Genomic DNA, 288,358 nt, shown 5'->3' with positions numbered 1-288,358 from the left:
TGGAAAACCTCCCAATATTTGGAAATTAATAACACTTTCAAATAACTCATGGGTGAAAAAATCAAAACAAAAATTAGAAAGCATTTTGAACTAATGAGAAATGAAAAGACAACATATCAAAATTTGTGGATGCTGAGAAAGCAGTAGATCGGGAAAATTTATAGCAGTAAAATCTTTACTTATAAAAAATAAAACTTCTCAGATCATTGGGTCAGTTTCTACCTTAATAAACTATTTTTTAAAATAGTAAATTAAATCCAAAGTAAACAGAAGAAAGTAAATATCAGCACAGAAATTGGTGAAATAAAACCAGACAACCAATGAAAGCTGATGAAACCAATAGCTGTTTTCTTCGAGAAAAATCAGTCAAATCCTTAGTGTGACCTGAATCCTTCTAAATTTATTGAACAGAATAGAGTCTGCAAATACATCCACACATGTATGGTCATCTGATTTGAGACAAATGTGTCAAAGTTAATTCAGTGATGAAAAGATATTTTTTCAGCAAACGATGCTAGAAAAACTGCCTATTTGCAAAAACAAAAAACCCAAACCCTTCCTTTACACCACCTACAAAAATCAATTCAAAATGGATCACTGACCTAAATGCAAATCCTAAAACTAAAAAACTTCTGGAAGAAAACAAAGGATAAAATCTCTGTGACCCTAGCTTCAGTTCAGTTGCTCAATCGTGTTCGACTCTTTGCAACCCCATGGACTGCAGCATGCCAGGCCTCCCTGTCCATCACCAACTCCCAGAGTCTACTCAAACTCGTGTCCATTGAGTCAGTGATGCCATCCAACCATCTCATCCTCTGTCGTCCCCTTCTCCTCCTGCCTTCAATCTTTCCCAGCATCAGGGTCTTTTCAAATGAGTCAGTTCTTTGCATCAGGTGGCCAAAGGATTGGAGTTTCAGCAATGAAAACTCAGGATTGATTTCCTTTAGGATGGACTGGTTGGATCTCCTTGCTGTCCACGGGACTGTCAAGAGTCTTCTCCAACACCACAGTTCAAAAGCATCAATTCTTCAGTGCTCAGCTTTATTTATAGTCCAACTCTCAAATCCATACATGACTACTGGAAAAACCATAGCTTTGACCAGATGGACTTTTGTTGGCAAAGTAATGTCTCTGCTTTTTAATAAGCTGTCTAGCTTGGTCATAACTTTTCTTCAAAGGATCTAGGGTCTTTTAATTTTATGGCTGAAGTTCATCACCTGCAGTGATTTTCAGTTCAGTTCAGTCACTCAGTCGTGTCTGACTCTTTGCGACCCCATGAATCGCAGCACGCCAGGCCTCCCTGTCCATCACCAACTCCCGGAGTTCACCCAGACTCACGTCCATCAAGTCAGTGATGCCATCCAGCCATCTCATCCTCTGTCGTCCCCTTCTCCTCCTGCCCCCAATCCCTCCCAGCATCAGAGTCTTTTCCAATGAGTCAACTCTTCGCATGAGGTGGCCAAAGTACTGGAGTTTCAGCTTTAGCATCAGTCCTTCCAAAGAAATCCCAGGGCTGATCTCCTTCACAATGGACTGGCTGGATCTCCTTGCAGTCCAAGGGACTCTCAAGAGTCTTCTCCATCACCACAGTTCAAAAGCATCAATTCTTCGGCGCTCAGCCTTCACAGTCCAACTCTCACATCCATAAATGACCACAGGAAGCCTTGACTAGACGAACCTTTGTTGGCAAAGTAATGTTTCTGCTTTTGAATATGCTATCTAGGTTGGTCATAACTTTCCTTCCAAGGAGTAAGCATCTTTTAATTTCATGGCTGCAGTCACCATCTGCAGTGATTATGGAGCCCAAAAAAATAAAGTCTGACACTGTTTCCACTGTTTCCCCATCTATTTCCCATGAAGTGATGGGATCGGATGCCATGATCTTCATTTTCTCAATGTTGAGTTTTAAGCCAACTTTTTCACTCTCCACTTTCACTTTCATCAAGAGGCTTTTGAGTTCCTCTTCACTTTCTGCCATAAGAGTGGTGTCATCTGCATATCTGAGGTTATTGGTATTTCTCCCGGCAATCTTGATTCCAGCTTGTGCTTCTTCCAGTCCAGCGTTTCTCATGATGTACTCTGCATATAAGTTAAATAAGCAGGGTGACAATATACAGCCTTGACGTACTCCTTTTCCGATTTGGAACCAGTCTGTTGTTTCATGTCCAGTCCTAACTGTTGCTTCCTGACCTGCATACAAATTTCTCAAGAGACAGATCAGGTGGTCTGGTATTCCCATCTCTTTCAGAATTTTCCACAGTTTATTGTGATCCACACAGTTAAAGGCTTTGGCATAGTCAATAAAGCAGAAATGGATTTGGAGCCCCCCAAAATAAAATCTGTCACTGTTTCCACTGTTTCCCCATCTATTTGCCATGAAGTGATGGGACCAGATGCCATGATCTTAGTTTTCTGAATGCTGAGTTTTAAGCCAACTTTTTCCACTCTCCTCTTTCACTTTCATCAAGAGGCTCTTAAGTTCTTCTTCGCTTTCTGCCGTAAGGGTGTTGTCATCTGCATATCTGAGGTTATTGATATTTCTCCCGGCAATCTTGATTCCAGCTTGTGCTTCATCCAGTCCAGCATCTCTCATGATGTGTTCTGCATATAAGTTGAATAAGTAGGCTAAGAATATACAGCCTTGACGTACTCCTTTCCCGATTTGGAAACAGTCTGTTGTTCCATGTCCAGTTCTTTTTTTTTTTTTTTTCCCACGTCCAGTTCTAACTATTGCTTCTTAACCTGAATACAGATTTCTCAGGAGGCAGGTCAGGTGGTCTGGTATGCCCATCTCTTTAAGAATTTCCCACAGTTTGTTGTGATCCACACAGTCAAAGGCTTTGGCGTAGTCAATAAAGCAGTAGATGCTTTTCTGGACCCTAGCTTAGGTGAAGACTTTTTAAATAGGACACAAAAAAGCACAAAAATTTCTGTTCCTCAAAAGTCACCATAAAGAGAACAAAAAGACAAAGTCACAGATTGGCTAAAATAAGTAATTAAATAATGATAATAATGCAAAACAGATACCTGATAGTTTGTATCTAAAAAAAGAAATCATAGAAATAATAACAAAAACAATCCAATTTAAAAATGAGCAAATGATTTGAATGCTTCACCAGAGAAGATATACAGATGGCATATAAGCACACGAAAAGGTCAATGTTATTAGTCCATTTTCGAGGAAAATGGAAATCAAAACCGCAATGAGATACCACTGTATACCTATTTGAATGACTAAAGTTAGAAAAGGGCAATATCAAGTGCTAAGGAGGCTACAGAACAACTAAACTCTTAGTCTTGCTAGAGGGAATGTAAAACGGTGCACGCACTTTTGGAAACAGTTCAGCAGGATAATATACACTTACTATACAGCCCAGCCACCCCACTCCTAGGTATTTACCCATGTAAAATAGAAATTTATGTTGACACCAAAACCTGGACAAAATACAAATATTAGTAGATAAACTGAGTTACAACAAAATTGAAAATTTTTGTGCCACAAGTGATAACATTAGACATACCACATAACGAGAGGACATTTTTGCAAATCTTATATCTAAAAAAAGGTATTGGAGTGCAGAATATACAAAGGACAATTAGGACTAGATAATAAAAGAACGGTATCAAAACAGGCAAAGAATTTGCATAAACATTTCCCCAAGAAAATAGCCAAAAATCGAATGAAAATATGCTAAACATCATTAGTCTCAGCATCAAATCTCAATCACAATGAGCTATAACTTCACACCCACTGAGAAGTTAAAGCGAAAGTCACTCAGTCCTGTGTCTGACTCTTTGGGACACCATGGACTGTAGCCTGCCAGACTGCATGGAATTCTCCAGGCCAGAATACAGGAGCAGGTAGCTGCTCCCTTCTCCAGGGGATCGAACCCAGGAATCAAACAGGGATCTCCTGCATTGCAGGCGGATTCTTTACCAGCTGAGCTACCAGAGACGGCTAAATTAAAATAGACAATAACAGGTGTTGGTGAAGATGTGGATAAACTAGGTTGCTGATATGTGGCTGGCGGGAATGAAAACTACCCGTAGCAGAAGTAAGTAAACAGCAGCACATTCATTTGATGGAATTTATTCAGCCATTGAAATTCATGCTCAGGAAACGTCTGACAGAGAGAAACATGAGTGAAAAGAGCAGGATATAGAGGGCGCAGCCAGAATGACCCCAACTGTGGGCTGCAGAGAGCGATGCCTGAGCGGGGCATCGCATTTTACAGCATTTACGTGCTGTAAATGGAGAGCTGCAAGGTCTGGGGCTTACGGTGGGCTGGGAGGGGCGGGCGCCGTGGAGTGGAGAGCGATACTCCCTTTGCGTGCAGGTGGTGGAGGCATTAATTCTTGGCCCCGGCTTTGTCCCAAGTAGTGCTCAAGCTGCTGTACCCCAGCCAGTCCTCACAAGTCATTGCTTGCTGGGCTGTGCTTAAAGCTCCCAGGGGGCACCGGGGCATTAACAGGTGATTTGGGTGGGACTTTCGACCCTGCCGTGATCTTCATCACTCTTCCCAACCTTCAACCATTAAAAACATTCGCAATTGTAAGAGACTCTAGCAAACACAGGTTCAAAACAAAGACCCTAATGTGCACCCCACGCCCAAAATGAATTGAGAACCCTTATAAAGAAAGCCTAGTGCTGGAACTCTGGGGATAACTGGGTCCTTCTGCAGATTGTGTCTTTTCCAAGGAACCCAGGAAAGCAATCACAGAGGAGCAGCTCTCACCCTAGAACTGTGGTTCAGCAAAAAAAAAAAAAAAAAAAAGAGGGTGAGGAAAAGACGGGGAGCCAGGAGACCTGCATTCTGATGCTAACTCTGTCCTCAACAAGTGATTTCTTCTCTCTGGGCCTCAGTTTTCGCTTCTGTAAAATAGGGACGTTCCCAGAACCTAGGTGGGGAGTGGCCTGCGCTTAGGCAGGTGGCGGGGCCCAGCGCAGTGGCCGATGCAGCAGGGGCCTCTGACGGCTGCCGGGGAAGCCCGCACACTGTGGGCCTCGGCGCCCTCCTCGTTGACCGGAGGGCGGTAGCCACTGTCCCGCAGGAAGTGAGGGTCGCAGCCAGGGCTCGACGGTCCCTGTTACCTAGCCGGAGCAAAGTGCACGGCGGCTGGCAGAAGCCTAACCCAGCTAGAGGCGGAGCGAGCTTCCAATCCGGCCCCAGGCGGTCACGTGGGCGGTCACGTGACCACACCCGGAAGCGCGGCGCGGACTCCTGGCAGGCTGGTAGGTGTTTGGCTACGACTCGGTACGCACAGTCCGAGGGCCTCGGTAGGCGGCGGGGCCTCCTCCGGGACCCCGGCACGGCCCTCCCGGAAGTAGAGGGGTCCCTACCGCCAGCCTCACCCACCCGGCGTGGGAACGTGGCGGGTCACTTCACTTCTGGTAGTCAAAGTTTCTGCTGCCACGAAATGGGGCGGTTGCCACTCTGAGGTTCGGGGAATTGGGGGGTGAAACTGCTGCATAAACTGAAAGTGCCAGGCAAACAAGAAGGCTGCCAGTGGACAGGTCCTACTCCTGCGTCCTCCGGCCCTTCAGGGGCGGCGGTCATAGGGGCAGTTTACAGGGAGAATGGTGAAAATGAGTCGGGGGGCGGGCGGAGAGAAGGGGCAGAGAGGTTCCCCAAGTTGCCCCTGCTCCATCTAAAGCTTCACTGAGTCCTGTGTTCCCTCCTTAGAGCAGAGAGCAGGGAAGCCACAAAATAACACCAGTGAGGTTCTCTTTCCAACAGACCTTTTGAAATAAAAGTAGAACTTAATGTCAACTAAAGAGGATTTCCATGTTAATGGGAAGACGGCGTTAAGGTCAGTCATGCCAGTGACGTAGTAGTGAAGTCTCATGTTGCACAAGATGCTGAGCCCTTAACAGCCCTTTCTTGCCTTCTGTTTGCTTGCAATGTTTGGCTTCCTGATTAAGCTAAAGCTTTATATTGTTCCTGCTTTTTATCATCGAAATATGAGTGGTTCTGGAACTAGTTTAGTTCACCCTGTTTTTGAGGAGGGGAGCTGGGAAATAAGAATAGTGACACCCCCACCTCACCTCTCTGTGTAAGAAGAGCTTTCCAGGTGGCCCAGTGGTTAAGACCCTGCCTGCCAATGCAGGAGACACAGGAGATGTGGGTTCAGTCCCTGGGTGGGAAAGATCCCTCGGAGAAGGAAATGGCAATCCATTCCAGTATTCCTTCATGGGAAATAGCATGGACAGAGGAGCCTGGTGGGCTACAGTCCATAGGGTTGCAAAGTGTAGGACGTGATTGAGCACACACTTCTGTAAGAAAGTAGTTTGCTAAGGATGTGACTGCCTGGTTGCTCCCTGACTCACTAGAACCCTGGAGGGAGATGGAGCCAGAGGTTGAGCCCAGAGAGGTGTAAGTGCCTTGGCAAAGCCAGAACTAGAACCAGGTCTCCCGTGCCTGTTGCGTTGGTTTACTGCCATTCACTGCATCATCCTGGGGTATCTCCTGTCTTCCAGGACTGCATCTCTGTCTCCCTGGGATGTGCTGTGCTATTGCCTAATATTAGTTACTCATAGCAGGCTGCCTGGGGGTGCTCAGGGTAGGCTTGCTGACCACACCATGGTTCAGAGTGACCCACAGGGAAGTGAGAGTGCTCAGGAGGAAACAGTAGGTGAGAATTACCGTTTGTGGCCACCGGCTACGTCCAAAGGACTGTGCCTGCTGGGTCCATGTTCTCCATTGTGGGAAGGCAGGGGTGAGCAGTATGTGGAGCACAGGGACGCCTGGCAGTGGGGAGTGTGTTCTGAGCAGGCTGCCCAAGAGCCAGAGAGAGGCCTTTGACCACTCAGCCCTCCACCATCTTGTCCACTCCCCGGAACGGGCAGCAGTTGAAATGAGAGCCTCTGCTTACTCTTAGCCCCCCTCCCCCTCCACCCCGTTTTAACCAGGTCGTGGAATGCTGTGCTGCTGTCCATGAGCTGGTCACCGAGGCTGTCTCCTGCAGCCCTTTCTGAGCCTTCGGCTGTCAGGAAGCTCTGCTGTGCTCCTTGCCACGGTAGGTGATCCTGCCTGAGATGCAGGCAGGCGGCACCCGCCCTGGGGCTCCTCGGACTATGGGAGGTGGACAGGGTGAGGCAGGCAGAGGACTGAGCTCTCTCAGGCTCTGCAGAGCTGTCAGCCCCGCCCCCTGCCTGCCCCAGCCTGCATCCTCATGTCACCTTTGCCTGTTCTGCTCTCCCTCCCTGACATCTAGGTGATCATCACAGCCCGTTGCTGTTGTTTAGTTGCTAAGTCATGTCCGACTCTTTTGCTACCTCATGGACTGTAGCTCACCAGGCTCCTCTGTCCACGGGATTTCCCAGGCAAGAATACTGGCGTGGGTTGCCTTTTCTATCTCTAGGGGATCTTCCTGACCCAGGGATCGAACCCACCTCTCCTCCATTGGCAGGTGGATTCTTTACCACTATTCCACCTGGGAAACCCCATCACTGCCTACCAAACCTCTAAGCTACACCTCCTGAATCAGCCCCTTCCTCCTCTCAGTTCAGTTCAGTTCAGTCACTCAGTCGTGTCCGACTCTTTGTGACCCCATGAATCGCAGCACGCCAGGCCTCCCTGTCCATCACCAACTCCCGGAGTTCACTCAGACTCATGTCCATCAAGTCGGTGATGCCATCCAGCCATCTCATCCTCTGTCGTCCCCTTCTCCTCCTGCCCCCAATCCCTCCCAGCTTCCTGCTTTGGCCTTCAGCAAAGAGTGGACCCACGTTAGCCCACACCAGGACAACTGGCCTCCATAACCTTGGCCCCACCCATCCACGACACATACCCTTACCAGCCTACAAGGACTCTCTGTTGTTCATAGACTTCATTCTACAGCCCACTGTTCTCCAGTGCACGCACTCCCTTCCCACCAGGCCAGCCCCTCAAGTCCTGAACCTTGCCAGGCTCACCTGGGAGTCCCAGGGCAGCCTCTTCAGGGCCCACCTGCCCTCATGCAGCAACCTTCCCTTTCACGCTCCATTGCTGTCGTGGTCTCTGCTTTGTGTGTAGCAATTCCATGGGAGTAGGCTACATTCTCTTTTTTTCACTGTGCTAGAAACACTATGAAGCTAGGTGCTCTGAGTTAAAGTTGATAATCCAACTGGAGATTAGGGAGGTACTCAGTAGGAACCTGGAGAAGGCATTGGCAACCCACTCCAATACTCTTGCCTGGAAAATCCCATGGGTGGAGGAGCCTGGTAGGCTGCAGTCCATGTGGTCACTAAGAGTCGGACACGACTGAGTGACTTCACTTTTCACTTTTCACTTTCATGCATCGGAGAAGCAAATGGCAACCCACTCCAGTGTTCTTGCCTGGAGAGTCCCAGGGACGGGGAGCCTGGTGGGCTGCCGTCTATGGAGTTGCACAGAGTCGGACATGACTGAAGTGACTTAGCAGCAGCAGCAGCAAGTACCACCAAGCTGGTCACCTAGGGGATCCTGAAGAGTGTAACTGAGTCTGAGACCTCGAGATATAATAGTCCTGAGGAAACTGAATGTCCACCCATGGAAGAGTTAAGAGTGGGGCTTCCTCATCACTGTCATGTCTTACCACACGTGTAATGTGCTCGTGTCCATGTGACATGCTGAGGTACAGGATAAGGTCTGAAGCCCCTGCCTGGGGCAAGCAGCTGGCCCGAGAGCTCCGGCTTCACCAGACGTGGTCAGGCTGACCCAGGAGTTGAGAAGGTCAATGTCTTGCTGTACCTCAGGGGGCCAAGGCCCAGAGTAGGAAGCTGTGGATTAAAAATCTACCATGGTGAATAAGAAAACACATTTTACATAATCAAGCATAGTGTGTTGCAGAGAGGGAACATGTGTGGGTGATGGGGAACGAGGTCTGAAAGGGCAGAAGATACTGGTGGAGGTGGCTGAGGAAGCAGCAGCTAAGCAGGGGTGAGAAGAACTGTGGCCAAGGTCACGCAGCTTCTGTGTCCCCCAGGGCAGGAGGAACTTGTGACTGAAACTCCCGTAATTCTGAGCCCACTGCCTGCGGGCTTTGGAGCTGGTACTCTGGAGCTGTTTTTGACTTGAGTGGAAGTACTGGGCTGCCCAGAGCGAGGTGCACTAGCTGCCCAGTGTTCCAGACCAGGCCTTGACAGCCTGCCTCCCTCGTGCAGTCGACCCCATGTCCAGATCACAAGCTGGGTCCTTCTTTACGCTTGATCCCAGCGGGCTGGTAGTGTGTCTGATGCTGTGTTTAGAGAGCCGGGATAACACAGTAAAGAGCTCAGCCTTGGTTTTCAGTTCAGTTCAGTCACTCAGTCGTGTCCGACTCTTTGCGACCCCATGAACCTCAGCACGCCAGGCCTCCCTGTCCATCACTAACTCCGGGAGTCTACTCAAACTCATGTCCATTGAGTCAGTGGTGCCATCCAACCATCTCATCCTCTGTCGTCCCCTTCTCCTCCTGCCTTCAATCTTTCCCAGCACCGGGGTCTTTTCAAATGAGTCAGCTCTTCGCATCAGGTGGCCAAAGTATTGGAGTTTCAGCTTCAACATCAGTCCTTCCAATGAACACCCAGGACTGATCTCCTTTAGGATGGACCGGTTGGATCTCCTTGCAGTCCAAGGGATCTCAAGAGTCTTCTCCAAGACCACAGTTCAAAAGCATCAGTTCTTTGGTGCTCAGCTTTCTTTATAGTCCAGTTCTCACATCCATACATGACTACTGGAAAAACCATAGCCTTGACTAGACTGAGATTTGCTGACAAAGTAATGTCTCTGCTTTTTAATATGCTGTCTAGGTTGGTCATAACTTTGCTTCCAAGGAGTAAGCGTCTTTTAATTTCATGGCTGCATTCACCATCTGCAGTGAATTTGGAGCCCCAAAAAATAAAGTCAGCCACTGTTTCCACTGTTTCCCCATCTATTTGCCATGAAGTGATGCGACCAGATGCCATGATCTTAGTTTCTGATTGAATGTTGAGCTTTAAGCCAAGTTTTTCACTCTCCACTTTCACTTTCATCAAGAGGCTCCTTAGTTCTTCACTTTCTGCCATAAGGGTGGTGTCATCTGCATATCTGAGGTTACTGGTATTTCTCCTGGCAATCTTGATTCCAGCTTGTGCTTCTTCCAGCCCAGCGTTTCTCATGACGTACTCTGCATATAAGTTAAATAAACAGGGTAACAATATACAGCCTTGATGTACTCCTTTTCCTATTTGGAGCCAGTCTGTTGTTCCATGTCCATTTCTAACCATTGCTTCCTGACCTGCATACAGGTTTCTCAAGAGGCAGGTCAGGTGGTCTGGTGTTCCCATCTCTTTCAGAATTTCCCACAGTTTATTGTGATCCACACAGTCAAAGGCTTTGGCATAGTCAATAAAGCAGAAATAGATGTTTTTCTGGAACTCTCTTGCTTTTTAGATGATCCAGCGGATGTTGGCAATTTGATCTCTGGTTCCTCTGCCGTTTCTAAAACTAGCTTGAACATCTGGAAGTTCACAGTTCATGTATTGCTAAAGCCTGGCTTGGAGAATTTTGAGCATTACTTTACTAGCGTGTGAGATGAGTGCAATTGTGCGGTAGTTTGAGCATTCTTTGGCATTGCCTTTCTTTGGGATTGGAATGAAAACTGAGCTTTTCCAGTCCTGTGGCCACTGCTGAGTTAAAAATAGGAGTAACTGAAGACTCCTGCTTTGTTGTGAGGGTGCTGCGAAGTAACACCAGGAAGGCCCTCGTGGTAGTGCCCGCACACAGTAAAATCCAGTAGGCATTTGCTGGGATTATAATTTTTTTCATTCCTCAGGCTGAGTCTGTGGGTGTGGGGCTGGAGGTGACCTTGACCTCACTTCTCCTTGGCAGATGAAGTGCGTCTTGGTGGCCACAGAGAGTGCGGAGGTCCTCTTCTACTGGACAGATGAGGAGTTTGAAGAGAGTCTGCACCTGAAGTTTGGACAGACAGAGAATGAGGGCGAGAAGGTGAGTGCAGGGCAGGAGGGTCGGACGGGGGGCTAGCGCAGCACTGTCAGGAGGCGGGGAGCCTGCCCACCCGCCCTGGCGGCCGGAACGGCGAACAAGGCCGCGTGTGTCTGCACCTCTCGCACCCACATGTCCTCAGAGGTTAGCCCTTGGTGCTCTGGAGGGCTGTGCCCCACCCTCACCCCATGAGATTTTGAGCACCTTGTCATGTGCTTATTTTTCCATCTTTATATCTTCACTAATGAAGTGTCTCTTCGGGTCCTTGGCCTATTTTTTATTGCATTGATTGTTTCTTATTATTCTTACCAAGTTTTGAAAGTTAGTGGATACGTGTTGTGCAGATATTTTCTTCCAGTCTGTGTCTTGTCTTCATATCTACTGCACAATATCTTTCAAAACAGATATTTTTAATATGATAACTCCATGTTATCCACTTGTTGCTTTTATGGATCATACTTTTGGTGTCATATCTAAGAAGCCTTTGCCCAATCCAAGATCACAAAGAATTTTCCCCATATTTTCTCCTGGAAGTTTTCTAGTTTTAGGTTTTTGTTTTTTTTTTTTAGTTTTAGGTTTTATATTAGGTCTGACGATGCACTTTGAATTTTTGTATTAGTGTATAGATTGAAGTTTATTTCTTTGCATATAGATATCTAGTTTAACACTTTAATGTGACGACTCGAAGATAGTTGTCCTTTTCACTTAGATAAGTTCTACTGTACATTCTAAAGGAATAATTCATTTTGAAATTTTTTTCCAGATTAATTTTGGATTGAACACTTTTTTACTGAGGATCCAGCAGAGAGTCCTTGCATTTCTGCGGCCACACAGGCTGGTTGCCTCTCAGTGTCCTTCCTGGTCCAGTGGGCCTGGTCATCAGCTCAACTAGTGCCGTGTCAGCAAGTTAACTGACCTCAGCATCGCTGATGCTCTTTAGGAGTAATACAGCGTATCAGAGATCATAGACATTTAAGTGATTTTATTTAAGCTAAAAACAGGTCTATCTGTTAGGCGCCTTTATTTTTTAGTAGTCAATATACATAATTTTTAAATTAAGAATTTCTAAGTATATTAGTTCCTTAACCATTGCATCAATATGGTCTAAAAATGGCGTCACCAACTCGATGGACGTGAGCTTGAGTGAACTCCGGGAGTTGGTGATGGACAGGGAGGCCTGGCGTGCTGCAGTTCATGGGGTCGCAAAGAGTCGGACATGACTGAGCGACTGAACTGAACTGAACTGAATTGAAAAATTTAAGAGGCAAACGATTTGATAGTGTTTCTCTGCCTCTTTATTAAAAACCTCAGAAAGGGACAAATTCCGATTTTTCAGTTCCTAAATGACTGGCATAAAGAAAAAAGGTCTTCAAAGTTTTATTTCTCTTGGATACAACACTTTTCCCCCTGGTCCTGTAAATAACATGACTTAATTGTAGGAAATTTGGGAAGTAACAGAGAAATAGTTTTTAAATGACCCATAATTCTTCTACCTCGAGCTATTAGCTCTTCAATATATTTTCTTTGGGTCTGTATCTTTTACAAATAGTTGAGCTCATACCACAGTTACAGTTTTAATTCCTGGGTTTTTTTCAGTTGCCATTATAGCAAAAGCATTATTCCATTTTGTTAAATATTGTCAAAAGCATAAATCTTAATGGAAACATTATATTCAGTGTATGAATAAATATAGCATCATTTATTTAGCCATTTCTCCAGTACTTGACATGTATATTGCTTCTAGTTTGCTATAGCTATTACTGTTGGGAACATTTGTGCTTGAATTTTATCCCACATCTCATTATTTCCTTAGGATAAATTCCTAAAAAAGAATCATTGATTCAAAAGCCATTCAAAGATATTGTACCACTTTATAACCACACCACATATCAATAATACAGGAGAATTCTCTTTACACCCTAGCTACACCAAAGATTATCATTCCCCCCGCCACCCCACCAAAACAGAAGAATTCTTGTCACACCTGTACACCTAGTGAAAGCTACTGCTTTTAAAATGAGTTTCTGTACACCATCTAGGTTTTTAAGTCACATTTCTATTAATGTAATTGATTCATGACAGTTCCAGAAAATTATGGTACATGAATAATTCAACCAGCATTTGCCTATGTGAAGGGATATTTATTCAACAAATACTAATCGAGAATCCACTATTTGCCAGCCTCTTGGGGCCAAAGCAGTGAATGTAGCAACATGACCCTGCACTCACAGAATTTAGAGGATAAAGATGAACCAGATGGCAAAAAAACACCGTGGGTTTTTTTTTAACCAGAGTGTGGGACGGGGCAGGCTGGGGTGGGGTGGGCCTAGGGATGGTCAGGAGAGGAGCCACCTGAGCTGGGACCTACTGAAGGTGACTGGCAGCCCCTACAATGGTGGACACAGGCCTGGGTTCCTGAATGTCAAGTCTGTGGGAGGAAATTACGCCCCATGTGCCGTAGTCCCCTCATATTTCAAGTGCCGCACAGTACCCCTGGCTGCTTGCCTGTTTTTCTTTTCAAGGCCAGGTCTTACTCAGCGCCTTGTATCCAAGTGAAAACTAGGACTCTGCTTCCTCCCTGTTTCGGTCAAGGCTTCTGAGATCAGCATGGGGAAAGTCAGCTGTGCCCTTGTACCTGTTCATTCTTGTGTCAAGAACTTGACTTATTACCATTCGCCCTGACCTTATCCCATTTTCACTCACAGATCTTCAGCACATCCATCCAGTTTCTTTTTGGTTTTGTCTGTTTGTTCTGTTCTTTATTTGGAAGGCAGGGAGAATGGATGAGGGAAGAGATTATAAAAGGAAAGGCATGCTTGCCACCAAACTAGGAAAGTACAGAAAGATATAAAAACTAGGGGGAGAAATCATTCCTGATCCTCCTGTTCAGAAGCAATCACTTTAATGATGTTGAATTTTTAAATGTTTTTCAATAATTAGTTTTTCCTGTGTACTTGAATGTACAGAGCGTTCACAACCTTCTTTTAAAAACATTACTCTGTATCGTAGGAATTCTCCACCTCACTGAAGTGCTCTGATGTCTTAAGTGCTTTGTATCTTCCCTTCATTGAGATGTACTGCTGTATATTTAACTCTTCCCTGGTACTGGACATTGACATTCTCTCCAGTTTCTTCTGCTATAAATGATGCGGCGGGGAGCATTTTGCTCCTGTATCGCTGCCCCGTTTCTGATTGTTTTCCTTAGGATACTTTCCCTAAAGGAGACTTACTGCGACAGGGGGCCCGGACTTTGGTGCACATGTCAAACTTTCTTAGAGTCGGCTTCCTCTGTGGAGGCGTGGCCTAATTCCTTACCTTTCCTTCCAGAATTCAGGCCTGAACAATGCAATTAGGTGCCTGACCTTTCCCAGTCTTCCTGACCCAAGATTTGGGGTCTCCCTGTCAGGACAGTGACAGCCTCCTGGGTGTGCCTAGAACTGCGGAGCCCTTGGCGCCAAGTTCTGGGTCTTGTCCATTCCTTCGGCCCCCGTGTCTGGCCCCCTGAGCAGTGTTGTTCTCTGGCCCCGCTTGCAGCCTCCCGCCCTGGAGGACCAGCTTAGCACCCTCCTGGCCCCGGTCATCATCTCCTCTATGACCATGCTGGAGAAGCTCTCGGACACATACACCTGCTTCTCGACGGAAAATGGCAACTACCTGTATGTCCTTCACCTGGTGAGTGTGCCTCCCTGGGGCCCACGTTCCTCTGCCCCTTGGTTCCTTGGATGGTCCACACGCCTCTTCCTCATCTTGAACCTCAGACTCCTTTAGAAGGCAGATGCTGCATCTTAGCAAAATCCCCTGGGATCTGACCGCCCCCCGCCCCCTCTCCCATCTCTGTCCCGGGGGCTGGCTGACATCAGCTGATTTCTGTGCCTGCAGTTTGGAGAATGCCTATTCATCGCCATCAACGGAGACCGCACAGAGGGCGAAGGGGACCTGCGGCAGAAGCTGTGCGTGCTCAAGTACCTGTTCGAGGTGCACTTTGGGCTGGTGACTGTGGATGGACAGCTCATCCGAAAGGAGTGAGTCCTGGGGTACTGTACTGAGCCCCTCTCAAGGCCTCGGTGAAGCTGCTGGTCCCACTCTGCCCCTGCTGCTTCCTGGCACCTCCCTGGGTCTCTCTCGCTGGCGTTTGTCATGTATGTGTGAGCGAGAGGCTGAGAAGTGAGGTGAGTTGCTCAGGCACCCGCCTCCCGGTTCCACCCCCGTCCCACTCTGCTCCATGGCAAGAGCACAGCCAGATGCACCCCAACTGTGTGTGGGTCCCCCAGTTGTGGTGTGGCTCCCCCACGTGTGTTGTGTGGGTCCCCCAGGTATATTATGTGACTTCCCCCCCAGGTGTGCTGTGTGGCCCCCCAGGTGTGCTGTGTGGCCCCCCAGGTATATTGTGTGACGTGCCCCCCCGGGGTGTGCTGTGTGGCCCCCCAGGTGTACTGTGACTCCCCCAGGTGTGCTGTGTGGCCCCCCCAGGTGTATTGTGTGACTTGCCCCCCCCCCAGGTGTGCTGTGTGACTCCCCCAGGTGTGCTGTGTGACTCCCCCCAGGTGTGCTGTGTGACTCCCCCCGGGTGTGCTGTGTGGCTCCCCCAGGTGCGCTGTGTGACTCTCCCAGGTGTGCTGTGTGGCTCCCACAGGTGTGCTGTGTGACTCCCCCAGGTGTGCTGTGTGACTCCCCCCGGGTGTGCTGTGTGACTCCCCCCGGGTGTGCTGTGTGGCTCCCCCCGGGTGTGCTGTGTGGCTCCCCCCGGGTGTGCTGTGTGACTCCCCCCGGGTGTGCAGTGTGACTCCCCCAGGTGTACTGTGTGACTCCCCCAGGTGTGCTGTGTGGCTCCCCCAGGTGTGCAGTGTGACTCCCCCAGGTGTGCTGTGTGGCCCCCCCAGGTATATTGTGTGACTTGGCCCCCCCAGGTGTGCTGTGTGGCCCCCCAGGTGTACTTTGTGACTCCCCCAGGTGTGCAGTGTGACTCCCCCAGGTGTGCAGTGTGGCCCCCCCAGGTGTGCAGTGTGAGTCCCCCAGGTGTGCTGTGTGGCCCCCCAGGTGTGCTGTGTGACTCCCCCAGGTGTGCAGTGTGGCCCCCAGGTGTGCTGTGTGACTCCCCCAGGTGTGCAGTGTGGCCCCCCAGGTGTGCAGTGTGACTCCCCCAGGTGTGCTGTGTGGCCCCCCAGGTGTGCTGTGTGACTCCCCCAGGTGTGCAGTGTGACTCCCCCAGGTGTGCTGTGTGACTCCCCCAGGTGTGCAGTGTGACTCCCCTAGGTGTGCTGTGTGAATCCCCCAGGTGTGCTGTGTGGCCCTCCCAGGTGTGCAGTGTGACTCCCCCAGGTGTGCAGTGTGGCCCCCCAGGTGTGCAGTGTGACTCCCCCAGGTGTGCAGTGTGACTCCCCCAGGTGTGCAGTGTGGCCCCCCAGGTGTGCAGTGTGACTCCCCCAGGTGTGCAGTGTGACTCCCCCAGGTGTGCAGTGTGGCCCCCCAGGTGTGCAGTGTGACTCCCCCAGGTGTGCTGTGTGGCCCCCCAGGTGTGCAGTGTGACTCCCCCAGGTGTGCAGTGTGACTCCCCCAGGTGTGCTGTGTGACTCCCCCAGGTGTGCTGTGTGGCTCCCCCAGGTGTGCAGTGTGAATCCCCCAGGTGTGCAGTGTGGCCCTCCCAGGTGTGCAGTGTGACTCCCCCAGGTGTGCAGTGTGGCCCCCAGGTGTGCAGTGTGACTCCCCCAGGTGTTCTGTGTGGCCCCCCAGGTGTGCTGTGTGGCCCCCCAGGTGTGCAGTGTGACTCCCCCAGGTGTGCAGTGTGGCCCCCCAGGTGTGCAGTGTGACTCCCCCAGGTGTGCAGTGTGACTCCCCCAGGTGTGCAGTGTGGCCCCCCAGGTGTGCAGTGTGACTCCCCCAGGTGTGCAGTGTGACTCTCCCAGGTGTGCAGTGTGACTCCCCCAGGTATATTATGTGACTTCCCCCCCAGGTGTGCTGTGTGGCTCCCCCAGGTGTGGTATGGGGTTTCCCCCAGGTGTTTGTCACAGGAGCTTGCCCAGCTCTAACAGTGAGCTCAGACTGCTCCTTTGGTTGAAGCTGGGGATGCCACTTTTCTGTGGGTCTCCCTTGCTCTGCCCCAGGCTGCGGCCCCCGGACTTGGAGCAGCGTGTGGAGGTGTGGGAGCGCTTCCAGAGCCTGCTGTGGACCTACAGCCGCCTGCGGGACCAAGAGCAGTGCTTTGCCGTAGAGGTGACGCTGGGTGCGGGAGTCCTCGGGCCACGGAAGTGTCAGGCCGCGGGGGCTGGGCAGCACTGAGACCATGCTTTGACGTCTGTCCCCCACCCCAGTGAGTGAGGGCACCAGCAGTCCCCAGGCTCATGCATTTCAGAGGGTTGCTCTTTCTGGCTTCGTGGTGCGTTAGGCACTCTGATGGGCCCCCCTATAATAACATGGCTAGACTTTGGGTAAAACAGATTTCTTAGTGCAGTTTTTGGGCTCTCAGTAAATTATGGAAATTTCTGAAGTTAGCTCCCTCGCCTCTGATCCCTTCCCCCAAATTATACTGAGCTGAAACTAGAGTAGAAAATAGTAAAAAGTAACCAGCACTAAAGATTGCCTGAGTGCAAATGATGGTACCAACCTACAACCAGCAAACTACATCTCGGGCCAGCAGTGACAGGTGCACTGAGCCTCAGCTCCTACTTAAGCGCAGATCTGAGGAGTAGGCTGGTCGTCAGTAGCACCCCCCCTTGCTCCCTGTTGTAGACAGATGCTCTGTAGATCAGTGGTTCTCCTCTTTGTATGCATCAGAATCATCTAGAGGACTTATTAGGTTCCTGGGCTTCACTTTTCTCAGTCACTGTAGGCATTGAGGGTGGGAGGCTCTATAATTTGCATTTTGAACAAGTTCCCAGGTGACGCTGGTTATGCTGGTTTGGAAACTACAAGTTGAAAGTCACTGAGTTAGAGGACAAATGAAGAGCAAACAAGTATGAGCTCACCATTAATAGCCAGGTGCACAGGAGAGTGAGCCGTGAGTGAGTGTCAGGGGCATCCGCCCCCGGCAGATGTAGACCCCACAGGAGCCTGTTAACACCGGTACAGACTGAGCCCCTCAAGAGCACAGCCTGTGTTGGTCTGAGCCTCCCTGCTCCCAAGCGTCTGGCACGTGGTGTGCGCTCACCGTGGCCCAAGTGAATGTATCACTAGACTTTGGCTGGGACGGGAGGAATTGGGGTGACATGGCTTCCATCCCCCTGTCCGCGTGCCCAGGCTGTGGAGCGGCTGATCCACCCTCAGCTCTGTGAGCTGTGCATTGAGGCATTGGAGCGGCACGTCGTCCAGGCCATCAACTCCAGCCCCGGGCGGGCTGGCGAGGAGGCCCTGCACGCCTTCCTGCTCGTGCACTCCAAGTTGCTGGCTTTCTACTCCAGGTGAGCCCCAGGACCCCTCACATTCACCCTTTCTTGCGACCCCTTCCTGAAAAGCACCACCTCCTGGGCCAGGGAAACCTTCCAGACCCATCACTTCCAGGAAGTGTTGATTCTTAGATTCTCAGTTCTTCATCCCCTCGGCTCACTCCCCTCTCTGAATTACTCCTTCCTGGAATACTGTCTCAGAGTCTGAACTTAGGGTTTCCTGATACGCCGTTCCTGGTCCCTGGTGGTTTTCCGCTGGTCATGGGTTTTTTTTTTTTTTTTCAGCACAACCAAGTTTTATTTTTTAAAATGAATGAGTTCGTTAATTTTGTATATTCCATGTCTTTCTCAGAAGAGGATAAAGTCAGCTGGCACCTTTATAAACTATGGAGGGCAGGGACCCTCTCCAGACCCCCTTACTTGCCTGCTCCCATCCACTGTTACCTGCGGGCAGGGGCAGTGGAGACGTGCTGACCGGCTTCCTGTCCTCTCCACAGCCACAACGCCAGCTCCCTGCGCCCAGCCGACCTCCTGGCCCTCATTCTCCTGGTGCAGGATCTCTACCCCAGCGAGAGCACGGCAGAGGACAGTGACCCCCAGGTCTCTCTCGGGGCAGCTCTCTGGGCAGTGGGAGGCCACCAGAAAGGCAACTCAGATGGCCAGTCTGGAGAGCGCTGGGCAGGCAGCTGGGGAGACTGGTTTCTGAGTCTCAGTCCTGAATGTGTGGTTAGGCATGACTTTTCTACCTGCTTTCAGGTGTAAGGGGAATTCTAGAAGGCAGGTGGATTAGAGGGTTAAAAGTACAGGTTTCTGGAGTCACGTAGTCCCCGCTCCGCCACTTAGCTGTTTGCTGTGCAAGTACTCACCCATGGGAGCCTCAATTCCCTCATCTGTGCAATGGGACAACCATGGCATCTACTTCTCAGGGTTACTTGGAGCCCAGCAGTGCCTGGGGCATAGTGAAACACTTAGAAAGTGCTGGCCAGCCTGGTTGCCACACCACCCTCCTCATCAGTGGCAGTGTGGCAGTGATTGGGATGCCAGTTTGTTGGACTTTGTAGAATTTCTGTGGTTCTGGAGAAAGACTAGAACTGAAACATCCCTGGGAAGCAATGGCGCACACTCGGGGCTGTGCAGTGGAGTGGGCGCAGGGGCCGGCAAGCCCCCCCGAGGGCTGTGCCATGAAGCGCTGGCAGGAAGAGAAGCCAGTCAGCAGCTTTAACCAGCATCCGCGGGCCTGTCCTGTCACAGCCTTCCCCACGGAGGCTCCACCGCAGCCAGAGCATCCCCGTGCAGCAGGCCTGGAGCTCCTGTGCTGCAGACCCGACCAGGAATTCTGCGGGGACCGTATGTGCTTTGTACCACGGCGGGGGGACCAGGAGGGAAGAGGAGGGGAAGGTCTGCCTCTCCTGGGAGAGCAGGGTCCAGGGCTGAGCCCCCGGGAGAACTTCCCTGAGCCCTCAGCCCAGGTGCCCCTTCTCCCTCCCAGGAGACAGACAGCTTCTCCCCGACTGAGGAGTACTTCACACCAGCTCCTTCCCCTGGGGAGCAGAGTTCAGGTGAGACCTAGAGTGGAGGAGGGACCCTGGATGGTGAGGGGGCGGAGCTGGGTGCCAACTGGTAGCCCTGGGAGTCTATCTTAGGGGTCAGTGGATCCCAATGCCCTGGAAGAGGCCAGGCACAGACACCCACATTCCTAGAACCCAGGACGCTGTCTGCTGCAGCCCCTCTGTCTGTCTTGCCAGCTCCAGCTTGAATTCAAGGACTACTGAGGCCACTTCAGTGATCCATAAAACTTTTTATGAAAGTTGATTTCATTTAAAAGTTCAGCTCGCATGTGTGTACTCTCCTGCCTTCTGTTTCTTTTTTGTAGTTAATAAGTAATCAGCTAATTAAGTAAGTTTCTTTCCAGCACAGTGGTTTAAAATATCAATATTCAATCTGTATAGTTTATATTTTACTTCCAAAGTAAGTGGATAAACAATAAAAAAAAAAAACCAAAATGTTTGAAATATTATTAACAAAACAAAAAAGGAGCCTGGGATCTCTGAGACCACGTGGCAGCTCATCTCTGCTTGTCCACTTCTCCAGGGCCAAGGTCGCAGCTCTCCTGGGTTCTGTAAGCTTGCCACGAGCCCAAGCACATCAGAAAGCGCTACTTTGGGGTGACGGCTGAAGTGGTTTTCTTCCCACTGCTTCCTCCCCTTGTTCCTCGTCCCGACCCCTTTCTCTCAGTGGTTAGTTTTTTCATGCCTCAAAGCTGTAAGCAATTCCTGTTCCACAGCGCACAGAACTCAGCTTACAAACAGCTTGAGTTGCTTTCATCCATTTTAAGACGGGTGTTTGAAACACGGATACAGGCTTTCCCCAAGAAACGTGATTATGAATGGTGGTTATTTGCAGTGAAATATACAAGAGAACACTGTTAGTACAAAGCTATAATATTTCAAATACGTACTTGGTTCAGTAGTTTTTGTGAGCTGTCCTAGGAAAAGAAGTCTAGTTCAGTTCCCAGCACACAGTAGGTGCTTCAGTAAAAGTTTGCTGATTGACTAAATGAATGGGGAACTATAGACGGTTTCTGCTGCCTCCGAGCAAAGAGTGAAAAGGCACTGTTACAGCCAGGGAGGGGCTCGAAGGGGTAGAAAAGACAGAAGCAAGGAGGGGATTGGGGGGCTGAGGAGGGGTCTGAGGGACCTGCCCCCCCACTGCGAGGTACAGGGAGAGGAACTCGTGCCTGGCAGCCAGCTTGGGCAGGGGGGAGTGGGTAGGGGTGCCTCTCTTCCCCAGCCCAGGCTGCCCTAGCTGTGGTACCACAGAGGGAGCTTGCCCTGCACTCACCAGCTTGGGGTAGAATGAGAAGGGGAAGGCTCTCCTGTTCACACTGAGGTGCTGTGCCCAGCGAGGTGCTTTAAGCTGCCAGTGGGGAAGGGCCTGTTTTCCATCGTCCCCTGCTGGCAGGCTGTTGGGCCAGTGTTCACATTTTCCCACTGTTTCTGTCGTTCTGTTATTACCTACGGTCTGTCTGCAGGTAGCACCATCTGGCTGGATGGGGGCACCCCACCTACTGACTCTCCCCACATTCAGGTGAGTTTTTCCTGGGGGCCCAGGGCGCTTGGCCAGGGTACCAGCTAATCGGAGATGCTGCAGTGGGCCCTGGTGGCTCTGGGGGCTTCCCCTGGGGTGACGCTCCAGCCATGCCGGTCTTCCTGGTGCTGTCTCACGGCTGTCCGGCCAGTACAGGGAACGGAGCTCAGCCCAGAGGTGGGGGCCGGGGTAGGGTGAGGCGTAGTGAGTGAGGGTGGCCTTCTCCCTCCCACCTCCCCCTCCCCCAGACACACAGCCTCCACTCCTGAGAAATCCCCACTCTCACTGTTCTTGGGAGTGAAAGTCTAATTTAATTTTTAATTTTTTTTTTAATAAGAGAGTAAATATGTTCACTGTAGAAAAATTGGGGAAAACAGAATTAAAATATGGAAAAGGAATAAAAACCACTCAGTCCCAACCCCAGATGTTAGCTACTGTTAAACACTTTTGGAGTGTTTCCTTCTAGGCTTTCCTATGACTTTATAAGTGTATTTATACACACACACAACATATATATTTTTTCTTTTACCTGATTTGAATCCTAATGCTCTGCATTATTTTTTGTTTTGAGCATTTCCCATTGATGAGGCAGTCCTTGGCAATGTGGTTTTTAACGAGACTGTTCAGAGTGCATCGCCTGCATTATGTTATTATTTATTTAGCAAATTCTTGGAGCAACCAGTGTGTTGCGTCCAGTCCTTTGCTGTCGTCATAAGACTACCATGACTTCCTTACAAAGAAGCTTTTGTGGCATCCCTAATGATTCCCTTAATTTTCCACTTTTGCCCACTGAAGACTCTTACCCAGAGCCCTCATGAGGCTAGAGTTTTCTCATTTAGTCCAGGAAGCCCTCACTTGCACCCTTAGAATGACTTTCGGAGGTCCGGAAGGTGGTCAAATGATCAGTTGTTAACAGGCTTTAAACCCTTTGTGTACATGAAGTTGGGGAGGAGCCTCCCCCCCAGCTCATGCCACCCTGTCTGCCTTTCCCACTTTCCTTTCTTCCTCTTCCCCTTTTTTACTACCCACCACCCCTGTGTGGCATCCAGTCCTGATGCTGTGCAGAAGGGCTCTGAGGATCCTGAGAGAGAGAGACAGACAGCAGGACGGGAGCTGCCAGGGGAGCCTCAGCAGAGGGCCAGCATTTAGGAACTGGGACTTTGGGGGCTAGAATAGTTTGTCCCTCGAGGTTCTGAGGGAGACAGCAAGTGGGCAGCTGCGGGGGGACCCAGCCTGGGGAGGACCCCCAACGACTGCCCCTCCCCTCCCCTTGACAGCTCCTCTTCCTCTTCAGATGGCTGAAGACACCCTCCAGACGCTGATCGCTCACTCCCCAGGACCCTCTGGCCCCAGAAGGATTTTCCTGGACGCCAGCGTGAAAGACAGCTACTGCCCCCTGGTGCCCCACACCATGTACTGCCTGCCCCTGTGGCCGGGCATCAGCATGGTGCTCCTGACCAAGGTATCAGCGCCCCCGCCTGCCCTGGGGCCATCCCGGCCTGGACACCTGCCCCCTGGCCACCCCTGTCCACCCCGCCCTGCTCTTCTCCCCTCAGTGCCCCAGCACGGCCCTGGCCCTGGCCCTGTACCAGCTCCTGGATGGGTTTTCTCAATTGGAGAAGAAGCTGAAGGAGGGGCAAGAGGCTGGGAGTGCCTTGCGGTCCCACCCCATCATGGCGGACCTCCGCCAGAGGATGGACAAGTTTGTCAAGAATCGAGGTGGGCAAGAACTTCAGGTGAGACGCAGGCCCCGGACGTCCCACCTTGGGGAGGGGAGGCCTGTTCTCATCACACCTGAGGGGCCAAGGCTCAAGGGGAGGGGGCTGGCCTCTGCCCCACCCCACCAGAGGACTGTGCTCTGATCCCCCGCAACTCAGCAGTGCACTTTATATTTCCTAAACGTTCTTGTGTAACTTCGGCAGAACACAGGTTCCAGCTCCCATGTTTCAGGTGAGGAAACCAGGGAGGGACTCAGATAGATGGTGATTTGGCCAAAGTTACTGGACGGGTGAGCAGTGGAGGCAGAGCCCAACTCGAGGGCTCAGGAATGGCCAGTGGCCTGCCCACTGTGCCCCTCACCACGTGGCTGGTCTCACAGGCTGCAGGACACAGGGAGGCCGTCCCACCCACGGGGGGCTTAGAGCCCAGATAGGGTCTTGAGGCCCAGACACAGGGACAGTACATGGACAGAGGAGGAGACCAGGTGCAATCCAGGCAGGAGCCTAGGAGGGAACTCGCCAGACGAGAACCCTAGGCTGAGATCTGAGGCCGTTCAGGAAGCTGGCAGGGCTTGGGTCTGTTTGAGGAACTGAGATTCATTGTGGCTGAAGTTTGCACTGGTTTGAAACTAAGCAGGGGATTAGACGAGGCAGAGCAGGTGACTGAAGCCCAGTCAGTCCACAGCGCCCCATGTCTCTTGGTGCCCAGCAGCCCCAGTGAGGTGTCAGGAGGCAAAGACCCCTGAAGGGGATCAGCACCCCCGCCCTCGGCTGCATCCAGCCCACCCTCGAGGCACTGACCTGCCGCTGGACAGCACTGGCTTACGTGTCTGCCAGTGAGGCCGAGAGCCTGGGGCTCAAACCCAGAAGTTGCTTTTTAAGGAAAAGCCTGCTGAGTGACTAGACCGCGGTGTACAGTGGGCTGCAGCGTGCTGGGGGCCCTGCCAGAGACCCAGCCTGGCTGTGGACAGCAGCTATGTGCTATGCATGGAGATGGGGAGCCTTCTAGAGCCCAATGTCAGAGCCCCCCTGGACCTCACTGTGGGAACATTGTCAGGAAGCCGCCTGTCACTTGTCTGCTTACAGAAAACCTGGCTGGAGTTCAAGACCAAGGCCTTCTCCAAAAGTGAGCCCGGCTCATCCTTGGAGTGAGTGGTGGGCCCTGAGGTCAAGGAGGGCATCGTTTGGACGAGACGGCAGGTTTCCTCCAAGCCCAGGAGGAGAAGATGCTCAGGGAGGCGCTTCTGAGGACAGAGGGGGTCCTGGGAGGGCAGGTCCAACCCCCACGATGCTGAGGGGAGGCTGGGGGCAGAGAAGACAGAGGTTGAGGAGCAGGGCCTGAGGACCGGACACCACTAGCAGAGACCCAGCTTCCACACAGACCCACCGTGACCTTGGGCAAGTCACTGCGCCTTGTTTTTCCATAAAATAAACCAGGAGGTTGGAGGAGATTTGAGTTTCTCGGAGCCCCATGTCGGGGGAACGTGGAAGCTGACTCCCAGCTCAGTGAGGGCCAGGGTGTAGTTCATCAGCCGTGTCCATCAGTCCAGGAGGAGGGTGACCACAGGGACGGGGTGCCGTCCTGGCTGTGCCCTCCAGGATCCTTCCCTCTGTGACAGTTCATCTCTGGCCCCCAGGCTGCTCCAGGCGTGCAGGAAGGTGAAGCGGCAGCTATGCGCCATCTATCGGTTCAGCTTCCTAACCGTGGCCCCAGGCCGGGGGGGCCCCCACCTGCCCCAACACCTGCAAGACCAAGTCCAGACACTCATGCAGTAAGTGGCGGTGTGACCCCTTGGCAGCCAGGGCGGGAGCCGGGCACGCCTCACCCTCCTGCTCCCCTGCTCCCTCGACAGAGAAAAGCTGGCGGACTGGAAGGACTTCCTGCTAGTGAAGAGCAGGAGGAACGTCACCATGGTGTCATATCCTGATGCCCGGCCCTGGGCTGGCCGTGAAGGCCCCTTGGGCTGCTGCCTCCTCTGCCCCTCACTTGAATGACAGCAGCTTTAGGGAAAGAGCACATAGTTCGCACCTCAGCTTCCTTTTGCTGAAGAAAGTGAGGAGACTTTAGTGTCCTGTTGGTGTCCTATCTGTAGGAATGCTCCGAGGCTGGAATTTCAGAAATCCCTGGTGTCCCAGGATTACTTCATAGAGATCATCTGTGTAGATGTCCAGCCAGCAAAGTGGCAGTGGGTCTCCAGGAGGGGCAGGGGCCTGGGCTCAGGTAGGTTTGAGGGGCCGTGTCCCCCTCCTTAGATGCTACAGTACAGAGGAATATGAAGGCTCGGAGAAGGCCTGCGGTAAGGGTGTTAATTGGTCCCTGTTTAAAAAACCATCTCTAAGACGTATCCTTTTATTAGAGAACTAGTTTTATCAATTACTGATCTTCCCTGAAACTTTATATGAAGCAGTTTTTTCAGTATTGAAATTTCCTGAGACTTGAGTCCTTAGCGTGCAGGTGGAAGCGGTGACAGAGGGCCTTGCCAGCCACCTGCTGCTGCCTGTCCTCTCAAATGGAGCCTTCCAGCCCAAGATGAGGCGTAGAGATGAAGAGGACTATGGCGAGGCATGTGGGTGGCGGCCAGTGAGGCTCACTCCTCAGCTCCGTAGCTCTGCTCCCACCCTGGCCTCACCACGTGTGTCATTTAGACTCATCCTGCATGAAGATGGTAAAACATAAACATGCTGTGTTCCTTGGGAGCAGAATTCCCGGCGTTAAATGTGCCAGAGCCAGAGATCCATTGTACTTGCACCTTAGACCTTCTTGGGATTGGGAGTTCAAAGGGAAAGCGAGACCTGGGAAAGAGAGTGTCCTGGGAGGGTAGGGTGGCTGAAAAGGAAACCTATGGGGCAGGGGAGGGGGACGCTTGAAGGAAGCCTCGGTGGATGGAGGAGCTCCTTCCCTGGTTCTGGCTTCAAAAGCACCTTAACTCAGCCCCTCACCTTCCTGGAAGACTTCCCAGGCCTGGTGCATTTCATCTACGTGGACCGCACCACTGGTCAGATGGTGGCCCCTTCCCTCAGTAGCAGTGAGAGGACTTCATCGGAGCTGGGCCGGGGGCCCCTGGCCACCTTCGTCAAAACCAAGGTAACCTGGCCCAGCCCAGGCACGCTCCCCGCATGTCAGACGAGGCGTGCCTGACCCTGCCTGGGAGGGCTAGTCCCCGCACTTGGGCCCCCGCCCAGGAAACTCCAAGCACCCCCATGGGAACTCTTCCTGCATTCTTCCCAGCCCAGGCACGCTCCCTGCGCATCAGACGAGGCGTGCCTGGGCCCTGCCTGGGAGGGCTAGTCCCCGCGCTTGGGCCCCCGGGAAACTCCGAGCACCCCCATGGGAACTCTTCCTGCATTCTTTCTACCTCCGCACCCAGCTTTGTAGGCTCCTAAGAGAACGGTCCTGTCTTTGTCACCCTAGGGCCCCGGCCAGCATGTGGGGCCACCTCCCCAGATGTGTTAAAGTTCCTGGAGCAACACTGGGTAGTGAGGCCAGGGAGGGAATGGCCGGGGCCCAGGAAGGGTTTGTTGAGTTCACTAAGACAGAAAGGGGACACACAGGTTAATGGGTTTGAGTATCAGAATGTAAAAGTAGGAGGTTTCTACAGAGGAAACAGTCTCCAGGGCTCCTTTTATTTTCTTTGATTCATCTTCATGGCAAACTAGTATTTTTGGTGGGGAGGCCTCTGCCAGTTTATAAAAAGCTGTATTTTATACATATATTATACATATTATATTACTATATATTATACGTGTTACATATATTTTACATTATTATATATGTGTATTTTATATATCTAAGTAAAATGTATCATAATGGTGCAAACAAGGTCGCTGACAGCCCACTGGAGACCCAGCTCTGCCCCTCGCTAGCTGTGTGGCCTGGGGCGGTAGGGCGTCTTAAGTTTCAGTTGCCTCTTCTATAAAGGAGAACGGGAACACCAGTAACGTCGTGGAGTTACCGCGTAGGTTACAGATGCACACACACGGTGATGCACAGCAGTGGCCCCGGAGGTAGCTGGGCTTGGTCGAGCGTTTCCTGGGACCGTCCACACCAGCGTCCCCGTCTCCGTCCGGGGTAGTTGGGCTCGTCTTGGTGCCTTTCTCTCCGCCGTTTTCCTGTGCGGTTTGTTGTGGTTGAGGTCATCCTGCATGTGCATGTGTTTCCCGCATTTTTACTTCACTGTGTATCTGGTGCATTTCCTCATGTCATTAATTCTTTATCAACATGATTCTCACCGGCTCCACGGCAGTCCATCATGGGAACGCAGCACCATGTACTTAGCCATTTCCCCAGCGTTGAACACTGAGACTGTTCGCAGACTCTGTCATAAATAATGCTGGTGCACACACCTCTATGTATTTATCCTTGTCCTCATCTCGGATCATTTTCTCAATATGGATTCCCAGAAATGGAATTATGAAGTCAAGTGGGAGGAATTGTTTTTAAGGTTACTGATATACATTGTCTAATTGCTTTCCTGAAAAACAGAGCAAGTCCATGTTATTTGTTTGCATTTAATTAGATGCTGTGTGTGATCAGGTTGGGAGGGGCTCATGTACACCTGTCACCAAGCGTCTTGGTTGGAGTGCAGAAGGCCTTTGCCAGCCCTGGGAGGTGGGGGGTGGGGGCAGAGGTGCCCCCTGCTGCCAGCTCCCTTCGGGCAGCTCACAGGCAGCAGCGGAAGTCCTTGAATCAGGGAGGAGAGCCTCGCAGAGAGGACCTGAGGCGCGTTGACCCTCAGTCACTGTTCCCATCAGTGCCCTTGGTGAGCCCTCGTTCAGACTTCACCTCAGAGCAGAGGGTGTGCCAGGGCCAGGGCACTGTGCATTCAAACACTTTTCTAGCACCTTCTTGGCATAGAGCCGTGCCAGAGATCCTCAGCCCTGAGGGGTCTGTGTGAGCCCTCAACATCAGGAGAGTTCCAGGGGGCTACCCTCTCATCTCCGCTTGTGTCCCTGGCTCTGTTCTGGCCTGAAAGATGAATTTGCTACTTTATAGCTTGTGTATATAGTACAGATTCATAAAGTGTTGATACATATATTTTGTCCTTGCAGTAATGAGAGGGATAGGTAGTCCATCCATCCATCCATCATCTGTTTACTACTAAGCTCCTGCTCTGAGCCAAAGCTGGGCCCAGGCACCAAAGAGGAAGAGGAACAGGAGAGGCCCCTGGCCCTCCAGGAGCTCCTCCTCTGAGTGCTTTTCTTCACTGGGATTTGAGAGCCCGAGCCCAGCCCCCGACGTGGGGTAAGGGCCACCCTCGGGCTGCAGAGACAAGCACTGTCCCCTCTCCCCAGGTCTGGTCTCTCATCCGGCTGGCGCGCAGATACCTGCAGAAGGGCTACACCACGCTGCTGTTCCGCGAGGGGGACTTCTGCTGCTCCTACTTCCTGTGGTTCGAGAACGACATGGTGGGTGTGGCTGGCCCGGGCAGGGCAGTCCTGAAATTCTCCCTTTCTCCTGGATTCTGTTCAATCTGTCTCTCCAACTCTTCTTGACACCAGTGGGACTGACAGCGAAGCCCAGCTGGCTGGGACCCAGAGCTCAGGTCCGCCTTTGCGCTCAGGCTCTGTGACCCCTGCCCCCAGTTCTCTGAAAAACTCACACTGTTGTTCAAGAGGCATCCTGGTGACACATGAACAGACCTCCATGCCCCGCGCAAGCAAGGATGCTCAGCCCACACTTTGTGTGATACAAGGCCTCGCTTCCTGCTCCCATTGCTGAGACAGATAAATGGAGGCTGAGAGCAGTTAACCAACCTGCCCTGAGCAAAGCTGCTCACACCTTGCATGCCCTGTCTCTGCTCCTGGCAGCATGCCCTCCTTCCCCTCAGCCTGAGGTCGTGGCGAACCTTTCCATGGTGCAGTGTGGCTGTTGGGATCTTGCTGCTCTCACAGCCTCACACACCTGCACAGCCCGTGTGTTGGTTGGGACAAGTGTCACTGATCCCATTTTGCAGGTGGAGGAACTGATGCCCTGAGATCAAACACCACGGCCAGGGCACCGAGGTCCTAAGTGATGACGTCAGAACCCAGGCTTGGCTTCCTGGCCTGCAGGCTCCCATCTTTGCCCTGTGCCCTCCTCAGAGGTGCCCAGGACGTGGAGCTGAGCGTCACCTCAGCCTCTAGGGAGAGACAGGCTCTCTGTGTGTGTGGTTGGCTCCATGGGGTAATGGGCGGGCCTCACCATCCCAGTGGGCACAGGACTGCAGGAACCCCATGACGATGCCTGGCACATGGTGGGAGCCCAGCCGAGCCTGAGTCGCTTCCCTGGCATGTCCTTCCCTGGGATTCCCAGTCCTTTCAGAGAGAGACTTGGCCTGTGGTCACACTTTGCTTTTACTGACACCTCCCCAATCACCATCCTTCACACTGAGCCAGGTCCACTGGTTGGTGGGAATGAGAGCTACCAGCATGGTGCCCGGCATGACCCCAGGAACTTTATGTTCATCGCATCTAATATTCTTGGGAGTTTATTCTTATCCCCAGTTCACAGGTGAGAAGACAGGGTAGAAAGAGGTCAGTGCATTTTGCCAGCGCTAAGCACTTGCTAAACAGGGCTGAGCTGGGCCTCGGACCCGCTGTGTCTGACTCAGGCCCATGGTCTTCCCGCCGTGCCCACCGCCTCCCCACTCAAGAAGCTCTCCTCCTCCCCCAGGGTCACAAACTGCAGATCATGGAGGTGCCTGTGCTGTCTGATGACTCAGCGCCCGTCGGCATGCTGGGAGGGGACTACTACAGGTGAGGCCGAGCCGGAGGGCCGCTGGGGACGGGGACAGGTGACAGGTGATACGCGCCCGTTTCAGCAGAGGCAGCAGCCCTCCTTCAGGAGTGTTTCCTTGGCCCCCCGCCCCGAGCCCAGCCCCCCTTGTTAGAAGCTCCTCACGGCCGGGCAGTCAGAGGAAGAGAGAGGGGTGCTCTTGGGGTTCCTCCCCTCCTGTTGCACCCTGAGACAGCATTTGCAGCTGTCTCTGCTGGGCTCCTGGGACCTTCCCTAGCTGGCTCTGTGGCCCCATAGCTGGGGCCCTGCCATCCAGGGTTGGGATTCCAGAGGGTGGGCCCTGACGGCCTGGGGCTGAGCCTCAAAAATGGGGAGTCAGCAAGGAGCAAGGAAGTCCTTTCCAGCCTGGTGCTGGAGTCCAGTGAGGGGACCTCATGGCCATGTCTCCCTCGTGAATCCTGTCCTCCTTTCCCCTCTCTCCCCCAGGAAGCTCCTGCGGTATTACAGCAAGGGCCACCCGGCCGAGGCTGTCAGGTGCCACGAGCTGCTGGCCCTCCACCTGTCGGTTGTGCCCACGGACGTGCTGGTGCAGCAGGCCGGCGAGCTGGCCCAGCGCCTGGGCGAGGCCTCCCGTGTCCACCTGCTGTAGGACCAGGAGGGCTGCCCCGTGCATCCGCCTGTGCCCCTGGTTCTCCAGGCCTACCTGGCTCACAGACATCACCACGGCAAGAGCCTCCTCTTGTCCACAGTGGCCCTGGGGATGGTACTGTCTCCAGGGCAGCCCCAGGATTTCTTAAAGAAACTCATTTAGAGCCACCTCCATTGCGGGTAACAAGCAAACCCCCAAACCCTTCCTTCTGGAGAAAGAAGAAGGCCAGTCTCCTTAGCTAGAGCAGCTGTGGATGTGACCTTAGACCCAGGGCCACCCCACTTTGGGAACTGCCTCTCCGTTTACCCCAGGAGACCAACAGGAAGTGCCCAGCTCTTCTTGGAGTGGGGAGAGCACCTCAGGAAGCCGTCTCCTCCTCGCGTGAAAGGTGCTCCCCTGGCTGGGTTGAGCTCTGGCTCTGCCGTGTGCTCGCTGTGGCTCTGGACCCTGTGGCTCTCTCCCCCACCTCTGAGCCTGTCTCCCCACAGTCAGTGTGACTGCGCCCCCGTCAGGACAGTCGTGGGGCTGCAGGATGGCGGCAGGCACGAATAAATTCTGGTCACGGTTATTGTGGTTCCAGCCCCGGCCTTTCTCGGTGGCCTCTTTGTTCCCTTCTTGGTTCTCGGCTCCTGCCCCAGCCCTGCCCCAGAGGTTCGTGTCACTCAGTCCCACAGATCCCAGGCTGTGAGGTTTCTCAGAGCCTCCTGGGGAGGGGGCGGGCGGGGCGGGGGGTGGTCCTGGCGTGCCCTGGATTGAGAGCACTGCCCCGGGTACAGCCCCTGCTCTAAAGTCCCCCCGCCCCCCACCAGAAAACAGGCCCAAGGACAAGGGGTCGGCAGAGCCTGGGACCTGGGCGCGCCCGCTGCCAGGGCTGAGAGGCCACGGCTGGGACGGAGGGAAGCGAGCCAAAAGCGAGCATGACGCAGTAGAGCCAAGGGCTCACGTATGACGCCAGAGCTGAAATGGCGTGATTGCTGAAACTCAGGCAAGGACTGTTCTTTCCCTGTAAGTGAGCAGCGTGCGGGGTCGTGGGTACTGGAAAAACTGGAACCGCACCTTGGGCTAAAGGCCTCAGAAGGTGGCCGTGAGGGACAGTCAGGAGGCAACGGGGACTGCCTTCCTCCTCAATGTCCCAACTTCACCGATGGGGATTACCACATGATTGTGGACAATACAAGAGCAAAAGGGGAAGGACTAAAGCCTAGATCCCACCGCTGTTTAGGATCCTCCGTCTTGTCACCTGCTAATTTTCCCTTACCTTTTAACCGCTGTGTGATGTGGCATGTCCAGTTTAACCAGTCTTCTTAGTTTTTCAGTATTATAAAGAACACTGAGGAGGAGGTCCTGACTTGTATTTTAGCAGAGATACACAGAGTGTAAATTTTCCATGGCGTGTGGAGGGGTGTCTGAGTTGAGAGTAGAAATGTCCCCAGAAGTCCCTCTTACCCAGAGGCAGTTTTCCACATTTTCTCCTAATTGTGAAGTGCACTTCTAATAGCGGGTTTCTGGAAGGCTGACAGATGTCAGAGGTGTACAGAGACTCCCAGCCCCTAGGGTGCTTTTATCCTGCATGGGGAATGGTCTAACCAGTGGGCAGGGAGCAGAGGGGCCCCTAGTTCAGGACAGGCCACAGGAGAGTGAGCACTTAGCTGAACCTTTTTACAGATGTGCTCTTTAAATCCTTGAGGATTCTTGGGAAATGAGAAAGGTAGCAAAACACGCAAGAGAAATGTTCAGACCTTCAAAAGAAAAAGGCAAACCCCAGAATCACAGAGAACTGAACTAGCCCCCCAAACCTTGCCAGCTTTGTGAAAGCCTGTGAAGCGGATGGCGCTAAAGCATTTGGGCAAGGACGCGGGGCTCTCTGGATGTCCCGGGGCAGATGGCCCCCCTCCCCCTGCAGTGTTGCCGAGGCCCTGGTCCTGCAGGCAGCGGATCCCTGAGCCTGCCGCAGGCATAGAGCATCTACCCTCTTACAAGCTGCAAGGACAGGAAGTTGGACCTGAGTCCCTCTCTTTACTTGGATTCCCACCCCCAGCTCATCCTGGACATTGAATTCCTTAATGAGAAGCAGGACAGCACAGAGGAGGGGACAGCCCTTTGGAACACACATGCACACACACGCACACACACACACACACTTGTCTGAGCCTCAGTGCTCCCCGTCTGGGGCCCACGTGAGGGGTTGCATGACTGGTCGGCACAGCACCTGGCACAGCGGAGCCCTAGAGAATGAGCAGCACAGTGATCACTCTGGAGGTCTGCAGGCGCAGGACCTCTGCCGGGTTAACAGGTGACTGCCCATGACTCTGCCCCGGGTGGAAGGCCGGGCCGCGGGCAACTCAAGTGTCCCCATTTAGTCGTGGCCCAGGGCCAAGTACGGCAGCTGGGCTGCAGCTCCTCCTCTTCCTCCTTCTCCCTGCTCCTCCCCCTGCCTGGAGAGGCACAAAAGGCTGCTTGCAAGCAAGTTCCCAGCCTGGTCCTGGGCAGAAATGACCACATGTGGCCGAGGGCTCAGGAGGGCCGTAGGCGCCTCTCCCCGCCCCACATGGAGACGAGCTCTCTCGGACACCAGGGGACGCCTGAAGCCTGAGTACGATGCAGTGGTGGTAGGCGCAGGTAAAGTGGGCTGGGCTGGAGTTGAGGGGCCAGAGGGCAGCCTGCCCAGAATCCTGGGGTGGTGGGGGGGGGGGGTGCCCATCCACGCCCCTGCCCTCTCACTGCTTTGGCACAGGCTGGCCGGGATTTGGGGTGAGAGCAAGTTGCTAGGGTGAAAACTCCACCCATCTGCGAGCAGATGCCAGGATTCTGGAGCTGGCTCTGCCGTCGACTTGCTGTGTGGCCTGGAGCAGATTTTTGCCCTCTCTGGGCTTGAGTCTACCCATCTAAAATGACCAGGGAGGATTAAGTGAGTTCAGGAGTTTCCATGAATCTCCTGTGAAATTAGCTAGTTGCTGCCACATCCTTGGAAAGCATATGGTAGGTAAGGGTTGCGAGGAAGGAGCCCTGGTACAACAGACCTTTGAAATCCTGCCGCCCCAAGTGTTCTAGGGCTTCCCTGGTGGCTCAAATGGTAAAGAATCTGCCTGCAGTGCAGACCTGGATTTAATCCCTGTTGGGAAGATCCCCTGGAGAAGGAAATGGCAACCCAGTCCAGTGTTCTTGCCTAGAGAATCCCATGGATAGAGGAACCTGGCAGGCTACAGTCCACGGGGTCACAAAGAGTCAGACACGACTGACTAGTGTGAGCAATTAACACAAGTGACTTGAGTTCTGGTCACCAGTACCTGACCACTGAGACCATCCTGAGGACACTACAGTCATTCCGTCAAGGGGAGTTAGGGGAAAATAGACACGAGTCCCAGAGGTCCTCTCGCCTGTCTGCAGAAGTGACAGCCCTCACTGCCTTGCCCACCTGGGCTGTACAGGACCTGCTGCGGTGACCCCGCTGCGCTTTGCTGAGCCCCAGGGTGCAGGGCACTGGTTCCACCTTGAGCCTGTGAGGCACCAGGCCAGGACCAGGCTCCTTTTCTCAGGGCCTTCCACTCACAGCCTCAAATTCTACTTCTGACATTATTTCCAGCTGGGTTTATACAGAAAGAGGATGACAGGCCTGGAAAGACCTGCTCATCACATGGCTTTAAAGCTGCATCCCTATTTGGGCCTTTCTTCATTTTCATCCCTACGGAGAGCTGTCCTGTGCTGGTAAGTGCTTACCAGTAACCTCTCCAGGGGAGAATGTGTGCATATATATCCATACATGTTTATTGTAAATACTGAAGTCAAAGAAGTATAGCACAGTTTTGCAGGTGAGATATACAATACTCTAAATTCCAGGTGGCCAGTCCACTCAGCAAGTGCTCGTGACTTTTGCTGAACTCAGTGACCAACCTACGGCTGCAATTTGACAAATGAAAATAGTTTTGAAGGAAACATTGTATGATATTTTTATTTTCTTTAAAGAGCAGAAAGATAGTGAAACAAAGATTTATGTCAGAACTTCTCTCCTCCTTCAACAGTTGGAATGATCTTACTCAGTCAAATGATATTTTGCGAACAGGAGAACAGTTCCTCAATTGTTTGCTCTGTTTCACAAGGTAACTGCTGTGGGCACAACTGCCAGTTAAGTTTAATTTGCATTATTAGCATTTTCTCCATCACTTTCTTAAGTCTGCTGCTGCTGCTAAGTCACTTCAGTCATGTCCAACTCTGTGTGACCCCATAGACGGCAGCCCACCAGGCTCCCGTCCCTGGGATTCTCCAGGCAAGAATACTGGAGTGGGTTGCCATTTCCTTCTTCAGTACATGAAAGTGAAAAGTGAAAATGAAGTTGCTCAGTTGTGTTCGACTCTTCGCGACCCCATGGACTGCAGCCCACCAGGCTCCTCCGTCCATGGGATTTCCCAGGCAAGAGTACTAACAACCAACAAAATAACAACCCAGGCCCTGGTGTGTAGTGTTCGTGGATTTCCATGGTGTGACTACTCCCACTGCAGCCTTTTTCTAAGTTACCAACGTGATGTCTCTGTGAATTTGGGAGAGAGATGCAGCCAGGCATCATCAGGCAGCATGGCCCCTGTATGTGTCCATGGATGTAAGTAACCGTGAAGACATAGACAACAGGAAAATATAGTAAAACAGTTAGGAAATGACAAGCTTTGAGTATTTATTACCTTTGTCTTTAATATCATTATTTCATTGTAAGTTTATATAATTTTTATCAGGGGCTGTTTGACAACTGTCTCACCAACTTCCAGGGCTGGGGGACTCCAGCTCCAGTGCCCACTGACTGGGCTCCGTAAACGGAAGTTCCTCCCACCTTTTCTGCCCTTGGAGACAACCCACCCCTGCTGTCTCTTGGCAGAGAGGGTTGATCCTAGGTCCCCAGGTACCTGGGTGAATGGCTCACAAGTGTGTTTCTCAGGTGTGAATTTTTCTTCAACGTTGCTTCTCTGATTGCCAAGCAAGGCAGGAAACCTGGTTTGAAGACTTATCCAACCTGAGTGAGGAGCACAGCGGTATCTTCTGAGATACAGATCATCTCTGCTCCCTGAAGTCACACCAGTAACCTGGCCATCATCCTGATTCAGTTATTTGACCAAATTTGCCTAAAGGATGACCCAAGGAGCTTGTTAAAATGCAGTTTAAGGGCTCCCTACCTGGTGATTAGAGTTCTGAGGGGATCATAACACCTAACCAGCTCTTGGAGTGGATCTGATGTGGCACCTGCAGCCCACACATTCGGGAACCCACGTTCAGCACACCCCTCCCCCCGCATCCCTCTGTGCCTGCTGCCTAAGGAACTCTGCAGTCAGGCCTGGAGATTAGCTGAGCCTGCAGCTTAAGACTCCTTGCAGGGGAAGGGAGAGGTCACCAGAAGCCGCAGGACAAAGTTTCAGCCGCAGCTAGAGTGGGGGAGTGGTGGAGGGAGGAGGAACTTGGGCTCTTGGATCCCTGCCCTTTGCCATTTGAGGTCTGTTTGTGCATTTGTGGGCTTTCACGTGATGACTGAACTGGACCCTGTTGCCTGGAAGCCTTTATTAGTTTTCCAGGATTTATGATCAGCACTAATTATGGGTCTGCTAAGGCACAAGTGCTTTAGGTATATTACTGGTCATCCTCCCTGCGACACTGCAAGCCCAGCAGGCCCTGTTTACACGTGAAAAAGACGCCAGACAGCAGGGCGAGCCCAGGACAATCTGCCTTTAATCTGTTGTATGTGTTTGAGAGCACGGCTTTTCAGACTTCAGGTTGCAATTCATTCATAATTCCCATCCATCACACTTTTTTAACTTTCTTAAGAAAATTATCAAAAGCAGGTTAAAAACAGTAGTCTATCAACTAGCATTTTTAAATGAAATATACAAATAGATCATGACGTGCTTATCACATGATGATTCGATGTTAGTTCATGAAACACGTGCTAGGCCTGTGGTCTGAGACCACCTGCATCTGAATGACCAGGGAGCTTCTATGAAGTCCGTCCTAGTCCCTGCCCCCAGCCTGCCCAGTAGATTCTGGGGAGGGCTCCGGGAATCGGTGATGACGCTTGTTCTTAAGTGACCCTGAAGCTTCTCAGAGCTGGAGAAGCACTTGCTAGCCGTGGACTTGGTGTGGGATGTGGGACCCCAAACCAAGTTCAGGGCTTGCACCCCAGGGGCTGCCTGCCTAAAATTTTTGGAAAGAAACTTTATACCAGACAAATCTGCCCAATCGTCTAGCACCCTGAAGCACACTCAGCAATTCTAGCGAACATTGACGCTGTATGTGTTGAGTTCATTTTGAGCTGTTCCATCTCAGGAACACTGGAAACTGACAAAGATTCCCCTTCTGGAGCCCTGTTGTGCGGCATGCTTGGGCAAAGCAAGCCCTGCTTGGCGGCAACTGTCCACATGACCAGCACTTACCTGGATGACCAGGGACACCAGCATCAGAGCACGATCAGGCCTCCCTCTCTTCCTCTAAGTCAACTCTGACGCTTCCTCCGACAGTCATCTGCTCAACCTCCCTTGCTGGAAGCCCAGCAAGGCTTTGTGGGGTCACTTTCATCTGATGCCTGCGGGTTCCTCTTGTCCCCACTCCAGCATGAGCCATTGGCCAAGCCAAGGTGACAGGACTTTTTTCAATTTGGGGCAAGAACCAGGGTTTTGTGATTCCCCAAAGACCAGGTGTCTTACAGTGTCAAGCTAGATGCTGTTCCAACACCCAGGTTCAGGTGAGGGGGTCCCGCAAGTTCTGCTACCTCACCAGGATCCTCATGGGCATGGGGACAGGGGTGGGGGGCCACACTCCTCAAGGAATGTATCTGCCCGCTGACCACGGTCACTTTCCTCCCCTCTCCTCTGTCTCGTTGCAGGACACAACGGGCTGGTGGCTGTGAGTCCCTCCCCCTCCGCCCCACTTCACTGGCCCCTGGGTGTGTGGCTCCCAGCAGGAGTGTAAGGAAGCCAGCAGGATGAGGGTCGCTGGGGGGAAGCAAAGGCCGGCTGGTCCCCTCACCCCGGTGCTGACCAGTGACAGGCTCAAGAGGACATCCACAGCCCTTAAAGACGATATAGGATTGCTGGCCTCTCCTTAATGCTCATAGGTTTCCCCCTTGACCTTTCAAAAGCAAGGTGATAAACAGCTGGGAAAGTGTGTAATGGACATAACACAGGAGGCAGGTTGGAACTTTAGGGAGCAAGTAACTGGGGCCGGGGGCCCTTTGACTCCAGATGGTGGGCTGTCCCTGTGTACAGAGCCAGTGTTCCCCAGCAGGTCTAGGCCAGGCACCACCTTGGGGAACATGCAGCTGCACATGGTCCAAGGTCCACCCTGGAGGCAGTAAGGGAGCCAATCCAGCAGAGAAGGCAGGGCCCTGCCCCGGCACAGCTGGCGTCTGGGTCCCAGGCTGACCGCAGGCCAGGGTGACCCTGAGGCTGTGCTTCTCAAACCAGAGTCCATGTACCCCTAGGAGGCCATAGTGTGTGATCAAGGTTCAGGCCTCAAGATTCACACAGAGCATTCTGAGCAGCGTCTGCTCCAGAATATCAGTGCAGGGGATTCAGCAATGTGGGGAGCCAGGAGACCTGTGTTACGTCTTAATACTTTCCCCAGTATAGCAGTTTTATTCGAACATGTTACAGCAGACATTATTTAACTCAAGTGAAAGTGAAAGTCGCCCAGTTGTGTCCAACTCTTTGCAACCCCATGGACTGTATAGTCCATGGAATTCTCCAGGCCAGAATACTGGAGTGGGTAGCCTTTCCCTTCTCCAGGGGATTGTCCCAACCCCAGGATCAAACCCAGGTCTCCCACATTGCAGGTGGATTCTTTACCAGCTGAGCTGCAAGGGAAGCCTAAGGATACTGGAGTAGGTAGCCTATCCCTTCACCAGCTTATCTTCCTGACCCAGGAATCAAACCAGGGAGTCCTGCATTGCAGGCAGATTCTTTACTAACTGGGCTATCAGGGAAGCTCCCTATTTAACTCAACTGATCAGTAATTTAAAACACTGATTTTTGTATTAATATGAACATGGGTTTGTCTCCCAGCTCAGCCACTTTCCACCTGTGAAGGTTAAGGCCAGTCAGCTAATCTCTCTGACCCATGATAAAATGAGAATTAAAATGCCCACCCTCACTGAATTGAGGGGAAGGGAAATAGATGGTGTGCCCTGAGGCCTCAGCTCAAGAAGCCTTGCTCAAAAGGTAACCTTGGGGCATCCCAGGATGAGAGGATATAGGAAGAACTTAACTCTAGGTCGTGCACTTCGCTGGATGATTTGAGGCCAGCTTGAGAAAGTAGGCAGTTGGCCCTAGATTGATTACTGTTGGAGAGTTGGGGGCATCTCTGAACCATGTCTGCAGGGAGGGGAGGCTAGCATGCAGAGTGGTCGCCACACACACACAGCATCACACATCTTGGCCACGAGAGCCAGTGATTGGGATCTTGAGGTGACCCACAGACCTCGTCTCGTCTTTGCTAAGACACAGCTGTGAAGTGGCCCTGCCCTGTCACCTGTATCGTGGTTTCAGACCACCTCTGTCTGCCGTCATCACTGTGGGACTGTTGATGTCTAACGGGAGAAACACGGCTCACCTCTGAGGCCAGTTTCCAGATGTGACACCGAGGCTCCTCTTTCTCCTTTCTCGTTAGGATATGTCAGGAGCATAGATTCTGTGTACAGACCGGGTGCGGTTTCCACACCTCTACTCATCAGTTCTGGGAACTTGAGCTGTTAGCCTCACTGAGCCTCACTTCCTCCTCTGCGAAATGGGGAGAATCACGGTGCCTACCTCTAAGATGGATCGTATGAGACGATGCTCGCACAGCATCTGGCATAGTAGTCACCAAAAGTCTACCTTCTGAGCTACACCATCCGTGTGGTCACCTTGGTTGTGGTGATGGTGGGAGGGCCAGCATTTTAGGTCAGTAGATGGAGGGCTAGTTTGGTTCAACAAATATTTATTGATTTTCCACCAAGTGCTAGAGAAAGATGAATACTCTCCCCTGAAACATTTGTTCCCCAAAATGACGCCATATTATAATCATAGCTTCATTGACCGAACACATCCCCATGTGCCAGGGACCCATGTCTAAGTTCCTTCTAGGGACCAACTCAGAGAATTCTCACAGCAGCCCTGTGAGGCAGGAAAAGTGGGTGTTGCTATCATCAGCCCCATTTTTGCACAGGAGGAAATTGAGGCCAGATAGATCAGGTACTGAGGTCGCCCCAGCAGGAGAAGAGGGGAGTGGAAAGGTGTGCTCTGTGCTCACACGACACGCCCCCCATGCTGCCTGCTGCAGGCTAGGGAGGAGGGCAAGGCTTGCCGCCACCCTGCCCAGGAGATGGGCACGAGCTCACAGAGGCTCCAGACCTTGCAGGAGGGAAGGTCACCTGGGGCTGGGAAGCGGAGGGGCACGAGCAGTCATGTCAGGCCTCAGAGGACATCTGAGGAGGTGGGCATTTATGAAAGGGTGGGGAAGGGCATCTCAGAGGCAGGGACAGCTCGAGCCAGCCCTGTGGTGAGGTCCCTGAGACTGCGGGTGGACCCCAGGAATAAAGGGAAGGTCTGTGTGCCTTGTCCCAGGCGGCATACCTGCAGAGATTTGGAGTGAACACGGCGGTCTTCGAGAGACGCCACGTGATCGGGGGTGCGGCTGTCACAGAGGAGATAGTCCCAGGTGAGCCAAAAAGGTGGGTGAGGGGCATGGGGGTGACCACTGGTGATCCCTGTGACTGTCTTCATCCAATTCATCTTCAGGGTTTAAGTTCTCCCGAGCATCCTACCTCCTCAGCCTGCTACGACCGCAGATTTACTCCGAATTGGAGCTGAAGGTAGAGTGTGTGTGTACATGTGTGTGTCCATCCACCTGCTCCATGGCCTGAGGGCTGGGGAAGTGGGCAGCTGCTACTCTTCCCTCTGAGGGTATGTCTATCTCCCATGCTCTCCTTGATGCCTGCCCACAGATGGGCTTTGTCTGGCCCACCTGGTGTCTTAAAGATCGAGAAATTTCATACATAAATCAAATGTCTCAAAGCCCATGTTCCTAGATGCCACACCAGCTGACCCCTTACATGAATGCCATCTTGGCAGTGCTTTGTCCATCACTCCCTGGGGCCCTGTCCAGCCCCCATAGGAACCCTTGGGCCCCTGGGCACCTGAGTTTGCAAAGCTGCCTTAGGTCCTGGGCCCACCTGCTGCCCTCCTTACACTTGAGAGCCAGTCACCATCCTCGGCAACTTGAGCAATCAGACTTTCAGCTCTTCAGGCTCCTGAGCCGTTGTAGGGCATCCTGGGAACTCCCAGTCTGCCCCTGTAGACTCCTTTCAGCCTTGCCTTAGTCCACAGTCTTGCCCCCGCCCTTTCAGATTCCTTTTACCCCTAGCTGCCTTTTTGACAAACACAGTCATGCATTCCTGGAGCCACTTAGCTGCTTGGTGCCTCTGTCACCCACCACTCAGAGAGGGTCCTGGGTGCCATCTGCATATGATGCTGACAGCACTTCAGCACCAACTCTGTGCTGAGTTTGAAATTAATAAGACATTAAGCCATGGTCACCATGAGAGAAATTACTCTTTGAGTCCCTGAGACCGCTAGCACACCTGTCGCCAGCCAGGATCAGGTGGAATCCTGCCGAGGCCTGGGGACGGGTCTCTGTCCCCAGACAAACCAGCCTATCACTGAAGGCAATTTTCAGACACACTAGCTATGCACCGTGGCAAGTGCATGAGTAGGAGTCCCCATTTTATGAGGGAACTCAGGGGATTAAGCTCACACACAAGGAAATGACTGAGGAGCCAAGTCTAACCAAGCCCTCCCCCTTGTTCTGAGCTCTGATGTGCCCCCGCCAAGGGCGTCTTGATGGCCACCCTGCTCAGCCTCGTGCACTTTGCCGGTGGCCATGGGCCAGGTCTCAAATGTGAGCTCTCAGGACGGACCTCTGTCCTGGGTAGAGCACAAGGCTGCGATTTCAGCCTCTGGACCCTACCTGCTCAGTTTTGAATCTCTGCTCTGCCGTTAGCAGCTGTGTGACTTAGCCTTGCGGTGCCTTGTCTTCCTTATCTGTAAGATGGGGATGTAATCTTACCAGCTTCAGAAGGCTCTTGTAGTAGTTGGTGTTCGCGCATCATTAGCACAGTGCCTGGGGCAGCCGGCTGGGGCTCCAGTACTTTGGCCACCTGATGTGAAAAGCCGACTCTTTGGAAAAGACTCTAATGCTGGGAAAGAGTGAGGGCAGGAGGAGAAGAGGGCGGCAGAGGATGAGATGGTTGGATGGTATCATCGACTCAATGGACATGAGTTTGAGCAGGAGATAGTGTAGGACAGGGAAGCCTGGCATGCTGCAGTCCATGGGGTCACAAGGAGTCAGACAGGACAGTCACTCTCTTTATGGGAAAAAGTCCTGGAATCAGACAAATAAATGAATCGTGTTCAATTACTTAGACCTGAAGCAAACTCTGGGTTCTTCTTGGATACCTTTTTGGGGGTTATTGATTCATTCATTCAGCAAATGTTCCTGAGTACCTGTCCTGTGCCGGGCCCGGGGAGAAACATGTGGACTGAAGGTGGTGAGGGAGGGTGGCAAGGCTGAGCGCTTAGTGAGAGAACCTCAGGTGGAGGTAAGCACACCTACAGAAAGGAAGCTAAGGCAGCACGACAGTGAGGGCCTGGACGCCCGGCCTGGACTGGTGACCAGGAAACCCTCCCTTGGAGGCAGGGGGAACATCTGAGCTGACATTCAAACGCCAAGCAGTCACCAGCACTGTGGACATCTGAGGGGAGGATATTCCAGGCAGAAGGAAGTGGAAGTGGACAGGCCTCAGGGAAAGGAAGGTCAAGCGGCCAGAGCAGAAGTGCCAGGCAGAGGGGCAGCAGGCAGTATGGGAGGTGGGCAGGGCCAGAGGAGACTGGGCCTTGTGGGCTGGGAGGAAGGGCCTGCGTTTTATCTGAGCACAGCAGGGAGACAGTAGAGGTGCTGAATCGGGAAGTGAGGTGATGGGATTTATGACTTTATGAAAGATCAGTCCTCTTGGTGGATGGCGTGGATTGTGGTGGAAGCGGTTGCAGGGCAGCTCAGAAGGTGGCAGCTGGGCTGAGGCAGGGCAGGGAGTTGGGGAGATGTGGATGAGGTCTGGAGGCTGAGATCTGAGACTTGGTGATGGATGGGAGGCCAAGGGTGAGAGGCTCAGAGGAACTGAGGGTGCTTCCTGCGTGTTAGAGGGTTCACTGTATCAAGAGGAACCAAGCTGGAAATTCCTCCAGTTTGTAATCAAAGAAATTTCCCATCTCAGCATTAGGAAGGATCCTGTGGGTCTCCCAGCCCCACCCCTTCCAACACTTGGATGCACCTCCACAATGCTCAGTCATGGAGATCCTGCCATCTGGAATGCCCATGGTTGGGGGGAGACTTCTGCTGTAATATTGGAAAGGTCTCTTTGGGTTTCTGTGTGTTTTCCTAAAACTTCTGCTCACAGATCTCGTTTCTGTCCTCTGGGGTGGTGCCCTGTCTGCAGCAGTGCATTTAGTTAGTCAATAGACTATGTATTGATCACATGGTGTCTAGATGCTGCAGATACAGCACTGAGAAAAAGAGACTCAGCCCCTGAGTTCAGAGAGCTTACATTCTACCTGTGTAGACAGAGGAAAACTAAGTGTGTCATTGACCAGGTGGTGATCAGAGCCAAAGAGTCAGGGGGAGCTGAGCATGCTACTCAGGTAACATCTGAGCAAAGACCTCAAAGAGGTGGGAGCAGACCAAAGTGTATCTGGGGGAAGAAGTCTCTAGAGGCCAAATCTTTCAAGCTGCATACTTTAAATACATACAGCTCCTTGTATGTCAATCACTCATCCAAAAAGTGGTTTAGGAAAAAAGTCTCTAGAAGGAACAGGATGTCTTTTATTTGTAGGGGTTGCACAGGCCCCTTTTGTTTTATCTCCACCTTCTTTGAAGAAGTAAATGTGCTCTTGGAAAGTTCTGTGTACTAATCAAATATTTGTAAATCAACTATTTTAAATGCATCAAGGGAACTTCCATTTAAAGTGACCATGGAGTAAATGAGTCTGCAAAGTAAATAAAAGGGTTTTTTTATGTGAATAATTTATCTATCTAGTAAGTATGGATTTTCACATAACTGTGGCTTTATTGTGTCTTTCTCAGTCTTAATTATTACTGAAATGGGGGCATTTAAAGACTACTGCTGAGAGCCAGGGCTTTGGAGTCTCAGGGATGTGGTTTGAAACCTGGATCCACCTCCCAGTGTGACCTTGAACACTTTTTTCACTTCTCTGAGCCTCTGCTATTGCATTTTACAATGAGGATGATATACTTACAGAACCACTGTGATGGTTCTGTAACCATTGTAACCACTGTAAGCCCCAGTACAGTCCCTGGCACTGGGTAGTGTGGCATGGTGTGATGTGGCATAGCATGGCATGTACGTGTGGCGTCGCATGGTGTGGTATGGTCTGCCACAGTGTGCCTGGGCAAGAAGGATTTTTATACACTTATATCTAACATAGGAACCACGACCACATGCCTTGGGAAACTACATGTATATGTTCATGCTAAGTCGCTTCAGTCATGTCCAACTCTCTGTTACCCCATGGACTGTGTAGCCTGCCAGGCTCCCTGGTATATGGGATTCTCCAAGCAAGAATAATGGAATAGGTTGCCATTCCCTTCTCCAGGGGATCTTCCTGACCCAAGGATTGAACCCGCATCTCATGTCTCCTGCATTGGCAGGCGGGTTCTTTACTACTAGCGCCACCTGGGAATCCCCTGGGAACCTGCATACAGGTACCTAAATACATACAGGTCAGTTCAGTTCAGTTCAGTCGCTCAGTCGAGTCCGACTCTTCATGACCCCATGGACCACAGCATGCCAGGCCTCCCTGTCCATCACCAACTCCCAGAGTCTATTCAAACTCATCTCCATTGAGTTGGTGATACCATCCAACCATCTCATCCTCTGTCATCACCTTCTCCTCCTGCCTTCAGTCTTTCCCAGCATCAGGGTCTTTTCAAATGAGTCAGCTCTTCGCATCAGGTGGCCAAAGTACTGGAGTTTCAGCGTTAGCATCATTCCTTCCAAAGAACACCCAGGGCTGATCTCCTTTAGAATGGACTGGTTAGATCTCCTTGCAGTCCAAGGGACTCTCAAGAGTCTTCTCCAACACCACGGTTCAAAAGCATCAATTCTTCAGCGTTCAGCTTTCTTTATAGTCCAACTCTCACATCCATACATGACTACTGGAAAAACCATAGCTTTGACGAGACTTTTGTTGGCAAAGTAAAGTCTCTGCTTTTCAATATGCTGTCTAGTTTGGTTATAACTTTCCTTCCAAGGAGTAAGCGTCTTTTAATTTCATGGCTACAGTCACCATCTGCAGTGATTTTGGAGCAAAAATAATACAGGTCACCTAAGCACAATCAGAGAAGGGTCATGGGCAGAGCCCTTCAAATGTTACCTGTGCTGTCTGTGTTCTGCAGAAACATGGGCTGAGGCTTCATCTTCGAAACCCCTACTCCTTCACCCCCATGCTGGAAGAGGGCACAGGGGGCAAGGTGCCCCGGTCTCTTCTGCTGGGCACAGATATGGTGGAAAATCAGAAGCAGATCGCCCAGTTCTCAAAGAAGGATGCCCAGGTAGGGAAAGTGACCAGCGATGGATCTTCTCCTCCATCTCAGCCTGGAGGCTGCTCTTTTTTCTTTTTAAACATTATTTTCTGAGAGATGGGCTGTCTTAAAAAAAAAATTATTTGACTGCCCTAGGTCGTATAGTTGCGGTATGTGGGATATTTAGTTGCAACATGTGAAAACTAGATCCCTGACCAGGGATTGAACCTGGGGCCCCTGCATTGGAAGTACAGAAACTTAGCCACTGAAAGGGGAGTCCTTTGGAGGCCACTGTTGAAAGGAAATGGGCCTGGTTGGAATTCTCCCAGAGCAAGTTGTCCAAGGCCACAGGGGTGTGGACAGGCCACCCCATCTGCCCTACAAGGGCTCCAGTCTGTGCCAGCCTTTGATCTTGGGCACTGCAAAGAGAAGGGGTGGAGAACAGTGGCTAAGACCAGTGGACACGGGAGACCCTCAAACCAGTGTGTGTTCAGCATGAAGCCACTGTTCAAGTTTCAAAAGGGAGTCCACTGATATGTCCTTATATTGTATGTGCTTTCTACCTCTCCTTTCAGACAGAATTCCAAGTGGTTTTCCATATTAAAGCACATGAAGGTCAAAAAGAAAAAGGGGGGATCAGAGACAGTTAAAGATAGAACAAACTGGATCAGGAATTTAGGACAAGAGAGTTATAATAAATATTCATCTATTTTGGCATCATTCCCTGGCAGCCCAAGGCAAGAATGTGCCCAGGATGATGAGCAGGTCTGATGGAGAAGGCACAGTTTTCCCTTGGGACTGAACTGCGAGGAGTTTCTTGGGTAGCTTTGTCTAGATGAGTCATTGAATGTAATGGGCCTGGTGTGATTGGTTTTACAGACAGAAAAAGATTCTCTGAGTGGCCATTTGTTGTACCAACCTAGATACAAGCTGACGGCATAGCATTAACTCATATCTTGGTGGAGACATTTTTCTAAGAAGAACCTGGGTTAAGCAATCCATGGGGGATGATTTTTGTTCTGTTAATCTACTATTGGGTAAAACCAAGAAAACCACATATCCAGCCTCTCTCTTTAACCAGTGGTTTCCTAACCTGGTGGACAATCAGGTCACTAGGGGAGCTTTGCTTTTTTTTTTTTTAAGTGCTTTGCACATGATTCTTTTGTACAGTTGCACTCTGTAGGTTGCACTCCCTACACTCTCCTCCAAGTCCTACCCATCTCAGATACACTGGAGAGGATTCAGGACAAGACTGGGTCCCTGAGCTAGAGGACAGTGGCCGTGGCCATGGCTGGTGACCACAGAAACAGGAGGCAGAGGCCACATCTCAGTGTGGAAAGTCAGGAGCAGAATTCTGGTTTTGTCTTTGCATGTTGTCACATTGAAGACCTGTTGCAGAGGAAGCTATTTATCTTCATTTTAATCAAGAGTCTCCAGTGCAATTCAACACAGAGCTTTTCTTAATGTAACAGGTGTTAAAATTCCATGGATATATCCAAGAGTTCTAGAATGAAAAATTAAAAGCTCTGAGCTAAAAAGTAAGATAGGGCCTCGGGTGGCATAGATGTCCATCCCTGCTCCTGTCACCCATCCAGGGAAGGGGGGTCATAACCAGGCTGTCATATGCATTCTGTTGTAGGAAATTGCGGGGTAAAGGGAGGCAGGGTTCTGTTCCTGCTGATGATGAAAGGATGTGGGGGGTGGGGTTTGCAGACCAGGAAGGAACAGTCAACATGCTGGGGTACAGAGCAAGAGATCTTACTTCTACCAGTGAGATATAGAAAGACAGGAGAGAGAGAATAAACTTGTAAGTGGTCTTTGGTTTATCACAGAGACCATGTCCTAGGGTACTTGAGTTTTCCATGGCCAACAGCTGGCCAGCCTTAGGCTCTTGTGCCTGCCACCCCTGGTGACCTCCTACTATTACTATGCAGACCCTCTGTCACCTGCCCTAGTGCTGACACCAGTGCACAGACCTAGAACTGGGAGTAACTCTGCACAGCCAAGCGGAGTCATGCTTGGCAGGGCGTGGGGCCTGAGGAATCATCAAGGCTTGGCTGGGAGGCACAGGCCAGGTGGTCTGGAGGGCAGATCATGGGGACAGGGTCCTGTGGAATTCTAGGCAGTGGGACCTTGACTCAGAGCTCTGTTCCAGGCCTTTCCCAAATATGAGGCATTCATGGATCGCTTGGCATTAGCCATTGACCCTCTCCTGGACTCAGCCCCCGTGGACCTGGAGGCCTTCCAGCGGGGTTCCCTGCTACAAAGGCTCAAGTCGCTGTCCACCCTCAAGCCCCTGTGGCAGGCAGGTAAGTCCAAGGGCAGGTATCAGGGCATGATGAATGCCTTCATGTGGCTGAGCCCAGTTTCTCCATGATTGGACATAAGCCTGAACCTCCGAGGCAGCCTGCCAACTTCTGTCAATTAATAGGGCCGCCTGGAGCACTGTAAGTGAGATGGTCTTATCTTAGGCTGGCATGCTCTAAAAATGGAGCCTGAACCAAGGGCTTATGTTCAAGTAGTTCATTTTGAAGGAGGATCCTAGGGAAAGGAGGAGGAACGGGAAAGAGGGAGAGTCAGCACCAGGGTGTGTTACTGAACTGGCCACCACTGTGCGTGATAATGTCCTGCCTGGACCTTCTGAGGAGCCTTAGGGAATGCACGTGACAACGTGCTCAGGGGAAGAGAGGGGAAACATTTGCCCACTGGGTTCTCTCCCCCAGCGTTCAGAGGTTGCCCCCATGGGTATTAACTCCCACGTGAGGCATTAACTTCTGGGTTGTGCATCCATGGGTGCCAAGTGAGTCCCATGGGTACCCTGTCCTGGTGTCAGGGAGGCCCCAGGGAAGACATGAAGAAGAAGTGCATCTTACAGGCCTGAGGTGAGATGCGGTCAGGTTGCACTGCGTGCAGCTGGCTGGAGCCTGCATGGAGCTCGGCACCATAGCCATGGCTGGGGGAGGCTGAGAGAGAGGGGGCCGAGAGAGTTTGAAGAGATGCCCCCATACAAGAAGGATGCTGGATGACTGGACTCAGCAAGAAAAATATCTGTGGCCAATTAGTGATGTCTGCCGTGGGTATGAGAAGGGAAGTCTCACCAAGCCTGCTATTACTTTCTACCACTCGTCTAGGGTACAAAGTGTACCCAAACTGTGGTGCTGGAGAAGACTCTTGAGAGTCCCTTGGACAACAAGGAAATCAAAGCAGTCCATCCTAAAGGAAATCAACCCTGAATATTCATTGGAAGGTCTGATGCTGAAGCTAAAGCTCCAATACTTTGGCCACCTGATGTGAAGAGCCGACTCACTGGAAAAGACCCTGATGCTGGGAAAGATCGAAGGTGGGAGGAGAAGGGGATGACAGAGGATGAGATGGTTGGATGGCATCACCGACTCAATGGACATGAGTTTGAGCAGACTCTGGGAGATAGTGAAGGACAGGGAGGCCTGGTGTGCTGCAGTTCATGGGGTCACAAAGGGTTGGCTACAACTGAGGAACTGAACAACAAACAAGGATACAAAGACCAGTTAAGCGTCTACATTCTACAAAAATACTGAACCAGTTAGCTGTGGTCACAAAGTTGCCACATGACAAACTACAACATTCCAGTGGCATGTAAAAATGAACATTTATTTCTCATGTGTCTGCATGGTTCAGCTGGTCCAAACTGGGCTGAGCTGGTCTGAGCTGGTCTCATGCGTGCATCCGTGGCTGGAGCAGCCCTGTTCCAGGTGCCTCTCATCCTCTTCTTGGAAAATGCAGGCTCGTCCAGGCATGACCTTCTTATATCCATGACAAAAGTGCAGAGGGCAAGCCCCGATGTGCAGGCCAGTTCCAAGCCCCTGGTTGCATCATGTTGGCAAACACTCCAGTGGCCAAGCAAATCGTGTGAGCCCAGAAGCAAGAAGTAAGGCAGGTCCACTCAGCTGGGGTGGGAGGCAGTGCAGTTACAGGGCAAAGTGTGTGGACCCGGGGAGGGTGACGGAGTCAAGCTGGTAGAATCTATCACAAATGTCAAGAGCAGACATTGCCTCCCACATCACCAGTCCAAGGAACCTCATGCAATAAACATGCATTAAGCATTCATGTAGTCAACATTTATTGAGCAACTGCTCTGTGCCAGACAGCAAGCTCAGCACTGGGGCAAAATGCCTAGAGTTCATGACCTCTACCTTCAAGGTTCTAGTGCCCAGTTACTCTCTGAGCTAGTTTATTTTTTTTTTAATTTTATTTTATTTTTAAACTTTACATAATTGTATTAGTTTTGCCAAATATCAAAATGAATCCATCACAGGTATACATGTGCTCCCCATCCTGAACCCTCCTCCCTCCTCCCTCCCCATACCATCCCTCTGGGTCGTCCCCGTGCACTAGCCCCAAGCATCCAGTATCGTGCATTGAACCTGGACTGGTTTCTCGTTTCATACATGATATTCTACATGTTTCAATGCCATTCTCCCAAATCTTCCCACCCTCTCCCTCTCCCACAGAGTCCATAAGATTGTTCCATACATCAGTGTCTCTTTTGCTGTCTCGTACACAGGGTTATTGTTATCATCTTTCTAAATTCCATATATATGTGTTAGTATACTGTATTGGTGTTTTTCCTTCTGGCTTACTTCACTCTTCTGAGCTAGTTTAAATCAGTGTCAGAGAAATGGGTTAGCCAAACCACTGCCTCCCAGGGTACAGCCTTAGAGAATTCAAAGAGAGTAAGATACAAATTAAAAATGGCCCCCAAATAATTCTAACAGTTAAAATGTACTAAGTGCCTATAGATTTAGAAATGCTTTACCTACCTCATTTAATCCTCACAATAGCTTTTAAGGGTAGAAAATATGACTCCCATTTTATAGATAAAGAAGCAGGTGCAGAGCCATTAGGATCCAAGTGTTCCCTTCTTGCCTGTCTCGGTTTGCATCTTATGAATCTCGTCTTTCAGGTTGCATCCTGGGAGCCCAGCTGCCCCAGTATTACCAGGTCCTCACAGCTCCAGCCGCCAAGGTGAGCGGTGCCACAGCCGCAGGCTGGACCTCGCCGGGACAGGGCCTCTGCTCCCAGGTAAGCCCTCTCCATGCCGCTCTGCTTTCCCAGGTGCTGGATCAGTGGTTTGAGTCTGAGCCTCTAAAAGCCACTCTAGCAACGGACGCAGTGATTGGAGCTATGACAAATCCCTACATTCCGGGAAGTGGGTGAGTGTGGCAGGTGAGGGGGGGCAGCAGGAGGGGCGCAGTCACCCCCACAAGAGCGAAAACTATCACTCACTGAACTCACCCGATGAACCAGGCAGGTGCCAGCTACTTCACACAGGATTCATTTAACCCTCAAGGCAACACTGGGGAGCTGTGGTTCAGAGAAGGGAGATAACCTTCCCAAAGTCACCCAGCTAGTAAGGGCAGAGCTGGTTCCCAGCCCGACTTGTCCGAACCCCGCATCCCTGCCAAGTCTTCCTTCTTAGCCACTGCTCCCCACTGTTGCAGTAGAAGAGCCTTGGTCCTGCCTCCCGCTGTGATGTCTCAACATGAGTATCTTCTCTATCTATCTATGCATCATCTATCCATCTACGTATCTATCTAGGCTCTCTTCCCTTCCCACGAAGCCCCGTTGCCTGCCGCTCTCCCGCAGGCCCTTTCCCTGGGTTCCAGGATGCGCACACACACAGACACCTCCACATGGATGGGAAGCTGCCTCTCCTTGTGAGTGGAGGTGTGCTGACAGCCTCATCCGAGAGGGGGCAGTCAGACATAATGAAGCGTGCAGTTGTGATATGCCTTAATGAGCCCTGAAGGAGCAGGAATGGAGGGGGTATGTGTGTGTGTGTAGGGATAGAGGATGCTGCCAAGTCTTGGGCCATTTCCAGGGCACCAGAAGATGCAACTAGAAGCTGTCAGTGTGGCTTATCTCTCAAGGGATAAGAGCACCCCTCAGAGGTGGTTTTTCAACACACACTAAGCCAGCCCCAAATTTCCCAGGGCCATGGAAAAGGGGGGTGTGCATTGGCAAGTGCTTGCAACACCTTGACCAAGATCAACCAGCCAATTAGGAATTTCCAGCTGGGGCCTGCAAGTCCTTTTCTCTGTGGGTGTCCAGGAGGCTTCGCCACTGCCCAGTTTATGAAATGGGCCTTTAAGACATTTTTTTTCCCATTAATTCTTTCAATAAATATGGATGGAGCAGTTGCCTGCACTAGGTGCTGAGGACACCATAGTGAATGGAGCTCAAAACCCCATGGGAGAGGCAGATACAGAATGTGGAGTGGAGGACTATTTACTGTGGGCGTTGTGATGGGAAAACGAGGCAGCGGGCAATGTGATCCAGGCTCAGAGGAGCCCCCATGCGGAAGAGATATTTCATCTGAAACTCTAGGGACAGGAGGAATTAGCCAAACAAAAGAAGAGGGAGGAAGGGGGTTCTAGATTCCAGAACAGCGTGTGCAGATGTAGAACTGCAAGTGGATTATGTGGTCCATTCAAGGCACTGAGAGAGAAAGAATATTTGCACCTAGAATTCTGGGGAGATTATACCCCATCTCCAGCCGCTGATTCTGATTATCTGTCCTCAGGTATGTGCTACTCCATCACGTGATGGGGAGTCTGGAGGGAGTTCGGGGGGCCTGGGGCTATGTCCAGGGTGGCATGGGTGCCCTCTCTGATGCCATCGCAAGCTCCGCCACCGCTCACGGAGTCAGCATCTTCACCGAAAAGGTGAACACCCCTTGACGCCCACCCCGATTTTTGGCAAGTATCTTAGAATGGAACACAGTCGCAGATTCAGAGGGTCCTTAGTTTACTGATGGACAAGGCTGGGTTTGGGCTCTGCAGACTGTCGCTGGCTGAGCAGCTGTGACCCAGGCCTGTCCCCTTTGAATTTGCACTACCATCGCATATTTGGGGTGAGCCTTTGAATTGGGGAGTGGGCTGATGCCTCACCAGGATCTGCAGGAAATCGGCAAGGGATGAGAAAGCTGTAGGTCCTAGGAGCAGCACAAACAGCAGAAATCCCCTAAAGCCAACCCTTGTTTCTCCTCCCGGGGGTCCTGGGACTCCTACTGGCGGCCATAGACAGTGGCTAAAGTACAGGTGAGCAGTGGAGGGCGCGTTCAAGGAGTCGTGCTGCAAGATGGCTCGGAGGTGAGGAGCAAAGTGGTGCTGTCCAACGCGTCGCCACAGATCACCTTCCTGAAGTTAACGCCACAGGTGAGGCTGGGGAGGTGAGGCGTCTCCCAGCAGGGGACGGCGGTTTGGAACCTGGGGGCTTCAGGGGGCTGCATCAGGGTGGGAGATGTGAATGCCAAGTCTCCCCACATTTGGGGAAGCCCGTCCTTCTCCGCTTACCTGACAGGCAGGTAGCAGCAAGCCTCACAGATGAGGGAAAGGTCCAGGGAGGTAAGGCGACCGAGCCCAGGCATTTGGCAATTGGCAGAGCCACAGCTAGAACCCAAGTCTGACTTTCAACCCAGAGTTGTTTCTACAGCTTTCTGCTATCCTGATTTTTCCCCTCTAGCCAGCTCTGATTCCACTGTTTATGTCAATAACCCATCATCACATGAACGTTGCATAACAACCACACAACTGCCGGGCGTATCACAAGAGTTACGGATTAGTACACAGAGCAGGAGCAATCAGTTGATATTGACTGAGTTCAGCTGATCTGGGCTCACCCACACATCTTCCAGCAGCTGAGGGGCACTCATGGGCCCTGCTGACGGCTGTGGCTAGTCCAGGGGTCTCAGTCAGAATGTCCGGGATGACTCAGCTCTGCTCCATGTGTTTCTTATCCCCCAGCGCAATAGTCCAGACATGTCCTCAGGGTCTGGCACAAGGCAAAATGGAGCAAACTCAATCACGCAAGTGCTTCTGTTTGCTCCCTATTTAACATTAGCCTTGTCTCAGGACCAAGCTCAGAGTCATGCTGCTGCTGCTGCTAAGTCGCTTCAGTCGTGTCCAACTCTGTGCGACCCCAGAGACAGCAGCCCACGAGGCTCCCCCGTCCCTGGGACTCTCCAGGCAAGAACACTGGAGTGGGTTGCCATTTCCTTCTCCAATTCATGAAAGTGAAAAGTGGAAGTGAAGTCGCTCAGCCGTGTCCGACTCTTAGCGACCCCATGGACTGCAGCCCACCAGGCTCCTCCGTCCATGGGCTTTTCCAGGCAACAGTACTGGAGTCATAGTGGAAGGCAATAGAAGGGGGTGTCCATGCAGGGAGGGGTGGGGACTTGGAACAGCTTTTGCAATTGACCACATGTGCCCTGTCCCCCAAAGATGTGCTAATATGTGTATGAACATGGAGCTCCCAATGACGTGGGGTTTATTCTTGGGGACAAGGCATCATTTTTCTGAGTGATTCCACTAATAAAATTCAACAAACACCAGTTTCAAAAGCATCTTAAGACAATTTTGAGAGCATCAAGACTTCCAAGAGCTTAGAGGCCAGAGGAGAAAGAGGCTGCAGCTCTTGGGCCACATCCATACCAGGAGCTGGTCTGGGCCACTTACCACCAGGACGCTGGCAAAGTACACAGGAAAAAGTGGTTAACACTGAGTGGGAGGAGCCCAGGAGGGCTTCACAGAGGAGGTGTTTTGGCTCACTCTGAGGCAGGGAGAGGATCTCCTGCAGTAGAGGTTGAGGGACCAGTCTGAGTAAAGGAGGAAGGCAGCTCCCTTGGGGCCTCAGCCCCCACTAGGGTGGAACCTTCTCTTTTCAGGAGTGGCTTCCTGAGGAGTTCGTGGCGAGAATCGCCCAGCTGGACACCAAGTCGCCTGTTACCAAGATCAATGGTAAGAGGCACAGTGGACAGCAGAACTGTCTTTTCTGAGGTTTTCTGAGCGGGAAATCTCCATGTCTGGGAAAGACTGACCTGTCTCTATTCCCTGCCCCCCAGCCTACCCCCTGTTTGAAGATGAAACACTTTTTCATGCTTCTTGTTTCCAGCCCACCATGTCGGGGAGCAGGCGATGGGTAGAGAAGGAGGGCCCTGGAGGGGCTGAGGACCCAGGCCCCTGGGCCCTGACCCTCCCCTTTGGTCTCTCAGTGGCTGTCAACAGGCTGCCTGACTTCCTGGCAGCCCCCAACACTCCCGGGGACCAGCCATTGCCCCATCACCAGTGCTCCATCCACCTGAACTGTGAGGACACCCTCCTTGTCCACCAGGCCTTTGAAGACACCCTGGATGGCCTGCCTTCCAAGAGGTGGGGGACCTGGAGACGCTTGAGCCCCTGGTTAGAGCACAGGGTGTGTGTGGGCGGTGGGGTGCAGGGACCACTGCACATTTACCTCCCTGGGCCGGCTGGGACCCGAGAGCCTGGAGCCTGGAGATCTGGCTGAGTCAGGGACCTGGGGATGAGAGAGCTCCCCGTGGGTGGTCTGGACTGTCCTACTGGTCACCAAGCCTGCGCAGACAAACACCACCATAACCTTACGGAGATGATCCATCCGGCCCCAGCATCCCCAGCTCAGGTCTTCATTTTGTCCCATCATCTCAGAATGGCTCCACGGCCCCTTCTCTCAGGCAGGCGTTGCTCTTCAGGCCCTGCCCTCTCTTCCCCTGTCATACACAGACCTCTGATCGAACTCTGCATCCCTTCCTCGCTGGACCCCACCCTGGCTCCCCCCGGCTGCCACGTCGTCTCCCTCTTCACTCAGTACACGCCCTACACGCTGGCTGGAGGCAAGGCCTGGGATGAGCAGCAGAGAAACGCCTACGCAGACAGAGGTAAGGCGAGCTAGACCGTCGGGTCTCCACAGTGACAGCTGGCTGAGTGGCCCGAATGGGCCCCTCTCCTCCTGATGGCCCCACTCCGGATTAATACCTGCAAGGCCTGTGCCAAGGAGAGAGGAATACCCAGGGAAACCAAAATCAACACAGTGAGTGCCTGCTGGGGTCAGGCTGTGGGCTAAGAAAGGCAAAAAGACATGGTTCTTGCCCTCAGGTTGCTCGCAGTCCAGTGGGGGAGAGTAATAAACCAACCTTACAGTCAACAGACTGTGTGAACCAAAGGAGGAGCCACGAGCCAGAGTCACAGGAAAGCCTTCCAGAGAAAGGGACATTTGAGCTGGGTTTTAAAGGGTGAATAGGAGTTGACCAGACAGCAAAGGGCATTCCAAGCAAAAGAAATAACTTGAGTGGAGCCATGAGGTGAGGAAATCTTTGCATATTCAAGGGGAGACAGAGTTTAGGGCTGGAGTGTAAAGGTGGGAAGAAGTGGGAGGCTGGGGTGATCTGAGACCCACAGGCCTTCGTAAAGAATTGTTTATTTGCTGGTGGACTCTGTCGTTTTGTTGTTGTTGTTGTTTTGCTTATTGAGGTATAATTTGCATATGAAAATATTCATTTTAAGTGTAGCGTTTAACGAATTTAGTAAGTTTGCCAAATTGTATAATCATAAGCCTCTTCTCTTCCGTAACGCTGTCTCATTCCCTTGTGTTTGGCACCTAGTGTTTGATTGCATTGAGGCCTACGCACCCGGCTTCAAGGGCTCCGTGGTGGGCAGAGACATCCTCACACCCCCTGACTTGGAGAGAGTCTTTGGGCTTCCTGGGGGGGTGAGTTCGTATAGGACGGGAGGCTCTCGTCACACTCTGCCTTCACTCTCTTTGCACCTCCACTCCTTGACATGCCCACTTGGCTTTATCTTGGCCCTCCACACCCAGCCTTAGGCAGGAAGGGAGGACAGGGGCAGAGACCACAGCGGAGAGAGGACAGAGACAGGGTCAGTTGCAGGCAGTAGGGGAGGAGAGAAGAGATGTAGACGGGAGAGGCAGCGCCCACTGGAGAGATCACCTTACTGTGGGATTTCCGCCCAGACGTCCACATCAGCATCTCCCATCTGCCTTTCTTCAGAGGGGCCTCCCCTCCCCTGGGCAGCTTGATCTCACACTTCTCTTCAATTTATCAACAACTCACTGAGCCTGGAGGCAGGGAGTGGGTAGGCCACCAGAGCCAGTATGGCAGCGACTAGCTCCGACTGGCTATTGTGTACGTAGACATGGCCAGGCCAACGTGAGATGTGTTTCAATATAAAATGCACCCCAGATAGCAAAGACAAAAAAAATGCAGCAAGTCTCATCAATAATTTTAATATCGACCACATGTTGAAATGATATTTTGGATCTGTGGGGTTAAATTAAACATATTATTTAATTGGGTTAAATTAAATGTATTATTAACACTAATTTCACCAGTTTCTTTTTAAGTGTTCATGTGGCTAATGGAAAATCTAAAAGTACATGTGTAGCTCCAATTATATTTTTATCAGACAGCATAGGCTGGCTAGAGAGTGAAGGAGGCCAGGCAGTGGAGAGGGAAGGGAAAGGGTTGAGGTGGAAGGCTTGGGGCAGGTGGATTGAGACATCTTGATAAACGCATGTGTAGAGAGGGGGCTGGAGGGGATGTAAAGGGTCCACCTGGAGGCCGAGGAGGGGGCGGTGATGCTGTCCGTCCATCCATCGAGGAGGAAACTCCAGGGAAGAAAACGAGCTCAGCTGGGGACACACTGAAGGGGCAGGTGACGGTCACCCCCACCATGATGTCCAACAGATGTTGGTCTTGTCAGACCTACCCCTCGGGTGTGACCTTCCCCTGCCCCCACACGCCCCTCCTCGTCTGGTCTGACCCAGGCCACTGGAGTAGAACCATACTCGGTCCCAGCACCCTTGTCTGCCACTCACTGTGACCTTGGCCCCCGGGGCCCAGGCTCAGATGGGTGTCTTGGCCAAAGAAACACACATCAGCAGTCAAAATAAATCAAATTCCTCTACTTTTCAAACAGAGTTGGGGGGGGGGGGGCGGTTCATAGTCCACAACACAATCTTTCAAGTCTCCCTTTTCTCTCCCATTCAGTTTCCTCACCCTCTGAAGATACACCCAACCCTTCCTCCTTCTTGAAAAATGCCTCTAGGAAAATTGCCCCCCAGCCCTGGGACATGTGCCTGTTCCCTCTCTTCCTCTTCTCATTCTGCATCATGAGAGCCCAAAAACACCCTGGAAGGAGAAGAACCTTCCTTGGAGAACAGGGGTGGGGAAGGGGGTGGAGACCGTAAGACTCCTATGTTAATGGCTACAGCCCTGCCTCTGCAGAACATATTCCACTGTGCCATGAGCCTGGACCAGCTGTACTTCGCGCGTCCTGTGCCCCTCCACTCCAGCTACTGCAGCCCGCTCCGGGGCCTGTATCTCTGTGGAAGCGGGGCCCATCCTGGTGAGTGAGCCTCGGTCCCACTACCCCTGGTGGCTGGCGAGGGCTGGCCAGACATCAGAAGCTTGCAGACTGTGGGACAGGATGAATAAGGCGGGAGATGAGAGGGAGGGGAGCGGGGAACTCCCCGGAGAACAAGCCCTCCCCTGCATTGAGAATTCTCCAGCCAGACCCCTCGGGTTCGCTCAGCCCTCTTCGTGAGGCCTGGGGACACGTCCTAGTGGAGGTATCTCTCCAGTTCCCGCTGGGGGTTGTGAGGGACCCATGTCTCTAAATTCTGCGTCCATATCTGAGACCAGTAAGGATCGGCACAGTGCAGTTTCTCAATTTTAAAATTCTTCCCTGCTCCCATCCCAGGCCTAATTGACCCCGTGGAGGCTCATCTCATACGGGTGCTTCCTCTGAGCTACTGGGTCTCGGCCTCCCAGACAGGCCCATACCGCCAGGTCTTCCCCTCAACCCCTAGTCCCACATTCTACTTCATGTGCTGGGAGTCTTGCCCCTCAGCTCTCAGGCTGGGAAGGCAAGGGGGACACTTGCTTGGACCAGACACTGGCCCTTCCTGCATGGATTCAGGAAGCCTGGAGGGGAGTCCAGGATCTGTTTTGATAATCGTCCCAGGTGGTTCTGTTACCCATACCCCAATACCACCCTTCAGTCCTCCCTGTTCTGCTTTGTGGCTGGTGCCTTGGCAATCCCACAGAGGGGATAGAGGGGTGGGAGGGGGGTGAGCACAGCTTTGGCTCATGGGAGGCTCCCTTCCAGGAGGAGGTGTCATGGGAGCCGCTGGACGCAATGCAGCCCACGTGGTCTTCAGGGACCTCAGGAGCATGTGACCTCGAACTAACTCTGACCCAGGAAGATGAATTCACCCTTGAGACATCAGTTTCCCAGGATATGGCCTGAGGCAAGCAAGTCCTCAAGGCCCAGGCCACTGTTCTGGAAGAAGCGTACAAGTCACATGGGGTCCTGGTTAACCTCTCATCCACAGCTTCATGAATAAACTGGTTTTGCTTTATATAGATAGCTTGCATTTTTTCTGTGTATTAGTGGAATAGGTAATATGTAATAACCACATGGGGTAGACTTGTCTGGGATACTCAGTAATCTCACAGCATCAGCTCCAAACAATCCATTTGACCAACTAGCATCCTCTTCTCACTGCCAGGCCCCCACTACCAGCTGATCAGAGGCCTGCCCTGGGGAGGCCCAGTCTACTGCTGTCGCACTTCTGGCAAACTGTATAAGAAAGGACCCAATTCCCCAGTGCCCCACAAAGTTACCCACAGGAGCCACTGCCTGGAGCCATGCGTGGCCTCTCCGGCCATCAAAACCTCCAGAATCAGGCAAACAGCAGGTGGGGTGAGTGCAAAGTGGGTGCAACTGAGGGTCGTCTGGGGGCCCACGCTCCCAGTCTAGAGACGCAGCCTCTCACTTGCCATGAGCAAACCGCGCCTGTCACATTACTGAAATCTTTCCTTACAAACTTGCATTATTCTAAAGTGAGTTGGCTTGTCACTCTCGGTCTGAAAGAGTCCCGCAGATGTCCCCATAGAAACGCACCTCTCCTAGCCAGCCCCTTCCATCCTAACGGCCAAGGCCGTGATGCAGAGGCCCCAGAGCAGAGCAGGTGGGAGATTCCCCGGGCCATCTCCTCCCACCATGAAATTTATACAGAGTAACATAGACCTGCCTTACTACCAGGAGAAATATCAACAACTTCAGATGTGCAGATGATACCACTCAAATGGCAGAAAGGGAAGAGGAACTAAAGAGCCTCTTGATGAGAATGAAAGAAGAGAGTGAAAAAACTGACTTGAAACTCGACATTCAAAAAAAATAAGATCATGGTATCTGGTCCCATCCCTTCATGGCAAATATAAGGGGAAAAGTGGAAGCAGGGACAGACTTTATTTTCTTGGGCTCCAAAATTACTGCAGATGGTGATTGCAGCCATGAAATTTTAAAAATGCCTGATCCATTGAAGGAAAGCTATGACAAACCTAGACAGTGTATTAAAAAACAGAGACATCACTTTGCTGGCAAAAGTTCGTATAAGCAAAGCTATGATTTTTCCAGTAGCTGTGTACATACACAAGAGTTGGAGCATAAAGAAGGCTGAACGCCAAAGAATTGATGCTTTTGAATCATGGTGGTGGAGAAGACTCTTGAGAGTCCCCTGGACTGCAAGGAGATCAAACCAGTCAATCCTAAAGAAAATCAACCCTGAATATTCATTGAAAGGACTGATCCTGAAGCTGAAGCTCCAGTATTTTGACCGTGTGATGTGAAGAGCCAACTCATTGGAAAAGACCATGATGCTGGGAAAGATTGAAGGCAAAAGAAGAGCATGGCAGAGGATGAGATGGTTAGATAGCATCACCAACTCAGTGAACATGAATTTAAGCAAACTCCAGGAGACAGTGGAGGACAAGGAAGCCTGTCATGCTGCAGTCCATGGGGTGGCAAAGTGTCAGACACAACTTAGCAACTGAACAACAACAAGCCTTATTACATAACTTCAATAAACCCAGATTTCTCACCTGTAAAGAGTTATTTTAAAGATCAAATAAAACAATAGATCACTATCTGTCATAGGATAAGTATTTGGTTCACGGTGGCGCTCTTGCTGCTAATATTGTGGCTGGAGATATTATTGTCATTTCTAGATTCTGCAGAAGGCAGTCTTTTCGACATCCTTTTTAAACCTGGCACCAGATTGAAGCCAGCCAGCTAGAAGCAGTGTGACCAGAGAAGAGCAGAGCAATCTTTGGGTCCACTGAGATTTTCCCACAAGAAGGGCTGTCAACCTTGTCCTGTCCCCTTGCTCCATGCAGTATTGGAATAGCTAAAATTTTGAGCTTGTTAAAAATTTGGTTTTAGCCTGGGTTCCAAGATTTGCTTTCCTCAAAAGACTTGCCAGGGCACAAGGGGGAGGGAGAAGGAAGAAAGAAAGAAGGAAGGGAGGGAGGGAGGCCTCGGGGGGAGGGTAAGCACTTCCTCTTAACACTTAGGTAAAGAGAGCAGAACTGAATAACAAATAGGAACTTGTCAGATCCCAGGGGCCTGGGGCAGATCACATCAGACTTGATCTTTCAAAATACTATTTTCTTGTAAATAAAAGTTACAGATGCTTATTGTAGGAAAATTTTTAAATATAATAAGAAAGAACATAAAACTCAAACCTAATCTTACCTGCAGAAATCATCACAGTCACCATTTTACAATGGTAATTTCCAGCAATTTTACATAACTGGGATCATATTTTATATTCTATAGGTGGGTTTTGCACCTTTCTTTCCTTCATTTTACTTCATGTCACGAGCATTTTTCAGTCTCATAAAAATTTTTGGAAAACATTATTTTTAATGGCTGCTTGATATTATCTTGTAAGGATTATGCAGGACTTATTTTAGGACATTGAGGGTAGCCTTGGCCTTGACTGCTAATTAACCTCCCTTTTATCATGTCCACTCTGACTTACATGACTCGCTCTCACCCCTAAGAGGGTGCTGCTGCTGTCCTGGCATACATTTCATCTGAAGGAGGAAGAACTTGGAGGAGGGGCCGGGGTAAGCCAAAGAGCAGCGTTAGCAGAGAGAGGAAGAATTTCCCACTGTTCAGTGACTTCCTGTCTCTGTCTCACATCTCTGGAAGATAACAGTTGGTTTCCACTGAGATATGTGATCAGGGCCCGGCCCTGTGGGGTGCCTGGATTTCTGCAGGCCCCAGCATGCCGCCAGCTGAGCAAAGGGGATTGCGCTTTCCCAAGATAATGACTGCAAATTGGCCGTGGATCGGCCAATGGGTCCCTTGCTGACTTCAGAATATAAAACTCTTATAAGGATAAATAAGTCAGTGCCACGCTGTTCCCTGATTTACAGTTGCCTATTTCCCCCAAGCAGTAGGAAACACTTCCTCTGAGGCACAGCGGAGCACATGTGAACCTCACCTGGTTAAGTCATCAGGTGCCGTGGCCGGCCCCTCCTGCTCTGACGGTCCCTGGGTGATGATCCAGAGTCTGAGTGAGATGGAAGGTTTGCAGCTCTGGGAGGGATTCGGGCATCCTAGCTGGAGGAATGACAGATGTGGCTGGCCAAGCCACCTGCGGCCCTTGTGAGTGTGCATTTTTCTGACACACGTTCTGTTTGCACAGTGCTTGACTGTGCTGAGTTCTGTGGGACACTGAGAAGACTCCTGTGGTCAAGGCAGGAGCACAGCAGGCAAGAGGCTGGCCCGAGCACAAGGCATTCTGAGAGAGTGGGGGACACGTGGCAGAGCACAAAATGCAAAAGAGGGAGAAACGTGAATGGACAGCAAGTCTGACAAAATGTATAACCTCACCAGGAATCAAAGTCAAGCAACTGTGTTTTACTATAAAATTGAGAAAGATCATTTATAATAGAAAATTACCAGGGTGTTCAGAAAAGACACTCTTTTATGCACTGGCAGCAGCATAAATTTGATTTTGATAATGAGATTCAAAAGCCAACATTCAAAAGCCAACCCATTTGGTAGGTTATTCAGCATCTTGTCATTTAGCCTGAGGAAAATATTAGAGATGTCCCCCAGGAGTTAGGTACAATCATATTCATGCAGTGTTATTGACAAATGGCAAAATATTGGAAAGAGTTTAACTATCCTGAAATACAGAATTAATTAAATTAATCATGGTGACTGCATTGATGGAATATCAAAGTGCAATATTTTCATTTATTTGTTTATTTTTGGCTGCACTGTTTCTCCACTGCTGCTCATGGACTACTCTCTGGTTGCTTTACACAGGCTTCTCATTGCAGTGGCTTCTCTTGTTCCAGAACATGGGCTCTTGGGCACATGGGCCTCAGTAGCTGTGGCTCACAGGTTTTGAACCTCGTGGCACATGGGATCTTCCTGGACCAGGGATCAAACCCATGTTCCCTGCATTAGCAGGCAGATTCTTAACCACTTGACCACCAGGGAATCCCAAACAGCAATATTTTAAAAATCATGCTTTTGAAGTAACTTTTTTAGTCACATTGGAAAAATGCTACTTCCCTGGTGCTCCAGTGGCTAAGGCTCTGTGCCCCCAGTGCAGGGGCCTAGGTTAAATCCCTGGTCAGGTAACTAGATCCCACATGCTGCAACTAATACCCAGCACAGCCAAATAAATGAAAATAATTTTTTTTTAAGTAAGATACAGTGGAATCCCAATTTTTTCATATTAGAGAGATATAAAGATAGACATCTTTCTGTCACTCTCTAATATATAGGAAAGTGAAAGTGTTGGTTGCTGAGTTGTATCCAACTCTTTGTGCACCATAGCCCACCAGGCTACTCTGTCCATGGAATTCTCCAGGCAAGAATACTGGAGTGAGTAGCCAATCCCTTCTCCAAGGGGTCTTCCCCACCCAGGGATCAAACCAGAGTCTCCTGCATTGCAGGCAGGTTCTTTACCATCTAAGCCACCATATATTTATCTATGAGATATATGTATATGGGAGATGTATGAATGGTATGTATATCATACATACACATATAGTTAGAGAGATAGAGAAAGAGAGACAGAGATGGAGAAAAATAGAAGCAGACAAAGGGGAAAGACCTGAGACACTCATATGTCAGCAATAGCTTGAAGTCTTTCTGGCCACATGGTGGCAGCTTAGAAAGTTCCTTTCTACTTACATGTGACCTATCTTCAGTTCGATTCAGTTCAGTTGCTCAGTCATGTCCGACTCTTTGTGACCCCATGGACTGCAGCACACCAGGCCTCCCTGTCCATCACCAACTCCCAGAGTCTACCCAAACTCATGTCCATTGAGTTGGTGATGCCATCCAACCATCTCATCCTCTGTCATCCCCTTCTCCTCCCGCCTTCAATCTTTCCCAGCATCAGGGTCTTTTCAAATGAGTCAGTTCTTTGCATCAGATGGCCAAAGTATTGGAGTTTCAGCTTCAACATCAGTCCTTCCAGTGAACACCCAGGACTGATCTCCTTTAGGATGGACTGGTTGGATCTCCTTGCAGTCCAAGGGACTCTCAAGAGTCTTCTCCAACACCACAGTTCAAAAGCATCAGTTCTTTGGCACTCAGCTTTCTTTATAGTCCAACTCTCACATCCATATGTGACTACTGGCAAAACCATAGCCTTGACCAGATGGACCTTTGTTGGCAAAGTAATGTCTCTGCTTCTTAATATGCTGTCTAGGTTGGTTATAACTTTCCTTCCAAGGAATAAGTGTCTTTTAATTTCATGGCTACAGTCACCATCTGCAGTGATTTTGGAGCCCCCCAAAATAAAGTCAGCCACTGTTTCCCCATCTATTTGCCATGAAGTGATGAGGCTGGATGCCATGATCTTAGTTTTCTGAATATTGAGCTTTAAGCCAACTTTTTCACTCTCCTCTTTCACTTTCATCAAGAAGCTCTTTAGTTCCTCTTCACTTTCTGCCATAAGGGTGGTGTCATCTGCATATCTGAGGTTATTGATATTTCTCCTGGCAATCTTGATTCCAGCTTGTGCTTCTTCCAGCCCAGCGTTTCTCATGATGTACTCTGCATATAGTTAAATAAGCAGGGTGACAATATACAGCCTTGATGTACTCCTTTCTCAATTTAGAACCAGTCTGTTGTTCCAGCTCCAGTTCTAACTATTGCTTCCTGACCTGCATACAGGTTTCTCAAGAGGCAGGTCAGGTGATCTGGTATCCCCATCTCTTAAAGAATTTTCCACAGTTTATTGTGATCCACACAGTCAAAGGCTTTGGCATAGTCAATAAAGCAGAAATAGATGTTTTCCTGGAACTCTCTTACTTTTTTGATGATCCAATGGATGTTGGCAATTTGATCTCTGGTTCCAGATCAGATAGTGAGCAAGTGACAGTCACTTGGTAGCTTGCTGTGTAGAAATCTTCCAAAATAACGAGTCTCTTAAGAAAAAGTAATAAAGAGGGTTGTCAATAGTGAAAAAGCATTAGAACCAGACCTACACTTCCTCCACTGGGCCTTTGCTTCTGCCTGATCTCTCAGGAGCTCTGGAGGAAGTGCAGGTCTGGCTCAAAGGCTGGCATGCGTAAAGGGGCTGACAATGCCTTCCTCACAGAGGGGATGTGAAGATTCTATATATAAACACAGCCCATAGAAACACACCCACCCTACAACCCAACAGTGACACTCCCAAGTATGTATCAGACAAAAGTGCTTACAAGCATTCACCGAAAGATACATAATACACTGCTCATAGCAACACTATTTGTGATACCTCCAAACTGGTGGCAACTCAGTGCCCATTAACATGTAAGCAAGTTATAGCATATTCATTCAAGGGAATCCTGTTCAGCACTGAGAATGAACAATCTAGAGCCACATGCCACAGCACTAAAGCAATAACAACTGGTCATCTGTTTGCCGCAGGGCTAAGCCTGGAGTCTGCCGTCACTGAGGTCATTTCTCAGAAACGCCGGGGGTATGGACGCTGGTTCTACTACCAGCTGACCTTGGGAAAACTCCTTAACTCCTCTGAGTCTCAGTTTCTTTTGACTAATGGGGATAATGATCTTTTCCCTGGTGTAAGGCACACAGCAGAGACTAGATTTCTTCCTGCCTTGCAAAATGACATGTTACTGCACTCAGAAGGTTCAGACAGACTGAGAGGCACTCTGGAACATTCTGGACCCACAAGAGGAATGAAATTAAAGCCACTACATGAAGAAATGGAGTAGGAGAACTTCTAGTGTCAGGTTTGAAAATCGCCCAGACAGAGGGCCCCCAAGCCAGGACCTTCCATCCTGGGACAGCACACACACACCCCCCTCAACAATAAAGCACCAACTCACACACGCAGATCAATTTATCAGGGCAAGAGAGAAAGAAATAGGCAGGGCAGTTTGCCAAAGATGGAGTCTCTGTGTGGGCTGTTGAGCTGTATTTCAGGTCCAGTGAATCAATCTGCCTTGAAAGAGCTCTTCCAAGTCCATGACTGTAATCAGAGCTACCTTCCTCGGGGTTTGTTTGTTACTTTCAAGGTCAGGTGACAAATACGGATCTTCAGAGTCACGTACAGTCACTCTTCACCTGCCTCTGGAAAAACACTGCAATATCTGGAGAATCAGCTAAGAACTAGTCTGACTGCAGGCGGTTGAGAAATAGGTTTACCTCTAATTTCTCTCCTTATTGGATCTCCAAGCCTCACTTCAATGTTGCCTCTACAATGCCTCCCCTAAAACCAAGATCACCATTAATTCACTATTTGTTGAGTCTTACTGTAGCAGGGATACCTGGGCACCAGACCAAAAAAGAATCAGGTAATAATAATGGCTGCTGTTTATTGAGACCTGATTCGGTGCCAGCCAATGCACCAGCCATGCCTTTCACATGTGTTCAGTTCAGTTCAGTCGCTCAGTCGTGTCCGACTCTTTGCGACCCCATGAATCACACCACGCCAGGCCTCCTTGTCCATCACCAACTCCCGGAGTTCACTCAGACACACGTCCATCATGTCAGTGATGCCATCCAGCCATCTCACGTGTTACTTTGTTTAAATTCACAACAAACCAAGAAGCCAATTACCCTGGGTGTCTGTTTTCACAGGTAAGAAATAGCCCAATGAAGTTAAATAGCTTGCCGAAGGTCATAAAGCTCAAGAGTTGACACAGTCAAAATTAGAAGTGAGGTCTTTAAGACACCAAAACTCACTTTCAAAACAAGGAGCTACACTCTGGACGCAACTAGTAGATAACTGGTTGTGTTAACCTCAAGTCCCACTCATTACTGGCCTTCTGCTGTGAAGGGTTCTGCATGAATGTGAGGTCCCTCGTCTCACAGCACCCACAGGATAGTTGGGGGAGGCAGAGAACACTTATGTCAGGATTAACATCTCCAGGGCCAGACGAATCTGTACAGAGCATACTCATAGAACCTGATGGAGACACAAACTGCCTGTGAGTACATAGGGTCACAGAGTATTTCTTCCAGCAGAGGCTTCCTGAGCTAGAGTCAGATCACTCCAGACTTACTGGGTGAAAAGGATGAAGAGGGCTTTCTAGTTCCTCCAGGGCACCAGGCAGCAAAGGCAGGGAGTTAGCAATGGGCAGAGAGCTCAGGATAATTTTGAATGTGCTTTTAAATTGGTGTGTGTACTAAAATATATGGCTTTCCCGATGGCTCAGCGTCAAAAATCTGCTTGCAGGAGATACAAGAGACACGGGTTCAATCCCTGGGTTGGGAAAATCACCTGGAATTGGAAATGGCAACCCACTCCTGTATTCTTGCCTGGGAAATCCCATGGACAGAGGGAGCCTGGTGGGCTACAGTCCATGGGGTCACAAAATGTTGGACACAACTGAACAACTGAGAACACACACACACACACATACACACAAAGATGGGAAGTAGGCAGGACAAAAGGCTCAAACCTGGCTGAAGGTTGGCTTCATTCCACAGCCAACATAGAGTTAATCCGAGAGGACACTGGGGATTGTATACGAGTTGGAAGGTCACAAACTCTTCATTTGTTTAAGGCACCACATTCACAGTGTTGGCAGAAACCCTCCGAGGCTAGCTTATAGGCTGCCTTCTCTTGGCTTCTTCAAAGCCACCCAACTGAAATGGAAGTGAGTTAGGAATAGGACAGTGTCTCCAGAAGGTTAGAATCAGATCTTCAGACCACTACCCCGGCTGTCTGCTCAGAGCAGGAGCTCAATGTGGGGGTGTCCACAGGAGGCCAGCAGGGATCCTTCTGGTCTCGATAGAAGAGACCTGTCACCAGTAGCCTCAATGCCAATGCTTCCTTGCTCACCCCTGCCACAAGAAAAGGGAGAGACCCTGGCCTCTATGGGAATTCCCTACTTTGTAGAGATGTTTGTAAAACCTGGTAAGCAGTGGGCCCATAAGCCCTTTATTCCAGAAGCAGCCCGGACGCATCAGTCGTTGAGCACCTGTTTTGGGACGGTGCAACCGACTTGCATTTCAAGGATGGAGGTGGGTGAGAACCCAGGGGCTGGGTTTGTCCTAGAGAAGGTGGAGAGTCATCTGCACACTGTCTAAACTGGAGCAGCCTGTATTTGGAGTTGGTAAGTTTAATAATAGTAAACAAACTTCCTTGGAAAGGGGTGACCTAAAGGGGAACCGTTTATTAGGAGAAAAAAAACCCAACACCACTAACCCTCCTCAGTCTATAATGAGGAAACCTCTCTCCTGTATAAACCACCTCCTAACATGAGTCACCCCAAGACCCAGCTCCCAAGCCTCAGCCCAGGAAGTAGGGCACAGAGAAGCAGTCAGGTATAAATTACAGGAGCCCTTCAAGGCAGGAAGCAAGGTGAGTTATAATGGTAGAGTAAATTAATTTCACATAAGTGGGATTAGCAGTTAAATAAATATCAGTCCCACCACTAGCCCTGTCTGGAATGCTGAATATCTGTCCCCTGGCAGGAGACAGAAAAACCTTACAGCTGAGCAGGAATCAGGTCACAACACAGTCACCTACCCGCACTTAAGGACACGTCCTCCAGAAATGTAGGGCAGAGAAATATTTGTATTTGAAAAGACATTCCAAACTGAGAAGAGATGTATGTTGGGGGTGGGGGAAGCAGCCACCTTTTATGGTGGCCACGATGCCCCAGGAGCCAAGGGAGCCCTAAATGCAACCAAAACAGTAAGGGAGGAGCCACCCAGTACTTGGGGTGAAGCGAGCGTAGGCAGTGAGTTATAAGGACGGGCCCCTCAGCAGCTTTCATGCCAGGCTGAGTACGTGTTGGTTTTATTTCATATTGTCAACCTGTTTGTTTGGGCTTTTTAAGTCTTCTGCTCCTTTCACAGTTTGAGAGCAATCTCTGCTCAAGCAAGTGGAGCCCTGGGTTCTTTGTGACCCCAGGGTTTGAGGTACATCGGGCCAAGACAGTAGATTCCTCAACTACAAAGTCAGGTCAATCACACTTCATAGAGCTGCTGTGAGGATGAACGTAAATTAAGTCAGAAGCAAGAAGCCCCTTATCTGAGCTCTGCCGTGCTGAAGGTGACATATCAACAAATAGCAGCTCTCTCCCCGCGCCCCGCTTCCCATAAAACAGAGGATGGGTGCTGGATACTCTCCAAGGAGGCTAAGCTTTAAAATCTTCCTAAGGGGGCAAGAATTACCCTTGCTTTGGGTAATTCTCGGTCACACCTGCAGGGAAGCTTCACAAGGCCGTGGTCCTCCCTCTGCATCTGTCGAGAACCTTGAGCTAAGTCAAGGTGGATCTGCAACCCGAGGCTGCGGTGGAGTGGCAGCAGGAGGAGCATTACTCTGCGTCCCTTACCCAGGGGGTCCTAAACTTTTTTGACTGTACGCCCTTGGGCGACTCCAAAGAACTCCCAGTTCACGCCTATTTGTTCCATGCCTCTCTTGCATAATTGGGGCAATGAGCTTCTAGGGAGGACAGTGAGAGTCATAGAGAAGCCCACTGAATTTGCTGCACTGAACTTGCTGAACATGGGACATTGGACTCACTTACCATCTGTGTTAAAGGAGAAGAGCCTGGCGTACACTGGGCTTCACGTGGTGAGTGCTCTCCAGTCTCAAAAATAACCCTACTCCATTTTATTACACTAACCTCAACTGTGAGATGCAAGTTACTAGAGCAGCATAAAACCACAGGCAAGCAAGCCACTAAGCCAGTGTCCCTACATGAGAGTGTGACCAGTGGTGCCAGGTTGCCCGGATTTTCCCAATGTTAGTGTTGGAAGTTCCACATCCTGGCAACTCCCTCAGTCCTGGGCTGACTGGAATGGCTCGTCACTCTACAATCCAAGCAAGCTGTAAGGGACTGTACATCCATCTCGTCAAGCAATTGGGATCTGTATGGGATTACTTCCTTAATTACATTCATTTATACCCACATCTGAATGATGAACAATTTATAGGACCAAAATACTCACCACAGGACAAACCCAAAGCCTCTTATCAGACTAAAATGGATGATGAAGGCATAAAACCATAGCAATTTATAAATACAATGTATGAATAACAGCTACTGGAAACCACAACAACTCAAAACAAATGCCAAGCAACTAACCAAAAAGTCTCCTTCCAAAATCTGGAGGAATCCTGCCTGTATATAGCATGGAATGACAAATTTGAATCCTTGGTGAACCCTGTGGACACTAATTTTGGCTTATGAATACCAAATTTTTTTAGAATTCCTGGCAAGTAGCCTTTAACTGTACCTGAGAAGCAACACGTGTGAGTCACCTGCAGAAGTTAGGAGAAAGACTGGCATTCCTGGGTCATTCATAGTCATCAAAACAACACTTAGTTCCCACCAGTGTCAAGGCTGACACCTTCAAAGGCTCATTAAATGGTAGCTCAGCTGGCAAAGGGGAGAAGGCAATGGCACCCCACTCCAGTACTCTTGCCTGGAAAATCCCATGGATGGAGGAGCCTGGTAGGCTGCAGTCCATGGGGTCGATAAGAGTCGGACACGACTGAGCGACTTCACTTTCACTTTTCACTTTCATGCTTTGGAGAAGGAAATGGCAACCCACTCCAGTGTTCTTGCCTGGAGAATCTCAGAGACAGGGGAGCCTGGTGGGCTGCCGTCTATGGGGTTGCACAGAGTTGGACACAACTGAAGTGACTTAGCAGCAGCAGCTGGCAAAGAATCTGCCTGCAATGCAGGAGACCCCAGTTCAATTCCTGGGTTGGGAAGTTCCCCTGGAGAAGGGATAAGCTACCCACTCCAGTATCCTTGCCTGGAGAATCCCCAGGGACAGAGGAGCCTGGAGGGCTACAGTCCATGGGATCTCAAAGAATCAGACACAACTGAGGGACTAAGCACAGCACAAGGCCCAGAGGAGTTGAATGACCTTTCTAAAGCTATAATTGTCATAAAGACACCAAAAAGATTTTGAGTAAGAGGTGTGTTAGGAAGCAGAGTTGTAGGAATGTTAGATACTCAACCTGTCCTATTTATTTAATAACTCACTCCAGGTATACGCTGGACTGGAAGAAACACAAGCTGGAATCAAGATTGCCGGGAGAAATATCAATAACCTCAGATATGCAGATGACACCACCCTTATGGCAGAAAGTGAAGAGGAACTCAAAAGCCTCTTGATGAAAGTGCAAGAGGAGAGTGAAAAAGTTGGCTTAAAGCTCAACATTCAGAAAATGAAGATCATGGCATCTGGTCCCGTCACTTCATGGGAAATAGATGGGGAAACAGTGGAAACAGTGTCAGACTTTATTTTTCTGGGCTCCAAAATCACTACAGATGGTGACTGCAGCCATGAAATTAAAAGACGCTTACTCCTTGGAAGGAAAGTTATGACCAACCTAGATAGCATATTCAAAAGCAGAGACATTACTTTGCCAACAAAGTTTCATCTAGTCAAGGCTATGGTTTTTCCTGTGGTCATGTATGGATGTAAGAGTTGGACTGTGAAGAAGGCTGAGCACCAAAGAATTGATGCTTTTGAACTGTGGTGTTGGAGAAGACTCTTGAGAGTCCCTTGGACTGCAAGGAGATCCAACCAGTCCATTCTGAAGATCAGCCCTGGGGTTTCTTTGGAAGGAATGATGCTAAAGCTGAAACTCCAGTACTTTGGCCACCTCATGAGAAGAGCTGACTCATTGGAAAAGACTCTGATGCCAGGAGGGATTGGGGGCAGGAGGAGAAGGGGACGACAGAGGATGAGATGGCTGGATGGCATCACTGACTCGATGGATGTGAGTCTGAGTGAACTCCGGGAGTTGGTGATGGACAGGGAGGCCTGGCGTGCTTCGATTCATGGGGTCTCAAAGAGTCAGACACGACTGAGCGACTGATCTGATCTGATACCTAAATAGTGAAAGAGGATGGTGGTCCCTAAAAAAGAAATGTCATGGTTCTAAACCCCAGTCTCTTTATTGGTGTTGCAGGAAAAAGTCAATTTTGACTTCATGTTGAAACTGTTTCTTTGACTTACTTTTTATGGCTTTTGTTATATTGTTGGTGTTCTACTGTTCAATTGCTCAGTTATGTCTGACTCTTTGTGACCCCGTGGACTGCAGCACACCAGGCTTCCCTATCCTTCACTATCTCTGGGAGTTTGCTCAAACTCATGTCCATTGAGTCAACGATGCCATTCAACCATCTCATCCTGTCACCCCCTTCTCCTTCTGCCTGCAATCTTTCCCAGCATCAGGGTCTTTTCCAGTGAATCAACTCTTCACATCAGGTAGCCAAAGTATTGGAACTTCAGCTTCAGCATCAGACCTTCTAATGAATATTCAGTGTTGGTTACCTTTAGGATTGACTGGTTTGATCTCCTTGCTGTCCAAGGGACCCTCAAGAGTCTTCTCCAGCACCACAGTTTGAAAGCATCAATTCTTTGGCGCTCAGCCTTCTTTAAGTCAGTACATAACTACCAAAAAAACCATACCTTTGACAATATGACCTTTGTCAGCACATAATGGCCTGCCTCAGAGAATCTTGCCCCTCTGCCTGACTGTTAAACTAAAGAGCCTTTGTTCAGGACCCTGTCCACCTGTAGCTGACAGGAAGAAGTTAAAACATCCCCTGCCTTAGACTATTCTAGGAGATATATGCAAGACGAATGGCCTTTTTACATTGTTTCCTCACCTCCCCCCATCTCTGATCTATAAAAGAACCTGGCACCCAGACCCTGATCATATGGTTAGTTTGGGACATTAGACTGCCACTGGTCGTATTCTTTGCACCAGCGCCTCGTCCCTCGGTGTCCTGCAGTGAGCAGAGCGAGCTTGGACTCTAACATTGGGAAATAGGGTCTGTGCAGACATAAACAGGTTAAGATGCAGTCATTAGGGTGCGTCCTGGTGCAGTATGACAGATGTCCTTACAGCAAGAGAGAGACTGAGAGGCGCACTCTGGAGAACATCCTGTGAAGACAGACAGAGGGAAGACAGCCACGTGAAGACAGGGGCAGAGCTCTGAGTTATGCTGCCATAAGCCAAGGGACGGCTGGGGCTTCCAAAAGCAGGAGGCAAGGAAGGATCCTCCCCTAGAAGCTTCACACCTGGACTTCCAACTTCTAGTCTCCAGAATAGTGAGACAAGAAATTCCTGTTTTTGTTGGTTTGTGGTACTTAACTTGCGGCTGCTCCAGGAAACTAATGGCTTCCCAGGTGGCTCAGTGGAAAAGAATCTGCCTACAATGCAAGAGACAGGGGTTTGATCCCTGAGGTAGGAAGATCCTCTGGAGAAGGAAATGGCAACCCACTCCAGTAGGCTTGCCTGGGAAATCCCACGAACAGAGGAGCCTGGTGGGCTATAGTTCATGGGGTCGCAAAAGAGTAGGATCTGATTTAGCAAGTAAACAACAACATGAACAGGAAGAGGCCTCTAGTAGCTCACAGCCCCAGAGACTGGATGCCTCGCAAACACAGGGGGAGTGGCAGCTCCTCACCAGAGTCTTCACTGTGTCTTTCCCTTTTCTGTGACAGCAGCATCCAAGAGCTCTGGAGCCTCCCTCCCCTCTGTGAGGGGCACACAGCCCAGGCATGGAGAGGGTGGATGATGTCTGGGCACCAGGAGGTTGGGGGGACCTGGCAGGCACCCCCTCCTCCTCCCCGGGGGTGCCATTCTTGGTCGGGTGCCTCTAGCAGGACCACTTGACATTTTCTTGTCCACACACCATTTGGCAAGCGCGTGGGATTTGATGAGCCATTCTGCCCTTTGCTGTTTTTTTCTAGGACAAAAGCAAATTGTGCATCAGATTATCAGGGGAGGGGCTACGTCTGTGGAAAATGAGAAGATTACACATTATTTCAGTTTCAGGTTTAACATTTTGTAAAGCACCATGCAGGACTTGATTGGGTTACAAACTACTCTGTGATCTGACTGCCCATGAACTTCCACCCAGAGGAGGGAGGAGGCTTCCCCATTGTGACAACAGTACCAGCCAGTGTGAGGTCAGTGGTTATAGATGTTCACCAGATGTAGAGTATGACTCTAATTTTATACAATAAATGTACTTATGAATCTATCTGTATATGAAAATGCCTAGAAAGGAAACACCAAAGTGTTCTCTCTCCAGGGTAGAATTATAAATGTTTTTATTTTACTTTTATCACTTTTCTAATATTGCTGCAATAAACTAGGAGGAATGATGTAATAAAACTAACAAAAGGAAAACCACCCATGTTACAGCTCTTGAGCACAAATATTGTAATTATTTTGATGCTTGATGGACAGATGAAAACAGGAGAGAGCTATAATAATGTATGCACCTACACATAATCTGTAACATTAACCCTTTCTTACTCTATAAAGGCATAAAGAGGACTTTTTCCAGTGAACCACTTTTCTTCCTAGTTGTAAACACATTTCCCAAGTTTAAAAATTTGTGGTTTCACTTGAAGTCATCACAAGCATTTCCTGTGGTTCTTCATTCTTAATAATCATGATATTTAACAGGTGCATAACAGTCATTAAGTACACAATCCTTCATTTACCCAGTCTCTATAGTTGAACATTCTAATTTTAGGTTTGGAATTTTAAACTTGCGAATTTTGTGTTTCACTTCTAGCATCAAAAATCCAGAGCACCAGACAATTTGCAGGTTGTACCATCCCCTTTGTAATCCCATTGGTTTATTTTTGTTGCTGCTGCTGCTAAGTCACTTCAGTCGTGTCCGACTCTGTGTGACCCCATAGACGGCAGCCCACCAGGCTCCCCCATCCCTGGGATTCTCCGGGCAAGAACACTGGAGTGGGTTGCCATTTCCTTCTCCAATGTATGAAAGTGAAAAGTGAAAGGGAAGTTGCTCAGTCGTGACCAACTCTTAGCGATCCCATGGGCTACAGCCTACCAGGCTCCTCTGTCCCTGGACTTCTCCAGGCAAGAACACTGGAGTGGGTTGCCATTTCCTTCTCCAATGCATGAAAGTGAAAAGTGAAAGTGAAGTCGCTCAGCCGTGTCCGCCTCCTCGAGACCCCATGGACTGCAGCCCTCCAGGCTCATTTATAACTCTCTGCGGCTCATATGCATGTGTTTGTCACTATCTCATCAAAGTGTTATCCCCTTTTCTTTAAATTACAACTTTTTTTTTCAACTTCACAGCATTTTGTGTCCCCAGATGCAAGTTGACTTGCTCTCCCTCATGGGATGGCAACTTACCTTCTCCTGAAGCTGAGAGAGGCCTGCAGAAATCAGTTTAGAGCTGAGATTCTCCTGACACGTCTGCTCCATGAAGTTGGATGTACCTGGTCCAAGGGACGAGGGTCTTCGCTGCTCCGCCATTGCCTCATGCTCCCGCCAACACTCATGAGCTGAAAACCAGCCGAGCTGCTGCTGTAGCTGTTTGACGGAAGTTTGGATTTGAGACTGTTTTGCTCCCTCTTTTGCCAGGTGGCATTCATGCCACTATTTTTCACTGTGCTACTAGTCTTGCTGGAATGAAAGTGATTTGAACGTCAATTGATACTGAATAAAAGGATACTATTTCTGCCACCGTGTCTCCACTTTCCTGAAACACCAGGGCTATTTTTGAATCCCGCCCTCCCTTCACCCACATGACTCCCCTCACTTTCTGCAAGGAGCCAGATATGTGACAATGTCACTCTCATCCTGTGCCTGTGGTCAGATCACCAAATGGTCACTGCGTTCTTTCTGGCAAAGCCTGGACACAGCACTGGTTGGCAGGACACCTGAGGAAGAAAACCGTATGATCCTTGGACTCAGTGATGCTGTGTGTCTCTTTCAGTGATGGTATTCTGTGAACCTCTATCCAAATCTTTCCACTTTCCCCTTTTTAATTTAAAATCTGGATTGTGTAGGATTTCAAGCAGAATATAAGAAGTCTCTGCAGTGACACAAGTCCTGATTCTGCTGCAGGGAGTGGAACTTCCCTAGACCACACAGTGAGGGGCAGAAGCAGCCTGGAAGCTGGAGGGAGAGGCTCCGTGAGTGGTACACAGACAATAAACCCAGACCAGCTGAAAACAGGGGCATTTCCTTAATGGTTTTTCCCCAATCCTTGGTGAGGAGTGATCGGAAATTAACGTCAGAATCCCACAGTATCGCTGTATAGTTCACAACATGTAATTAGGCTTAAGTTTATTTTACAGTCAGCTGTCAGTGATTCTCATTTCAGAGTGAAGTTTCAAATGGTCTCAATTCCTTTGCCCTCTTTAGAAGTTCTACAGTAAAAATGCTATTGGATGTCATTATAATTATAAATCTGTAATAGAGGGTCCCCTAGTGACATCCAAGGGAGAAGGCAACGGCACCCCACTACAGTACTCTTGCCTGGAAAATCCCATGGACAGAGGAGCCTGGTAGGCTGCAGTCCATGGGGTCGCTGCGAGTCGGACACAACTGAGCGACTTCACTTTCACTTTTCACTTTCATGCATTGGAGAAGGAAATGGCAACCCACTCAGTACTCTTGTGTGGAAAATCCCATGGACGGAGGAGCCTGGTGGGCTGCAGTCCATGCGGTCGCTAAGAGTCGGACACAACTGAGCGACTGAGCGACTTCACTTTTCACTTTCCTGCACTGGAGAAGGTAATGGCAACCCTACTCCAGTGTTCTTGCCTGGAGAATCCCAGGGACGGGGGAGCCTGGTGGGCTGCCGTCTATGGGGTCGCACAGAGTCGGACATGACTGAAGTGACCTAGCAGCAGCTGCAGCAGTGATGTCCAAACAGGAGAACCCTTATCAGAATTCTGCTTGCACGATGCTTAGTTTCTACCGGAGATACTGCTTGTCACAGCAGTGTCAGACGGCTTATCCATGCAGGCGGGCCCTCACTTCACAAGCATGTATTGAGCACTTCTGATGGGGCAGGTACTGCGCTGGGTGTTAGGGATACAGCCAAAAATAAAACAGTCCGTAAACCTCAGGAAGCCTCTCGGAATTAAGTAAGCAATAAAGACATGAATGAGAATAGGATTTTAAGAAGGGATCTGGAATACTCACTAAGGGACAAGGATTTGGAAATCAATGAGAAAATAGTAAAAAAAAAAAAAGTCTGATGTTTGACCAAGCCAATCTTGTGACAGACCAGGTCCCTAGAATCTGTATGGAACATTTAAGATGAGATGAGAGGGCTGCTTTCTGTCTCATGCTCTGAGGGCATACACAGCACAAGCAGTGAGATTTTGAAGGATTTGGATAGCTTTGAACATCAAGATGTCAGGTGGCAAGTATCCTGTAGTGTGTGCAGATGGCTTGAAGTGGGGCATGTGAGCGAGGGGAGGAATTCACGTCCCCCTGGAGTAGGGAGAGATGAAGCGATTAGGGAGCGATGACTGAAATGCTGATCTTGGAGCACAGCTGCAGGAAGCCTGGCCAGCGAGATCCAGGCAGGCGATGGGAAAGGGATCATTTTATCAGGTTTCAGCCTTGCCCAATGCCAAGGGGAGGAAGGGAGGATGAGAGGCAAGGAAGGGAGTCTGGAGGCAACCCAGCTTTGTTAATGCTCAACCTCAAGAAGTTTAATTGCCATGAAGGCTTTAGCACTTGGGTTCTCAACAAAGGAGAGAGAGCTTAAATCAGAGCTTCTAAAACGACTGTTGGAATTTGTAAGTCTGCCCTCAGGCCATTTGGCCTTGGGATGTGTGATGGAGTCTATTGAAACCTCACCTATTTGAAGCACTTGACCTTGAGAAGAATCTGACAGTCTAGATGACTGCCCTCCAGGCTCCCACCCTCCACTCCTCAAAACCTCCCCTCAGTTATTGTGGTTTCTAGCTGCATTTCCTGCCTCTGTCCACTTATCCGAATGGCCTGGCTTCTCTTGATAATAATGAAAATTATAGAAATGCCTCTTTGTATCTGTATATAGCTCACAGCTTACAAATTCCGACAGTTTTTACTTCATTTGCTAGAACGACATGTAGACTGAAGCAGAGTACATGTTATATCTCCCCATTTTACAGCTGAACAAACTGAGGCTCAGAGAGTAGATGGGTGTTTTCTCAGAGTATCATAGCTGGTAAGTGTGTTAGACGTCCAATTCAAGTTGTTTGATGATAAAGACCACTGCATTGTGACTGAGTGGTATTTATAAAACAGTTGTGTCTACACCCTCGACTGTGAGCAGCTGATTGGTCTTCAGTCTTAGCTCTGGATCTTAAGTTTTCGAATGAGGACTAATTCCTGAGAGAAGAAACACTCCCTCCCAGCAGCCAGGTTTGGAGGATAGAAAGGAGATGGTGCTAATGATGGTGGCCACCCCAATGGCAAGACTGAGGCTCAATGGGCAGGGCCCTACCCCAGCCCTAATCCAGTTTGGAGTGGCCAGGATCTTAGTCCCCAACACCTGGAAATTTTGGCATAGTAGTTTATTTGTTGTTTGGGCACTCAGCATCCATTTGACTTCATTTGCTAACAGCACATAGAGAGCTAGATGTTTATCTGTGCCCACCCCGCCACAGCCCCTCCACTGGTACCATCTTGGGGCTCTTCTCAATCCTGGCTTCAGTTCAGTTCAGTTCAGTTCAGTTCAGTTCAGTCGCTCAGTCATGTCCGACTCTTTGCGACCCCATGAATCACAGCACGCCAGGCCTCCCTGTCCATCACCAGCTCCCAGAGTTCACCCAGACTCACGTCCATCGAGTCAGTGATGCCATCCAGCCATCTCATCCTCTGTCGTCCCCTTCTCCTCCTGCCCCCAATCCCTCCCAGCAGCAGAGTCTTTTCCAATGAGTCAACTCTTCGCATCAGGTGGCCAAAGTACTGGAGTTTCAGCTTTAGCATCATTCCTTCCAAAGAAATCCCAGGGCTGATCTCCTTTAGAATGGACTGGTTGGATCTCCTTGCAGTCCAAGGGACTCTCAAGAGTCTTCTCCAACACCACAGTTCAAAAGCATCAATTCTTCGGTGCTCAGCCTTCTTCACAATCCAACTCTCACATCCATACATGACCATGGGAAAAACCATAGCCTTGACTAGATGAACCTTTGTTGGCAAAGTAATGTCTCTGCTTTTGAATATGCTATCTAGGTTGGTCATAACTTTCCTTCCAAGGAGTAAGCATCTTTTAATTTCATGGCTGCAGTAATCATCTGCAGTGATTTTGGAGCCCAGAAAAATAAAGTCTGACACTGTTTCCCCGTCTATTTCCCATGAAGTGATGGGACCGGATGCCAAGATCTTCGTTTTCTGAATGTTGAGCTTTAAGCCAACTTTTTCACTCTCCACTTTCACTTTCATCAAGAGGCTTTTGAGTTCCTCTTCACTTTCTGCCATAAGGGTGGTGTCATCTGCATATCTGAGGTTATTGATATTTCTCCTGGCAATCTTGATTCCAGTTTGTGTTTCTTCCAGTCCAGCGTTTCTCATGATGTACTCTGCATATAAGTTAAATAAGCAGGGTAACAATCTACAGCCTTGATGTACTCCTTTTCCTATTTGGAACCAGTCTGTTGTTCCATGTCCAGTTCTAACTGTTGCTTCCTGACCTGTATACAAATTTCTCAAGAGGCAGGTCAGGTGGTCTGGTATGCCCATTTCTTTCAGAATTTTCCACAGTTTATTGTGATCCACACAGTCAAAGGCTTTGGCATAGTCAATAAAGCAGAAATAGATGTTTTTTTGGAACTCTCTTGCTTTTTCCATGATCCAGCAGATATTGGCAATTTGATCTCTGGTTCCTCTGCTTCAGTCCTGGCTTAGGACACACAAATGGTCCTGATAAAACCAGTCAGGCTGTATCCTGGGACTCTGACAATTCCTCAAAGTGAGACAGAAATTGATAGAGCAAATTTATCCCAGGGCAGTGCCCCAAGGCAGTGATTAATTAGTTTCTCCTGCACAGGCCCCAGACAGACTCTAGTTCATGCCCCTTTCAAAGCCCTGTTCTTGGACACATCACTGGATTCTGAAAGCCACGTTGTGCCCCTCTAAAAGATTCCCTTAGATGTCAGTTTCTGTCGCTTGCAACCAGAGACCACCTCTGCCTCCCTTCCCTTCCCCACATCCTTCTTCTCCTCTATCTCCCTCTTAGGGGAAGCAGAATAGCATAAAGGAAAGAGCCATAGAATCTAAGTAAAAATCTGAGTTTGAATCTAATCTCTGCCAAGGCCTAGATTTAACATCAAATTAACCGTGATTTACACGCGCCTGGGACACTTTTAGTGGTGCTTATCAATAGATCATGAGACATCAGGTCAATTTAAAACAGTTTCTAAGATAAGTAAGACTAAGGAAGTAATTCATAAAGCTGAGGGGAGAACTGTTTATCCTGGGACAGGGCGCGGAACCGGAACAGCATCCACAGGCCTCTCTCCATCTGTGAGGGGAGCTTTGTCCTAGATACTGTGGGAAAGAGGACAGGCTTGAAATATCCTCTACAAAGAAGAGTAAATATGCCGGGGAGCCAGGGCACCAAGCGACACAACCGTCCCTTTCACTTGGGATAAAGAGGGCACTGAGCCGGGGATGGCGCCAGTGAGAGTCGGAAATTGTGTGTGGCGACGTCAGGCTGGTACCGGCTCAGGAGGCGTGTCTGGGGGCCTGGACAACCCTTTCCTGTTGTGCCTGGTCTCCTGTTTCACGCCACATGTGGCAAGGTGGGGTGGGGAGGGGGTGTCACCGGGGCTGCGTGCATTACCCAGAGGAACATGTGGGTCCCCAGGCTGTAATTAGGCTTCAGGAAGTCAACAGACAGCTGAAACATCAGGGTCTGACTCACGACTTTGAAATGTGGAGCGAAGTCCAGGGCTACTGTGCTTCTGTCCCTCCCGTTTCGGTTGCCATGAGCCGTTCCTGCTCTGTACTCATCACTCTGAGTCTCTTTCTGTCCAACTTAAAAGCAGCATTTTTGGGTGTTTGTTTAAATTTGGTTCCACCAGCCCTGGAGGCTGAAGCATTTCCTGCAGGAACAGCAAAAGTCCCTCTGGGCTGCCCACTGGCCCCTCCTCTGTTCGGAACCAGAATTCAGTTCAGTGCCCTCAAGTGCTGTGTGTGCCTGGTGGATGATCGTGCCCAAGTAAGCGCTCCAGGGTGGGCCTCCTGGGAGTTCCTATCAGATGAGGGCTATGGGAATTAAGCTTCCTCATCCCTAAATGGAGATACTAGTGCTTAGAGAACGGTGGTGATTAAATAAGATAAAGTGGGAAGCATTTGGCACAGTCCCTGCCATATAGTAAGGGTCTGTAAATGTTAGTTCCCTTTCTGTGGTTGCTTGATGGTAGTAATGACCACCATCTGTTCCCTGGGGTCAAGACAGGTCAGTATGAAAGAACACCCTGATTGATTAGTGAGGTCTGCATGAGCATTGGAGTGGCAGCCTCCTGCAGGTATTTATCATCTCTGGGCTGCTACTGCTGCTGTGCTGCGTTTAATCATGTCCAACTCTTAGTGACCCCAAGGACTGCAGCCTGCCAGGCTCCTCTGTCCATTTTTTCCAGACAAGAAGAGTGGAGTGGGTTGACATTTCTTCCTCCAGGCAATCTTTCCAACCCAGAAATTGAACCCACATCTCCTGTGACTCCTGCATTGCAGGTGGATTCTTTACCACTGAGCCATCGGGGAAGCCCACCATCTTCAGGCTAGGTAACATTTAAAGTCTCTTTGGTTTTTAATGGTCCATGACTAACAACATTTATTTTAAGACACAGCCATGCCACCCAGAGTCCAAGTTACTTAGGGTGGTCATGGGAGAAGGAATATGGGTATTAAAATTTTCTTGTCTGGGTTTTTCACCCAGAAAACGGAAAATTGGTTAGTCTGGTCTAAAGTCCTGCCCACTGCAAACTGTTGGCCACTATGTCCCAAACAAGCAAACAACCAGAAACCTTAGAAAACAATAGATGGAAAGAAAAGTGGAGGAAGGATTAACATAAAATTCAGTTGCCTTTGGGAGGAGAGAAGGCAATTCCACTGGGGTGAGTAATATTCTTGGTAATATTCTATTTTTTAAGCTGGCTATTAAGTACTTGGGTGTGTAGTATGTGAATATTTTGGGGATATTCAGAAAGTTGTGCAACCATCACCATGATCAATTTTAGAAAATTTCCATCACCCCCAGAAGAAACCCCATAACCATTTCTCTCTAAGCCTCCCAGCTCTAAACAACAAGTAATCTACTTTCTCTCTGTAGGAATTTACCTATTCTGAACTTTTCATATGAGTGTGGTCATACAGTGCGATATTTCATGATTGGCTTCCTTCTCTTATCACATTTTCAAAGATCCTCCTTTTGGTAGCATATATCAGTACTTCACTTCTTTCTAGTGCTGAATAATATTCCATTATGTGGACAGACCACATTTTATTTATCCGTTTATCAATTGATAGACATTTGGGTTGTTTCCACTTTCTGGCTGTTACAAATAATACTACTATGAATATTCATGTACAAGTATTTGTGTTCACATGTGTTTTTACTTCTCTTGGGCATATACCTAGGAATAGAATTGCGGTTATATGATAAGTCAATGTTTAACATTTTGAGAAACTGCTAAACTGCTTATCAAAGTAACTGTACTGTTTTACATTCTCAATGTATACAACAACGGATAAAGGGCTGTATTTCTTCACATCCATGGCAACACTTGTTATTGTCTTTTTTAATACAGCCATCCTAGTCAGGATAGAGTGGTATTTCATTGTGTTTTTGATTTGCATTTCCCTCATGGCCAGTGATATTGATCATCTTTGCATGTGTTTAGTGGCTGTGTGTGTATCTTCTTTGGAGAAAGGCCTGTTCAGATCCTTTGTACATTTATTTATCTTTTTATTATTGAGCGATATGTGTTATTTATATATTCTAGATACAAGACCCTTTTCAAATACAATTTGCAAAATTTTTCTCCCATTTTGTGGGAGAAAATTTTTTTCTTTTCCATTTCTTGATCAAGACTTTGGTCTTTTTAAAAAAAAATGTATTTATTTATTTATTTGGATACGCTGAGTCTTAGTTGAGGCACACAGGATTGTCAACCTTCATTGTGGCATGGGGGATCTTTTTTCTTTTTTAAGTTGTGGCATACGGGACCTAGTTCCCTGACCAGGGGTTGAACCTGGGCACCCTGCATTGGAATCTTGGAGTCTTAGCCACTGGACCACCAGGGAAATCCCAAGACTTTGGTCTTGAAACACAAAAATTTTTGGTTTTGATGGCATCCAGTTTATCCACTTTTTTCTTTTTGTGTGTGTGTGTTTTTAAGAAACCATTGCCTAATCCAAATTCATAAAGATTTTCCTGTGTTTTTCCTGAGAGTTTTATAGTTCTAGTTCTTACACTCAGGTATTTGATCCATTTTTTACTAAATTCTCTGCATATGATATGAGATAAAGATCCAACCTCATTCATTTGCATATGGATACAATGTATGACCTAATCTCAAAAGTGACTTCCATTATTTCTGCCATCTTCTATAAACCACACAGGCCAGTCCTCTTACAACATGGAGAGATTACACATCCCCCTCTAGTCACGAAGACTATGAGTCACAGGACATAATCTCGGAAGCTGGTTATCATACCACAGACTTTCAATATTCATAAATTAGAGAAATCCCTTGATATTACTTTTGCTGCTGCTGCTGCTGCTAAGTCACTTCAGTCGTGTCCGACTCTGTGCGACCCCATAAACGGCAGCTCACCAGGCTCCCCCGTCCCTGGGATTCTCCAGGCAAGAACACTGGAGTGGGTTGCCATTTCCTTCTCCAATGCAGGAAAGTGAAAAGTGAAAGTGAAGTCGCTCAGTCGTGTCCGACTCTTCCTGACCCCATGGACTGCAGCCTACCAGGCTCCTCCGACCACGGGATTTTCTAAACAAGAGTACTGGATTGGGGTACCATTGCCTTCTCCACTGATGTTACCTTTACTGAATAACAAAAACGAGATTACAGAATACTCTCTCAGCTAAGAAAAGTGAAAGTGAAGTTGCTCAGTCATGTCCGACTCTTTGTGATCCCATGGACTGTAGCCTACTAGGCTCCTCTGTCCATGGGATTTTCCAGGCAAGAGTGCTGGAGTGGGTTGCCATTTCCTTCTCCAGGGGATCTTCCCGACCCAGGAATCGAACCCGGGTCTCCCGCATTGCAGGCAGACACTTTACCGTCTGAACCACCAGGGAAGCCCTCAGCTGTAAATGACAGCTAACCTCTTCCTTTATTATTGATTTACTTTCTTGTGTATCCTGGTAATATTAACATTTATCATTTCTTGGTCAACTATTTGGTTCCAGTCAATATTCCTAACCATTATTTCTAGTCCCCACCTATTACTGGTTACTACAAGCAAAGAATTTTTTAAAATAGACTTTTAAAATAATTAATCTTATTTTTGGCTGTGCTGGGTCTCTTCATTGCTGCATGCAGGTTGCTCTAGTTGTAGGGAAAGGAGCTACTTTCTAATTGTATTGTGCGGGCTTCTCATTGTGGTGGATTCTCTTATTGCAGAGCACAGGCTTCAGGAGTGGTGGCACACAGGCTTCGTTGTCCTGTGGCATGTGGAAACTTCCAAGACCAGGGATCAAACCCATGTCCCCTGCATTAGCAGGTGGATTCTTATCCACTGTACCACCAGGAATGTCTTTTATATCCATTAATTGAGAAAGGAAATGAAGAAGGGATTAAATGACTTGTCCAAGATCACCCACCCAGCCAGGAAGTGGTAGTCAAATTCTAAAACCTTGACTTAAGAGGCTTCAGAGTCCTTCCTTCCACCTTCCCCAGCTGCTGCCCAAAATGTTCCTCTGAGGGCGTATCAGATCTGCTTCTGTCTGCTTCTCTGCTCCCTCCATGCCACTTCAAGCTGCTCATTCTTACAATCAGCATCCTCAGGATGCTCAGACGTAGATGCTGAGGTGTCCTCGGCATTAGTTTGCATTAGATCAAGCTGCAAGGTCTGGAGAGTGGGTGCAGTGTCGGTGCTGGGTCCCGGGGGGCCTGCTCAGTTCAGCTGCCATTCTTGTTGGCACAGCAGATTTCTAAGGTGTGTGCCAAAGCTCAAACAGACTCCAAGTACATTTTTATTTGCATTTTATAGTTTATTTTGAATAGCCAAGCTCCTGAATAGTTATCCAAAGTGCATTATTTTCCTTTAAAAGCACACTTTAAAATGTTTCACAGCATCAAATACAATTTTATTACATCTTAGAATCAAAGTGTTTTCTAAAACTAATGTCTGATTTTATGACTCAAGACTATGGGAAAATAAGCTGAGTTACACATTCAAAAATTACATTACTGGATACTTCTGTGTGTAGTGGGTGTGATATGCTCCCCGCTTTCTCTCCTTCATTTCAGGGAGGGTCAGAGACTAGCCGATGGACATAGAGACTACAGGACTATTTTTGACTCCCAAAGAAACTGAAAGCCATTTTCAAACATTAAATTCCTTGTACCTTTTTGAAAAGATGAGACATCGCAATCTGGATCTTTTTCACTGTAAGTATTTGCCAATAAAACAAAAACAAAAAACAAACAAAAAAAACGCTGATGTTTCTCTCCTTTAAAACACACACAGCAAACCACACAGGCAGGGATTCTCGTTGTGCTCCGGTTCTTCCCAGCTTACCTTCTAACCCCTGGGGATTTTATGTTTCCAGGGAGGGGCAGCATATTGCAGATCTGATTCACCCAACAAACTTCAGAAAAAAAACAAAAGTGGGTTTTTTAATAGCCATAAAATGGCTCATTCATTTTGCTGTATTTAGTTGCTTCATGGCCCTCAGGTGACTCCCAAGTCCCTCCAGGTCACAAAAACAAGCCTGTGGTTTCAGAGGGATGCCTGCAGCTGCAGAGGGCGTTCTGAACAAAGGCACCCCTCGTTTGTCATTGGTGTTGCTGTTCAGTCGCTCAGTTGTGTCCTGCTCTTTGTGATCCCATGGACTGCAGCACGCCAGGCTTCCCTGTCCTTCACCATCTCCTAGAGTTTGCTCAGACTCATGTCCGTTGAGTCGGTGATGCCATCCAACCATCTCATCCTCTGCTGCCCCCTTTACAAGAGATCCTGGATGAGGCTGGAGGGCAGCAGCTTGCTGAGATCACTGCAGAAGCCTCTCAGCTGGCCTTCCTGCTTCGCAATCTCCCTAACTCTGCCCAGATTCCACTTTACAGAGAGCCCTTTGGGAAAATCCCAGTGTTTCTCTTCCCAGCACAAAATCATACTGATGCCAAGAAGGGAGACAATCGGGCATTACTGAAACTGATTGGTGTCATTTCCAGGGCTCTGAAGAGCTCTGGCACCATAGTTCTTTATGTCTTCATGCAGAGAAGAATTCAGGAAGAGCAAAGTGGTAGATAAGTGATTTATTATAATAAGACACTTGGGAGGTTTACAAGCAAGCGACTGAGAAATGTTGCACCCCCAAGAACTTAGTGGCTACACTTTTATAATCAAAGGAAAAATGGGGAAGGAGAGAAGACCTTCTTTGTCTGTCTTGAGAAGACGTCACGTTTCCATCACCAGTTCCTCCCCATATAGAGCAGGGAAGTTTATTTGTCCCTCCCTATATGGTCAGGCCAGGACTGTCATAACACTTTGGAAAAATATTTTCAAGTCTCAGTACAATGAGAGTCTTTCATTTTGAAAAGTTACCTTCCCATAAATGATTGTTTTTTGTGTGCACAGAGCCTGTTTTGATGGTCATTACCCTGATGACATCATTGGGCAGGTTGTATTATTTTCTCCAACTGTTTTATTGTTTGGGGGCATTGTGCAAAGAACATGTCTTAGGGGATAAACAACATGTTTTGGGGGTTACTAACTCACTGAACTCACTGGGCGGGATGTAGGTCTCATGTTCAGTTCAGTTCAGTCACTCAGTTGTGTCTGACTCTTTGCAACCCCATAGACTGCAGCACGCCAGGCCTCCTGTCCATCACCAATTCCCAGAGTTTACCCAAACTCATGTCTATTGAGTTGGTGAATCCATCCAACCATCTCATCCTCTGTTATCCCCTTCTCCTCCTACCCTTAATCTTTCCCAGCATCATGGTCTTTTCAAATGAGTCAGATCTTTGCATCAGGAGGCCAAAGTATTGGAGTTTCAGCTTCAACATCAGTCCTTCCAATGAACACCCAGGACTGATCTCCTTTAGGATGGACTGGTTGGATCTCCTTGCAGTCCAGGGGACTCGCAAGAGTCTTCTTCAACACCACAGTTCAAAAGCATCAGTTCTTTGGCGCTCATCTCTCTTTATAGTCCAACTCTCACATCCATACACGACCACTGGAAAAACCATAGCCTTGACTAGACAGACCTGTGTTGGCAAAGTAATGTCTCTGCTTTTGAATATGCTATCTAGGTTGCTCATAACTTTCCTTCCAAGGAGTAAGTGTCTTTTAATTTCATGGCTACAGTCACCATCTGCAGTGATTTTGGAGCCCAGAAAAATAAAGTCTGTCACTGTTTCCACTGTTTCCCCATCTATTTCCCATGAAGTGGTGGGACCGGATGCCATGATCTTCATTTTCTGAATGTTGAGCTTTAAGCCAACTTTTTCACTCTCCTCTTGCACTTTCATCAAGAGGCTTTTGAGTTCCTCTTCACTTTCTGCCATAAGGGTGGTGTCATCTGCATATCTGAGGTTATTGATATTTCTCCCGGCAATCTTGATTCCAGCTTGTGCTTCATCCATCCCAGCATTTCTCATGATGTACTCTGCATATAAGTTAAATAAGCAAGGTGACAATATACAGCCTTGACATACTCCTTTTCCTATTTGGAACCAGTCTGTCTCATGTTACCATTGTTTTATTGTTTTGGGTCATGGCTTGTGTTTCTGTTGCATGGTTTTGTTGTTAAACAAAGACTGTTTGGTTTTGTGGTTAAGCAAACCTGCTTTCTCAAGTAATTATTAACTTACAAGGGTCTTCCATATATTTCTACTTTAAATCCCCTAGTGGGATTAACTATTTAATCATCTATTTAGTCTCTTTATTCTGTCCCTATCATTATGGCCCTCCTGAAGTAGTCTGGGGGGTGAGGGCAGAATCAAACCCGAATCTGATGACAATTCTAGCTCTAGCTCCTAATTTACAGGAGACACAGATAGAAGCACACGTTAAATGACACCGGGGACATGCAAAATTCAGACTGTAGAACTCTATAGGGCAAATGACCAGTGTGAAATGAAATGTTTCCTGCCATGTTGGTGGGCAAAAATATGTCACAGCTATCCATGATTCTAGCCCTTCAAATGTGAATTTCTGAGCCATGCAGTGCCGCTTCCTGCATGAAGAACTTAAGGATGTCACAATCACCAGCAGTTACAGCCCTTCAGTGTGAGCCAGAAGGCCCTAAGAAAATTCAAGAAAGATAAAAATATGCAAGATGCTAGCCCCAAAGAGCTGAGATACATATGAAAGGGAAAACTTCAATAATCCCAGACTCTTGTATGTCCCTATGCATAAAAGAATACTAAATTCTTTAACTTGATATCTGGTTTTCCTTAATTAGCAATAATCTTTGATGTTCAGACTGCCTGCTCCCTTGTTTACAGCCTGACTCCTTTCCCACCTCCTTGGAACAGTATCTCGGGGCTACTGAGATGCTGTCTCCCAGGCCTGGAGTCCTTAACATTCCCACCAAATGAAATAACTCTCTAATTTTAGATTGTGGCTAATTTTTTAGTTGACACCAGGTTTCTTCAACAAAAATTGGAAGAGAATGAAAAAAAGAGAAAGAAATGAAAGGGGAGCCTATGATTTAAAAGAGACTATAATGACCAACTTACGAACTGTATATAGATCCCTAATCAAAGAAGCAAACTGTTAATAAACGTAGGCAAATGTGAGCACTTGACTGTATAGTTGATATTAAGGAAACATTTTAGAGGACTTAAGTTTGTGAGTTTGTTTTTTTCCCAAGAATCCTTATCTTTTAGAGACACATACTGAATGTTTACAGTTGAAACAATATAATGTCTGAAATTTGTGTTGATTTAATTCAAGAGAGTGGGAAGGGATGGAGGAATAGCTGAAATAAGACTGGCCGTGAGTTGGTCATCACTGAAGGAGGGCATTTTGAGTGTGTTATATTGTGTCCATTATTTTTGGTATATTTGGGAAATCTCTATAATAAATAATTTTTTAAATGACATGATGGGTCCCTTTTGGTCTAAATCAGCAGTGAGGGACCTCACTGAGACTCTGATTAAAATATAGGGAGTCTCCCTCTAAAACAATGTGTGTACAATCAGCTATTTCCATACAATCTGGGAGATCAGATTCCTGTTTCCCCTACACTGGATGTCAAGTTTGAGTATTAACCACTGCTCTTTGCCGTCTGGTCCCAACTACTTCTCCAGCTTCTCTCCACCACCTGCCGCAGGCTACCCACACCTGGTCCTGCACACTTCTGTCTGAAAACTCTCCTAAGAAGGCCCTCTTCAAATCGCCCTCCTTTCTCTGGTTCTCTTTTGCCAGCAGCCACCCACTGGGTGCCCAGAATTCTCCAGCACCCTGCCCTCCCGTGGGTGGCTCATTGCCTAGTTCCCACCAGCCCTGGACTAGAAGCCTGGGCTAGCAGGTTTGTTCCTGTTATTCCACGAGCTCTCCCAGGGCCAGTTCACTGTTTGCTTTTCTGTGCTGAGCCCAGAGCTTTGCACAGAGCCAATAAATGTTGGTTAAAATGAATTCAGTGGAAAATGTAAAGCCCCAGGGTCAGGGGAGAGCTAATGAGATCTCACAGCTCAAATACTACTTGTCAGAGCAGGAGAATAAAACGCTGAGCTCACTGAGAGCTGGTGAGCCAGTCTCAGTGGCATTTGTCAAGTGCAAAGTCTGTGTCCCAGGGTAGCAGGGGTGGAGGTGGGGACCGCAAGGCCTCAGCCTACAGGGATTCTGCTCTTGACCTCAGCCAAAAGGTGAAGACAGAAAGAGATTCACTCAGTCATGACCAATTCTTTGTGACCCCACAGACTGTAGCCTGCCAGGTTCCTCTGTCCACAGATTTCTCCAGGCAAGAATACTGGAGTGGGTTGCCATTCTTTTCTCCAGGGGATCTTCCCAACCCAGCCAAAAGGTGAAGGCTGTCTAAGTCTGGGAGCCAATTCAAGTCCCATGGCCAGTGTTTCATTCTCCCCCTTGAGTCCAGGGAGAATGTGTCTGTAGATGAGGAAGGGGTCCTTGGGCAGGGGGCAGTCACGCTGCTCCTTAAGGTGTGCGCTGGCCTGCAAACCTGGCGACCACACACCAAGTCGTGCACACCCACTCCCACAGCTCTCACCCCTCCCGTCCTCCTGAGCTGCAAATACATGCATGAGCTCAGCCTCATTTGCCCCTCCGTGTAAATCAGTGCAATTTACTGGGCTGAGGTGAGATGGAGAACTGAATGAAACACATTCAGGAGACAGCCTGAGACCCAAGGCTTCTGGGACTGCAGAAGCAGGATGTCAAAGAAGAGTTCAGAGAACTGAAGAAGGTTTCATCTAGGGCAGACAGAGTGGCTGAAACTCAGAAAGAAGCCACCAGGCCTCAGGGGAGTGAGCACAGGGCTCCATGAGAAAGAGACCCGGCCGATGACAGGGCCCAAATGTGGCTCTCAGGGGCTCAGATCCCCACCCACTCATTATGGCATTTGCCTGGCACTTGGTATTTCTTTTAAACAGTTTACCTTTCCTGATTTTCAAAGGTACATCTAGGCTTGAAAAAGATGGGAGTGGGCCAAAGGAAAATACGGTGACTTCTCTGAGCTTGTCTCAATGGCTAAATCACAGTGTTAGGCTACTACTACTACAGTCTGGGCTACTGCAAACAAAGATTCCCTTAACCTTGGTTTCCCTGAATGCACTGGAAAGGGAACCGTTTTCTTGAGCACAGTACTGAAGTGTAGCCCTGGGCTCTGCACCTGTTATCTTCGGAAATCTTCTTGATCATCCTCTGGCGGACACAATGTCATTCCCCCTTTGTGGCTGAGAACACTGAATCTCAGCGAGTAAACTAAGTAGTTAAGTCCCTTTCCAAGGAGACAAGGTTAGCAGGTAGAGGCACCAGGATCAGAAGTCAGGTCTGACATGCTTAGACACCCAGGGCCAGTCACACCATCATTTTCTAAATGTGGTTGTTGCCTTTCAGGCAACGCGACTCCAACCTTCTTCAGGGAACTTTCTATGCCTTGAGAATCACTCCCTCAGCTCTCACCACAGTAATGTAGCTCAAACACCAGCTGGTATTAAATACCAGTTCTCACAAATGTAGCTTAGTAAGGATAGGGAACTGTCCATCCAAGCTAGAAGAGGAGCCAAAAGGGAAGCTGACCCCAGGAGCTGAGTGGGGTCACGCTTACCACTATAGGCTTGGCCAGGGTTTGCTCTCTGTGAGCAATGAGGCGAGAACTGCTGGGACGCAGTTCTTTGATATCTGTTCCAGAACTGGATCTTCCCCTCCACGGCCTCTCAGTCCCTAGGCAAGGTTTCTGATCCCCAAATCCCTCCCTTCCCCTTCTGTCACTAGCGTCTTAGGAGGGACACCCAAACTGTGTTCCAGTCTCAGTCACACTCACATTCTCTGACAGATCTGGAAATCGCCCTTATTAATCTCTCATTATCTCATCAGCCACGTGGTCTCAACTTGCCCCACTTTGTCCTTCAAAGCTGTGCACCGCCCCGCCCTCCTCCCCAGGGCGCAAGAAAGGATGTCATGAAGAATGTACTCGGGAGGAGGGCTGGGGTTGTTTCCTGCCCTCCTGTTCTTGTCTGCAGAACTTTAATTCTCGTTATTCATTCTCACATTTTTTCTTTAATCATAGATCTCCGTAGCCTGACATGCATACTTACCTTTTTTTTTTTTTTTCTTTTCTCTTTGAAGACTTTCATGGTCACTTCCCAAGTCTCCTGAGCCTGTTCCGCCCAGAGCTTGTCCTGTGTGTATTTTTTATGATTTCCTTTGTTGCAATTTTAACTCTTCTATAGCAATTCCAACATCTGGAGCAGAGCCCACCTTTCTAGCCTCTGTACCTGGTCCTTCTCCCTGGAAAATGGCCCCAAACTCCAAAACTGCTGCTTCTTCATGTGTCTTAATAGCAATGCCACCTGCCATTGCACAGTTGTGTTACAATTTTCAAAGCCTGTTTGCTGTCCCAGGTAATCCTCACAGTAACCCCATGACTGTTTCACAGAAGGGAAACTGAGCTTCAGCGACCATGAAAGGTTGCACAGCTGTAGTTAGAGGTGACCCTTCAGGGTGAAACCAGTAAGACCTGGGAGAGCCCAGTTCCCACAGCCAGATATCCCTCCCTGGAGCGAGATTCCCCCAGCACAGTCTGTCCTCTTGTCCTGGAACTTGCCTGAGCAGTTGAACACACGAAGTGCGTGTCTTGTTAGGGGAAGGGCAGGACTGGGAGACCTTCCTGTGCGTGCGACACACCCAGGAAGTAGCCCAGGGGAATGTGGCTCCAAGACAGTCTCCAGCAGAGCCGGGGTGAAGGCTGAAGCTGTGGGTCTAAGAGGTAGTGACGTGTCTTAAAGGGCTGTGGTGAAGGGCAAAGGGGAACTGGCAGAAGGGTCAGCAGACAGCTTTGGATTTAAAAGCAGGGCATTTAAGGAAATGAAATCTCCAAACAATAGCCATCCTAGTCATAGCTTTTCCCACCTATCCCCCTTTTTTTCCTTTCTGGTCTGGCGCTGTTTATCTTGAATTAACTACAGATGCAGAGGAAGTTTCAAAGATAGTACAAAGATGTATCAAGCTTTGTTTTGTAGATTTCATACCAAAAGATAGTGCAAAATGTCACCCAGTTTCCCCCAGTGGCTGTGCAACTATAGGACAATATTGAAACCGGGAAACTGACACTGGGACGATGTGTGTCTACAGTCTGTGCCATTTTCTCACATGTGTAGATTTATGTAACCACCACCACAATCAAGATACAAAACTATCCCATCATTACAAAGAATACAGCTTCTCTTTTGTTCCAATTGCTGTGCTAAGTATCATCTCCTGTACTTCCTGTAACACCCACCCTACCAGACAGGGACAATAATTATCTCCATTTCTCACATCAGAAGACTGAGGTTCAGGATGGTCAGGTTGCTCACCCAGGAGCAAGCAGCAAAGAGAGAGAACTCGAGTGGGGTCTCTGTGTCCCCATCACATGGCCAACCATGTGGTCATATCTCTGGGCACAGGTCACGAGGCCCCTTTAGTCTAAGTCAGCCGGGAGTCAAGTGAGCTTGGACTTGACTTGGAACTCAGAGACCAAGCAGAACATCATCTGGGTCTGCCTTGTCTATGATTTATCCCCAGAACTTGATGTTCTTCTGGTTCACATTAACAAAACTCCAGTGAGGAAAGTGATTGGTGGAAGATAGTGGAAGAACTATACACTTTAAGAAGTCTGTACTATCAACTCTAAATCAGAGAATGAATTTGTAAGGGATGGAATTTCTCCTGGAGAATAAGGAAGGGCAAGCATTGGAAGAGGTGTGAGCCAGAGGCTGTAATGAAAGAAGGATGGGCCGAGCAGCATTGAAGTTGGGAGGGGGCATTGCCAGAAGTCTCTAGGGGCAGGACAGGAGAGCTGGAGCTCCTATAATGCTTGTTCAGGAAGGGGCCATTGACACACAAGTTCCTGCAAATCTCAATCTCTTTCCTACCATGGCAGCAGTGGTCCTGCTCAGAGCAGACTCTTGGAGTACTTGCCCCAATTTCTGACTCAACAACTTTATTTTGTAAAAGAAGGACTTTTCCACTTGCATCATCAACTGACTTGGAGGTATCAAAACTTGATGCCACATTTCACCACTACTGGGTCTAGCCAGGCAAAACAGACAAAGGACCAGGAACTGTGAGCAATTCCAGTGTGCTGGGCCTAAAGGAAGACTCTCCTGAATGGTAAAAAGTGCGATTTAAGTCATCACGTGTGGACTTATGGATTCATCATATATTTCATAGTATACACTCGTGGGTTCATATAATAACATGGATATGGATTCACTCATATGGACTTACAGATTTATTCCACCCTACCCAAGCTGCAGGTGGCTCAGGGTGAAGAATCCACCTGAAATGCAGGAGACATGGGTTCGATCCCTAGCTCAGGAAGATCCCCTAGAAAAGAGAAATGGCAACCCAGTCCAGTATTCTTGCCTGGGAAATCCCATGGACAGAGGAGCTTGGTGGGCTACAGTCCAGGGGTTGGGAAAGAGTCAGACATGACTTAGCAACTAAAACAATAACCACAACCCAAGTTATAAGCTTTAGTCCTTAATTAGCACAACCAGAATGTAACTCCTTTTTCTAGAACATAAAATCCCCAGGCCATTAGCCATCCTAGACCCATTTGATGAACTTCCTGCCTTGTGTGAGTTCCCTCACAAGGCAAGCAGATTTTCTCTCATTTCAGTTGATCCCTGTTGTGGCCTTCATTTCCCCTTTAATAACTTCTTTCTCTCTCCCTCCAGGAAATCAGTACAAAATATAAGTGAAATGATGAGAAATCTCAGATATATTTTGTCTTTTTCTTCCCAGCATGAATTCTTTACTTTTGAAACAAGTGAGTTGTAACATGTCACACCTAATTATGACAATGCAGTTTGAGAACCAACCAACCTCCATTATTTTTCCTGCAGTATAAGTCACTATTTTCTAACATCAAATGCAAGGGTATCAGAGACTCTACTATGCTGACCATGATCAGAATCTCTGTGTAGTTAGCGTGGCTGCTGGCAGAACATCACTAATTTTGAGATGCCTTTAAGGCAGTTTCTACCTTACGCTTCCCTGGTGGCTCAGATGGTAAAGAATCTGCCTGCAATGTGGGGGACATGGATTCAATTCCTGGGTTAGGAAGATCCCCTGGAGGAGGGCATGGCAACCCACTTCAGTATTCTTGCCTGGAGAATCCCCATGGACAGAGGAGTCTGGCAGGCTACAGCCCATGGGGTAGCAAAGAGTTGGACACGACTGAGCGACTAAGAACAGCACAAATAGGATGATGCTGTTTGGTGAGACAGAGCTTGTGGAAGTGGCTCAATGTGGCCGTTCACACAGCCATTACTTACACATAATTTTTTTCCCTTCTCTTTTTATGGCTGCAACATTTTATAGTTACATGTTAATCACATTTTCTACTTCCTTCTCCACTAAGCTCAGCCCAGGCAGTGATCTGTTTAAGAGCTTCCTGTCAGCATGAAGCAAGGATGCCTGAATTCTTGGTTGACAGCAGTTTGTAGACTTGGACACTTTCCCTCTGTTATCTTGGAGAATGTGGGCTTGTTTGAGGTCAGGATGCGGGAAGTGTCTGTGTTGGCTAGACCTGCTGGGTCCCTGGGGAGCCATACTTCAACAGCAAGAAAAATGTACAGCTCTCGCTCTTACTAGCACGTCCAGATGTGCACACTCTGATGAGACAGCCTGCTGAGAAATGTTCAAGGCCAGCACTCCGGGCAGCTGCTCTTCAGAAGCGAGGTCTACAATTTGGCACCAGGCACACTCTCCTGCCGTTTGTCTGGAATTGACATTGCCGTTCATTATGTTTTGAAATAAACAGTAAATCTCTCCCTGCCTCTGATTTGATCTAACAAGCTGCTGATGCTTATGGGTCGAGCGGGTAGGTTGCCTCCGCAGTGGGGGACCTCCAGCTGTCCTTCAGGGGGTGGCCTCAGGGAATGAATTATAGCCTCCGGGCCATGAGCGTTACCTGGAAATTGTGCACATGGAATCATGACCTATGTCTGCAGGTCTCAGGAGGGCCGGAGAATGTGAATGTCCTCGGCAGACTGGTTGATTGACTTAGCTGTGATTCCAAAATTCTTCGGAGAGGTGCACACAAAGGCTTCTTGGACATGGATGTCAGGAGAGGCTGGCATTGGGAAACAATGCACAGGCTTCCTCCAACCCAAAGGGTAGCTGATAAACAAGTGGGAACTTCAAGTTCAATGTCCAGAGGGAGTGGTCTTGATAGGCGCAGGTGGTTTATATCATGGCTGTTGTTTTTTCTTCTAAGTAATCTCACCAAGAAATGCTCTTGCCTCAAGATGAAGGTATTTTCCTTTAAATCTAACATTTTCTAAGGTAAAGTTTTACTGTGTCCCACATACCCTATGTATGACTTCTCCCTCCTCACAAGAGATTTCCATGGTAGGTGTTGAGATCACTGAGAGTCAGAGAGAAAAAAACAATGCGCCCAAGGTCCTCCCAGTAGCAAGTGGCAGAACTGAGGTTCAAATAATGCTTTATTCTTGAAGTTACTTTACCTCTAAGAGGGCGTATTCATCTGCTTGGTCCGCTGTAGCAAAATACCACAGTGGCTTAAACAACACAAACTTTCTCAGAATTCTAGAAGGTGGGAAGTGCAAGATCAAGGTGCTTATCTGATTCAGTTGCTAGTGAGGGCTATCTTCCTGGCTTGCAGATACCTGCCTTCTTGCTGCTGTGTCTTCACATGGAAGAGAGAAAGAGCAAACTTCAGTGTCTCTTCTCATAAGGACACTAATACTCTTGGATCAGGGCTCCACACTAATGACCTCATTTAACCTTAACCTCTGTTTTTTAAGAGGTCCCTTTTCCAAATATAGCCGCACTGGAAGTTAGGGTTTCAACACATGAATTTTGGTGGAGTACAAACATGTAATCCATGAGGAATACCATATCCCACTTGGTATGAATATTTTGAAGTTAAATGCATGAAAAGCCTTCTTATGAAGTAAACAGCTCTCTTGCTTATACTAAAGGAGACCAAGTGGGGAGCTGCACCTAGGAAGGTCTGATGGGAGGGAGTGACTGAGGATTGGGATGACCAGAGTGGAGGACTAGACTTAGGCTGTGTGACCCAGCGAGAGGCATAGATCTGCCTGGAGAAGGAGCATGTGAACCACAGGTTGTTCTGAGTTGGGTGTGGGTGGTGTCTGAGGCTCCCCAAGGGGGACCAAGGATTGTGGATAAAAAAGATTCTCAACAAAGCAAAACCGCAGAGGTCCCCATATCTTCCCCTTCTTCCCCTGAGCCGCTTTCCTTTCCCTATGATTTTATATTATTTATTTGTATTGGGCTTTGCCTCTGGAGCCTTATAGGCAGAATTAAACAGGGCCATGGATGCCATTGTATATCCTATCCAGCATCATAGTGATCCACCTACAACATTAGTGCCACAGATTCATCCACTTCTTCTTAAATACTCCTCTGGCGAGAAACTCATGCCTCCTGGGCCAGCTCATTTTCAAATACCTTAACTAAAACATGCTCCATCTCTCTGCAGGTCCCCATCTACCTTCTGGGGCACCCCAGAAAGGGTCAGTCCTCTAGGAGACATTTAGTACAAATCTTTCCCATCTCAAAATTCACCTGTTCCTCAGGCTCAGTGTGTCCACCCATTTTTCCGTCTCGAAGATGATCTGGTCACTTTCTAAGACATATTTTTGCTTCTACACCAGCAGCAGGCTCTAGTTAGATCAGCATGCATTCACAGGAATTAAGCCCATTTTAACTACTCCCTCCACTGCTTCCCCTTGAGCCAGAAAGCTGTCATTCTGCCACTCCAAGACTACTTAATGACATTATCGATGTACCAAGACCACCCAAGGCGTGAGAGCTACAGCTCTGAGATACAACAGTCAGAATTTCTGCTCTCATTGAGCTTTGAGGCTAATGGAGGAAAGAGGTAATAAACAGGCAAACAAGAATGTCAGGTACAAAATGCCATGAAATAATAGCATTTCCTTTTGCAATCAAACTGCAGTTCTAAAGTCTAGTGAGCACTTATTTTAAGCAAGGTACTTTGCTCATTATAGAGCTAATAATCTTGTATGCAAGGATTTTTTTAAAAATAAGCTTCATCGAATTTTACACTCTTCGATCCTCACAAGAATCTCATAAGGTAAGTAGACTGGGTATTGTTTTTGATTATTAAGCCCATTTTGCTGACAAGGAAACAGACTTATTCCAGCAACAACTCAGTCAGTGGGTGCATGAAAACTTGAAGGCCTTAACACTGTTGCTGGCCAAAATCTTGGCCTTATCTGCGTACAGAGCAAAAAAAAAAAAAAGATATGTAAGCAGGGTTGGGAGGAAATAGAAAGGTGGCTTTAATTCTCAGCTGGCAGAGAGGGGAACACAGGAGGCTTATGCCTCAGGAACTGTTCCCCGCCTCCATGAGTAGTCTGCTGCTGCTGCTGCTGCTAAGTTGCTTCAGTCGTGTCTGACTCTATGCAACCGCATAGACAGCAGCCCACCAGGCTCCCCCGTCCCTGGGATTCTCCAGGCAAGAACACTGGAGTGGGTTGCCATTTCCTTCTCCAATGCATGAAAGTGAAAAGTGAAAGTGAAGTCGCTCAGTCGTGTCCGACTCTTAGCAACCCCATGGACCGCAGCTTGCCAGGTTCCTCCATCCATGGGATTCTCCAGGCAAGAGTACTGGAGTGGGGTGCCATTGCCTTCTCTCATGAGTAGTCTAGGGACTTACATACGCAAGGGCTCCAAGTCAGGAGTTGGTGATGAGGAACAAAGGTGATGGGATCTTGATTTCTTCCTCTTGCATTGTTTCAGACCGTCATAAACTGGCATCAGTAACCCAGTAATTGAGTCTGGCAGTTCGGTGGTAGTGGCTCTGCAGTTTTTCTTTAACTAGGCTCTGCAGCCTAGTTAGATATGTAACTACAAGCGGAAGGGTGCTGTAAGGGAAAACACCAGATGGGGTCATATTTAGCATACAGTCAAAGGAGAAATTGTGAACTGTAGCTCCTGGAGAGTTAGGGGGCAGAAAAGCAAACTTAGTAACAGACATGCAGAGTTCAGTTCAGTTCAGTTCAGTCGTTCAGTCATGTCCGACTCTTTGCGACCCCATGAATCGCAGCACACCAGGCCTCCCTGTCCATCACCAACTCCCGGAGTTCACTCAAACTCACGCCCATCGAGTCAGTGATGCCATCCAGCCATCTCATCCTCTGTCGTCCCCTTCTCCTCCTGCCCCCAATCCCCCCAGCATCAGAGTCTTTTCCAATGAGTCAGCTCTTCGCATGAGGTGGCCAAAGTACTGGAGTTTCAGCTTTAGCATCATTCCTTCCATAGAACACCCAGGACTGATCTCCTTTAAAATGGACCGGTTGGATCTCCTTGCAGTCCAAGGGACTCTCAAGAGTGAGGAGCAGTTAAAGTAAAAACAAAACAAAACAAAACTAGGAACGTTCAGGCCTGCTCACTGTTCTCTTTATCTTCTTTGTTCTCAGGAAAAAGGAAAGAAAAACTCATTCCTCTCTTTTACTTTTCACTGCAACAACACTAGCACTCTCTTCATGGTGTCTGTCTGCCACAAATTAACAGGTTTGCTGGTCGCTTACCTGGTTTTCCCCAGCCAGCTCTGATTCAGTCATTAGCAGTATTGTGTGCCCATTCTTGACAAACGTATGCATTCATATACTTGTGTAGTGCCTTTGGTGGTTTGAAAATGTATCTTGCATCTCCCTGTCACAATCAGCCTTTGTAGGGAGGACCCTGATGTAGAGAGTTGGGAACAGGCTTGCCAGGATCAAGAGACACCACCGCAGAGCAAGGAGGCTGGTTTCTGAGTCAGGAAGTGCAGCCTGAGACATGTGGGGAGGTCAAGCAGCCACTCGTTCAATAGCCAGGACTCTGGGGCAGGTGGAGAGCCCCAGGCTGGCAGGTCACAGCTGCGGGGGAATAGCCAAGCTGGGTCTGCAGATTGCTGGGGCCATGGGGATGAGCGTCTCCCAACGCTGAGGAGGTGGCTGCCTTTGGAAGTCTGTTAAATGAGGTGGCAAAAAGCACTCTGGCTCCCATTCTGAGTGCTCGGCTTTTCTGGGACCTAGCATTTCCTCCTTCTTTTTGCTCGCTCAAAAAAGGACAACCCAAAACAATGTGCCCATCTTTCTTTGGTTTTCTCGTTTGAAAAAAAAAAACAACACACAGGACATGTTTTATTCATTCTCGGATTGGTTCTGTAATCATTTTGCCGTGTAGCCTCTCCATGACATACACACACACAGAGCTATCTATCAGTCCCTCGTATTTGCAGGTACAGATCAGTTAGCTGAGCCAGTACCCAATGGGGAAACTTAGGTAGATTTGCCATTAAGATGGGGCCAAGCTCTGTCAAAGACAGGAAGCATGCTCCATGCAGGAAACCAGGCAGAATGGAAAGACTTGCCCTTGGGCAAGGGAGAGCAAGTTGATGCTGCAGAAATGGGGGAGCAGAGACTTTTCATTTTTTCCCTGCTGACTTGGCCAGTTGGATGCAGACCCTGCAGAAGATCATCTTTGCCAAAGTAGCCGGGTCAGAGCATCAGAGAGTCAAGGGGTCTGAGCTACAGTAATTAGCATTATACTAAGGCAATGGCACCCCACTCCAGTACTCTTGCCTGGAAAATCCCATGGACAGAGGAGCCTGGAAGGCTGCAGTCCATGGGGTCACTAAGAGTCAGACACGACTGAGCGACTTCACTTTCACTTTTTACTTTCATGCATTGGAGAAGGAAATGGCAACCCACTCCAGTGTTCTTGCCTGGAGAATCCCAGGGATGGGAGAGCCTGGTGGGCTGCCCCAGAGCTCTATGGGGTCGCACAGAGTCGGACACAACTGAAGCGACTTAGCAGCAGCAGCAGCAGCAGGGCTTCCCTGGTGTCTTAGTGGTAAAGACTCTGCCTGCAAAGCAGAGGACCTGGGTTCCATTCCTGGATTGGGAAGATCACTTGGAGGAGGGCATGGCTGCCCACTTCAGTAGTCTCATCTGGAGAATCCCATGGACAGAGGAGTCTAGCAGGCTACAGTCCGTGGGATCACAAAAATGTCGGATACACCTGAGCATGCACAGCAGCAGCAGGAAGATAGGAGGCCTGGGAGCTGCTGAGTGAGCTTTCAGCCATGCATTCAGCAAATGGTTAGACTCTGCTTTTCTAAAGCAATCAGGATGTCCCGAAACTGACACGTGGAATAAAAGTAAAATGTAAACTAAGGGAGTAAAGAACAAAGCAAACCATTAATTTAGAAGAGTCTAGTGCTGACAACCTTTGATCAGTTTGATGCCATTTGATAAGTTGTTTAATTAGCCGAGGGAGTCTCTTGAGCCCACTTCTTAGCCTAGAACAGTACAGGAAGGAGTCAGAGGAACTCCAAGATCCCTCCATCTCAGAGATACTGGGTTCTTGGGAATAAAACTGCAGGATAAATGAGGGGGGCAGAAGAAAACTCATAAAGAATTCTTCAAGGACACCAGATGCATTCAAATCTTGCTAATTTGCCTTCTCTCTGCATCGTCGCATTTCACCGTGTACAGTGTTTTCACATATATTAACTCCCTCATTAAATCCTCACATTGACTGGAGGCCTCCTTGTTTCACTGATGATCGCTCAGTGGGTGGAAGTAACTCAGTTACCCAAAGAGGCGTGCGTCACAGACCTGTGCACACACAAACCCAGGGAGTCTGACTTGGTCGCCCTTATTCAGTGAACCCATCAAATGATCCTACTTTGCTCTCCATGCCTTCATCTGTTCTTCATCTTATGCACTGTCAGATTCTTACCCTGACTCCCGCCTACAGCTCATATTCCTGCCCGCTCCCTGCCGTCCATTCCCGTCCTTGGGGTGCATTTGTTCTTGTCGATCCAGGCAATCCTCAGTTCAGACCCTGAGGCTTACCCTGGTTACCTGCATAAAGCAAGAGGGTCTTTCTGCCACATCTCTGAACAAGAAAATCAATTCAACAAATATTTATTGAGCACTTACTCTGTGCAAGGCACGGTCTATATATTAAAAAGAAAAATGGTATGGCTTTGAGGTGGTGGGAAAAATAAAAACAGGGTTCAACTAATTTATAAATGTCTGGGACAATACAGGGAGCAAGGGTGGCTCTATAAAGTGCTTGTCCAATCAGACTGATATCTCGATTTGTTCCAGAATACGAATAATGACATCTTGAAGGATATGTCATTCCTTTGGCTGGCAGTATGACTTCTGTTCCAGACACCAAACAAGGAGCTACATCAGGGAGTGTTCTGTGCCTGAGCTGAGTGGGGGTTCAAAACACAAGGGGCCCGAAGGCAAAGGGAGTGGAGTTATAACCAAGTGGCCTCTAGTGTTGAAGGCAATATTAACAGGGAATGTTGTACTGTTTGCATCTCCTTACCCACTTTCCCACCATCCCTGGTGCCTCAGAGAGTAAAGAATCTGCCTGCAGCACAGGAGACCCGGGTTTGATCCCCGGGTTGGGAAGATCCCCTGGAGAAGGGAATGGCTACCCACTTCAGAATTCTTGCCTGGAGAATTCCATGGATGGAGGAGCCTGGCAGACTATAGTCCATGGTGTCGCAAAAAGCTGGACACAGCTGAGCGACTTCCACTTTTTTTCTTAGCCACTTTTCCAGAATCTTCCCTTCTTTCCAATTTAGTACTCAATTTGGCTCTATGTGCATCTTATACATCCTTTTTTTTCCTCACAGAGGGATCATCATCCATAAACTTCTTGGCACATGAAACTAAGAGATTAATTCAAGGCTTCTAGGAATGTGTTTGACTAATAGAAATTGGAAGTAGAAATAAAAGAAAGCAGACGGTGACTAAGACCCCTGGAGAATATCCTCTTAGCAGTCAGCCTTAAAAAAAAAACAACAAAAAAACCCCCACAAAATCCTGCCTTCTGATGCACCATGTGGAATCACAGAACTGCAGGGACATCGAGGGCATGTGACTCAAGTCCCTGACATCACTTCCAGCAGAGGGCCCCCAGTCTCAGTCCAAACACCTGCCCTGGCCATCAACACGCTTGCTGGCCAACCGTACAATCCTCCGGCAGCTCTGCTTATGGAAACTCCCTCTTGCAACTCACTTCCTCAATCACTTCCACTCTGTGATCACAGCTTCTGCCCCTTAAGGCCATAACGAACAAGCGTAATTGCTCGACTTTTCAGTGTCTAGGACTCTAACACAAGATGAAGAGCCCCTAGTGTGTAGGTACCAATTTAAACATTTGAGATCTTTTCAAAATCATGAAAGAAATACAGCTCACTGTAGAAAATTCCAACCACACCGTAAAAAACATTCAGGTCTCCCCGTACCCCTTCCCCGGAAATACCCACTATGGGCAGTTTGATAGGTATGCTTCCAGACTTTTGTTAGCATTTCTATTCACCAAGAGTGTGACTTGGTCCAGTTTCCACTTTTGAAAAGCTCTCTCTGGCTGCAGGATGGAAAATGGATAACTGGAGGAGCCTCCAGTGAAAACAGGAAGTCCACTTAGAGGAGGTGAAAAATAATGACTTCCTGAACAAATATGGCAGCAAAGGAGATGGAGTCAAGTGGGCAGATCCAACGCATTTTAGAACCAGTAAATAATTGTTGAGTGACTCACTGAACAAATGTTTGAGGTGACCTTCCTTTGCTGTGCTCCTCTTTTGTCCACCTTCTCCCTGGCAACAGTCAAAAAACCAGAGATCTTTAAAAATAGACCTGAGTTTCCCCTCACCTGCCATCCAAACCAGATCCCTGGATAGCGGGGTAAACACCAGCACAGGGAATTGTCACCACTGAACATGGAGGAAACTTTCCGTCTAAATCTCTATTTTTGTAAATGCTGAATGCTTACTAGAAAGTGACACTTCAATGAGCACATATATTTGGTTCATGACAGTTTCTGACCCAAGAGCGGAATTTGAAGAGGTCAGATACTTGGGGAAATAACCAACTCACACCACCTTTCGAATTGCCCGCCCACCCCCACCCCCACCCCCACCCCAGGGTTATCCCTGGCGTATGAGCCTATTTGCAGATTTCTTTTTGTCTTCCCACTTGTTTTCAAGTTGCTGAGTCGTCCCTATACATAGCTAAGGAAGAGGCGGCTTAGCCATGAAAATAGCTGCTTAGAGAAACAGAGCAATTTGGAATGAGCAAAAATAGCTCTTTGTGGTCACTTGAGTGTCTCATTTTCGATACTGATTTCCGTGCCCTCTCCAGTGTGGTTTTTTGGACTCGCATGTGAAGGCAGGTGATGGCACCACCCTTGTTTATTTCCTGGTCCACACAACACTTGGGAGCTCTCTGGTTTGAATGTTTTGAATGCTGAAATAAACCCAGGGAGCAGACTTATTTTCATGGGTGGTCATAAGGTAGGTACCACATTTGTGATGCTCCATGGATGTCTTATAATGTGGTTCAGACACTGCAGAGCATCTCATTTTTTTCTGTGAAATATGATTCTCACCACCAGGTTCTGCTGAATTCCTTCCGTTTTGCTTTAGTGTTCACTGCCCAGGTGACTTTTGGAAATTCGTGGCATTCCTCGAGAACAGTGATCTTCAACCACACCACACCTCAGACCTATGAGCCCCTGGGAATGAGGTCTAGGTGCTTTGCATGTGCAAAGGCTGCCTGGTTTGTGCCCTTGAAATCCTGCTGCTTTTGAGCCATCTGTACTTGTATGCTACTGTGACACAGGGAGCATCTGAGTGCTCAGAATGCAAGCGTTAGAAACCCCAGCAGTTGTGAGTGTACACTTAGAAACCCAGCCCAGACATTAAGGAGGCACTCCACTGGCCCACATCTCTCACCTGGAAATACTTTGTCCATCATGTGTGGAGAAAGGGATGAAACACCCCAAACAAGTCAATAATAAACAGGATGGATGAATCTCAAAATAATTATGCTGAGTAAAAGAAGCCAGACCGAAAAAAGCAAGTGCATATGGCAGGATTCCATTTATAAGAATTCTAGAAAATGCAAATGTCTCTAGTAACAGTGATCAGTGTTTGCTGGGCAACAAGGAAGGAGGAGGAGGGGTGGATTATAAAAGGGCACAAGGAAACTTTTGGGGTGACGGGTATGTTCATTGTCTTGATTGTGTTGATGGTTCCATGGACATATACATATGTCAAAACTTATCAAATTGTACACGTTCAAGTATGTGCAATTATACTTCAAAAAATTGAAGGAAAAACAAAAGACTGCTTCAAAAGAATGAGATTGGGAGTGCTTTTTTCTGAGCCATAGGAAGTGCATTAGATTACAGTAACATTTCATCCCCAATACCACTCCAGACCAGTGCTAAGCCTTCACATGCATTATCTCATTTAATCCTCATAACAGACCCAGGAGGAAAGGGAGGTGTAGAAACAATGAGTTGTTTGCTCAAACTCCCCGAGTGAGTGAGTGATAGAGTTGGGATTGGACCCACATCCAACAATTCCACAGCCCAAACCCCAAAGTCCAAAGAAGTACTTAGTCCTGGCTCTGCCAATAAACAGCCATGGGAATGAGCTGAGAGGGTCCCCGGCAAGTATCCTTTTGGGGGCCTGAACATCCTCCAAGTGATATCTCTTTATAATAAAGATTTTCCTTTCTTGGTGGGGTCCCCAATTGTCCTCCAAGTTAGTCAAAGCCTGGGGGTCTTAAGTAAAAAACTAGCTGATGCCATTTTACTATCATGTGGCCGTCTAAATGTAGGAGACACTATATGTTTGAGATGTAAAAGTGCATCTTACTTGCAGCTTGATCCTTTTAAAGCATGGTGGGTTCCTCATGCCTGGGCAGCCCAGCCATCCAGTGGGAGTCCCTGAGGGCCGTGTTTCTGGGGGAGCCCCACAGACGGAAGGGCTGCTCCCCTCCTCACTAGAGGAGGAAGAACAAGAATCTCAGAGCCCTTTGGCCCTTCTCTACACCCTAGTCCTCCAACCTGTTGGAGAAGGGATTCAAAACTTTCTTTCTCTCCTATTGGGTCTCATACTTGTTTTGCCCACACTTATAAATCTCCAGTGTTCTCCAAGTCACTGCTTTCTCCATTTATTGGGGAAAGAGCCTGCTGATAATTTTCCTTCAAAACTAAAACACTATCCCTTCCTCAGACTAATGCTGGACCAGTGTCTTCAGATGCAATAAAAATAAGAATTAAGGAAATGACCCGGGGCAAATCTTCTAACCTCTATGCGCCTTATTTTCCTCATCTGTAAAATGGGAATAAAAATATTTGCCCTCATATGGTTAGACTGATTGTTATAAAGATTAAATGAAATAATGGAAGTGCTCAGAACAGAGCAGAACACATAACTATTCATCGTGGTTGAAATGCGGTTTACTTTGCCTTTTACAGAGAGCTTTAAGCGTTGATTTTACACCCACTTTATAGAAAAGGGACCCTAATGGTCAGGAAAGTTAGTGAGTGAGTACAGTTAGAATTTGAGCCAGGAATTGCCTAGATAGTGAGAAAGTTCCCTCCTGCTCTAGCGCTGGGTGGTTTTTCTTCTTTTTTTGACATCAGTGATGTTAACTTTGCAATATCCTTCCTAAATGGTATCCCAAGTCACTAACAGTTCTTGGGTGGTATGGGAGAGGGTGGGATGGAGGAAGAGGAGAGTGAGCAGGGGCCCGCTGGCATCTGTTGGCAAGTCAGCTAACCCTGAGGAGTTTCCTTAATTAGCAGTCGGCTTCTGCTTGCTTGGAGTCCACTGCTTCCTGTAAAGGGGATTAATTTTTACCGCTGAAATTATCTTCTGCTAGTGAGTTTGCAAACTTTTTCTCGTGTGAACTCTGAAGTTATTTGGAACTGGATGTAAGGCACCCCCAGTAATCTTGAATCAACAGTAATCCCGAAGGACACTCAGACCCTTGATTTAGAAGGCATCTTCATGAAGCAGAGTACAAATCGAGAGTAGTAATGCCAGAACTATAACTTCTGATTCTTCTTTATTTACTGCCGCAAAGTCCCAAACCTTATCTGGCAATTCAGTGGTCTAGTTAAGAGGAACATTTTTCAGGAATAAAAGTGGTGAGCTGAGTTGGCCTTCAAAATTGAAAGGAAAAAAAAAAACAAACGTGTCTGCTCGTTGTCAATGCTTTCACACTCAGCGTTCCGGCTTCTGGGTGCAAGAAGCAGAAAGCCATTTGGGTAATTTAATTTAAACAGAAAGAGCAAGGAATATCTAAAGGCCACAAGTTTATATACTCACATCCATATCCTTTTTCTTAAAGAGGACTCCCAAGTTGTAAGAGCCTCAGGCTCCACACAAGCCATTCCTGTGCTCTTCAGCTCTCTCTGCAGACTGCTCTCGTCTGCTGGCCCACCCACCCATGTGTAGTGGCTGTCACGTCATTCAGCACAAGCCCCAGGTTTGTCGTCTAGAGTCTACCACCTTCGGCCAATTCCTTGATAGAAAGAACTCAACAATCTCCACCAGTTGACGGCCAACCAGTGCCTTGACTCCCCCCATCCCCCACCCCACCCACCTATCACTTGGAAAAGTGGAGGGGATGGGAGTCCTTTAGTATAAAAATAAGCCCATCCCTTTAGCACAGTCTAGGAGTGAGGGTGATATCCAAAGAGCGTGGCCTCAGATTTGGATAACTACAGAGGGAAGCAAGATAGAATGACCCTGAAGAAAATGACCAAGTTCTTAAAGTCCTATTCCTCCTCTTCTTCATCTGCCTTTCTCCTTCCTTCCCTTGGAGGTGGCAGTCTAGCTGAGGACTGAGAGGCAGCAGGGCCAAGGAGGTGATGTAAGGCCCTAGACCCAAGAAGCTGCCATGGGCTGAGATGGTTGTGGCTGGGATGGAAACTCAGAGACTGCAGGGTACAGAAGGGGGAGGGAGTAAAGAAGCAAATATCTTGAGGCTACTGGGAGAAGAGATTTACAAACATGGACAAAGGGAAGGATAGGAAAAAGTGATAGACTATAGCTGGAAGAGATGATGTAAACTTGAGGTCAGATAAACAATTGGATGGATAGATGACTAGATGGGTAGATAGGTAGTGGATATAGATAGATGATTAGACAGATGGATAGATAGATAGGTGATTAGATGAGTGAATTGATAGATTGGGCTTCCCCAGTGGCTCAGACAGTAAAGAATCTGCCTGCAATGCAGAAGACCCTGGTTTGATCCCTGAGTCAGAAAGATCCCCCAGAGAAGAGAACTCTCCAATGCACTCCAGTATTCTTGCCTTGGAAATCCCATGGACAGAGGAGCCTGGCAAGGCTATAGCCTACAGGGTCTCAAAGAGTTGGACACAACTGAGCAACTAACGCTATGCTATAGATAGATAGATATAGATAGATAATTAGATAGATGATGGATGGATAGATAAATCAATAGATGGTAGATAGATAGATGATAGACATGCATAGACAAATAAACCAGAAAAGTTAATTCTTCTTTACCATAAGACGTCAACAAGCAAATGTGGAAGGAATGATGGAAATTGATTATCACTATAATGATAGTGATAATGGTTTGGTTTGATAATGGTTTGGCAACCATCTTAGAGGTCGTTGGTACAGGCATCCGCAGGTGCTAAGGCTGAGTAGACATTTGATGGGGAATAAGATATGGCATAGGCTTAGACTATCTCCCCACAAAAAACATGTCAACCACAAATGGGGATTGGTGAGCTTATAGCAGAGGAGTCTGGCAGACACCACCTTGACCAGACGATGGAGAGTCCATCCCAGTGGAGCAAAGGGTCAACATTATGAGCCCCTGAGGAAATGCACCGAGAAGATCTCAGCCTCATTTTTGTGTCTTTCCTGTCAAAATGCATGGCCTGAGTCTACACATGAGGAAATGCTGGAAAAACCCAGGGAGAGATCTGTACTCCTTATAAATTGCCATGGTCAAGAAAAATAGGGAAAGATGGAGGAACTGATTCATATGGAAAGGAAATGAAGACACGTGACAGCCAGAAGGAACATGTGCTTCTGGACTGGTCTTGAACCAGAAAAGAAGAAGAAACATCGTTGGGACATTTGGCAAATTCTGAGTGAGATATGTGAATTGGAAGGTCCTATCGTAGTGACATCATCTCCTGGTTTGGAGGACTTGTGGCTGTTATGTAGAAGAGTGGCCTTGACTTGGGAAGTCACACACTGAAGTATTTGAGTGTGTGGGGGATCACATCTGTAACTTGTTCTCAGATACCTCAAAAAAAGAATAATGATAATGGGTATATACACACAGAGAGAGAGAGAGAGAAAAGAATGGAGCAAGTGAAACAATGTGTTAACAAATGGGGAATCGGCGTGAGAGGGTGATGGGAATTCTTGGTATTGTTCTTGCAATATCCCTGTCTGAATGTACTTCAAAATCAATTATAAAAATCTGTTTATTAAATTACCAAGACCTGCGATTGCCATCCACACTCCCAAACCTTTGATAAAGGGAAGGGAGGGCTTCACCATGATGAAGCAGAGCCTCTTAAAAAGGTCTAGCCATTATCCACTCCAGTGAAGCAAGTCCAGCCCTCTCTTCTGCTGACCAGTGCAAAATGCCAAAGCAAAATAGAATAAATTTTAAATCTCTCACGAGAGTAAATAGGAATCAGAAACTCGTCCTGCTTTGGTAAGATACTCTGAAATGACCCTTTGTTTACAGTATCAAAAGCAAACAACTGATTCATGCCAGAAATAGAAAGCCTTTAAAGTTTTAAAAACAAGTGCTTCTAGCAAACAATTGGAGCTGATCAGTGCCAAGACAAAGGCATTGCCCTAAATATTTTCATCTACTTTTGTCATATTATAAATACTGGCACCGAAGGAGATTTCATGGCAGAGCATAAAGACTCATGCTTGGGAGTCAGACACATGTGGGTTAAAATTCTGACTCCTTGGCTTTTTAGCTGTGTGTCTTTAGGCAAGTTACTTAACTATTCTGAACTTTAATCGCTGCATCTATCAGGTGTGGGTAATAATAGTTCCTTCCTCTGGTTGGGGGTGAGGTTTGATGAAATATATGCAAAACATCCTGCATTTGGGAGACTCTCAATAATACCTGTTTACTTGTTTCATGAGAAAGCTTTAAGGCCCAGACGGATCCCTGGATCATTCTTTAAGAACCATCTCAGCAATGAGGCACTTGGCCGGCTTCATTTGTGTCTTGCCAAGCCCAAAACTCCTGTAGTCTGTGATTTCTTGCTTTTCCCCCAATGACATTTTTCTTGCCTGTCTTTATTTCAACCAACCCATCCCTTCATCTCATGGCTCCAACTCCAGACAACACTTTTGACATGGCCAAATTTATTCTTTTCCCTTGAAGACATTTCCTTTCACTCCTCATGGCTTATAAGCTAGGGAAACCAAAAGGAAAAATGTTTGTCTGTCTCAGCTGGTCTGCAAAGAGGAGCCACATGGTAAGAAATTGGACTGAGACGAATTTTCGAAAGGCTGAACTTAATAGCAAAAAGTCAAGTAAATCTCAAGGAGTGTATACACAAGACACCAGAGCACTGCTTTGGGTCCTCGTCTCTTAGAAGCCGGTTGATCCTGAGAAGAACATGTCATCTTTTAAAAGCCAGCCTGATGTCAGGGTCAGAAATTGTTCTTGGTCTTTCTTCCCATCATTTCTCATGCGCAGTATAATAGGGCACTTCACCCAGAAGCCACTGTTTCAGGACAAGCTTCAGAAATCAACTCCTACCGAATCCTTTACCATCATGTCCATCGGAATGAGAAGGGAGGAGAGAAGGATGGATTTGTTGGGCTTTCAGACTCTCATACGAATTGCTTCAAGCCCAGGGAGGACAAAAAGGAAACAGCAGAGGAGATAAATGGCCAAGATCCTCTGATTCTATTCAGCTCCAACTTCCTGTCCTGAAGCCTGCAAGCCTGTTCCAAATATGCTTCTTACAGAGCATCTCAACACGAGGGATGTCCCTTAGGTTTTCAGAAGACAGAACTATGAAATAGTGCTGCTTTGGAAAAAAAAGAAGCTTCCTTCCGCTTCTTTCTTCTTACCAAAGAAATGCATAGTCATACTAGTTTTCATTTAACAAAGAACTGCAGAGCATTGTTCCTTGTCATTAAGAATCCTTCCAAGCTATTCTTTGCGTTCCTTAGGATCAGAGTTGAATTAATTAAATCTCTACTGGTGAGGATTTAGGTTGTTCCCCATATTTTAGTATTGTGATAATGTTGTAAGGGTTATTTTTACAGCACAGTCTTCACATGTGGCCATGATTATTTCCTGAGAATTAAGTTGTTTGTTGTTTAGTCGTTAAGTTGTGTCTGACTCTGCAACCCCAGGGGCTGTAGCCCACCTGTTTTCTCTGTCCATGAGATTTCCCAGACAAGAATACTGGGGTGGGTTGCCATTCCTTTTCCAGGAGATCTTCCTGACCCAAGGATCGAACCCATGTCTCCTGCATTAGCAGGAGAATTCTTTAGCACTGAGCCACCAGGGAAGCTGAGAATTAAGTACCCACAGGTAAACAACAGTATGCACATCTTTGAGACTCCTGCCACATACTGCCAGCTCTCCTGCCAGAGAAGTTGTCCCAATGAAATAACACGTTCTTATTTTCAGGAGATCACAGCTGCCAAGTTCTTCCGTTATTTTCTTTATCCCACTGTGAAACTAACACATGTGACTTATTTACACAATTTGGAAAGGTGGGTTAGGTTTGGTAGCTTGTGGAGAAGCAGAAAAAGAAAGAAGAGAGTGCTTTAAGCATCTGTTCAAGAAAACATGGGCTGTTGCTGGTGATAGTTCTCCACCACTTAGAAATATCAAAAACCAGCATTTAGAAATCTTTTTTTTTTCTTTTTAAAAAAGTTACACAAGGTCAATCTAGAAAATTTGAAAAGTAAAGAAAACCACTAAACATCCTCCAAAGGTCCACAACCCAAAGGTTAGCACTATGAACATCTTGGCAGATTTCCTTTCAGTCTTTTTTTCTTTACATACATGTCTTGTTTGTATAAATGACTAATACATTCCATTCTGTACTGATTTGTATTGCTTTGTCCAAGGGCTTTCTTGATCTTCCCCTGCCTTGCTTATCTCCAATGCCTTTGGGGGACATGGGCAAGATGGGGCCCTGGGCAAGAGGAATGCATTCTTAGCCTGGCCTCCAGGAGGAAAGCCACACTTCTCTCCAAGCCTCTGACCTCTGGCTCCAGCCTTTGAAACACTCCTAACTGATCCTGCCTCTACAACAATCTATAAGCCATTAGCTGGGGCTATATTAAATCCAGAAGGGTTCATCCCTAAGACCTCAGCTTTTATCCAGGGTCGATATAATAAACGACCAGCCGAAGAACATTTTTGCATCTTCTGCAGAAGTCTCTGGAGGGAACGTCTATTATGTGCCTCACCGTCCTTATATTGAGATTCTCACGATAAATTTGTGCTCATGTTGAATGTCAGGGAAAAGTTTGCCTCTCCTGATGAATGGCTATGCTTCCTTTTATCCAATAACTCATCACATTTCCCCTTTCGCTTTAGCTCAATTTAATGCACAATTGCAGTAACTATCCTCTGCCGGGTTTCTGGTTTAATCATTTCCTCCCTTCATCCAGATGACTTTGGAGATTTCATCTTTAATCTCACTGTCCTAGGGCCTCGATTTTTAGGTGTCAATCATCTCAAATTTGTTGGAAGTTAGCGACAATGCAAATTAGAAATAAATAAACAGCAATCTTGACCCCTACGCCATCTCTTTAGAGTCATAGCTGCCTTAGTAATTAATAATTGCCTTCATTAATGCCAAGTTCCTTCCTGGTATTTCCAGGTAACTGTGCCCAGAGAGCTATTATAAGATGCAATTGAGCATGTTAAGCCTGAATGAGAAGACTGGAATTTTTTAGGAATGAATCACTTAGTCTTTTTCCTATATAACTAAAGTCCTAGTAAATCCCTCTGGTGGAAAACACCTCTTACTGATACTGCTGTCGTTTAGTTGCTAAGTCATACCCGACTCTTTGTGTCATGAACTACAGACCCCAGACTCCTCTGTCTATGGGATTTCCCAGGCAAGAGTACTGGAGTGGGTTGCCATTTCCTCCTTCAAGAGATCTTCCAGACCTAGGGATAAACCTGTGTCTCCTGCTTGGCAGTTGGATTCTTTATCACTGAGCCACCAGGGAAGCCCCTTCTTACTGATGTAACAGTAGATTACTTCCCTGCAAGGATGATAGCCACACAACTTCCACGCCAGCCCACTTGACAACTGATGAAGTGGAATGGAGAGAGGGGCCTCTTGGCAGTACCCAGGGACCATGAGAGGGACCACTGTTGTCTCTCCCTGAGCCTGATCTGTCATTCGCATTTCCTCTCTCGTAAAGCCTTGACTTTCCTTGGTGTGTGTCTCTCTACTTCGATGATCTCTCTGGCTCTCATAGCCACTCCCCTAGCCCCATCAGGGCCCACTGTTTACATGGTAGATTAAATTAGAGACCACAGTTCCTCACCCCTCTCTGCAACCCCTGCCATGGTCTCAACATGGAACAGAGTGGATTTTTCCCTCTCCTTGACTTTAAGCTTGGCTCCATGACTTGCTTTAGTCAGCAGAACGGGGCAGAAGTAACAGCGGACCAGTTTTAAGCCTAGGCCTTAAGAGGCCTGGTGAGTTTCCGCTAGCTCCCTGTGCCATGAGACGAGCATGGGCAGAGCTTCCCCAGATGACTTGTAGATCCATGAGCAAATTAAATGCTTGTTGTTGTATGCCACTGAGATGTTGTAGCACTCCTATGTGCAGTGTCCCAGCTCAGATCAGAGTCCTGGGCCTCCCGCTTGTCCCCTGGGGGCTGGAACCTCTCAGACATTCTAATCACAAGTAGGAGTAGAATGCATGCATCTTCATCTCTGGAATTTGGGTTCCTGACACCAGACAGTTAACACTTACTGAACATACAATTATATACCGTAACATGCCAGCCCTGCACTAAGGGCCTGTGTGTGTTATTCCAGTTACTCCCCTAGAGTTTTGTGGTTTATTACATCTTTGCTGTACTCACAAGGAGACTGATGCACTTCAAAGTAAGTAATTGCCCATGACTCACAGTCATATGGAGGGAGAACTTGAACTCACTGATGTCTAGCTCCAGAGTCCACACCAACACCACGCTGCTGCCCTTTTGTTTACCTAGATTGTGTGTCTCACTCTGTGCCCCAGCAACTAGACTGGCAGACAAAGCAATCTCCATCATGCTGGGCTCTCTACCCATCTCTGTGCCCTGGGCCAGAAAGCCTGGTAAGGGCCCAGGTCCTGGGTCTGATAAGTGGCCGTCCCTATGTGGCTCCTTCCCCCACTCCAATCCCCCTTCCTTCCCCTTACCCGCCGCCCCCCCCCCCCCTCCTTGCAGGCAGCCTCCTAGACACAAATTGTGACAGGAGCCTGTATAGGTCTCATCTAGCCCCTTCCCACCCCCTGTGCCGCATCCTGCTGAGTAGTAGTGAGGCCTTGGGGAGCCACCCTGTGGCCAGTGTAGGCTGAAGAATCAGAAGTGAAGAATGATAGATAGTCAGGAAGGCCTTCCAGAAGCTTCGGGGAGGCGTTTCATGTGGCTTATGGAAAGTTTGTATCATACTTCCTCTTCCAGGGCAATGCCTGAGCCCCCCGCTACTGCCAAAACCCATGGAAAAACAGTAAGGCACCACGGGATATGGCCCTCAAGAACTTCAGTGGCAGATGGGAAAACCGAGGCCGGTTTCTCTACATGCAGGGTCCCATGCTTCACTTCTCAGCAAGGTCAGGAAGAATTACACTGCTGAGGCAGCATACTGGTCCCCTTACTGAGGCTTTTACCAGCCTTTGTCTTTAACTTGAGATTATATTCCTTAATCCTAATGCCGCATCGTGTGCACTCCTTACTGAAAATGAAAGTGTTAGTTGTTCATTCGTATCTGACTCTCTGCAGCCCCACAGACCTTCCAGGCTACTCTGTCCATGGAATTCTCCAGGCAGGAAACACTGGAGTGGATAGCGCATCCCTTTTCCAGGGGATCTTCTCGACCTGGGGATGGAACCCAGGTCTTCTTCATTGCAGACAGATTCTTTACCATCTGAGCCACCAGGGAAGCGCTCATTACTGTCAATGCACTAATTCATCCACCTGAGACTGAGTGTGTCAGTCCCTCTCTGGGCCCTGGGCCACTGAAGGTGGCATGTGTTTCTTTAGAGGCTCTGGTCAAGCTGGTGTTTTGTGAAAACCAGGGGCCCAGATGACTGCTCCTCCCAGGGACTGTGTTTCTGAGCAGACACGGGCCAATGTCATCCCGAAGAGAAGGAGCTCCTCCTCTTTCTTCATTTCCCTCATCCTCACAAGTCTGCCACCTACCTGGTGATGAGGGGTCTCACCTGAGAGATGGTGTTCATTGCCTAAGAGACTTCCTCCCCACAGTGGAGACCAAAGGTAAGCTCTGTTTCTGGTTGAGAAAGTTCCAGGTCTCTCTTAGAGAGGAAGGCTGAGATCTTCTCAGGAAAGTCCCCAGAGGTCACCGCCCAGCTATCCCTCAGCAGGGATCTGTGTCCTCACTGCCTTTTGACAGGTCTCAGGAGGTGACAGCCTCCCAGAGGTCCTCTGTCTTTCAGAGCTGCCCCTTGCCTCTCTCAGTCTCCTCTGATGGGTGTAAATTGGTTCACAAATCCTGCAGTTCTTTTAGCTCGTGCTCCACTGAGTTTCCTCGGCGATTTTCTGGTTTATTGCCCATTGCCTGGTTGCTAAGATTCCTTGTAAATTGCGTTGCCCTCTGCTCTGCGCTGCCATTCGTCCAGACTCGACGTGGAAGCCGTGGTCCTGGCATTTGCCGTGAGCTGGCCATGAATCGCTCTAGAGCAACGGCTCTGATGCTGGCAGGTCCTCCGCCTGCACAGCACGGAGGCTGCACGGTGGACAAAGCCCCAAGGGCACAGAGCTAATTTATGCCACCAGGCAGAACTCATCTTTCTTGCCTGTCTCATTCTGGAGGAGGAATCAATATATTGAGGTAGTGGAATCACTCAGCGCACTCGAAATGTTTCTTGACACCACCCCATTACACCCTGGGGACTGCAGGTAACTGAAAGACAGATAGGTGGCCCTCCTCTTGCACTACAAAGACAGATAGGGAAGATGCAAATGGTGAAAAAGAAGAGGTGAAAAGTGCAAGTTCTAGTCAGACAATCTCGGTTCAAATGCAAACTCTCCCACTTCCTGGCTGTGTGATCTTGGAGAAGTTACCTAAGCTCTCTGTGCTTCAATTGCTAGTCTACAAAATAGAAGTAACAAGAGCACCTGGATTGTTGTGAGGTTTAAATGAGATCGGGCATAAACTAAGTACTCAGTAAATGTTAACTATTTTCACAATGATCATCATCAACATCATCATCCCAAAGTAGCATGCGTGAAGCCAGTGAACACCGCACCCTCTGCAGCCCTTCACCCAGCTGATCCATCTCCCTGTGTCAGCACTATTATTCTGACTGCTCCTTTGGCTTGGTGTTGCTTGCTACTTCCCTCCCTTGTCCGTCTTTCTCTCCCCCTCCCTCTGGTTAACACAGTTTCTTCATATTTCCTTGCACCCTTTAATTGGGAGAGGCAAGTCACTCATCATAACAAAAAGAGGGGCCCAGGCTTTTACTCCCACCTCTTCAGAGCAGGACTGTAAATTACACATCACATTTCTATAGATGCCATATAGTTATATAAATTATAGGCAATGCTCTTAAAACATACACATATGAACCTTTATATAGATAAAATATTTATGTGCGTCCCTATAGAAAGGTTGATATACCTTCTCCTGACATAGACCATTTCTCAAATGTTCTCAGCAGTCACCAGCAGCCAATGTGCAGATGAAAGCATTGTTCCCCATTGACCTTCCTCTTACCTCTTTATCAAAGAGCTTTAGAAGCTGGGCTTCCCTGGTGGCGCAGTGGGTAAAGAATTTGCCTGCAATGCAGGAGACCCTGGTTCAACCCCTGGGTCTGGAAGTTCCCCTAGAAAGGAAATGGTTACCCACCCCAGTATTCTTGCCTGGAGAATTCCATGTACAGAGGAGCCTGGCGGGTCCATGGGGTCATGAAGAGTCGGACACGACTGACTGACTAACACTTTCACTTTCGACACTTTGCAGAACTTTGAGGGCTTAGAAGTCTCTACTTTTGCAGAGCCCTTCATGGGCATTCAGAGGTGAAAGAAACCTGAGTGGGCATTGAATCCAAACTCCTACCACACCTAGAAACACTTTTCCAGTAACCATTAGTCAAGTGATATTATAAATCTACAGAGGAAGAGCCTGTTCCATCAATGGGAGGGCAGGTCAAGATGTTAGTTATTTTTCAAGTTGAACCAAAATGTCCCTTCACCATTCCTCACCCTGCACCTCTTGGACAACGATGGAAAATATCTGACCTTTTAAACACAACTGTGTTTCAACCATTTGACTCTGCCATCCCATCTTTCCTTAGCCTTCTTTTCTCCAGGCTTTAGCCCACAGTCCCTCAAACATTCCAGGTGTGGCTTCCTGCCTCTTCTCCATCGTGGTCATTTTCCTCGGGCCACACCCTGGTGTATTCATATGCTCCTTAGAGTGGAGAGACCAGCGTGGGATGCCTTCTTCTACCTATGTGGTCTGACCAGCCCAGTGGTGCTCCCCTCCCTCGTGATACCATCATGAATTTAGAATCCTTCTGTAATCCAACATTTGAATTGGCTTTTCAGTTGTAGCTTTGACAACTAAAGCCTCTTCAGAGCTTCCTTGCTGGTACCTGATACCCAGTCATGACTCCCCTAACCCGTGCTTGCAACATTGATTTTTTTCTGATGGTAAAAGTGGAACTTTACATTTTTTCCTTGTGATCTTTAGCTCAGCATCTCCATTTCTTCAAGCAATGAGGACTTCATGCAAAAAGGGGGTGGACTCAACCACTCCAGCACTTCAAGAAGTTTGAATCTTTACAGTGACCCCGGGCCATTTGTTTCTCTTTCACCAGTGTCTCTCGTGGTGCTATGTACACAGTAGGCACTCAGTAACAGTTGAATCAGCATCCATCCTGCTGTGTCACCCCTCACAGCATAAGCTCACGTACGTGCTGCCTGTGAAAGTGCTTTGAATATCCTCAGATACTATGCGGATGTCAGTTATCATGAATATTGCTATTCATGTGGCTGTGTGCTCGGTCGCTGTCATGTCCAACTCTTTGTGACCCAATGGACTGTAGCCCACCAGCCTCCTCTGTCCATGGAATTTTCCACACAGGAATACTGGAGTGGGTTGCCATTTCCTACTCGAATTCATATGGCTGTTAGAAGTTTATGAAGGCAAGAGGTATGGATTGTTTTTCTCCATTTCCGGAGTAGCTGGAACGATGTCTTTTATACAGTGGGTGCTCCACAAAAGCTGTTGGCTGAACTGAATTGAAGGAGTTGGCCCAGCATCCCAGACACAGACTTAGAAAGACCAAGCATGGAATAGAAGGTTCTGGCTAGGCTACAACTGGAGATGACTTCATGGCACAAAAGGGGAAAGAAAGATGGGAAGTGGGGGCTATGCTGAACGTAAAGGGCATCATTTCCCTGGGTATCTATACTACATCAGATATGACTCCATAACTAGCCACTCCATGGCAAATGGCTTAAAAACAACAAGCATTTATAACTGATTGTTGGACCTTGGGTCAGCTGGGCCTATCTAAACCAGGCTTGGCTGACCTTGACTGGGCTCAATCTTGCATCTGTGACCAGCTGGTGGGTCAGCTGGAGGCCCCTGACACACATACTGGTGGGTGGTTGGCTGTAGGCTGTGATGGGGTGACTGGACCATGTGTCTCGCATCACCCAGAAAGCCATATCATGCTTATTCACTCAGCGTTTCAACAGAGTTCCAAGAGAAAAAGCAGAAATGCACCAGATGTCTTGAGGTCCTGACTTGTTACTTCCACTGCATTCCATTGATCAAAGCCAGTAACAAAACCAGCCCAGGTTTAGGGAAGGAGGAAGAAAAACCTCAACCTCTCATATGAGGAGCTGAAAGTCACACAGCAAAAAGAGTGAATGTAGAAGAGTATGAGGAACTGGAGGCATTTAAATCATCAGTTAATCTCGTCCTCACTTCTTTCCCTGCTTCAATCCATTCTTCCCCTCCCTCCCTCTCTCCATCCATCAAATACACACTGACTGGACACCTACTACAGGACAGGACCATGCAGGTTTTGGAAGCATGGCTGGAGGATGTTTCTTCCAAACTCTAGACTTTGGAAGAAAACCACCTCTGTCTCAGATTAGGAGGAGGGCGACTGGTAGCCATTGAATTGCTTCCAACAGGCATGAGTAGCCTCCATACGGCTGGGGTCACAGTGTGATGGTCCCTGGGCACCTGACCTGTCCATGTGCGTTTGCATCTGTGACCAGGCTGAACTCTGACACCCGCCCAGCATTGCTGCTGCTGCTCCTGCCAGAATCCTGAACAATTTATGAAATCAGCCAGTCACTGTGCACCCTGCCACGCCACGTGTCAATCCAGCCCCAGTGAGGATATAAACAACCTGATGGGTCCTTTGAGGACTCGAGAAGCTTGGCAGCTTTCATCGGCCACAGAACTCCCCCTGAGTGACTGGGGACAAGGCTGGGACCGCCGGGTCGGGTGCAGCGCAGGATGGAGAGCCCCGTGCAGAGCTGTTGGCAGCGTACTGTTATAGCTCAGTTTTATGAGCTCTTAAATCTCAACATTTACTAAAATGAGGGAGCCAGGCAGGAAGATTAAGCATGGCTGGGCCCTTTAAATCATCAGCACCAGCCATCCTGGGGGCTAGATTTGCTTTAGGCCCTGGCATGATCTCTGTGTCCAGGACCAAGGGGAAGGAGCAGTGGCTAAGAGCTTGGGTTCCTGGCCAAGTTCTGCCATTTACCAGCTGTGTGATATTGAGCAAATGACAGAACATCTCTGTGCCTCAATATCCTCTTCTATAAATGGGGCTGTAAGCACTTGAAAGAGAATGCCTCTTGTAGTTCAAGTATGCTCTTATAGAATCCAATGACTCTGGGGGCTCTTAGTGGCTTCCAGCTTCAGGAAGAGCCCCTCCTCTCCCAGCTCATACTGCAATGACCTGGAGCTACGAGAGGCCTGGAACTCATGTTTCCATAGGAACCGTCAACTCTTAATCAGCCAGAGTCAGAAAGAGATGCTCTCCTCCAAATGTAGATGACCCCAATTCTGGAATATTGTCACTCAGAATTGCTGGGTAACTCTGGACAAGTCACTTAACCTCTCTGAGCCTCTAAGAGGTATCATAATGCTCCCCAGGGCTTTGGTGAAACAAACAGTGCATTAGGGATGAAAACCCTTCAGCACTTGTAAATCTCTGTGTAATTTATTCATTTGGTCAACAAACTTACTGAACACTACGCACCAAGCACTCGGCAGGGCCCGGGGATAGAAAGATGAGTGAGCCTCCCTCCCAGCAGGTGCTCACAGCCATGTGGGGAAACAGGCAGTCTCCAAGCTCCTCATAGGCACAGGGCCGGGGGAGCTGGAGGAGAGGTAGCTGATGAGCCTGGGTGTCAGAGAGGCTTCACAGGGGAGGCAAGAGCAGTTCAAGTGTGATGACCCAAAGGGGGAAGCCAGCCCAGAGGCGAGTATTCCCCCAGAAAGAGCAGTGGGGAAGGACAAAGAGGGCAGGTGACAGCATGGCTGATGGGGACGTGATGGGCAACTGCAAGCTGTCTGGCTGGGACCTTATCAGCAGTGAGGAGGTCAGGGTGGGAGAGGAGAGGGCGAGCTCACAGAGGGCCTTGCGGGCCATGCCGAGGGGGCTGGAGTCTAACCTGAAGATCACAGGTGTCCATTAGCAGCCACAGCAGCTGTTCCTGTGGAGTCTGTCTTGTGCTCACCAGGAGGGAGTCCCTCCTGAGCACTTACTCTGCACAGTGCTGTGCCACAGGCTCACCGTCCCCTGCAAACTCACCTGGAAGGGAGGGTGGTGATTAACTGGGTTTTGCCCATGAAGCGACCTTGTATTTTGCCTGAGGCCACGCAGTGAGTCAGAAGCAGTGCTGGCTCTGCCAAGATGCTTTACCGCCTCTCTGGGAGCCTGGATGAAATACAGCCTCCCCCACCTTCCCAGGACCCCAGGACAAGTCTCTGTCTCCTCAGTCCCCTGGTTTCACACTCCCAGCCTGCCCATCTCCCTCACCTAAAGAAGTCACCATCCAATCTGAATTTAACCTCCCTGCCAGGGACGAGACTGGACCTGCCAGGAAACTCCGTCCCTGAAGAGCACACTTTGAAATCCTCTTCATTAGACTCCTAATGTGGGAAATTAAAACTGCGAGCTTGAAGCTTTTCAGGGCAGCCAAGAATATTTACGGTAATACCATTTTAGAAGATCAAATATTTATAATAGAGTAGACTCCATTGTGCTACCCATTGTCTCAGCCTCTGGGGCTGCGGCAGCTACAGCATGATGGGCTCGGTCATTAAAATGCTTTCAAAACCATATGTGCTTGGTAGCCCCTCTCCGAGAGGCACGGCGTGGCCCTGCACAAGGAATTTCACCACGTGACCATGAAGATGTGCCCCTCTACCCTTATCCCCCCGCCTGGGAGATGCCCCTGCCTTGTGCAGATGCTGGGTTTCCCATCAGGACCCTTCCCATCAATGCACCTGATGCTGTAATCACCACCTCCTTCCTGGATGCCCACCAAGGAGCTCGTTTCTTAAAGGGCAGATAGTATCTGTCTTCCCCAGGACCCAGCACAGGGTCTGACACATGGTAGGGATGGACGAGACTATTACTGAATGAGCAACAGGCCCCAAACTCATAATTTTCTTTAAGAGCTGATTGTGAACCCGTTGAAGACGGGTTTTGCTGAATCTTTTTTTTTCCTTTAGCTGTTTGCTGTGTAGGCTTTCTTGTAATCCACTCCAAGTTGCAAGAGTACTTTTTTGTTTGTTTGATTTCAAGTCATCCTTTCTAGGTCAAAAGTGGATCTCTTACTTGCTTTTTCTAAACCATCTTCTTCTTTCTCATCATCATCTGATATTAATCAAATAAGAATTTAATTCTTTGTATGGTCTAATTATTCTATTGATTTTTCTGCCATTTGCATCCCAAATTACCACCCCATTTGTCCTCTGGAAACTTCCTGTTTGAACTGACTCTGATGTGGGGATGTCCTGTGACCAAGTTGCATACCATACTCCCCTGTGGCTGGTCCACTGCTAGGTTCGGAAGGAGAATAATGTTTTTCTGGCAGACGGTCAATCAATGTTCAGGTTTCTTGGCCTTTACAGAATGTCTTCTTAACAATAACTGAAAGGCTTCTATGTCCTTTTCCAGGGTTTTATCTGATAGCTCAGTTCAGTTCAGTCTCTTAATCGTGTCCAACTCTTTGCGACCTCATGAACCACAGCACGCCAGGCCTCCCTGTCCATCACCAACTCCCGGAGTCCACCCAAATCCATGTCTATTGAGTCAGTAATGCCATCCAACCATCTCATCCTCTGTCATCCCCTTCTCCTCCTGCCTTCAATCTTTACCAGCATCAGGGTCTTTTCCAAGGAGTCAGCGCTTCACATCAGGTGGCCAAAGTATTGGAGTTTCAGCTTCAACATCAGTCCTTCCAATGAACACCCTGGACTGATTCCTTTAGGATGGACTGGTTGGATCTCCTTGCAGTCCAAGGGACTTGCAAGAGTCTTCTCCAACACCACAGTTCAAAAGCATCAATTCTTCAGCGCTCAGCTTTCTTTATAGTCCAACTCTCACATCCATACATGACCACTGGAAAAACCATAGCCTTGACTAGATGGACCTTTGTTGGCAAAGTAATGTCTCTGCTTTTTAATATGCTGTCTAGGTTGGTCATAATAGCTCAGTAGAATACAACTCAGGTCCAGGAGACAACAGCCCTAATCCCAGGAGAGTCACTTCTCTGGATGGTGCTTCCTGAATCAAGGATGAGAAGTGGAGTGTGTGTGGACTGTGGGGCTGGGGACCAGCATCTCTGTGTGGATTTTACACATGCAGCATCTATTTGCATGGACAGGCTGACAAGGACACATCAGAGTGTGGCCAGGAAGTCATGAGGCTATGCTTGGCTCGTGAAATAATGAGACTGATTTCTGGCTTAGCTCTGAAGGCCAAAAGAGGGCTTTGAGAGGGTTTCACATCAATTCTATTAGACAAGAAGTCTAATCACATACTCTTTGAAATATTTAAATAATTTAAATTTATTAGTTTGTCTGTACCCATATTCAGTTTCCACCTCCCAGAATGCTGATGGGTTAGTGACAAATGGCTTCTTTCGAACAACCCGCTTGCTTGTGTGTTCAATGATTTTACCCTTTATTATAGATCAGTGGTTCTCAAACTTGTCCCTGTGGCTGAGCACCTGGAAGTTATGGGGCTCTTTGCGGAACACCATGAAATACTGACATATTTAATCCCATTATATGAGCCAGCAGCAATTTTACTAGCAGAAAATATGACTATATTAATTTGTGCAGTATAATATGCAACCACAAACACACGTGTCCTAGAAGAAGAAAAAAAAGGCTGTCAAGCTGAGATTGGCTGTGTGTGTGATTTATCTTTTGTATTTGTTTGCTGCTTGTTCATTCATGCTGTTGTCTCCTGAAGCTGCCCAGCAGTCAGGGAGCAGTAGGTACCAAAGCTTTAAGAAAAAAAAAACAAGAATCTGGATGAGAATACTGAGCATTTGTGAGCAGCAATCTGGGCCATGAAGGTCAGAAAGCCCCTTCCAGCTGCCCAGACATGGAGCTCTGATCTCAGCAGTCTCCAGGAACTCAGGCAGCCCCCAGCACTGTCCGGAAGCCCTACAGCTACTGACATATCTGGTTGAAGCACTAGATTCTGGTGTGAGTCAGCTCCCACGGAGATGACATCGCTGCTACTCTATATTCTCCAGCATCCTTAAGTCTGTTGGGCAAATCTCTTCCTCATGAGCACAACAAGGCAGGTAGATATAGCTAGAAGGATGGAGAAAGCAGGAGTCAAATGTAAGTCACCATCTGACCACCCATGTTGCCCCGGAGAGGCCCTACCCACGTAATGCAGGAGCTCTCACCTTTGGCCTGAGCTTGTGCTGCCCGAGGAAGAGGACAAGAGGCTCTTCATCTCTAACCCCTTGTTTCCTATAACAACCCTGCCTGGGCCCACTGCCTCAAAAGATCCTACCTATTTGAACCCACAGTCTTTACAGGTTCCAGTCTTCAACCAATGTTTCCACCACTTCTTTCTATACCCACTGTGACAGTTTCTTAAGGGTCTCACAACAAATTACCATACACTCAGGGCCTTAAAACAGCAGAAATTTATTCTCTCACAGTTCTAGGAGCCAGAATTCCAAAAATCAGTATCCTGGCTCAAAATCAAGGTATCAGCAGGGCTGTACTCCCTCCAAATCTCTGGGGGAGAATCCTTGCTTCTTCCAGCTTCTGGTTCCCAGTATTCCCAGGTTTCATGATTCTAATCTCTGCTTCTGTCTTCACATGGCTTTTTGGTTCTTATAAGGATTTAGGTTTCAGTGTGTCTGCCCTATGATGCCCTCTTGCAACACCTACCGTCTTACTTGGGTTTCTCTTACCTTGGGCATGGGGTATCTCTTCACAGCTGCTCCAGCAAAGCGCAGCCGCTGCTCCTTGGATGAGGGGTATCTCCTCACCACCACCCCTTCTGACCTTGAACGTGGAATAGCTAATCACACTAGGACCACAGCCTTGTGTAACTCAATGAAACTAAGACATGCCCGTGGGGCCACCCAAGACAAGTGGGTCATGGTGGAGAGGTCTGACAGAATGTGGTCCACTGGAGAAGGGAATGGCAAACCACTTCAGTATTCTTGCCTTGAGAACCCCATGAACAGTATGAAAAGGCAAAATGATAGGATACTGAAAGAGGAACTCCCCAGGTCAGTAGGTGCCCAATATGCTACTGGAGATCAGTGGAGAAATAACTCCAGAAAGAATGAAGGGATGGAGCCAAAGCAAAAAGAATACCCAGCTGTGGATGTGACTGGTGATAGAAACAAGGTCCGATGCTGTAAAGAGCAATATTGCATAGGAACCTGGAATGTCAGGTCCATGAATCAAGGCAAATTGGAAGTGGTCAAACAAGAGATGGCAAGAGTGATCGTCATCATTCTAGGAATCAGCGAACTAAAATGGACTGGAATGGGTGAATTTAACTCAGATGACCATTATATCTACTATTGAAGGCAGGAATCCCTCAGAAGAAATGGAGTTGCCATCGTGGTCAATGAAAGAGTTTGAAATGCAGTACTTGCATGCAATCTCAAAAACGACAGAATGATCTCTGTTCGTTTCCAAGGCAAACCATTCAATATCACAGTAATCCAAGTCTATGCCCCAACCAGTAACACTGAAGAAGCTGAAGTTGAATGGTTCTATGAAGACCTACAAGATCTTTTAGAACTAACACCCAAAAAAGATGTCCTTTTCAGTATAGGGGACTGGAATGCAAAAGTAGGAAGTCAAGAAACACCTGGAGTAACAGGCAAATTTGGCCTTGGAATATGGAATGAAGCAGGGCAAAGACTAATAGAGTTTTGCCAAGAAAATGCACTGGTCATAGCAAACACCCTCTTCCAACAACACAAGAGAAGACTCTACACATGGACATCACAAGATGGTCAACACTGAAATCAGATTGATTATATTCTTTGCAGCCAAAGATGGAGAAGCTCTCTACAGTCAGCAAAAACAAGACCAGGAATGGACTGTGGCTCAGATCATGAACTCCTTATTGCCAAATTCAGACTGAAATGGAAGAAAGTAGGGAAAACCACTAGACCATTCAGGTATGACCTAAATCAAATCCCTTATGATTATACAGTGGAAGTGAGAAATAGATTTAAGGGACTAGATCTAATAGATAGAGTGCCTGATGAACTATGGACTGAGGTTTGTGACATTGTACAGGAGACAGGGATCAAGACCATCCCTACAGAAAAGAAATGCCAAAAAGCAAAATGGCTGTCTGGGGAGGCCTTACAAATAGCTGTGAAAAGAAGAGAAGCAAAAAGCAAAGGAGAAAAGGAAAGATATAAGCATCTGAATGCAGAGTTCCAAAGAATAGCAAGAAGAGATAAGAAAGCCTTCCTCAGTGATCAATGCAAAGAAATAGAGGAAAACAACAGAATGGGAAAGACTAGAGATCTCTTCAAGAAAATTAGAGATATCAAGGGACCATTTCATGCAAAGATGGGCTCGATAAAGGACAGAAATGATATGGACCTAGCAGAAGCAGAAGATATTAAGAAGAGGTAGCAAGAATACACAGAAGAACTGTACAAAAAAGATCTTCACGACCCAGATAATCACGATGGTGTGATCACAGAGCCAGACATCCTGGAATGTGAAGTCAAGTGGGTTTTAGAAAGCATCACTACGAACAAAGCTAGTGGAGGTGATGGAATTCCAGTTGAGCTATTTCAAATCCTGGAAGATGATGCTGTGAAAGTGCTGCACTCAATATGCCAGCAAATTTGGAAGACTCAGCAGTGGCCACAGCACTGGAAAAGGTCCGTTTTCATTCCAATCCCAAAGAAAGGCAATGCCAAAGAATGCTCAAACTACCGCACAATTACACTCATCTCACATGCTAGTAAAGTAGTGCTCAAAATTCTCCAAGCCAGGCTTCAGCAAAATGTGAACCGTGAACTTCCAGTTGTTCAAGCTGGTTTTAGAAAAGGCAGAGGAACCAGAGACAAATTGCCAGCATCCTCTGGATCATCGAAAAAGCAAGAGAGTTCCAGAAAAACATCTATTTCTGCTTTGTTGACTATGACAAAGCCTTTGACTGTGTGGATCACAATAAACTGTGGAAAATCCTGAAAGAGATGGGAATACCAGACCACCTGACCTGTCTCTGAGAAATCTGTATGCAGGTCAGGAAGCAACAGTTAGAACTGGACATGGACCAACAGACTGGTTCCAAATAGGAAAAGGAGTACGTCAAGGCTGTATATTGTCACCCTGCTTACTTAACTTACATGCAGAGTACATCATGAGAAACGCTGGGCTGGAAGAAGCACAAGCTGGAATCAAGATTGCCGGGAGAAATATCAATAACCTCAGATATGCAGATGACATCACCCTTATGGCAGAAAGTGAAGAGGAACTAAAAAGCCTCTTGATGAAGGTGAAAGAGGAGACTGAAAAAGTTGGCTTAAAACTCAACATTCAGAAAACGAAGATCATGGCATCTGGTCCCACCACTTCATGGGAAATAATCAGGAAACAGTGGAAACAGTGTCAGAATTCATTTGGGGGGGCTCCAAAATCACTGCAGATGGTGACTGCAGCCATGAATTTAAAAGACTCTTACTCCTTGGAAGAAAAATTATGACCAACCTGGATAACATATTGAAAAGCAGAGACATTACTTTGCCAACAAAGGTCCGTCTAGTCAAGGCTATGGTTTTTCTAGTGGTCATGTATGGATGTGAGAGTTGGACTGTGAAGAAAGCTGAGTGCCAGAGAATTGATGCTTTTAAACTGTGGTGTTGGAGAAGACTCTTGAGAGTCCCTTGGACTGCAAGGAGATCCAATCAGTCCATTCTGAAGGAGATCAGCCCTGGGATTTCTTTGGAAGGAATGATGCTGAAGCTGAAACTCCAGTACTTTGGCCACCTCATGAGAAGAGCTGACTCATTGGAAAAGACTCTGATGCTGGGAGGGATTGGGGGCAGGAGGAGAAAGGGACGACAGGGGATGAGATGGCTGGATGGCATCACTGACTCGATGGACGTGAGTCTGAGTGAACTCCAGGAGTTGGTGATGGACAGGGAGGCCTGGCATGCTGTGATTCATGGGGTTGCAAAGAGTCAGACACGACTGAGCGACTGAACTGAACTGAACTGCACTGAAGGATTTAGGACCCACACAGATAATCTAGGATGATTTTTAGTTTGATCACATCAGCCAAGACTTTTTCCAAATAAGGCCACATTCGTGGGTTCTGTGGAGAAAGAAATGGCAAATCACTCCAGGCGGGCTACAGTCCATGGGTCACAAGAGTCAGATATGACTTAGCAACTAAACCACCACCACATGGGTTCTGGGAATGAAGATGTGGACATCTTCATGTCCACACCCCCCCTCTTTAGAAGGAGGGGCACCATTCAATCTGCACCCCCCCCAAGACAAGGTCACCCCAGCAGGAAATCTCAAACCAGGTATGATGCTAGTTCACCCAACATCGCTGCTGGATTCCCTTTCCCTCAATCTGCTCTTCATCCTCCTCTTGCCAACGGGGTCTCAGCTTAACCATATTGTTAGGGTCTAGATCACACATGGACAGGGCAGCAGCCACCTCGGTGAACAAACCATCCAGCAGGCAAACCTAACAGTTACATTTACCTTCATTCCCATCTCACCCTAAGGTCAGCACCTCATCCTGACCTCCTAGAAGGACATAGATTTTCCATACAGACTGTGATGTATCCCCAAATGATAATTTTTTAATTAAAATTTTAAACTTAGCTCCTAAAGATGATCTTTTGGGTACAAGGTTGATAATACTAAAGAAAAAAAGTATTATCATTTCTTTTCTACCATTAGGATCAGAGACTGAAATTCTCGCAAGGTTAATTAAAGCCGAGAATTTCTGGGGGTCATTGGAAAGTCTTGTCTCCTCTGCTGCCAGAGAAATACTGTCCTTAAGATCGTGACAATTATAAAGCAGGTGATACTTAAGAACAGAGTTCCACCTCTGGGTGATTCCTTCAGGTGCAGCAAAATGGAAAGGTGAGCCCCTACCAAGCCCAGCGGGCTGACCAGACCTCCACCCCAGTGCCAGAGGAATTCTGCTAGGCCCAGGAATGAGGGTTCCCAACTTCACCCCACTAATCCTCTTCTGCTTTATCGCTTCCAAACTGCTCATCATTGCCAGAGAATTATCCTTTCTTGTGCTGCTTGTCATCAGGCTGTTAAACTTCTTGCTCTTATGTATTCATTTCAGCCATTTGGATTTTCCATCTCATTGTCTCCTGTCTGCAGTACAGAATCAAAAAGGATACTCTGCAACTCTTTCCAGTCCCATCACGGTTCTTCTCTCCTTTCAGAAGGTGAAACTGTTCACCCCATGGGATCAGGATGGTCAGAGCATTTGCAGACGGTCCCACCTCCGGAGCAAATATGACCTCAGTGCATCTTGTAGGGTGTAGGGAGGCAGGAAATTCAGACACCGCTACTTGGTAAAACTCAGCATCACTTCCTAGCCGAGTCATTAGGAAATTATCTGTTTCTTTTAATGTCTGTGTCTCACCAGACTGTGAACTCCCAAGGACAGAGATAATAATAGCTCTAATAGCCACCACTTATTCAGCTCTCACCTGTGTGCCATGCAGTCTTCTAAACAATGTAATGTACCTAATCTCATCTAATCCTCCACTGCAGCTCGGAGAGCTGGGTGCTGCCACTGTCTTCAGTTTGGGGATGAGGATGCTGATTGCAGAGAGGTTAAATGACTGGCCTGGGGATGGAGCTGGAATTTGAATTCAGTCCAATGTGCTCCAGAGCCTCTGCCTCTTAACCCCAGCACCAACCACAGCGCCTGCCACACAGCAGGGGTTTCATGCAGTGTGATGAAAGGAGCAAGTAGGTGAATGAATGAATGTGCTCCCAGCTTCCCCTGTTCTTCCCAGGCTCAGCCTGTACAAGCATCTCCCCACCCCACTCCATCCTGTTTCATCAGCCCTGCCCTGCGGGGCAACTCTGCAGCCTAGCCCTTCCAACTGTGTCCAAGGTCTGCACCCTGATCTCTGCTGCAAAGACCTGAGCCTGATGCCTTCTGCATTGCCAATGAGGTACCAGAACAAGTGGGTGATTCTAAGGAAGAGGAAATTATCACGACTACACAGTGAAATGCCCAGAGGATCCAAGAAAAAGAAATCTAAATTCCCTGCTGGCACTCTAGTGAGTCTGGCATCACAGATGGAAGGTAGGTGACTCAGTTCACCCCATCATCACATGTCTCCCTTTCATGAGTACGCTTTGTTTTTTTTTTAAACTATTTAGCCTTGGGTCTGGGCTGCCAAGGAAAGAGGCAGAAAGTAGGTGTGAGCAGACGTCTGGTCCCCTGAGTGTCCCACTGAGTTGGACACGATGCTCCTGGGGCTTTCATGGACTCAGAACCTCAGAGAGCAGAGGGCTCCTAAGGGTGCCAAGGAGCACAGGGACACGGGTGGGCTTTGGAGGCAGGCAGGTCCAGGGCTCCCTCCTAGCTGGGTGGCCTTGGACAAGTCTTTAAACCCTCATCTGCAAAGCAGGACAGTAAGGCCTGTCTTAGTCATGCAGATTAATAAAACATCAATACGTGAAGGGCCCCTCTAGTTCTCTAGAGGCCTGGTTAGGGATGGGCTGTGTTTCGCACTTTGGCCCTGCAGTGAGTCTGAAACCACAGCATTGTGTGGAACGCTGGTTAGATGCCCACGCCCTAGAGTGGGCATCCTGGGGCAGGTCTCAGCTCTGAAGCTCACTAGCTGCGTGGTGGCAGTTTTCCTCAGTGCCTCAGTGTCCCCAGCAATAAATAAGGAATCAGCTGCCCTTCCTGGCAGTTGTTGTGAGGATTAAATGAGACAAAAGTCTCGATCAATGTTCCTGTAAACCAGTACCTCCCAGCAGAGTTCATGGCAGTGCTTTCATTACAAACCTCTCCTCATCACCAGGAAATACAGGAGTACTGTCACCTGGAGGGCCAGAGCCAGAAGACTCCTCCTCCCTCCCCAGTCCCCTCACTGGGGCACCTGATCAAAAAGCCCCAGGAAACCACCGGAGCCCTCAGAAGCCTGTGCCCACCTAGAACGTTCAGATCCCTGCCCCCAACCCCCAGAGATGTCCCAGCAATGATTCAGAGCTGAGGTCTGGGGTTCTGCACAGACCCACCTGGGTAGGAATCCCAGCTCCTCTACATGTGACCTGAAGCTAGGGACATAACCTGTCTGGGTCTCAATTTCCTCATCTGTAAAGTGGGGAGAATCATAGGATCCTATATCATGGGGTTGTGGTGAGGCTTAAACGAGATAATGGAAGTAATTCATTTAGAACAGACCTTGGCAAATAATGAACACTCAATAAAGTTTAGCTATAACCCTTTCTACTGTACAGCCCTTTACACTGTATAAAACATTTTCACATGCATTCTCTCTTCTTGACAATCCAGTCATAACAGCAGACCCAGGATGGGGGACCCTTCAAATTCATCAAGTGCTAGACATATACCAAGGCAGGAATTACCCTCTTTGGCAGAAAAACCCCAGGCTCAGAAAGATCACATGACAGTCCTGAGCCAAGCCTGCGTGACACCAGAGAACATCCTTTTAATCACTGTGCCAGAGTATTTCCCCACCAAGGAAGAATGTCACCACACCCGTGAAGGCATTTAATTTTGTTACAGCCCTACGCATCTAGGTCACTTCTCTACACTGGCTCTGCTGGGTAAACAGCTCTGCTACGTGTCACTCCAAGAAGAAGCCACTGTTACAAGCCAAAGGGTGTTGACATGCTGGAAACAATTGCCACCTATTTTCATTCTGCAAATAAACGCCATGGTTCTGGCCAGGGGCAGAGTGACCTCAGTATAGATGAAAGCCAAGCCCTGTTGACGAACCCCTCCAGGCTGAGATGATGGCCCCTGCTTGGCTGGTTTCCAGTATGTTCTCCCTATTAATATGCAGGCTGTCAATTTCTTATTGGAAATTGTGTTCTTGCATACATCATGAAAGCCGTGACCATATTCACATCCCTCAAACACTTGGCTGTCTACCCAAGAGATCCCTTTAGCTAAAAGGCTCAAGGCCTGAGTAATCCCTCAAGTTCACAAGACACCCTTTTAAGAAAGCAGCTAAGGCTAAGCCCAAGCAGCAGACACATCTTCTGCCCAAGAGAGGAAAGAGTGGGAGAGATGAATAGCCCCCAAAGGTAGAACCTTCTAATTTACTTTAAAAAATGAGAATGTATTCATTCTTAAGCCTTGTAGTCCCATCATGGAGCTGCCCCAGGCCACACACCATGTCCAAAATATGTTCTATGGAATACTCTGAGGATGTTAATAAATAATTCACTGGGGACAAAAGGGCAGTGGTGGTGAGGGGGACTCATTGCCAGTTAAGTTTGGGGGGACTAGAGAAAATTATGCCAATGTCCTTCCTTCTCAAGCTTTTGCGAAGGCTGGTGTGGATGAGCTACTAGAGAAGGGCCCAGCATGTGATGCTCGCAAACTTGTTTGAAGACCCTCACTCGAGGATGCCATTCAATACGGTGATGCCAGAAGCACCTCTGCCCCACTCCGGAGAACTCTGTAGAGATAGAGACCTGCCTCGTCCATCTCTGCTTCCCCAAAGCACCTGAGCCTATAATAAAAGTTTGTTGAATTGAGCAGAATTCTAAGCCCCTTAATTCTAAAGCTGTTTGTCAGCAGCTTTCCAAGGACTCTGTCCTTGGAATTCTCGAAACAGATTTTAAATGCTCTCAAGTGTCTCTGATTTCTTGGAATAGTTTCTACTTTTGCCTCGATTAAATACAGCTTAGGTTCCTGCCCAGGATGTTACTGGTTTCTAAGAACTCCCCGCTAGGATACTGGGCCCTTATCCTTAGAAACAAGAGAAAGGCAACCAGCCCAACACAAGTTCAAGACTGAGCTCCTGTCTTCCCTGGTGTGGGGCCCTGGGTGAGTCTCTGCTTCTCATCTGGAACCTGGGCTTGATTACTTCTCAGGCTCATGCGGAGGCTTTAATAAGAGAGTGCAAGTGACATACCTGGCAAGTGGCAGGCCCTTCCTCAATATCAGACCGTTCCCTGTCATACTTCCAAAGGCCTGAATCACAGAGACAGGCTCAGCCTAATGGCTGGGAGGTCCCTGGTGGAGGGGAAAATGCAAACCTTTACCTGACAGTTATGACCGACGCCATGGAAGAGCTCGGGAACATGAACTCCACCAACAGCAAAGTTATGCACAACTTAGAACCCAGACCTGGATTCCCAGCCAAGAAAGCCCGGCTTACAGAGGCCGTCTCCTCAAGGGAAGGCGTTTACACTTTGTCAAGACCACAGAATGCCTAGTACTTAGCCTGAGGTTTTAGCAAATAGTTCATAAGCCTCATCACCAAACTTGGCTTCCCATTCGGAGCACTTCCGTTTACGCTGTGCAGTCAGCAGCTCCTGGCCAGCAAAACTGGGGTGGGGGCCCACACCCGGCCCAGGGTCCCCACCTAGCCACTGAGTAACTGTGTGATTTGAGACAAGCTACCAGCTGAATGGACATGAGCTTGAGCAAACTCCTGGAGACAGTGAAGGACAGGGAAGGCTGGCATGCTGCAGTCCATGGGGTCGCAAACAGTCGGACACTATTTAGAGACTGAACAACAACAAATGTCTTTAAGCCTCAGTTTCCTCACCTATAAAATGAGAATCCTAATATCTATGAGAAAGTCATCACAAAGGTGCATGAAAGGACTTTGTACACTGCATAGTGTTCAAAGAGAGGTGGTCTTGGCCCCGACGACAGACTAACTCAGCACCTTTGCTGTTCCCTGATCCGCTGGGCGATTCTGAACGTGATCTTCTCACCCATCCAACCTGGCACATGGAGCAACCTTCCCTTTCACGTTCAATTCCACCAGAGCTACAAGAGCACCTACTGTGTGCTGGGTGCCTGGCCAGACTTGGGGATGACCAGGACCCAGCCCTTGGCTCTCAGGAGACTGTTTCATGCGCAGAGCCAAGGCACATGCCCTCTCTGGAGGACCGCAATGCCAAGCAGAAAAAATAATGCCGAGGAAATAATTTTAAAAGAAGAACGGTCTACATGCACAAAACCATCCTTTAAAATGACACATTTGGATAGATACATAGTTGTTAATTTACCTCTGTAATTTTTAATTGCTTTAAAGCACAAATTTTCTTCCAAATAAAATCTCTCCCAGAGCTCCAATGTATTGCAATGACAACAAGAACGACAAAGAGGCTGTGGAAAACATATAAGCAGAGCTCCTGGGGTTGAATGAGCAGTCAGATGTCACCCCTTGCCCAGATTGAGAACTCCCAGTCTACCTGACAAAAAATCACAGAGCCACTAAAAATTATTGTTCTAAGGAATAGGTACCAGCAGAAGAAAATGATCATATAATGATAAAAAATCAAGAAGAAAATACCAGGTGCACCTTGGCTCCTACTGAGGGGCTGCACATCGAGGTGTGAGTCGTGGGGTTTCAGGTTGATTTTAAAAGTAACTGTGTCTTGCCAGGGGAAGACAGGGAGCATTCGTCCGCTGGGGGCATGCAGTGGAGGAGGAAGTAGGATTTTCCAGGTGGGATTGAAGGTGCTTCAGGGCAGGAACCTGCATTTGTAGATAAAGGGACTAACTGAGCAGAGATCTGGGGACTGCGAAGTCTGGAGGTTAAATGGAGCGCAAAGTCAGAGGAGAGAAATTGGGAGGAATGAGGCAGAGGAACCTGTCGTTGGTGTTTTTCTTTGACTTCCAGGCAGCAGAGAGCTGTGTTGGGGGGTGGGGTGGGGACATGGAGCTGTCTCTGTTCTCTTGTGGAAAGAGGATCCAAGGGTGCTTCCTGACATGGTCCCTGAGGGAAAGAGCTCCCCAGCTTCCCTCTCTGTCTCTCCTAGGAGCCAGGGCCCTGGACATCCTTGCCAAGGTCACTGGTGAACCCCAGGGAGCTCTGTAGCAGAGGCTGGCTCAGGGGCGGCCATAAGAGGGCAGGAGAGGGCTGGGAATGGGTCGGCAGGCAGCCCCAGCTGGTGTCCCAGCCAGGCCTGCAGCTGGAGACCCTGGCAGCCTGCTCTGGCCCGGAGTCTGTGTGTAGGTGGGGTGTAGGGAGGAGAGAGAGAAGGGAGGAGGAACAAGACTAACACTACTCTTTGAGGACAAAGGCCGGGACAAGAACGGGACAACGTCAGCCAGACTTGGGCTGGATTCCCAACTGAACCACTTCCTGGCCATGTGAGATCAGATGAGTTAACTGTCTTCTCTGTGCCTCATGTCCTCTTTGGCAAGTTGGGAGATGCTAGTAACAAAGTTATGGAGGTGTTAGTCTTAATGTACTGGCCAGTGCCAGTCCTATATACACGGGCATAGACCGAGGGCTGTGTGTGGTCAGGGCCGGAGCTTCTCTCACCTTTACTGGAGGAAAGTCCCCTGGGGGCCCATGGGCAGCCTCCCCAGAGCCTTTCTCTGCTGGACCACACACACTCCTCTTACCCACTTCCTCTCACTCCACCCCCATCACTTTCTCAGTCAACACCAGGAAACAACTTACCCACCCAATGCCCTGACTGCTAGGAACCCAGCCTCCAACCTGCTGGAATGTGCTCCCAGGTGTGGGGTCCCATCCAGGGTTCCCTCCAGACCTAGGGCCCCATCTGCATGGTTCGCTTCCCCAGAATGAGTGAGACCAGAGTGCACACACAAACACACACAGGCTCTCTGAGTGCAGACACCAGAAGGAGGCCTCTCCAGTGAGTGGCCTGAGACAATCAAGGTCCCAGTCCCTTCCTCTTCTGCGCCCTACCCTCCCTCACTTTGTCCCTTTTAGGACTTTGCTCCCCAAAACTACAGGTTAGGGATATGTGCAATGGATCCCCCTTCACTGACTCCCCCAGGGCATGGAGATGAGGATCACCCTGTGTCTCTCTCTCCTTTGGGTTCCTAGCCCCTAACAGAGGGCCTGCTTATTGGTTCACACTTGATATATGTTTGTGGGCCAGAGGTCACTGGATTATGTTCCTGTCACCTGGGACAACCAAGGGCCACTAACTTCCTTGCATCTCACACAGATGCGCCAGCTGCTCTGTCCTCCTCCCCCGCCCTCACCCCAGATCCTGCAAACAGGAGCAGGAAGCCCCAGGTCCTCTCTAGGTCCTTATAATCAGGCGGTCACAGAAACCTTTGAGAACCTGACGAAAGCAATAGAACTTCTTCCCAGAAAAAGTCACCTGTGCATTCTTTTCTACACACATTTTTAGAAAACCTAATGGATGCCCCCACCCTCCCACCCCTGCCAAGGCCACTCCTGAGCCCTCCTGGGCAAGAGGCCCTGCACCAGTTCGTAGCATAGCTCTCCTCACCCTTAGTGTCAGATCAGGACTAGAACCGACTCTGCAACCAGAAGCAATTTAGTTTGCCTCTGTGGGCCTCAGTTTCTGCATCGTAAATGGTAGTGAGGATAAACACAGAGCTGGCTTTACAAAGTCATTTAAGGAGCAGACGTGCTCATGTGCAGAAGCGCTCTGGCTTATCTGGAGGGCAGCCTCCCTTCCAGGCTCTGAGGAGGGTGCATAGCCCCTACGCTTGGAGAGCTATTGTTAGAGGTCCAAGCTTCATATCTAGGACATAAAAGGAAGGACTGTGTTCTTGGCCCCAATCCCCCGTCCCTCCAGTTTTCTGTCTCTAGCAGTGCCCAGGCTAGAAGCTTAGGCTCTTTTTCTCCCCAGTGCCCTGCAGCCTCTCCTTCACAGATGTGCGTGTTTTATCCCTTTGTTTTTGCTGTTTCATCACTCAGTCATGTCCAGTTCTTTTTGTGACCCCATGGACTATAGGCCACCAGGCTCCTCTGTCCATGGGATTTCCCAGGCAAGAATACTGGAGTGGGTTGCCATCTTAGATATCTCTTAATTCTGTCCTGCTCTCTCCCTCTCATTCTCTTATCTGGAGGGCTCCAACAGTCCCTTGTCCATAGACCTGCCTCTTCAATCGATTCTCAGAAGAATATCAGGAGGTGTCCCTAAAACACCAATATGAGCGTGTCAGTTCCTTTCTTAGCACTCCTCAGTGGCTCCCCACCCACCCACCCCTCCGAGGAAAAATCACACACATGGCCCCTGATTACTCACTCACGGCCCCTGATTCATGAGGCCCTGCTGACCCCATCTCCCCGTGGTCCCTGAGGACTTGAAGCTCATGAGTGTTTGCTGCTGTCTCCGGCCCCTGGACCTTCGCACATGCCATTGCCCTTTCTAGCACACTCATCCCTAGCCTTCCTTCTCTTCCCCGTCTCCTCCCACCTTCTCCAGCCAGCTGCTAGGTGTCCATCATCTCTCCACTTAAACCTCACAGGCCCTGGGAAGCCCTCCTGTCCCTTTTCCCCAGGTCTGGATTAGTAGCCCTTGCCCTGTGCCCCTCTGCCAAAGCACCAACTTCTCTGGTTTAGGTCAACCATCATCCTGTTCAGGCACAAGCTCCACAAGGGTGGGGACCAAGCCAGAACTATGGCAGCCTCAACCCCTAGCAGTGCCTAGCCTGTGGTTGAAGGATGTTCCAGAAGAGTGAGCTGAATAAACGGATGATCAAACGTACACGTGGGGTGAGAGGAGGCACATGAAACCGAAGCCATGGCGTTGGAGGACTACCTTCGCCCTGGCATGCTCAGGGACAGTACGGTTCCCCATCTCCTCTGCTGTCCTCTGTGACACATTCCTTATCCTATAGAAAACCCCTATCCCAACAGTAAACTGCAAAGAAGCTTGGAACCCAATTAACTGATGGAATAAAAATAACCAGAGCCAACATTTAGCTGCCCTGGGCATTGTGCTGAGCTCTCTACAGGGGGCACTCTATTTAATCCTCAACAAAAGCTGTATGAGGCTGCTGTCCCATTTCACAGATTAAAAAACCAAGGCATGGAGAAGGTAAGGGGTTTTCCAGGAACCCTCAGTGGGCTCTCACAGCCTAGCTGTCTCATCTGAGGGCCCAGTATTTATCCCTCCCTTCACTCCCTGTTCTTACCCAACTGAGAACTAGCCCCACCAAGGCCATACAGCAGATTCACAGAGATCTGGACCATACTCTGGGTCTAGGACTCTCACCCTCGCCACCCTGCCTGCTCTGGGCAGCCCCCAGGTCCAGAGGTTGCCACCCATTTCCTTCTAATGGACTATTACCTGGACACCCTGAGGTGCTCCCGGAAAGCTGAACTCCTCTCCGGACCAGCAAGCGTATGCGCATGAGGTCATGCATATTACCCCGGGTTCCTGCCCCCAACTGGCCATATAAGGAGCTCAGTTCTTCAGGAGGCTTGATGGTGACTGCATCACAGCTGCCAGGATCTCATCCCAAACCCCTCTTGGCCCAGCAACCCTGTTTGGAGCTGCATCCCACCCCCGTTTTTGTATCCCCCTCCCTGGCTCCTGCCTGGACACTGTCACTCCCTCGTATGGGATTCAGGTTTTCCAGCTAAGCCCAGGGAGCCTGGGGAGGTGCCTGCGGCGGGGATGGGGTGGCAGAAAAGGGCCCAGACCCTCCTCCACGTCATTCAAGAGGCTCCCTGCTGGAGCTGTTCGTGGAACAGAATTCCACGTATACTTTTGTTTGAACAAAGGATTTCTTCTGACTGTGAGAAAAAGCCTTCAAGCCTCTAAAGCCAGCTCCAACCCTGAGCAGCTTCTGCCCTCCCTCCAAGCCTCCAACCTTAACATCAGTGCCCAGCAAAGACGGATTCCAGCCTCTCTCCCTTGTTGTCAACTTGCAGATATTTATAGCATCACCGTGTCCACCAGAGAGCGTAATGGGCTTTTTAGGCTAAACCAATTAAACTCTCCTCCCGTAAGTCATGTCTCCTGGATCGCTTCTGCTGCCCTTCTCTGAACTTGTTCTGTCTTCATTATCTCGGCTCTTCGTGCGGGGAGGACAGGACCTGGGAGTACACACTGGTTGCTGGGGAGTGTCTGCCTCTCTTTCCAGCCCTGCCAGCATCTCTCTGCCACTTCTCATTCCTTGGTGGTGCGGACACGCTCCAGATCTGCTCTATGCAGTCAACCCCCTTGAAAACTGGGAAACAGAATATTCTCAAAGAGGGGTCATTGATCTTTCCCTCCCTTTTATCCTTGCTCGCCCCAATCCACAACAACGCAGCCTCTCAGCCTACAGGAAACGTGCTGGGCCGGCACCATGAAGGGTGCCACGTGCAAAGATGATTGAGTTCTGGGATGTGCCCCCAGCCCCACAGTTTGATGGAAGTTGCTGCAAAGCACTTCCCAATGGTTGGTTGTGATCCCAAGGGCTCCTGAAGTTAATGCAAGGAATTCATCCGCTTAAAGGCAATGATACTATGTTCCCCTTTCTTTTCCAAATTTGTAAAATAATTACTTTTTTAAATGGGATGGTATGAGTGCTCAGAAGGCATGCCCATGAAAGGGTACCTACCTTGAGTCCACTGAGGTCAGATCAGCCTGCTAACATGGGCTCATCACTCAGCCGATGGTCGAGAACCATCCTGGTGGCTTTCACTATCATGCAGTATTAAATTCTCTTTATGTTTAGTCATACTCTGTTTAATTTACACTCAGTATGGACCATTGATTTAAGACAAGAAGCATAAGGAACTCTGAGATGGAAATACAATATCAAGTTAATGAGGAACACAAAAAACAGAATAATTTTGAAATTTTTCCTAGAACTCCATAAACCAATGCTAAAAAGAGAAAACATACAGTGGCAATTATAGTCAACTTGGCTTTTTTATTTATTAAGAATGAAGATGCTCCACTTCTGTAATATGTTTTTGAAAAGTGTCTACAAATAGCACTTTCAAACTTTCTCTTTCATCTATCTCAATATCGAATGGAACAAAACTCTACATTTTAAAAAAAAAACTGATTTTTCAAAACACAAAAATTTAAATAACTCCAAACAAGAGATCCCAAGAACAGTTTTTATGGTACAACTATAATTACAACCTGAATTTCAAAATATATTTGCTCCCCAAATGAAACATAATGTATCAAATTAAAATTTGTCAACAAATCACCTTTTTATATAATTAAACAGCATTTATCTCTTATTCAATGGGGAAAATGCCCAAATTCAGCTTTAAACATAATGGATATGTTTACTCTTTAAAGAGTAAGTAAAGAGTAAATAAACTTTATAATATAACCTTTAATAATACACTGAACTAAAATTACATTTTAAATTCCTGTCTTATATACCAAAGAAAAATTACAAAATAATTTTAAAATATTCATTAGTGTTGTTCCAAGTGGGAATATATGAGATTACCTATCTCTTTATTCCTAGATAATCTCTACCACTAGGAATAATAATGCAGTGGGTCAAGCTTGGGCCTTGGGGGAAAACACACCTGTGTCTGAGGCCTGGCCTAGCTACTTACTAGCTACGTGGCTTTGGTAAGTCACTTAACTTCTCTGAACTTTGTTTCCACATCTTTTAAAATAAGATGTACCATACCCAACAAATAAGATGTACCTTTTATTGGTTATTAAAAGGATTAGAAACAGCGTGTGGAAAAGATCTTGCATCAAGTCTAACAGAGACGGGATAGAAATAGAAGACATTATAAGATATTTTAGTAAGCTTCTTTTATCTGCCTAGCACCCCTTTTCCATGTCTCTTTCTTTGGCAAACTACTCCTTCCTCTGTCTAATCATGTGATCCTAGTGAGGCTGCCAATATCCCTGGCCTGTGCCTGGCTGAAAGGATGTGTGTGTAACCAAGGCCACATCAATCCTCCTCCCCGTTCATAGTGATTGGTCAAAGGGCTAAGAATGTGACTCAAGAGGGCCCAATCGGAACACTCTGGTGGGGTTGGATATAAGGACAATGGGAGAGAGATTCATCCTCCATGGACAGTGATCAGTGATGCAATAAGCTGGAGCTGACAGTGGTCAGATTCTCTACCACATAGAGAAGGTTCTTCAGTGGAAAAGAATGAGGTCTCTGTATAGAGAGAAGAGCAAAGAGACGGAATAATGAGAGAGGGGTGGGGAGGAAACGAGAGATGGAGGAAAGGAGAGTGAGAGAGACAGAGAGACAGGAGAGAAAGGAGCTCCCATCACAGCCACCCTGTATCCATCCAGCCATGTCTGATGCTAGCACCCCCTCTTTATTCCTAGTTACGTGAGTCAATACATTCCATTTGGGTTATGCTGCTTTGTGCCGAGTTTCTGTTGGTTACCATCAAAAGCATCCTGATGAATTCAGACATGTACATGTAACACAGAAGACGTGCACACAAATGTAGCACAATTCAGGCAGAATGGTAAGCACCATAGAAGACATACCAAAGGTGAGCAAAAGTACAGGAAATGGAGCAGTCACATCTGACTGGCTCAGGTAGGTGGCAGTCAGGAAGGGCTTCCAGATGGGGGAAGGCATTTCCAGCAAAGCCTTGAAGAAGAGTAAGCAATCAATGGATGTTGTATTTATTATTTCATGTTTTAAGGGGCAGTGAAAGCATACTTCCTCTCCCCCAACCTCATCGCTTTCAGACCCTCACAATAAAACCAGAAGGTGATGTGACGTTCTCCTATTTCACCACAACGAAAGATTAGTGTTAAAGAAAATGTTTCAGAAAAGTTCCCAGAGAGATTTTTCCTGAGCTTTGCAGCTTACCCACATCCCCCCCAACCCTAAATACTAATTAGGTGCCAACAAGGTGGGAGTGTGAAGGATATGCAGAGAAACCAGATTCACCCGCCAGCCTCATGGACAGACAGCCCCCTGGGAGTGGCTGAGGGCATCACATCACATCACTGGGGAGAGCCGTGAAAGAAAGCAATGAGAAGAGAGACGGGAAGTAGCTGTAGGGTGGAGCGTGCAGGGAGCCATCTCAGATAGGTGGGCCAATGTTTCGTTCAGGACTGGATAGAGAGAAGGAGACCATCACTGGCTCATCGGGGCAAAGGACCAGTGTGTTCAGAGGCTCAGAGGTGGGGAGGAGCATCTATTAGGGGAATTGAAAGAGAAATATTGATACAACAGGACAAGAGCAAGGAGGTTGGAAGGGAATGAGGCCTGAGAGACAGCCAAGGGCTCAATCACACAGAGTCATGACGGCCACGGAAGGAGTCTGGGTTTATTTTGTAGGAATAGGAAGCCCTGTTTTCTTGGGATCCAAAGTCACTGCACATGGTGACTGCAGACATGAAATTAAAAGACGCTTGCTCCTTGGAAGAAAATCTATGACAAACCTAGACAGTGTATTAAAGCAGAGACATCTCTTTGCTGACAAAGGTCTGTCTTGTCAAAACTATGGTTTGTCCAGTAGTCATCTATGGATGTGAAAGCTGGATCATAGAGAAGGCTGAGCACCAAAGAATTGATGCGTTTAAACTGTGGTATTGGAGAAGACTCTTGGAAGCCCCTTGGACTGCAAGGAGATCAAATAAGTCAATCCAAAAGGAAATCAACCCTGAATATTCATTGGAAGGACTGATGCTGAAGCTGAAGCTCCAATACTTTGGCCACCTGATGTGAAGAACCGACTCACTGGAAAGGACACTGATGCTGGGAAAGACTGAGGACAGGAGGCAAAGGGGGCGACAGAGGATGAGATGGTTGGATGGCATCACCGACTCAATGGACATGAGTTTGAGCAAACTCCAGGAGATAGTGAAGGACAGGGAAGCCTGGTATGCTGCAGTCCACGGGGTTTCAAAGAGCTGGACATGACTTTGTGACTGAACAAAACCAGGGAAGCCCCTATAAAGATTTAAGTGAGGAGATGACAAGATCTCACCCACCCCCATTGCTTCAAGCCCGAATCCTAAATTTTGCCCCATCAGCCCCACATGGAGAGACCTGATGGGGGGCCCAATGCCACTCACCTAGGGGGAGGCACCTCTGGGAGCCCCGTGCCACTGTCCTGATGGCCAGCACTCGTCTCGTGTCTGTTGCTCAAGCTCCAGCCTTACTTGTCCTGAAGTCCATTTTCTCTGAGATTTGGGCCTTCCCAGCTCTCATCACTTCTCCTGGACTGGAGTTTCCAGAAGTATCACGCCCCACACACAAATACACATACACACACAAGCATCTGAATCAGAATCACCCAAAGACCTTGTGTAAAACCCACTCCAGAAGCCCCTCTCCAGAGAGGCTGGTTGGGCAGGCCTGGTGTTCTTAGTTTGTTGAAGCTTCTGAAGGCTTCAGAGGAATCTCCGAATGTGAGGTAGGGCTCGTCACCTGGCCTCCCTCCCCAGGGCCGACCCCTACATGCTGGCTTACCTGTTTGCCCTCTTGCTGGACGTGCACACATGAATAACCTTCCCAGAGCACCCCCACCTCTCCAGATTCCAGGTAGCCAAGCTTGTCTGCCAGCCCCACACCCCTGGGTATTTCCTGCATGACACCCACCACCACCACCACCCAAGTGCTGGACATCTGAGCCACCAACACCTGTCGTCACTCTGTCCTCCTCCCCATGGGTTCTGGCTGCTCAAACTTCCCCTCCCTGCAGCATGGGCTCCACAAGCCCCACAGGCAGGTCTGCTCCCTCATACTGCATGTCTGAGCATGTGCTTTATGACTGCACAGCCCTGACTTGGAATCCTGGCATTGTTACTGACCAGCTGGGCAGCTACAGACAAGTTACTCTCTCTGAGCTTCCATCTCTTGTCTGGGGAATGGAGCTAATAGAGTTTTTGCTCTGAAGATTAAATGAAATAATACATTTAGCAGTTTCCAGCACATAGCCAGTACTCACTAAATGTTAGCAACTATTGCTACTATTACCATGATTACTATTATTATTTCTGGCCAGGGGAGATGTGCTTGACAACCATTCTCATGAATAGTGACAGGAGCCCTCCCTCCCTGAGTGAGGAAACTGGTCCACACACTGTCACAGGCGGTTCGGGAAACGGGAGATGGAAGTTATTGCTCCAGGAACCAGTTGTCCTCTCCTCTAGGGTGGGGGTAGCATATGCCTGGTGCTGAATTTTCAGGAAGGAAAGGGTCTGAGTTCCCTGTTCCCTCCTCCCACTTCTGCTGCTCTGGCTAAAGTCTATTTTTATCAGCTTTGTATTCCCCTAAGCTGAGATGTTTGGCTGCAGGGAACAGCTTCTCGGGGTTGGGGGGGGGGCGCGGGGGCCAGGGGGGGGAACTCATAACCTCCAAGCCTCTCTCTAAAATCAATTGCATGAGCGGTTCTGCTGCCCTGGCACCTCCATGTGCTCCAGCTGGGGGACCAGCTGTCTAGGAGTGGGGGCTGCCAAGCTGGGCTGAGGCATGCCCAGCCCCGGATGGGAGAGGAATGCATTTCCTTCCAACCCAACTGCCTGAGGGTGGCCTGAACACTCCAGGGCCAGAGCCAACATGGACACAAACCCACATGTGAGCCATCTCCTTACCTGGCACCTATAGGCTGTGTCAGGAAGTGAGCTGCCCGGAACCACACCTATTAGAGTTGGCAAGGACCTCAGAGATCATCCCTTCCAATCCCTCCATTGACTTCTGGGGATCTGCATCCTCACTGAGGCAAAGCCACAGCTCCTGGCCTCACAGTGACCTCCCTGGAGACTCGCTGGCTGTGCTGCTCGGCCAGGTCATCTGTTGACTGGAGTAACAGCTCCATACCTGGCTCGAGCAGCACCCCTTTCCAGACATATGGTTGGCCCTTGGTCCCTCTCTGTTTACTGCCAGCATCGCCTCTCTGTTTTTTTTCCCTTACGGGAAGAGCCAAAGGGGCCAGACAGGGCCACAGCTACTGAATGGCTCTTCTGAAAAGCTGACTGTTACTCCAGCAGCTCTGGAATGTCTAGAAGGATGAAATGGGACTGCTGTGTGCAGAGGTGGGGAGTGCCCTGGTCCCTGCTTCAGCTCTGTGTGTTTAGGGTTACAGTGCTTAAACAATGCCAAACCCCAGATTCCAAAGCATGTGGGCATCATTTTCACACTCGCACCTCCCAACATCCCTGGGAGGGTAAGGTCAGGGGCTTTACAGCAACCACAGTCTGTAGATCAGCATCTGAGTTTTGCTTAGTCGAGTGAGCAGCCCAGTCCATGGCTCCCATACTTCCTACACTGAATTGAGAGGTTGGAAACCAGTTTAGTGTCACATTCCCAGGGCCAGGCACAATTGGTGGCGTGAGATGTATTCTATGCATGGTGCAGCAAGTCCCTCAAAATTTATGGGGTTTCCAAACAGGTATTGGCCCTTTCTACACCGCATCCTTGGATGAAATAGAAAATGGTTCCCCTTCCACAATTCTGCTGAGAAATTGTTGTAATATACTGATTTTGTTAGTACAAGACACCTGAGTGCCAGGAAACTGTCACAATTCATTTACAAGTCCACAATGTATACGACATGAACAAGGCCCCCGTGACTGTGGATCTGTCCCCTGCACAGTGGTATGGGGTGACCTGAGCTGACAGCTCTGCTCTTTCTCTTATCTCAGATTCTTCCAAAACGGCCCCATCGAGACCTCTGATTGTCTCCTTCCATTGCCTGAACAGTTGGCTCGGCCTGGGATGGTCAGCCTGTGGTTCCCCATAAATTCAGAGAGCAGATTGATGGGTCCCTAAGTGCCTCCTCTGCTCTCCCCAACCAGAGGCCCCCAGGTAGAGGGAGGAGCACAAGCCAACATCTGCTTGGAACAGGAAGGGGGCAGGAGGCTGGAAGCTGCCTCTGGCCATGTAAGTAAAGGATGCTGATGGAGGCCATAGGTACAGAGAGTCAGGACAGCATGGGAGAGAAATAAATAGAGACGCAAAGCCAAATGCATCCAAAAAGCACTGAGACTCTCTTTCCAAGGTCTCTCTCTAAGCCGGGAAAGGAAAATTCTAGCTAACTTCCTCCCCAGAGGGGAACATGAGAGGAGAGGGCCAGGAAAGCTGACTCCTGGGCCTCAGGCTCCTACAGAGGCTGGGTAAGAACATTAAACTCCTGGATACACTCCACCAGCATCTCTCCGAATCGGGGGAGAAGAGAAAAGTCAGGCAGTGGGTTAGTTAATTTTCTGTTTCCTTTAGGAGCGAGGAAGACAGCTTTGCTCCCACTTCCCCTCACTCACTCCACCCCCTTCCCTCCATCTGGGCCCTCACCCTGGTCACTGCCTGTGGGCTCATTATCTGCCCACTGATATTCAGAAGATTTTCATTACATTGCAGATGCAGTCATGCAGAACTTATTAAGGAAGTTTGAACTAGCCAACACTTCCCACAAAAAGCCAACTTAAATACCATGCAAAGGCTCCATTTATGGTGTCAAGGAAAACACCCAATGCATAGGGTCAAAGAAATGCTGTTGCTCTTGTTTGATGCAGAGGGTGCTGCCAGAAAACCGAGGGAATATTGCTAATATCTATTTGGGGAAAACATGGATTAAAAATAAACAGACTGAGCTGAGGGCAGACATGTGATGATGGAGCAAATGTGAAAAGCAAGTGTAAAGATGCTCAGTCACAGATTTTGAGCCTGAATGATCAGCTTTATTTGTTCCCTATACAGCTCATAATTTTAACCTTTTATTATGCAAATCAGCCAGTTTGGCTTTATACTGCGGAAGGAGGCTTGGCATGATTAACAGATCACATTTGCCAGTCACTTCATCTATGAAAAGGTGGGTTAGCTTGAAAGAAATTATTTAAGTTATTTTCAACGATTTGAACATGGAGACATGGACAGCCTGAGTCAGCATTCTTTCCCAAAAGCTGATGCAGAGAAACACCTAGGTAGGGTATGGGAGTGCATGGGATGACCCGGATAATTTCTGGGGTCCAGAGGAATAACCCTCTCCCCCTCCCACTCCCATATATGCCAGTGAACAGCCTTCAGCCTCCTGAGGTTCATGACAGAGGCCAAGCTACCCAGGTAGGAGGGTTTAGGCTTTGTTGTCCTTGGGAGCTCTCCAGGGTCCTGAACAGCTTCTGCTAAAACTCTTTCTGACCTAGCAGACCCTCAGGCCTGGAGCTGGGCCCACCACCTCTGTCTTCCAGGCTTTGCCCTCCGGATACCAGCTACACCAAATATAAACAGCTTGCCAGTGTCTGCATCCTGCTCAGTTTTACACCACATGAAAAAGCAGTGAAGTGTAGTTGAAAGAAGCTGGACTTTCAAGTCAGATAGACCTGGGTTTGAATCTCAATTCTATACTCATTTTGTGAATTGGGCATGTTGTCCCTTCCCTTTGAGCCTCAGCTCTCATTTCTAGAAAATGAAATAATAATATTCGTTGTTTAAGGTCATTGAAAAGATTCTAATAGTTGGTGACTATGAAACACTCATCTTGTGTCTGACATACAGTAGGTGCTCAGTAACAAATGCCTAACATTATTATCCAGTTAGCTTCAATACTATGCCTAGGCTGCTTTAGCAACCTGTCAGTCCCTGGACTGGTGACTCCTTTCCCTGCTCATAAGTTAGGATTCAGTGGTGACAAGGAAAAGAAAATGGGTATTGGTTTATGTTTTTGGGTTTTTTTTTAATGGGCATCACATTACAAGGACATGGGAGTGTCTGATGGAAGCCAAGACCCCAGTGCACTAACCTCCCCAGGACCCGCCACCATCTCCCATCTCTGCTTCTCTCTGACATCTCCTTACTCAATCTGCAAGCGGCTGTCTCTGTTCTTCCAACCATTTGGCAGAATATGCCGTCCATTGTTCATGTGTATTCACTTTTTTGGTTGAAAATAAAGACTGGGTAAGACCAGCTCCACTTTCTCAGTCCCAACTGCAGTTTACTAGAGGGGAAAAAATCTGACTGGGCCAGTTTGGAAGGACCCTTGATCCAAACAAGCCAAACTAGAGGCAGCTCACCCAACAGGAAAATGACCACTGGGCAGGGAGAGCCATCCCCAGGGGAGATAACCATTCCCATTCCCACAGACAGTAGCATCCTTGGATTTCCAATACAAACTACTTTCAGATGCTGGTTGATGCATAAAAGCTGTTAAATTGTTGTCCCATAGGTAGATAGATAATAAATGACAGATAGGATTTTAGGAGTGATAGAATCAAAAGTACTTTAGTCACATACATTTTACATGTGTTTTTCTTATTATCAGATTCATGCAAAATAAAAAGCTAATGGTCTTGTCAAAGTGGGACTTACCAATGCCACCTGATAATTTTCACTGTGTCGGGGCTGTGGTGGAAAACATTGCAACCTTGTATTGAATACTTTCACAGAAGTTCCTTGTACTTTCACAGAGCTCCCTGTCTCCCTGGCAGGGAGGATGTCAGAGTGGCTGGGCCTCTGTCTGTGGACCAGGTGCAGTGTGATCCCAAAAGAGACGCTCCTGACCAAGAAGGGCTGACCATACCTAGAGAGACCTGAATCTAGCGTCTGTCCCCACACAGCATGCTTTGGGAGAAATATTCAGCCTGAAAGGGCCTAACTGCACAGTCTCATCCTCCAGGTTCTTCAAACCCTTCTCTGCATCCTTTTTTCCTACCGATGTATTCCATCTGTCTAGGCAGTGCTTCCCAATTTGTATGAACATCAGAATCATTTAGAGAGTCTTTAAAAGAACAGAGATCCTAAGACAACCTCCTGCTTCCCAGGGACTGTTTTGAAGCTCAGTAGTGCTGGGGGGTGAGGAACAGAAATTTACTTTTAAACAGCTTCCCTGGTGATTTGGATTTACATCAGACTCGAAAGTCCTGAACTAGGGTAAACAGTCTCACTCTGCCAACATCAGTTGAGCCTAACTGTGCTATGCCGGGGGTAAAAGCGTTAGATGTGATTTCTAAGAACTGCCTCTGCTTCACTCCTCAAAGGAGATGATGGCTTTCCTTTTTCTGCACTAGCAAGCTTGCCAGAAAGCAGTGCCTTGGGGAGCACCTTAGGCTAAGACACAGGATGATGACTTGTGTACTTTTGAGGGTGGCACCCCATCTTCCCAAAAATCCTCAGAAGAATGATAGCCACAAGCCTGCAATTATAGGGGGGAAAAAAACAGTCTTTTAGGGAAAGACAGCTTAATCAATGCCCATGGATCAGCGAGGCAGGGACTTGCTATGATTACAGGGTTATACGCTGGGCTGAGCCACTGTTTACATAACCCAAGAGCCAAGACTAATTGCTAAGGGTTACCTGCAAATGGGGAAGTGAAAGCCCCTACCCCTGTAAGAGAGATAGAGAGACCTAGGGCTGGGTGGGAGAGGGCAGTTAGGACCAGCAGAGAATCGGGCAGTAGGGGGAGCAGGGTGGACCAGAAGTGCAGAATAAGAAGCTCAGAGGAAGCTCAGGGCTAAATCAGAGGAAGCAGAGAACTAGATAGAAAATGCTAACTTGTAAGGAAGTCTAGGAGAGAAGGGTACTGCACAGAAACAGGCTGACCTCAGCTGGCCTGCAGAGGCTTTCAGGAAGGGTAATTTCAGTGTAGCTCATGGAAAGACCTTGGAACTCCCCCCACTGAGACACAGAATTTGGCCCTAGCCCATGTTAGGGCTTGCCTCTGACAAGCTGTGTGACCTTGGGCAAGCTGCCTAACCTCTCTGTGTCATGGTTTCTCCATGGGTGGGAGCCGTTGATCTCTAGGTTCTCATCCAGTCCCAAGATTGTGGATGCCCCGGTCTCAGCCCTGTGGGGACCTTTCCACCACACCGAGAGGACCTTCCCTAATGACTGACTAGGAGGAGGGAAGGTGGCAACCTGGGAGGGAGCCATGGGAGTCTCGAACCTGAACAGGTGTGAGCCATCTGGGGAGCAGAGAGGTCTGCAAGAATTAGGAGACCTGAGGCCAAATCAGTGCTCCCATCATGATCTCCACCCAACCGCACCCCAAGGATCTCGAGGGACCCAAGAAGCCTCACTACTTCTAAAGACAGAAGGGAACACCTCCTCTGCTCATGATCAGGTTACAAAGGCTGACCAAGGCATCAAGGTTTTTTTTTTCACTTTGGGCTGGAACAGCCTCATGGCAGTGTGGTAACTGGGTTAGCTGGCAGCCTTTGATGACGAAAAACAGATGGTGAATTACAGCTTCCTCATGTAGTCTGTTGGCAGCCATGGGGTCAGTATCTGATCCAGAAAACAGAAACCACAGCAGTTATTTTAACAGAGAGAATTTGATCTAGAGAATTGCTTAAACAGATATTGGATGACTCAAAAAGAGGAGAAAAAAGGAGGGGAGACACATGGAGAAAACAGAATGAACACAGGCAAGAGCTGCCACCACCCCAGGACAGAAACAAGGAAGGGTTGGAGATGTCGGGATGTAGAAGCGTAAAAGAAGGGCTCAGGGGGAGGCACTGGGCCCTGGGCTTCTGAGGGTGGGTGCTGCTGGCTGGCTGGGCATCTGAGTGGGCACAGGAGGCTGATTCTAGAAGTGAGACAGAAGAGCTAGAGACTGGACCTGACTCTGCTGCCAGGATGAAGAACCACTGTCAGGGTGAGGATGACAGGAACAAGAAGCAAATCCTGTCCAGGGGGAGCAAGTCCCAGCTCCCTCCACCTCCTGCCTCTTATCTCTTCTGGCCTCCTCATCAGCAGAACCTACCAGGGCCGCCTGGTTTGCAGGGACCCAGCCAGGGCACCCCAAAGCCCCTTCTAGAATAGGGGCAGCCGTGGGGGCCAGGTGGGGAGGATTAAAAAGACCTGGGGTGCAATGTGACAAACAAGCTAAAGTCTGCTTTGATGGGATGCTCGAGGCCTATGTAACATCAAGGCCCTGGTAGCTGGTTTATGTAGTGAGATCCAGGCTCGGCATGGCCGTGGGCTGCTGGCTGGTGCTCCCAGAACTCAGGGCTGGACAATCCTACTTTGGAGAGAGGAAACTAAAGAGAGGCTGGCTTGCAGGCTCCTTACTTTCACCCTCAGCACGTCCTCTTCTTCCTTCCTGTGTAGGCACTCATTCGTGTCCAACTCTTTGTGACTCCATGGACTGTAGCCCACCAGGCTCCTCTGTCCACAGAATTCTCCAGGAAAGAGTACTGGAGAGGGTTGCCATTTCCTCCTCCAGGGGATCTTCCCAACCCAAGGATCTAACTCGCGTCTCCTGTGTCTCCTGCATTGGCAAGTGGATTCTTTACCTGCTGAACCATCGGGAAAGCCGCCTTCCCTATGGGAGACAGGAATGAACTGTGAGGAACTAACTCCTTGATGTGGATGCAGGCAGAAAGGAGTGATCCTACTCTAGGAAAATCACCCCCTGAACTGCCTGCCCCAGGGTGGAGGGTTGGGCACTGCCTTTGCCTCCATCAGCCATTCTCCTTGCTGGGCCAAACCCTCTCTCCCAGATGGAAGGAGAGAGGACAGGTACTCTCTTTCCTGTTAGAGAAGCCTGGGACACATCCAGGGGTGTTGGCCATCTTTACTAGCTGCAGCGCCTAGGAGTGTTGAGTCTAGGAAGCAGCCACCTGCATGGGCCAGACACGGAAGTGCAGCCACTGTCCCTCAGCCTTTACCACCTCCGAGCTGGTGGCCCAATTTCCTTCTCTCTCCCTGCTCCCCCGACCCCCCTTAGCACTGCAGCCTGCTCTGCTGTGGAACTGGCAGCCCCTAATCAATGCCCAACGGAGTATAAATACCCCAGTTCCCTTTCTCCCAGATGGGCTAACTCTGAGTTGCTGGTCTGGGCTATTTCCCAGCAGAATTCAACCCCTGATGCCCACAGTAGTAACTCACTCAGTCATCTTCTCCTTCCTCCCATGCGGCCTTCCAGCTCCAGCAGGAGTGTTTCCTAGGATCACCTCCAAGGGTCTCAGCATCCAGGTCTGGGGGAATGAAAATGGGAAAAAGGGAGAGAGGCTCTGTGTCCAGATAGAAGCCAGGCCCAGGAGAGGACCTGGCCATGGACGGTGGGGTGGGCTGAAGCCTCACTCTCCTCAGGGGCCCCAGAGGCCCACAGGAAGTGCCTGCAGCCGGGCTGCCCTCTGGAGTCTGGCCCAGCCCGCCGGGCTTGAGGTTTCTCTGAGCGAGGCTGCTGCTGTGCTTGGATGGTGTGTTTGCCCCAAGACTCTGTCCTGCCCGTGTATCTACATGACAGCCGGGTCTTTGAGCTCTGAGCATACTTTTGAAAAGGGAAAATCTGGGTCACGCAATCACCATCCAAGTGAGGTTTCAAAGACTTTCCATCCCTCAAGCTTTTCCCTTTGAACTTGGCCAAAACTTTCCTCCCAGACTGATGTTTCTTCCACAGAATGGTAGCCCAAAGGTGAAAAATGCAGGGCAGTGTTCACCACAAGTGGGTGGAGTTGTTTTTTGAGTCTGATGAGTAAGTGGGGGAAAGTACTGGCAGCCGATGCCGGCAGCCCTGGCCCCCTTGGGGTCACCCCCCTCAGTGCTGAGGCCTGGCCTGTCACTCATGACACAAGCTGCCACTCAGAGAGCCCCCTTCTGGGAATCACCGCTGGTTAAAACCACCAGCTCGGTCTTTTCTCCTCCTGCCTCCCATACGGCCCTGTGGTATGTGGGTCACCCACAGAGCTCCAGCTCACACAGGGCCGGAGGGCACTCACTGCCAACATCAGTGTCACTGCCCTGGGGGCTCTTCCCTCATGGGTCATCTGTGCCCACAGTGCTCTAAGCTCCCAGCTCAGTTGGCCAATTCAGGTGCTGTGGGAACTGTTCTCAGACCTAGGGGCAGGAGACGCATGTGATGCAGAGGAGGGGACCCATTCTGGCACAGGCGGTAAAGACATCTGTGGTTGTATCTGGACTTTCTCTCTGGACCACCCAGTGCCTCTTCCCTTCCTCGTCTCCCTGGGTCTGGATCTCGAGAATCAAAGCCTCCACACGCCTCACCCCTCAACAATAAGCCCCCAGAGCAGAGGGCTGAGAGTTCAGGCTCGGAACCAGGGGGACCTCACTCAGTGCTGAGCCCCTCTCTGGCTGGGTGACCATGGACAAATCACTCACCTTCTCTGGCTTCACTTTTCTTGGTTGTAAATGGGGAAATAACAGTGCCTCCGACATAGGGCTGTTCCAAGGGTCAAACAAGGCCATGCCTGGGCAGCCCTCAGGGTGGGCCTGGCACACAGCGAGTTTTCAGAAAAGGTCAGTTTTGTTTGTTGCCTGCTTGTTGTTACTGTTGTTTTTTAAACTTCAAATAAGGATGTTGGGCCTCAGATCTCTGTCTTCTGGTTCTTGAGTTCATTAAAAAAGACTGGGGCCTACTTCAGCCATTGTAGAAATTTAAAGTTATGCCAAATTGATTTACTGACCCCAGGAGCTGCTCTGGAAGAAGGGCTAGCTCTGGCCCGGTTTTAACTACTGAACCCAAACTGACTCAGCAACAGTTTTGTTGACTATTGAAAGACCAGGAATTCTCCAGCTCCTCCACCTTCCTCCTGCAGGTGGAAAGAGTCACTGTTGAGAGGTCAGAGGCCCAGGTCAAGCATTTCTGAAGGCTGAATGAAAGAGCAAGAGGGGATCTGTGTGCTCCTATCGCCATCCCCCATCCCCCACATGCATCTATCACCCACAACCCACCCTGTTCTTCAGTGGATCTCCAAACTTATGTTTTAAGTCATGGAAATTTGCTTCTGGACTTTGTTTCAGCCACATGAGATGAGGGAACATTTAACCACCCTGATCTTGTAAATATGCAAACAGACTTCATTTTGTTTCAACAGGTGCCCCAAAACTGCATAATAAAAGGGATTGTAGTAAAGCAGCCCAAACTTTTCCAGAGGTCCAGAGTTGTAATTGGTGGTTACTGGTCTGATCAGCGGTGACTTAACAGCAAATTTATACCACCACCAATGTCATAAAAGCAAATACTGTATGTCTCCATAATCGCTTGCAATACTTCAGTTATGCTCCGAGTCCTATAAAATGGGTATAAATATACCCAACACTTTATTACATGAGAGGAACCAATGGCCTATATGCAATATATGTGCAGCTATAAAAAATACAGCCATGTCATAAATTTGAACTAAAGCCAGTATTCCAGCCTTAACGGGCATCAATTAAATATTTAATTAATGCCAGTTTCTAACCACTTGCTTTGAATTCCAAATGAATTTGAGTAGCTCAGATCTCTTTTAAAAACTGCCCAGGGAAGTTTGAGTGGTTACTTTTGCTTCTTAATATGTATGAAGGTCCCAGAGGTGGCAGAAGATGGAGCTCAATGCATTGGACTCTGAGCTAAGTGACTTGGTTGTTAAGAATGGCATTTATCCCACAGAAGAGGACGTGCCCCACACAATACTCCCCTGGCCTCTCCATCTCTGAAGGGGAAGCTGCCTTCCCTAATGAGGCTGGCAGTTGAGCACCTGAGTTATAGGAGGGAGGGAGGGCGTTTGCCCCAGGGGTGTTGCTAGGGACGACTGACATGAGAATCATGGGAAGCTGGTTAAAATGCAGATGTCTAGGCCTCCCCCTGACATCCTACTCTGTATGGCTGGGATGGGGCCTAGGAACCTGCATTAAACCAGCCCCTTGGTAACTCTGGTGCACAGCAGGGTTTGAGAATCCCTGAAATTGGGGTCATTCCCATCTTACCCTCTCCTGGCCAGGCATTACAGGCCACCACTATTTCCCAGCTCTACAAAAAAATCAGTTCAGTTGCTCAGTCGTGTCCAACTCTTTGTGACCCCATGGACTGCAGCACGCCAGGCTTTCCTGTCCATCACCAACTCCCAGAGTTTGCTCAAACTCATGTCCATCAAGTCGGTGATGCCATCCAACCATCTCATCCTCTGATGTCCCCTTCTCCTCCCGCCTTCAATCTTTCCCAGCATCAGGGTCTCTTCAAATGAGTCAGTTCTTCGCATCAGGTGGGCAAAGAATTGGAGCTTCAGCTTCAGCATCAGTCCTCCCAATGAATATTCAGGACTGATTTCCTTAAGGATTGACTGGTTTGATCTCCTTGCAGTCCAAGGGACTCTCAAGAGTCTTCTCCAACACCACAATTCAAAAGCATTAATTCTTCGGTGCTTTGCTTTCTTTATGCTCCAACTCTCACATCCATATATGACTACTGGAAAAACCATAGCTTCGACTAGATGGACCCTTGTCCGCAAATAATGTCTCTGCTTTTTAATATGCTGTCTAGGTTGGTCATAGCTTTTCTTCCAAGGAGCAACTGTCTTTTAATTTGGTGCCTGCAGTCACCATCTGCAGTGATTTTGGAGCCCAAGAAAATAAAGTCTGTCACTGTTTCCATTGTTTCCCTGTCTATTTGCCATGAAGTGATGGGACCGGATGCCATGATCTTTGTTTTTTGAATGTTGAGTTTTGGGGCAGCACAAAAAATTTGGGGGACCAGGGCCCTGATCACACCATGCTACAGCTACTCTCCCTTCCCTACAGGTAACCCTGTCAACTGTTGTGCATCTTTCCGGACCTTTTAAAAATGTATGGATTTCCCTGGTGGTCCAGTAAACACTGAAATCTGCCTGCCGGCACAGGAGATAGGAGTTTGACCTCTGGTTGGGGAGGATCCCACATGCCATGGAGCATGCCCGTGCATCACATGCCCTAGAGCCCATGCTCCACAACAAGAGAGACGCCACTGCAATGAGAAGCCCGTGCATTGCAACTAGAGAGAGCCCCCACTCACCGCAACCACAGCCTGCACACAGCACCAAAGACCCAGCACAGCCGAAGACAAATAGACAAATACGTAAGTAAATACAATTAAACAACCAAAAAGTGCATCTGCATAGTCACATATGAACCACACATAATGAGTTCTTACCAGGCACACCGGTGGCGTCACCCCACAGGCATGGTTACGGAACTTTCGCTTTTTCACTCTGTATAAAGTGTGCGAAAACCACTCTGCCCATGTGCGGAGACTGCCTCATTCTTTCTCTCTCGCACCATATCCTACTCCAGGGCTGTACCATCTCCCCTCCCGCCTTCTCCTGGTTACCGACCATATTTCTCTGTGCAGACCTTTGGGATCATTCACAATCTGTCACTTCCCAGGCCTGAGCCCTGGGCTGGGAATAGGAGGAGGGAGCAATGGCCTGGGTTGTTGATGCTCCACACCTCAATGAAAAGCCTTTAAACAGTCACCAGGCCCTTAGCTCAAAGATTAGCTTCTCTTACCAACTTGCCACCTCCTTAACTGAGAGTCCTTATCATTTCACCCTGGGGTCACCTCCCAGCTATTTCTCCACACAGCGGTCTCCAGCCTGTGCTGCCGAATTGCTCTTCCTAACCCCGCCCGTGACTGTCTCATCACCTGCTTCCTCTGCAGCAAGAGATAGGGCCCTGACTCCACACCAGGCTGTTCTCGTTCAGCCCAGCCCTGGACCCCCTTTCTAGACTTACCTCCTTTTGGTCCCCTGCACTGATCTGATTCTCCCTCAGGCTGAGAGTCTCCGTGCTCTCAGGCCCGCGTATGAGGCTGTGGGCATGCCTACCCACCCAGCGTGTACCCCTGTTGGTACCAGCCCACTCCTCAGGCCCCATGCACAGCACACTCCCCCACGGGACTGCTCGCAGTGCACGCTTCCCCTCCATCCTTCTTGCTCCCCAGACACTCACGTCCCCTCCTCTGCTGAAGGTCTCCCCTCCAAGCAGGGCTGTTCGCTGGGTGCAGGTCTCCTCTTCCAGCCAGGGGCAGCCCTCGAAGGCTGGGAGGGCCCTTGCCCTGCACAAATCAGGGCTAATTCAGTGCAGTGCAGACACTCTGGACCCGGTGAATGGGTTCTGAAGGGCTCAGATTCTGCACTCATCTCCTTCACCCCTTCCCATTTCCTACTCAGGATCTAAACCTACCTGCTGAGGAGTAACTGCAGCCCCAGCCCTGTATCTCTCAAAGTCATGATGTCAAGACATCCGAATGCATGTCGTAGCTGGCCACTACGACTACCTACACAGGGGTCTCTGTGTGCCTGGAACAAAATAGGGAACCTACCACCTCCCCAGCCTCTGTGGTCTCAGATGCAGCAAAAGAGCATGGCCACCCAACCCTCCTCCCACCCAGGACAGGCCTCCGAAGCATGTTCACTCAGCCTCCACTGTGCCTGTCTCAGCAAGGGTAAGCAGGGCTCTCAACCTGCTGAATCAGGCTTACCTCCGGCACTTAACTCCCCCTAAACAAATCTATCAACAAGTGAGGAGGAGATGCTCATTCTGCATGGCAGTAGTTCTCAGCTGTCACGTGCGTGAGGTTCATCCAGAGGATTTGTTAAGACACAGATTGCTGGGACTTCCCTAGTGATACAGTGGACGAGAATCCGCCTGACAGTGCAGGGCATGCAGGTTCGATCCCTAGTCTGGGGAAGATTCCACATGCCTCAGGACAACTAAGCCAACGTGCTACAACTACTGAAGCCTGACACCTATAGCCCGTGCCCCATGACAGAAGAAGCCATCGCAATAAGAAGCCCGTGCACCACAGAGATGAGCAGCCCCCGTTCACCACAACTAGAGAAAGCCCGCACACAGCAGTGAAGATCCAGCACAGCCAAAAAAAGACACAGATTGCTGGGCCTTGCCAGAGTTTCTGATTCAGAATGTCTAGGGTGGGGCCTGACCACTGGCATTCCCACTAAGTGCTCAGGTGATGCTGAGACTGCTGATCTGGAAACTGCTTTTTGAGAACAACCACTTTAAAGGGTTTGGAACTGGCTCCTGCTGCCCTAATTTTGGGTCAGGAAAGTCTGAGGCAGATGCCTAGGTATTTCCCGTGTGTGCTAAGTCACTTCAGTTGTGTCTGACTCTTTGTGACCTTATGAACTGTAGCCCACCAGGCTCTTCTGTCCATGGGATTCTCCAGGCTAGAATACTGGAGGGGGTTGCCATGCCCTCCTCCAGGGAATCTTCCCGACCCAGGGATGGAACCTGCATCTCCTGTGGCTCCTGCATTGTAGGCAGATACTTTACCACTGAGCCATCTAGGAAGCCCTAGTTACTTCGCACCTGCCTCCAAATCTTGTTCTTCTCTTCTCTCAGCGGGTTTCAAGCAGCTGATAGAGGATACCCGGCAGGGCTGGTGGCCAGGCTACCCAGCTGCTGAGCTAAGGATGGAAGGGCAGTTTTGTGGGGTTGTAAAGAAATGCTACAAGAGACTTCTGGTATCAGAATCACCGTAGCTTGAATCCCCACCCCCACTTCCCTGGCTCAGACCTTCTGTCTCCTTTATGTCCATGCTTTGTGTCCTCTGAAAGGTCACAAGTCACTGTGAGAATCTGATGAATGCAATGGACTCCTCTGCCTAGAAAAGTTTACATGCAGATAATTTTGCACGCATTTTCAGGAGACATCAAAGATACCCGCAAGGCCCACCACAGATCTCAGGTTGAGGGCCATACTAACTCAGTGATCCTTAACCTTCACCATGCAATAGAGTGTCACCTGGGAACTTCAAAAATACAGATGCTCCGAAAACCAACCCCCATCTCCCAACCCCCCTCTGCCATGAGTGTGGGGTGGGACCACGGCAGAGGTTGATCCAGGGGATTTGTTAAGACACAAGTTGCTGGGCATGGGTCCTCTTCAGGACCCATGGGTCCTTTTAGTGCAGGTTGAAATGCTGCACTTGCCTTCTTGCTCTGACCTAGCCCTTCCTCCCCTTTCCACGCTCCTGCACCTGAGGCATCTCTAGGTCCTCCGATCAGTGGGGTCACTGGACAGTTCTGAGCCCTGTTGCTGCCATGATGATTACAAATGGATGGCGTGACTTGGTCACTTGGTGACTCTGTCCAAGGTCACCTCTTCTCAATTATCATCCTCACCAGGGTTCACAGCCAGTCTCCAGGCTGCATCCTGTAATGTTTCTGCAAGGGCCTTTGGAGCAGCCAATCCCATCCTTCCCACCTGGGAACAGCTATATGCACCATTAACCCGGCCGCTCCTTCCCACTTAGATTCAGATTAGCAAGAGAAGGAGCTGCGATTCTGTCCTGTCATCAGATACAATTAAGATGAGAAACTATCCCAAGCAACCACATGGAAAGGTCAGCTCCTGCACCGGGTGCTCACATGCCTATAAGACCCCTAGTGTCAGTGACAGCATCATGGGGGAATGTGCTAAGATTTCCAGAAGGTAGGACCCTACAATCAATACCTGGAGACAGCACAGACCATTGTCATTGATTAAGTGAGGTGCTTAAATAGACCAATCACAGTCTAATTATCGCTCATCGCTGACTCAAGGCATCCTGTGAAGTTATAAAAAACAATCCGTGGCTTCTCCTTACTCCTTCCGAGGAACTGAGCAGGAAGGAGTAGAGATCGGGGGTGGGGAATCATGGTGGGAAGAGGAACAGGAAGCCGGCTGTTGCCCCTTGCTCGGGCAGCTGGGGGTCCTGTCTACCCAGTGTCCCCTCCCCTTTGTGGTATCATCACTGCAGTTTCCTTTTGAGGAACTACCCTCCCCCATTCCAAGTTGCCTTGGTAGCTCTGTCAAAGCACCCCCTTTCCACCCCACTCCCTTGTCCCTGAGCAAGCTCTGATCATCAGCCCCAACAAGAGCTTTTCCAGTCAAATTGGAACTTGAGTGAGATGACCTGGCGTCCTAGGCGTCTCAGTGGGAAAGAATCCGCCTGCCAATGCAGGAGATGCAGGTTCGATCCCTGGGTCAGGAAGATCCTCTGGAGAAGGAAATGGCAACCCATTGCAGTATTCTTGCCTGGAGAATCCCATGGACAGAGGAGCCTGGCAGGCCAGAGTTCATAGAGTCGAAAGAGTCGGACATGACTGATCAACTGAGCATGAACACATGAGATGGCCTGAGGACATTCCACAGGCAGCAACTTGAATCAACTCCTCTTTAATTCTTGCTCATAATCAAGTTCCCTGGAGCCGTTAGCCTGTCTTATGCCAGCCTACACTATTTAGCTTTTCCAGTTGCTTTTCAATAAATCCCTTCTTTATTCAAATTAGCTGAAATCGGTGCCTAGATTTTCCAATCCCTACTAGGAAAGGTCAGAGGGATGACAGATAAGAGATTGTTTCTCAAGTCTCTATCAGAATAGGGCCAGGGTGACTAAGCTTCAGGGTTATACAAGAGGAGTTGCCATGCAGAATCAAGGCCATATTGAGTAGGTACGAAGACCACAGACGTGTCAAAGTTCAGTCACATTAGAGATGAGGTTCCGGAGGCCAGCAGACTACTGAGAGGATATTTCCCGGCATCCAGAGGAGACAGAGCCACGGGGCAGCTGCTCCGTCTTTGAAGTACTTGGTCCCCTCACAGCAAAAGTTTTAGTTCGTGGTCAGTGTGTCAGCTTCCTCTGGCTGCCATGACAAGTGACTACAAACCAGGTGATTGTAACAACAGAAGTGTATTCTCACGCCGTCTAGAGGCCAGGTGTCTGAAATCAACGTGTCAGCAGGGCTACGCCCCCTCTGAATGCTCCAGGGGAGGGTCCTTCTTGCCTCTTCCAGTTTCTGACCTCTCTACTTCTCTGACTTGGGAGCATAACTCCAGTCTTTGACTTCATTTTCACATGACTTTCTTCCCTTTCTGTGTCTCAAATCTCCCTTTCTTTTGTCTTGTAGACATTAGTCACTGGATTTAGGACTCACCCTAAATCCAGAATAATCTCAATCTCTAGATCTTTAACTTAATTGCATCTGCAAAGATCTTCTTCCCAAATAAGATCACTTTCATAGATTCAGGAAGTTAGGACTTGGATATATCATATTTGGGGCCAATTCCATAGGATAAAAAGTCAATGTGCAAAAACTGATGATACTTTTATATGCCAGTGAGGATCAAGTAGAAATTTTTAAAAAAATTAAGTGCTGTGTACAATAGTACCAAAATGTGGAATACCAAAGCATAAATCTAACATGTGTATGTTATGTGTGGGATCTTTATGCTAAAAACTACAAATCACTGATTAAATAAATAAAAGGAGAAAAATATATATGGAGACTTAACCCATGTTCATGGATCAAAAGGCCCAATTTCCTTAAAATATTACTTCTCCTCACTGATTTATAAATTCAGCACAATCCCAATCAAAATTCTGGCAGGCTTTTTTGGTAGAAATTGACAAGCTGATGCTAAAATGTATATGGAAAGGTAAAGGATCTAGAATAACTAAAACAATTTTGAAAAAACAAAATTGAAAGACTCACTGTGTGATGTAAGAGTTACTGTACAGTGACAATGATCAACAGAGTGAGGCATTGGTTTTAAAAAAAGCCATAAGCCAGTGGAACAGGCTAGAGTAAGAGGCCACAGAACAGCACCATCTGGGAGAGGCATTTTCCTCACTTTGTACCTTGAGAATCTTTAGAAGTGTCGATAACTAGTCCCACTGGCTTGGATATCAGCATTTTCAGCTTGTGAGCATGAGCCACAAATACTTGAAAAGTTTTTCAAGAAGCTTCTCAGGTAACAGACATCAGTGGTGGTGGGGCAGTAGAGAGTTGCAAACTGGGTGGAAGATTATGGAAGATGCTGCAATCTAACTGCAGCTTACAGTCTGTTTTATGAGTGCATGTTGACCACTCCCTGAAAACTCCTAGATGTAAACTGAGTGAGGCTTGATTGGGGGAGGGGGTCCTGAATACGCTACCAGAATACTATAGAGAAGAACCTAGAAAATATGGCCTTTACCGTTAGTATGACCCCAGTAATACCCTGGAGTCTGGGAAACTTGGGTTAAATTTACTTTTCTAGATTTCCCAAAGCAGTTCCATAAATACTAGTTGCTCAGTAACTATCATTGAGCAAATAAGTAAATGAACAATCTCATCCATACATACAGGCAGATTGCACTGGCTGATGTAATTCATATAATTCATATGATATAAACAATTCATGACTTCTGTGGTTACTATTGAGGACAGGAACTGGGTCTTTATGTCTCTGAGTCGGCCTTGTGCCTGCCTATACCTTGCAAAGTGTTCTCTGTTATAAATATGGCAGATCAACGCCCAATATTTAGTAGAGGATGATGCCCCAATTTGAACAAGGAACATTCGCCTATTAGCTCCGGTTTACAGAACCTTGCCAAAAGCATAAGGCGTTAACACGAAGTTCCCATCACCCTACCTCACCAGTAATTCAGCTGGTGGGCAGAGGCTTATGTTCATTAATTGGTAATGAGGAGAGGAAATTATTTCCCCTAAGAAGTGAAGTTTCTGCTGATATCTTGATGGAATTCCTTCTCTCCTGCCTTGTTTACTAGTACTCGATGCTAAAAGGAGACATCATCTATTTATATTTTTTCTGGATAGTTCGGTCAACACTTTAGGGGTCAAGCTGTCCTAAGAAAAGTGGTTTTCAATTTAATGGCTAGGAAATGAAGTTTTTCTTGTCTTTTCTGGGCAGTTTCCTTTGTGAACAAATCAACAACCCTGTAACTGTTTAACTCTTCTTTGGCCACCAGTATATCCAGAAGGGTCCAGGGCTAAGAATCGTTCCTGCAACTCAGGACTCACTGCAGGTTATGAAAGGCAGGACCAGCTGTGAGTGGAAGGAGAGGGCATTCGGAACAGGTGCCAGGCCCCTTCTGCCTGCCCAGAGCTGGCAGGCATCAATGACTCCTGTCGCCCAACCTCAGACACTCAGTTATGTTCACCACAGCATAGATTTTTGCGGTGTTGGATAGATGTCGAACTTCCGATCATGGAGGAAGATTCTGCCAGAATCTAGATGCTGGCCTGACCTCCTACTCCTGGCCCAGCACAGGTAGGGCCTTCTGAGGACAGTAATGAGGAATCCCCCACGACCACCACCCCAGTGATGAACTCCTTGGGGACATGAGCTCTCTGTAGAATTCTCCATAGACAATATGGCCCTACCACCCCACATGAAAGGACTAACACCCCTTTGCGACTAACTGCTGTTAGAAGACTGTGATCCCAGAAGATCAGCCCATCATCCATAGAGGGGGGCCTTCATGATGGAAGACAGCCACTGAGAGGCGTTGAGCCCACCAGACAGGTCTGAGACTCCTAGGAAAATGGCATCCACAGGGCTCCAGACTCTGTCAGGGCAAACATTTCCTGAGGGGGTGGACTTGAGAGGTGGTTCTCACATTTAGCCGGCGTTAGAATTCCCTGAAGGACTTGTTAAAACATAGATGTTGGGCCCCTTCCAGGGAGTACCTCACTGAGTGGCTCTGGGGTGGGGACTGAAACTGGCATTTCTAACAGGTACCCAGGTGATGCTGACGCTGCTCGTCTGGGCCACACTGGGAGAACTGCTGGGCCACCATGTGTGACTGCCTGCCTGCCTCTTGCCCCGTCTGCTGTGGTCTGAACAGGCCCATCATTAGCCCCACAAGTCCCACCCATTAGTCCTACCTTCTGGTGGGGCTCGTCTCCCACCCCTGCACCCCAGACTCCCTCCTGGTTTGGCCTTTGATTGGCCTGATGCCAATGGCTCCCCATCTCACCTCTGGCTCTCAGCCTCTGTCTTGGCTCGGCTCCTGCTTCATCCAGGGATTTCCCTTGACCTCTATCCTGGCAGGTCCCGCCCTCTGCCTGTGGCAGGCCTGGTAGGGAATTCCCCATGGGACAGCTCCTTGCTGCCCCCTCCTGGTTCTCAGGACATTGACTGGTTGCATGGAAAATTAACCCTTTGTAGTCTGTCAGTCCCGCCCTTAATCTTACATTCTAGCTGGGGAGATAAAACCAATTCTTCACGAAAAGCCTTAAAAATTTTTTTTGCAAATCTCTAGATCAACAAACTCAAATTAGTCAATTAATTCTAGAGACAATTCACAAACGGCCAATCTGGGGCTGTGAATGGCTCCTAATACTTTAGTGTTCAGTTTGGCTCTGCTCCCAAGCAGTCAGCGATCTTCCCAAATGGGCCAAGCCAAGGTGAGACCTGGGTAAGGGAGTGTTGTGCAAACTGCGCGGTCCCCAGGCTAGCCCATTAAGGCCGACTGACCTCATCTGCCACAGGAAACCTGCAGAAGCAATGCGGTTATTCTATTAGTCATTTTAAGAGATCCAGGAAAACAGCATGGAATAAGAAATGTTTTTTGTCTGGTGTTGCTTGAGGAAAAAAAGAGTTCAATTCCTGACGGGTGAGACGGTTAGCACAGACTTGTGTGAGATTCTGAAGGGATCTCGGGGGCTTCGGGGCTGTGGCACTGAGTCTTCAGTGTGTCTCTTTTCCTCCAGGAGTTACAACTTGTATTTACCTGAGCAGGAGCGTGTCCAGGCACTGTGCCTACATTCAGCTGCTGAGACAGGAAATCTGGCATTTGCGGGTGGACCTGGGTGGGGCATGAGGGAGAGTGGGAGGGGGACCTGAAGAAGAGCTGGGGGAGAGATTAGAGAGGGGCGTGGTCTTCTCCAGTGACTCAGATGGTGAAGAAGCCGCCTGCCAATGCAGGAGACCCGGGTTTGATCACTAGGTCAGAAGATCCCCTGAAGGAGGGCATGGCTACCCCCTCCAAGATTCTTGCCTGGAGAATCCCATGGACAGAGGAGCCTGGTGGGCTACAGTCCATGGAGTCAGACATGACTGAGCGACTCAACACTTAACACTTGGAGTGGTGTGTGGCTGAAAGCAAGAGGCAGAAAGAGAAAAGGAAAGTGGGGATCAGGGCCTGGGAAGGGGTCTAGAGGGAGAGGGAGGGAATGGTAATGGGGAGGATGGTGACACCCTTCCTCACCCAGTACTTACACCTGAGAAATGGGGTAATGCACTAAGAGCGTGTACCTTCTTCAGGGGGCTGCACAGAAAAAAGACTGTGGGGCAAAGATGAGGTAAAACCACTGGGATCAAATCACACTGCACATCCAAACAGCTGTGGAAACTCAGCGCCTCTGTGCTGGAGGTCCAGAGGTGGAAGTGGAAACAGGGGGGTCTCAGTTGGATTTTCTGCCTTTAGCAGCTCACAGGTTACTAAGATCCTCCCTGTCCTCCCCGCAGATAACCCCCTTTCCCAGACTCTGCACCCTCCCACCAAAAGGTATAAATCTGTGGAATTAAATTCCAGCTCAAGACAGTACCAGGAAGAAGTAAGGCTCCTACGGCCCAGTTCTAATCAAACCCACACCCTGCTGCTGCTACTGCTAAGTCGCTTCAGTTGTGTCCGACTCTGTGCAACCCCATAGATGGCAGCCCACCAGGCTCCCCCGTTCCTGGGATTCTCCAGGCAAGAACACTGGAGTGGGTTGCCATTTCCTTCTCCAATGCATGAAAGTGAAAAGTGAAAGTGAAGTCGCTCAGTCGTGTCTGACTCTTCACAACCCCATGGACTGCAGCCCACCAGGCTCCTCGGTCCATGGGATTTTCCAGGCAAGAGTACTGGAGTGGGGTGCCATCGCCTTCTCCAAAAACCCACACCCTACCCTCTTCCAAAAGCTTCTGTGGCTTCCCTGTCTGCCGAGGTAGTATGAGGGCCCCCACCTGACTCTGGGGGCTGCACAGCCCATGGACTTCTAAACTTGACTGATTTGATTCCCCACCCAGCCCCAGGGCCCACCTCTAAGCCACATTCCCACCTCCTTGTGGCTCTTCCTCCCCAAGACTGTCCTTAGACTGGGCAAGGACTCCCTGCTTCAGGGGCCAGCACTCCAGCCTCATCCAGTCATGCCTTCTCCATAGGGTATGGTTTTCACAGAGTCAAGGGAATGTGCCCACTGGAACTCCCATCCCACTTCTAAACCCGTGCTCCACTGGTATTCTTGCCCATGAGGCCCGAGCCAATTCCCAGCCCTTACTCCTGAGGGCAGACTGTACCCCCAAGCTGCGCACCCAGGCTCAGGGCACGAAAGGGCCACTGTTACAGAAGTCTGGACAAAGCCTGCTGAGCTGGTGTTCCAGACACAGAAGGCCCCTCGCTGTGTGGGATGCAGGAGAGGGTGGGCGAGGGGGGCCACACTGGGGCCCAGGGCCAGCAGTAGATACTTCTTGTAATAACATGTTTGACGCAGAACTTCAAGAAGTAGAAAAGTTCTGGATTCACACCTGGCCTTCCAGGGCTTTCTGAAGGTTTATTTGTCAAGGCAGGAGGACAGACTGTGTTTTGTATGACAGTGAGTTAGTTGATGTTTAACTCTTGAATATGTAAGCATACGATATAAGGCCCCCTTTGACTCCTGCCCAAGCCCTGCAAATGCTGAGCGGGCCTGTCCAACTCCAAACGTTTTTTGTCAGAGAGATTTTTCTGACGCTTTCAGAGGAACAGGGGTAAGATGACATTACATACCACAAAGCACAACTTGCTGACATTTCCATTGAATCAGGGGCTTCCCTGGTAGCTCAGGTGGTAAAGAATCTGCCTGTAATGCAGGAGACCTGGGTTCGATCCTTGGGCCAGAAAGATCCCCTGAAGAAGGGAATGGCAACCCACTCCAGTATTCTTGCCTGAAAAATTCCATGGAGAGAGGAGCCTGGTGGGAGTCAGTAGCGTTGCAAAGAGTCGGACATGACTGAGCGACTAACACACACAGCTCTTCCCGCACATGTCCTCCCCTTAACTCAGCCAGCTCATCTCTCCTTTCTCCCTAGGGCCCATCTCCTTGGCTAGCCTCTCCAGCTTGACCAGATCCACCTCCTCACTGCCCATCACCTAGATTTCTCAAGGTCCCCTCACCTCCCACTACCCCAACTCTGATCAAAATCCCTGTGCCTGACAAATAGTTTTCAGGAAAGAGAAAATCTGTCCTCTGTTGAAACAGTCTCATCTCCCCCATTTGTCCACTTCGTGTTATCACAATCTACTCTCCACCACAGCTGTGTCTTTGAGTCATCTCTCCCACTAGACGGTGAGCAACTCGAGGCCAGAGATCGTGTCTGGTCCAGCACCATGACTCGATCAGCACCTTATATTTTGAGAGCATTTATTCAAGCTTTCATAGATGAATTTACAGAGGAGTTTAGAATCAGGGTGAGGCCTGAAGGGCAGATAGAAGGTGAAAAATGAAGTCAGGAGAGGAAAGGAGTAGAGGGAACAGGAGGAGCAGTGATTCTTCATATCCTCTGGGCAACAGTGAGCCACTGGAGATTCTTGAACGAGGGCATGACAACATGTTAGGAGGATCCATCTGCACAGGATTTACTGAAGCCAGGGTCTGCAGAGATTCAGGGAAGAGAAAATTTTGGCTCTGGGATGCCAGAGGGCAGGAGTTCGAAGGCAGGACAAGGGGATGCAGGAAGCCATACACTGGGCTCAGCAAAACAGCTCATGGAGGCCACACAGCTCAGCCAGAACTAGAATTCAGGACCCTATTTCCAAACTGTACAATTTCCTCCATACTGAGTCTCAGAGAAGATGGGGCCAAGTCCCAAAGGCCGCTGAGAGGGAAGGTTTGCCCAGCGGGCATGGCACGAGGTACTCTAGCCAGGTGCTCCCCAGGGCTGCTGGCAACGTCCAAGGTCACAGATTTGTGCGGGAGATATGGGCCTTCCCACTTGGGAGGGAGGCACAGGCCCCGACTCAGGCAAGGATGAGGGATACCCCATGTGGAAGGGATTCCTGTTAGCTACTGATTAAGCTCGCAGTGCCTCACTCTAAGGGGGTGGGCAGATGGTGATGCTTCCACCCGGCCCCCTGGAGGACTGGGTGGGGGCTGAAGGGAGACGGAAAACTCCTGACATCTGTACAGTGCTCCATGACTCCCAAAGCTTTATTCATGACCACCTCCCTTTCCCCCCTCTCTACGTAGTGAATCATATCCATCCTTCAAGGCTCTTCTTCCATGAAGACTTCAATCCTCAGATTTCCCTCCTCTGTAACCTTACAGCCCTGTGATTAGGCTCCACTTGCTTACCCTCTGCCAATAACAGCTGTGTGACTTCGACCAACTCACTTAAATTCTCTGTGCCCCAAGTTCGTCATTTGTAAAAGGAGGGTGATGAAAGAACTGTCCATAGGGATTTTTTTTTTTAAGATTTATTCATTCATTTATTGGCCATGGTGGAGTCTTTGTTGTTACACACGGGCTTTCTCTAGTTGTGGTGCATGGGTTTCTCATTGCCATGGCTTCTCCTGTTGCAGATTACAGGCTCTAGGCGTGCAGGCTTCAGTATTTATGGCACATGGACTCCGTAGGTGAGGTACACAGGCTTAGCTGCTTCGCAGCATGTGGGATCTTCCCAGACAAGGGATTAAACCAGTGCCCCCTGCATTGCAAGGCAGAAGATTCTCAGCCCCTGGACCACCAGGGAAGCCGTGTCCATACGAATTGTAAGATTAAATAAGATGATACACGGAAAAACTGCTCCACACCCGCTGGCTGTTATGATGACAGTGATGATGCCTCATCTGTTGATTGTGTGTCTGTCTCCACCATCACTCTGCAAATTCCTTGAGGACAGGGACCTCACATCCAGCTTGTCTGCCTCTCCCCAGCTCTGGCTCAAGAACCAGCCCAAAGCCAGCCTATTTATCCAGTCCACCAGGACTTATTGAGCCCTTGCTATGGATGCCAAGCCCTGTGATAGAAACTGGGTTTAGAGATAAATAAGAGACTCGAGGGAGCCCCAGAGTCGAGGGGGACACAGACCTGTATACCAAGAGTGCAGTAGAGGGTCTCGGCTGAGGCCGTGAGCACAGTTAGGTACAAAGGAGGGAGCGGGCTGTCTCCATCAAGTCAAAGCTTACTGAGATGAACTGAACTGTCCCATTGACCCCCAGAGCAATAGCATTTAAGGACAAGGAGACGGCCACTCAGCTGAGACAATCTCACCACTAGTAAGTAATGGAGCTGGGCCAGGGACCTAAGTCCCTTGCTTCTCAAGGAGGGGGCTCACAGTGATCCCTGGGAAGTCCTTCCTTCCCCTGCTCCCCAACCTCAGCCTCTGCCCAGAGACTTGTAGGTTAAGGGACTTCCGGGAAACATCCATTCATTCTCTGGGCTCCAGACCAGGCCAGCCTCTGGCCTCCAGGGTATTTTTAGTTCTGGGCGGCCAGGTCTGGAGGGTGATTGGCAGCAGATGGAGCCCATGTTTTCTGAGCTTTCCGTGTTGTTCCTGGCTCCGCATGAGAGGTGGCTAGGCATGGGGAGGGGGCCAGGGCATACCTGGCACTCCAGCCCACAGCTGCCTCATTGTCCCTGGGGGAGGGGTTGGCCCGCTACTGCTGCCACTGACCCAAGGCTGGGAACATTCTTTCCTGTTGATTCATCACAGGGAATTCTTTGGGCCCAGTTGGGGTGGGGCAGGGCCATTGGGGGGACATCTGGGGCTGGGGTAGCCAGGGGTGAACAGTAGTCCTCCAGTGGCCAGGTTGGTGTGACCTGGATGTCACCCAGAAATCAAATAAGTCTACCTCCCCAACCTAGCCCTTATCACAATCTGCCTTATAGCAGTGTTTGTTTACACATCTGCCTCCAGACCAGACTGGAAAGCCCCTCCCATCCACCCCCAGCAATGTCTAACACTCTGGCCCCCTGTCTAGAAAGTAGGAGAAAATCAATAAAGATTTGCTGAATGAATGAGCCTTTGGAAGATAGTCAGGCAAAGTTGTAGGGTGGGGAGTTGCAGGATCAGGCTGTACTGATCTGGCCTTGGGAGGAAGCTGGGAGGTTGGAACTCGGCCTGTTTTACAGACGGGGCGACAGGGGAGGACAGACGAGGCACGGGGAGGAACCAGAACTGGGGGAAAGAAATTGGGACGAAAGGGGCTATGAGTCAGGTATCTGGGTACCCAAGGAGGCTTATGGGACTCCCCTCTGTTGACCTCTCCTACTTTTGTCTTATTTCACAGACTCCCCCGACCCCACCCTCCACACACGCTCCCCCCGTTCCCCAAGGGCCAGAACATCCTCATTCAACTCTGTAAGGGGTTGTAATGGAGAACTGAAGTTTTCTCCATTACAGTTTACTATGCTAGGGAGCAAGTCCTATCTCCTGGGGCTCAGTATTCCCAACTGTACAATGGGGAGAACAGAGGCCTCATGCCCCGGTAGTACTCAATAAACTCAGAGGGTGCAGGGCAATGAAGAGGACCGCCTGTTACTCCAAAGACAGCACACCTGCACCACACCATCCCGGACCTAATTAGCACTGAGTCGCCTGGGCCCCTTGCTGGTCCCTGCAGAAGGGAATCTGCGTTGTCCTAAGTAACCAAGCTGGCAGGACTCGGCCCTTCGAGATCCACTGAACATAATTCCCAGGTCAGCCCTGGGGTTGTGTGTACCACCCGGTTTGCAGAGAAGGAAGCTGTGAGTCCTCCGACGGGGACTCACGAGGCCACAGCGGGATTCGGCCGCCCGCTGGCGCTGCGCCGCCGTCCTTCCCCGGGAACTCCGATCCTCCCACAGTCTCTCCTGCTGCAGCGTGCCAGTTCCCTCTACGGAAAACAGCTGCCCCTCGACCCCCTCAACTTTCGCGACCCCGGGCTTTCCCAGGCCAGCGGGCGCCGGGCCGCCCTGGATCGCGTCCGGGGTCGGGACTCGCCGAGCCCTCGGAGGGGCCGACGGGCCGGGCGGGGCTCCCGCAGAGCCCAGGTCCGCCCGGGGGCGGGGCCTGCGGGCCTCCTCCGCGGCGGGCGGGGTGGGGGCGCCGCGGGCCGCAGCCGGATAAAAGGGCCCCCAGGCGCCCAGGAGGCCGGTTAGCGCTGCTTGGCCGCGGAGTCCAGGTCCCAGCCCCGCAACTTCGCGCTCCAGCCGGTGAGCCCCTGCCTGGTGCCTGGCCAGGTCTGTCTCTAGCTGTCCTGTCTGCCTGACTTCTGTCTCTCTGGGGGGTCTGCAAGTCTCTGAGGGTTCCTGAAAGCTGGGAATGGGAGGGATGGGGGTCCCCTGGACAGTGAGCCTAGCCCCCTAGTCGCTCACCAACCTGTTGCCAGTGGAAGTGTCCAAGTTGGGGAGCTTGGCCCAAGGCCCTCACTGGGTGGTGCATTGCGGCCTCGGGTGCCTGCGTGTCTTGTTTGTGGACACGCTGCGTGTAGTCCAAGCATTTCTCTGGCCTTCTCTCCCCGGTTTGGGGGCGGGGCAGGAGAAGGGGCAGGTGGGCTCAGATGTCTCTCCTGTGACTTAAGGGACACAGAGGCAGAGTGCAGCCGGACTCTGGGAGGAAACAGACCAAAACTGAGTGTGCTGGGGTGGCCCAGGGGTTTGCCCAGGGCTGGAGATTGGAAGGGAGAGGTGAAAGGTAGCAGAGGGCTTCAAACTCACAGGCCCTATGCCGGAACACGTGGACATTCCTCTGCACTGTGTCAGGCCGCCACAGCCAGTGGTCCCAGGGAGGATATCAGGGCTGGGGCGGGGGAGGGGGGAGGGGGGCTCACCCCCTCCCCAGAGAGCTAGAGAAGAAGCTTCTAGTGATTCCCAAGGCTGGTTCCCACCAGGATACCACCCCAGTGCTCTCTCCTCAATACCCTGGGACACTTTCAGTCCCCCTAGCAGGGCCAGGTCAAGCCAGGTGCCAGGGGCCCCTGGCAGCACCTGGTTCAGGTGCCTGTCTCCTTCAAGCTGGCAGGATCCTGGATCTGTCACTTGGTTGCACTCAGCACTGGCAACCAGCCCAGTGCCCTCACACCACGGCTGGATCATAAATCAACCAGCAGCGGGGTGGAATTTCATTCATCTCCCTGCCTCCTTTCCCTCCTCTGCCTCCTTCCATGTTCATCCTTCTTTGAGAGCCCAGCTCTGGAACCATGATGCCTGGGTTTGAATCCTGCCTGAGCAAGTTACTTAGCATCCCAGGGTCTCATCTTCTCATCTGTCAAGTGGAGATGTGTTCAATAAATATTTTTTAATGTATAATAATCATGATAGCTTATTGTTAACCTCCTCTCCTTCTCAGCCTTCCTTCTCCTCCTTCTGACCCTCTCTCTCCTTCACTTGGGAAAAGCACTGCCACTTTGGAGGCTGCTTCCTTCTCTGAAGAGGCTTTTCAGCCTGGTCCTCTTCTCTGTGCTCAGCGCTCAGTCCTCTGGGTTGTGGGGACAGGAAGCAAAGACACCGAGTGCTAGGAAGTTTTGGGGTCTGGGCAGGGTGGGGGGCGCTTAATGGAGGGGTAGCCTTTGAACTGGGTATGGAAAGATGTGTAGGAATTTAACAATCTGAGCTAGAGGGAAAGGGTACTCCAGGGAGAAGGAACAATGAGAGCAAAGGCTTGGAGACTAGGAAACAGAGGATGTGTTTTGGGGAACGTGAGTAGACAAGTGTGATGTGAGCAAAAGCTGCAGAGGCAACTGCAGTGGGCAGGAAGGCTGGACTCTCCCTTTTTTGACTCAGTTCCTGCTACTGCCCATCCACCTCCTGGGGGGCTTTCATGGGAGGGAGCTGCTCTAGCACCCAGGGTCCTTCAGCAGAGGCCCGCCCCTTTTCCCGCAGAGGCTCCTTGGAGGGGAGGGAGCCTGTTGGCCCAGGGCTGCCCACAGCCTTTCATGCGGCCTCCAGTACTCTAGGGATGTCAGTCACACAACAGGCCTGCCCAGCCCACCGCTGGCCCACAGCATGTCCAGTGCCTCCCTGTCATTTTAGAGGGGCTGCACCTGCATCTCAGAGAGAAGAGAGCCTCTGATTCGTGTCACATGATTTGGTGGCAAAATGAGGCAATCCTGACTCCTGCTGTCGGGGAGCATGGTCATCTTTTAGGCCAGACCCAGTGTGACCTCTGGGACGTAACAGCTGGAGGGCCCGGAGCTCAATTCTCCCATGGTGATTTTGGTTTGGCTCAGTCCCTAGCTGGCCACCTCCTCCTTAGGGGTACACGGACGAGGGAGTGGGGCATCCCAGGCAGCGGAGAGCACTCTGCATGTGGTGACAGCCAATGGGGACCCCCACCTGCTCCTGAGTGAAGAAAAAGGTGCTCAAGTCTGTGTCGGAAGAAGTATGGAAAAGAAGGGTATCGGTACCGGGGACTCACTGTGGAGTTGGGGCCACCCCCTCCAGACCTTCTTTGTCCAGGGAGGGGCTGGGACCAACCTAGACAAGGGTTCTATAGTATAGCTGTTTCAGTTGCTGTTAATAATAGCTAACTAACCATTGAGAGTTGCTCTTCTAAGGGTTTGACATGTACTCATGCATTTGATCTTCACAAGAATCCCATCCCCATTTTACAGAGGGGTAAGTTGTGGCATGGAGGAACTAAATAATTTGCCCAGGACCACCCAGAAACCAGCCAGTGGAGGTGGGATGTGAACACAGGCACCTCACCCCCAGTCTGCTTACCTAAGCACTGTGCTACGCCGCCTACTGCTGCTGCTAAGTCGCTTCAGTTGTGTCCGACTCTGTGCAACCCCATAGACAGCAGCCCACCAGGCTCCCCCATCCCTGGGATTCTCCAGGCAAGAACACTGGAGTGGGTTGCCATTTCCTTCTCCAATGTATGAAAGTGAAAAGTGAAAGGGAAGTTGCTTAGTCGTGTCCAACTCTTAGCGATCCCATGGGCTGCAGCCTACCAGGCTCCTCTGTCCATGAGATTTTCCAGGCCAGAGTACTGGAGTGGGGTGCCATTGCCTTCTCCTTGCTATGCCGCCTTGCATCCTCAAATCTGCAGATACTTACAGGGTGCCAGCTACATACCTGGCACTATTCTGGGCCCTGGGGGTGCAACACAAAGTCCCCGTTCCCGTGGAGCTTCATTCTTGAGCTCTTTTGTGCATTTCTAGGTGCCTACTGCCCCCGACACTGGGCTGGCCAAAGCAGGAGGCTTGGTGGCTAAAGGAGATGGGGCTGGGTGCAGGAAGGAATAAGGACTGATTCTCAGCCAGAAACTAGCTTGTGGGGAAGGAAGGGGCAGGAGGCCCCGTAAGACCCTCCCTACTGAGAATTCCCAGCTATGGAATTCCACCCCCAGGAAGAGCAATGGCCATGGAAGAAGGGGGACTCTCCCCAGAAAGAGCCCCTTTAAGACTCAAGCACTAAAGAAGTGGCCAAGGACCCAAACTTTGTCCATCCGCTCCTCTGGGCCGGCCTTGGCTGCCCATCAGCGATAGAGCTGGCCGTGCAGGAGCTTCAACACTGGTGGCTGCAGACTCTGACAGCTGCAGCTGGGCATAACTGTTCTCTGTGCTCCTCCCAACCTTGCTACTAGGACCGAGGCTGCTAACATATGAGGCAGGGAGGACCAGCCCCCAACTCGTCCCCTGTGGGGACCCAAAGAACATCTGACCATAGCCTCCTGGGCATGGGGGCCCTCTCCCATGTCTGGTCACTGCCTCAAATGCTCCCATGACCCCTCACTTCCTACTGGATGAAGGGCAGATGCTCCACATGGTGCACACAGCCCTTGATCTTCTGGCCCCAGCATGTCCCTCCACCTTGGTCCCCTCCAAGTCACTGATACTGCAGTACAGGATTAAGAAAGGTCACTCCCTGCTCTTGCACAGACTCACCTCTTTCCCTCTTTCTTCCCTATTCTTTCCCCTTTCCCATGGAGGAGAACTCTTATTCATCCAACAAGGCCCTGTTTAAATGTCCCTTCTCTGAAAGCCTTCCCTGACTCCTCATCTCTGAGCTTCATTAGGGCAGAGAGTAGTGTTTGACATGACTTCTTTGTCCCAGCACCTGGCCTGATCATTGGCCTGAAGCAAATATTCCAAAAATGTTTGTTGACTCAGTGTACAAGTCATGCGCCTCCTAGAGGTGGAGCTTGCTGTGTGGTTTGGACAAGTCTCTTAAACTCTCTAGGTCCTAATTCCTTATTTCTGGAGTCAGGAGGTTGAACCAAATATCCTATACCTCCTCCAGCTTGAATAGTCTAGCCCTTACGGACCCCCCTTGCTACATGCATATGCTCAGTCGCTCAATTGTGTCCAAGTCTTTGTGGCCCCGTGGACTGAAGCCTGCCAGGCTCCTCTGTCCATGGGATTATCCAGGCAAGAATACTGGAGTGGGTAGCCATTCCTTTCTCCAGGGGATCTTACCGACCCAGGGACTGAACCCACATCTCTTACATCTCCTGCACTGGTAGGCTTTACCACTAGTGCCATCTGGGAAGCCCCTTCCTCCATAGGAGACTACATCAAAAACAGCTCTTTTTTGAGCACTTACCATGTGGTAGGCTCATGATAAGCCCTTTATCAGTGTTTTATTCAACACTCAAAACAACACTGGGAGGTAAGGATTACTACCCTCACCTTACAGATGAGGAGACTGAGATTCAGGAAAACTAAATTTACAGCCAAGGAATGCTGGGTTTGAGCCAGATGGACTAATCTCAGAGCCCAGACTCAATCTGTGCCACCACACACACACACACCCCAACACCCCAACACACACACACATACGCACACTTGGAAGGGCCCAGGCTGTCCTTTGTCTCTGCCAGCAGAAGAGGCCTGAGGTCAGAGGTGATGACTGTCATGTTTACTTGTTCCCCAGGTGCCGTGACTCCAGCTGCCCTTGAAGTCACCATAATGTGGTTCCTACCAGCCGCCCTCCCCCTGCTCCCGTTGCTCCTGCTGCTGGGCCAGGCCCCTCCCAGCAGGCCACAGTCACTGGGCACCATGAAGCTACGGCTGGTGGGTCCTGGCAGCGGGCCGGAGGAGGGCCGCCTGGAGGTGCTGCACCAGGGCCAGTGGGGCACCGTGTGTGATGACGACTTCGCCCTTCAGGAGGCCACAGTGGCCTGCCGCCAGCTAGGCTTTGAGGGTGCCTTGACCTGGGCCCACAGCGCCAAGTATGGCTCAGGGGAGGGTGAGTAACTGCTGCTGCCCTGCAGAATGACAGGGGGATGGCCATGGGCTTCTCTCGGGGGTGGGCTCCCTTAGACTCCAACAGAGCAGATGAGACCCCCACTTATCCTTTAGTACCCAGCTCACACGACCTGCCCTACCCTGGCATTCTCATTTGCAGCGAGGCCACCACCACTGCCACCATCACTAGCACTCAACTCTAAGCTCTTTGAACATAGCGATTACATGTGTGCATGCATTCATTCCAGTCATGTTTATTGAGCACTTACCACGTGGTAGACTCATGATAAAATGTGTGCGGTCCTTTCAGTCGTGTCCGACTCTCTGTGACCCTATGGACTGTAGCCCCCCAGGCCCCTCTATCCATGGGGATTCTCCAGGTAAGAATACTGAAGTGGGTTGCTATGCCCTCCTCCAGGGCATCTTCCCGACCCAGGGATGGAACCCACGTCTCCTGCGTCTCTTGCATTACAAGCAGATTCTTTACTGCTGAGCCACCAAGGAAGCCAATCACACACAATAGGTGCTCAGCAAATGCTGATGGGTGAAGACTAGATGGATGAATGAGGGAACAGATAGACCTAATTGCTAGACCTCTACCTGGCATTTTCCTAAAGCAGATTCGTTGGGATCTGATTCTGAGAGGAGGCAGTAGGCAGGTTTGTAGATACCAAGCTCCCAGGAGAACCAACTCCTCTCTCCCACCCCCATTTCCCACTCAGATTTTGGGAGAGGAAAGTGGGGTCCTATCCAGGAGGCAGAGCCCATGACTTAGCTCTCTGTGCCTGTCCCCAAGCATCACTCATCCTCCCCCCACAGGACCCATCTGGCTGGACAATGTGCACTGTGTGGGCACCGAGAGCTCCCTGGACCAGTGTGGGTCTAACGGCTGGGGTGTCAGTGACTGCACTCACTCAGAGGACGTCGGGGTGGTATGCAATCCCCAGCGCCACCGTGGCTCCGTTTCTGAGAGGGTCTCCAATGCCCTCGGGCCCCAGGTGAGGAGGCTGTTCAGGCCCTTGCCTGAGCTGAGGGCGTGGTCAGGGAATGGAGGGCCTCCAGGTGATGAGCCAGGAGGAGGAGGGAGAGGAAAGGGAGCAGAGGGCAGGCTGGGAAGTGCCCCTGGGGCCCCGACACCTGCTTGTGGCTTGGAGCAGGTGCACGGACAGGGCCCCAGCCTGAGGCGGGAGGGCAGGGACTCGAGGCTGGGCCTGCCGGGAATCACTGAAGCTGCTCCCCATGAGAGGGTAGGGGGTTGCCTCACCCACAAGGCCCGGCCACAATTGCTGTGTCTTCCGGGCACAAACAAACCGGAGCTAAAAACAGCTCAAGCCAAACAACAGGGGCAGGCAGGGCAGGTCTCTGACTCTTACCCTCTGCTGCCGGGTAGACTCAGCTTGAGGACAGCTGGCCCAGGCCCACTGACTGGGGCGGCCATGACAGGCGGCTCTGCACTGGTCTAAGTCATTCAGGGCTAGGGTGGGAGGGCTCAAGGACCAAAGGATCCTGCTGTGGTCTCAAGCAGCCAGTCGGTGTCCATCCTCTGTCCTCCCCAGGGTGCTATGAAGAAGGTCCCCCTGTGCCCGATGGAAGCCTCCCAAACTCCAAAGGCTCCCATCCTGAGCCCAGGGAGGGTGTGGATCTGCTTGGTCCTCTCTGGGGTTCAGGAAAGGACCCTAAACAAACCGAGCTTCTGCCTCAAACCCACTGTGTGGCCCTCGGCCCCTGCCTCCCCATCTCTGAGCCTCCGTTTCCAGCCCGTCCAATGAGGGTGCTGGGTGGCATGATCTCTAAGTGCTCCGAGCCCCAGCTTTCCTATGTGAAGACCTGCAGCAGGCTCAGCAGGAGCAGGACTCCTGGGGCCTATGGAGACTACACATCCCACAGGACCGGCGGCTGGAGGAGGTGCGGCTCAAGCCCATCCTCGCCAGCGCCAAGCGGCAGAGCCCGGTGACCGAGGGAGCCGTGGAGGTGAAGTACGAGGGCCACTGGCGGCAGGTGTGTGACCAGGGCTGGACCAGGAACAACAGCAGGGTGGTGTGCGGCATGCTGGGCTTCCCCAGCGAGGCACCTGTCGACAGCCACCACTACAGGTAGGAGGCACCACCACAGGTAGGAGGGCTGTGCAGGAGGCGGGGTTGTGGGGCAGGGGCTGAGTGTGTGTGCACATGCATGCGCATGTATGTGTGTGTGCGCCCGCGTATTTCTGTGCACGTGTGTACATGCGTGTGTGTGCACATGCATGTGTGTGTGTGTGTGTGCATATGTTTGGGACCTTGCAGACTGCAGTGAGACTGGCAGGAGTGGGGTCTATAGGAGGACATTCAGTGGGTGTTGGGATTGGGAGGGAAAGAGGCCCAGCCAAGGAATGTCCCTGGATTTCTGGGATTATAGATCTCTCAATAATTAAGAGTGAAGATGAATTTTCAGCCCCTGGGAAACTCCTAGAAAAAGTCAGAAAATAAACATTGTACTTGAGAATCAGATAGAAAGAATTGACTGTAGCACAGAATACTCCCAAAATGAAATGTGCTGCTGCTGCTAAGTCACGTCAGTCGTGTCCGACTCTGTGCGACCCCATAGACGGCAGCCCACCAGGCTCCCCCGTCCCTGGGATTCTCCAGGCAAGAACACTGGAGTGGGTTGCCATTTCCTTCTCCAATGCATGAAAGTGAAAAGTGAAAGTGAAGTCACTCAGTCGTGTCCGACCCTCAGCGACCCCATGGACTGCAACCTATCAGGCTTCTCGGTCCATGGGATTCTCCAGGCAAGAGTACTGGAGTGGGGTATGTAAAACCGTGTTCCTGATTAGAAAATTAGACCTGAGTAATGGCACCCCACTCCAGTAGTCTTGCCTGGAAAATCCCATGGGTGGAGGAGCCTGGTAGGCTGCAGTCCATGGGGTCGCTAAGAGTCAGACACGACTGAGCGACTTCACTTTCACTTTTCACTTTCATGCATTGGAGAAGGAAATGGCAACCCACTCCAGTGTTCTTGCCTGGAGAATCCCAGGGACGGGGGAGCCTGGTGGGCTGCCGTCTATGGGGTTGCACAGAGTCGGACACGACTGAAGCGACTTAGCAGCAGTAAAGATACAGTGCTGCCCACAAGGACAGATGGTGCGGGTTCCAGTCTAAGCTTTGCTGATAACAGGCTTCAAGTCCTTGGTAGGGCATCCAGGCCTCAGTCATCCAATCCGCAGGGAATTCTCTGAACCCTGACCCAACGAATTTCCTCAATTCGGATCTAAGCCAGGTTCTGATTGGGTTGCGTGTAAGCCAGGCATGGGGTGGGGAGGCATTTGGGAGAGGAGACATAAAAAAATTCTGTCAGAAATGTGACAGAGCTGTCACAAGATTGCATCAGCCTGTAAATGATTACCAGTCAGGGTTCTACCCGCTCTGATCAGTGAGCGCTTCGTATGTTTCTCATCTCCCACAGGACATGAGTCATCTACCCTTACCCATCCCCAGTCAGTTGTTCTTCTCTGTGTCTCTGGCTTAGCTGACCCTAGTTTCCAAGACCAGCCACGTGGCTCTATCCTTGGGCATGACTGGGGTCTGGGTCCCTGACTCCCTGCTGCCTGATAATTGCACATCTGGGCCTGGCTGACTTGCCTACCACCCATGAGGAAGGCAGCCCTGATTATAGCCTCAGTATCTCTGGGTGGGCAGCCCCCAGCAGAAAGGCCTTCAACTTCCACTTGTCCCCAGAGGACTATTGCCTGGGCCCCTTATCATGGGGTTGCTCCCTAAAGGCTGCCCTTCAAATAGACTGGGGAAAGGGCAAGCTTGGAGCCTCCTGCCCTGGGCAGCCCAGTGCAGAGAGGACCCAACTTTGGGTTTAGTCAAGGGACCTTGCTGGGCCCTGCTTTCCCTCGCTAAGAAGTGGAGATTGTCTTTATCTGTGGAGCAGCCACCCTCTCAGACTGTGGCGAAGCTCAGCATTGAAATAAGATTTGTGAACAAGTGTGCCAACTGTGAAGTCTAGTGCAAAGTCAAGCACAGCTCTGAGGAGCCAGGGTGACAGGGCTGGGACTTCTGCACTCACTCCACTCCCCACCTGTTTGCTCCCCTCCAGGAAAGTCTGGGATTCAAAGATGAAGGACCCCAACTCTAGGTAAGGAGTAGTGCCCTCATGGGAGGGTGCAAACGAGGTGGCATGAAGGGCCTCCTTCCTCCCCCTTCCCCTCCTCCAGGCCCCTCTCCCCTCCCCGGTGCCTTGCCTCCCAGAGTCCTGAGCACCCCTTCTCCGCCCTCAGTCTAGCTTGTCTTCCAGACTGAAGAGCCTAACGAAGAAGAATTCCTTCTGGATCCACCGTGTCAACTGCCTGGGCACAGAGCCCCACATGGCCAACTGCCAGGTGCAGGTGGCGCCAGCCCAGGGCAAGCTGCGGCCAGCCTGCCCGGGTGGCATGCATGCTGTGGTCAGCTGTGTGGCAGGGCCCCGCTTCCGTCCTCCGAAGGCGAAGCCAGGGCGCAAGGAGTCCAGGGCAGAGGTGGGTCCCCAGGGCCCTGCCCGCAGGCCTGGAGGCCCAGGCCCCACTCACAGGACCCTGCTCCATGGGGAGGGACTGACTGGTGGGAGGGGACTCTCCAGGAGAGTCAGGGGAGAAGGGGGGTGAACCCCTCATCAAGGGGACATTGGTTCAGACCAGGAGGAGAGCAAGTCCCAGAATGGTTGAACTTTGGGATTTATTTAAAAGGGCCCATTTATAACCCTACCATAAATGGAAAGCTGACATCACTGGCCAGGAATAGAAGGTAACTATAAAAAGTGTAATTACACTGTAGCTGCATCCCATTGAGGGTCTAAGGTATTGAGCCCGAGCCTGGCCCTCGTTATAAAAAGCAAAGACCAAGAGCTCGGGAGGCGTTGCAGGCCGACGTCTGCACGTGAGAGGGTCTCCTCACGGTGCAGGAAGGGATGGGAGAGAATTAACAGAAATGACTTCCCCACCAAGCGTTTCATTAACACCACGCGCCCGCAGGTCTCTAAAATCATTTCACAGATCTGCTGGGGAAGTGTTGCTGTAGGTTCAGCCCCGAAGGACAGAGCATCAGTGAGGCTGGGTGAGAGGAAGGGACTTGTCTAGTGATTAGGTGGCAGGTTGTGAAGCCCAGGAACCCCAACTCCCGAGGCTGGAATTTGTTATTACATTTATTGTTACTGTTATTACGTAACAATTTATGAATTTGTTATTACTATTATTATTGTGGTGGTTCTTTGTTACTGAGGAAGGGGGAGAGCATTGAGGAGAACGACTTATTCAAGGCAATGGCTTCAGGAGTCAGAGATGAGACTAGGACGCCAGTCCTTGGCCCTGCCTGAACTGAAGGGGCGCAGCCCCTATGCCCGCCTCCTCCTCACCCTCCCTGAAGCCGGGTGTTCTCCCAGCAGGAGATGAAGGTGCGCCTCCGCTCGGGGGCCCAGGTGGGTGAGGGCCGGGTGGAGGTGCTCATGAACCGCCAGTGGGGCACCGTCTGTGACCATGGATGGAACCTCATCTCCGCCAGCGTCGTGTGCCGCCAACTCGGCTTCGGCTCTGCTCGGGAGGCCCTCTTTGGGGCCCAGCTGGGCCAGGGTGAGTGAGGAGGCCTGGGGTGGGGTGGGAGAGCCTGGGTGTGCTGCTGGTCCATGCCCTGGAGGTCCCAGGGTGCTGGGGGCCAGGGCAGCTGCCGTAGGGGTGAGGCTGCCAAGATGGAGCCTCACACGGCCTTTCTCCCTGCTCCCTGCTTGTAGCGCTGGGGCCCATCCACCTGAGTGAAGTACGCTGCAGGGGATATGAGCGGACCCTCAGCGATTGCCCTTCCCTGGAAGGCTCCCAGAATGGTTGCCAACATGACAATGATGCTGCCGTGAGATGCAACATCCCTAACATGGGCTTCCAGGACCAGGTGAGCCCAGGGCTGGGCAGCCCTGAGATAGCCCCGGACACTGCATTCAGCCGGTGGGGAGGGTTTATGAGAGGCCACTAGAGCTCTGGGCCCCAGAGCCTGCCTGGAGCCAGCCTGGACTTCCCTCTCCTCTGTGAGTCTCCCCTGGCCTGGCCTGCTTCCCCTTAGGGCCAGGCTTTGGCCTTCAGAGATGGCAGAGGCTCAAGGGGACTGACTCTTCAGGCAGATGGGCTCGCCTGCCCCACCCCCTCAGGTCCGCTGTGAAGTTGAGAGAGAAGCGACCCATGGGCAGAGGGCTGCAGGGTGTCAGCACCAGGGAGTGGTCAGAGTTCAAGCATCATGCTAACGTGGATTGCGGGCGAGTCTCTCTTGTCTCTGACCTTGTTCTCTTCTGTAAAATGGGGTCAGCTGTCCCGGAGGGTCACTGTGAATGTGACGACAGATATGAAAGCACTTGGCAGTTGGCGAGTCATCATCAGTGGCAGGATTGCAGGTAGATGGAAGGCAAGGCCTGGGCGCAGGCGCTCTGAGTCCACTTTCTCAAGCGGGCAGGGACTTTAGGGACTATCCAGTAAAATGTCCTCACTTTACAGAGGAGAGCAACCCAGAGAAGGGGAGTGTCATGTCCAGGGCTGCGTGGCGAGCTGGCCCGGACAGGTCTCCCAGCCAGCAGCCCCACGCTCTGCCCCTCCTAAACTGGCCCTGCTCCTCACACACCCCTGACCATTGCAGGTGCGTCTGGCTGGTGGGCGAAGCCCCGAGGAGGGGGTGGTGGAGGTGCAGGTGGAGGTGAACGGCGTCCAGCGCTGGGGGGCCGTGTGCAGTGACCACTGGGGCCTCAGCGAAGCCATGGTGGCCTGTCGACAGCTTGGCCTGGGCTTTGCCAGCCATGCCATCAAGGTAGGTCTCTGCCATGCTAAAGCTGCTGACCCTTCATTCATTCATTCAACAGTTAGTTATGAGTGAAACTATGCACCAGTGAATGCTGGGTGCTGGCGATCCTGTGGTGAACAAGACACAGTTCCTGCCTCATGGAGCAATCCGTCCCCACACAGTCACGTGGGGGAGGCAGTTTTTCCTGAAGTGTTCATACAACGGGCACACAGCTGTATCTGCAGGAGAGATGAGCAGACATAAGCCAGATGAGGTGGGGGAGGAGTAAAGAGCCCATGTGAAGACCCTGTGGCCAGAGGACACTTGACTTGGTTGAGGAAATCAGGGGTGGAGTGTGGCTTCTAGAGTGATCAATCGGTGTGAAGTGCGAGGGTGGAAGAGGAGGCAGGAGCAAGACTGTTCAAAGCCCGCAAGGCAGATTTTTTTTAAAGATTTCTTCTTGCTATTTGGCAAACTGTTGGGGTGGGGATTACTGTGAATACAGAGGAGCACACTATTGCAGGTGCCCAGCTGAGAATGTTGCTGGCTTGGACGGGGCTAATGGAAGTCCTGAGGGAGACAGGTGGATAGATTCAAAAGATATCAAGGAAACGAAATCAAGAGGCCTGGGGCAAGGCTGCTATGGAGAAACTGCTTCAGCTTCGCCCACAGTGGCCTGCCTGGCAGTACTGGGCACCCTTCACCCTGGAGAACTGGGCTCAACCCTGAGCACAACCGGCTGTGTAGGGTTGTATGAAGAACAGCTAAGGAAATGGGACAGGTCTGAGCGGACAGGCATGGACCAGCACCATCGTCTTCAAACAGCTGAGGGCTGCAGTCAGGGAGAGTGATGGGAGCAAGGCCAGTGGTGGAAGCCACAGCAGTGGATTTTGCCCTCATACATGGAAGGCGTTTCTAATACCAGAGGGGTCCAAAGTGGCACCACTAAAGATTTTCAGGCCGAGGCTGAGCACAGCTGGGTGAGCGTGGTTGGCCGGGGTCCAAGCCTCAAATGGAGTCAGGTGACTCTAAGAGCATGTCTCAGCCCTGACTGGGGGATGCTGGCTGTTTCCTTAGGACACCTGGTACTGGCAGGGGACGCCGGGAGCCAGAGAAGTGGTCATGAGCGGGGTGCATTGCTCAGGCACAGAGCTGGCCCTGCAGCAGTGTCAGAGGCACGGGCCAGTGCACTGCTCCCACGGCACGGGGCGCTTCTCAGCCGGAGTCTCCTGCACAGACAGTGAGTCACGGGAGGGCCCGTGGATGGGTAAACGTGGCTTCTCTGGGTTGCCAAGCCTGCAACTCCCATCCCGTCTCAGGGAGGGCCCTGAGAACTGGTTCCAGCTCCAAGGCCCCAGGGTTGGGAGTGGAGGGAGGGCTGGATGTGGAGCACCAGCTCTGTCATTGCCACGTGTGGCCAGGTCACCTGCCACGTGGGGAAACAAGCTGTGCCCCGCTCATGGAGTTAATGTAAGAATTAAGACAGTACCTGCAATGTGAGGATACACAACGGTGTTTTTCAGTGTTTGTGTCATGACCAAACAACAGCAACAACATGTTACATTTAGTAAGGATAGTATTTTTCTCTTGATATTATGTCTGTGTGTCACAACCTAGGGCTTCCCAGGTGGCTCAGTGGTAAAGAATCCACCTGCCAGTACAGTGGGAGACTCGAGTCCAGTCCCTGGGTCAGGAAGATCCAGCAAGGATCTTTCTTCCTAGAGAAGGGCATGGCAACTCACCGCAGTATTTTTGCCTGGGAAATCTCATGGACAGAGGAGCCTGGCGGGCTACAGTCCAGGGGTTTCAAAGAGTCAGATGCAACTGAGCGACTAAGCATGCATGCACATCACAACATAAAATATTAACATATTTCTTACTGTAGTTTGTAGTAAGAAAAGAATTTGAAAGCTGTTGTAGAGAGTATAGAAATGTGAGGACACATGGGCCTTACAATGAGCTGTGGGATTTACCCAAAAGGCTTTATTTTAGGTCAAGACCATTTTGAGGCATCCATCTACCCACACCCCCAGATTCTTATGGTAGCAGCCTTTGTGTGACATATGCCAACCAGGTCTGGGCCAAGAACTCTATCCAGTCCAGAGGCTGCAGGCTGCCACCAACCCAAGTGGCCGCATGACCTTCTTCCCAGCCAGGCTGCAATGCCAAGACATCCTTCAGCTCTGTCAGCAAGCTTAGGGCTTTCACTCTGATCAGCGCCCATTGGAAGAGCACCAGCCTTTACAGCACATCCTCCCCTGCAGGGTGATGGGGTTTCCAAGTGGGCCTCCAGCCACAGCTCCCAGCATACTGGGGGCCGGCTCCCCCCTCTCTCCTCTCCTGGGACCCTGTGCCCCTCGATGGAGGGGCAGCTTTCCTTCTGAATTCACTTGATACTTCACAACGGCTGAGCACAAGCAGCCAATGCACCATCCCTGTGGTCGTCCCCATCTCTCCTCTGTGATTTTTCTCATTTCTTTCTTGCCTTTACCGTCTCTTCTTCTCTCTGAAAGCACTCCTTTCCCTCAGAAATTCTAGGGTGTGCCCATGGGCATACCCTTGTCCGTCTCCAAAATATACCTCAGGCATTCCAAGAGCATTTAGTGATAGTGCAGACATCATCCAGCAAACCAGCTCCCACCCTGATGCCCATTCACTGAAAATAAACCCGTGTTCCCGTCTCACCATTGTCAGCGATGGCTCTGCCCCAAATCTAAACTGTAACCCAGTTTTTGCATGAACGAGCATTGAGAATTGGCAGTTTTCTCTCTCGATGGTACAAGGCAAAAGCTGTGGATCTCCACATTTCTGCACTCACACACAAGGGACCGCGGTGACGGCACAGTGGCTTCCCTGTGACCGGAAGGGAACTGGAGAGGCTCTGAGCAGCCTGTGGAGATGCAGGCTCCAGCACGGTGGACTCCATGCACCAGGGCATGCAGTGTCCCGGTGTGAACACCCACGGTGGCCATCAGAGTAGAAGAGGAGCCCTGGAGGAAGTATAGTCTCAGAAAATGTAGTAGAATGGCCCAGAACACCAGAGCCCAGGAGCAGGTTCAGAGATGAACTCTTGCAATCTCCAGCCCTCTCCCTCTCACACTGCAAGAACTGAGGCTCAGAAAAAGAACTGAGGTGACAAGCCTGGCATCCGCAGAGCTTCTGAGAGGTTATATGAGCCAGGCTTATAGGCAAAGGTATACTCTACAAAAGTAATGCTGGCTTCCATCACTGTGTGCTTGCCACGGCCACACCATGATCTCAGCACGTTACAGGTACTATCACACTCATATTATTCATTATTTGCATCTTACACATGCGGAAAATGATAGACGAAAGGATAAGCAATTCCCCTTAGTGGTGCAGACAGAAATTAAGCCAAGACAGGAACCCAGGTAGTCTAGCTATGAAGCCAGCAAGCTCCACTGTGACGCTAGCAGCCTCCCAGCTTAACGTGATAGATCTCTCCTGTTAGGAGAACTCACATCTCCTGACTCCTAATGCGTGCTGCGTGCTAAGTCGCTTCAGTTGTACCCAACTCTTCGCGACCCCATGAACTGTAGCCCACCAGGCTTCTCTGTCTGTGAAATTTCCCAGGCAAGAATACCAACATAGGTTGCCATTCCCTTCTCCAGGGGATCTACCCAGGGATCAAACCCAGGTCTTCTGCATTGCAGACAGACACTTTACCGTCTGAGTCACCAGGGAAATCTTCTGACTCCTAAACCGCCCTACTCTCCTGGTTCCTCCAAAAGCACTCAATCTGGAGGCAAGCCTGTCCCCTAGGCCGGAGAGCAAAACCGGCTACCTCCCTCACCTTGGTGTCTCCACGGTGCCCAGGTGCCCCAGACCTCGTGATGAACGCCCAGCTGGTACAGGAGACGGCCTACCTGGAGGACCGCCCGCTCAGCCTGCTGTACTGCGCCCACGAAGAGAACTGCCTGTCTCAGTCCGCTGACCGCATGGACTGGCCCTACGGACACCGGCGTCTGCTGCGCTTCTCCTCACAGATCCACAACCTGGGCCGGGCCGACTTCCGTCCCAAGATGGGGCGCCACGGCTGGATTTGGCACCAGTGCCACAGGTGAGCGCCTGCTCGGGCCTCAGCCCTTAGGGGGCCAAAACCAGGGTGCGGATACCCAACCAGTCTGGCCCTTCCTGGGAGGGGTGGGTGTGAGCTCAGGGAAAGAGCCTTCCTTCCTAGACATGCTGTCAGCCCTGCCTCCAGGAGGCAGTGAGGAATCCTGAGCATCACCTGGCCTTTCCATTGCTCTCTTACCTGCCCTGTGGTATCCTATGGAGTGGTCCTCACCAGCAGAGCTGGTCTCTGTTAGAAGGATATTTCTCTGGGGGCCTTAAGCCTTGTCTTTAACGGCCAGGTGAAATGGGGACTCCTAGAAACCTGGAGACCCAAAATAGCCATCCCGTCCAGGATGCTAGCTCTGCAGAAAAAGCTGGTTGATTTCTGCAGCAGCAAAGCGAGGCCCCCAAGGAGGAGCAAGGAAATGCTGCTGGTGCTGGAAGGGGACAATGAGCATTCTTTCCTATCAGCAGCTTCCAGCCCGGACAGAAGGAGAAACGTTGTCTACAACAAAGGCAGAATGGAAAAGGGTGTTTTGTTTTGTTTTTTTTTTCCTTCATATAGCCGTGGGTGTGGAAAGCTGAGAGGAGCGGGCAGTGACTTTGGGACTCGACTTCGCTGAGATAATAAGCATCTTTCCCTGTAGCATGGACGGAGTTGTCATTAGAACTGGACTGGAAACAATGGTAGCCATCTGGGCCCAGGCTGGCAGGGAGCAGCATTAGCGTCCCTCCACGCTCCGCAGCTCCGCTCCTGGGCTAGTCTCTGGTCGTGTCCCTTCCTTCCACCTGCAGGACTCTGGCCTCGTAGTCAGGCAGCATCTCCTGGAGCTTTGACCTCTCCTCACCTGGCTGAGACCCTGCGGGATGGGGGCAGCTGTGTCTGGCTGCCTGGCAGGAGTGCCAGGAGAGTAGGGTCATACTAATCTTGGGTTTGGGAGGGAGAAGGGCACTGCCCTGCTATTATAACGCTCCTCTCTGGGTAATGATGGGGCCTGGTGCCTCCGTCCTCCCTGCCGGCTCCTCTCCTGCTGCTGCCATGCTGACAGCCCTGCCTCTTCCGCAGGCACTACCACAGCATTGAGGTCTTCACCCACTACGACCTCCTCACTCTCAACGGCTCCAAGGTGGCTGAGGGGCACAAGGCCAGCTTCTGCCTAGAGGACACAAACTGCCCCACAGGTATGTGGTCCCCTGTCTGCATATCCTCCCCCGGCCCCCCTGGGGTCAGGACCCCTCTGTCCTGCTCAACAGCCTTAGGCATCTGGAGACTGGGGCTTGGCAATAGTCAGCACTCAAGGCAATTCAAAAAGACAAATTTCCGGGAATTCCCTAGCTGTCCAGTGGTTAGGACTCTGTACTTTCATTCCTGGCTTCAGTCCCTGGTTGGGGAACTAAGATCCTACAAGCTGCGTTGCACAGCCAAAAAACAAATAAAGATGAATTTCTTACCTTCTCTACTTCCTCTGCATTCCCAGCATATTGTATATTATTGTTTAGTCATGAAGTGGTGTCAGACTATTTCCATGGACTGTAGCCCACCAGCCTCCTCTGTCCATAGGATTTCCCAGGCAAGAATACTGGAGTGGGTTGCTGTTTCCTTCTCCAGGGGATCTTCTCCAGCCAGGAATCAAACTCACATCTTCTGTATTGGAAGGCAGATTCTTTACCACCGAGCCGCCTGGGAAGCCCAGTGTACTGTGTACCACTTTTAAAATACTTAACGCTTTTTTTGGATAATAGTTGCTGACCTGTTTCACTTCCGCTGATCCGGATTGTTTGATTCCTATTTGCATATCCATAGTTCGTAGCCCTTAGAAAGGGCATGGTGAAACACCAGGTTGGATGGACAAGTGAATTAGCATAGAGGGCTGCAATCTTCCATTCACATTTCCTAGGCCAACAGGAATTTTCACTAGAGCATCCAAATAAATGATCTCTGTCACAGATGGACTTTGGTACAGGGCTGGATTCGTGGTCAGTAGGACTCCTGGCTCTGATAGGCAGGATCGTTAGGAAGCTCAGGTCCCTAGTCTGACTGCAGTCAATTGGCAAGGCTGGTATGAGGATTAAACGTTGAAGGGTGTGAAAGACCTAACAGGTACTTTGTCCCGAGCGCCTATTGAGAGCCTCAGTCACCACCAGTACCCTCCCTTACAGGAATGCAAAGGCGCTATGCGTGTGCCAACTTTGGGGAACAGGGAGTGACCGTTGGCTGCTGGGACACCTACCGACATGACATTGATTGCCAGTGGGTGGATATCACCGATGTGGGCCCTGGGGATTACATCTTCCAGGTAAGGGGGCTTCTCCATTTCTTTCGGATGTTCTGAAAGCTCTCTGAGGTCAAATGAAGGAAGAGCTTTATAAATAGAATCTCTGACATGTCTGGCACTTGAAGGGGCTACGCTGTAGAGGAAAAAAAATCAGGATCCAGGACCTATGTTTGAGTCCTGAGTCAAGGAACAATGGGCAAGTCAAAACTCAGTCCCCATCTGTAAAAAAAAAAAAAAAGACATTAATGCCTACTTCCTGGAGTGATTGTAAGGATTAATGAGGAATACCAACACACCTCGCCAAGACTGCATGAAATGTAAAGGTTATCATCACAGAAGCCAAATTGCCTGTTTTTAGCCCATGCTTCTCTCACTCCAGGTGGTCGTGAACCCCAAGTTCGAGGTGGCAGAGTCAGATTTCTCAAACAACATGATGCGGTGCCGCTGCAAGTACGACGGGCAACGGGTCTGGCTGCACAACTGCCACACAGGTACCTGCGGGCCACTATGCGGCCATCCCCACAAGAGCCTGGGGTGCTGGAACACCCTCAGCATCCCTGCGTGCAAGCAGAGTGTGCGTGTATGCGGCCATCCCCACGCGAGCCTGGGGTGCTGGAAGACCCTCCGCATCCCTGCATACAAGCAGAGTGTGCATGTACAGGCTGGGGATGGAACAGAGATGAATGTCCTTTGACAGCTTCATAGAAGGTAGATTTCCAGAACAGACTTCACCCACCTCACCCACTAACTACTTCCACGACCCTCTTTATCCTAAAGGTTGTTCAGATTGAAAATGCAGTCTCCCGTCTGTTCTGGAATCTCGTTACTTCAAGCCGAGTCAGGATTTCCCTTTTCCAGTCTGTTACTATTCCCTTTCATTTCATAGGATCTTAGTTGTCTCCATCCCAGGCTGGCTGCCTCACAGGCAAATGTAAAAGTCCCCTAGATCTGTGCTGCTACCTCCAGCTGTGATCCCTGCTTACATGGACAATAGGGCTCTGGACGCTTGCAGAACTGGTAGTTTCAGACAAAGATGCAATGATCCAGTGGGGGCAGATACACCCCAGAGCAAGGAGGTGGTTGCCCCGCTTGCCCATAAAGAAAGGTAGCAGTTCCTCTGTCTTCAACCTTTAAATGCTTGCATTTGCTGTGGGGCTGTGCATTCACACCCACATTTTGCACACAGGGGGAGGAGCAGACCCATTCATTTAGTTGACAAACGTGGGTTAAGACCTATCTCTGTGTCGAACACTGTGCCAGGCTCTGGGAAATTAAATAGGAGTAAAATGCAGAGCTGAGTGTCAAGTAGGGTAAGCAAACATGCAGATGGATACCCCAGTCCTACTGAGCACCCCAAACCACTGTGAACTGAGGCTGAGCAAGCAGAGAGCTTTCTGAGTAGCAGCCTGGGGGCCAGTCAGGATTCCCCAGTGCTAAGTTGTTTCAGTCGTGTCTGACTCTTTACAAGCCTATGGACAATAACCTGCCAGGCTCCTCTGTCCATAGGATTCTCCAGGGAAGAATACTGGAATGAGTTGTCATTTCCTCCTCCAGGGGATCTTCCCAACCCAGGGATCGAACCCACATCTCTTACGTCTCCTGCATTGGCAGGCGGGTTCTTGACCACTAGCTCCACCTGGGAAGCCCAAGGTTCCCCAGAGGAAGGGACATTTGTGCTGATATCAGAGAGGAGACTGAAGTCAGAGGGGAGGAGCAGGAGAAAGAGCATAGCATTTGGCCTCAGGTTTCACTGGGCACCAAATCCAGTTCCACCACATTCCAGCTTTAAGACGGTGAAGAAATTTCCACTCAGAAGTCCTCTCTATTGTAAAATAGGGCTGTGTACCCAAGCCCACTAGTGTTCTTTGCAGGGAGGGTTATGATGGTTCCTGCTAAGAGAATGGACTTTATCCTGTGGACTTCTGGAAACCAATAACAAATTTCAGTCAAGGATGCAAGAAAATCAGATTTATGTTTTCAAAAGATAACTCTGACAGTGGATGAAGACAGTGAGGATTAAGGATTTGAAAACTGTGGCTGGAATAGATTCTGCTGCCATTAAGCAAGACAGGAACAGGAGAGGAATTAGGAGTTGGAGCCCAGAGACCTAAGGCTGCCGGCGTGGAGGCAGAGGCTCCGTAACACTGGTGGCAGGCTGCACAGGGTCCAGGGGAGCGAGGAAGGAAGGAAACAACGTAGCTCCGACCCCCCAGGGTCCTTGCTGGGAAACAGAGGACGCACTCAGGTGCAAGTGTGAGGTTACTTAATGAGAGGACTATCCCAAGGTGTGAGCAGGACTAGGGAGAGGAGGATGTTGAGATATCCAGGGATAAGGAAGACGGAAATGTTGCTATCACTTTGGGCTTCAGTGGGCAAAGGCTGCCCTGGAGCCAGGTGAACCCTTGTGCTGAGGAGGGAGGAGCTGGTGGGGCTGGAGTCGCAGGAGACCATTGCTGCAGGACAGGGGAGGAAATGGCCCAACCTCTCCCTCCTTCCATCCTCTAGTCTCTTGTTGCTTCCCACTGAGCTAAACCAACCAGAAGCCAGAAGAGGAGGGAGCCAGGGTGAGGCAGTCTCCAGGGCTCTGGTCTCCAGGGCTCCTAGAGAACAAAGGAGGATAGAGAATGAATGTGGGGAGGGAGCAAGGAGAGTGACCAGCACAACCCTTCCCACTCGATAGCCTCTTCTTTCCCATGTTCGTGCAGCTAGGCACCTGTCAGCATCCATTTCTCTAAAACGGGTCGTTGTCCGTGCCCATGACTAACCCAATGGAAAGGCCAAGCCAGACAGGATGTATTGGTGTTTGTGAAGTTGTCAGTGAGGGGATGGGACTCTGGTGAGGTCAGCTACTTACCTGTCCTCCTTCGGTCCACAGGGGACTCATACCGAGCTAACACAGAGCTGTCCCAGGAGCAGGAGCAGCGTCTCAGGAACAACCTCATCTGAAGCCGTCACCGCACGCTCCCAGCTGCTGCCCACACACCAGATACCTCAGCTTACTGGAGCCATGCCCTTCACCGAGCCCTGACACAGAGGGAAAGGGGCCAGCGCCAGGAAGCACCGGGAACCCGCTCAGGAAGCCTTTAGATGGCAAGATCACCAAACCAGAATGGCGCCGCTCCCTCAGGATGGCTCTGGGTCTGATCCCTGGGGGCCTCTGGTCTCTAGACTATGGCCTCCAGGCTTTGTTCAGCTGAGCTCCTCTCCTCTAAGGAGACCTGGTCTTCCCGGGATCTTGCCCCTGAGCTCCTGGTTCAGGAGGTACCAGTTCCTTAGGAATAGACTATGGCCTGGCTCCCCATCTAAATGGTGCTTTGCAGATGTCTCAGAGGAGGGCCAAAATACAGGAGGAGGAGTCAGCTCTCTGCTAGGAGCTCTGAGTGACACAGCTTGTGTCAAAGTCACACCTGGCAGAGAATCTGGTGAACTGAGTGCCTTGCTTGATCTGTCCACACTTAGAACTCAGCTGCTCTTCAAGTCTGTTCTTCAGTGTCTTACCTTTATCCTCCTGCACATATGGGCTGTTTCTAATGTCCTTGGAGGCTTAGGCCTTAGGCATCCCCTTATCTCCTGATGGGCCCAAACCACCAGTTCCTGAGTGCTTGAGACAGGGCAGGATTCACCGAAGTGGCCAGATACAGCCTTCCTGCAGAGCAGCAAGAGAAGGCCCAAAAGAAAGGTGACTGGGGCAGTGTAGACCCCAGCTGCTGCCCGGGTCTCTGCCAGGGAAAAATACTTGTCATAAATCCAGCAGGCGAGATCACTGTGCATCTCAGGACTGGCCTAAATGTCGAGTCCCCCAGGTTTCTGGACTGAACTTTCCATTGAATAAATTTTTGAAGTGGAAAGAGCATCAGTCCAACAGGCCACTCATCTCTGCAGGAAAAAGAAGACAGGTCTAGTAGAGTGAAGACTAGGCTATGGAGAAGTCAGAAGGGGGAGGATTTAATTGAGTTAAGGATTAAACCTAGGGAAGGCCACCATCTCTGCTCGATGTGGCTGTGATATGCTCTTGCTCAGGTGAGGTTAAGAGCTATGATCTTCTTGGATGTGATTCTTAATCCTGTCTCCACTTGGACACACTGCAGAGATGATCTTCACAGGTCTGACGCTCTCACGCCAATAAAGGTTGCTCACTATGGACTGCTACAAAGCAAGGCTGGCTGTGATTCTTGGCAGTTCTCAGCACATGAACTCTACCCCTTTTCACTCCCAGTGACCTGGTTTCTTAAGACGTGTGGGGCGCACGTGCTACTTACGCATCCCCTGGAGGAGGGCATGGCAACCCACCCCAGCATTCGTGCCTGGAGAGTCCCACGGATAGAGGAGCCTGGAGGGCTACAGTCCCTAGGGTCGCAAGGAGTAAGACATGACTGAGCGACTTAGCACACACTGCTTCCCAATTCCCTCCCTAGGCTCCATGGTAAATCATGGGCTGGAAAGGTTAACGGATGAGCAGGAGGAGGAAAGAAGGAAAAGCCCAAAGATGGTAAACTTCTACAACCAAGGCTGCAAGGCTGAAGTGAATGGTGGTAGATGGGGCAGAATTACTATAGTAATCCCAACCCCACAAGAGAGCTGCCCCTCCTCAGGGAGTAGAAAAGGATATCTGCCCTGGGGTATCCTCTGTGAATACAAAGAAGAGCTTTCTTCCTTCTTTTCCTTTACCTCCCCTCTTCTTAACTTCCTCATCTCCTTCCTTAGGCAGAGGGAGCATGATACTTTAGCATGGCAGTTTAGGTAAACAACGGAAGGACTGATTTCCTGTTGGATCCAGCAAACATCTCCCAAACAGTAACAACATTATAGTCACACATGCAGCTAATGGTCTGTCAAAGAATGTGTGGCTGGTGGGGGAGCGTGTGGTGACTGATGACTAGATTCCAGCACGGAGGTTACCCACAGCTTCTGGCTGGATCCGGTTTCCAAGAAGGCCAGAAAAAGCAGGCCAGGCGGCCAGCCACTGGCTCTGCTCTGTCTCAGTGCCCACATCACACGTGTGATCGGTGCAGCCAGTTCTAATTCTTGGAAAAAGCTATATAAGGGTTGTGCTGTTACGCCTCTGAGTTGAAAGGGAAGGACATGGGAAGATGTAGCTGGCATGAGTTGTAACTAAATGAGGAATGTTAACAGAATACCAACCACCAAATTCCAGACAGCACCAAGAATGTCTGAAGATTTTTCACCTTGGCATTCTTCAGTCTTACAGAAATTCAAGTATTAGGAACTCAGCTTACCGTGCAGATGCCTAATTTATTCCTATTCCATAAAGACTTCTATTCTATGAGGAGTATACTGGAAATCAAAGGGGAATGTATCTTTCTACTATAAATTCCAGGTAGTACTGGGATTCACAAATTCAACGTATCGGAAGCAATATACATGCATAGCAGAGTGCATTAGCTATCTATCTTATCGAATCTCTAATAGAGTCAGTGGCAGTTATAAGGAGCTCTCCAGTTAGCTCTGTGTGTGAAGGCATGGTGTGGATACAGCCAAAGATTTGGTCCCCTCTGGACAAGCTCACCATAGTCTGTGCTGGGCCTGGACAGGCCCTCTTATCTCCAGCCAATGTATATTAATTTCCTCTACTGGAGAAACTACAACTAAAACACACATTTTCTACTAATGGTAGAAACAAGGGCACTGCCATACCTTGCAGTATTAGTTAACAAAATCCTTTCTCTGGATCTACTTATAAGGATAAATCAAAGTTAGAGGTGGCTGATTATTTGGAAAAAACGTTTAAGTTACGGGCCACCAAGTACATAGCATTAGAATGAGGATAAAAGTAACGTCTTGAAATTATGAGTTCTGTAAGAAAACTGAGTAATAAATATGGGACTATACGTTACCATTAACAATGCCCTTAAAAGCCAAAATGCTGCCAGAATGGGGAAGCACCTCAAAGGCAAGTGGCAGGAATGATCACTTTTTTTTTTTTAACCATCCAAGGTCACTCTCAGCCTTGAAGGATCAAAACAGAGCAAAGGCATACCTTAGAGGTACACTGTCTCAGTATAAACCTGGCTAGTTCCCTGCATCTTCTTTCAAATGCAGCCATAGTGTTCAAATAGACATGCCTCTGTTCTCTGAAGACAGAAAGCACAAGCTGTATGGCCACACCAAAGAGAGGGGCCCTGGCCTAAGCAGTACTGGGGCAGAGGGTCAGGAGAAGCACGTAATGACTCCCCCAAACGTGGAATGGAGGTACTGAATGTGAACAAGGGGCAGGTTCAGAACAGACCACGAATGAGAAAAACAATGCTGAGGAACTGTAAGAGGGCTCTCAGACCAGAACAGCAGCAGGATCGAGACCCCAAGGCCAGTGTCATTTGAGGAACGTCTGGACAGAGCTCCAGTCCACCATCTTCGAGGCAATGCTAATAATCCATCATTGTCACGGGCACTGAATCATACAAAAATGAGGCTGCTGCCCTCGTTGAAAGCACAATGAGACACTGTTTCTTGCTCCCTCAGCATCTTACCCTTTAGCACTACCGTCTCTTCAGTGTAGAACTACTTTCCTAAAACACTGAGGATGCAGATATGAGAAGGATAAAGCCTGAGCTGACTTGTCCGTGTCTTTTAGGAAATCTCTCAGTGCCCAGAGGTGTGTGTTTGATTCTGGCTGCTCTTCACTGTAATGCACGGTCTGGTGTGGCTTGCCAAATGCCTCTGGCATGGGCAGAGAAGACCATACCAGAAACACACTGTGTGCCAGATGGCTTCTGCAGGATGTCAGACTGGACGAAATGGCAAAGGGTGGGGTGGGGATGTGTGAAGAGGACAGGAAGGGGAGAGAAGCTGCCATAAACCAATCCCAGGGGAGTATTTTTGTAGTGTACTCTCGGGCACCAGATGATCAACAGTCTACTCAGCAGGGTTCAGTTAAACCAACAGGCCCACCAAATCCCCTACACAGCGTTATCGGGGTGAAAATAAGGGGAGAACTGCTCTCCCATTTCTTTGTGGGAACAACAAAACCGACCAACAGCTGAGTGATGTATACCACAAAATGGGCTTTAATGTCTCCCTCTTATAACATGATAGTGCTGTTTAAACCGGAACTGGCACCCAGCTCCCAAGACTAGCTTCCTATGAGGAATGAAGCTGGCAAGCCCCTGGCTGCCATGCAGTTGGAGCAGCCCCAGGCACTCGGCTTAGTACAAGATCTGGAGTCCAAATGCCTACACCTGCTGCAGTTCACCCACTTTGGGGTTCTGGAACCGGCAGTGTAGATTCTGTGAATACCAACTACACCAGATACCGGTCCACCTCTTTGTACTAGCAGCTCCCTCCCCTCTGTCCCCCACCTGCCTCATCTGCCCCTCACAATACTGCTGGTCTCAGCTTTGTGAGGTAGTAAGAACACCCTGCCTTTGCAGGGCCTAAATCTCCCATCGTCACAGGTTTGAATCCTCTGTTTTGCTTTCACTTAAAACATCTTGGAAGCATGGCTTGCCCTGTCCAGAGGATTCCTGGAAGTCACATCCTCCAAGTTTCTCCCAAGCTGACGGCTTCCTTCCACATGCAACACAGTACGGCGATTCCAAAGAACTGCACGTAGGAGTGAAGACAAACAGGAGTTGCTCTTCTTCTTATACCCAGTCAGCCCTTGTCTTGATCGCTTTATCTCTTTCTTTCATTAACACGCACATCTGCATGTACACAGAGGTCTGGAAAAATCCTCTGAAAACTGGAAGTACTTTCTGAATTCCTGGAATTATCCCTTTCATCAAGTGATGTTCAAACTGCAGACTGGTCTCTGCCTTCCCAGATGGCTTCCCGTTGCCTGGCTTCCAATCGTTTTCTCTCTGTAAATAAAAGCAGTGTTAAAAATAGTAGTATAAGTTCACATAACCAGTAGCTTTCCCTTAATCTGAATTACACAGCTAATTTTAATCATGAAATGGGTGGATTCTCTGGTTTTCTCTTACCTGATTCCAAGAGTTAATATTTTTCACCTTCCAAGTGCTTTGTAAGTTGAAACAGTGTTAGCATTACTATACAACAAAAAGAGAAAGGGCTGGGCTAACAGAAATTAAAAGCATATGGAATAAAAGTCAGAACCAAGGAGGATCCAGATTCTTATCTTGCTATTAAGGTATTTATTTTAGTTCTCTTTCTCAACTGCATTAGTGCTTCAGTGAAACTGGCCGTTATTCCCAGTCTACTGATTTTTAATAAACTGGAAAATTCTGAAAGAGATGGGAATACCAGACCACCTGACCTGCCTCTTGAGAAACCTGTATACAGGTCAGGAAGCAACAGTTAGAACTGGACATAGAACAACAGACTGGTTCCAAATAGGAAAAGGAGTACATCAAGGCTGTATATTGTCACCCTGCTGATTTAACTTATATGCAGAGTACATCATGAGAAACGCTGGGCTGGAAGAAGCACAAGCTGGAATCAAGACTGCCGGGAGAAATATCAATAATCTCAGTTATGCAGATGACACCACCCTTATGGCAGAAAGTGAAGAGGAACTAAAAAGCCTCTTGATGAAAGTGAAAGAGGAGAGTGAAAAAGTTGGCTTAAAGCTCAACATTCAGAAAACGAAGATCATGGAATCCGGTCCCATCACTTCATGGCAAATAGATGGGGAAACAGTGGAAACAGTGTCAGACTTTATTTTTCTGGGCTCCAAAATCACTGCAGATGGTGACTGCAGCCATGAAATTAAAAGACGTTTACTCCTTAGAAGGAAAGTTATAACCAACCTAGATAGCATATTAAAAAGCAGATACATTACTTTGTCAACAAAGGTCCATCTAGTCAAGGCTATGGTTTTTCCAGTGGTCATGTATGGATGTTAGAGTTGGACTATAAAGAAAGCTGAGCGCAGAAGAACTTATGTTTTTGAACTGTGGTGTTGGAGAAGACTCTTGAGAGTCCCTTGGACTGCAAGGAGATCCAACCAGTCCATCCTAAAGGAAATCAGTCCTGGGTGTTCACTGGAAGAACTGATGTTGAAGCTGAAACTCCAATCCTTTGGTCACCTGATGCAAAGAGCTAACTCATTTGAAAAGACCCTGACGCTGGGAAAGATTGAGGGTAGGAGGAGAAGGGAACGACAGAGGATGAGACGGTTGGATGGCATCACCGACTCGATGGACATGGGTTTGGGTGAACTCTGGGAGTTGGTGGTGGACAGGGAGGCCTGGTGTGCTGCGGTTCATGGGGTTGCAGAGAGTCGGACATGACTGAGCAACTGAACTGACTGACTGATCTTTATAAATATTTCAAAAGGGATCAAGAATATGTTTTAATATTTTTCTTCTACCTTCTTGCTCAAATAGAAATAGTAGCCACTGGGCTTTAGTAATATCTCTCTACTACAACCCTACAAAAAAAAATACTTCACAGGAAAATCAAATTTTAGTATTTTCAGAGTACTTTCAGGAGCCAGAAATCTTCTGGAATGTCAATTCCAACATGGAAAAAAGACCACATATAATGAAGGGAAAATAAAAACTATTTCTAAAAACAAAAAAATGCACAAATCTGGGCAAACCATCTTCAAATTTTAACACATAAGCTTGGTTTCCATTTAACACTTTCATCAAGACCTGAGACAGCACATACCATACACGGTTTGGTGACCCGAGCGCTTCACTAGGTGCCACAATACCAGTTCTAATTTCATGGCTAGTCAGTCATTGATCCTGACACTATAAAATGTAGATAATTAAGCCTAAGTGCTTCCTTCCAAGGGCAATTATTTCAGATAATGTCTGTAAAAGATTTTGCAAGTCATGAACCAAGGGGAATTATAGAAATCAAAGTGAGTTTAGAGTTAATATCAATACTTGCTATTTTGATGTTATCTTTCCAAATTAACAGAATATCTTACAAAAATTCTTATATTTGACTCAACTTTAAAGGCAAAGAACTTGATAAGGAAGCTGACTGGCACTTGGAAATGTGAGAAAGAGAAATTTGCTGCTATCTGGGCACCCTCTGGTGGCACTATCTGAAAATAGCAGCAAAGTTACAAGAGGCAAACAACGAGGGTAGGCAACTTCCCAGCTGAAGGCTAGTTCGAATTCAGAGCCTGGACTCAGCTTCAAGGCAGGCTTAAACTGGGTTGGGATTCTCCAGGGAGACAGTACTAAGGATAACTGGCCGATGCTGGTTCTGATCCTTAAAAACAGGGAAAAGTTAGGAGAGGATCTAAAGGCAAAGGCAACCTTGGACAAAAACAAAAACTGGTCTGGGTTCCAAGAAAAAGTGAAGAAACCAGACAAGTGAATTATTAGAACTTAGATATTTTAATAAGCTCAGAGAGGTAAACCAGACAATGTGGGATGTTTTAAGAAAGGAAATCCAGGAGCAGTAGAAAAACAGAATTTTGGCCCATAATTCACAATTTCAAAATCAAAGTAGCACTGAAAAAAAAATTGTTTTTTAAAAAGCTTGAGACAACCATCAACTCTGTCCATGAAAAGGAAAGGGACAAAAAAAGAAGAGTAAGTTACAGCAGGGAAGAAGTAGGGGCAGGCAAAGTAAAGGGATGGAAGAGAAGGAAAAGAGGAGGAAGGTGGAAAATAGATGATAATTATACAGCATGTATCCTGTGCCAGAAGTTCTTTTAAACACAAATGTATTTACATCCCAAAACTCCAAAATAACACTGAAATGATGTGTACTATTATTATTCCCATAATACGAGAAAAAAATAAGTAAAAAAAAAAATAAATAAAAAGCTTGAGACCAAAGTTCCTTTAACTACAGTATAACCTGAAAGGTCATGAGGCTGCTTTATAGCCTTTATATGCCATTTAATGTGACTAGTCAGTCTGTTACAGAAATATTAATGCTAATGGATTTGATTTTGGTGTTAGGAAAAAGATATTAAGATAAACATATTATCTTTCTAAAATTAGAATAGTTTAGATTTCTGAAACATTTCCTATCCTAATACTTTCTAACAAAAGACCGTACATCTGTTTACCAAATATAGGTAAATATAAGAGGAAATTCTGGTGGTAAACCGTATGATAAAATCAGCAAGAATAGAGAGACAAATTGATAAACACAAAGAAACAGTGAAAATGTGAGGCTTAAATTTAGAAATACAGAACATGAACAGAATACATAAATACAGGTTAGGATAAGACCTAAATATATTTTCTTCATTTTAAAGAAATGGAAGCTTGGAGGAGTCAAGTGACTTGCCTAAGGTTATATAATCAGTGAAAACCTGAAGCTGGAACCCATGTCCTTAGTTCTTAAATCAGAAAACTTTCCACTACCCTGACATCTGAAGACAAGATCTGAAAATATTTACACAGAAAAGGAAAATATGTAGGAAAAAAAATATGGTCAGAATAGTAAAGAATAAACATGTTGCCTTTTACTAAAGAAAAGAGGTATGCACGATACTGGATGCTTGGGGCTAGTGCACTGGGACGACCCAGAGGGATGGTATGGGGAGGGAGGAGGGAGGAGGATTCAGGATGGGGAGCACATGTATACCTGTGATGGATTCATTTTGATATTTGGCAAAACTAATACAATTATGTAAAGTTTAAAAATAAAATAAAATTAAAAAAAAAAAAAGAAAAGAGGTAATAGCTGATAGACAGCATTTTTTAAAAAGCTCCTATTAACTCCACCAATTAAAAAAGTAAACTAAGAGAAAGCCCAACAGCAGCCATGAGGGCATGGAACCAAAGAAGAAGAGAATATTAGTATGAAATGATTAACCTAAAGCCCTGAAGACTTTTATTTCTCAGTATAATAAATAAATTGGCAGAAACAATTATATTAAATGAGTTGAGTTCTCACTGAGGAAATGGAAAGTGCTGAAGATGAAAAAGAGGCCAGTTTGGTGTCATGTTTAAAACAATAAAGAAAAGAGATGGAAACTAAAACCTTCAAAATGTACTTCTACACCTAAGAAAACAATGAAAAATCATCACAAAATCTACTTGTAGCCACCTACAGAGCAAAAACCAACATCAAGACTTGAAATACAAGTCTAGTCAAACTAATCTAATTGCCTTCTTTTACGGATTGACAGACCTGGGAGATGAAGGAGGGCTGATGTAAGTAGCCTCTGCATTTTAGCAAGTTTTAGATTTCAGGCTTACCAAGTATGTGTATGCTCATTAATACATGGGGAAATGGAGTCTACCTCACATAAATGTTAAGTGAGCATTTAACTCTAGAGGGTGGAATGGTTATCAATGCATTAAGTATATACATGCTATTTACTTGGCAATAATTGGTAAACCAGTCTGCTGCTGCTGCTGCTGCTAAATCGATTCAGTCGTGTCCGACTCTGTGTGACCCCACAGACGGCAGCCCACCAGGCTCCCCCGTCCCTGGGATTCTCCAGGCAAGAACACTGGAGTGGGTTGCCATTTCCTTCTCCAACCCATGAAAGTGAAAAAATAAAGTGAAGTCGCTCAGTTGTGTCCGACTCCCAGCGACCCCATGGACTGCAGCCCACCAGGCCCCTCCATCCATGGGATTTTCCATGCAAGAGTACTGGAGTGGGTCAGTCAGTCTGTAAACATTTTCATCTCTGATCAGGGCCACAGACGTAAGTTTATTAAAAGGCAGGTGACTCCAAAAATATGGGTAAATGCTGCATCCCAAAGAAAAAGATAGGAAATGAAGGGAACTTTACAAAGAGGAGAAAGGACACCAAGAAAATGCCATAAGACCTAGCCTACGAGTCAGCAATGCAGTGCTGCCCTTGAAGGCAGAATAACGGAATTCCTAAAAAGGATTTCAGAAGGCAGTGACTGTGATTAGATTTTTATTACAGTTGACTAGGTATCCTACAGAGATGATTTTACTTTTAAGTTCTTAGTGATTTCATTAATCAAACTAAGGGATCAAATTATTGTTTACTTACTCTGCCTCTCTGGCCTGTGCCCCAAAAGATGGCCTTTCAGAACCAGCCAATTAATCATCCTCCCCCAAGAGTAAAATGACACACAGCTATGAAACAAAATTATAGCCAGCTTTTAAAATGAGAGTAGCTTATTCTGAGAACTCTGATTCCAACTTTAGGTGGAAATTAAGTGTTCTGACAGGTGGAACATGGGGAAATTTTACATATATTCCTGAGTTTGGACTTTAAAATGTGGTTTTATCACTTACTGTCAATGATAAAAGATCACTGACAGAGATCATTCTGTCGTTTTTGAGATTGCATCCAAGTACTGCATTTCGGACTCTTTTGTTGACTATGATGGCTACTTCATTTCTTCTAAGGGATTCTTGCCCACAGAAGTAGATATAATGGTCATCTGAGTTAAATTCACCCATTGCAGTCCATTTTAGTTCACCAATTCCTAAAATGTCGATGTTCACTCTTGCCATCTCCTGTTTGATCACTTCCAATTTGCCTTGATTCATGGACCTAACATTTCAGGTTCCTATGCAATATTGCTCTTTAGAACATCGGACTTAACTTCCATCACCAGTCACATCCACAACCGGATGCTGTTTTTGCTTTGGCTCTGTCTCTTCATTCTTTCTGGAGTTATTTCTCCACTGATCTCTAGTAGCATATTGGGCACCTACTGACCTGGGGAGTTCATCTTTCATTGTCCTAACTTTTTGCCTTTTCATACTGTTCATGGGGTTCTCAAGGCAAGAATACTGAAGTGGTTTGCCATTCCCTTTCTCCAAGATTACTTTCTTAATCTCTTTTTTAAGGATTAAGACAAAGACTCCTCAATAAAATGGTAAGAAGACCAAAGTAGGGTAAAGGAAATTATCAGGAAAGTATTTATACTTCAAAATTCCAAATTCCAAACTCATTAATTAGAAAGGTTCCATATGCAATGTTTAACTCTGGGTTTTATAAAGAAAATCATGGAGGACTTGAAAGGGTTCAGAGTAGAATCATGAGTGAAATAAGATTTAATGAAGAAAAACTAAAGTAACCAATGTCATTCATGTTAATGAATATGTAGCTGAGTATTCTTTACAAACTAAGCACTGTGCCAGACAGCAGAACTCTTGAAGTGGGAAAAAGAAAGGCTATGGGATTTTTTCCATAGTATCATTAATGTGTGTGTGTGTGTGTGTGTGTGTGCGCGCACACACGCACATGCACGCATGCACTCAGTCATGTCTGACTCTTTGCAACACCATGGACTGTAGCTGGTTCCTCTGTCCACGGAAGTTTTCAGGCAAGAATACTGGAGTAGGTTGTCATTTCCTGCTCTAGGGGATCTTCCCAACCCAGAGACTGAACCCTCGTCTTGTGTCTGCTGCACTGGCAGGCCGAGTCTTTACCACGGCACCACCACCTGGGAAGCCCCAGTATTAATAACAGAAGTACCTGTATCAGGATGGCACACAGATTTCCATTTCATACTGATTCTGATCGACTAGCAAATGGTCAAGTCCAAAGTCACCAAGAAGGAGTATCATGACTGATGAGCACTGTCTGTCATGGATAACGAATGGGGCAATAGCACACAGTACGTATTCGTCATTACTGGCATGTGTTATTATAATGAATATTAACTTCCCAAGAGTCACACAAACAATAGTATTCTAAATACATAAAGCACCTTTCTAAACGTGTTTATATATGTTAACTTATGTTGCTCAAAGAATTCTCCAAGGTTGGTCAAGTCAAGCATTGCTTTCACTGTGTTGGAAACTGGGGCACAGGGAGGTATAAGAGACCTGCCACAGCTACCTAGCTAGTTAACGGCAAAAACTCTATTAGTACTCCAGATCCTCTCATTCCTAAATGATCTGCCCTTGATCTTTATAGTTAAAAGCTGTTAGAACAGAATGGTGTCCAGATGCTTCTGATTTCCAGTAAATACCTACGAAAAAACTTTTAAACTATTGTATAGATTTCAGTTAGACCTAAGGAAGAATTTTCTGATAGTAAAAGCTCTTAACCACTGGAACAGATAACTAAAAAGAAGCTTGTCATATTTTATTTTCTGAAGACCTTAAAAATTTTTTTTACTGGGAAAAAAAAATGTTAATTACCCCCAAAACTCCTTCAAAAGGGAATACAGTGTTGTAGAAGGAACATGGGTTTTAATTAGAGAGGCCTAGGTTCCAATACCACCTCTCAGTTTACCAGTTGGGTAACCTTAGTCCAGTTATTGATACTTTACCTCTAAAATGGAGATAATATCATTCCCATCAAGAGTTAGCATACTGCCAGGAACTTCCTTCAATCCTTTTAATTGCAAAAACCTTTTCGTGGCTTTTAATCTTAAAATCTTCGGAAGTGAAGAGAAGAAAAAACTGCTTAAAATATCAGGTTCATATTTTCTTCCTTACTCAAGGCAGATATCTCTACCAGATTGTACGTCTTAAAAAGAGGAACAAAATCCTGCTCTCTCGCTAGTCTTCCTAATTAGGGAGCACAATGCTGTGCACAGGGGCAACGCCAAACGTAGTTGATAAGAGTATCAGAGGCAACTGAAAACAAAAAGATTAGTGACAAGAAAAAAATATGTACTGGAATCTGTGCTGGACTCACTATAAAGTGATATTGCTACTATTACTAAAAAAGGAAGCAGCTAACATTTATCTATCAATGGGCCTGTTTCTCTGTACCTGTTATGGGCCTAGAGAAACAGGAAGGAGAGCGTTCCTATGGGTTTTGAAAATGACTAAGTACATTTTGTGGATTATCTCACTTGATTTCCATTTTATGGATGAGGAAACAGAGGCCTCCAGAGAGCAAGTAATTTGCCCAAGGTGACACCGCCAGTAAATGGAAGAGCTTAGATACAGACCCAGGCAGTCTGATTCCATAGCTTATAATGTTATTTCTTGTGCTGTACCGACCCCCTTCCCTCCAGTGGAAGATCTGGAACAAAAATATCTGTTCTATTTAATATCTAAACAGTACTTTTCATTTTCACAGAAAAAAAAATCTTTTAAGTGAGCAGTTTTAGGTTCCATGCAGGCAATTATTAGAGTACATGCTTAATGCCCAAGCAGCCAGAAAGCTATATTGGAATTTTCCATAGGCATCTTCTCAGATATAAAGAATGAGAGAGTTCTGAGACACAATAAAGGAAGAGCCCTCTATAACCTGTATAGTTTTAGCACCAATGGATAGGAGAAATTTATCACAGTGGCCTCTATTCACAACTAAAAGGCTTCTTCAAAAACATATGTACCAGGGTACCCACTTAGCCAAGAGCCTCATTTTTAACTGCATCACTGAAATGTCCTTGTATAGCTGGGCACTTAAAATAAATTCAAGTGCACCTGTATGATGATGGCCTTACAGAGAAACAGTGGGGTACTCAGGTGATATCCACACAAAACTATTGTTGCAATACCTGTCGAAATACAGGTGACATTACACTCATAGGGAGGCATGATACACTGCAAAAAGAATCACATCTCCTTTTATACATACCACAGTTATTACCTGCCACTGACTTTCTGAGATGACTGTGGTTATGACAGAGAAATCATTTTCCTCAGAGATAACCAATTAATAAAGGGTTAAGGACACTGAACGTTCCACTTTATCTAGTTCTGACAGTGCCACATATAAAAACCAGAGGGATCCTCCCCTGTTTCTATAATCTCAAGGAACCCTTTGAGTCAAGAAAGCATGAGAAAAATCAAAACTGCCTCATTATAATCATTAAGGTTTCAAAAAATTAGTTGGTTCAACTCTGAAACTCTAGCACCTGCCATGACACACTCTGTCACTGGTTATCTGGCCAGTGCAGCTGAGAGTCTGCAAGCTGCCTGCTATCACCAAAGCAGAGTGGACAGGAAGTATTAATGGCCTTGTTAGACCGGTAATAAACAAGGAGTTTGAAACTTCAATTCGTTTAATGGAAAAATGAAGCTACTTTTCAGTAAGTGGAATTTTCAGAATAAACTGCCTTCAGATTCCAAAGATCATGGACTAAGGCAATCAGACTGTTTATAGTCTGAAGTTTGATAAAAAGTACTGAAGTGCAATCGGAGTCCCAAGCCTTTACATACAAGTCAATAGCCTATAAAGAGGAGAGAAACATTTAACCTCAACTACAAACTATAGGGAAAGAAAAACCCTGCTTGTGGATCAGTTGAAATATTTTCTGAGAAGTCTTAAGTCCTGGAAAATAATAAGATTAGGCTAACCTAGATGTGCTCTAATGGAACCACTCCGGACTGTCTTTAAAGAAAAAAATTACATCCTAGAGTTATCATCACCAACGTCAATTGCTGGCTTTTCCTTAATTTTTCTTCTACCTAAGATCTAAACCATTTGATAAAATCATGGCAATCATGGCCCAGTAAAACCACAGCAAATACCGTTTTCTGCCTGGGAGATTACTATGTCTTCATAGGAAAATTTTTCTGAGTCAGGAGCAAGAACTATAGAAACAGCCATGGATGAGCTAAAAAGACGGAACCTATCTTTTGAAAAACAACAAAGGAGCATGGATTAGGATACGTTGGTGTGTGGAACAGGCAGACATATCCCAACATGTCTTCCTCCTAAATATAAGTCATGAACACAATTTCAATATATGTGGGAGGCTTCTAGGAAATGGAAATGACAATATGGAATGAGCTTCAATTTTTTTTTTTTTAAACACATGCTTTATAGTGAGCTCTAAAGGAACTAAAGAAGAATGCCATCAGCTTCAACTCACCTCGGGCTTCTCGAAGTTTTTTAAGCTCTGCTTCCCGTTCAGTTTTGCTCTGCTTACTTCGAACCCCAAGGGCACTGATGACTAGCCTTCTGGCTAGGGCTGCTGAAGTCTCAGGACGCTCCTTTGCTGGCTGGAGAAACTCTGAATGGGAGAAAAGGAGGGAGCAGGAGGGAGTAAGGAAGAGAAAGCATTCTAGCTCCAAGAGATTTAACTCAGTAATTAACATACAAAATAGACTAACAAGGGCTGCATCAGCAGTAATTAATACAAGCCTGATAGATGAAGATCAGAGGAAATTAACACGGCAAAGCACAAACAACCCTGCCTTCATTATCTGTATTAACACAATTTCCTACAGTGACTATCAAACTGCTAACCACAGAGGTAAACTGGATAAGGCTGCCATCAGAAAATGGTGACTGCAGCGCCTGCAGTTCGCATCGCCCACTCTCTCCAAGTGGCTTCTCCAACGCTGTATTTCCAACAGAGCCTTTTCTCTTTTCCTTTTTCCTTAAAAATATTTCTTTTAACACTAAAAATAAAAGTGTTATGTCTTTAGAACTCTGAATGCTATACAAGTGCTAGGAAAAAAAACGAGAACACGACTATCAGTAAGAAAAAGCTCCTGAGGTTACAGACTTACCAGCATAAGCTCTAGCTTTGGCCTTGGCTGCTCTTGTGGCCTGTGACAAGGGCCGGATCTTCACCATGGTATGTTTACTACCAAGAGCATCACGAGCTGTAAAGAGAATAAATATATATAAAGAAGTAGAAGACATGAAGATGAGTGATGCAAAATATATATATAGTTAAGGCTAGTTCTTAGAAAGTATTTCCTAGATGTTGTGCTTTATTTTTTCATCACCGGCAAAAGAAATGGTAAGCTCTAGAAAATCCATAAGGAACAACTCGGCAGTGATTATTTTAAAATGGGGATTAGAAAACTATGGCTTTGTGACCCAATCCAGCCAACCACCGTGTTTTAGTAAAGTTTTACCGCAACAGAGCCGTGCTTGTTCATTTGCACAATGTCGAGGGATGCTGTCTTTCCTCAATAGCAGAGTTAGGTAACAACAGAAACCTTATATCCTGAAATATCCACTATATGGCTTTTTATAGAATAAGTTTGCAGACCCTTATTTTAGAAGAATTGGACAGGAATCAACATCTCTAATTTGTCTGAAAGTCTCTGCATCAGATCTATCCTGATGCCGATGAAGAGGCCAAATCATACACTCAGAAAGTATGTATTAAAAATGATCACTGGACAGGTTAAAAGGCTACTGCAAATTCATCTGTCAGTGGGGTTGGGGGCGGAATCACAAACATATTAACATTTACTCACACTGGCTTCTTAAATCTCTACCTGTTTATGCACTATCATAACTGCCAGTTATGCAGCAAATAACCTTGAAAAGCTGACTATCTCCCCAAATACCACTGGATTAGGGTAAAAAGGGAGGGGGGGGAGCACATGGGTACCAAAGTAACTTGCCTCAAAAACCTCTACCTGTCATTTATCTATAGTGACTGAATAAAATGCCAGGTGGCTGGAACAGAAAGCAAATAAGGAAAAGAAGCAGAAGAAAATGGACAATAAACACAGTGAAATCCACTGGGTGAATACCTGTAATCGGACTGGAGAATACTCCTAGGGCATGTGTATCGTCCACCCATTTAATATCAAATCCTTTCTTTCTGCAACAAAATAAAAGAATTTTATTCCTTAAAATAAAACTTACTTTTAAAAAACATCTTTCAAATAGTATCTTGTAAGGCATTCCATGATGAGAGAAACACTCAACAAGTGCATGGGGGGAGTGGAGATAATGACACACAGAGCGGCCTGGAGAGCAGAAGCCATTAAAAGCAATAACCCATCATAACGAACTACCTGGGCGGATTTTACCTTGTCAGCCACTTTATAGACATCAACTAATTAACCCACACATGTTCCCTGGGGAGGTAAAGTATTTATCACACTATTTACAAGAGATGTTTTTAGGGGACTGGAGAAAGGAAGCATAAGAAGAAAACAAGAACCAGAGGAGGAGGAGGTAGGCAGGGAAGGTCACTGGGATTTAATGTAAATGTAGGCTCAAGGGCAGAGACAAGAGACAGAGAGGGACAGGGAGATGGGTCATTCAAAACAAAATCAATCAAATAAGAGAAAAAAGAGACACCTATAATCAGGGAGGCTGACCTATTCTTTCTTCCCAGTTGTAGAAGGGAAGTAAGAAAGTAAAATTCAGGTTCTGCCACCTTGAGGCCATGGGCTGGTTTAATCTCTCTGTAAACCAGGTTTGCTCATCTGTAAAAAATGGGTTGAATTCCTTCCTAACAGAGTTGCTGTGAAAATGGAAATGAGATAATCCATGACAAGGCAAAGGGCACGATGTTGAGCATTTAGTGGACATTTAATAAATCAATGGTGCCCATTATTTTTTATTAATAACAATATTCATCAGGAAGATGATTAATATTAATGAAGACGTGATTAAAATATGAAGTTGACTCTGGTGTTTGACTCACAGGCTTTTGCACCATGACCTTTTCTTTTTTTTTTTTTCTTAAATAAAGCACTATAAAGAACAAAAAAAAAGACAACTGATAAAGTATCTTTTCCTTTTAACAACTAGTCAAGAAAAAATTTCCTTTGAAGGAAAAAGGAATAAAGAGGCTTTGAAGGTTAGTTAGACAATTTCCTGATGTAAAACTAAGCTCAATCATGGTATAAAATGACCACAGGAGTTGAAGACTATGAGAAAGTTCCACAGTAGAAGTCTATGTTATACAATAGTTGACAAAAGATGGTAAAAAACTTAGATGGGCTCTAGAGAACCTTTTAGACTTCAGAATTTTATAACCCTTTAAAATGCTTCTCCCCTTTTGAAAATATTTTTGGGTTTAATAGAAAAAATGGTCTTGCAGGTAAAATTAGGAAGAAATAGAGCAAAAGGACGGAGAAGGCAATGGCACCCCACTCCCGTACTCTTGCCTGGAAAATCCCATGGACGGAGGAGCCTGGTAGGCTCCAGTCCATGGGGTCACTAAGAGTCGGACACGACTGAGCAACTTCACTTTCACTTTTCACTTTCATGCATTGGAGAAGGAAATGGCAACCCACTCCAGTGTTCCTGCCTGGAGAATCCTAGGACGGGGGAGCCTGGTGGGCTGCCGTCTATGGGGTTGCACAGAGTCGGACATGACTGAAGCGACTTAGCAGCAGCAGCAGCAGAGCAAAAGGAAGTTAATAGTTCTTAACAGTTAACTAATGTTCAGAAAATTCCAGACATCAAGAAAATTAATCCTTGGTTTTAAAAATCATCATTATTAGTGACAACTTCAGGTAGTTCTAACTTTGGATTTAATCTCACCAACTGCTTTTTAAAATCTACTATGCACTTCACCTGGTACAGACCTGATACTGGGTCTTATCATAACTGTAATGAATTAGACTGACTGACCCAGACTACGTGTTTAGAGTCAGATCTATGGCAGACTGTTCACTGTCCTCCAGGACCCAGTCACTACTCCTTTCAGATCTATGGCAGACTGTTCACTGTCCTCCAGGGCCCAGTCACTACTCCTTTCAGGTCTATGGCAGACTGTTCACTGTCCTCCAGGGCCCAGTCACTACTCCTTTCAGATCTATGGCAGACTGTTCACTGTCCTCCAGGACCCAGTCACTACTCCTTTCTTTTAGTTACATAACTGATAAGTGAGGTACCTAGCTGCTAGTTTTGCCTGTTCTAGAACTTTACAGAAAAATGGGGTTCTTGTTTTTGTACACAGAATTTCAAGGAATACAGTCACATTCATTCATTTACCTATTGTTACTATTTATGTACAATGATGGCAGGAAAATTGGAGAAGGCAATGGCACCCCACTCCAGTACTCTTGCCTGGAAAATCCCATGGATGGAGGAGCCTAGTAGGCTCCAGTCCATGGGGTCACTAAGAATCGGGCACGACTGAGTGACTTCACTTTCACTTTTCACTTTCATGCACTGGAGAAGGAAATGGCAACCCACTCCAGTGTTCTTGCCTGAAGAATCCCAGGGATGGGGGAGCCTGGTGGGCTGCCGTCTACGAGATCACACAGAGTCGGACATGACTGAAGCGACTTAGCAGCAGCAGCATGGCAGGAAAATACCATCTGACCCTAAAGGAAAAGTTGGGAGCTATACCCTAATTCAAGATGTACATGAACTGAATTTTAAGTTTAAATCTGTATATCAGACAATAGACCTGGTTTATTGTTAACTGCAGGATTACAGCATTAAAGCATTAATCCCTTCTTGGTAATGACTTTCTTGAAGATCCTGAAAAATGTTTTTCTTAATAACTTACTTTTGGGATTATTTCTTTTATTCCCAAAGCTTATGTTTCCTTATAAGCTAAAGATACAGAGATATACTTCTGACTCCACGTATGTATGAAGTATATACATATATAAAAGGTAGTGCAACTATTCTCAAACCCATTTACATCAGTTTTAATTTATGTTTACTACATAATTTAATTTATTAAATAAAATTAAAACAATGAACTATGAGTATGAAACATAAGAGTTGTGTCTATAAAAACTTAAAGCTTTGAAAGACTTGAGAAAGATAAAGTCACTAAAAAACCCAAAAAACTATCATCAATTATGTTTGGGCAAAACAGTTTTTTAAAAACAGGGCGAGGGGATGGGGAATTCCCTGGTGGTCCAGTGGTTAAGGACTCAGCACTTTCACTGCTGTGACCTGGGTTCAATCCCTGGTCAAGGAACTAAGGCCCTGCACTCAGACCCTGCAAGCTATGTGGTGCAGCCAAAAAATATATATATTTTAAAAGACAGAAAACATTTTTATCTATAAGGAATTTGCACTCAGGTGACTTTGAATGGATATTAGTTGTTGCTGGAAGTTGTAGGTGATATCAGGGTGACATTAAGAACTCTTCTATCAACAGACTAGTAATTTAAAAACAACAAAAAAAGGCCTTGGCACCACATTAAACTCAATGGACACGAGTTTGAGCAAACTCCAGAAGACAGTGAAGGACAGGGAAGTCTGGTGTGCTGTAGTCCATGGGGTTGCAGAGAGTCAGCCACAACCGATGAACCGAACAACAACCACCACGCCAAAGACTGGCAAGTAAATGGACGTCTCAGCCACAGCTGAGCGCCTGAACCACCGCCACACAAGAGTGGCAAGTAAGCGGCCATGCATATGTACTGTTAAAATAAGCTGGTTGAGATGTAACAATCACATTTTATCATTCTCCACTTTATCTCAGTGGTCAGAATAACCTCAAATAAATAATTTAATTTACAGCCTTTTGGACTGTTAGGACCCTTGGTGCCTGGCAGAAGAAAATACATATCTTCTCAGGAGATGGTCTCTTCTTTTATTGCAGACCTCAATTCTCATAATAAAATTCCAAAGGAAATGGCTAGCTTTACAGTTAAAATAAATAAATAAATAAACCTCCAAAAAAAACCAAGGCACTATGAGTGAGAATTTGTAAGAACAGAATTAAAAGGACTTTAGGTAAAGGAATAACTAGACATAGACTATAAAAGGTCTATGTTCACTATACTTATAAAGAAATTTTTTTAATCTTGAAAATAGAGGGAAAAAATGCAGATTTGAAAATTAGAGAACTTTGAAAAATAAGAAACATAAAATGAAATTTAAAAATTCAATGGATAAATTTAAAAGCAAATTAACCACAGTTGAAGAGATTAGAACTAAAGAAATTACTCAGCATATAAAGGAGACAAAGAAATGGAAAATATGATAGAGATAACATGAGGATTAAGTTAGGTCTAATCCACTTTCAACTGGCAGCATCATAGAGAATATAAAAGAGACTAGTACAGAGGCAACATCTGAAGAAATAATGTCTAGTGTTCTCCAAAACCAATGAAAAATATTTAGGAAGCCCAAATAATCTCAATAATGATAACAAAAGAAACACAAAGTCACATCATGCTGAAAATGTACAATACCAAAGACAGAAAACATTAAGAGCACCCAAAGAGAAAAGACAGATTACACTCAGAAGCAATAGTCAGACTTTCAGTGGGCTTCTCATCCTACCCTAAGAAAGCCATGAGAAAGCAGAATAAAATCTTCAAGTTGCTGAGAAAAATAATTGTCAACCTAGGATTCTATACCCAGCAAAAATGTCTTTCAAGAATGAAGTTGAAATAAAGCCATTAAGAAACAACAGCGACAATGACAACAAAATCCAACTGAGTGTGTTACCAGCAGACTGTTATTAATTAAATTCTAAAGAACCTGTTCCATGCAGGAGGAAAAAGATTTCAAATGAAAGATATGAGACACAAAAAGAATACAGAAAGCAGATGAATCTGAATGCTGACTATATAAAAAAAATGCAACATCAAATGGAGTTTAAAAAGAAAAAAACTAAATCAAAAAGACTCAAACTAGTAAATCTCAATAGTGTATTAGTTGGAGGTTAGGGAGACACTGGAATGGAATTGGGGAATGGAGTTTAAAACCCTTAAGTGTTTGGAAACAGTGTAAAAGTATTAACCTTAGTCACTGGTAAATTAAGCATGCATTTTATAATTTCTAAAGTAACTACCAAATAACAGAAACAGTATCATTCCCCAAAAATATGGAGTGAGAAAAAAATACCTCATCAATCCAAAAGAAGGCAAGATAGAAGAGAAAAAGATGGGACAAGTAAACACACAAAAAAAGATGGCAGGCAATACATCCAAATATATCAATAATTACAATAAATATAAATGGACTAAATGTACCGTGGAGACAGACTTCAAAGTCATTATTGATGATATTCTTCTTAAATGCTAAATTGGGATCTAGGAAGACTTTAGCATTTTTTAAAGGAACTTAGAAGAAGAGTGGTTTGATACAGATTTCCAATGGGCTTGGAAAACACCATAAACAAACTTGATGCTAAAGTAAATGACAGGGAATAGGAAAGCAAAAGAGGTGATTTTTAAAGGACATTTTAAGAAAATTTCATCCCACCTTCCCTAACATCCCCAATCAATTGCAAATACTTACTGGTAAGTGCAGAAAATCCGTAGGAGATCTTCAGTACGAAATTCTTGGGGGAAGTCATAAATTTCAATGACATGTGGGAACTCACAATCACTGAGGTCAATATCAGGAACTTCATGGTTGTAATAATCAAATCTAGGTTCTTGGATACTTTCTCTGTTCTTCATATTCCCTGATAACTAGAGAGGAGGAAGCATACATGTGACTGTTATACCAAGCCAGAGCATAAAATATCCTCCCATATATAAACAATTCTCCCTTTTATCTCCATGTTCCTATTCCTTAACCTTTACCATTTGTCTCTGTTCCAAACACAGTAATATCACCCAGTTTATATTATACAGGTGGAATACTTGAAAAAGTGCTGAAATTCCAGAAAAGACAAGCAATGAATGAAACTTAGCTTGCATCTATCAACAAGGTGTGAGAAAATGTAGAATGATCAATGCAGTGAGTTACAAACAACACATCTTAGAAACTGAACTGCAGAAAATAGTTCAAGAGATGAATTAATAACATTTGTTTTATTTGAGCTTATTGATCAGACCCCTAGTTTCCTTTCTGAAAGTGAGCAAAAACAAAACAAAATGTTGAAGAATGAAAACACTTTGCTAGTCTACCTATTGATGGTAGCTTACAAAGAAATTTGTTATGACAAACGTTAAGTGGCACAGGTAATTAAAGCTCCCCAGCCTTAGAGCTACCTAAAGGAATTCCCACACAGGTTAATAAAGAAAGTAACAGTAATGAAGAACACTTAAAATTTTACTCTATGATTAAAAACTGAATGCTGTTAACTATTTCACACTGGAAGCAGGAGAACAGAAAGGGAAAAATAAAAAGTGACAGCAAAGTAGCCATGACAGTCGTTTTGTCATTCACCTAGACACTAGTACTCAACACCCAGAACCTTCAGGCTCAAAAGTGTGTTCTGTTAATCGAAAGTCCAACCAGAGACCTTCAAGCACTCCTTCTTTCATACTGTACCTCCTTTCCCATCAAATGAGAAAGTAAGAATCTGCAATGCCAAGGATGCATCTCCTTTCCTCAGAGAAGTGAAAAATGGATTTAAGAATTTTATTTGGGAGGCAGGAAAGGAAAAAGGTGATTTAGGTAAAATCGATGAAAATGTTTATCTATTGCTGTGTCTCTAGTTCCTTTTCTCCACTAAGCTTCAGTTTTACATCTTAAAAAAGGATATAATAATAGCACCAACACCTTACAAGTAAGGGTGCAGACTAAATGAGATGATGCAGTAAGTATTTAGCACACTACTTAGCATCTACGTATGAATTCAACCCAATTTCAACAAATTTTAATGAGGTGTTGAATCTATTGAGCTTCCCTGGTGGCTCAGACAGCAAAGAATCTGCCTACAATGCAGGAGACCTGGGTTTGATCCCTGGGTTGGGAAGATCTCCTAGAGGAGGGCATGGCAACCCACTCCAGTATTCTTGCCTGAATCAATTATAGGCCAAGTACCATGTTATTTCCACCCTGTTTAGGATACACAAAGCAGGAAAAGAATATCCCTCACACCATAACAATGAGGAAAGACCAAGCGATTATATATATCATAGCTTTTCTTGAGTTTAGCATAGAGCTGACTGAGTATGCAAGGAAACTGAACTCCACATGATGACATGTCCCACCTAGAGAGAGAGAATACCTAAACTTTTTTCCCTCTGGCAGATCATGAGAAGAAGTGGCCACCAAACAAGTGGGCAAGAAGATATCAGCGAAATGTTTAACAAGTTCTTAAAAGCCTAGAGTTGACAGTTTAGAATAACTCAGAGCCCCAGAAAAGGGGCTCCAGAAAGGAGGGGAGCCTGCAATTACTTGCAAGACCATCCTTATGCTAATGCCACACTGTCTTGATTACCACTGTTTCATAAGTTCTGAAATTAGGAGGCTTCAGTCTTTCTACTTTGATCATTTTCAAAATCATTTTGGCTGTTTTGAGTCCCTTGCATTTCCATATGATTTTGAGGATCAGTTGGCAGACAGAAGTGGGCCACAAGCCAAGGAAGGAGGACAGAAGTATCTAAGAGAAGCTGAAAAGGGCAAGAAAACGGATTCTACTCTAGTCTCAAGAAAGGACACAATCCTACCAATATCCTAATTTTAGTCCAGTGAGACCCATTTTGGACTTCTGACCATAAGAACTGTAAGGCAATAAATCTGTGCTAAGACACTAGTTTGTGGTAATTGAAAACATCAGTAATAGTGTGTGTGTGTATATATATACACACACACACACACATATATATACACACACACATATATATATACACACACACACATATATATATAAAACCTTTCTAGCTTTATGTCATGTCATCCCTTAAAATATGCTACATTCCAACCAAAAAGTAATACTATGCCTGCTGCTGCTGCTGCTGCTGCTGCTGCTAAGTCACTTCAGTCGTGTCTGACACTGCGCAACCCCATAGACGCAGCCCATCAGGCTCCCCCATCCCTGGGATTCTCCAGGCAAGAATACTGGAGTGGGTTGCCATTTCCTTCTCCAATGTATGAAAGTGAAAAGTGAAAGTGAAGTCGCTCAGTCGTGTCCGACTCTTAGCGACCCCATGGACTGCAGCCTGCAGCCTACCAGGCTCCTCCGTCCATGGGATTCTCCAGGCAAGAGTACTGGAGTGGGGTGCCATTGCCTTCCTAAACAGGCATAAATACTATGCCTATGAGTGCACAACTGCACTCATTTCACACGCTAGCAAAGTAATGCTCAAAATTTTCCAAGCTACACTTCAACAGTATGTGAACTAAGAACTTCCAGATGTTCAAGCTGGATTTAAAAAAGGCAGAGGAACCAGAGATCAAATTGCCAACAACCTCTGGATCATAGAAAAAGCAAGAGAATTCCAGAAAAACATCTATTTCTGCTTCATTGACTACACTAAAGCTTTTGACTGTGTGGATCACAACAAACTGTGGAAAATTCTGAAAGAGACTGGGAATACCAGACCACCTTACCTACCTCCTGAGAAACCTGGATACAGGTCAAGGAGCAACAGTTAGAACCACCCATGGAACAACAAACTGGTTCAAAATTGGGAAAGAAGTATGTCAAGGCTGTGTATTGTCACCCTGCTTATTTAACTGATATGCAGAGTACATCATGCGAAATGCCAGGCTGAATGAAGCACAAGCCAGAATCAAGACTGCTGGGAGAAATATCAATAACCTGAGATACGCAGATGACACCACCCTTATGGCAGAAAGCAAAGAGGAACTAAAGAGACTCTTGAAAAACTGAAAGAGGAGAGTAAAAAGGCTGGCTTCAAACTCAACATTCAAAAAACGAAGATATGGCATCTGGTCCCATCACTTCATGGCAAAGAGATGGGAAACACTGGAAACAGTGACAGACTTTATTTTCTTGGGCTCCAAAATCACTGCAGATGGTGACTGCAGCCATGAAAGTAAAAGATGCCTGCTCCTTGGAAGAAAAGACATGACAAACCTAGATGGCATACTAAAGAGCAGAGACACTGCTTCGCCAACAAAGGTCCTATCGTCAAAGCTGTTGTTTTTAAAGTAGTCATGTGTGGATGTAAGAGTTGGACCATAAAGAAGGCTAAGTGCCAAAGAATTGATGCTTTTGAATTGTGGTGTTGGAGAAGACTCTTAAGAGTCCCTTGGACTGCAAGATCAAACAGTCAACCCTAAAGGAAATCAACCCTGAATGTTCACTGGAAGGACTGATGCTAAAGCTAAAGCTCCAGTATTTTGGCCACCTGATGTGAAGAACTGACTCACTGGAAAAGACCCTGATGCTGGGAAAGATTGAAGGCAGGAGAAGGGGACGACAGAGGATGAGATGGCTGGATGGCATCGCTGACTCAATAGACATGAGTTTGAGCAAGCTCCAGGAGATGGTAAAGGACAAGGAAGCCTGGCGTGCTGCAGTCCATGGGGTTGCAAAGAATTGGACATGACTGAGCGACTGAACAACAATATGCCTAAACACATGTTGCTTCTTTCTGCCTGTGGATTTGATCACATTATTTTTGATCACATGAATAATCTGACTCTTCCTCTATACTTCTATAGCATTTACCTCATCTACACTTTTTTTTTTTGCTGTGCCATGCAGCATGTGGGATCTTAGCTTCCCAACCAGGGATTGAACCTGTGCCCCCTTAATCACTAGACCATCAGGGAAGTCCCACCACCTGCACTACTTTTATAGTACTCACTGCGTAACACCTAATATTAATTAGACCTCTCTCTTCCTCTAGCTTTAACCTCACTACCTAACCACCTATCCAACAAACATTTAATGTATGTTTAACATCACATTAGAGAAAGAAACTGGACAAAGAATGTTAATATGTAATAAAGAAGGTATTACCAGTGGGTAGAGGAGAATGAACTTTACTTACTCTTGTTCACTACCCAAGTAAAGAAATTATACAGAGAAAAGTATCATAGACAGAAGTGTGCAAAGGCATGCAAGGAGCGTTAGCATTCACTAAACAGTTTGGTGTGGCCACGGTGAATAATGTGAGGACTTCAGAGAGTGCTATGGGCTTCACTGTGTTCTCCCAAAATTCATGAGTTAAAATCATAAATCCTAATATCTTAGACTATAACTGTATTTAGAGACCATGTCTTTAAAATGGTATTAAGTTAAAATAAGGTAGATCCTAATCTGAGTGATGTCCTTATAAAAGGAAATTTGGACACAGATGGAAGATCATGTAAACACAGCCATTTACAAACCAAGGAGAGGCCTCAGAAGAATCCAACCCATGCTGACACCTTGATCTTAGACTTCTAGCCTCTAGAATCGTGAGAGAACAAATTTCTATGGTACTCTGTCACAGGCTCCATTCCTTCATTCTTTCTGGAGTTATTTCTCCACCTATCTCCAGTAGCATATTGGGCACCTACTGACCTGGGGAGTTCATCTCTCAATGTCGTATCTTTTTGCCTTTTCATACTGTTCATGGGGTTCTCGAGGCAAGAATACTGAAGTGGTTTGCCATTCCCTTCTCCAGTGGACCACATTCTGTCAGACCTCTCCACTATGACCCATCCATCTTGGGTGGCCCCACACGGCATGGCTTAGTTTCACTGAGTTAGACAAGGCTGTGGTCTGTGTGATCAGATTGGCTAGTTGTCTATTGGTGTAAAGAGCAATATTGCATAGGAATCTGGAATGTTAAGTCCATGAATCAAGGCAAATTGGAAGTGGTCAAACAGGAGATGGCAAGAGTGAACATCGACATGCTAGGAATCAGCAAACTAAGATGGACTAGCATGGGTGAATTTAACTCAGATGACCACTGTATCTACTACTGTGGGCAGGAATCCCTTAGAAGAAATGGAGTAGCCATCATAGTAAACAGAAGAGTCCAAAATGCAGTACTTGGATGCAATCTCAAAAATGACAGAATGATCTCTGTTTGTTTCCAAGGCAAACCATTCAATATCACGGTAATCCAAGCCTATGCCCCAACCAGTAGCGCTAAAGAAGATGAAGTTGAACGGTTCTATGAAGACCTACAAGACCTGTTAGAACACCCAAAAAAGATGTCCTTTTCATTATAGGGGACTGGAATGCAAAAGTAGGAAGTCAAGAAACACCTGGAGTAACAGGAAAATTTGGCCTTGGAGTACAGAATGAAGCAGGGCAAAGGTTAACAGAGTTCTGCCAAGAGAACGCACTGGTCATAGCAAATACCCTCTACCAACAACACAGGAGAAGACTCTACACATGGACATCACCAGATGGTCAACAGCGAAATCAGATTGATTATATTCTTTGCAGCCAAAGATGGAGAAGTTCTACACAGTCAGCAAAAACAAGACTGGGAATGGACGGTGGCTCAGATCATGAACTCCTTATTGTCAAATTCAGACTTAAATTGAAGAAAGTGGGGAAAACACTATTCAGGTATGACCTAAATCAAATCACTTATGACTATACAGTGGAAGTGAGAAATAGATTTAAGGGACTAGATCTGATAGACAGAGTGCCTGATGAACTATGGACGGAGGTTCGTGACATCGTACAGGAGACCTTCCCCAAGAAAAAGAAATGCAAAAAAGCAAAATGGGTGTCTGAGGAGGCCTTACAAATAGCTGTGAAAAGAAGAGAAGTGAAAAGCAAAGGAGAAAAGGAAAGATATAAGCATCTGAATGCAGAGTTCCAAAGAATAGCAAGGAGAGATCAGAGAGCCTTCCTCAGCAATCAATGCAAAGAAACAGAGGAAAACAATAGAATAGGAAAGACTAGAGATCTCTTCAAGAAAATCAAGATACCAAGGGAACATTTCATGCAAAGATGGCCTCAATAAAGGACAGAAATGGTATGGACCTAATAGAAGCAGAAGATATTAAGAAGAGGTGGCAAGAATACACAGAAGAACTGCACAAAAAAGATCTTCACGACCCAGATAATCACAAAGGTATGATCACTCCCACTTACCTCAAGCCAGACATTCTGGAATGTGAAGTCAGGTGGGCCTTAGGAAGTATCACTACGAATAAAGCTAGTGGAGGTGATGGAATTCCAGTTGAGCTATTGCAAATTCTAAAAGATGATGCTGTGAAAGTGCTGCACTCAATATGTCGGCAAATTTGCAAAACTCAGCAGTGGCCACAGGACTGGAAAAGGTCCGTTTTCATTTCAATCCCAAAGAAAGGCAATCTCAAAGAATGCTCAAACTATTGCATAATTGCACTCATCTCACACGCTAGTAAAGTAATGCCCAAAATTCTCCAAGCCAGGCTTCAGTAATACGTGAACCGTGAATTTCCAGATGCTCAAGCTGGTTTTAGAAAAGGCAGAGGAACCAGAGGTCAAATTGCCAACATCAGCTGGATCATGGAAAAGGCAAGAGAGTTCCAGAAAAACATCTATTTTTGCTTTATTGACTATGCCAAAGCCTTTGACTGTGTGGATCACAATAAACTGTGGAAAATTCTGAAAGAGATGGGAATACCAGACCACTTGACCTGCCTCTTGAGAAATTTGTATGCAGGTCAGGAAGCAACAGTTAGAACTGGACATGGAACAACAGACTGGTTCCAAATAGGAAAAGGAGTACGTCAAGGCTGTATATTGTCACCCTGTTTAAACTTCTATGCAGAGTACATCATGAGAAACGCTGGGCTGGAGGAAGCACAAGCTGGAATCAAGACTGCTGGGAGAAATATCAATAACCTCAGATATGCAGATGACACCACCCTTATGGCAGAAAGTGAAGAGGAACTAAAAAGCCTCTTGATGAAAGTGAAAGAAGAAAGTGAAAAAGTTGGCTTAAAGCTCAACATTCAGAAAACTAAGATCATGGCATCCAGTCCCATCACTTCATGGGAAATAAATGGGGAAATAGTGGAAACGGAGGCTGACTTTATTTTTCTGGGTTCCAAAATCACTGCAGATGGTGATTGCAGCCATGAAATTAAAAGACGCTTGCTCCTTGGAAGGAAAGTTATGACCAACCTAGATAGCATATTCAAAAGCAGAGACATTACTTTGTCAACAAAGGTCCGTCTAGTCAAGGCTATGGTTTTTCCAGTAGTCATGTATGGATGTGAGAGTTGGACTATAAAGAAAGCTGAGTGCCGAAGAACTGATGCTTTTGAACTGTGGTGTTGGAGAAGACTCTTGCGAGTCCCTTGGACTGCAAGGAGAGCCAACCAGTCCATGCTAAGGGAGATCAATCCTGGGTGTTCATTGGAGGGACTGATGTTGAAGCTGAAACTCCAGTCCTTTGGCCACCTGATGCAAAAAGCTGACTCATTTGAAAAGACCCTGACACTGGGAAAGATTGAGGGCAGGAGGAGAAGGGGACAATAGAGGATGAGATGGTTGGATGGCATCACCAACACAATGGACATGGATTTGAGTAGACTCCGGGAATTGATGATGGACAGGGAGACCTGGTTACTGCTGTTCATGGGGTCTCAAAGAGTCGGACATGACTAAGCGACTGAACTGAACTTGTCACAGCCAGTCTAGGGTTCTGTGCTCTGGCAGCCTTAACAAATTAACACAGGGAGTAAAGCTGGAGTTTCAGCTTCCTCATCAATATTCTGATTTTTAATACAACTACAAGGGATATGTCATATTCACCTCTATATACTCCCACAGCACACATTAACTTGCACAAACTAGGCATTCAAAAAATACTTGTGGAATGAACACTCGAGGCACATGCCTCAAATTAATTACTTTGTCCAAATGCCTGCTTATCGAGACTGATTTTACATGGAGCCCTCATCAATAAGAATTTGATTTATGCAACATATATTTTTTAAATGATTTTGGATGGCATTTTTAAATTTGGGATAAAATGATACTTTTTTTCCTTCCCTTTACCAATAAACTTTAAATGTTCTGGCTATATAAATCATGCAAACAATTCAACAAATTATAAAAGGAAGGCAACAACATTTCTAAATAGATCTAAATTTCTGATAGTGACAAACTGAGGACCTAAATCTGGGAACATGCCATATTTTTTTATAAGCTGCTCCCACAGCCTGGAATGCCTTATCTGCTTCTGATCCTTCTTCTTCTAAGACCCAGCTTCAGTCTTTATCTCCTCTTGAAGCTGTTCCCATTGACCCCATTTTGATGGTTTCTCCACTCTTTATACTACTGTATCATTACACTTAGAAGCTGGATATATATCATATTTCATCAATTCTAGGATGCACATTTTAACATCTCCAATATCAGTATGCATCTTAATCATACATGTTGTCACTGCTTGCCTGCATATGCATGAGACCCAAAAGCACCAGTACCAAAATCTGCAGGCATTCCACACAGGTCCAGCCGTGTGGAAGAAAATCTCAATGTAAGAATACTTCTATGTAAATGCAAAGATGGCTTAAGAATCCAGCAACAATGATTTTTGCTTTTTTTATGTATTCTTATAAGAAATGCTGTATCATCGATTCTTGTCGGCACAGAAAATGAAGAGGATGGAAAGGCATCAATATCAATGACTAAGTCAAGAAATTATTAGAAAGAGTTGGGCTATAACACAAAGTTTTAGGAAACTAACCAATTTATTTCACCTACATTTCACCTACAAGATATTTCACATATCTATAAGATACAATACATGATAAAAATTTAAGTCTGTGTGCTACTATGCTGTGCTCAGTCATATCTGACTCTTTGTAACCCCATGAGCTGTAGCCCGCCAGGTTCCTTTGTTCATGGGATTTCCCAGGCAAGAATACTGGAGTGGATTGCCATTTCCTACTCCAAGGGATCTTCCCGATCCAGCGATCGAACTTGCATCTCATGCATTAGGAGGCAGATTCTTTATTACTGCACCACAAGGTACACCCTCTATTAATAATTAAGCCTAAAGAAGCTTTTTTGATAGATATAAAATAAAATTCCAAAGGGTAAGCACTGTGATTTCTTTCTTAGTGATACATAAAATAATGATATATTTCACAATCAATAGCATTTTCAATTTAATCAAATAGAATATTTTTTCCAGACATTTCTGAAAGTCTCATCAGCTCTACAAGACTATAAACTCCTTAACACTGTTATCCTTCTCTTTCACAGCTCACATCACCAGTATCCGAGCTGGGCACAGAATAGCTGTACAGTGTCTGTTGACTGGCTGAGACCTTTAGGTAGAGGCAAAGGCTGACTGTCATGGAAAGAGCCCAGAGTTAGAAAATCAGGAGACTGGACCAACTCTGGCAGTAACCTTAGCTAGGTCAGTAATAACCTTTCTGGGGCTTAGCTGCCTTACCTATAAAGCAAGAGGTAAACATAAAATATTATGTTACAGGTCCCTTTCAATGCTAACATTCCACTTAAAAAAAAAAAAAAGACACATACAGTTCTCTTAGGTGAAAGTTCCAGTTCCTAGATCTTATTTTTCAAGGCCTATATTGTAATACTGCCTCTGATACTAGAAGGTAGGGAAAAAAAAATTTCTGTAGATACCTGTAATCACAATTAAACATAATACACCACTTTAAACTATAGTTGCAGGTGTAACAAATTTAAATATTGGGCATATCAGGAGATTACAGGGACATGGACAACAGAGACTTGACCAGGAGTTGATGGTATAACATTACTGCAGTTGCTTCAATGTCACTATATCTATTTTCATAATTATTCACAGAATTAAACCATGCAGTCAATTCTTATTATTTAGGTTACGTTATTCAAGCCCTTTGTTTCTATTTTTCTCTTCTACTCTTACCCTGTAGCTAATTAACTGCTTATTAACTCACTTTCTACTGAAGAAAATAAAATTTACAATTTATTATTTACTATAAACTTTGACAAATTAAAAGATTTGGGATTTGGCTGAAGAACAGGCTTAAGCTATATACAAAAAATAACATCTTTGGATTATCTGGATTTGATTCTATCACTGGTATTCCATTGCCACGGAAAACTGAGAGTAACAGCCAAGAATTTTTCATGTTGGTCCACAGCAATGTGAACAAATCAAAAGCTAGAATTAAAATGTTTTATCCATTTAACTTCCCGTATTTGGCAAACAGGGAAATAACACTATTTTTAAAGTATTTTCAAACATTTTGTAAAATTTCTCATGACCTAAAGTCCAAACACATCCAAAAAGAGTTCCCTAAAAAGATAATAAAACTACAATGTATAATATACAGCATAAGTTATGGCTTCCATCCCTTTTCTATACTGCTTTGGGCATAAATCCTTTACAACAGTAGAAGGATAAATTTAGACTTTTAAACTTTTTAACATTTTACACATTAAGAGTAGCTAATGTCTTCAGTGGTGTTCTCCACCTGCAAATAAAATTATATCATATATCTAGGGCTATGCCTCCAATGACCTTATCAAGAAACCAAGACTAGAAATACAAACTTTGACCTCATAAAATGTATAACAGAATAGGCAGAATGGCATTCAAGGTGCCATCTAAAGATTTCTCTAGAATAGGCATCAGCAACATTTCAGTATAACTGATAATCATCAGTGAGAGAAAGCCATGGCTATCGCCTTGGATTAAGGCATAGTAAGAGAGAAGAAAGGGTGAAAGTGAGTAAGAATACAGAAAAGAAGAACAAAAGGAAATAAAAAAGAAAGCTACAATAATAGGCATGTCAGATGAATACTTACTGATCCAGTGCCAGAGGACAAATGTGAGAGCTCTAGTTGCCTCTAATGAACAGTAATATGTGGCACATAAATATTGGCCGGGACCAAGTCAATACACTGAACCAACAGGGACCTGGATCCTATTCAGACAGTACAGAAAGGTTAATATGGCAAACCAATGCTGGCATTCTTGGGAAGATGCTATCCAAACCCACTGGACAGTGAAAACACTGTAGTAGATTAAACTTACAGTCAAGAGGAAGACTGAGAAAATAGGGAGACACCTCTGGATTCCCTCATCTTCCCAGCATGACTGGAACAACTAGATGGAAAGGTACCACTGATGAAGTATGAACATGAGTAGGCACACACAGAAAGATGATTTGGAAATGAATGGCGTTCCTTTTCTCTTTTCCATGGTTATACATTGTTAGTAACTGTATATAACAAAAGAAAACTCCTACCTAAATATTTACCCCTATCTAAAAACATACCTCAAACCAGAAATGGCCAGTGAAGGGACCAGGTGCCAGCATCTAGCAATATCAATGTTATGCAGCTGACATCTCACTAACCCTCCTACTAATAAGTCTGCTGATTGATACTGGAGGCAGAAAAGGAAGTTTTATCTAGACAATAATTCCTATGTTCTGGTACCAAGATCTTAAAGGTTAAAAGAAGTCATGCCAATGTCCTTTTCTTTATCAGTTAAAAATCTCAATTTCTGGGTATCCCATACCATGGCTTTAGGAGATCATGTAATCTTTAGAGACTCATCAAGAGCTGAAGTTCTGGGAGCTAATGACTCAGGCAGATTTAGAAGTTCAAAAGGTCAGGAAATTGCTTTACATGCCAATGATGACCACACCCTGCTTCGGAGCATACTTCCCTGCCTACCAGAAGTATTAGGCACACCTCTATGGCTAGCCATTGTCATCAAAGAAAACAGGCCAGGTGGGAAAAGAGCCAAAAATCTTTGGTTGGAAAGTTTTCAAGGTAAGCAGACACTTACTTTAATAAAGTACATTTGAAACAATGTAAATAATAAATTAGGAGTAATAGTCACCAAAAGGCTATTAATTTTCTTGGGTTTGTGACATCTTTTAATAACATTATCATTATTACACGTTTTAAAACTCAAAGCACAGGAGACAACAGCTGGGAGTTGGATCCACTACTTGCACTCTCAATCCAACTTCTTTCCTGCTCTCATCTATCTTCGTGCCTCAACAGAGATCCCAAATGTTACCAAGCACCTCAAAAGATACCCAAACACAATGCCCAGGCCCTGGCTATCTTCAGCTTAAAACACCACCAGCTCTGATTTCCAGCTGTTCCCAACTTTAGTTCAAGCCAGTGTTTTCTTTGGCAATATTACTATGCCCCTCTAGAGACTTGGCTGCCTAAATTCTTTCTCACCTGAACAGTGTTAAGATCTAATACCAGAGTTGCACACCTGAACCTCCCTCCTCCCAACACAGAAGCCATAGCCCTAAGCTACCACACAGAATCAAAGTTCAAGCAGCTGTGATGTCTGAAAGCTCCTGGAGGCTACCCAGAAAGGCAGAGACAACTCTGCCCTACTGACTCACATTCATTCAGTAAATATTTATGGAGTCCTACCATGTAAAAACAGGGTCTGTGTTCTATGCCCTCCTTTTACAAGAAGCTTTGTTTTGTTCTCACCTACGCACACCTGTGGTCTCTCACCTCCTTAAGCAGTCCCTTTGCCAACTAAGAACACTGCTTCCTTCCCAAGACTAAGGCCTTCTCCCAATGCTTGGGTCCTTAATAACTTCTCTATAATCACCTAACTCACCATATTATTAGTATATTTTAACCTGATTTGGGTCTAAAATCTCTGCCTGACCAGTGTTCTTCTTTTTCATTATGAGCTGACGGCCCGCTTATGTTACCACACTCACATCTTGATATAATTTAAGCTTGCGTGTTGCCTGTGAGCAGTGGTTCTCACTTGATGTGCATGTGATCTCGCTACAGAGTTTGCATGTCTAGTAAGTTCCCTAGTGATGCTTATGCTGCTGGTCCAGGGACCATACTTTGGAAATGATCACCTTGGAGAATCTGATGAAAGTTATCAAAGACTGCACTCACGTACAAAATTTTGCATGCAATTTCAAAGGGTTCGTGAACATTAATATGTAGATTCCTTTCTGCTCTATATTCTTTCTAAGAAATGTTTAAGATCTACTGTTTCCTGACTTCACAATAACAAGTATTAACTGGTACAAATGTGTATGCAAACACCTCCCAAGAGCAAGGAGGAAGTGCTTGATATTGGAAACTCAATTCTGTCCAATGGGTTGCCCTCTTCAGTTTCACATGTCTCTTTTATACGGGCTTGTAAACATTTTTCTGTACTTCTGGTTCAACTATCGGGAACAACAGACTCATCACTTAGCATTTAAAACGCTCTGTGGAGTCACTCATACAAAACTATCTTATACTTGAGGAAGTGGTCTGGTAGAAAGAACATAAATACAGGATTAAGACAGTAGACTGAAATCCTGAATCTTCCTTTCTTAAAAATACAACCATTAACCTTTAATTTTCCCATGTATAAAACTGGAGATTTTATCGGGAAATGATTTTTTTCCCCTTCTGGGCAAAGGTAATATGAACTCACTATAAGGAATAAAAGGGGAAATGATTCTATTATTCAAAACCAACGATTCTTATTCATGGTAAGGAATTTAAATGCTGGATAGAGAGGGAATGTCTAAATCAAGAAAATGAAAAGACCGAACTAAATAATTTCTGAAATGCCTTCAAATCCAACATTTTGCATTTATGAACTCTACCTCAGTTCAGTTCAGTTCAGTCGCTCAGTCGTGTCCGACTCTTTGCGATATATTCAACAATCACTTACTCTTTAACTCAGCACAAACTTCTTAAAAAAACCACCATACATTCCTTTATCACACCCTTCCTTCCCTCTAGAGTGTCTAACAACATTCCAACATCTGTTGGAAGAATAAAATAAGTATGAATAATAAATTATTCTTCTCTTCAAATAGGCTGGTGTAATATACATCTTGTCAACACAGAAAAGCCTTTTCAAACAAGTTTCCCTATGTATTTTCTCAACAGTTAGCCAGAAGCCATTAAACTCATCTTTAATCTATTCAGTAAGCTCTCTCAGGATTCCACTATTAGAGATATAGTTTACCAGGAGACGTTTTGTTTCTTAAAGGTCAGACGTTCTTTCTGCAATCTACAATCCTATTAGTTTGTTACATTGGATGTAATATGAGTGAATGTGTGACTGTACAAAAATGTCTGCTAAAATTATTCTCCAAATCTTAGGTTCTACGAATTGATAAACTACCTAAGAGGCAAGCAATTTCTACTAAAACATACCTCTTGTAGAAGACGCGGGTCCAGGCACTCACCATCGTCATTGAACATAGACTCCCAGCTCTCCTCAGTAGCAGCACTTCTTTCTGTGTGAGATATATCTGTTGCTTTAGGCTCCACGGATGTTTCATTAGATACTGATTCTATATCAGGAAAGGATACACCAAATTCCACATTCTCTGAGTCGCCATCTTCTTTTGTTTTGAACTCTTCAGCAGTCTTAAGTTCATGCAATGCCTCTGTTATATCACCAGTACCATCAAGATCACTGCCCAAGGCACCATCTGAAAACACGTTTGTCCCATTTAACATACTGGGTTCAGAGTCCAAAAAAGTGTTACAATTACTACCAGTTATCTTCTTTATAGGTAAGGAGGAAGCACAATCTGACAAGCTCTCTATCAACTTTCCTGTTGACTCTGTGAAACTAGATGAAATACTCTCAGCATAGACATCTGAGCAAGCAGTCAGGTCACTGAAATTTTCAGTGTCATTCCCACTTTTAGCTGCATGAAGAAGGGCTGTATCTGCATTCATTTCTAAACAGTCTGAGAAACTCCCTGTGTTGCTACAAGCCTCATCAGCTACTCTAACTTCAACTACACAAGGGCTGCCTACAGTTATCTGATCAGATATGGTATGTGTAATGTCCATTGTACATGTCTTACTGGTAATGTCACATACACTCTCGGACTCATTATCTGTACATGTTTCATGAGCAAGGGCAGCTGTGTCAGAAGATTCGTGCTTTACACATAACTCATCGGCAGTGTTGTCATTCTCCTCACACTCTCTAATCGTTGTTGGATCAGAAATGTCATTTGCGCTCTCTAATTTGCTGCTCATAGTCATTTGATGAGAGAGGTGACCCACAGTCTCAGGAATGGAATCCATACCTTTCTGACTAGAGACGGAATCTGTCCTGTTGGCTGTATCACCAACATTCTCAGCATCCAAGTCTATGTGAGTCTGACCAATGATACCATCTGAACTTCCAGGAACAGAATCAGTAGTGATGGCACCATTGCTGTGCTTCAGCATTCCACCTAAGGTTTGCATGCCTCGTTGTACAATTCCAGAATCAGAGTTTTGTTTTACTGGTGAGATCACACTCTCAGGTTTCACCACAGAATTAAAATCTCCAGGAAACTGGGACAGTATCTTCATAATCTTGGCATCAGTTTCCATTCTGTTTTCCAAATTTGTATCTTCAAATATTTCCCCATTTAGTTCATTTCTCTTGATATCAGAGATTTCCACGTTTGTGGATGGCTTGTTTGGAACCCAAGCCTTACCGATTTCTGAACAAGACTGAGACAGAAGCAACCCATCGTGTCCTACCACATCTCTGGTTTCAACCTCCACACACTCTACCTTCTTTGGTTTAAAATGCCCTTGTAAAGGCATGCTAGGTACAACCCCAGTGTTCAGGACTCTTTGCTGATGTCCTTGGGACAATACTTCTTTGGATTCTGCAGTTGCCCTCTTAGTACAAACCCTATCTTTCTTTCTTTCTTGAAGGCATGTATCTTTTTTAAATTTTGTTGAAGATTTCTTTCCTTCTCTACGACTGTGCTCCTTTTTATCAGAATTAATACTTAGTCTTGGAGTCTCGCATTTGTCTCGAAAGATCTCCTTTTGGGAGAGAGAATCTTCCCTTTGTTCTCCTTTCGCCACGGAGTTAGGTGGACCACAGCTTCTTCCCTCATCACCTGATGTGAGGAGTACTATACCCCTTCGAGCTTTGGGTACATAAAGTGCCATGTCAGGCCTCCTGGCTCGAACTCTGCATCTCTCTGCTTCTTGCTGCATGGCACCACCTCAATCTGAAAGAGAAAAAGACAAAATGATTCAATTACCAAAAACTAATTACAATGTATTGAACCGAGAGATTTTAAAGACAGGGCCTACTAATCCATCCTATAGAAATTCTCAAGTTCAAAGAGAGTAAAACCTGCCATAAACTAATTAATGCAATCAGGTGAGCAACTAAGGAAAGTAAATTCCAAAATAACTCAGGAACCCATGGATTTTATCTTTATAGCCTCTTTCCTCTATCTTGCTGATTTTAAGAGTAACATATGAATAAGAGTAGCCTGAATGTGGGCTAGAAAATGAGACAACTAATCAGACTGTTTTCTAGATGCTGCTTGTAAACTATGATTTTTAGGAAAGAAATAGGTTGTGGGAAAGAGAAAGTCATCATTCTATTAACACTATTTAACCAAGTGACCTACTATATATTTTTCTTCCTTCCAGTAGCAAATAAATCGGTCTGGGTACAATAAAGGAAGGTGGAGGTCAAGGAATATGATGAGTTAACCTAGTGGTTAACTCCTTGACAAGCTCTACTATGGCTGGCCAATGGAATTTAACAAGCGGAAAAATTTAACAAAGGTTAAATATAACTTTATCTACTATCTACAAAATACAGAGGAATGTACTAGACAATTTCACAGTGAGTTATTCTTTTAATCCTCAAAATAATACTCTGAAGTATGTACTAGTTTGTCCAGAGCAAAGAGAATAAGAAGATCCTACACATAGCAAAGAAACACCCATACACACTCAGAAAAGTGAAAGTGAAAGTCACTCAGTTGCATCCAGCTCTTTTGCAACCCCATGGACTGTACAGTCCATGGAATTCTGCAGGCCAATCTACTGGAATAGGTAGCCTTTTCCTTCTTCAGGGGATCTTCCCAACCCAGGGATTGAACCCAGGTCTCCTGCATTGCAGGCGGATTCTTAGAAGCACCATGTTAATATTTTACCACATACCTTTCAAAGGAAAAAGGTAATAGGAGGGAAAGACTAACAAATCCTGTTGACTCTATTAGAGATCCCTACCATTTCACCCAATCAGAATACTTCCTCACTGAATAAGCTCCACTTTCATGGCTCAGGCTATTTTCTTTTTTAGCCCAGTGACCCACCTGTCCCTTTTCTCTTCTAATGTCTTAACTATCTAGCTCATCATTCTCCATGGATTTTCTATCTTTCCATTTGTGGAAGAATGTGACTTCAACATTTAACCATGCCAGGATCTTTTGAAAATGCCTACTTTTCAAAAACAGAAGTACTGAAGTATATTTCACTGGAGAGGACACCAGAGACATAGTGTGGTAACCCAGTCTCAGTTGAGCCAAGCATCTGACAAACACATCATGATGGACTGTAAGACAGTGAAATACGGGTGACTAAGAACTGGTAGGTAGACTCATAGCAAAAAGTAATGGTAAGACAGAAGTAAATTCAGAGAGGGCTATTTAATGGAGAACTGTATTACTGATACCTTTTAAAGTTCAACATTTTAAACAAAAATTTCAATGCAAACAATAAACACTGTGTTTATCAAATGTGCAACTGATACAAAATTGACAGGATTAATAAATACCAAAAATGATAAAATTATAATTTAATATCATTTCTATAATTGGGAATGCTGTGTTGAAAACAATATTAAGACTAAGAATGAATAAATACAAAGACTTGCTTTGGGTTAAAAAAAATTCAAGCAACATAGAATAAAATGTATTAACAGGCACACACAAAAAAAAGGTCTAAAGGCTTTTACTTCATCTACAAAGTCAATAAAAGTCAAAAGACAGTGACGTGGATGTTTAGAAAGGCAACATGGTCTAAAATACAGAGTCCAGAAAATATATGACACAAGCGGTTGCAGAAACTAAAGGTATACTCTGCCCAAAAAGGTCTAAACGGAGACAGTCCAGCTACCTTCATACCTGAAGGATTGTTGCTTTACACGGCTGGTTGGTCTACAAGGTTGGCTACTTCTGTGTTTCTCCAGAAGTCAATTACCAGAACTAGCTGGAAAAAATTAAAAGAAAACAAAGTATACCTCAAGATAAAAAAGAACTCTACTTTTAGAATTCTCCAGCACTATTATCAGGTAAATGGGCTCTGCCTCTAGAATAATTTAAATACAACCTAGACAATGGATTAACATTAGAGAAAGAATTTCTATCTGTAAGGCAGATTCGCCTGTATTAATTTTAAGTGTTCTTCAAACTCTAAATATGATTCTATCTGTCATCCACAATAGACATATATCAAAGGCTTCAAATTTTAAATTATTTTATGCTACAGCAAATGGCTTTTGAAACTTAACCTTTTTTTTCTTAGTTAATGCCTATATGTTACCATGATGATTCTGAAAGCTGAATAACAGTATAATAAATTTACATTATTGTCTATTTTCTACCAAAGCACTGAATTTGACTATGCCCTGACCAGCACTGTGCTGGTAAATGTTTAGCAACCGGCTTCCCAAGTGTAGTTTGGGGTACTGGGTAATACTTTGATTTACATCAATGATGTCACCAACGTAAGTGGTGTGACTTCTTTGCTGAAGTGGATAATCATTTTTGAATGAAAGAATATATTCCCAGTTTTCTGAATTATGCACAATACAATAAATAGCTGAAGACATGGCACTTTTGTAAGTCAGCATTATCAGCACTGCTCCATCATTTTAAGCCTAGACAATCAATAAGCAATAAATCAAACCCTGATTTAGGGCATTTGCTGATCTCTGTGGTGTAAATATGCCTATCGTGGTTAATTTCAAGCTACCAATGTGTTATCAGTGAACACTGTTTTTGTTTTCCTATCTTGCCATTCATTTCTTAAAGAAAGCGGGTTAGATGTTCTTTTAGAATTTCCCACATTCTGGAGTTTGCTGCTTGTACTCTTTAGCACTAATAAGTTCTTATATATAATCTCTAAACTTCCTAAAAAATGGTGGCTGACCTACTGACTTGATAGAATTGGGATTTAATCCTTGTTTTTAGCAAGTATATGGCATACATGGTGTTATGAACTTCCTACTGCATCACATCAGAGAGCAATAATGTCTGATTATCTCCTTTCCCGTAATGTTGCACATTGATCATTATTGTATGTCTCTGAGACAACTGTATGAAGCTTTTATTTTACAACATATTTATTGTCTGAAGATATCTTTACATTGCTCCCATGCTGTAATGTATTCTGACTTCTACTGTTACTGTTCAGAAGTCTGTCATCAGTCTGTCACTGCTTTTAAGGATCTCTCCTTCCTCTCCGATGATTCTCAATCTCTTACTCGTTGTGCTTTCTCAGGTGTCCACTCAGTGTTCTGGTTGTGTTTACAACTGCTTTTCTACTGGGATAACACTATGCTTTTGAATTCTACCAGTTCTATTTATTCAGGGCAGCACCTATGCACCCATCTTCTGTATCACTAGTTTTCTCTTCACATTCTCTATTAACATTACATGCTATCCAATCAGCTTTTTTTTAATGACTAAAGTTTTATTGTGAAGTGCTATTTATCACACACCCTGGCCCTGATCTCCATGGCCTTTATGGTTTTTAATAGTTTTGTTTTTCTTCTTCTATCTTTAATCATTTTTAATATTTCTATTTTATTAATGTTAAGGGCTTCCCTAGTAGCTCAGCTGGTAAAGAATCCGCCTGCAATGTGGGAGACCTGGGTTCGATCCCTGAGTTGGGACGATCCCCTGGCGAAGGGAACAGCTACGCATTCCAGTATTCTGGCCGAGAATTCCATGTACTTTATAGTCCATGGGGTCACAACAGTCAGACACGACTGAGTGATGTTCACTTTCACTATAATTGTAGTATTTACTTTTAAATGAACTGTGCAAGTAATTTCAATTATTTAATAGTTCTACTTTGTGAAATTCCTGAGGATTTAATTCTGTTGTCTCTGTGTCTCTGCCTTTTGTCTAAAGTATTGCTTTCTTTTGTTGTTGTTGTAATTTTGAGCTCAACATCAGGGGGGCTTTACCAATGGGAACTCCAAACAGCCAGACTATATGCATTTCTCTATTATAGAATGGTTCTACATTAATGTTAATTTTTAAGTTTGAAGTGTTCTTAATGATGCAGTAAACACAAATATAAAACACAAACCCAGATGAGAATAAAATAGTAGGTACACAATCTTAGGAAACTTTCCCCCCTCACTCAGAACCCAGGTGAAAACAGGCAAGCATCCTTACTTTCTTTCTGTAACCCTAAGTAAATTTTTTTTTTCCTAGTCTACCCTTTGAGTGAGGGTTAACACTTTGAGAAATCAAGGCTTTAGGAGGTGAGCTCAGTTCCACCTCATCTCTCCCAGGCCCAATACCTCCACTCATTTCTCACAGGGCTATTAAAATCTAAGCCCCTTAGTTACCAAGGACATCAACATTACTAAAATGAAAAATAAACAAAAACTGTACGCAAAATCTAAACAGGGAAGTTTTCGTAAAATTACAGCCTATTCACAGCCCAAATGAAACATATTTGGATATGTTTTCATATCCAAAACATAATACTAAGTGAAACAAGAAAATTACAATCCTTTTTTTTTTTCTTTTTTCGTACAGAAGTGTGTGCGTGTACACATTAGTACAATCAAGTATAGACTGTGGTTCCCAGCCCCATGCTTGACTAGCCCTTATATCAGACAAATTACTTAGCTTCATTGTGGCAAAAGTTACTACTTTAAGCCTTTGTTTACTCAAAGTATAAAATGAAGAAAACAGAAGACTTATTCTCAGACACACTGAACAAATTACATGATGCATATATGGAAATTTGCCAGTCATGTTAAAAGTCTCAATAAAAATTAGCTATTATTTAAATAGGCAGTTGAGTTCTTTAAGTTACAAGTTTACACAAGAATCAAAAGTGCCTTGATCACTTATAAAATCCATTTCTAAAGTCTCAATAAAAATTAGCTATTATTTAAATAGGCAGTTGAGTTCTTCAAGTTACAAGTTTACACAGGAATCAAAAGTGCCTTGACCACTTATAAAACCCACTCTATGTGGCACTAACATCTATTGCAGCTGGGTGCTCTGGCTCTGCCCCACCACTCACTCACTCACTAATGGCCTCATGTTGCAAGCATCCAATAAGACAGAGTAAACACAACGCAATTCAATTGTAAAGTGAAAATACAAACACTGAAAACAATGCAGGATTTCATGAAGTCTATAAAATAATATTGAAGGAGTACTCATCTCAGAGCAAAACCCTTGGGGAATGAAGATGCAGCAAAATCAAACCAGTGAACAACTGAAGAAGAGAAAAATCTAACAAGGATGATGACAGGACAGAAATCAAGAAAAGAAATGTCAAGGGCTTAAGAAAAATCTCTTGAGAAATTGCTAACACTCTCAACAGTTTTGGTAAAACTGAAGCTCGTCTAATCTATAGGATTGTTGCTGTTGTTTAGTTGCTAAGTTGTATACGACTCTGTGGAGAAGGAAATGGCAACCCACTCCAGTGTTCTTGCCTGGAGAATCCCATGGACGGAGGAGCCTGCTGGGCTGCAGTCCATGGGGTTGCGAAGAGTCGGACACGACTTCGTGACTTCACTTTCCCTTTTCACTTTCATGCATTGGAGAAGGAAATGGCAACCCACTCCAGTGTTCTTGCCTGGAGAGTCCCAGGGACGGGGGAGCCTGGTGGGCTGCCGTCTATGGGGTCGCACAGAGTCAGACATGACTGAAGCGACTTAGCAGTAGCAGCAGCATACGACTCTGAGACCCAAGGGACTGCAGCCTGCCAGTATCCTCTGTCCATGGGATTTCCCAGACAAAAATACTAGAGTGTGCTGCCATTTCCTTCTCCCAGGGGATGTTCCTGACACAGGGATCGAACCGCATCTCCTGCACTGCAGGTGGACTCTTTACCACTGAGACACTGGGGAAGCCCAAATCTATTTGATAAATACCAAGAAAATCAAAGTAAAAGGATGCTATCAGACTATCACACAATTTCAGCGAAAAAAATTGTAACAACAAAGTACTAATACTTATTCTTTGTTAATTCTAAGAATAGCACAGCTGCAATTATAACTTAAATTTTATTAAATACATGGTAAAATGTTTTCATGCCAGAAAATTGCCCCTAGCAATTATTTTCATTAATAATTATGAACTTTAGTCACCATTTTAAACAGGTCCACTTTAAGATATATTTTCAAAGTACCGATTTTCTCATTTAACAAAGTTTTCTCAAAAATATACATTCCTTATAAGGGGAGAAAGGCTATTATCTAAACTGTTAACAGTGGTTACATCTGGGAGAGCAGAACATGAGGAGAAAGGAATTAAGAATTTCTCTTTATACATTTAGCACAGAATTGGTCAAATTTGTTACAATAAATGTAGTTATCTTTATAATTAAAAACAAAATTACTAAAACTTAAAGATATGCTGTTGCTTTAGTATAACAGGCCATTACCATAAATTGGTGTAGGAGAAAGCAAAGGCAATGAAAATTTTTTTGTTTGTTTTTGGCAATGAAAATTGACAAACAGATTTTTATTGGACAAAATAAGTAGGAAAATGATGAATGGAGAAAAGGGCAACCTCTTCAATATATGTCACAGGATAATAAGACAGCACAGAAAATATTTGATGTTGGGAAGATAACTTCACCAATGTTGCAGAATGCTGAGAAACCTCTATTTTTTGGCCTAAGAAGAACCTAGGGCTACATTGTCCAATACACTAGCCAATAGCCACATGTTACTGAGCACTTGAAAAGTGGCCAGTCTAAGATGTGTTGTGCTTATAAAATGTCTCTGGATTTCAAAGACTTAGTACAGAAAATAAAAGTAAAGTGTCTCATTAATATTCTTATATTGATTATATGTTTGATACTATTTTGTATATAACTGGTTAAATAAAAGACATTAAAGTGATTCTGTTTATTTTTGTATTTTTTAATGTAACTACTAGAGAATTTAAAGTTGCACTTGTGGCTCACTTTTGTGGTCTGTATTTTATTTCTAATGGGACCTTAATGCCAGAAGAACGAACAGGGTCTTGCTTTTCCTCTTGTGTCTTGTCTATTTCAGATTTTTTTCACTTTCAGCAAGGGAATATAACAAACCAAGGAATCAACTAACCCATGAATGTACAGATAAGTTTATCTCTGCACAATTTAATTTCCCAAATTTCATAATGATCAAAAAATAGAGCCTCAAAAGAAGTAAAGTCTACTTATTATTCATAAATTAAGACTGAATGGACAACAGTCCTATGTGGTGAAATTTACCCTCAACACATTTGGGAGCATTTTTTCATATATGTCTAAAACTATGAAGGGCCTAGATTTAGAATCACTTCTTTGCTTATTAATAAAACAACTGCCTTTGTTTTACTGGACTATCAAGAGCATTCTTATTCTCACTGGTCTACTTAGAAGCAGACAAAACTAAGAAATGCCAGTATCCTTCAGCTCAGTAGCATATATGTGTATCTTGTAAAGGAATAAAAGAATCCTAAGAGTAGATTTAGAACGTTTATAATTAAACGTAATATACAAAATATATTAAGTGACACAAGTAAACAAACAGATTTCTGAGTAGTAAAATATAATTACATACTTTTAACTCCTAGCCATCCCCTCTGAAAGATGCACTGTCTTTCTCGCTCTAATTTAATAGTTTGGTGAATGGTATCGCTCTCAATCTAGTAGTTCAGGCCAGAAACCTGGAAGTCGTTATCTCTGATATTTCAATTACCTACTTCTATACTGTTCATTCTATTTCTATACTGCTTCCTGTGATTTTCTAAAATACAAGTCAGATTTGGTTATTTCTTTGTTCAAACCCTTCAGTGGCTCTTTATCATGCACATCCTTTGAAGTACCATGTCTGCACAGCAGACATGGCCCTACATGATCTGGCTCCACTGCCACCCTAAAACTGCCCAGCTGCCCAGGGCCATCTGCAGCCACTCCTAACATCAGACTTACAGTCCATCAATTGAGTCAACTCTGGTAGGACTAGAAACATGCCCAGCTGCATTCTCACACCTCTGTGATTTAAGATGCATTATTTTCTCAGTCAGATGACAGCCTGATAATCTCCTACATGTCCTTCACATCTCACCTAAAAGGTTAACTCCTTTATAATTACATCACTGACTCCTTGATATGCTACAGCCCTACCCATAAGTTCTCACTATAATACAAATACTTTCATTAAAACAGTTATCATATTGCTTTAGAGTTACGTATTTGCATGTCTGGCTCTCTTCTAAACAGTAATTAAGTTCCTTCAGTGTAGGGTTAGTGTCTTTTTGTCTCATAGCACTGTATCTGGCACCAAATAAATACTACCTGTTAAATCATGGCAAGTGAAATTTCTCAATAGGTGATGTTCTCCCAACCCCTAGGTGAGACTTAGGGCCCCATTCACTTCACAAACATTTACTGAACATGTAGTATGTGCTAAGTCCCATCTTAGACACTGGGAACACAGCAATAAGCAAAACAAAGTCTGGCCTCAAGGAGCTTATACGGTAATGGTAGAGAGAAAAAATAAACATTTAAATATATAATATTTGACCATGGTAAATGTGATGGAAGAGGGACAGGAATACAGAGTGATGGGGGTGTGGCTATTTTAGAAGGCAAGACCATATAGTAAAGTGGGGAAGAACACTTTGAGGATTTAATACCTGAGCTGATACTTGAGTTGAGTTACAGAGTTACAAAAATTACCTAGAAAAGAGAATTCCAGGAAAAAAAGAAAAGCAAGTGCAAACGTTATGAGGCAGGCCCAATTTGAAAAACAGGAATAACAGGAACCAAGTGTGGCAACAGCAGAGTGAAAGGAGGCACACGAGTCAGTAAGACAGTGAAGGGCCGGAACAGAGAGACCTGCAGGCCAAGACAAGGTGTTTAGACTTTATTTTGAATGTGTTGGGAAATCACGGGAAGGTTTCAGCAAGAGAATGACATGATCTGACTTACCTTTGCTAAAGATTATTCTAGCAAAAATGTGAGGAACTGACAATACGAGACAGGAATTGAGGAAGAAAATCTCTATGTCTAAAAATAGACATGCAGCATAGGTTACTAACAGAGGAGGTCACAAGAAAAGGTTATTAATGATATATTCTCAAGGCAAAGCCAACAAAAACTTGATGATATGGTTGTATGGGATGTGATGGGAAGAGAGGAGCCACTAAAGAGTTTTGGTCTGATCAACCTGGATGATGACAGTTAAATTTACTAAGATAGGAAGGAAATAAGAAAAGAGGAATCAAGAGCTGTGATTTGGATACTTTAAATGTGAATGCCTGCTGGACACTGTATAGCTATTAAGGAAGCAACTGGAAATATAAGTCTGAAGCTCAGAGGAGGCATAAGAATTGAAGATAAAAATTTGGAAATCATCACCATCAAGATTCAAGCCAAGAACAGGAATAAGACTGCTCAGAGAGTGACAGAGATAGTAGACCAGGGGAACTGAACCATGGGGGACCTACAACTTTAGAGGTCAGGAGGAAGAGATGCAGCCAAGCTTAGGACGTGGAGGAAAAAAAACAGAAGCGTGCAATTCTCTAAAAAGCAAGAGTAATCATTTGCATTAAATGTTGAAAAGTCAAGTAGTAAGAACTGAGAACTTTCCACTGGATTTGGCAGGATAGAGGTTGGTGGTGACACTGGAATAGTTTCAGTGGAGGTGGAGAGATAAACACCTAACTGGAATGAGGTGAGGAAGAATGATCCAATAGGAAAGGAGAAACAAATGATACAAATAGGGAATAGGGAGTTTAAGGTAATAAAGGCATATTTATAACAGTTTTAAAATCCTCTAACAAAAAAGTTAGCAATCATAAGATTAGAAATTCTATCAATACCTGCTTTGTTATACTATTAAAAACATAAGTAGAACATGATATTCTGAATTGCTCAAATATTTACCTCAGGACAGATAAGGTATCTTGAGCCTCACTATTTCATATATAAATTAAACTTACATAATCAACAGCTTTTTTTAGTTATTTTTGCCTTAGAAAGGTTTAGGATTCATTATAGCCTATGCCAGTTCTTCAGTCACTTCAATTTAATCTACGGAACACAAACAAATGAATTCTACTTCTTTAGCAATGGCCAGTATATACATACATCCATTTTTGGAGTTATTTCATAATCTTGTGAATGTAGCAGTAAATAGTCATTTACAAACTTTTAATGAAGTGCTGCCTTTGTAGCTGTTTTAGTCGCTAAGCCATGTCCGACTCTTCTGTGCCCCCATGGACTGTATGTAGCCTGCCAGGCCTCTCTGTCCACGGGGGTTTCCCAGGCAAGAAAACTGGAGCGGGTTGCCATTTCCTACTCCAGGAGATCTTGACCCAGGCATCAAACCTGTATCTCCTGCATTGGCAGGCAGATTCCTTATCACTGCACCACTAGGGAAGCCCCATGAAGTGTAAAGTTAACCAAAAAAGTAATTTTTTCCCTAAACACAAAAGCATTATGCAATAAACCTAAAAAAAGGTTTTTTTTAAATCTGTGTTCTCACCTTACAGAGATAAGCACTCTAAATATCACTTGAATGACTGAAAAACCATTCCAAAACAGCATATTCAATGTCAGAAATTTTCACAGCAGGGATAGAAAACATACTCTGTTTCAACTGATTTGGAATTTTGTTTGTGGAGCAAAAGAAAAAGTAAAACATGAGTAAAAAATTAGAAGATTATATCACCTGGCCAGAAGTCTTTAGTAAAATAATAAAATAAGGGATATACCCAATCTTTCCTCACTTTCAAGTTCCTTCACTTCCAGTGTCAAGCACATTTTTACAAACAAGAAACCAAGAAATGTTCTCCCTCTGCGAACAAGCTTCATTTTAAAAAACCCAAAAAACCTTGATCCAAACACAACAAAGAGGCACTTGCTCATAATATAATAACATGAAAAATTATACTTGGACAGCAAAGAAATGGTTTCATACTTTAAAAACTATGAAGTCTGTTAATGAACCACAACTGATTCTGCTGTAATTTGCTTAATGCATCCTTCCATAAACGCACTTACACTAGTTAAAACAGGGACATATTTCACACTTGAAAACAAAATAATTTCTATATTCACTTGGAGGTTTATTCTTACGTCTATTCAAATCAGGTTTACAAAATGTATGCTGGGACTTAAATTAAGAGAATAAAGACGATAATTTGTGACATTAGTGAATCATGGCCTGCTCTTTTAACATACCTGAACTGAAGAGAAAAAAAAGGTTTTAAACCAAGTAGACACTCATTTCGGAGAAGGCAGTGGCAACCCACTCCAGTACTCTTGCCTGGAAAATCCCATGGACGGAAGAGCCTGGTAGGCTGCAGTCCATGGGGTCACTAGGAGTCAGACACAACTGAGCGACTTCACTTTCACTTTCACTTTCCTGCATTGGAGAAGGAAATGGCAACCCACTCCAGTGTTCTTGCCTGGAGAATCCCAGGGACGGGGGAGCCTGCTGGGCTGCCATCTATGGGGTCGTACAGAGTCGGACACAACTGAAGTGACTTAGCAGCAGCAGCAGCAGCAGACACTCATTTAGAGGCCCTTACTCAGAAGGTAAACAGATTCATTAACTGGAAGCAAACGAGGAGTCAAACAGCTCTATTCAAACGGCTAAACTGGCCACTTGTTGAGTGATACATCTTTTCATTGTGAAAGAATGTGGATTCTTTATTGGATTTTTATTGTTCCAAAAACAGTAATTTTTTACAGAATTTTTATTGTTCCTATCTCTTCCCCACCTGTCACTTCTTGCCACTCTAAGCATTTTTATTTCTTTGAGTCTAATGGATACTGTAAATTTCAGCATGCTCAAATTATATACGGAATAAGAATAAAAAGGCTTGTAAGTAAGGGTCTGAGATGCTTCATATTTGAGCAAAGTTTATGAACTTTAATATATGAACTTTATGATACCTATTTTGGCCACTTACCAGATCTTATGTAGCTTACTTGATCATGTTCAAAACAGTGACACCCTCATTAAAAGCTTCCCAACAACCCTACAATGTGAAATCATTACCAAATTCTACAGATGAGAAAATGAAGCTCAGGATGTTAAACAATATTATTGAAGGCCAAGGACCTCGAAAGTGCCAGATTCTAATCTAGATAATATAGCTCCAGTGTTTGTGCTCTTAACTGCCTTATGGCAAAATGAATATACCAGTGTTAAATGCCCTCCAATTTAATATCTTATAATCCTCTGGGGAAGAAAAATATTAGGAATAACTACATCCATTAGTTGATGTCACAGAAATTAGAGGCCTTTACCATTCTCCTTTCTTTTCAAAAGCTGCTCCAAAAGATATAATGGGGCCCTGGAACTGAAAAGCCAGAGGAACACCAGTGGGTCAGCAAAACTGACCAGGAAGCTTTCAGAGGTCTAACTGGTCTAACCGTGTCTAGGATGACCCTATGCCTGTCCTGTAGTGAATCCAAACCCAAGACAGTCCATTGCCATTTGAAGACCTACTTGCCAAGGATGGCTTCAGACTGTTCCTTCTGAGACCCAGCCCTAAAGGATTTCTGAACGCCTGCTGCATGTTGTACATTTCAATGAATACTTTCTGAGAAAAGTTAAGTATTTTCAACCCCTGCTGCCATATCAAACTATTAGTTTGTCTGACTCCAATTATACCTTGAGTTCCTTGAAAGTAAGAAACACCTTACCATTTTTAAATCCTCAAAGCACAACACCATAACTGGCATATGGATGGCATTCAGTAAATGTCTGATAAGAAATCAGAATTAAAAACCAACGTTCCTAACATGAAGTACTATCAATTCAGACATTTCTGCTTAACTTGAGACTGTGAATAGAGGAAAAGCATGTGTATTCTTGGTCAAAATTAAGAATTCTTTACCAATGTGCTTTTTAATTCAATTCATTCGCTATTTTCCTACTAACATAGACTCTTCTTAACTTGTATATATGACACATGATATAAATATATTTACAGAAAGAGGCCTTATGTGCAAACTAATGGTGAGACCAAAATCAAACTACAGCCAGATTAAAGGCCTGTCCCCTGTACTTGGTTCATTCTTAAAAACCACAATGTCCTTCCACCATTAAAGAAATGATGCTCTATGTTTTTAAGTATTATCTATTTTTACAGATATATACATATATATATACATACACACATACATCCCAATCACAAGAAATACTGAAAAGCACTAAGACTATGAATATTTCTGAGATTATAAAAACCTTACAATATGTTGGATTTTTAAAACCACTGAGCAGCATCTGTCCTGCACTAAAGAAGTCAGTGAGTGGAAAGCACTGTGCTAAGTGCTCATATACTAACTATCTCATTTAACAGCACCGTGAGGTATATATAGTTATTATTACCATTTCACAGATAAGGTAACTAAATCTCTAGGTCACACAGCTAGCTGCTAAGTACAGGAGCCGTAACTGAAACCAAGTTTTGACTGCTTACAACTGTCTCCCATTGTAAATCCTCAACAAAACAACTCTGAATTTTCTGAATCATAGATGCCTAACTTGAATATTGTGCTAACATGCCATGTTTATTGTTAACTTCATCACTTCAAGAAGTAAAATTACCAATATGACTCCATACATATCTGCCCACCTAACCCCTAAAATCTCAACATAGCGTGGGCTGTTTACCACTAACTTCCCCTTTTCTGGAAATCAGACTTCACCCCTCCTAATACCAGGAAAACCCTGTTGGCACCCACCACTCTGTTCTGTATAAAACTTACCACAGCTATCAGGGATAGTGGTTACTACCTTAGGTAACTCTGGAGTCTTAAAAGACTTGAACTCTCTAACAGAGTTCTAAAATACCCACCACACTAAATGCTGAGTAAAAACATCTGGGGAATACAAGGAAAGTATGTGATTAAATACAGTAAGTTTCTCTCTACAAGGACTAGCTCTTTGAGAAGATCTGCTAAGTCACTTCGTGTCTGACTCTGTGCGACCCCATAGCCGGCAGCCCACCAGGCTCCGCCGTCCCTGGGATTCTCCAGGCAAGAACACTGGAGTGGGGTGCCATTTCCTTCTCCAATGCATGAAAGTGAAAAGTGAAAGTGAAGCTGCTCAGTTGTGTCTGACTCTTTGCGACCCCACGGACTGCAGCCTACCAGGCTCCTCCACCCATGGGATTTTCCAGGCAAGAGTACTGGAGTGGGGTGCCATTGCCTCCTCCTTAAGAAGATCAATTGTATGCTATGTTTTGTTTCAAAAGAAACAAAGCCAGTTTGCAGATTTTATTTATACACAACAGGTTAAACATCAAAATTGAAGATATCAAACTTTGCTCCCTAAGATCTGCTGCTATACCACATTCATCTTTATATTTCCAGAGTTAAATACAATGTCTGACCCATGGAAAACACTGAAATATTGAACTAAATTTTACTTTCAAAGACTAAAAAATAGAAAATTGTAAGAAATAGAAACTTGAAGCGGTCCATTTTCAAGGCAAACTAAGTAGCTCTGAGTGGAAAAATTACTAGCAGTTGAACTTGCAAACACGACAAGGTTGAGGCCTGAACTCTTCAGATAAAGTCGGGGTTGGGGGAGGGAGGTCAGACTGGATCCTAAAGAGACAGGACTCCACCCATTACCTGTGCCCCAGCTCTAACCACGCCTAAGGACTTGTGGACGTGACATAGTTCATCAACCTGGAGGGTCCCTAAGCAAACGGAATGTTGGGGGAAGGGATAAACTAACAAGAAAGTCTTTGTTGAAAAATGCGGATGTAAATTGGGAAGGGAGAAAGGATAGCCTAATAAGGAAATAACGAAACTTAGGTGACATCCAGAAAGATTGTACATCTCACAATACTGGACCAGTCACGAACAGGGAGAAGGGACCTGCATGTCAGGGAACAAACTGCTTGAAATGGCCCTGGGTTTGCCTGCCCACAGGACACCAGATCTTGCAAGACTGTCGTTAAAAGCCTCGCCTTCCTTGCGCTTTGTGTCTCTGAGTCCATCCCTTGGTTTTGGGCTGGTGAGCGTGGTTCTCACAGAAATGGAACCCTAGAGTTCTATCCCAATCCTCTCAAGATTATACTAGTGCCATGAAATGTTCTCTAATTTCTCATATGTCTTCAGATTCTCCCTGGACAGACTACAAATACTGAAAAGAAAACTACTTTCTCTACTCTTTAAAGCTTGCAGAGCGATTACCACAGTGTTCAGGACATGCACAGTAGGTAGGCAGTATTTCCATCAGATTTCTTAAAAAGTAACAGAAAGGCACCTTATATATACTTCTCTGCCCCATGAAAAAACATACTAGTTACTCTTCCTACTAGGAAGATTTATTTTTCATCATCTTTGGCACAAATTCTAGAATGCTATCTGCCAGGTCCCATGCCCCAGTAAATATGCATCCTCAAGCAATTATGGAGATAGATAGCTTATGGGGAGGGGGCACTCTCTGGTCAGGTCCCAGTGCTGGCCTGTGGTTAGGGGGAAGGCTAAGTGGGGGGAGGGTGTGGTCCTGTGATAAATCACTGCCCACTCTGCTTACGGGTATTTATCACAGCCCGCTGTCAGGTAAATCACTGGAAAAACACCTCTTCAGTAATTAATGTGAAGTGACGGATAGACAGCCCCTGGGCCCATTAATCAGGAACATCAGCAACCTACTGAGATTATGAATGTCAGGATGCATAAACTGCCGGTGGATCAATAGGCCCAGGAATTCATCCAAGGCTCTCATTTCCGAGGTATCTCCGGTACATTAGGCTCCCTCGACCCTTCCCCCAATCTAAAATGAAGAGCTAAGGCTTCAGAACAAAGAGCAGGAGCAGAGGTCTGAACTGACCACTGCAAGAAAACAGTCAAGAAATCTGGCCACGGCTAGGGAAGCACCAGGACAGGCAAAGTGAGCACAGAGCCATACTGAGCAAGAGGCTCTCAGAAGGCTCGGTGCCCTGGAAAAGCAGGAGAACCAGGAAGACAACAGGTAACAGTCAATACTCAGAGCCTCATAATCCACTTCAGGGGTAGTCCCCTTCTTGCTTCTTATCTTGGACCCATTTTCCTGCCCACATTTACTTTCCTTCCATGTTGGCACCACTAATACAGAGTAGAGAGAAATAAGCAATTTCTGCTCTATAACAAGCTAGGTAAAAAAATGCCAATTTTAGAGAAAAAAGAATCTAGATAAAATAAAATCACTGAATTATCCTTGAATTTAATTTAGCCTCATCCTTCACTGCCATGACAAATGGGGACTTGCCAGCAGAAGTTCCCACAGTGTTTGCTGCCAAGTCGCTTCAGTCGTGCCCGACTCTGTGCGACCCCATAGACGGCAGCCCACCAGGCTCCTCCGTCCCTGGGATTCTCCAGGCAAGAACACTGCAGTGGGGTGCCATTTCCTTCTCCAATGCAGGAAAGTGAAAAGTGAAAGTGAAGTCGCTCAGTTGTGTCTGATTCTTAGCGACCCCGTGGACTGCAGCCCACCAGGCTCCTCCGCCCATGGGAGTTTCCAGGCAAGAGCACTGGAGTGGGGTGCCGTTGCCTCCTCCGCCCACAGTGTTTACAACTGAGAAAAAGGTGGTCCTCCTGACTCATTGGCATTTACAAAGCCTTCTGCCAACATACAATATGGGTTAAAGACTAAACTGTGTGGTCAGATTCTAGAGTAATTAAATCAGCTCCTAATTCTATTTCTTCTCCAAGTCAAACAAAAAATTCTCCATCAAAAGAGTCTGCTCAACTTGTAAAACAATACTGGACCTGAAAGAGAATTACTGCTTGCTCATCACCCGAAGTTTAGCCGAATTATGTACAAGAGATTCGGCTGGGCTTCAGCCTCATATTGAATACACTCTAGGCTGGTACTGACAGGAATGAGACTGCTGTGCTTGCCGCCACATCCCGCCAAACCCCAGTGCTGTGCTTTGTGGTCAGACTAAGGCCAGGGCTGCAATTGTTGGTTAGAAAGTGTCTCAGAGTTACAGCTGCCTGTTCCGCTAAATCTCATTTCATCCTACTGATGGATGGATGGACAGATGGCTGCTTGGTGAAAGCAGCATTATCAGGCAGCTTCTATGGAGCCTCTGAATGATGGATAGCCCTCCTTCTACTTTCTCCAAACCACCATCGATCCAAGCCATATTTCAGCGGTCAGAAGCCCAGTAATATTAAGACACACAATCAGGTTAAGTTACTTGCAGTGTAAACCTCTAGAACAGAAATTCTAACACCTTTGCTTTGCTGTCAGGAACCAGGCTGAAAATGTTACAGCCCATTCTTTCTAGCTGCTAACTCAATGAATTCCAACAGTGCAAAGCCCAAAGGGAACAGCTGGGCTCCGTTCCTAGGAGCACTTGAAAAGCTAGCTTGCCTGCCAAATTTTTTACTAGCCAGTTCTGTGAAATGAACTCTGCAGTTATAGTGAGCAGATCTGTGGATTTGTGTATCCAGTGGAATGTGAAGTTATTAGAATCATATAAACTATATACAGTGTGTCAGTGATATCCTCACTAGACTCAAGTATGGGCACCTTGGATATGCCAGGGAGACATGACTACCAACATCAAGGAGAGTGATTAAAACCAGGATGGACTGAAATTTTGTATTTGCACATAATCCTAAAATGCTGTTTCTATCTGGTTTTCCTGGCTGGCTTCTACTCTCTTGTATACATATCAAATCATAAGTACTAATCCTTGCCTGTTTTCACAAGCACACTTCTGCATCCACTTGTCTGTCACCTTCTAGGCACTCATTTCTGCTTGTTTATTTGGACTACATGCCCCCTTTGTTATGTCCATGTTATCATGTGCTCTCAGACTCATACAACTGGACTCTATCAAAGTTATTTCCACGTGTGTGATTAAAGAAATGGACTCTGAATCCAGCTTTATAATACAGATTCCTAGATCCCACGTGCCCTCTATTCTAAGCTCACGTGTTCCCAGATGACTTCTCTAAATGCTTTACTATCAACTATACCCCAAATCAGCTTGGCCTGGCTCCTGGTCCCACCTCTTTTGACTGACTCGCTGCTGCTGTGAGCCAATGCTCAGAGAATTTGTTTGTATTTGTTTTGGGGGTTAGAAAAATGTCTCAATGGAAAGGCAACTGTCATTCTTCTTGCCATAATGGTAGTTTACTTTAAAATTTTAATATTTATGCCTTAACAACACCTATAATTCTATTTCAAGCAAAAAATAGGAAAAATTCTGTGCTATTTTTATAAAAATTAATGTCTTATCAAGAATAGCACTGCCCTTCACATAAACATTGAATAATTTTTACATAATTTTAGAATTACATTATTGAAAGAGATTGTATAGGTAATAATTCAATATCCTAATTTTTCAAATACAGAAACTGAGGATCTGAGGTTGTAATGTACCTGGTTAGATAGATATTAAGCAGTAAAGCAAGGCTGAAACCTAGACTTCAATTAAAAGTATTGTGCTTATTACATTTCTCAGATATCCCACTTTCATCCTTGGGATTTCAGAAGGAATGAGAGAAATGAGGATTGACTGTTATTTGTATGTATGCCTATGTGTTTGCCTATGTGTTTGGGGAGGAAGGAAGCCACAAGTAATTTAAATTTAGCCACTAATACTATTGTGCTCCCCATCAAAGTTGCCAATGGGTCACCTGAGAGTCATTTGCTATCTTAGAGAACAAAATTTGATGAATCCCTGACAATAAGAAACCTCTATCCTTCTCTTCTCCCTTCTTTATCTAGAAGTTTGAAAAGAAAAAAGCAGAAAGATGTCTAATGCAAGTAGAATCAGAAAAGTCAGAGGCTCCATAACTTAAATTAAATGGACAGAGGAGCAATGCGTCCTCTTCATTTCCAAGGACACCACATTCTGGTCAAATACAGAGCACTAGCTAACTGATTGGACTCCACCCTCTGGTGGTCAAAATGGGTCACTGTTGCATTTCCTGATTGTCAAGTTACCTCCATACAAACCTTACAGCCTTACAGATAGCTGAAAAAGACCTTGGAAAATCATGTCATATAAACTCATTTTTAAAATGAGCAAACTGAGGAATTTACTTAAGACTTGGAACTATTTGAGTGGTAACTGAGACAACAACCCCAGATCTCCCATCAACTAAACTAAACTAGTTAGTTAAGCTAACCATCATACCTGCCTTTAACCAATTTTCTACCCAGTATATATATGCAGGATATACTAGCTGAGTAAAGTTTAATCAGGAAGTTAATTGTGCTGCAAAAATAACCACATAATACACATCAAAACCAAATATATTATCCACCCTAAGGCATATCTCCATTAGTGTAAATGATCAGGATGACTTTTCCATCCCATTCCCACAAAAACGTCCTCATACATTAGATGAGAATTCTGCTACAACTACTCTTAGGACCAGACAAAACATTTCTCCTAGGAATTAAAAATAAGGTACCTCCTAAGAAAAAATTATCAGTACTAGGTGAATAATACGGAATGACAGTGCTTTAAACTCTTTCTTATTTCTATATACTCCTTAAGTTCATAGAAAAGCTGTTTTATTTGCATTAAACAAATACATTTTAGAATAATCAATTTTTTTACAAGGCAATCTCAAGTCAACACAAAGATCCTTTCCTTTCGCTAAAAAGTCTTTTTATGGTGTTTCTATTTGGTTAAGAAAGATCTATTAAGAAATAGATTAAGCCAGGGAACAATGACATATTTTTCAAAATCTGCTGCAATGAACCATGTCTAATTATGTTTTCTGTTCCATTAAGGTTTAGGCCCCACAAGCAAAACTGAAGTAGTAGCAGAGCAGTAGAGGAAGAGAAAGAAAAAAATAAACAGCTAACCACTTGATGAGTGCTCATGATGTGACAGGGACTGTGCTCAATATTTTATGTATCGTATTTTCTCATTTGATTCCAGCTACAGTACTATGAGATAGGTATTATGACCTCAGTTTTACCGATGAGAAATCAGAAGCAACTCAAGGTCACATAGCTGTTAAGTGCTGGTTAGGATTTCAAAGTCCCTGCATTTAACCAGTACACTAGACTGCCTGATGATACTCAGCAAGATGGTCTCTCACAATCATCTATTAATTTCATAAATATTAGCAATTTGCTTAGAATCTGTATAAATGCAAAGCAACCAAAAGAGAGTTCAAAGACTGCTGCAGTAAAACAAGAAAATCAACTAGGGTAAGAATGAAAGATTAATGCTTTCATGGCATGACTATTTCCAATAACCTTCCAGACTTAAAAGTGCTGACAATAATAATCTACTACTATCTCTGAAACTTCCTCATTCACCTTGCCTCACCCTCAAAGCCATATGGTTGAAGAACCTAACCAGGTGTCAGGAGAGGAACTCCCTCTCTTCTATTCCCCATAAGAATAATCTCTGTACTTCTTCCTATCTACTCCCACAACCATTTGAAAACATTATCCTTCTCCACCTTTCTCCAGAGGCACATGGGAAAAACGAGCAGTGAAACTGATGGCACAGCTCCTAGACTAGAGGAACCTTCAAAGCAGAATGAAGAGCGCACTTTCAAATCTGAATCTAAAGAGAGAAGAAACTTGTACAATAAATACCTCCTGCAAATGGCATTTTCAGATGTAATCTTAAACAGAATATAAGTCAGTATTTTAATATTAGTCTGCTCCAGACATTTATAGCCTTTGCTTCTGTGCATGCAGCTGAACAAAGATTATAGGCTGCAGAAGTGGAAGAAATATTTCATAAAAAAATCTGAGTATCCAGACAATGAAAGATACAGGAGAGATTATTCCAGCAGGGGTCTTGAGGGCCCCAAAATATGTAAACAAACTATGGCATGAAAAGGTTTTTCTCATAACATAACACAATTCACGTTCCCAACTTATTTTATACTCCACTGGCTACAGCCGCCATGCATCGGCACCAACTGATTTCACGCTTTAGAGGCTGGGAAACAGTCCGCAGCTTAGTCTCTTTCACACTCCACTGATGTGGTAACCCCATCGTTCACCAACTTAGCTGTTCCGAGTCTAATATTTGCACCTACAACTGACCACCGCAGATCAAAGCTTTAATATAACTAAACAATAGCAATATGTAACATAAAGGTATAGCAAGCACTCTGCTTCCTACTCTGTGTATCTATCTGGTGGTAGAGAGGAGAGAAGAAAACACCTTCCTAAAATTTCTTTCCCTCATTACACATCTGGAGGTTGGTCTGTGTTTCTACACTTCTTTGAAATTAGTTCCTTTCCTGGGTCTATCCTGGGTTGCACTGATATCCTACTGAGAATAAGAGTCAGAACGAATAAGGCTTTCAGGGCTGTGCCTTAAATCTGACATGCATTAAGCTTGATCATTTTTCCCCTTTGAAAGTCACTCAGTCGTGTCTGACTCTCTGTGACCCCATGGACTGTAGCCCTCCAGGCTCCTCTATCCATGGAGTCCTCCAGGCAAGAATACTAGAGTGGGTTGCCATTCCCTTCTCCAGGAGATCCTCCTGACTCAGGGATCAAACCCAGGTCTCTTGCATTGCAGGCGGATTCTTTACCATCTAAGCCACCACAGAAACCCAAGATTCACAAACTAAAGCTAATAAACCACTGAGTAAGTTTTGAAAGCAGAGGCTAATGGGCTTAATCTGTGTCTTATTCATATTGTCTCATTTGACCCCAAGTACATACCAAGAGGTAGGTGCTATTATCTCAATTTTACAGATAAGAAATCTAAAACCAAGTTACTGAAGATCACACAGCTTCCAAGTGTTGGTTAGGATTCCAAAGTCCCTACACTTCACTACTACAGTAGACCAGAATACATGCGTTCTAAAAAAATGGGGTAAACAAAGCATAGTATACTTTCAAAAAAGCAAAAATACCAAAGTGCAATAATAACCAAAGAGAATAATTGTAAAGGTATGTTAGAGATAAAGTTACAACTCTTATCTCCTTCCTCCTTGTAGCTGTACTAGCGAGAGTGAAGACCAAATGTGGCTGATCAGAAACTGAGACATCAAAAGAAGCAAGCTTCACTTTAAAACAGGCAAAGAAAAAACATCAGATAATTAATAAATAAAAGACTCTCTTATATGCAGACTGAAAGTTTACTAATTAAGTTTCAAGAACAGCAAACAATTAGCTTACAATACATAAACATCTTCAGAGAACTGCTCCTTTAAGGATCAGGAAACCTGTCGAGAGTGTTACAAAAGGCTTTCAAAGCAGAATAATCTACTGAACAAACATGGTTTGGGTACTAAACTGTATTTTAATCTAATATTTTTATGATACAAAAAGCAAGACAAATGTTAAAAGTTAGTAATAGCTAACAATAGGTAATGGCATTTTCTTGTAGCCAAACATGTTTTAAGTGCACATATTGTACTGAGATTTACGCTGGGACAGTGGAAACCATAAAGCTGGACCACAGGTAAGGACACAGTTTGAAGCCCATGAATAACACAGCCTCCTCTTTAAGTTGTCTCTACCTAATTGGGAAGGTAAGAAATTTTTTTAAAAGGTGTTTTAAGGTAATATAAAATTGACAAATAAAAAGTTGTAAATATTAAAAATCAGAAAAGAGAGCTATCACTTAGGTCTTGGAACAGTTGAAGAAGATAGCATCAAAGGGGAATTGGAAGCTAGTATGTAGACCAGGGACTGAAGGGAGATATTCCAAGTAGAAGGAATGGTCTGAACAATCTGAAGAGGCAGTAATTCAAAAAACCTTATTCTGGAGACAGCTATAGAAACTACTGGAGCCAAAGGGTCAATATAGCAAAGTGTGGAATATTCTGCCAGAAAGAATATTCTGTTTTCAGCCTGGAGGGCCCTCAACACTAGGTTCAGTCATTCAATACCATAAGCAATGGAGAGTCAAGTCTAGACCCTATAGGCAATTGCTGAGAAGTGATACTATTACTGTTGCGTCTAGATCTTCAAACTCCCTTACACCATCTGTTCTTTCATTTACCCTGGCTTTTTTTATTATTACTATTATGTACCATCAGGTAAAGGTGTTGCAATAGCACACAATCTTAATACTGACATTGCTCAACATTACACTTGCTTAACCCAATGGCATCAATGAGCAAGCAATAACATTTAACCAAAACCCAGAAACAGGATCAACAGGAGGAATGGGCTCCATAACAGTGTGCCCCAAGTCTAATCCCATACTCATAAACAGACATTACATCTAGGGGAGCAATCAGATACACTTACTTTGTATAACCATTCTCACGATCAGAGAGAGAACTGAACCAAAGTTTGCCCCACGTCACATTCCACTCCACAGTCCAAATATCCAGAAACTTGTGCCTTGCTACCTGGTGAAGATTCCCATAGTTGGCCAAGTGTTTCTGAAACAAATAGCTGGTGATACCTTAGTATGTTGTTTAGTCGCTAAGTCATGTCCAACTCTTCTGCAACCTCATGGGCTGTAGCTTACCAGCCTCCTCTGTCCATGGGATTCCCCAGGCAAGAATACAGGAATGGGTTGCCATTTCCTTCTCCAGGGGATCTTCCCAATCCAGGGATGGAACCAGTGTCTCCTGCACTGCAGGTGGATTCTTTACCACTGAGCCACCAGAGGTATCTAATAAACTAACAAATATCAGGATATACATTTGTCTGAGATAAGAGCTCAATTGTTTTGGATCTAGATATGATAACTGGCCTTACTACCATTGCAACAGTCTCTGGAAAAGGCAAGACCCATCCCCATTCCTTTGATTTTTATAGTTTCATTTCCTAGTATGAAGTGATATTTCTAGTCTCTTCGAAACTTTCCAATCTATCCAACTTCTACTTTTCTCAACAGAACATCTAACCTTACAGTTTTTAAGACAAAATGAAACCATAACTCCTTGAAAGGAAAAGTGAAACACATTTCTACCCCACCGAAACCAATTTCAGCTGTTCATTTCAGTGGTATCAGCAGAGCTCACAAGGAGAATAGCTACTGTTCAAACTGCCCACAGAACCTGAGCTGCTCTGCTCTTCTCTCATTTCTCCCCCTCCCCATCTCCTCTGTAACTTATACACAACTGCCTCACTCCGCTGTCCATCCTCCCAAAATGCTGCCCAACAATTTGCAGGCTGTCACAGATTGTCAGCACTGTGTTTGGGGACCTGAGAAGTGCCCCCGTGGGACAGCGCAGTGTTAGTACAGCATTTTCCAGGACACAATGTCAGTCTTTATAGCCAGTCGCAAATTAGTTTCTTCTTAAAAAAAAATAATACTCCTAATAAGACAGGTACAAGGAGATTTTAAATAACCAAGATTAAAACTCACTTGGTTTACTCTCAGACGTGGCCCTTTCAGTCAAGCACAATGAAATCCCATGTCTCTCTCTACTGACACGAGACGTGCAATCATCTAGGAACACCTGAAGTCAGCTTTCTGATGCTAACAGAAGCCAAGAGGCTACCAAAAAAAACATATCAAAGGAGGATCTTCCTTCCCCTTTTTCCTGTGCCCATGGCTCCTCATTCTTAAATTTTATTTGATAGTACTCTGTTTTGAACTCAGTTCTCAACATCAACATTTGCTTCTATGTCTTGCTGTGCAAACCCATTTAAAAGGAAATTCTGCAAATCACCAATATCATTTCTTTAAAGCTTTAATCCAATTCTTTGCATGTGCTTCAGCAGCACACAAGTACAATTATCTCCTGACAGTGCTATGACTGACCCTCTGAACAAGCCTTCATCCTATATATCCGTCATCCTCTATATCCGTTTCCTGGTTGCCAATGGCTACACATGAGCTTCAGAAGCTGGAACAGACTGAAAAGATTATCACAGGATGTGGGGAAGAGAAACCTCTCACAAAACAGCAGGTCATAGCAACTTAAGTCTTCTTAGAAAAAAAATTTAATTAACAATAAACATCTATAGAGTAACATTTTAAAAATTAACATCAGTTTCACTAGCTATCAATTCGTTTTCATCCATAATTTCTTTGATAGCCTTATTCATTCTGCTTTATCATGGTTTCCCGAGGATTTCACTAATCATATAGTCTTCCCAGTCCATCAGACTCCTCCCCTCACACTGAGTCTTTGCTGCTCCCTATGTGAACTACAGGGAAGCTAGAGCTGGACAGGAAGGATGTTAATTCTCAGTTCTATAGTAGAAAGAGACTGAAAAGAGCAAAGCCAGTAATCCCACTTTGAGAACTAATTCCAATATTTAACAAGCCCCTATTCTCTCTACAACAAACACCAAAATTTAAGAAAGACACATGAACAGAAGCAAGAAGATCCTCAAAAGACCCTGCAAGTCTTTCAGGATACTGCCACTTTCAAACCTGTTACATAGGAGAGTTACCAAGTAAAATGGCACTAAGAACATACAAAACATTAGCAAACAGAGTAAACAGTATTTCTAGTTAACTGACTTACCAAATACGTGGCATTTAATAAAACTCTAGAATGTGCAGACAGGCTGCATCTGAGGCAAATGGTACAAAAGTTCCCTCTGATAGACAGCAGCCTCTCCTGGAAAATAATAATGATGAAAGTTAGTTTTACAAAAATCAGTACTTATCACTTCTTTGATACCTGTTTGTGCCTTTAACTTTTATGATCTCATTTCATGAACACTCTAAGAGTTTCACACAGTGATTTGCCACAGAATGGGCAATAAAAATAAACACACACACAAAAATACTTTTTAGAAATTCAACAACAGAACAGAATAAGGAAATGTCATTTTCTCTCATTCTCAGTCCTCTGAGAACTAGTCTGAGGAGACAAAACATCTATTAAATGCCATTAAAAACAGAAAGAGAGATGGAGATAAGAAACAAAATAATACAAATGACTGAAACACAAAAAGATGTTCAACTTCTGGTCATTACTATAGTTCTAACTTTTAGGATGGTACATGGTGGCTGTTCAGTAAGAATATGTTGAATGGACAGCTAGCTGGACAAATAAAAAATAAACCATCATCAGTTAACAAAGAAAAAATAAATCACATCAGTTAGCAAAGAAATCCACAATAAATCTACTATTTTATCCATCAGACAAACAAAGATTAAAAAAGTAAGGTCTGTTTTGGTCAGTAAAGACTGAATAGGGCTCCACATTGTTAATGGAGATACATATTTTATTAATATAGAAAGCATTTTAACAATATTTCAAAATCTTTTATATATCAAAGGACCTTTGGATCCAGCAATTCTCCTTCAAAGAATTTATCATAAGGAAATAACTAGACTTCTACAGGACTCTTAAAAACTGAGGGAGAAAAAAAAAGTCTGATAGAAAAATGAACTTAAAAATATACTTCACACAGAAAGATATTAAAATGACTTTTATATATTCTATGAAAAGATTATTAACTGCAAAGTGACTATTAAAACTACATTGAGATACTTTGTTTCTAACTACAAATAGGATAGGAAAAACTAAAAAGCATACCAACATACTCGGATAATTAGTTTATGGGAAAAACTCTCATTCATTGCTGGTGCAAATTCAAACTTGTACAACCTCTCACAGAAAGGGATTGAGCAATATTTAAGAAAACTATATTTGCTTTCAGAGAAGGCAATGGCAACCCACTCCAGTAAACTTTTGACCTAACTATCCTATTTTAGGTATTTACCCAAACATACACTTCCAACATACAAAAATATATATAAACAAGGTTAGTTACTGCAGCACTGCTTATAAATTCAAAACACTGGAAATGGTATGAGAGAATGGTTAAGGTTACCACAACAGAGTAACCAAAAGAGGGAGGAAAAGACAAAGGGAGGATGGGACAGTGAGTGCTATAAATTGATATGGAATGGAGTCCAAAACATATTGAAGTGAAATGTTTAATTTAAAAAAGCAAAGAACAAAAGAGTATCTACAGTATGCTAAATTTTGTGTAAAAAGTTAAGAAATAAAAAAAAATAATAAATGTGTTATCTCCTCATACCTGGGGGGGGAAAACCACCAAAAGGGTAATCCAGAGACTGATGGGATTGATTACCTACAAAGGCTGGGTGAAAACAGGGTGAAAAAGAAAGAAGAAATGGGTGACACTGCTTTGAGTGTATATATATATATAATTCTGACTTTTGGAACCATATTAATGCTTCACATGCTCAAAGATAAGTAAGATCAATTAGGATGGGGAGAAAAACTTAGAATACAACAGAAATGAATTGTATTGCAAATGACTAACATAACTATGTTACAGAAAGAAAGTTGGGGAGAAAACTAACCCAAGTAACTTTTGAATGTGGTTTCTTGCTCAGTGATGTCCAACAGAAAGATAATGGATGCCACATATGTAATTTAAAATCTTCTAGCAGCCATGTTAAAATGGTTAAAATTAACTTTATTTACTTTATCTAATATATCTAAAATATTTCAACATATTATTTAAATATTATTGGGATATTTCACATTTCTTATTTCATATTAAGTTTACAAAATCCAGTACATCTCAATTCATGCAGTTAGTGGCTACTTTATTGACCAGTGGATATTTAGACTATATGCCCATAGGATAAGGAAAACAAATATTGAACTCTACTTCAGTTCAGTTCAGTTCAGTTCAGTCGCTCAGTCGTGTCCGACTCTTTGCAACCCCATGAATCACAGCATGCCAGGCCTCCCTGTCCATAGGAGATGTCTTCTAAGCAGTGGTATGAAACTATTCTCTGGTATTCTAGGACTAGTCCAATAAGTAAAAATGCAAACCATAGGGACAAGTTTCTCACTTTTGGAAGAGGGGGTTATAAATACACAATGAATAAACCCTGTAGTGTTGGACTGGAATCAGAAGTATCAATATAAACTCATTGCTTTCAGAAGACAAAAAAAGATGTATATGAATGTGTATATGAGTGACAAGGGCAAGGCAATAGGAAACAGCAATCAGCTTGCATGGGCTCCCACTGACCAAATCAGTAACAGCATCAAAATAAATAATGAAATAAAGTATTATAAGTAAGTATAAGAGACATGACGGAATTAGAAAATCACCATTTAGGAACCATCATGAAAATGATTCAGGCAGATATACAAAAGTTAGTAAAGGTTCAAGGAGAAGTAGGAAATTTATAAAATCTCAAAGTACCTTTTCAAAGATACCTCAAAATTAAAAACATAATGTCAATGTACTTAATCACTGAACTATACACTTTGGTTAAAATGGTTAAAATGATAAATTTTATGTATATTTTACCACCAAAGTAATTATAAAAGGAAAAACAGTAACTTTGCACTGGAAAACCTGGCAAATACTACCTTTAAAGGAGTTATCCAAGACCACATTACTAATATTTCAATATCCTGTGCCTCCTGACACAATGCCCTGAGAAGCATAACGTTACTTCTGCGGTAGTCCTGCCAGAAATGGGTAATCTGAAGCCAGTAATGAGAAAACAGCAGATAAACCCAATTTATAAGCATTCTACAAAAGAACTGATGCCTTTGAATTGTGGTGCTGGAGTAGACTCTTGAGAGTCCCCTGGACTTCAATGAGATCAAACCAGTCAATTCTAAAGGAGATTAACCCTGAATATTCATTAGAAGGACTGATGCTAAAGCTGAAGCTCCAATACTTTGGCCACTTGATGCGAAAAGCTGACTCATGGAAAAGACCCTGATACTGGGAAAGATCGAAGGCAAAAGGAGAAGAGGACCACAGAGGATGAGATGGTTAGATAGTATCACTGACTCAATGGACATGAAACTGACCAAACTCCAGGAGACAGTGAAGGACAGGGATGCCTGGCAAGCTGCAGTCCACGGGATGGCAGGGTTGGACACGACTTGGCGACTCAACAATAATAACAGCAAAATAACTGGCCTGGACTCTTCAAAAATGTTAATGTCCTGCAAAAGCAAAGACTGAGGAAACGCTCCAGATTAAAGGAAACTAAAGAGACATGACAATTGAATACACTCCAAGAGCCAGAATTTTCTTTTGCTACAAAACAGTACATTATTGGGATAATGAGTGAAATCTGAATAAGTCTGTGGACTACAGTGTAATATTAAATCAATGTTAATTTCTTGATTTTGATAACTGTAGTATGCTTTCATAAAAGAACGTCCTTGCCTTTAGAAAATATACTCTCAAGTATTTAGGTAAATAGGGATAGGTCTGTATCTTACTCTCAAACAGGGAAAACACTCTCCCTTTATTGTTAGAAGACCTTCATATTTCCAACATTAAAAGAACATAAACATACAAAATATGGAAGCTTTAAGAATAAAAAACTCTAAAGCAAATACTTCTCCATTTAGTGGACAGAGAAAATTCAGTCATTATAATACCAGGAAGATTGTAGGCCTGACCTTACATACAAACTCATTAATGATCAGGAGAGTGCAAATAACACATTTAATTAAATTTGCTCATTTATCTATTTTGGGAAGTACTATTAACAGCATTAACAGCACTGAGAGAGAGTAGGAATATAAAAGGACAGAGATTAAAAACAATGGCCCAAAACAACCAAACTGGAGAGTGAATAGAAGGCTAGGTAAAATTAGAAGCTTAAAAGAATGAAAGAAAGATATCAGACACTTAAATACTATCAATTTTAAGGCAGACTGTTGCTATATGAAGCAATTTTGGCAAACACCAATGCTAAATGAGGAAATATATATATATATATAAATGTATATTATGTATCTATACACATAGCACATACATGCATACGTATACATACATACCCATCACCTTTTTCCCTGTAAGAGACTGGTAATCCTAACTAAGTAAGGATTCATGAAGGGAGAACACCCTAAAAACAGAGGACTACTGATGCAGTTTGATAAGAGTAGTTTCATACTCATAGTTTCACAAATACAGAAACTCGATCAAGGATCACCAATGAAGAATTAAACTATCCTAAGCATGGCAACCCACTCCAGTATTTTTGCCTGGAAAATTCATTCCATGGACAAAGAAGCCTGGAGAGCTGCAGTCCATGGGTCGCAGAGTCGAACATGACTGAAGCAGTCTGGCACACACACACAGACTATTAGTTCTGTTATCTACCCTAGATTCTTCAACTAGCTACCCTTGGGTTATCCTTATTTTCCCTCATTTTTCTCTCCAGGCACTGAGCATTCAAAATAGTCTACATTTCCCAACCTCTCCTGCAGGAAGATGTGGCTCTGTGACCAACAGAACATGAGCAAAAGTGGCACATCTAACTTTCAGGAAGTATCCTCAAAGGGAAGAAGATGTGTCCTCTTCCTCCTTTCTGCTGGTTCATATGTGGATGAAGAGGCTGGAACTCCAACAGCCACCTTAGACCAGCAGGCAACTTTGGAAAAGAACAGAATCCACGCACAGTGGTGCAACGACGTGACGCCGTGACAACCACGACTGTCCCAGGCTGCTTCTGGAAGTCGTGACAGTGACAGAAATGAACTTTCATCACGCTTAAGTCTCTATTATTTGACTGCAACCAAATCTTATCCTAATTAATATAACCTCTATACTAATGTACACTCCAGAGTTTCTTCCTTTCTCTAAACAATCTTCCACTGGTCCTTTGCTGGTTTCCTTTTCTGCTTCACACTCTTTTACCATGAATATTCCCCAATATTCTATCCTTGGTCAAACTTCACAGTGAGGAAAATCTGTCTTTTCTGCTCTTCTCCCACTAAGTTCACACATTCTAAAAAGCTTCATTCCTATGTGTCTGATCATTTATTTGAGCTCTAATTTTAACTCTAGCTGTCCATTGTTCCATTTGTACAAGATGTAATTAAACAGGAACATAAGTGATTTTTAAAACTAAAAAGATAAATAGACAAAACGGTGATGGCAGCAATAGTAGTTGCTGTGATGGCAATAAACAGCTAACACCGAGCTTTTAAAATATGCCAGGCACCGTTCTAGTAACTAATCCTCATGATAATCCTATGAAGCAGGAAGTATTATCACCATCCTCCTTTTAAAAATGAGGAAATGGAGGCAAGTTAAGGCAAGTTAAGAAACTTATTCAAGATACAGAATTAATGTACTAAAGAGATCATTCAAACCTAGTCTTCCAGAACCCACCCTCTTAACCAGCATGCACTAGCATCTCTTCTCCGAATGTTATCACAGCTTAAGGTTGTTCTCAGCAGTGATTACAGTTATTTAAATATCCAGCATGGTAATAAATTTAAGGCCTCTGCAGATTAACTTTTAGGGACCGTCAAATATCACTTAGAAATAAATATGGTAAATAAGATGAGTGATCAAGCAAGATAATATTCTTGGGCACAAAAGATATGACCATAAAGTAATGAGACTGGTTTTCTTGTATGGCTCTATTGGTTCTGAAAGCAGTTCCAAAAGACAAATCCAAAGAATATTTATTTGCTAGAATAAATGCATAGTCTTAAGAATGATTACTTTAAAAGGGACAGTATTCATTTATAATAAATTTAATAATGAAGATCTTTACTTTTAAAGTACAAGATTTTTCAACTACCACTCAAACCTACAACTTGTAAAAGCACCTGAACTCAGTATCTTTCTCCCTAGACCTCTAGGAGATCCTTCCTCAATGTCACTATCAAAATGCTAAAATACACGTATCTGTCAAACTCAAAACTTTGAGGTATTCCAACTTTCAGCTTTTCTAACCCTACACTTCTTGCTCTTCCTCCACAAGAGCTTTACACCTTCTATGTCTACATTATTCCATGACTGTCCTATTGCCTACCCTAAAGCCACTCCCTACTTGGGGTTACCCCTCTAAGCCACCACAACAATCTTTCTCAAATACTGTTTTCATCATCACTTTCAACAAAAATATCATCTTTAAGGATCAAATCTAAGTTCTTCAGCCCAGCCTTCAGAGCCTTCCATTAATTCTTCATTATCCTTATACACATGTAAACCTAGCAAATCATCTCTCTACTACACATCATCTTCCATTTGTGAAATATTAAAATACCCCTTCTGTCTCATACAGTTCACACACTGCACTTCTTGCTTCTAGCTTCTCACCACTCTATGTGGAATTTTCCTCTGTCCTCTCAATTTGTCATTCTATCACTTCCTTCAAGATCCTCCTCTTCCATAGAGTCCTAATAACCTCAAATAGATACTGCTCTATTTTACATTTAGTAGAATGGGGTGAACTGCAAAGACTGACCAGACTACGTAAGAAAACAGGCATCCCAGAAATAAACGCACACTTAGAGGGTCCGTTAATCCACAATGCTGGAGGCGAGACTACGCAGTGGGGAAAGTGGTCTCTTCAATACATGCTGGTGGGAAAACTGGACACCCACGTGTAAAACAATTTAACTACACCACTTTCTTACACCAAGTAAAAAATAAACTCAAAATGGATGAAAGACTTAAACGTAAGACCTAAAACCATAAAACTGCTAGAAGAAAACACAGGCAGCGCACTCTTTGTCATCAGTCTCAGCAATATTTTTTGGAATCTGTTTCCTTGGGAAGGGGAACAAAACCAAAAATAAACAAATGGAACTACATCAAGCTCAAAAGCTGCTGCAAAGCAAAGGAAACCATCAACAAAATGAAAGGGCAGGCCTCGTTATGTGTTGCTTAGGTTGTGAGGTTATGGGTTTTGTTGTTCTTTAAACTTTTCTGTATTTTCCAAGTTTTCCACAGTAAGCATGTATTTGATATTTTTTTAAGAAAAAAGTATTTCTAAAAAAGAAACTAATCATTTTATTTAATTTTTTAAAATGAGTTTACCTATGAGGGCTTCCCTGGTGGCTCAGCAGTAAAGACTCCGCCTGCAATGCAGGAGACACGCAGAAGCCGCAGGTTCAATCCCTGAGGCAGGAAGATCCCCTGGAAGAGAAATGGCAACCCACTCGAGGATTTTTGCCTGGGAAATCTCATGGACAGAGAAGCCTGGCAGGCTACAGGCCACAGGGTTGCAAAAGTGTTGGACACGACTTAGCGACTCAACAACCACCAAATGAAGGCAGTTAACAGGCCTGCGGCAAAAGCTGGCTTGGTGTTTGTATTCTGAATATGCAAAATAAAACGAGTGCTTAAGGGAAAATTTTAGTGTAATAAAAACTGTATAAACATGTTACTTGATTTACTACTAATATCTGCAGTTCTTCCCTCTTGGCTAATTACAAATGTCTACAAGAACTCCCCAAATAACAGACAAAAACTCAAAAAACTCACTCAACAAGCTCTTGGCCATGCCCTCCTGGTTCCCTCCTGCAGTCTTTCGCAGTTCCCTCCCTGACATTTCTAAGTCAGCCCTTTGCTCTGCATCTGTTTACCCCTCTTTCTAACTGCCTCAGTCTGACTGTCCCTCCTAAGGGTTTCTGATGTCCCCTCTCTGTCTCTGACTAACCCTCACTCTCTGCTTTTTGTTGGGTACCCTCTTTCTGTCTCAGGGACAAGTTACGCACCCCAGTGTGAGACTTTTCCTCTCTGTCTCTGCCCTTCCGTCAGCCTTTCCCCTAGTCACCTCATTTCCAAGACATTCTTGTTAACTTTTCCCTCTACTCTTTATAAACAAACAGGGTTGGTATTATTAACCCTATTTTACAGATGACAAGAAAAAAACAAACAGGGCTACTGGTATAAACTTCAGAGGGGAATGTTTAAATCCAAGGACTTCCCTTCTCTAATACTCATCTGGCATTCCATGGCAAAGAACCTGAAACAGCCCATATGCAAGCCAGTATTAACACTACACCTATTTTTTCCTAAGAGGCAAATCTCATAATAAGAATACCACACACCATTTGCCCATATTTTTGCCTTAGCACCAAGTTAAACAGTAATGCATTTGTCCATTCTAGAAATTCATATCACTGTATGTACAGGTTAACTCATGTTATTTGGGAACCTCAGAATATTAGACACCAGAATCTGCTGTTTCTAACACTGCTTCTCTGCTTCTCTGTTGTTATCCCTAGTCTAAACCAGCCATGTTTGACATAAAAATAAATAATAATAGAAAATTTTTAAAAAGGGCACAAGGGACAACAGATTAAATAAAACCGAAGAACAAATTTGAAGAATTAAAAAACTAGACAGAAGGCTAGCATGAGACTGCGAAATGGCACAGCACAGACTGTGAGCAATGGGTCCATGTTCTACTGAGAGGAAATATTCTCTCCACACGCAGGTTTACTGCTGCACAGCAATAGCCTGTAACTGCTCTTCTATCGAAACCTCTGACAAATGGAATTCCCCTGTAATTCAATAAACTCTCAGGAGCTCAGGAGTTACCCAGGCTTCATTCATCCTACCGGGCTCATTAACAGAAAACTCTTCATGTTTCCCCCACTAGCTAAGAGCACATTTTCTGGTGGGTGGCATAGTAGAAGTAGGTTCTCTTTTAAGACATAAACATCCTAGTTCCATTTCTTCTCACTTTTCCTGTGGGTGGAATGCCTGCAACCAATACAATTCAACCAAGAGAAACGTCTAAAATATAGTTCAGGTTTAGTTCAGTTCAGTCACTCAGCCGTGTCCGACTGTTTGCGACCCCATGAATCGCAGCACGCCAGGCCTCCCTGTCCATCACCGACTCCCGGAGTTCACCCAGACTCACGTCCATCGAGTCAGTGATGCCATCCAGCCATCTCATCCTCTGTCGTCCCCTTCTCCTCCTGCCCCCAATCCCTCCCAGCATCACAGTCTTTTCCAATGAGTCAACTCTTCCCATGAGGTGGCCAAAGTACTGGAGTTTCAGCTTTAGCACAGGTCACCAGTTTTACACACAGTGTGAGTGCTAGTCTTGTACTGCAGGTTTATATAATTAAAGATCTACACTTTTACTTTTGACACTAGTTCATTTACTTCTGTCATGTCTAATGAGTGCACAAGTTCCAAATCAACAATACACTAGTCTTCTCGCTCATTCTGGTGGGATATTTTGTAAATGGTGAGCTAATAAGGACAGGGTCACAGATTGAAACACATTAGACAATTAGTTTTGCTATTTTTCAGGGCTCAGTGGGCACAGTCAACAAACTTAACCTTGGCTAAAAAAATTACAGTGATCATGTGAAGCTTTATGAGAGTGAACATATATGTATCACCTAAATTCATGACTATAAGAAAATATAATAACTAAACACAGTAACAATAATACTGTCTTTCACTAACCCTGAAAATGGGTCTATCTTCCAAAAATTTCTTTTAAAGAAAAAAGAACAAAAATGTTTAAAACATAAAGGAAAAAATAATATGTTACAGCACACAAATCAGATTTTAATGGAAATGACTATTGTTATAGTTTATACACAAGTCTGTAGTAAAAAAAATAATAATTGTCATCTTGCTGATTCTTAACTACAGGTCAGGGTGAAACTGGTAAAGTGGAGCCAGGGGAAAACACATCAAAAAAGAGAGTAAAGGAAACAGTTCCTAGACATTTGCATCTTCAGACATCAGTCAACACAGCATGTGAAGGAATGAAAAGTAAACATTTCAATTCTTAACTCTAAGACTCTGCTTGGACCAACAAATCGGTTTTCTCTACTAGACATTCCCTCTTGGTTTCTCTAAACTCTCACTCCTTGTAGATACACACACCCCAGTGCCCCCATAAGCACCTGTCACTAAGTTACCACATTCAGAAACTGAGAGTCACCAAATCTTCTGGCCCCTACCCACTACATGGAACTTTTAGAGTCAAATAGTCTGGCTTAAAAAAAAAAAAAAAGGCAGGGAGGGTGGGAAGCCAATAAAAAATTCTCTATAAAACTCTATCCTAGTCAATAGTCTATATCTAAGTCATTAACATAGATAACTGTTCTGCTACAAGCTATAATGTGCAGAAAGACACAAAACTAAATTCTTACTATGGGTTATCAATGAAGCACTAGCCCAATAACACACCCCAACAACAAGAGCATTCTGGAAACTTCTAAACATAAAAAATAGCCTAATATAATCTTTATATAAAATGCAACTGCTTTAAAAAAAAAAAAAGCCTGCAATCTGAGCACTTCTTACTGCTTCTTTAAGTTTATGGGTTAAGGATAACTATCCTCACTTACCAACAACAACAAAAAAACTGAATCTTAAGAAAATACGTTACCTAAAATTTCATGACTTTTTACCATCATCATAGTCATCAATTAGAATAGCAACAAAATAATGAGCAAATACTCACTCCAGCACTACTTTATATTCACATCTCATTTAATCCGTATAGACACCTTATCAGGTAAATGCTATCATCTTCATTTCAGAAATTAGTAGACAAGCTTAAAGAGGTGAAATAATTCGCCACAACTCATGAACTGGAAGTCACAGCACCAGGATTTCAACTCAAATTTGTTCAGCTTTATACATTCAACAATTGTACTGCCATCCTTTGGTTTTAGAACCACATTCAAGTATTTTCCAAGCAATGATTTCAGAAATAATACAAGACTACCTACTTACTATACTGCCAAACCCACAAAAAGTTGACTGTAAAATCCTCACTCTTTACAAGGGGAAAGAGAAACAAAGTCACCTGCGGAGTCTCAGACTTACTATACTGCCAAACCCACAAAAAGCTGACTGTAAAATCCTCACTCTTTACAAGGGGAAAGAGAAACAAAGTCACCTGCGGAGTCTCAGACTGAACTGCCGGAATAAAAACTACACAAGAATCCTGGCTGTTTATATTCTGAATTCTAACTATAAGGTAACACAGACTCCTAACACATGTAGCAGGACAGGTAAAAATAACCCCAATATTTCTCATTTCAGCTAGTATACATTCAAGTTAGTGACACTGTGATACAATCAGAGCTAGGTTTAGAACAAGTAGTACCTCAAAAGGGCCAACCAGCTGGAGACAAGCTTAGCACTACACATGAGGAGCATGAAGTACTTTCTGGGATACTTGTACACTGTGTAGCACTGAAGAAAGGATGGCTGTAACAAAGCAAGACAGAGCAAGACTGCTCCTAAGTGCGTGCACGCAGCGCTGGTGGGACAGAACAAGCCAAATTCTGGTGGACCTTAAAATCCAGACGAAGTTTAAAACTGACTCCACAGGTGATAGGGCCCTAATGTTACCTCTTCCCCAGGAACACGACATAAGAACATCTGTATGGTTCACACTCGTTTCCAAAGACATTTTTCCCCTATGTATTTATTAACTCATTTGATCTTCATACGGTTCACGATCACGTTTATGATCAAGTTCATAAACACATAAACACGATTTGAAAATTCAACTGACCTGGGCTGGAGACAGAGAGACCGTGAGATTGTTATATGTGAAACATGCTTTCTCACACATGTCATTTCTAATAAACTGCTCGACACTGGAAGGCAGGAAGGCCAAAGACGATCACCCCCATTTTTCAGATTGGGAAACCCGGGAGGCAATAAACGGGCTACAAAAGATAACAGATCCAGCAAGTGGCAGACCCGAGACTCTACCCAGGACATCAGATTCCAAATCCTGTGCTTCTTCCCTGCTCAACTCTGAGAAGAGGCTTTTATTGGTAAAGAAAACTTTAAAAAGCGGACTTGGAGTTTTCCGCGGGTGGCCCAAGAAAACCAGGAAGTATACCCTCCCTGGCGAACAGACAGTTCACTCCCAGCTCATGGCCCGGGGGCTCCCAGCCAGCCCAGCGGACTCGCTCCAGAGGCTCAGGGCTCCCGCCCCGAAATCGCCCGAAGCCCCGGGTGGCCCCCGCTGTCCACAGCCTCCTAACCACTGGGGAGAAAAAGGGGTGCCCAAGTCCCCACTCAGTACCTGTTGAAACACAGGAAAGGAACTGCCCCTTCGCAGAGAGTATCTGAGGAGAGCACCCAAAGCAAGCACGGAGCCCAGAGAAGGAAAAAGGGTTCTGAGACCGTCCCCCGCAACCCAGGGCCCGCAAGGGTCGAAGGGCGGGAGCCGGCCACGCGTCACGTGAGAAGAAAAATACCGGTAACGAAAGGGGAAAGCAAGCTTGTCCCAAGACTTGAGGGAGACGTGGAAGCCACGAGCCCCAGGCTGGAGTGCGGAGGGAGGGAGGGACAGGTACGCGAAGCAACTCGTTACCCGGGGCGCCTTAGCTGGCCGCATCCGCCGCCTCCTCCAAGCTCTAGCTCTTCCGCTCGAGCCTCCGAGACGTGCGCCAGGCCTCGGCTCCGCCCCCCAGCGCAGCGCGGCCTTCTGGGGACTGTAGTCTCCTCGAGGCCGGCCTGCGTAGGCGGCCTCCGGGTCACGTGGCGGGGAAGAGTAGGCAGAAGAGCGCAGCCCCCGCGGTGTGTGGGGTGCTGTCCGCTCACTCTTCCCCTTCCCTCTCAGCTATAAAGGGGTCAGAGCTCCTAACGTCCCTCACAGACGTACCATCCCTCCTCTTCACAGCAAAGCTTCTTGAAAAAGGTAGTCTGAACTCGCTGTCGCCACTTCCTCCTTCGTCCTCTGCCCGGCAGCTTCTGCCCCGAAAGAAAGTGCCCTTGTCACCATCATTCACTGAAGGTAGTTTCAAGTTACTGCTGCTAAGTCGCTTCAGTCGTGTCCGACTCTGTGAGACCCCATAGACTGCAGCCCACCAGGCTCCCCCGTCCCTGGGATTCTCCAGGCAAGAACACTGGAGTGGGTTGCCATTTCCTTCTCCAGTGCATGAAAGTGAAAAGTGAAAGTGAAGTCGCTCAGTCATGTCTGACTCTTCGCGACCCCATGGACTGCAGCCTACCAGGCTCCTCCATCCATGGGATTTTCCAGGCAAGAGTACTGGAGTGGGGTGCCATTGCCTTCTAGCTTTAAGCACCATTTGATGCTGTTGGACATTATCACTTATTTTATAACTATCTTCAGGTTTTCCTTCTTCCTCTCTGGTCATTCTTCTCCGTCTCCTTCAAGAATTCTTTTTCTAACCTGCTTCTTAAATATCAGAGTTCTTGGAGAACACTAATATTTAAGTCTCCCTTTGGGCTTCCCTGGTGACTCAGATGGTAGAGCCTGCCTGCAATACAGAAGACTGAGGTGCAATCCCTGGGTTGAGAAGATCCGCCGGAGAAGGAAATGGCCACCCACTCCAGTATTCTTGACCTGGGAAATCCCGCGGACAGAAAAGCTTGGCGGGCTCCATTGGGTCGCAAAGAGTTGGACACAATTGAGCAACTAATATTTTCACGTCCAACAAGCACCTTAAATGTAGCAACTTTAAAAGTGACTCTTCCTCCTCCCTGTTCACTAACACTCACTTCAACCTTGAACTTAGATTCCTCTGTCTCACTTCTTCCACTGGGTCCAAATGGGCACCAGATTGTGTAGATTCTATGTCCTGAGCATCTCTTGAATCTGTTTCCACTTCACACCCACCGCCAGAGATTTAAATCAGACACGTCTCATTTTTTACCTGGTTACAGCGAGGGCTTCCTTACTGGGCCCAGCACTTCAGCACCTCTGCAAGTTCCTCCCAACTGCCATCAGCACCTCTGTGGGTTCCTCCCCACTGCCATCAGGCCTATTTATATAACCAGAAAAATTTAATCACATCACACTTTCGGTTAAACCAATTAAAGGATCCACTTGATTGGCTTTGAGAAGAGAAAAGGAAGGGTATCTCTTGAGTGATTTTTACAAAACGTAGAGGCCAGGCCCACTAAGTCTCTATCCTTATAGCAGTAAAATTAAATCATGTCACACTTGGGAGCTTCCTTGGTGGCTTAGATGGTAAAGCGTCTGCCTACAACGCGGGAGACCCGGGTTCAATCCCTGGGTTGGGAAGATCCTCTGGAGAAGGAAATGGCAACGCACTCCAGTATTCTTGCCTGGAGAATCCCATGGACGGAGGAGCCTGATAGGCTACAGTCCATGGGGTCACAAAGAGTGACGCGACTGAGCGACTTCACTTTCACTTCCACACTTGGTTAAACCATTTAAAGGATCCACTTGATTGGTTTTGGAAGGAGAAATGGAAGTGAATTTCTTGAGTGGTTTTTACAAAACATGGACACCTGCCTTACTACTTTCTCTTCATCCTTGTGGTTCAGAGGTTCAGGGAAGAGAGACTTATAGATCTTATTTCAGGGTAAGTGGACATAAGCATGTTTTAAACGTTCCCCAGGTGATGCAGTCTTTCAACAAGATTGTATTTTGTTGACTGCTCTGTAGGAGGCTTTGTGTCGGATACTAAGAAAATAATAGTAAACAAGATAGTCCCTGCCCTTGTGGAGTTTACAGTCTCTAGGAAGAGACAGACGTTAATCAAATGATTCCATACCAGAAAAAAATGAAACCCACAAAAACAAAACCCCACAATTACTGGTTGTGAATTAGGCAGGAATTATTATTCAGGGAAAGTGATCAATTCCTTTCTCTTTCCCTCTGCCCCCTATTCTATGCTGTGAATCAGCGTAGCTCCTCAGCCTATCAAACACGGCCTGGCAGAAGCTAATCTTCCTCCACGTCCTCCTACATACTTTTAGACTTATGGAACTGCTGAGTTGCATAAATTGTTCCTCTGTTTGCAAAACTCTTACCTTTCTCCCTTGACTAACTTCTACCCAGTCTTACTCTACTTCGCTGTATTCAAAGCAAACCCAGTAGAATTCTGGCCACAAGGAAACCCTTTCTGAGGCTTGAACTAATCAAGTGGTAACTCCTGGACAACCAGAAATGAGCTGAGTTAGAGAAACCAGGAACAGTTGAACATGGGCTACTGGGAACAGGGCTCTGTTAGCTATTTTTGGAGTTAAAAGGCCTGAACCAACATACCCAGCCTTCAAAATACAAATCAAGTGTCACCTCCTCCGGAAGCCTTTGCTGAGCTCCCCAGCATGAACTAATGGGTTCTCGTTGCACCCATGCAGACCTCTCGTCCAGTGACAGGCTAGAGGCAGCTCATAACAGCTTTCATATCTGACTCTTTGCGACCCAATGGACTGTAGCCTGCCAGGCTCCTCTGTCCTTGTAATTTTCCAGGCAAGAATATTGGAGTAGGTATCTGTTCTCTTCTCCAGGGGATCTTCCCAACACAGGGATCAAACCCAGGTCTCCCACATTGAAGGTAGATTCTTTACCGTCTGAGCCGCCAGGGAAGCCCTTTGAAAAACTGTTTTACGAGTCAGTTTTTAAACCATTGGTAACTTGAAATCAGCTCAAATGGGAGTATATACACCACCATGGAAATCAACAAATGACAAATCACGTTCTTTTTTTGAGAGTCAGTTTACCAGCATATCACTACCTTTGTCACAAAATGTATCTCTACATTATGTTGTGATGATTACTCTCCTTTGAGAGACAAATTATCTGTAACAACTTCATTTAGCAAATATTTGGTATTTATTACTGTGCACCAGAGACTAGCAAAATTCTGAAGGGATTTATAGTGGAGAACAAACATGTTACAAGGCTCACAATCTAGCAGATATGACAGATTGTAAACAAAGAACTGTGTACTTACAAATTGAGCTGGGATGCTTTGTTGTGGAACATCCTAGCAAAGAGTGGTTGGTGGGCATAGAATACTACGCTACTTTAACAAGGTGGTCCAGATCGCCTCTCTGAGGTTCAGAGTGACCTTTCCCCTGAGCACTGAAGGATGAGAAAGAGATGGTCAAGGGGAGAACCAGGGAATTGATGTTCCAGCGAAAGGGATGAGACCACACAGAGAACAAGCTAGGTTGTGTGAAGGACAGAACGGTGAGGTTTGTGGAATAGTATGAAAGGTAATTGTGTGTCGCCTTGACTGTGTCACTGAGTAACCAGATCAGACATAATTTGTGGGTGTGTCTGTGAGGATGTTTCCAGATGAGACTAGCATTTGAGTGGGTGGACTGAGATAAGTAGCTCATTTTCCCTCCCTTATGTGGGTGCCTGCTTGCTAGGTCACTTCAGTCTTGTCTCACTCTTTGTGACCCTATGGACTGCAGCCCACCAGGCTCCTCTGTCCATAGAACTCTCCAGGCAAGAATACGGGAGCGGATTGCCATTTCCTTCTCCAGGGGATCTTCCCAAACCAGGGATCAAACACCCGTCTCTTATGTCTCCTACGCTGACAGGCAGGTTCTTTACCACTGCGAAGCGGGCATCACTCAATTTGCTGAGGGTGTGAACAAAAGAAAAAATTGGGAAAGCGGGGAGTCATTCTGGTCTTCTATCCTTCTACTCTCTCTGGTTCTCAGGCCAGGACTGGAATTACACCACTGGCTTTCTTGGGTCCACAACTTGCAGACAGCAATTGTGGGACTTCTCAGCCACAATAAAATCACACAAACTAATTCTTCACAATAAATCTTGTTTTATATATGCATATATACATGTGTGTGTTCAGTCGCTTCAGTTGTGTCCACCTCTTTGCAACCCTGTGGACTTCAGCCCACCAGGCTCCTCTGTCCATGGGATTCTCCAGGCAAGAATACTGGAGTAGGTTGCCATGCCCTCCTCCAGAGGATCTTCCAGACCCAGGGATCCAACTCGGGTCTCCGGCATTGCAGGTGGATTCTTTACTGCTAAGCCACCAGGGAAGCCCCACATATATACACACACATACATATACATAGGATATAAATATATATATATATATATATATATATATATATATATATATATATATATATACACACACACATACACCTATACATACAGGAGATACACATATATCCTATTGGTTCCTATTTCTGTGAAGAACCTCTTCTCATACAGATGGGGAGAAGTGGGGGTTGAGTGATTCGGATGACATGACAAGATGATTGGAATCATGTGTGCACAGCCTTGAGGCCATGGTGAGGACCCTGGACTAAATTACAGCCACTGAAAAGCTATAATTAACAAGGGGTTAATGTTATCGGATTGACTTTTTTTTTTTTTTGCCTTGTCTTGGGGCATGTGGGACCTTAATTCCCCAACCAGGGACGGAACCATACCCGCTGCAGTGAAAGTGTGGTGTCTTAACTACTGGACCCAGGGAAATCCCCTGCTGCTGCTGCTGCTACTGCTGCTGCTAAGTCGCTTCAGTCGTGTCCGACTCTGTGCGACCCCATAGACAGCAGCCCACCAGGCTCCCCCATCCCTGGGATTCTCCAGGCAAGAACACTGGAGTGGGGTGCCATTTCCTTCTCCAATGCATGAAAGTGAAAAGTGAAAGTGAAGTCGCTCAGTCGTGTCGGACTCTTAGTGACCCCATGGACTGCAGCCCACCAGGTTCCTCCATCCATGGGATTTTCCAGGCAAGAGTACTGGAGTCGGGTGCCACTGCCTTCTCTGGGGAAGTCCCCTGATTGACATTTTTATATAGTCACTCTTGTTTTTGTTTGGAGGACAGGAGTAGAAGTAGCAGCCCATTTGCTGCAGTAATCTAGGAAAGAAATAATAAAAACAAAGTGCTGGCAGTGAAACAAGGTGGGTGCACCTGACGTATATTTTGCATCTCGAGTCTACAGGACTTGCTGACGACTGAACGTTAGGGGAGGATGGGCTGGTGAAGGAAAGAGGACCCAAGGGCAGAAATTATTTACACTCCTCTCCATATCCTCAGTCCCTAGATCAGGGTCTGGCACATAGTAGGTGTTCAAGAACTGTGTGCTGAATAAATGTATCCACTCTAAGTGCTAAGCTCTGTGACTCATGGCTATCACCGTTGCTTCACACAGGGCCTCTACTAGCCCATATACTACTTTTATGCAAATTAGAAAGAAGGGTCCCTTCCCCCATGTGGACGCTGTCCATCACCAGGGAGCATAGATTGATGAGTATGAGCTATGTTTCAGCTCCCACTTACCCCCTCAGCTGGCACCCGTGTGCAGTACACAGCCTGTACAACCACATATGGCAGCCCTGGCTTCACATCCCTGGGAGACTGTTCTGTGGCATTAATCCTAGTATTGATGGGGAGAATTTGAGGTCTGCGGGGGAAGAAGCTGCCTGCCTGGGGTCACCATCACTGCTGCCGTGACTGCGCCTCAAGCCTTTGCCCTCTGAATCCCTGGGGGCTCTTTAACTTTGGAGCCACATTGTCGCTCCCAAATCACTCAGCCCATCAATAAAGAGCTGAGCTCAAAATGGTGACTTTGCTTCCTTGAGTTTCTCATCTGTCTCAGTTACTATTGTTAGAGTATTTCGCATTTACATAGTATCCAATATGTGCCTTACAAAATACAATAAAGGAACATGAAACCAAAGGACCTTGATTTTTTTTTAACCGAATAAATAAGGAATGGCTGGTTTAAAGGGCCCTTAGCTCTTGGATTAAAATGAACTGTGTATATTGGTTTGAGGTGATGCTATAAGTAATACAGAAGAAAGTACTCCCATGCGCAAGCTGTTTTTTCTTTGTATCCCTGACCAAAAGAGGAGGGGATATTTAAGCAGCTGGCTTTAGAAATATAAACCAGAGGGTAGGGGGTCAAGGACATAAGGAAGGAAAGAAACACCCTAGAACAGGAAAAGAATTCTCCCTTTAATAAATAATAGCGTTTAACATTTAACAAATGCATATTGTGTGCAGGAGCTGTGCTAAGCCCTTGATGTACCTGATCTAAGTCAGTCTTCACACAACCCTACAAGGTACAATCTATTGTTACCATCATTTCACAGTGGAGGGAGCCCAAGGCTGTGCAGCTAATAACTGACAAACCTGAGATTTGAGCCAAGGCAATCTGACTCTCAAGTCTGGACTAAGTTACACTGCCTCTAACTCAAATGTTCCTGATGCCAGCTCCCCTCTTTCAGACCCTTCAGAGTCCTCGGGTAACTATTAATAGAGGATATCTGGTCCTCAGACTTTTAGAGATTCCATGTTGCCTCGCTGTTCAATGATTTGGGCTTGATCATCTCCAGCCTAGTTTCAAAACGGACAATTTGAACAAGGCATATATAAGAGAACTCTGGTGGGGGACATTTCACAACTCCTTGGAATTTTAATATCCTCCTAATATAATACCATAATTACCTAGATGACATGGAAGATGGAGGAGGAAAAGTTATCAGGAGAGAGGGACTAAATGAACCTGCCCCTTGGAAATGTGAGCCTTTATTGGTGCCCCCTAACTTAAGAATTCTTTCCTTTAGTGACCTTCATCAATAAATGCAGAAAGATCCAGATTTTATTGGGCTTTTGGGTACTTGGATCCTTCCCTCATGACTAGCATCAGTAAGTGTTATTATCTAGAATTTTATCTGTCTTAGGTATCAACTGGAGGAAAAATAAGACTTTTTAGGACAATAGGAGGGCAAAATATCAACTGGGAGAACTCCTATTTAATTCATGAGGAAAATAGGATCGAGGACTCTGATGAGCAGCAATGACCTCAGACTCCACACCTAAGATAGGAGCCCAGAAAACTCTCCCAACTCTAATTGAAACCACCTTTAAAAGGGCATGGCAGTAACTATTGTTTTGGTTGACTCTCTGGACAGTGAGGTCACACATCTGATGCTCTTATCCAACTGTGAGCTGTGTTGGTACCTCCAACACACACACACACACACACACACACTCAATCTCTCTCTGTCTGTCTGTCTCTCTCTCTCTCACACACACACACACACGTATACGCAATTAGCTTTCCTGCACCAAGTCTAATCTATCCACCTCTTGACCTCAAGGCTTGTCTGGCTAAAATATCCAACACCACAAAGCTTCGTAGAGGAAAGGGCTAGGTGATATTATGTCCATATTCATCTTGATCTGAGGACAACTTGACTCCTTCGAGCTATAACTGAGAAAATATTCTAATAACGTCTGCCGCTTAGAATTTCCTGGCTCAGCTCCGACTGAGTCAACTATTTAGAGCTGGGCTTTGAGTTCCAATACAGCAGCATCCATGCCTTGGTTTTAACATTCTCAATACCTACCTCCAGATGTGCAGCAAGACACCTCCCACCCCAGGGGGCCACTGGGAGCCCCTGGTGCACATAGCACAGAAGCTGTAGTTAAGCACTGATTTAGAAGGCAAGGCAGTGTGCGTAATGGGACAAATTTGAGACCACTGTGGGGAAACTTTCTATTGCTATAAAACATAATCTTGACTATTCACTAAACCTCAGTTTCATCATCTGTAAAATGGAGACCCACCAAGGCCACCTGTTTCACTGGGTTATCATGAGGATTAAGTCATACAGTGGATGGGAAATGGTTTGGTAAATTATAAAGTGACAACAAGGAAAGGGGGTGTATACATTACACAGGGTTTTGCTCTTAAGGGACAGGGATGACTAGGGAATAAACAGATTTTTTAAATTGCAACATTAATTCTTTTCCCTTAGAAGAGTAGTAGGGGCACTTTTACAAAGTTTCCTTCCCGGCACACAATCCCCAGTCCCAGACTCTTTCCCACGGCTCCACAGCGCTCAGTTACGATTCCTTATCCACAGCACCCAGCACCGTGCCTTGCACACAGCAGAACTTGCTAAATTTAAACAATCATCTTTTTTCCTCAGCAATAGAATATCAAGAATTTGGCTCAACATGTCACAAGGGGTTACGTTCTCAGGGATAGTCTAGAATTGGTAACCCAGCCCCTTATCTAGGGCAGTGGCCCCTCACTGAACTCAAGAATGCAAGCAGCCTGTTTCCACATAAACAGAACTTGTTACGCTCCACACTGCCATGTTATTTCACAACTCCTTTCCTTTGTACGTGCTATTCCCTTTGCCTGGAATGCCCTTGCTCTCCTTCCTCCATCTCCACCAGGACTTAACTCATGGCACCGCCGAGAAATTTCCCCAACTTCCCCAGGCTAGCAAGTCACTTCCGCCTCCTCCTTCCCGTGAGCTCTCATACTCTATGGTTATAGTGCTCCCGACCAAGTCATAATGACTTATGTGTGTCTCAGCCCCACCAGAACACAACGCACGGCACGTGGGCCCCACACTTGTTTATTGGATAAACTAGTCCTCTCTCTGTTCTTTTAAGCAGGGCTGGGAATGAGGAGCCAAGAGTAAAAGCCAGAGGAAATCAAGTAACCACCAACTTTTGTTTACACTCTCATTTCTCAAGAACCCTTTCGCAGACAGCCCCTCACCCCTACCTAATTCCTTTACCTCCAGAAAGAATCTTGCAAGGCATATGATGAATTGCCTGGAAGTAGGCAGAACTTCAAGAGTAATTCCACTTGACTTGGTACCTCTATCCACCTTTAACCTGGTTCAAAATGGTTCAAAGTCTCTGAAGCTGAGTAGCTTGGGTTTAAATCCTGGCTCTAACCAATTCCTGTTCAACTTTAAGTAAGTTACTTTATCTTTCAGTGCCTGTTTTCTGGTGTACAAAATAATAGTAGTAACAACATTGCAGAGGTGGGCAAGGGTTATAAGAACTAAATGATACATTCTATGTAAAGCACCCAGCACTTGGCACGAAGAAAGCACTCTCTAAACAATAGCTGGTTTGTAACAGTCCAACTGTCTGTAACAGTCCAATCTTAAGGATGACAAGCTCATTCTATTTAAAACTTCAGAAGGCTGGATTTGTTCCAATATGTCCTGGTCAGGGAGGGGGCACTGGGCCCACTCTGGAGTTCTGTCTGGAGGCTCATACAACGGGTCTCATCGACCTTTGGTTCTAATCTGGATCCATCCCTTCCCAGCCGTGGCCCTCGCCTAAGTAGCTTATCTTCGCAAAGCCTGATGTCCCCAGTAGGGCTAGCAGTACTGAACTATCTCACAAGGGGGTGCCGAAAAGATCAATTCGTGTTAGTAAAGTGCTTTGGAAATATAACATGCTAAATATTAATGGGTCTCTCTGAGTGTCGGGAAATGTGCAATCTGAACTCTGCTCAGGGCAACTGAAGGTGGGGAGAGCAATTCTGGGCAGCCCGATTGCCACATCCTTGGTCTAATCGGGAGGTGGTGCTGATGAAGGAGTGAGTGCAGCGAGCATCTGGGGGCTGGGCACAGCGCGGGGTGACCGCTCTGGGAGGATGTTCTGAGGAAGCACCTAATCCACAAATAGACAGAAACCCAGGGTAGGTTTGGGGCAAACCCAGAAACGTCCGCAGGCTCTCTTTACAGAGCAGACACAGGCTCACTGCTTGCTGTTCTGACTCTCCTGACTCAGTTCTGAAAAGGACAGCACTATGAGGGGGTCAGCCATCTGAGTTCTTGCCCTGCTCTCAACCTCCCAAACCCCACAAGCAGAATGATAAGCAGCACTTTTGTCTTTTGTTCGTCTTAGCCAGACATCTCAATGCAAAATCTTTAGTGTGACCAGACAGCAAGGACTCTGCCCCAGACACTGCTGAATAGCTCTGGAGTAAGGCTTCTTTAGGGCACTGCTCAACTGTCACCTCTTCCAGGAAGACTTCTTATATCTCACCAGATTGAGCTGGAAGCTCCTCCCTGGGGCATCCGTGGGGGGTTCTGGGCTGGTTCCTATAAATGCATGCAGCAGACATGGTCAGTGCTCTGCCCACATAGACTTGGCGCCATCATTTCTACACACACATGGCTTTCTGCCGATAGCCACGCATGTACCTAATCAGAGGCCAGGGCAGACGAGAGGGTGGGAGTCGGTGGGCCAGTACCTCAGATCCTCACCCTCAGAGGGGGCAACACTGAGACAGTTTCTGCACTAGCTCTGAGACATCCTCCCTGGAACTGAGCCCCTGTTACCCACAGCAGAAACCTGTTCATTAACACACCTGGTATTGGCTTCCTTTTCTTCCCTGTTTCAGCTTCAACTCCTCCATGGGTGTTTCCTGAGATTGCTGCCTGGGATGGTTTGGGTGGCAGCTGACCTGACACACTGCACTCACCCTGCGTAAGGACATTATGTTAGTGCTTCTCTTTCTCACTAGATATAACCTGAGGGAAGAGACTGTGTCTACTTCATTTTTCACCCTCAGTGTTTTGCTTCATGCCTGGTACATAAGTACTCAGTAAGTATTTGTTGAATGAGTGAATGAGTCAAGCTCTGGGCCACAGGATGATATTAATAATAATATCTGGCCCTCGTGAGTTTCCTTGTTATTCTCAGGACCAGCCCAGGACCAAGGAATCCTGTCCCAGGGCTTGGAAGGAAAGAAAATACCTGTAATAACTGAGGACGAGATGGTGGGATGGCATCACTGACTCAAGGGACATGAGTTTGAGCAAATTCCAGGAAATAATGAAGGACAGGGAAGCCTGGCATACTGCAGTCCATGGGGTCATAAAGAGTCTAAAGAGACTTAGCCACTGAACAACAGTAATAACTGAACTTTCCAGATATGGTCAAAACTTGCTTGCATGCCTGGTAGGAGTGCCCCAAGAGCCTTGCATGATCCTGCGGCTCTGGCCTCAAGGGGTCCATCACACGCCGAACAGCACCTTCTGTGTATGCAGCAGCAAATGGTTCTTTCTCCTCATGCCAGCTCCTCAGGCTACTCTCTTTTCTGTTCTTCACATTAAAAACAAAAACAAAAATGGAAAACCAAAAAAAAAAAAAAAAAAGACAGGCTTGCTATTTTTAATGAATTTTCTGCAGTGGTGTTTCTGATTTTTTTTTTACTTTCTCAATGCTAAAAGAAAGGGAGACACATGAATCTGTGAGAATAATGTCCAAAAACTAAGCTAGAGAAGGATCCCAATGCTCTAGGAAAAGCTAAAAGCAGCCAAAGGGACTCAATAGCCATGCTGGCAAGAGAACATTAAGAGAATGAAGGCCACTGTTGGCAGAAAGTGTGGGAATATTCAGGTGATAGAGACAAGGAGGTCAAACTAGTCCACATTTGTTTTTTCTCACCTTCTCCAGTCTTTACAAAGGTGTTCAAACTAGAACGGTATGATGATCAATCTAAAAATATAGAATTCCCGCAGAAGGAAAGTGCCTAAGCAATTTACAGCGAGGGCACATCATAGAAATTCAATTATTGGCATTTTCGGAAAGAGAGAAACAGAGACAAAGAAAGGGAGAGAGAACTAGCAAGAGTGCAATTTAGTCTAGCACATTCTGCTTGCCTTTCCACCTACTAAGCGTATGCCCCAGTATGAACATGCGATGGGAGATAATAAAATAATCACTAACATCGATTGTAGTACTATGTGCCAGGTGCTCATCTAAAGACCTCATATGCGTTAATGTATCTGGTCCTCAATGTAACCCTATGAGGCAGGTATGCACTGTTATTACCCCCACTTTGCAGATAAAGAAACTGGTGCATAGACAGGTTGAGTAACTTGCCTGTGGTCACATAGCAAGTGGTGGGGCCAGGATTCAAAATTAGACAGTCTGGCTCCAACACTCACTAGACTCAGTTCCCAAATACCTCTTATAAGCAAAGCATCCAAGGGGCTGAGAGAGATTCAGGTAGTCAGAGATCCATGTTTTTCATACTACTGGGCTTTTAATGCAAACAAGCCAATTCCTTGGGTGCACAGCTACAGAATCAGTGATTTGCTGCAGTGCTAACGATATTCAAGGAAAGTTCCAATATGTCACTTTTCGCTTTCTATGCTGACTTGAGAATGTAACCTTCATGCTAGATGTGCGTTCTTTGTGCATGCAATTTGTCTAGGTCCCTAAGCCTGGGAGGAAAATCTCCCAGACAGCTGAAAGAATTTGCAAATCTGAGAACCACCGTCTAAATCTTTGAGAAATCTTAAAAATTAGGAAATGCCACAGAATTTCAAGTGAGAAACCTTTTGGGCCCCTTTCAAAAATATGGGACTTGTTTTGAGAATCAATAGGCAAGAACACTGGCTGTTACTAAGAATGACTGCTAAAATAGGTCTTCAGGATTAACTCGTTCGCTCACTTCACACAGATTTACCTGGTACCTGTTGTGTGCCAGGCCCTATTCTTGGCACTGAGAAGATAACAGGAACAAAACAGATAAAATCCATGCCTTTGTAGAGTTTATGTTCTACTGGGAGACTGTCGGTAATAAATATAAAGATAATTTCAGGTAGTTATAAATGTCATTAAGTAAAGACGGCAGGAGAGGAGAATGGAAAGGTCTTGCTGTGCAAGTGACGATGGGGCTGAGACTGTGTTAGTGAGGGATCAAGCCATGGGGAGACCCATGAGGAGACCCATGAGAGGGAACACCCGGTATTGAAGCCCTAAGATAGCAACTAGCAAGTTCAAGTACAGCAAGATGGCCTGTGTGACCAAAGTGGAAAAGTATGTGTTTATGTGGGCGAAGAGAGGTGGCCAGTGCCAGGCCACACACAATTCCATAGGCCACTGTGAGGACCTCGGGTCCATTTCTAGGTGTGTTGGGAAACTTGGAGGGTTTTGAGCAGGTTTTGAGCACATTACTTAACGTGATCTGATTTTGTTCTATAGAGAGAACTGGCTGCCATATAGACACAGAATAATCTGCATTCTCCTCACTGGAAGTAACTACCTTTCCCTCTGTATTTGCATACCATTTAACCATTTAGCCCGTGTCCCAATGATAGTATTTGTTTTACTCTTTGGGGTGTTTCCCCACCAGACTATAATTTCCCAGGAGACAAAAATCGGAGGTTATTTGTCCTTGTCCTTCCACCTCAATTACCCCTGTGGAGTGCTCATGTTCCCCGGCACACATGTGGCCCTGCACACACAATGCCTAGGACTGTACTGAGCAAATGAAATGCTCAATAACCCTGAAAAATGACTAGCATTACAATCAGGACGGTTTCACTGAAAAGGAGAAACTTTTGAACAGGGAAGTCATAAAACTGAAAGGTCTGCCTTCAAAAATAAAATTCCCCATTAGAGAAGATGCTCAAGACCTCCCATCTTTTGCAGGGAATGTGGTAGCCTGGTGATTTCATCATAAGATGGGTGATTGTGACTTTTAAGAATTTGTGGAGCTCTGAGCTTTTGTAATTCTAACAATGACGGTTAAGTCATAAAAAATAAAGGATTTGGTCCAAGAGTTTGCATGATCTACCCCAAATAAGTCGTGGTCACACTTTCACAGGGGTTCGTGCCTTGATAAGCCTTGTCAATTGGTGAACCCCTTTTCACCCATCCATGTTGGCTTGTGCTCTGATTTAGTTAGATGACAAATGAAGTGCTATGTGTATCTGGACACCACAATTTAAGAGGAATATAGGCAAATTGGAGCATGACCGTGGGAGGCTAACCAGAGAGTGAGGGATCTGAAAAACCAAATGCTGTAAGAAATGACTAGAAGCACTTAGAAGATTTCCTCTAGTAAAAATAAAGACTAAGGTGGGATGGGGGCAGTAGGATGGAGGCATGACAGCCTCTTCAAATAGTGAAAGAAATGTCATAGGATGTGGGGACAGCCTTACTGGGGTTGTCCAGAAGGCAGGTATAGGACCAAGTGACAAAATTAGAGCGAGGCAGACTTCTGTCCTTCTAAACACTCTCCCAGCACCCAGCCCCAGGCCTTTCCTGTAGAAGCAACACAATGTGTTTTAATTGGATTGGAGTTCAACAACTAAACAGGCTGAAAAGCCTCTGAAGCAGCCGTCTAGAAAGCCATGCAAAGGAGTCCTACTGGAATGATGTTAGATTGGGTTAGATTGGAAAGGCAAAAAACATTCACGTTAAGTCCCAGCCATGAACTGTTGGCAGTAGCTGCCTGAAACACTGGTGAGAACATTTTGAGGTTGCATCTCTGCCTGGCAAACAAGTGTGTGGATGCCAATGGCAATGTCTGTTGTGGGTAGAGGAGTAGGGAACAGAGCAAGAATGCCAGCCCCAGCGTTGAAGGATGCTTTCAACCCTTCGATCGTGTGTTCCTCTGTTGCTGTCACTTTATATATTGGGCTTTTGGTGACCTGGGATACAATCACAGGTGTGAAATTCAATATAGTGTCGTTCAGTCTGCCAAATGGGTACACGCTGTCGTAGTCTGCAAGACCAGCATGGAGCCTCCATCCGTGGGCTCTGTGGCTTTCAGATCTGCTCAGAGACCTGGGGCAGCCAGCATTGATCCTGTTTGTTTCCCTAGAAGGAACACTATTGATCTATTGCGCCATGAAACCTGTGCCTAGTTCCAACAAGCAATTCCCTTGTCTTCAGTGGCCATTTCAAAGTCCCCTAGACCCTCTACTTCTATTCGGCTCAGCCTCCAGCTAACAGTCCACTGACGCTGGGCATCACTGAGCAAACCCTATTTAATCAATGTGACCCTCCTTTTTCACCTTCAAACAAAGCCAGATTGAACAGCTACTTCTTAAGTGCCAGGAACAGAACTGGGCACTTGGTACCAGGCTGGCTTCAAATCTCAGTTTGGTATAGACAGCTGAAACATGGACAAATTACCATGTTTGATATAGGCAATACTGGCAAAGAAAAGTGAAGTTGGGGCTAGGTGATGGCAGAGGAGGGGGGCCGAACTCTTCTGGTGAGCTGCTCGTAGCTGCTGGGGGTGCCTTGAGAGAAGGCTCGGTGAAGGTGAGTCTTGAAGAATGAGTAAAGACCACTCCTAAAGCAATTTGTACAATGTTGTAGTTTGTAAGTCACCTCCAGTGACCTAATAAGAGTTCCAAAGTTTGATCAACAAAGTGTACAATCAGGGTCTGGGCTGGACAAAGTATGAGGAAGATAAAGTCTGGCATTTCCCTTCCTTCTGGACCCTCTCTTTCAAACATGGACACACCACCTCAGGCCCAGGAGACTGTCCCTTCCTCTCACCCCAGCCCACCCCAGAAGAGGGCCCTCTGAATGCTCACACTGCCCCTTCAAACGCAAGGCTCGTCCATGTAGGGTTCTTGGGCCCTACCTTTACTAAGCTCCAGAACACTTGGGCTCCTGCCGTCAAAACTGATCTTCCCCACCATGTCTGTAGATGCATTATTTACAAAAGGTGGAAGCACCGCAGTGTTCATCGATGGATGAAGGGATAAACAAAATGTGTAGATGTACAACCTGGTATTATTCAGCCTTAGAAAGGGATAAAAATTGGATACGTGATACAGCATGGGTGAACCTTGAGGACATAGTGCTAAGTGAAATAAGCCAGTCGCAAAAGGACAAAAGCTGTATGATTCCATTTTACGAGGTACTTAGAGTGGTTAGGGCCTCCCTGATAGCTCAGTTGGTAAAGAATCTGCCTGCAATGCAGGGGACCCCAGTTCAATTCCTGAGCCAGGAAGATCCGCTGGAGAAGGAATAGGCTGCCCACTCCAGTACTGTTGGGCTTCCCTGGTGGCTCAGCTGGTAAAGAGTCCGCCTGCAATGCAGGAGGCCTGGCTTCGATCCCTGGGTTGGGAAGATCTCCTGGAGAAGGGAACAGCTACCCACTCCAGTATTCTGGCCTAGAGACCAGTACTCTTGCCTGGAAAACCCCATGTACAGAGGAGCCTGGTAGGCTACAGTCCATGGGGTCGCAACGAGTCGGACATGACTGAGTGACTTCACTTTTCACTCACTTAGACTGGTTAAATTCACAAAGCCAAAGTAGAATGGTGGCTGCCTAGGGCTGGGGGAGGGGACAATGCAGAGTTGTTGTTTAATGAGTACAGGGTTTCAGTTTTGCAAGAAAAAAGTTCTGGATATTGGTTTCACAAGAATATGTGTGCTTATAGATGAAAGTGAAAGTGTAAATCTCTCAGTCGTGTCCGATTCTTTGCGACCTCATGGACTCTAGTCCATGGAATTCTCCAGGCCAGAATACTGAAGTGGGTAGCCTTTCCCTTCTTCAGGAGATCTTCCCAACCCAGGGATTGAACCCAGGTCTCTTGGACTGCAGGCAGATTCTTTACTAGCTGAGACACGAGGGAAGCCCAAGAATACTGGGGTGGGTAGCCTATCCCTTCTAGCTGAAATTTATACTTAAAAATAGTTAAAATGATAAAGTTTATGCTTATATATTTTGTATGGGCAAGCATGCTCACTCAAGTCCGACTCTGCAACCCTATGGACTGTAGCCCACCAGGTTCCTCTGTCCAAGGGATTTCCCAGGCAAGAATACTGGAGTGGGTTGCCATTTCCTCCTCCAGGGGGTCTTCCTGACTCAGGGATCAAACCCATGTCTCTCATAGCTCCTGTACTGGCAGGCAGATTCTTTACCACTGAGCCACTGGGGAAGCTTATATATTTTACCACAATTAAAAAACTTTTTATTACAAAAACAGGGCCTTCCCTGGTGGTCCAATGGTTAAGAATCTGTGCTCCCAATGCAGGTTTAATCCTTGGTCAGAGAAGTAAGATTCTACATGCCTCACAGTGCAGCTAAAAAAAATAAAAACAAAAACAAACTGTATAGTACAAAAACAAACAGAAAGAAAACAAACAAAAAAGCCTGCTCTTCGGAACTGAGTACACGTTCTTTCATCCTTCATCCTAGAGCCTCTCATTCCATGACCTCTGCCAAGAGAGGCCGGTCCAGCCAGCAAACTGACTGTGCTAAGAGGGTGATAACCGGATAAAGCGATTCCCCTCCCAGTTAAAACACTGTAACCCAGTTCTGAAAATCAGAACTGGAACCCAAGGGTCACAGTTAGCAGAGAAGCTTGAGGAACTGTGACAGCCCACTCAGGGAGAGGTTCAAAGCTCCATCCGAGGAAACCCGTGTTTGCCTTCATCCCTGCTTTACCTCTCCCCTTGGCACTGAGCCTGGGGATTAGGACACTCTCAAAATGATTATGTTTTCCTCAATAACAGTGAATGAATAAATTAATGAGTAAATGAAGCCAGGTCCTTTAAATGACACAAAGTAGGCGGTCTTGAGCACAAGGCATCCTGTGGGAAAATGGTGTATTTTCTACTTGTGTGCTGAACGAGTTGGTCTTGTCTGCTGACAGCCCCTCTTTTGGAGGCATTACCTCTCCCTCATTCCTGTGGTCCGAGGGACTGTCAATCACTGTGTCCTTCCCCAGGGACCACAGGAGTTGGCGTGTGACCCAGGCTGAGCCAACCATTATCCTGAAGCTTTGAACTCACTGACTGGTCCAGATGTGGAAATAGGACCCAACCAGAGTGAGTGAGAATCCTTCCAGGAGATCTGTAAGCTTCACGCAGATAAAAAGGGCCTCTCTCCCTTTCAGCTTTGCAAGCCAGTAGTCATCCTTCCCACCAACTGCAGAGATCCTGCCTGAGAATGAAGCCATTGAAGCAGGGTCCGAAGCTGAAGAAAAAGACAGAATCCCGATTTCAGTATTTTAACCCCTGGATACAGCTATGCTTAAAGTCAGATGCCCTTCGGAACTTCCTAATTATGGGAGTCAATAAAAAAAATTTTTTTCCCTTAAGATTGTTTGAGTTGGGCTTACAGACCTCGCAACAAAAAATCTTGACAATACAGTCTGCTCATTTCTAGTTTGAGTGCTTTCCATATGTGACATTGACTATTTTTAAGAGTTCACAAAATTTATTCTGCACATCTTTGTATGCAGCACACCAAGACACAGAATACAAACCCAGAGAGAAAGAATTAGAAAAGCCAGTGTTTGTCCTAAGAGACATTCTAATGGACGAAAAGGGTTGGGGAAGGGAAGAAATTCATTTAACTAGCATTTTTAAATTATCTGCCATGTGCCATGATTGTGGCACGTACTTATTTCACAAGTAATTGCAGCTCATCATCACCAACCCTGAATATAAGGCATTATTCTACTTTACAGATAAAATCAGGGTTCAGGAGGTTAAACAATTGTCCAAGACTACCCAACTATTAAGCAATAGAACAAGGTTTCAGCCTCAAGCTTCTTACTCCAAGGTCAATGACCTTGTCACTGTGCAAACCTGCCTCTTGGACAGGAGATAAGACAAGCTCAAGAAAAGAGTAAGGAAAGTAGAGGCGTTTGTTCATTGGTCCATTCAGTAAATATCCATTCAGGGTCTGCCATTGGTTAGTGTCTGTGCAAATACTTATTAAACTAATGTACACCACATAAGTGTAAAGTATCATCAACATGTGCAAGGCGCCGGGCTGGGTGTAGTAGAAGGGGCGATGTGTGTATAAAACAGCCTTTTCCCTAATAGAGTACACCTAGAGATATTGCATGGCAAAACATGATTAATGGCTTAAGATTGGTTCAAAGTGCTGTGAGGTTCTGAGCAGGAAGTGCTCATACCTGATTGAGGGAGCCGGAAAGACTTCATCACAAAAAGTATATTGATTAAGTGCAAATAAATGTATTGCTAATGATGTGTTTACCCAGGTGCTGGTGGGATTTTAGAAGAAATGAAAAAGAAAAGGAAAGAAGAAGGAAGAAAGGGAGGGGAGATAGAGGAGCAAGAAGAGAGGAGGAAAGAGAAGAAAGGAAAGAATGAAAAAGAAGACAAGAAAGGGAGAGAGAGAGGGAGGGATAAGAAAGGAGGCAGGTGGGCAGACAGGCATCAGCTGCAGCATATTCCCAGGGCTGTGGCCTGGCTGGCATGTCAGAGAATAGGGGTTTTCTAAGCTTTCTTTCATAGACACTGTGAGGGCAAGATGCCTTCTTGATTATTCACTCGGCCATTCTACTGATCTCCGAAAAAAAACTCAGATTATTACTTAATTCAGTAACCCCCACATTTTATTTTCTATTTTTTTAACTTTTTTTTTTTTTGATGTGGACAATTTTTAAAGTTTTTATTGAGTTTGGTACAATAGTGCTTTTATGTTTTGATTTTTTGACCACAAGACATGCAGGATCTTAGTTCCCAGACCAGGGATCGAACCCATAACCCCTGCATTGGAAGATGAAGTCTTAACCACTGGACAACCAGGGAAGTCCCATCCCCACATTTTAGAATAGGAGGAACCTTGTAATTCAAAAATTCTGGAGGTGCTTAACTTGAGTTGAATGAGAATCACCTGGCAGCTTCTTCCAGTGCAGACCCCTAGGCCCTGACCCCAAAGATTTAGTTTCAACATGCTGGTTTGAGTCCAGGGATTTGCATTTTTAAAAGCCATTCACTTGGGTGAATCTGAAGAAAGTGTTCTGAGGGCCACACTTTGAGAAACACTGCAGCTTAACCCTATTGTTTCACAGGTAAAGAAGTCTTAAAGTCCCCGAGAGGTTTAGAAGACTAGTGCAAGATGACACAGCTAATTAGCGAAAGATCCAGCCCCAGATCAGGTCTATGGACTCTTGGTCCATTGTTTTTTTTCCCATTAACCTTAATAGTTCTCCAGCTCGGAATCTGCCCTAACTATTGATACTGTAGGAGGGTTTATCAGCCCTCAGTTGCCAGGAATGTCCATATGGACTATACTCTGAGAATCATAGCTCGAGTCATCCCAGGGTACAAGATTTCAAAGCTAGCTTCTCTCAGTTTCCAGCGTTAACTTGCACATCAGATCAGATCAGTTGCTCAGTCGTGTCCGACTCTTTGCGACCCCATGAATCGCAGCATGCCAGGCCTCCCTGTCCATCACCAACTCCCGGAGTTCACTCAGACTCACGTCCATCGAGTCAGTGATGCCATCCAGCCATCTCATCCTCTGTCGTCCCCTTCTCCTCCTGCCCCCAATCCCTTCCAGCATCAGAGTCTTTTCCAATGAGTCAACTCTTCACATGAGGTGGCCAAAGTACTGGAGTTTCAGCTTTAGCATCATTCCTTCCAAAGAAATCCCAGGGCTGATCTCCTTCAGAATGGACTGGTTGGATCTCCTTGCAGTCCAAGGGACTCTCAAGAGTCTTCTCCAACACCACAGCTCAAAAGCATCAATTCTTCAGCGCTCAGCCTTCTTCACAGTCCAACTCTCACATCCATACATGACCACAGGAAAAACCATAGCCTTGACTAGACGAACCTTTGTTGGCAAAGTAATGTCTCTGCTTTTGAATATGCTATCTAGGTTGGTCATAACTTTCCTTTAGCACTAAATGAGTATTTGTTGACTTGATAAATCCCTAGCTGGAATACAAAAAAGGAAAAAGAGGTTCTAATGCAGGTAAAGACTCCTTCTCAATCACCCTACTGTGGTTTCTTGTTCTCACAGGGATGCCCTTGATTCAAGTTAATTTAACGAGTATTTATTGAGCACCTACTATTTTTAAGGCCCCGTGCCTAGGGGAAACAAAAATAAAGGTCAGTTTTCTATTCTGATGTGTGGCACAAAAGAGATGGGTTGGAGGGGTTCAAAAAAGGAGATACCTATTTAGGAAAATCAGAGTGTACTTTATTGAGATTTCTTTCAAGAGGAATCTTAAAGGATGAGTAGGATTTCGATAGATGAAATATGAAGGGGAGATGGTCCTGGTGGGATTCATCTCATTGGCAGCAAGATATGGAGAAAATCGAAAACAACCGATTTTAGCTGTAGCTTGGGCACCAATGAGACAGTAAAGAGATTATAAGACCGAAAAGATAATGGAAAGATCCTGAAGTGGATGAATTAGATTTTGGTCAAAAAAAAGGTGGGCTAAATCCAAAACATATTGGGAAATCATTGAAAATATTTGATTGCTTTGAAGTTTAAGATGTTTTTGATAAAGGTATGTAGGGTGATCAGAAGCTGGGGTATGCAGGAAGTAAGGAGACCAACCGGGAAGAGAGTCAGTTTGAGAGTGAGGTAATGAATGTCAGGAAGCAGCCAGAGCCAGAAGTGCTAAGTCATGGCAGCTGACTGCCTATTATGGGGTGTAAAGGAGAGAACTCTATGGATGACGCTAAAGTCTTAAGCTTAGCCAATCGAATAATCAGATATCGGGAAGTGAGGTTGGGTGATGAATTTGGTGTTAACGTGTTAAGATTAAAGCTTCACATACAGCCATCTAGCAAAAAGCTGGTGCTGGAATCAGAGGTGAGGAGACAGGTGTTAGGTAGGGGTGTAGAGGAATCATCCACATAGATGTGATCATAGAAGGTACCGGAATGGATGAGAAAAATGAGATATAAAGTATAAAGGGAGAATAGTGAAAAGGGATATAATGGCTGTATCTTTCAATTAACAGAAAGCCTTACACTTTATGATATAAATAATACAAAGCGTTTATTGACTTATAGAACTGAAAAATCCAGTGGAGTGGGATTCAGACATGGTTCAGTCAAGGATCTGGATCTGTTATGCTTTGGTTTTCTACACCCTGCTCTATTCTGTGTTTTGGCTTCACCTTTACACAAGATTCTCTCCAGGTTGTAAGCTGGTGGCCAACAGCAATTAGGCTTAATGCATCTATCACTTATACCCAAGAGGAGAGAAAGAACTGGCTTTCCTCAACTGTGAAACTAAAGTCTTGGGCTTTGTTCTAGTTGAATCCACCATAGGTCACGTGTAAATCTCACATGTTGATTGCTCTGGTTTTCTTTTCCCTGAGCAGTCACTGTGGAAAGAAGAACAGGGGCTTCCCTGGTGGCTCAGTGGTAGAGAATCGACCTGCCAATGCAGGAGACACGGGTTCTATCCTTGATTCAGAAAGACCCCACGTGCTGCAAAGCGACTAAGCCTGTGGGCCGGGACAACTGGGCCTGTGTTCTAGAGCCCTGCTCCACTTCAAGAGAAACCGCTGCAGTGAGAAGCCCATCCAAGGCAACTAGATAGTCGCTCCTGCTCACTACAACTACAGCAAAGCTCAGGCAGCAACGAAGACCTAGCACAGCCAAAAATAAATTGATAAATAAAATTATTTTTAAAAGCAAATAAACAAAAAAACTT

General features: G+C 46.5%; 4 protein-coding genes and 1 non-coding gene across 22 annotated transcripts; 4 read left to right on the top strand and 1 right to left on the bottom strand.

The window, feature by feature from the left end:
• Positions 1-5,153: 5,153 nt before the first annotated feature.
• On the top strand, positions 5,154-31,041 carry HPS1 (HPS1 biogenesis of lysosomal organelles complex 3 subunit 1). Of its 8 annotated transcripts, none has more exons than XM_019953005.2 (20): positions 5,156-5,233; positions 6,911-7,017; positions 10,812-10,928; positions 14,460-14,597; positions 14,805-14,947; positions 17,027-17,135; positions 18,159-18,319; positions 18,802-18,904; positions 19,556-19,651; positions 19,794-19,863; positions 21,336-21,391; positions 22,686-22,853; positions 22,948-23,127; positions 24,196-24,257; positions 24,747-24,881; positions 24,963-25,028; positions 26,050-26,194; positions 28,402-28,515; positions 29,762-29,844; positions 30,311-31,041. In XM_019953005.2, the coding sequence occupies exons 3-20, from the start codon at positions 10,812-10,814 to the stop codon at positions 30,471-30,473; spliced, it is 2,109 nt and encodes a 702-aa protein (XP_019808564.2). In that variant the 5' UTR covers positions 5,156-5,233; positions 6,911-7,017; the 3' UTR covers positions 30,474-31,041. The 8 variants fall into 8 exon arrangements, with proteins under 8 accessions (XP_070636722.1, XP_070636724.1, XP_019808564.2 ...); XM_070780618.1 differs by lacking the exon at positions 5,156-5,233 and adding an exon at positions 5,240-5,392; XM_070780619.1 differs by lacking the exon at positions 5,156-5,233 and adding an exon at positions 5,418-5,440.
• Positions 31,042-32,743: 1,702 nt separating this feature from the next.
• PYROXD2 (pyridine nucleotide-disulphide oxidoreductase domain 2) lies at positions 32,744-58,286 on the top strand. The gene is made up of 16 exons (XM_019953122.2): positions 32,744-33,092; positions 37,330-37,349; positions 40,046-40,139; positions 40,220-40,293; positions 44,949-45,104; positions 47,230-47,383; positions 50,017-50,078; positions 50,169-50,266; positions 51,637-51,778; positions 52,136-52,270; positions 53,779-53,851; positions 54,106-54,262; positions 54,632-54,786; positions 55,510-55,616; positions 57,151-57,271; positions 58,034-58,286. The coding sequence occupies exons 1-16, from the start codon at positions 32,966-32,968 to the stop codon at positions 58,102-58,104; spliced, it is 1,746 nt and encodes a 581-aa protein (XP_019808681.1). The 5' UTR covers positions 32,744-32,965; the 3' UTR covers positions 58,105-58,286.
• Positions 58,287-168,813: 110,527 nt separating this feature from the next.
• On the top strand, positions 168,814-191,210 carry LOXL4 (lysyl oxidase like 4). 2 transcript variants are annotated; one of them, XM_019953118.2, is made up of 15 exons: positions 168,814-168,958; positions 173,621-173,935; positions 174,754-174,932; positions 175,822-176,027; positions 178,015-178,053; positions 178,213-178,432; positions 179,335-179,518; positions 179,677-179,831; positions 180,564-180,731; positions 181,782-181,944; positions 184,542-184,785; positions 185,848-185,963; positions 186,942-187,078; positions 187,437-187,548; positions 189,933-191,210. In XM_019953118.2, exons 2-15 carry the CDS (start codon positions 173,656-173,658, stop codon positions 190,001-190,003), a joined length of 2,274 nt encoding a protein of 757 aa, XP_019808677.2. In that variant the 5' UTR covers positions 168,814-168,958; positions 173,621-173,655; the 3' UTR covers positions 190,004-191,210. The 2 variants fall into 2 exon arrangements, with proteins under 2 accessions (XP_019808677.2, XP_019808676.2); XM_019953117.2 differs by having other exon boundaries at positions 168,829-168,985.
• A 2,849-nt stretch (positions 191,211-194,059) lies between these two features.
• On the bottom strand, positions 194,060-266,096 carry R3HCC1L (R3H domain and coiled-coil containing 1 like). 10 transcript variants are annotated; one of them, XM_070780612.1, is made up of 10 exons: positions 265,992-266,041; positions 265,179-265,335; positions 253,423-253,518; positions 229,962-230,046; positions 226,222-228,044; positions 211,734-211,909; positions 206,306-206,376; positions 205,322-205,417; positions 204,679-204,819; positions 194,060-194,874 (listed from the first exon to the last, which is right to left on the bottom strand). In XM_070780612.1, exons 5-10 carry the CDS (start codon positions 228,028-228,030, stop codon positions 194,807-194,809), a joined length of 2,361 nt encoding a protein of 786 aa, XP_070636713.1. In that variant the 5' UTR covers positions 228,031-228,044; positions 229,962-230,046; positions 253,423-253,518; positions 265,179-265,335; positions 265,992-266,041; the 3' UTR covers positions 194,060-194,806. The 10 variants fall into 10 exon arrangements, with proteins under 10 accessions (XP_070636713.1, XP_070636714.1, XP_019808617.2 ...); XM_070780613.1 differs by lacking the exon at positions 265,992-266,041 and adding an exon at positions 265,701-265,869; XM_019953058.2 differs by lacking the exon at positions 265,179-265,335 and having other exon boundaries at positions 265,992-266,096.
• On the top strand, positions 209,382-209,454 carry TRNAE-UUC (transfer RNA glutamic acid (anticodon UUC)). Its single transcript has one exon. It is a non-coding gene; the product is annotated as a tRNA-Glu (tRNA).
• Positions 266,097-288,358: the final 22,262 nt, after the last annotated feature.

The sequence above is a fragment of the Bos indicus genome, chromosome 26 (assembly GCF_029378745.1).
Source record: "Bos indicus isolate NIAB-ARS_2022 breed Sahiwal x Tharparkar chromosome 26, NIAB-ARS_B.indTharparkar_mat_pri_1.0, whole genome shotgun sequence".
Taxonomy (NCBI): Eukaryota; Metazoa; Chordata; class Mammalia; order Artiodactyla; family Bovidae; genus Bos; species Bos indicus.
This window is presented reverse-complemented; position numbering and strand designations above follow the sequence as displayed.

Excerpts from the sequence above, each read along its gene's own strand:
- LOXL4 (XM_019953118.2), top strand. The coding sequence starts at position 173,656 with ATGTGGTTCCTACCAGCCGCCCTCCCCCTGCTCCCGTTGCTCCTGCTG. Across the intron at positions 174,933-175,821 it reads CCAATGCCCTCGGGCCCCAG|GACCGGCGGCTGGAGGAGGT; the intron begins GTGAGGAGGCTG and ends CACATCCCACAG. Across the intron at positions 178,054-178,212 it reads ATGAAGGACCCCAACTCTAG|ACTGAAGAGCCTAACGAAGA; the intron begins GTAAGGAGTAGT and ends CTTGTCTTCCAG.
- PYROXD2 (XM_019953122.2), top strand. The coding sequence starts at position 32,966 with ATGACCACATGTGGCCGAGGGCTCAGGAGGGCCGTAGGCGCCTCTCCC. Across the intron at positions 52,271-53,778 it reads TCCTGAAGTTAACGCCACAG|GAGTGGCTTCCTGAGGAGTT; the intron begins GTGAGGCTGGGG and ends TTCTCTTTTCAG. Across the intron at positions 55,617-57,150 it reads TCTTTGGGCTTCCTGGGGGG|AACATATTCCACTGTGCCAT; the intron begins GTGAGTTCGTAT and ends CTGCCTCTGCAG.
- R3HCC1L (XM_019953058.2), bottom strand. The coding sequence starts at position 228,030 with ATGCAGCAAGAAGCAGAGAGATGCAGAGTTCGAGCCAGGAGGCCTGAC. Across the intron at positions 211,910-226,221 it reads ACCCGCGTCTTCTACAAGAG|TTATCAGGGAATATGAAGAA; the intron begins GTATGTTTTAGT and ends CCTCCTCTCTAG. Across the intron at positions 194,875-204,678 it reads AAAACTTCGAGAAGCCCGAG|AGAGAAAACGATTGGAAGCC; the intron begins GTGAGTTGAAGC and ends TTTTATTTACAG.
- HPS1 (XM_019953005.2), top strand. The coding sequence starts at position 10,812 with ATGAAGTGCGTCTTGGTGGCCACAGAGAGTGCGGAGGTCCTCTTCTAC. Across the intron at positions 21,392-22,685 it reads CTGACTCTCCCCACATTCAG|ATGGCTGAAGACACCCTCCA; the intron begins GTGAGTTTTTCC and ends CTTCCTCTTCAG. Across the intron at positions 24,258-24,746 it reads GAGCCCGGCTCATCCTTGGA|GCTGCTCCAGGCGTGCAGGA; the intron begins GTGAGTGGTGGG and ends TCTGGCCCCCAG.